Consider the following 249,536-nt stretch of genomic DNA (forward strand, 5'->3'; position numbering starts at 1 on the left):
CAAATTATACAGCAAATTAAAGGGCGTTACTGTCACCATAAAAGGGGAAAGGAGGTGTTTTACAGGTGGAGTTTCAATGCTCGTTCACACGCGCGCAGTTTTATGAAAGGTCTGATTTACAACGGGAAACATGCCTTTGTATTTTTCAGAAATGCGCACGCAGAAAGTTTGTGTGAAATGTACGCAGCGGTTATAAATGAGTCCACAGTAGATCACAATATGACTTGGGCCTTGATGTCAGCACAGCAAAGGGTTATATTCCCTCAGATGTGAATTACAAGGCTGTAGAAATGTTCTATCACAAAGTTATACAGTTTACAATACCAACTTCAATCCTTTACTCAAAGTCAGTTGCATAACAGTAGCAGCATGACCATTTTGAAAGCTACAATGTGGGAGTTGTCAACACCAGCAAGAGAGACTCTCAAACCTTACAATACTGACACATTGTACACGGTGGTGTATGTAAAAATATATATATATATTGCTTTTAGAAACATAAAAGAATGTACCTTTCTTCTCTCAGTGTTTCATAATTGTTCTTCAAATTGCAAGAGGCAGAATGTATCTCACAGGAGAAAGCATCCAGGCGAGCGAAACAGCGCCCCTCTGTCTACCCATAAGCCATCTGTATGATGCTGTGAGTATGCCATTATTGCCCCTCATAGCACTGAAGGCAAGGGAAGCCAGCAAGCATTTGGCCTCCCTTGATGAAAAAAAGTATAACAAATTAGCCAATCTGCATTGAGCTAAACTGGGCAAGCTCAACTGTGAATGGCCCTGGAGCACCAAAAAGAAGTGTTAAGGGAAGCCAGCTTGGATTTTGGCATCACTCCTATCAAATCCCATTGAGAGCATAAAAGTCATTGACAGAAAAACTTGGAAATCTTGCATCTCGTTGTCCTACAGTGGCTAGCAAGCTAGTGAGCTAAAATGGCCCTTTCCTAAATTAGCCATGAATGGAGATAGGGATTTGGACTTGTGGTTTGCCTTAATTCTCTGTACTTGCCAATGATTATGTAACGCCAGGGTAGTGGGTTCGATCCCCGGGACCACCCATACGTAGAATGTATGCACACATGACTGTAAGTCGCTTTGGATAAAAGCGTCTGCTAAATGGCATATATTATTATTATTATTATTATTATAATGGCAATTATGTTCCAATGATTAATTCATACATTGTTGTGCACCTGGCCTAAGATGATCAATATGTAGCTAGATGTAGAAGGCCAATGTTAACTAGTTAACGTTGCCCATGAATGGAAGTTAGGCTAGCGGGCAAGAATTCTAGCCAGGTAGCCTAAGACAACAAAACATTTAAGTGGGAACTGTATGACATAGCGGTAGACCATATGGCTTCCCCAGTGATTTTACAGACGCACCGCTACTGATTGTACATCCTCACAGGTCCTTTCCTGGCTCATTCTGTCCAATATTCTACTCAAAAATGTTTATTTTACACGTCATCTTCATAAGTGATATTCAAGGAGACATTGAACAACTTCATGTTGAAATGACATAGCTAACTACAGTACAGGCAACACTGGAGCAGATTGACATTGAGTAGATAGTGAATAAGGATCTTATACTTAACCCCTGGCCTGTTGTACTTGACCTTGATTTAGAGATCAATTATGCACATGAGTTGTAACAGAACACCTGAGTGATCCTAGGAACTGCCTGCCATGTGCTTAAACATCCTTCCACCTGTTTCATTACAGTGATCAAGCCCCATAACACACACACACGAAACAGAATACATAAATCAGGGGTTGGCAAAAGGCGGCCCGGCCCGCGGGTCAAAATCGACCCTCAAGCAAAACATTTTTGCCCCTCAAAAGCTTTTTAGGCCCAAATACTAACATTTTGTTGGGGTGGGTGGAGATTTTAGTTTTGGGTCAAAAAATGACAGGAATTCAGCTGAACATGACTTCATTTAGGAAATATGTTAGTCAAATATTCCCATGAAAATGATTACATTAAAAAAAAGAGACGTGGTCCTGTCTCATTGTAATCAAGGTATGAAATTATCTATTTTGGAGCTTAGTTGTGGTCAATTTGCAGTGTACAAATGATTACAATTATGCTTCGGGCCCCCAACCATGTGCTTTGACATAAATCGGCCCGTGGCTAAATCTAGTTGCCTGCCCTTAACCTACAGCCATGCTATGTTTGACACTAGATACACCCAGCCCTCAAGACCTAAGTGGTGGCTTGTATCCCAGTTCCTGTAAACAAAGGAGGAAAATACTGCCCGTCTTTTCATCACAGTGAGGAGTCAGAGGAACACAGGGGCCAGTGACAGAAGTAGCTTCTCTTCTAAACGACTACTGTAATTTCAGGCGATCAGGCCGGGAGTCAGTGTGCACAGGGGAAGAACATACACACAGACAAACACATCAACACAAACCTGCACACACACACACAGCGAGCATGATTGTATAGTTCTTCTGTATAAAATCATAGGTTTTGGTTTGAGACATCATCCTGACATCTATTTCACAGGTACATCTCTCAGGTCTCCATCTCACCCTCGCCACTTTTTTATAAGAGCTATGATTTGGGGTCTCGGTCTGTTTTAGCGAGCTGTGCTTAGCCTACAGTGATCCCTGAGAAAATATGTCTGTGAGAATGTCTTTGCCCTCAGAGAGAACTGTGAAGTATAAGAGTCTGGGAGATAACTCCTTCACAACCTCAACTAGAAGATAACCATCCCTCTCGGTCTCGCTCTACTATGCTGGTGTATGGTGCTTAGCCAAGGTCCCATGTGGGGAGTCTCTATGGCTGCTGGCCTATTTTATCACTACTTTAAAAGGCTAATTACCCTCTGTAGATAAATAAATAGTCATCTGAAGGTCAGTGCCAGTGGTATACATTCAATTTGGTAGCATGAGTAATATTCCACAGAACTATTATGCCGTGGCGTTGTACTGTATGTGTGGTATAACATTTGCTCTGTTAGAAAACTGAAAGCACAATAGCAATTATGTGCATCTTGTATGAGGTTTTCAGGGGTTGCAGGAAGTCAAAAGGGGGTGCTCTTAGCTGATGTGAATTAAATACAATAGCTAGTGAACGCATGTTGGCATCATACAGTGACGTCACCTGCCCTGAGATTTGTCAGCCGACCACACCCTACCATAGCTGTTCGTTTTGGGAGGCCGGTGATTCGCCCAGGTTTGCACTGCAGTTTGCTGACACTCCTTTCCAAGGTTATAGACTCATAACTTAAGATTGCTGTTAGGACAGAGGACATTGAGGAAGCTGCTCTCCACTGTCATTGGCTAATATAGGCCATTGCTGATGGGGGTGGGGGGGGATCAATGCCAAAAAATGTAATGCAGCTCAAATCCATCTAATTTCCTCTCAAACATTGTGGATCAGAGCCATCGGATCCTAGTGAAACAGACAGATCCACAGTGCCCCCTTCTTGTAAAAAGATGTATGGAATTATAATAGGAGCATTGCTGCTGCTGCTAGACATAGATATCTGGACGGTCTATTCTCATGTAAGCTACAACAAAACACCATCTAGGTGAAAGCACAGGTGAAAGGACAAGATAGGGTTCAATGACATGAGAACGGGCTTGGGTTGGTCAAGGGCATGCCAACATATTGCCAGCACATGGACACTTTGAGGTCAGTGGGCACAATGGAAAAACGCACAGGCTTGTGTAAATATTGGACTAGAAAATCTTTATTCTATTCTACTGAGACATTTACTTTATGTTCATGTTCTTATATATTATATTTTATTTCTTATTGTTGTTGCATTGTTGAGAAGGATCCTGCAAGCAAGCATTTTGTTGGACGATGTATACCTTGAGTGTCCTGTACATACGACTAATAAAACTTTAAACTTTAAAGCCATTCTTGAGAACTACTGACATATAGAACCTGTCTTGATGCATGCGTGTCCATGACATGTACATTGCCATAGATGACAGGTGATCATTTCTATAAGCAGAAATACCTATCCATTCCAGACTGCAGTGGGTATCACTTCTGGTGGAAACTGGACAGTCTTGTTCTGGGCATTGGTCTATGTCTGGTCCTACACTGCCATCTAGTGTACAGAGCCTTCAAAAAGTATTCAGACCCATATATTCTTTCTAATAATAATAATATAATATATGCCATTTAGCAGACGCTTTTATCCAAAGCGACTTACAGTCATGTGTGCATACATTCTGACAGGTGATCATTTGGGTGGTCTGCAGGGATCTGGTGGAAACCCACTACCCTGGCGTTACAAGCGCCATGCTCTACCAACTGAAAATGAAAAGAAATATACGCACAATACCCCATAATGACAAACCGAAAACAGGTTTTTAGAAATTTTAGCAAATTTATTTTAAAAAACGAAATACCTTATTTTACATACTATTCAGTCTCTTTGCTAGGACACTTGAAATTGAGCTCAGGTGCATTATGTTTTCATGGATCATCCTTGAGATGTTTCAACAACTTGATTGGAGTCCACCTGTGGTAAATGCAATTGATTGGACATGATTTGGAAAGGCACACACCTGTCTATATAAGGTCCCACAGTTGATAGTGCAAGTCAGAGCAAAAACCAAAGCCATGAGGTTGAAGGAATTGTCTATAGAGCTCCGAGACAGGATTGTGTCGAGGCACAGATCTGGGGAAGGGTATCACAACATATCTGCAGCATGAAAGGTCCCCAAGAACACAGTGGCCTCCGTCATTCCATCATTCTAAAATGGAGGAATCTTGGAACCACCAAGATTCTTCCTAAAGCTGGCCGCCCAGCCAAACTGAGCAATCAGGGAGAAGGGCCTTGGTCAGGGAGGTGACCGAGAACCTGATGGTCACTCTGACAGAACTCTAGAGTTCCTCTGTAGAGATGGCAGAACCTTCCACAAGGACAACATCTTTACAGCACTCCATCAATCAGGCCTTTATAGTAGAGTAGACAGATGGAAGCCACTCCTCAGTAAAAGGCACATGACAGCCCGCTTGGAGTTTGCCAAAAGGCACCTAAAGACTCTCAAACCATGAGAAACAAAATCCTCTGGTCTGATGAAACCAATATTGAATTCTTGGCCTGTATGCCAAGCATTTTGTTTGGAGGAAACCTGGCACTATCCCTACAGTGAAGCACGGTGGTGACTGGGAGACTAGTCAGGATTGAGGCAAAGATGAACAGAGCAAAGTACAGAGAGATCCTTGATGGGCATCTGCTCCGGAGCGCTCAGGACCTCAGACTGGGGCGAAGGTTCACCTTCCAACAGGACAACGACCCTAAGCACACAGCCAAGGCAACGCAGGAGTGGTTTCGGGACAAATCTCTGAATGTCATTGAGTGGCCAAGCCAGAGCCTGGACTTGAACCCGATCGAACATCTATGGAGAAACCTGAAAATAGCTATGCAGCAACGCTCCCCATACAACCTCACAGAGCTTGAGAGGATCTGCAGAGAAGAATAGGAGAAACTCTCCAAATACACGTGTGCCAAGCTTGTAGCGTCATACCAAAGAAGACTCGGGGCTGTAATCACTGCCAAAGGTAATTCAACGAAGTACTGAGTGATGGTCTGAATACTTATGTAAATGTAATATTTCAGTTTCATTTTTAATAAATTAGCAAACATTTCTAAAACCAGTTTTTGATTTGTCATTATGGGGTATTGTGTTTAGATTGCTGAGTGAAAATACTATTTAATACATTTTAGAATAAGGCTGTAACATAACAAAATGTGGAAAAAGTCTTACGAGTCTGAATATTTTCTGATTGTTCTGTATATCATCAACAATTCTAAAGGAATTTTATGTAAATGATGGTGGATAACGTTATTCTGGATTGTAAAAAATAAAAATAAATATGAACATACCATATACAGTATAATGCCTACAATAGTTTTAAAATGTTAGAGTGATATCCATGTTATTTCACTGGCATACCAGCTTTAAAACAGCAACATTTTCCCTCAGCCTCATGGCAAAATGTGTAGAATAGCATGAGATTAGCTATAAAGCAACATTTTTCTCAATGCCCCATGTTTCTGTTTTATGTGTAGAAAATTACAGGGAATGTGCTTTAAAACAGCAACATTGTTTCTCAGCTGCATGGCAAAATGTGTAGAACAGTATGGGATTAGCTATAAGAAGTTTTTTTTTCTCTTTGCCCCATTTAATGTACTCTGCGCCATTGTCTTGGAACGCCTTACAAAATACTTTTAAACTGGAAGAACTTGTCCCGATTGGTATTTTTAAATCACTGATGAATGATCTTGAGACTGATTCCCTGACCTGTCAATGTTTCTAATTTGCTGTTTTTGATTTTGTTATACTCTTGTGAATTCAGTAGTTTTTCATGTTGTTTGTCTGTCATTTTTGTGAACTTGACAATGTCACAGAAACTTGCGGGAAGTGAGTTCAGAACAACAATGACAAAAACTTTATACAAAAAATATATATACCACCACCCAACAGAGTATGTGCCTGTATTTGGGGTCAAGTGGGGGAGCCTCTATTGTTTGTAGAGAATTCTCATCAAATCAAATGTATTTATATAGCCCTTCGTACATCAGCTGATATCTCAAAGTGCTGTACAGAAACCCAGCCTAAAACCCCAAACAGCAAGCAATGCAGGTGTAGAAGCACAGTGGCTAGGAAAAACTCCCTAAAAAGGCCAAAACCCAGGAAGAAACCTAGAGAGAAACCGGGCTATGAGGGGTGGCCAGTCCTTTTCTGGCTGTGCCGGTTGGAGATTATAACAGAAGATGGCCAAGATGTTCAAATGTTCATAAATGACCAACATGTTCAAATAATAATAATCACAGGCAGAACAGTTGAAACTGGAGCAGCAGCATAGCCAGGTGGACTGGGGACAGCAAGGAGTCATCATGCCAGGTAGTCCTGAGGCATGGTCCTAGGGCCCAGGTCCTCCGAGAGAGAGAAAGAAAGAGAGAAAGAGAGAATCAGAGAGAGCATACTTAAATTCACACAGGACACTGGATAAGGCAGGAGAAGTACTCCAGATATAACAAACTGACCCTAGCTGTTGGAGGCTGAGACAGGAGGGGTCAGGAGACACTGTGGCCCCATCCGATGATACCCCCGGACAGGGCCAAACAGGAAGGATATAACCCCACCCACTTTGCCAAAGCACAGCCCCCACACCACAAGAGGGATATCTTCAACCACCAACTTACCATCCTGAGACAAGGCTGAGTATAGCCCACAAAGATCTCCGCCACGGCACAACCCAAGGGGGGGCGCCAAACCAGACAGGAAGATCACATCAGTAACTCAACCCACTCTAGTGACGCACCCCTCCTAGGGATGACATGAAAGAGCACCAGTAAGCCAGTAACTCAGCCCCTGTAATAGGGTTAGAGGCAGAGAATCCCAGTGGAAAGAGGGGAACGGGCAAGGCAGAGACAGCAAGGGCGTTTCGTTGCTCCAGAGCCTTTCCGTTCACCTTCACACTCCTGGGCCAGACTACACTCAATCATATGACCCACTGAAGAGATGAGTCTTCAGTAAAGACTTAAAAGTTGAGTCCGAGTTTGCGTCTCTCACATGGGCAGGCAGACTATTCCATAAAAATGGAGCTCTATAGGAGAATGCCCTGCCTCCAGCTGTTTGCTTAGAAATTCTAGGGACAATTAGGAGGCCTGCGTCTTGTGACCGTAGCGTACGTGTAGGTATGTACGGCAGGACCAAATCAGAGAGATAGGTAGGAGCAAGCCCGTGTAATGCTTTGTAGGTGAGCAATAAAACCTTGAAATCAGCCCTTGCCTTGACAGGAAGCCAGTGTAGGGAGGCTAGCACTGGAGTAATATGATCAAATGTTTTGGTTCTAGTCAGGATTCTCATGCATTAGTAGATAAGGCGTTGTGTAGATGGGCTCTTCTGTTATGTGTGCAGGTAGATGGTGAGATGAAGGAGGGACAGATAGTGAACGCCATCCACCTGGAGTCTATTGCTAAGCTGTCTGACAGCTTCAAAGCTCAGTGGAATGAGGAGGGAGACGTCATGGATGAACACCTCAGTGTCTCAAGACAGTCATATTGTGTCTAACAGTCATCTTTACTTATATTTTATGTTTGTTTCTCTGTCTGTTTCATTTTCAGGTTAGAAACATCCAAACTTAGACTTGAGGAGCACATTGCATTGATCCCGAAACATAAAATTGAGAACAGAGAAATGGAGAAAGATCAAACAACTCCATGTAAGTAATATGGTCCATTTGATCATATTTGGCTATAATATCCATCATGAGGTTTGTGTAGTATCAAAGTAAATTATTTCACTATGGACAGCATTAACCATCTGACTTAGTTAAAAATATAAAGTTTGAAAAGGCAAAATAATTATGTTGAAAACTTTTCCCAGAGCTTTTATCTCATAGTTTAGTTTTTATGTACTGATCATAAAGAGAATGGCATGTAGAATAGTGAGAATAGTTTCTTACATAGTTTGCACTCCATTTCTCATAGTTATTGCAGACCTGTTTGAAAGGAATATGGATATGTGCATGGACAGTGCAATAAAGAACAGAAGAGCATGTAAGCAAGGTCCTCTTCAGATAGACAACTTATCAGGATAAGGTAAGACCCAGATGCAGACCGTGTCGAAGTAACAACGTTTACTACAGCAACAGGACGGCAGCCAGGCTCAGGTCAGGCAGAGGTCAAAAATCCAGATGGGGCAAAGGTACAGGACGGCAGGCAGAATCAGGGTCAGGCAGAGTGGTCAGGTTCAGGACAAGCAAGGGTCAAAAACCAGGAGGGTGAGCAAAAGCGGCTGGGAAAAACCAGGAGCCGACAGAACAAACGCTGGTAAGCTTGACAAACTGGCAACAGACAAACAGAAAACACAGGTATAAGTACACAGGGGATAATTGGGAAGATGGGCGACACCTGGAGGGGGGTGGAGACAAGAACAAAGACAGGTGAAAGAGATCAGGGCGTGACACAACTCTCCCAACAAATCAAATCAAAGTTTATTTGTCACGTGCGCCAAATACAACAGGTGTAGACCTTACAGTGCTTACTTACAGGCTCTAATCAACAGTGCAAAAAAGGTATTAGGTGAACAATAGGTAAGTAAAGAAATAAAAACAACAGTAAAAAGACAGTGAAAAATAACAGGAGCGAGGCTATATACAGTAGCGAGGCTATAACAGTAGCGAGGCTACATACAGGAGCGAGGCTATAACAGTAGCGAGGCTATAACAGTAGCGAGGCTATAACAGTAGCGAGGCTACATACAGGAGCGAGGCTATAACAGTAGCGAGGCTATAACAGTAGCGAGGCTCTATACAGTAGCGAGGCTATAACAGTAGCGAGGCTACATACAGGCACCGGTTAGTTGGGCTGATTGAGGTAGTATGTACATGTAGATATGGTTAAAGTGACTATGCTTGTATGATAAACAGAGAGCAGCAGTTGCATAAAAGAGGGGTTGGCGGGTGGTGGGTGGTGGGTGGCGGGACACAATGCAGATAGCCCGGTTAGCCAATGTGCGGGGGGGCACTGGTTGGTCGGGCCAATTGAAGTAGTATGTCCATGAATGTAGAGTTAAAGTGACTATGCACTGGTTGGTCGGGCCAATTGAAGTAGTATGTCCATGAATGTAGAGTTAAAGTAACTATGTATATATGATAATGTCACGTCTTGGTCATTGTATTTTGTGTTTTTGTTATATGTTTGGGTAGGCCAGGGTGTGACATGGGTTTATATGTTGTTTTTCGTATTGGGGTTTGTAGTATTTGGGATCGCGGCTGATTAGGGGTGTTGTATAGGCTTGGCTGCCTGAGGTGATTCTCAATCAGTCAGGTGATTCTCGTTGTCTCTGATTGGGAACCGTATTTAGGCAGCCTGAGTTCGCTTTGTATTTCATGGGTGATTGTTCCTGTCTTTGTGTAGTTTCACCAGATAGGCTGTAATAGGTTTTACGTTCCGTTTGTTGTTTTTGTATTTAGTTATTTCATGTATCGTTTCGTTTTCTTCATTAAAGATCATGAGTAACAAACACACTGCATTTCGGTCCGACTCTCTTCCTTCAACAGACGAACGCTGTTACAGATAAACAGAGAGTAGCAGCAGTGTAAAAGAGGAGTTGGGGGGGGGGGGGTGTAAATAGACCGGGTAGCCATTGATTATCTGTTCAGGAGTCTTATGGCTTGGGGGTAAAAACTGTTGAGAAGCCTTTGGGTCCTAGACTTGGCACTCTGGTACCGCTTGCCATGCGGTAGTAGAGAGAACAGTCTATGTCTGGGGTGGCTGGGGTTTTTGACAATTGTTAGGGCCTTCCTCCACCTGGTGTAGTTGTCCTGGGTGGCAGGCAGCTTAGCCCTAGTGATCTACTGGGCCGTACGCACTACCCTCTGTTGTGCCTTGCGGTCGGAGGCCGAGCAATTGCCGTACCAGGCAGTGATGCTCTCCATGTTGCAGCTGTAGAACCTTTTGAGGATCTGAGGACCCATGTCAAATCTTTTTAGTTTCCTGAGGGGGAATAGGCTTTGTAGTGCCCTCTTCACGACTGTCTTGGTGTGTTTGGACCATTCTAGTTTGTTGTTGATGCGGACACCAAGGAACTTGAAGCACTCAACCTGCTCCACTACAGCCCCATCGATGAGAATGGGGGCGTGCTCGGTCCTCCTTTTCCTGTTGTCCACAATCATCTCCTTAGTCTTGGTTACATTGTGGGATAGGTTGTTATTCTGGCACCACCCGGCCAGGTCTCGGACCTCCCTATAGACTGTCTCATCATTGTTGGTGATCAGGCCTACCACTGTTGTGTTGTCAGCAAACTTAATGGTGGTGTTGTTGTGCCTGGCTATGCAGTCGTCAGTGAACAGGGAGTACAGGAGGGGACTGAACACAAACCCCTGAGCGGCCATAGTGTTGAGGATCAGCGAAGGGGAGGTGTAGTTTCCTACCTTCACCACCTGGGGTCGACCCATCAGGAATCCAGGACCCCAGTTGCACAGTGTGTGGTTCAGACCCCGGGCCTCGAGCTTGATGATGAGCTTGGAGGGTACTATGGTGTTCCTATGAAATGTACCCGATTCGTTGGACTTACGTGGATTCCTGGATGCACAGATCTTCTGGATTAGACGGGGTACTGAAGAGAAAGCAGCGAGATCTGGCTATGGCTATTTCTTCATTTTATGGGATGAGATCCGTTGTACATTTCCACCCGACCTAATTATGCTCTGAGTGGACATTTAAGAGTACATGTGCCCCTTATTGTTTTTTCAAGATGTTCCAACGTTCGTAGATGACCCTCAGGGTCATATAATAACCAGGGTGGCTGTAGAGTGGACAAAAGTTCAACACTCATGAGTCAATGTCCTGTCTTTTGTCTTTTTCATAGCCTGAGAGAGAGAGAGAATATATTACCTAGTTATCACAGCTGCACACTATGGAGCACATTATATTGGTAATTGCCTAAAATTGTATGTCATTGTCTTTCATAAATGTTGCAATACCGAATGTTGAAACGTTGTTAAATAATATTTGTTACTATGGTATACATTGAGTGAAAGGGTACACATTGAGAGAGAGTAATATTACACAGCCCTGTGTGTGTGAAAAGGCTGTATTGCCTTTTGATTTCCGACAACCTCGGGGATAAAACACCTTCTGTTTGACTTATGCGCCCCCCACACAATCTCTGGGGGAAATACATTCTGAATAGAGAGGATTCTGTGCACGTTAGTGCCCAAGTTAGTTTCAAACGCCCAATTGAAGAGACCGGAAACCCTTTGTTTTGAAACACACACACATACATGCCCGCATGCACACGCACGCACACGCACACGTCTTCCTGGAAAGCCTTTTTTCTCCGGGTCATGCTTGGTGATAGAGCGAAAAGACATATTCCTTTCGTTAAAAGGTGAGATACAATTTTAAAGCCATTTATTTAATTCTAAATCTTTAGTATAGACCTTGGATCCATGGATCATCACTGGAGGCTTTCTGCCGTGGATCATCACTGGAGGCTTCGTGCACTGGATCATCCCGCAGGTGTAATGTTCGGATGTACCGATCCTGTGCAGGTGTTGTTACACGTGGTCTACCACTGCAAGGACAATCATCTGTCCGTCCTGTCTCCCTGTAGCACTGTCTCTGGCGTCCCACAGTACGGACATTGCGATTTATTGCTATTGCCACATCTGCTGTCCTCATTCCTCCTTGCAGCATGCCTAAGGCACGTTCACGCAGATGAGACGGGACCCTGGGCATCTTTCTTTTTGGTGTTTTTCAGAGTCAGTAGAAAGGCCTCTTTAGTGTCCTAAGTTTTCATAACTGTGACCTTAATTGCCTACCGTCTGTAAGCTGTTAGTGTCTTAATGACCGTTCCACAGGAGCATGTTCATTAATTGTTTACGGTTCATTGAACAAGCATGGGAAACAGTGTTTAAACCCTTTACAATGAAGATCTGTGAAGTTATTTGGATTTTTACAAATTATCTTTGAAAGACAGGGTCCTGAAAAAGAGACGTTTCTTTTTTTGCTTAGTTTATATATATAAAAAAACAATTAAGTGACGGCTTGCACAATAAAGTCAGAGACTTATTTCCATTGTGGTCCCTATGTTTTACTTTACTACATATAGAATTACATAGATACAGACACATTGCAAAGATAGTCAAAAAATGCTCAACTATCAGAAGAGTATGATGGAGTTAAAGTACAATTGTTACAAGCTTGTTTGGCTTGTAGCTTATTCTTTAGATATTTGAGGCTGCTCCCCGCTAACAGTTATTGTGCCGACGTTGCTTCCAGAGGCAGTTTGGAACATGGTAGTGAGTGTTTTAACCGAGGACAGATGATTTTTACACGCTATGCGCTTCAGCACTTCAGCACGGCTGTCCTGTTCTGTGAGCTTGTGTTGCCTAACACTTGCCGCTGAGCCTCCAAGGCGTTTCCACTTCACAATAACAGCAGTTAAAGTTAACTGTGGCAGCTCTAACAGGGCAGAAATTTGACGAACTGACTTGTCGGAAAGGTGGCATCCTACAACAGTGCTGCGTTGAAAGTCACTGAGCTCTTCAGTACAGGCCATTCTACTGCCACTGTTTGTCTATGGAGATTGCATGGCTGTGTGCTCGATTTTATACACCTGTCAGCAACGGGTGTGGCTGAAATACCAAAATCCACTAATGTTGAAGGCGTACTTTTGTATATATCATGTATATATAGCCTGTATAAAGGAAGAGAAGCCTAACCCCAGAGAGATGGCGATAAGCCAGTGGCATGCTACTACAGCGACGCATCGCTTTATGTCAGATGGCTACTGCGTCTGCTATACAGATATACAGTGGGGCAAAAAAGTATTTAGTCAGCCACCAATTGTGCAAGTTCTCCCACATAAAAAGATGAGAGAGGCATGTAATTTTCATCATAGGTACACTTCAACTATGACAGACAAAATTAGAAGAAAAAAATCCAGAAATCACATTGTAGGATTTTGAATGAATTTATTTGCAAATTATGGTGGAAAATAAGTATTTGGTCACCTACAAACAAGCAAGATTTCTGGCTCTCACAGACCTGTAACTTCTTCTTTAAGAGGCTCCTCTGTCCTCCACTCGTTACCTGTATTAATGGCACCTGTTTAAAGTTATCAGTATAAAAGACACCTGTCCACAACCTTCTTTTTTATCAAGCAAAGAGGCAAAGAGTTTGAAGGTAGTTTGAAGGAGTTTGAAGGTAGGCCTTGAAATACATCCACAGGTACACCTCCAACTGACTCAAATTAAGTCAATTAACCTATCAGAAGCTTCTAAGGCCATGACATAATTTTCCGGAATTTTCCAAGCTTTTTAAAGTCACAGTCAACAGTGAGTTATAAGTGAAATAATCTGTCTGTAAACAATTGTTGGAAAAAGGACTTGTGTGATGCACAAAGTAGATGTCCTAACCGACTTGCCAAAACTATAGTTTGTTAGCAAGAAATTTGTGGAGTGGTTGAAAAGCTAGTTTTAATGACTCCAACGTAAGTGTATGTAAACTTTCATCTTGAACTGTATATACTGAGATCATGTGACACTTAGATTGCACACAGGTGGACAATATTTAACTAATTATGTGACTTCTGAAGGTAATTGGTTGCACCAGATCTTATTTAGGAGCTTCATAGCAAAGGGGGTAAATACATATACACGCACCACTTTTCCATTTTATTTAATTTTTTTAAATTTGAGAAAGTAATTTTTTTCACTTCACCAATTTGGACTATTTTGTGTATGTCCATTACATTAAATCAAATAAAAATCCATTTAATTTACAGGTTGCAATGCAACAAAATAGGAAAAACGTAAAGGGTGAATGAATACTTTTGCAAGGCACTGTACATCTCCTATGTACTTCGGGATAAACTCATTCACCGTATTGGTATATGTGTCGAAAATTATTTGCTGAAGCTACTCTGAACATATCCCAGTCCGCGTGATCAAAACAATCTTGAAGCGTTGATTCCGATTGGTCAAATGGCCCCCACCCCGGTGCTTCCGGTTTGAGTTTCTGCCTATAGGAGGGGAGGAGCAAGATGGAATCGTGGTTCGATTTGCCGAATGGAGGGCCTTTTTGCATTCCGGAAGGTAGTATAACAATGGTCGAGAGTTTTAGCAGAGCATGTACAACAATCACTATGTTGATAGAATTTTGGGAGCCTTTCCTCAAATTTGCTTTGTTAAAATCCCCAGCTACAATAAATGCAGCCTCAGGATATACGGTTTCCATAAAGTCCAGTGAAGTTCGAGGGCCGTCGTGGTATTGGCTATTATTGACAAAATCATCTAATGACTAATTCAACACTTCAGGAATCTTCGGAGAGACCACAAGATTTTGGAGGTTATCCACAGACACATAACCAAGATCCACATCAGGAAGTTCCAACTGGGGGACCTCAACAATATACTACAGGAAGAACTAAATGGCTTAAGTTTCCTGTTGGCCAGAACTAAATCAAACATTACACTTAAAGTAGAGAGCAACTAAAGTGAGACAAAGAATTACATCAACACAACTGTTGTTAGAAAAACTAAACACAAATGAAAGTCATGTCAGATGGTACACACTTGTCATTTTTATTTCAGAAAATCTCATTTGAACAACACTTGACAGTTTTCACAATAGTCAAATCTAGCTAGTCAACTCCTTGTTTTGTATGTTTTAAAATTACAGTCCAATAAAATTATATAGATCTAATCAACACTTTCATTATTATACATTTACAGGCATTCTATGAGCATGCATGAAACAAATTCACAATTTCACTTGCTTACTATTCAACAGTGTATTTCCACAACATAATTTATGGGGAAAAGGCAATAATTTCCATTTAAAAAACGTACAAGCAAAATAATTGAAATGCATCCACTTGTAACGATTAATATTAGGTTATAGTGAACCATTGTATGTGCCTCTGGGCGTATGCACGTGTTCAGAGTTTTTGGCACATTAGATTTAGCTCAAGAAAACGTAACTGAAACTATTGGACAATCCAGAGACCTCAATCGATTTCAAAACAACAACCAAGGATATTGGCGATTAAAGCAATCAAGGACGTTGAGCATAAAATATTAAAGAGTGAATATGTTTATACACAACATGTATAACAGCCTCAATGAGGAACAGTACATCTTAGGCCTTAGACAACAACATTCAAGTGTACACAAGCATCAACACAATAACATTCAATAATTTACAACACATATATGGAGCTTTATAGATTATAGACATACTGTATGGGCATAGGGTGATTGTTTTCCCACCTTAGTTGCATAAATTATAATAAAATCTTCCTTCTCCCTGTGAGATGAACTCACACCATCAACCCTGCATGCAGAAGTCATCATACTACCATACTCAGAGGAGTCAGTAAAGACTATTGTCCATATGTCTATTGCACAAAACCTTCTGAATTGATAGGTGGATATTAATCCCCACATCCCTCTAGAATACTTCTAGTGGCCGTTGCCGCCTTCTGACAGAATCCGGCTAGGTTCAGTGAACCTGGCAGTGAGAAGATAGAAGAGGGCAGGTCCAGGTACCAGGGCCAATAGAGGCAGGTCCTGCTCCAGTTTATCCAATCGGGAGATGGAGATGATGCCATACGCATGAAGGAGCCAATGACTGAAGAGCACCACCAACCTCTTCTTCTTGGCAATGAGATTCTTGAAAGACTATGGATAGGAGTAAACAAATAGGAAATTGGATATGTTCTAATACAATGATGTTGACTGATTGATCATAAATGTTAAGTAAATATAAAATAAGGAGTTTCTTACCTGTATTTCTGAGGCTGACATGTACACTGCCAGGGTAACCAGGGACAACACCAAAATAATGTATGGAAAAGCATAATCTGAAATAAACAGAAAATACCAAAGTCATTGGAAGTCTGGAGAAGTTCAGTTTTGGATTTTGCTTTTGAATGAGAGCGCTGGCTGTTAACACTCACATTTGAGTGAGAGTTTCCCCTCTGGAGGCATTCCCGTATTTGTTTTTTTCCCATGTTTTGTCCGTGTATTTTCCTACCACTAGCTTGTTGCAAGGCAGAAGAATTCAGAAACAACCTCTTTGGTGCTCCACCCATGCAAAATATTGGACGTATTTTTGTTTAATTATAAAAGGACTAGTTTTGCATTTCTTTCGGTTACTGGCCCGACGCTCTAACTACTAGGCTGCCTGCTGCCGCCAAAACCCCTGGGTTCAAATCCGCCAATTCGCTGGATTTGAACCCAGGTCGACTCTGGCATCCATGTAAGCCTGGTTCAGCTACTCTAACGTGTCACTAGTTTCCATGCATACTCCACCGTACTCCACAAATATTTATAGTCGTCCTGAAGAGAAAGGGATTTGTTGCTTTTTAAAGGCAGTCGCTCTTTAAAAGAATGCATTTCACATAAATCAATTATGTAACAAGCAATACTATATAAATGCAAACTGGACTTAACCTGACTAGACTGGACCCTCATCTGAAAGCATACTCACAGAGGAGGCCGCCTCCCACAGCTTGCAGGACTGTCAGGATAGGGAAGAAGTAGAGAGCAGCGTAGATGCTCTTGAAGCGGTCAGATTTCCCCAGACCACACGCAATCTTTTTGACCAGGAGTGGACGCAGGAGCATCATGAAAACCAGACAGAAGGCGTAGTAGATCAAAACCATAGTGTACCTGCGAACACATACCGTCCAATTTCATTTATACCATGGCATTGATGAATACTCGTTTCTGAATGGCTTGAAGAGCATTCTAGAGCGTGCATTATTTCCCTATAACGCACGGTATATTATCACGGCAGAATTTAATGGCTATAGCTTTTGAAAGAGAAAGTCACATTGAAAAAATTATCGACATGTTGAAATCGACTTTCATAATAGCAAGCTAGGACTGATGGTTTGGTTAGCTAAACTACGGCAACCACTGTAGCTATCGAGTAAACTTGCTTGCTACTTCGGTGGATGTTGAACACATTTCTACCTGCAAATGAACACATTTCTAGCGGCAAATGTGTTAAAATTATAGCCATGGTATAAAAAGGACAATCAACTTAGGGCTCTATGCTTTCTCTGGAAAATAATGCAACTCCGTTGAAGGTTAGTTCCACCCTGCTAGCACGTTGTGGAATACACCTTCCACGTCGTTCATTATTTTCAATAGAAGGCATAGTCCCTTGCTGATTATCTCTTACATGTTCAACTCATTGCCAATTCATATCAGTTCATTAGGAGACAGTTGAGACAGAGATTGAACTTAATACTGGACTAAAAAGCTATTTCAACTAGCTTTGGGTCCAGGACTAGCTGTGAAAGCAGCCCTACAAGTGCAAAGTGTATAGGTCCAATTCATGACGTGGACAACATAGGCATAGGCTACTCACAGGGGAAAGACTGCTTCCTGTGTGCAGTGTAGAGTTGTGACATAGTCTGGGCTGGGGTTGTACAGCATGGTGTACCAGTCTGACAGCATCTGGACTCTGCAGGACCTGATAGACAGCAGACCCACTGGGTCGTTGACCAGTAGAGTCAGCACAGCCGCAGCGCTGCACTCAAACAGGGCAGTTATGTGTTGGAAGAGGGCACTGGAGCTGCAGAAAAATAGCCATAATTTCAGAAACATTAAAGCAAGTTACCAAGTAGGCTACTACAGGACAATGTTAAAATCCTCGTTTCAAAAAGCACCGCCGCAGTAAATGTCACAATATGCAGCCTATTGGCCATTGGTTATGGTGACCAAATACATCATTGGTTATGTCTGCAGTAATTTGGCCTGAATGTGAGGCATTACCTTTTCTTTCCAGAATACCACTCAATGAAGAACCAGTGTAGAACCAGTGGCAGCATTGCCATGAAGCCCAGGTACAGCCAGTCATAAAGTTCAGGGGATTCTGTACACTTCTCACAGATCTTCTGCATGCTAGTCCTCTCTCCTCTGGGACATACCTGATCATTCAACTACATTTTAGTGTGTGGGCATAGCCTACTACTAGGTTACGGAAACATAACTAGTGTTACAGTAGCTACAGTAGAATGCCATTTCAACAGCCTTGCTAGATCGATGACGTTTGTTAACATTCAGCTGGAGCTACTCACCCCACATTCTCCATCAAAGGAGCCATTTATTAACGTCTTGCCGCAATACAGTCCCGGACAAGTTGAACTCATAGCTACTGCTGTAATGAAGCCAGGAGTAAGTAATACAACAAGACAGTTATTGACAATACTGCAGACGTCTATATGTATTTTAGCATAATAGCTAGCTAACAACTAACGCTAGCTAATGGTTAGCTAGCTAGAACAGCTAACTACCTAACGTTAGCTAGCTATAGTGGCTTGTCTGGCTTAGGCAACAGGACGTTAAAGCCATCATTGTGCAGACAATGTAGCCACATACCCATGTTATTAGTCCACCTCCATACGATTAAGCGTTAATACATTACTTAGTAGAATATGTTTATGACGTATCCAACGACTTAATTTCTGCTAAATCAAACGATCAGCCTGAAGTTGCTTCTTCATCTATTATAATATGATGGTAATCCGCAAATAAACGTTAGAAGTACATGCCGCCACCTACTGTACTGGAGTGTCTAGTCAATCACAGTTTACAGACTAAATTCATAAAGAAACAAACATTAAGAGAAACTACACCCTCCTATCTTAATCCTGTACTACTAAGAAAATAAAAACGAGCCCTTCTAACAAACCCTCCCACATTCCTCAAATCCCTTCCAACCCCCTCATCCCCATCCAACCTCAATAATCCTGCACATCAATCCTCTTCCACATAGGCCTACCAGTACTTACAATACAACAACACATGCTTCACTGTTTCATAAACCACTCCATACACAAACCATTTGCATGCTTGCCAACCAGATATAATGAAGAGTTCAATGTACAATGTCCTAGACGCAGTTGAGCAGACTCTCTTCCTTCCTTGTCTGACCCTTGAATCTTGGTCCACCAACCTTTCTTTGGAAGGCATATAAATGCAGGTCCTTGGGCTCTGTCGCACCATTTCTATCATAATGGTCTCTAATATCGCATCACCTCTAATATGAATTATATCTTGTTTTAAAGCCCTTTGGGCTACCTGGTCTACTATTTCACTCCCAAGTAGACCCAGCAGAATCTCATTACTACACCCAGTACCAAAGGCTTCTGCTAGAGATCCCAAATTGAGCAAAGTGGACAAATGCTGATCAAATGTTAAAACACATGATGATTAAAATGTATTTATTTTATATAATTTTACAGACACACAATATGTTCATATAATATAAAAGATAAGATAAACATGTTCCAATTAGCCTTTGTGTCATGAGTAGGGTAGATAGAGAGAGGTCATGAGCTCCTGAATTCTTCTGCAAAAAAATTGAATCAGAGTTGGATAAACATAGATAGACTTGGATTTTTTTCACAAGGACTTATACAGGATACTACCCTCTACTACAAAACCTTCACTCCAAATCCAAATTCTAAACCTAAAAACTTGATTTTGGACAAAATTACCCAGAATGATTCTTACTACTAAGGACTAAGAAAACTAAGAAAACACTGGCAAACCAAAACCTGCAGAAGAAACACAGCAGAAACCTGGAAATACCATCCAACCAAAAACTGACTGAGTCATGTTCAGTCTGAAGCTACCTCTGAAGCCAAAAGGAAAATATAATAACCTTTAGGTAATTTTGGTATATAAAGCTAAGTTAATAAGCCTACTAAGCTACCTTGGAGCTGTTGTCAGAGGACAGACTAGAGTCTCCCAGCCGCATCATGATTCAAACGTGCACAAACGACGTAAGGGGCCAGCAGGAAAGGGTGGACAGCACTCAAGGGAGTGATTGAAAAAGCTTCTTCCACTTTCCCTAACACACGAGTGGTCATCTCCACCCTGCTACCACAGAAGTACTTTCACCCTGCCACCATACAACGGGTGAATGCAAGCATGTTCTGGGACTGTGCCTCAAAACCTAACTTCTACTTGGCCACCACTCCACTCGAGAATTAAACAGCCTTTATGACCAGGTCCATCTCTACAAGGCAGCAGTCCCAACTTTTGCCAGGACCTGAAGGATATCACCCTCAACCACAGCCCCAGCAGGTCCCTGCGGGAAGGACCTCAACATGACAGCCGCACATATGTCCAGGCCATGAGCAGAGCAACAGGCCCAACCACCACTAATACACCCACCCAAGCCCCATCCTGAGACCTAAGAGGTATGTATCAGATGCTCAACATGCTCTGCTCACACCTACTGTAATGATCCGAACCTAAACCACATGAAAACAACACTAGACTATTGAAGACAAAACTTTTATTATCTCATCCTGGAATATATAAGGTCATCCATCTGCCTTTGGACTAAAGATTAGGAATACAGATTTCATGAAAGAAATCGGAAATAAAGACATTGTCATCCTACAATAAATATGTTATAGAGGAGATGTGTCAGGATTTGGCCAGGGTTGTTCCGGTTTTTGGTCACTAGATGCCCCCATTGTGCCTTTTGACCTTTTCTTTTCCCTTGATCCCCATTATTATTTGCACCTGTGCCTCGTTTCCCCTGATTGTATTTAAACCCTTTGTTTTACTCAGTTCTTTGCTCTGTGTTTGTATGTTAGCACCCAGCCCTAGTACTCTGTGAAACTTTTGTTGATCCCGGTGGACGCTCTTGTGGAATTCTGTGTTTTGTTCTTGTTTGTTTTTAAGTATCTTTTGAGGCTTTTTTGTGCTATACCTTCCACCTTGTGGATTTACCTTTTTATCTTGGAGGATTACCTTTGTTCTTGTGGAATTCCTTTTGAGGTTGTGGAGTTACATGTTTTCCTGAAGAACTTCACTTTTTACTTCATTAAATACACCGTCTCAAGTACTGCTGTGTCTGCCTCATCTTCTGGGTTCTGCTGACTATTCGTGGCTCAGTAGGTTTAGTGACTGTTTCTCACTCCGGAGACCAAGGTTCGTAACCGGGTCCTGACAAGATGGACACTGGTTGCCCTCTAGGTTACAGAGAGTTGGTAGTCCCACCCACCAAACTACCAGGTGTGAAACAGGGAGGAGACTCAGAGGGTATGTTAATTTAGTATAAAGCATACCTAAACCAATCTATTAAATTAGTCAAAACAGGGACATTTTACATCTGGGTAGAAATTAATCAGGAAATGATCTCAACAGAGAAACATTTCCTTGTGTGCCACCTATATTGCCTCCAGTAATAGAGTCTCCATACTTTAACAATGACAGTTTCTCCATCCTACAGGGGAAGATCAACAATTTCTAGGCCAAGGGATATGTACTGGTCTGTGTTGACCTAAATGCCAGAACTGGACAAGAACCTCTTTTCTTAAAACTACATGGATGGTTACAGTGCCAATTTTAGCATGTAAATCTTGGTGGTGCATAAAAAAAGCCACTACACAACACAACCCTAAACATTACATTAATTGCGCTATAACGGTGCCAAACGGTGCCAAACACGCACGAGTGGTGTGGGTGCAATAATTTAATAACATAGATTCCTATATTTATTTTGCAACGCTAGCGGTGTAGTCAGGGTATAAACGGCACATAGTTTTTTATTTATTTAACCTCTATTTAACTAGGCAAGTCAGATAAGAAAATAGTCTTATTTACAATGACAGCCTACCGGGGAACAGTGGGTTAATTGCCTCGTTCAGGGGCAGAACAACAGATGTTTACCTTGCCAGCTCGGGGATTCCCTTTCGGGAACTGGCCCAACACTCTAACCACTAGGCTACCTGCCGCCCGGGTAAAGATACAGATTGTACACAAGCAAGGCTGGGAAAATGAGATAGGCTACAGGATTACTATCAGGCAAGAACTGCAAACAGGAGCACTTGTCTACTGGGAATGGGACACCCAAAACGTACTGCTCCGGACAACAGCTCTTGGACGAGTTTAACGCTAGAAATAGTCACGATAGTCCCGAGGTTACACAGTGTTTTCACAAAGGCCACTCTCGAAAACCTTACGGGTGGAGACGAGGAGTACCAATAACACACACCAGTACAGAGAGAGCAAGGGAACTCGGTCCTCCAGGGCATCACAGTGGCAGCTCAAGCCTTTGTGCTCCTGGCCATCTTCCTCCTCTCTAGTTTAGGGAATTGTGCGGTGGTGATTGTCATAATCAAACATGGCAGCTGAGAACGGTTACCAATGCTTTCATCATGTCCCTTTCACTGTCTGATTTCTTGAAGGTCGTTCTTTCTTTTTTTTTACAGTTCTCGTTCATGATGCTCTTCAGCAGTTAAATGAACTTAACACTCAGTGGTGTAAAATAACCCCAGTGTTGTTGTTAATAACTAGAGTTGAGTGTGATTGTGTCATCTTTACTTTGTGTAAAGTAAAAAAACAACCATTCTCTATTGCAGGTTGATTTTCAGAAATGTTTGTTTATGCATGTACAGTTGAAGTCGGAAGTTTACATACACCTTAGCCAAATACATTTCAACTCAGTTTTTCACAATTCCTGACATTCAACCCTAGTAACAATTACTTGTTTTAGGTCAGTTACGATCACCACTTTATTTTAAGAATGTGAAATGTCAGAATAATAACAGAGAATGATTTATATCAGCTTTTATTTCTTTCATCACATTCCCAGTGGGTCAGAAGTTCACATACACTTAATAAGTATTTGGTAGCATTGCCTTTAAATTGTTTAACTTGGGTCAAACGTTATGGGTAGCCTTCCACAAGCTTCCCACAATACGTTGGGTGAATTTTGGCCCATTCCTCCTGACAGAGGTGGTGTAACTGAGTCAGGTTTGTAGGCCTCCTTGCTCACACACGCTTTTTCAGTTCTGCCCACACATTTTCTCTAGGATTGAGGTCAGGGCTTTGTGATGGCCACTCCAATACCTTGACTTTGTTGTCCTTAAGCCATTTTGCGACAACTTTGGAAGTATGCTTGGGGTCATTGTCCATTTAAAAAGACCCAGTGCGACCAGGCTTTAACTTCCTGACTGATGTCTTGAGATGTTGCTTCAATATATCCACAACATTTTCCTCCCTCATGACGCCATCTATTTTGTGAAGTGCACCAGTCCCTCCTACAGCAAAGCACCCCCACAACATGATGCTGCCACCCCTGTGCTTCACGGTTGGGATGGTGTTCTTCAGCTTGCAAGCTTCCCCCTTTTTCCTTCAAACATAACAATGGTCATTCTGGCCAAACAGTTATATTTTTGTTTCATCAGACCGGAGAACATTTCTCCAAAAAGTACAAACTTTGTCCCCATGTGCAGTTGCAAACCGTAGTTTGGCTTTTTTTATGGTGGTTTTGGAGCAGTGGCTTCTTCCTTGCTGAGCGGCCTTTCAGGTTACGACGATATAGGACTCGTTTTACTGTGGATATAGATACTTTTGTACCCATTTCCTCCAGCAATGTCCTTTGCTGTTGTTCTGGGATTGATTTGCACTTTTCGCACCAAAGTACGTTCATCTCTAGGAGACAGAACACGTCTCCTTCCTGAGAGGTATGACGGCTGTGTGGTCCCATGGTGTTTATACGTGCGTACTATTGTTTGTACAGATGAACGTGGTACCTTCAGGCGTTTGGATATTGCTCCCAAGGATGAACCAGACAGGGTTCACAGGGTTCAATCCTCGGGCCGACTCTTTTCTCTGTATATATCAATGATGTTGCTCTTGCTGCGGGCGATTCCCTGATCCACCTCTACGCAGACGACACCATTCTATATACTTCCGGCCCGTCCTTGGACACTGTGCTATCTAACCTCCAAACGAGCTTCAATGCCATACAACACTCCTTCCGTGGCCTCCAACTGCTCTTAAACGCTAGTAACACCAAATGCATGCTTTTCAACCGTTCGCTGCCTGCACCCGCACGCCTGACTAGCATCACCACCCTGGATGGTTCCGACCTTGAATATGTGGACATCTATAAGTACCTGGGTGTCTGGCTAGACTGTAAACTCTCCTTCCAGACTCATATCAAACATCTCCAATCGAAAATCAAATCTAGAGTCGGCTTTCTATTCCGCAACAAAGCCTCCTTCACTCACGCCGCCAAACTTACCCTAGTAAAACTGACTTATCCTACCGATCCTCGACTTCGGCGATGTCATCTACAAAATTGCTTCCAACACTCTACTCAGCAATCTGGATGCAGTCTATCACAGTGCCATCCGTTTTGTCACTAAAGCACCTTATACCACCCACCACTGCGACCTGTATGCTCCAGTCGGCTGGCCCTCGCTACATATTCGTCGCCAGACCCACTGGCTCCAGGTCATCTACAAGTCCATGCTATGTAAAGCTCCGCCTTATCTCAGTTCACATAGTGTAGCACCGAAAAGTGTTACCCTATGGGAACAAAATGAAGAACCCTATATGTTTCTAGCACCTTTTTTCCCTAAGAGTGTACAAAACAAGCTGTGAGTTGAATTTTGTTTGATTGGTGTTCAGTTGATAAATACAATTTTTACTTTTCAAACATTTAGAGCACCTGCTCTTTCCATGACATAGACTGACCAGGTGAATTCAATTGAAAGCTATGATCCTATATTGATGTCACTTGTTAAATCCACTTCAGTCAGTGGAGATGAAGGGGGAACAGGTTAAATAAAAAATGTTTTACCTTGACACATGGATTGTGTATGGGAGCCATTCAGAGGGTGAATGGGCATGACAAAAGATTGAAGTGCCTTTGAACGGGGTATGGTAGTAGGTGCAATGCTGCTGGGGTTTTCACACTCAACAGAAAATAAGGTCTGAGGTTAACACAGGTTTAAGACAATTTATACATTTTGTTCTATGAGATAATATCAGTCAGTTAACATGACCTTTATGAATTATGAAGCCGTTTTGTGCTTTATGTGATTTTGACTACATAAATCCTTAAAAATGTACTAAGTGACGTTAGCTGATGAAGATTCTCTCATGTGTTTACCACAGACCTTTATTTTTGGCGTTCATTCATTTCCCCATAGGTTTTGGCCAAGGAGCCATGGCGGAGTTGGTGCCTACAAAAAGACGTCATTACTATTGCTGTCTATGTCGCCAGAGGTTTTATCAGAGATCAAGTCCCTACTCCCAATGCTTTCTGAATTGAATAGTATCCAAAGTAATACAATTAACAAGCAAATTTGTGTCCTCAAAGAATGTCTTGAAAACATGGAAATGGAACCCAAAAAATAGATACTTTTGCACATTGGCCACCAGAGGATGCTCCTTACTATAACTCTGAGATGAATACCAGTCTTTATTTCTGGAAAACAGGAATACAGTTTAATACAATCCGAGATGAATTACTGGTTGTAGTTTTGGCTTGTAAACATTAAAAAAACAGATTCAACAGATAATTAACATCCAAGTTTATTACTTTAGTTTCGAAATAGAAAGTTGTTTAAATAATAATAAAGCTGTATTGAAAGAATCCACATACATCAGACATGCTATCACACAGTTAAGTAAGGAGGGTGTTGGTAGAAATGTGACCAAAGGTTTAAGAAAAGGTTTTACTAATTGGGGAAGACTAAATAACTGAAATCTTTCTGCTGTACATGTTACAGTGAGGAATAGCCCATGGTCTTGACTCTCGGTTCCATTCCATTACACACATTGGATGAAGGCGTCTTCTGTACAGGGGAGTTTTGTTATGAGCCCCGACGCTGAATCTGAACAATAATGCATTGCTTGCGGTACGGCTTTGGAAGCATAAGGACCTTATGTCATAGATCAGCAAAAAAAGGTTCAATTGATACAGACCTTGATAGGGTTAGGGTTCCCACACGGCCATATCTCTATGTTACAGCGCTTGTTTTTCGGAAAACAGGCGGAAGAGGCAACCACCTGTGCTAATTACAGAAGACGGTGCTCATAACCCCTGTGTGTAATCGTAGTTCGGGGAGTGTCGTTTTGTCAGATGAAGGCACCCATAGCTGGATCTGTGCAAAACTGCTACAGTAAGTGTATATTTTTTATTTGAAGGATTCTTTCTGATGAAGGATAAGGGCCATATGTTTCGAAAGCCGCATCGCAAGCAATGATTAACGTTTGTAGTTCAAATGAGCCACTCATGGGCGAAGCTAATAGCTGAAAACTGTAGGGAGAAGGAAGACTGCCGCCTAGATTTTTTGAGAGTCAAGTGAGGTGACACTGGAACGGGCATACAGTATGTACATAATATACACATACAGTACCAGTCAAAAGTTTGGACACAGCTACTCGTTCCAGGGTTTTTCTTTATTTGTACTATTGTAGAATAATCCAAATGATTAAATAACATATGGAATCATGTAGTAACCCAAAAAGAAGCGTTAAACAAATCAAATATATATTTTATATTCTTCAAAGTAGCCAACCTTTGCCTTAATGACACTCTTGGCCTTCTCTCAACCAGCTTCATGAGGTAGTCACCTGGAATACATTTCAATGAGCCAGCATGGCTACCACAGCATTCTGTAGCGATACGCCATCTCATCTGGTTCGGTCTTAGTGGGACTATCATTTGTTTTTCAACAGGACAATGATCCAAACACACCTCCAGGCTGTGTAAGGGCTATTTGACCAAGGAGAGTGATGGAGTGCTGTGTCAGATGACCTGGCCTCCACAATCACCCGACCTCAACAGGGTTGAGATGGTTCGGGATGAGTTGGACTGCAGAGTGAAGGAAAAGCAGCCAACAAGTGCTCAGCATATGTGGGAACTCCTTCAAGGCTGCTGAAAAAGCATTCCTCATGAAGCTTGTTAAGAGAATGCCAAGAATGTGCAAAGCTGTCATTCACGGCAAAGGGTGGCTACTTTGAAGAATCAAAACTGTATAATATATTTGGATTTGTTTAACATATTTTTGCTTACTACATGGTTCTATATGTGTTATTTCATAGTTTAGACGTCGTCACTATTATTCTACAATGTAGAAAATAGTACACATAAAGAAACGCCCTTGAACGAGTAGGTGTGTCCAAACTTTTGACTGGTACATGGCAGTAATGAACAAAAAAACAAATGTTGGGCTGCATAGTTTCCAGACTGATATCCTCCGTGTGTTAGGATGACCAAAGGAAGAGCAATTATTTTTGGTAACTCTTCAAATATTATAGAAACAGTGACATTGTCCTTTCAAGTCAGCAGGCCTAAAATTAGATCCTACTCTTCTACAATACTGTATATTTCAGTTCTAATGGAGTATTTTAATAGATGAAAGTTATAGGCTCTAATAAAATGGTAATATTGCATCTTTGATTTGGTTTTAAATATCTAAATTAGGTCTTTGCAAAATTGTGATAAGAACAGTATTAAAATGTGTTTCTTGTTATGCTTTTTTGCTCATCTCAAAAACGTAATTCATACATGATTGATTGTGCTTCAAGAGACACTGTTTCTCTGCATGGGGTTGGCATCCTCTACTGTACTCTCTAGAGGTGTCTGACTGACTGAACACAATAGCAGGAAAGAAGTTCCACTTTCTCCCGTTTAAAAGAGGAAATGTGTCGCAGCCGGTGTGTGCGCGTGTGACCCCTGGCTTTCCATTCCACTTCCTGCTAATTCTTGCAGGTAGGAAGGGTCAAGAAGAGTGTCCTACTCCAGGGCAACAGCCCTATGCTATTAAAAAAAGTGTCCCATCCGCGACAGGAGAAAAACTGTCATTCAGAGCACAGCATTTTAAAAGTGTAGGTTTTGGCAATTAACACAAATAGCTTAGAGAGTCACTCCTTATCCATAGTTCATGGTTTTCAGAGGAGGTAATATCTTATATGTCTGTTTCCAGATGGACACAAGCTCTGGGTTATTGTTGCTTGAGTAGCAGAAGAGTAAGTAGAGTTCTGTCCACCCCCTTTCCTGCTCAGTTCCATTTTAGAAGTGAATTCTGTCCACTCCCAAAACTGGGGGCACTAGGCTCATGCCAGGACACCAGAGGGCAGCATAGCTTAGCTCCAGTAAGACAGGATCTGTTGTTTCAGAGGTTCAGTTTGGTGACGGGTCGCTCCCTGCTGGTCTCAGCTGATGAGTTGACGCGTTTGCGGTTGCGTTTCATCTTGGACAAGTCCTTATCGAACACCTCCCCGGAGCGCAGGGCTGAAACGAGGTCGTCGAATTCACCGTCCTCCTCACAGTTCTCCTTTGTCTTCTTGGCTTTGCGCTCCTTCTCCCTCTGCTCCTTCAGCTGAGGGGACAAAACAGGAGGAACTTAAGTGACTCACACTTACAGTAGCATTGTATTTGGTGTATTGAGTAAATGAGCAGTACAGCAGTACAAGAGTAGTGCTCATTTACAATACTGAGTAAATGAGCACTACTCTTGACCTACATTTGAGTGTGACTCGGTCAAGAGTAGCTTGCATACTGTGTAATCTCACAAACACTAGTTTGATACCCATTTGTAATAATTGTTACATAATGAATGGGTGGTGAAATGGTGACCATAGGTGACTCTCTCTAGTGTTGTGGTTGGAGATAGACAATCTTAACAATCTAACCTGTGCTTCCATGCGGGCCCGTCGTTCCTCTTCCTCCTTGCGTCTGCGCATGTTCTCATTCTCCTGCTTAGCGTCAGCGAACGCCTGCAGGAATTGGTCGAAGATTCCAAAGAACTCGTCAGGCTGCACACGGGTTGCATCCTCTCCAAAGTGCTGCACTGCCTTCAGAAACTGGAGAGAAAACAAAGTTAGACACCAAGCACTTCAAGATGGTCAAACTTTCTTTCCTGGAAAGAAAAAGGAGTATCTGTGATCCTTCATCAAGATGTAATGAAATGCAGTCTGTGTGTCACAGGTGATTCAGTGTGAATGTAGGTGAACATTCTTTCAGTGATACACTGCCTGGTTGATTAATCTAGCTTTAAATCAGAACCCACCTGGGTTTAAATACTATTTTAAATCCTAACTAATACATTATCTTGGCTTGTCTGGCACATTGGAACCAACAGAACTGTTGCAAATGTTCACCTGGCTCTCCAGACAGGGAAGGGCAAACACTCAGTATTTGAAAGATTTCGAATAGTATTTGACCCAGGGTCTAATCCCAACAGAGATAGTGTCTTCCTCCTTGTAAAGTGTAATTTGACGCATAAATAACCCTCTATCCCCTGCACATGTATCAAATATATTTGAGGGGGGGGGGGGTCGGGGGAAACCACGCCTTTGAAACTGATAGCCTTGACCCATCTTAGTTAAACACTAACTGCCTATATTCAGAGGTTCCAATGTCCACACAGGTAGACTGTAAACCATACTGTGCTCGAGTTACTATGTCGTTGAAATACAGTGAAACACGAGGCATAGCATTCCCAGATATATGAGTTGTTTCGATCTTTAAAAGGTGACTTCAAAGCTGCAGTAAGTAGACTGTGTGCTACCTACTTGGTTATGTGGCCAAGGATAATGTTACAGGATTTGCGATGCCCATCAATTATTTTTTATAGCTCTATTAGAGCTCCTAGTTGTGGAGAGGAGGGGAAAGATGGACAACACGACCCCAACCCCATAGAAATACAACTACTAGAATGTACATTCCCATTCAAGTCAGTGTTCTGTGATGGGTGAACCAACACCCATTTTGAGTGTAACCATGAGTGTTCCTATCAAGTTGCCGTGGTCTGAAGGGCTTTGTCCTCACATACAGACAGACAGACAGACAGCATGGCCCCCAGCCCTCTGCCCCCCGTTCTCACCAGCTCCTTGGCCTCAGTCAGAGAATCATCCACCTCTGAAAAGCTGAAGCTGGCCACAGTGATGAAATGGCTCACCACAGACACAAACTTATCCCCCGAAACCTGAGGAAGACCTCTCTGGAAATCCAGCTCCTACAGGGAACAGCATTACAGGAGAATTACATGATTGCCATCAGACAACCCACAACACAAGAGCACAGTACCATGCCCTTGGTAGAGGAGTGTAAGCCTAATTACACTGCCTGAGATATCATGTGTGGCTTCATTAAGGGAAACCAACATAAAATGGCCACTCACCAGCTCCACACTCTTCAGACCAGAGCGTAGATTGTTGATGTCTTTCTCCAGCTCTGTCATACTGTGGATAAGAAGAGAAGAAAGGGAAAGAGAGGGACTGGAGTTTATTCACATGAAGCAATTACAAACCATCTGTTCTCCAATCAAGCTATTACTTAGAGACATGAAATGTGAGACAATAAAACCCAACTTCCTCCCTTCTCACTCAGGAAATAAATAGATTCAGGGTTCACAAGGTTTTAACAGAAACTAACTGAGATTATCTTTATTTGCAACATGTTTTCTTACCGTTTTAGGTTTCCTTAAATCTATGGATTATGCTGTTTGCTATACTATTGCTTTCTTCTGGTAAGACAGGAAACACCTTGACCTACCAAAGGTTCTAGGGTTCACACTTCACACTTCACACATTTGAATTAGGGGCATTAAGGACAACCTGTGCCTCTGACAAATCCAGACAATATAAATATGACCTTAGACCCACTATGTAAACAAGGTTTGTAAGGCAACACACACAGCAATACGGTCTTAACCTTTCACATTTTCCACTTAAAGTCAGGCACCATAAATTTAGCTTAGAGAGGAAGACTCAACTTTTACACTGTTGTTACAAGGTTAATTACACACAATTGCTACACAGACATGAACGCAACGTAGGTTTATGAAACAGTATCGGTAGTGCGTGTGTGTGATGGGGGTGGAGGGGGGGGGTTCTGATTCAGTCATCCTTAGCAGCAGTTCTTACTTGACTTTAGCTGCCTCTGGAACACTCTGAAGCTCCTCCTGGAACACAGCCACTTTGGGATACTTCTGCTCCAGGATGGTGATCAGGTAATGCAGCAGAGTAATGTTCCTACAAACACAAGCATCATATACATCACACACAACGTCATTCTCTTTTAAACTTAGAGTTGTGTCATTTGGACAGGTCTCCTATGTACAGTACAAGTCATTTTTCATATCAATGGAGTATATATATGATATATAAACCAGACCATTTCTTACTTGTCAATGCTGGACTTGGTGTCAGCGATCTTGTTGAGTGAGGACACTTTGAAGCCATAGGCGTTCCCCCTCTGGCCCTTGTTCATGTAGTTACCAAAGGCCAGGACCACTTCCAGAAGCTGCTTGAGGTTACGGCTCTGCAGCATCTCTTTAGAGGCCCTGGTTAGAGCTGGGGAGAGGAAGAAGTTACGAGGATGCATAGTTCAATAAAAATGTAAGTCAGTTAAGAACAAATTCTTATTTACAATGATGGTCTACCAAGGAACAGTGGGTTAACTGCCTTGTTTAGGGGCAGAACGACAGATTTTTACCTTGTCAGCTCAGAGATTTGATCTAGCAACCTTTCGGTTACTGGCCCAACGCTCTAACCACTAGGCGACCTGCCGCCCCAAAAGACATTGGTTGAATCCCAAATTGCATCCTAGTCCCTATAAAGGCTCATACATACACTACATGACCAAAAGTATGTGGAAACCTGCTCGTTGAACATCTCATTCCAAAATCATGGTCATTAATACGGAGTTGGTCCCCCCTTTGCTGCTATAACAGCATCCCCTCTTCTGGGAAGGCTTTCCACTAGATGTTGGAACATTGTTGCGGGGACTTGCTTCCATTCAGCCACAAAAGCATTAGTGAGGTTGGACACTGATGTTGGGCGATAAAGCCTGGCTCGCAGTAAGCGTTCTAATTCATCCCAAAAGGTGTTTGATGGGGTTGAGGTCAGGGCTCAGAGCAGGCCAGTCAAGTTCTTCCACACTGATCTCGACAAACCATTTATGTATGGACCTTGCTTTGTGCACGGGGCATTGTCATGCTCCTACAATGTTATTGTATGCTGTAGCATTAAGATTTCCCTTCACTGGAACTAAAGGGCTTAGCCCGATCCATGAAAAACAGCCCCAGACCATTCCTCCTCCACCAAACTTTACAGTTCACACTATGCATTTGGGCAGGAAGAGTTCTCCTGGCATCTGCCAAACCCATATTTGTCCGTCAGACTGCCAGATGGTGAAGCGTGATTCAACACTCCAGAGAACATATTTCCAGTGCTCCAATGGCGGCGAGCTTTACACCACTCGAGGCGACGCTTGGCATTGCGCATGGTGATATTAGGCTCCTGTGCAGCTGCTCGGCTATGGAAACCCATTTCATGAAGCTCTCAACGAACAGTTCTTGTGCTGACATTGCTTCCAGAAGCAGTTTGGAACTGGTTGCCAGTGTTGCATCCGAGGACAGACTATTTTTACACGCTTCAGCACTCGGCGGGTCCCATTCTATGAGCTTGTGTGGTCTACCACTATACGGCTGAGCCTTTGTTGCTCCTAGACGTTTCCACTTCACAATAACAACACTTACAGTTGAGCGGGGCAGCTCTAACAGGACAGAAATTTGGCAAACTGACTTGTTGGAAAGGTGGCATCCTACGACGGTGCCACATTGGAAGTCACTGAGCTCCTCAGTAAGGCCATTCTACTGCCAATGTTTGTCAACGGAGATCACATGGCTGTGTGCTCGATTTTATACACCTGTCAGCAACATGTGTGGCTGAAATAGCCAAATCCACTAATGTGAAGGTTTTTGTATATATAGTGTACCTTTTAACACCTTAGATAGCATTATATCTGCAGGCTTTGATTATTGCCAGCATCTCTCATTAGAGTATGTTTACATTTGATTCCAAAGTCCAATCAGTTATTAAAAAGGTTTAAAGGTAGATAATTTGAGCATCGAACATTGTAAAGAAAATCCTACCTTCAACTTTAGGTTTGACTTCGACGATTCTTTCAGCAAACTTCTTTTTGAAGTAGAGGGACTGCAACCTCTGCTGGTAATGGTTGATCCTGTATTTTAGTTTGAAGTGAAAAGGTTCATTAGGAGTTTACATAGATACAACGCTCCACTGAAACGGTTTGTGTAACATATTACACAACGTCCTAAATGAAGGGCATGAACTTTTGAATAGAAAGACAGTTTTTGGGGGTTTTGTTCATACATTTAAACAACAATCGGGGTTAAATGACTTTGAACTCATTCTGAAGGTTTTGTGACAAAAAAAACCCATCTTTGCAACATCTTTTACAAATGATCTTACTGGATTAAATACCCAACATGGAAAACTCAGAGCACATTTAATAAAGAAGCTCCTTTCCTTCTCCCTGCCCAAACGCTGTTTCCATGGCTACAATGTTTTCAGGAAGCCAAAACACAAACGTCGCCAGATCCTGGAAGGAAGTCTCTATTCCCATAGTAAACGGCTTGATACATCATGGAAAAAAATGGTGCTGGTGCTACACTTGTACATTAGAACCTGCACATTGTTTCCCTTCCTGTAATCTAGTAATCCAATCTTCATTTGTAACACAGAGTGCTCATTAAAGCGAGAGCTATTAAAACAGTGAGCCCTATCCCTGGGGTTTTGTTCTTTGTTGCTGCGCGAGCCGAGAATGTCTCCCCAGGGGGGCTTCATATTAATTCATGAACAATATGAGGTACATGGAAAGTTCAGCTGCCTGCCGCCACCTACACACCAGCCTCCCCCTCAACCACAGCCTCCCCCTCAGCTTGTAGACAGTGACTCATGGTAAAGAATAATCCAAAGAAATCAACCATTTACACACACATATTATACTTAAAACATAATATTAATAATCATCATAATTTGGTGGGTGCTTATTTGTCTTGTTACACATGGTTTGAAATGGAAATGTGTTTTTTGCATGTCCCAACTCCCCCTGAGAGTGAACATTGAGCAATTAAGTCCCTTGAGCAATAAAGTGCCTTGCTCAAGGGTACAGAAAGATTTTTCACCTTGTTGGCTCAGGAATTCAAACTAGTGACCTTTCGGTTACTGTCCCAATGCTCTAACCACTAGGTTACCTGCCACCACAAAAAAAACTAAACAGTTTGGGGGCTGAATCTCGTCAGTATAGTCCATAGTGAATTAAATGGAGAGCATCTATTTGACCTAAACAGGTCCAAATACAGTGCTGTTAATTTGATTTACTAACAACGATCCCAATCCTTCTACATTCTCCCCAAACCCTCACTGGACCAATGGCCTTCACTGGCACCTTTTTAATGTCTAGAGTGATGTCCCTCAGCAGTTAGATATGCCAAAGAGATGTATGTTAAAAAGATGTTCACATCCAGCTAGCATGTGTCACTGTGTCATACATATGCTCCTGGTGTTGTAAAACAATGAGGGGATTCAATTCATCTGGCCTGGGCGCCCAGGTAGGTGTGCTTTGCACTGGGTGAAAGTTGATTACATTCGTTATGGAACCGGGCTGCCTCCGGGCATGAGCTAGGTGGCCCATTCAAAGCCTAACAAAATTCTAGCATACTGTATGGAAAAGAGATGTTGTATGTTTCTGGACGATGCACCATTCTGCCTTGTTGACAACATAACCGAGAGGCGCAGATTACTGTTCCATTTGAGAAGGGCACTCCTCCCTCACCATTCAAGTCATGGGCCATAGACCAGCATTATCGAATCCGCCCAATGATCGGTCTAAATTCCTGACATTTTATTACAATACTATAAAAAGCATGAACTGGCGCACACCCAGAGAAAATGATTTAGTGTAGAGGTGATGACTAACGGCGAATAAACTGTAAGCTATAAAACAAAGACAGTCACACACTCCATATGTATAAACTCCCAGTAATTTATTGGGTAAAACACCAAAATGTCGGCATCCACTGTGCCTTCTTCAGGGTGATACTATAAACACAGAACGTGTTGTTACAGTAAACCAACAATGGAGTCAGTCCCTGATGAAGACTACTTTTAAACAATTAAGTCGTTTTTAAGTCAACTTCCCTTGTCATCCAAGAGCACCTGAGTATTTTCCAGTATACGAACAACAAAATAACATCCTGTGGCTAGTGCCTAATATGGGGAATGTAGTGATACACATTGTAATAGTACCAATTTTGTATTATGATACCGAAACGAAGTCCGTACCTGCTCATCTCGTAGAGGAAGCGGTCAGCTTTGGCCATGCGGTCCAGCTCATGCTTGTGCTCCTCCAGGAGATCCACGTCACTCTTCTCTGGGACAAACTTTAGCAGCTGGACAGGAACACAACAGGGGGGAGAAGACTGTTACCAAGAGATCTTGTACATCCACATGCTAATCCCCATATACAGTAGATTCACTGTGATAGCTAATGTGTGGTGAGCTTTCTGGCACAAAATGTAAGGTAAAGCTAGTTTCCACATTACTAAGTAAAGAGAGCATTCAGATCCTTTAAACCCTTGCTAAATTACCTACGCCATCCGGGCAGGGCCATGCCCCACCCCTACAAATACTCCAACCGTCACTAACCCAGTCCCCTTATTTAGGTCCCTAAAGCAACAGCAACGAAAAGTCTTATTTGAAATTACTATAGTATTTCACCTAGTAACCATCATAATTATGGGGCGACAAAAAACATGAAGGCTCAGTGGTTTTGAGAAAAGTTTAACAGGGGATGAGGAAGTAAGAAAACGTGACAAACTGTATCAAAAATGCAGAGTTTTATGGTTACACGTCATCAATTAGTCGTCATCAAAGCATCACCTGTAAGGTGGAAGCTAAATGGTGGAAGCTGCTGATACCTATCCAGACCCTTCAGATCTGCAAACATCGAAGGGTTAGGGGGATGGATCATGATTCCCCCCCCTCCCCTTGGGTTGTGCAATGGCGGAGATCTTTGTGGGCTATGCTCGCTCTTGTCTCAAGATGGTAAGTTGGTGGTTGAAGATATCCCTCTAGTGGCGTGGGGTGTGCTTTGGCAAAGTGGGTGGGGTTCTATCCTGCCTGTTTGGCCCTGTCCGGGGGTATCGTCGGACAGGGCCACAGTGTCTCCCGACCACTCCTGCCTCGGCCTCCAGTATTTATGCTGTAGTAGTTTATGTGTCGGGGGGCTCGGGTCAGTCTGTTGTCTCAGCCTCCAGTATTTATGCTGCAGTAGTTTGTGTCGGGGGGCTAGGGTCAGTTTGTTATATCTTGAGTACTTCTCCTGTCCTATTCGGTGTCCTGTGTGAATCTAAGTGTGCGTTCTCTAATTCTCTCCTTCTTTCTTTCTCTCTCTCGGAGGACCTGAGCCCTAGGACCATGCCCCAGGACTACCTGACATGATGACTCCTTGCTGTCCCCCGTCCACCTGGCCATGCTGCTGCTCCAGTTTCAACTGTTCTGCCTTACTATTATTCGACCATGCTGGTCATTTATGAACATTTGAACATCTTGGCCATGTTCTGTTATAATCTCCACCCGTCACAGCTTGAAGAGGACGGGCCACCCCACATATGCTCTCTCTAATTCTCTCTTTCTTTCTCTCTCTCGGAGGACCTGAGCCCTAGGACCGTGCCCCAGGACTACCTGACATGATGACTCCTTGCTGTCCCCGGTCCACCTGACTGTGCTGCTGCTCCAGTTTCAACTGTTCTGCCTTGTTATTATTCGACCATGCTGGTCATTTATGAACATTTGAACATCTTGGCCATGTTCTATTATAATCTCCACCCGGCACAGCCAGAAGAGGACTGGCCACCCCACATAGCCTGGTTCCTCTCTAGGTTTCTTCCTAGGTTTTTCCCTTTCTAGGGAGTTTTTCCTAGCCACCGTGCTTCTACAACTGCATTGCTTGCTGTTTGGGGTTTTAGGCTGGGTTTCTGTACAGCACTTTGAGATATCAGCTGATGTATGAAGGGCTATATAAATAAATTTGATTTGATTTATATCTGGAGTACTTCTCCTGTCTTATCCGGTGTCCTGTGGGAATTTAAGTATGCTCTCTCTAATTCTCTCTCTCAGAGGACCTGAGCCCTAGGACCCATGCCTCAGGACTACCTGGCCTGATGACTCCTTGCTGTCCCAAGTCCACCTGGCTGTGCTGCTGCTCCAGTTTCAACTGTTCTGCCTGCGGCTATGGAACCCTGACGTGTTCACCGGATGTGCTACCTGTCCCAGACCTGCGGTTTTCAACTCTCTAGAGACAGCAGGAGCGGTAGAGATACTCTGAATGATTGGCTATGAAAAGCCAACTGACATTTACTCCTAAGGTGCTGACCTGTTGCACCCTCGACAACCACTGTGATTATTATTACTTGACCCTGCTGGTCATCTATGAACATTTTAACATCTTGGCCATGTTCTGTTATGATCTTCACCCGGCACAGCCAGAAGAGGACTGGCCACCCCTCATAGCCTGGTTCCTCTAGGTTTCTTCCTAGGTTCTGGCCTTTCTAGGGAGTTTTTCCTAGCCACCGTGCTTCTACTCCTGCATTGCTTGCTGTTTGGGGTTTTAGGCTGGGTTTCTGTACAGCACTTTGAGATATCAGCTGATGTAAGAAGGGCTTTATAAATACATTTGATTTGATGGATCGGATGGGAATTGGGACCTGCTATATGGTATAAAGCCATTAAGCTGAGAGGAGGGCTACATGCTGTATGAGTGAGAGAGGAGGGCCCACCTGCTCCAGCATGTCTTTGGGCAGGTCCTCCTGTTCGTCCATAGTCAGGATGGCCCTCTTGATCTCCTCATTGGTCAGCTTTAGGCTGCAACACAACAGCATCAGCATTACCACAGAGGACTACTGTACACCAGTTCTAAATGGTCAACAAGAGAGGACACCAGTTGTAGCAGTTAATGCCTTGTTATGGGTGTGTTTACTTTTTGTTTCAAAAGTCATGTGAAATGCATTCCTGTTATGTAATGTACTGTTCTACATGTGTCACCTCAAACAATTATCAGTTAGTATCCGTTTTGAAAAGCACTAAGTGTCAGTTAAAAAGAAAGTAAAGTCCAGAACTTAAGAGTCAGAGTCAATATTTCAAGTCACAGCTATTAGAAAGAGCCAGCCAGCCAGAGAGAGCAGGTGGCAGAAAGCCTGGTGGTTCTGCTCTTTGAAAAGCTCCCTTGGCAAACAAACACCCTCATCATCTGAGCCTGAAGCCCTAGCCTACCACAGCAGACCACGGTGCTTTCTGACAGGACTTCTCACAGTCCAAATACCTGATTTAGGCACACACTAATGACAGAGCAATTAAGATTCAGTCATGTCAATTTTATTAAAGAAATGTACATGTTAGCCTTATTCAAAGTGTTGGCTCAGTCTGAAAAGGCTTGTTAATGCATAATTGACACCACTTTGCAGAAATAAAACATTTTCAGGTCTGCAAGTTCGAAAAAAGGAATGAACCGCTGTTCATAAACCACAAATATTGAATGAGACTTTAAATACAGGAAGCAATCAAAATAGCTTGAATCCCTTAAACTTTCAGGTTTCTTTTACAAGTGTTTAAATTGAAGGATAGCTACATGAAATTAACTTAGTAGAAAGGACACAGGCCTCTGTTTGTGGTTGCTGCCATGGAGACCAGGGATGACAGTAATGAAGCAGCAAATAGTTCCTGGCCAACATCATCCCGTTACAAAGTACATATTTTATTCTTGGCTGCACTTGATGTTTAAACACATTGTCAAATATGAAAAATGATCTCTCAACTTGAGTCGAAGTTGATGTAAATACAGAATTGCTCAAATGGTAGATTAAATACGAATTGAATGTACACACTTGGCTGTGTACATTAACAAATGAAGTATGTGTGTGTTTGTACGCGTACATGTATGTGTGTGGAAAAAGACATTTCAAGCACCCATCAGATGGACACGATCACAATAAGTGATCTCCACTAATATAAGTAGGACATACTTCTGCAATGATGTCATGGGGTAGAAAGGTCAAATACTAACCGAGAGAGGAGGATGTTACAGTTCTGGGCTCTGCGACCGTCAATGACTGACAGCTCCTTGACCTTCTTGGAGGTCACAGTATCATCTTCGGACTCTTTCTGGAAGGAGAACATTTGGGAGGGAAGGAAGAGTTTGAACATGAACCGTAATTAGCTGAACTTCACATTCCGTTCATGTAAACAGAATATTGTATAATTTATCACACTTAAGGCACTTTGGGATGGAGGCTAGCACGCAGAACAGCTCATTCTTTTTGTACTACTGTACATGACCTTAAATTATACTCTACCATCAAGCTAGATTTAGACAGCTTTACTGTTTAATAAACACCCAATTGTAAATCACTCATCATACTTAAGCACTTTTGGATGCAGTATTTGCTGAACACAGCAAATGCTTGTGACTACATGACCTTAAATGATACTCTCTCTGGGAGGAAGAGCCACACCTAATACACCAGGGTTATATTCATTAGGGAACACGTAGAAAAATATTTTGCAACGTAAAACAAAAAATGTGTGTTTCCTATTGTACAAGCCCAAGTAGTCCTTGCTTGTCTCAGTCAGTATTCAAATTTGTGCGTAATGAATAAGATCCAGGAATAACAGTGCCCCATGCTATGCTAGGTGGAGGGCTGTGGCTGACTCACACCTGCATACAGTTTAGCTGTTGATCAACGGCAATTGGAACAAGTGTTTGTAAGGCCTCTTCCATTTCACCACCTGCTGGTACATAGTAACCAGACCACAAAACACACACACACGCACATACACACACAAAGACTAGACACGATACCCATATGCATCCACCATAAACCCTAACAAAAGCCCAGGATGCACAGGAGACACACAGTATGAACATAAAACAGCAAATTGTTCCTTTGACTGGGTCAGTATTTGAAACTGCCAAATGGAGGACAGCTGTGTTACAGGCTGTGTGAAATAGTGTGTTTGGCGATCAATTGCTTCACCCCAAGAATACAGGAGAGATTTGTTTTTGGAAAACGGAGATCTGGCACTTTTTTATAGTTGCAAGACTCCAGCTGTTTGCAGAATTGACTGCGTGCCACAAAACCAATTTGGCTAATTATGTTCAGAAACATCTTGAAATGATAACCAATAAAACAGTTCATTCAAACATCATGTTGGTGTGTTTAGAAGTACAGTATATTCTAAAAGTCTCGATTGAAAGAATAAATCCACAGAAACACAGAGATGGAGGCTGCAGGAAGACATGGCTTTCACAAGTATTTCACCCCTACGGACACACATACACACAGAGACACACGATCCCCATAGACATAAACAGGACAGAGACAAGGAGAGAGAGAGAGAGAGAGAGCAGCGTACGATGAAGGACGGTAGCGAGCATCAAGACAGAAGCGTCACAGAAGCAGAGTAGGGTAAACGCCAGAGGGGTCAGAGGTCACTCACCTTGTTATTGTTCATTGTTAAGAAGTCCTAAGGTGGGCAGGAAGCAAGGAAGATTCGGCATTCATTATTAATCAGAACAAGCGTGCAGTAGGCTATGTATGGTGAAATACAGGGCCAGCTCAGCGGCCATTTATGCATTTGTTTGTGAGGAAAAGCGGAGTCATGAGTCAGAGATGCAAATTAACTTTGTTCAGACACATCATAAACAGCATGGCTTAAAATTCATAAATTCCTTATACAACAAAAGGAATTCAATTTGATGCAACTTTATTTATACTTTTAATGGGCTGTTAGTAATGGGAATTGGGCCCTAGTCTAACCTTTCCAATCACAGACTTTTTAGGTTGGTTAAAGGAAAATGTATGGGAAAAGTGATATCTGGAGGATTTCAACTGAACTAGAATAGACATTGTGGACATATAAAGGCTTAATGAAAAATGTCACCCTTCTCATGCAGAATCATCAGTAAACTATCCAAGGACCATGTTATCAGCATGGCTACTTCCTGTTCCAAACATGCATTCCGTCTGGGAACACTCACAAAGTAGATGATTCAATTGATCGGACCTACAAAAAAACAAAAAAGCTAGCCTGGTCCCAGATCTGTTTGTGCTATCTTGCCAAGCCTTAAGGTCATTGTCACCATAGGAGTTGGCAAGACAGCACAAACCGATCTGAGACCAGGCTATAGTAAAATGCTCTGTAATGGCCTGATTGCCCTTTAAGCCAGTTCCAGACAATGTGTTGAGAAGTGCTGCTGGAAGGATTCAGTTACAGAGTGCAATGGCATGCATGTGTTTATCACTAGCTAGAAGTGTTTGTTAGAACAGCATGGTCAGTGGCCATGGAAACACTCAAAGTAGTTACATGCAAATTGTTAAGAAGTGATTCGAGGTCTTGTGTCCTGTGCTTAAGGATGAATTGCTATATACTGAAATGCCTTTTCTCTACAGTAATACTTTGGTATTTAGGTGTTAAACTATACCTGCTGTCTCTGGTAAGCAGAGAAGGTCTTCTCGATGTCCTCAAGGTCCAGGATTTTGAAAACCTTGATGTCATCGACGTCCGTCCACACAGTGCCCTCCAGCTTATTCTGCAACAAAACAGCCCCCATCCATAACTAAGACTGTAAAAGCCATACACACACCCCTGGAACTCTAGAGGTTACAACAACAACATATAAACACGTCGAGGGCTGGTTTGCGATATTGATTTCATGCCATTGTGCAAACAATGCAAGAGATAAAGCATTGGGTAAAAAGGCAATCCTTATCCTTCATTCCCCCTGGACAGTCAGATGTAGCTACAAAAACCTCTGTTCTGTCTGCCTTGTCAGCACAGCACTCACTCCCTCTGTACTAGACAGACATGCACAAAAAAATGTAATTACTGGCTTTGACCAAAATGACACCCTATTCCCTATTAAGTGCATTACTTTTGACCATGGTCCATAGAGGTCTGGTCGAAATTAGTGCACTTCATGGGGAATAGGGTGCCATTTTGGACGCAGCCCCATCACGTTCTAACTAAGCAGAACTCACTGACCTCAGCCAGCTTGGCCCAGTTGAATGACTTGAGTGGGTTGGAGGGCTGGGGGATGTTCTTTTTCAGCCCTGGTCCCATGGGAGCTCCAGGTGGAGGAGGGGGACCCATGCCTGGAGGAGGAGGAGGGCCACCGGGTAGAGGGGGTGGCGGTGGAGGCATGCCCCCAGGGGGTGGTGGAGGGGGTGGGGGCATGGCAGCCTGCATGGGAGGGGGTGGTATGGGACCTCCAGGGGCCCCAGGTATGAGTGGATGGCCACCAGGAACACTTGCATTTGGCCTCTGAAAAAAATGGGACACATTGGGATGTATATTCGATTAGTACTGGATGTATTACAATAATTTCTGTTACATCATGGAAATCATAGAAGCACTCTGTACTAGCTAGAGCAGTTCTAATCAACATATATTGATTTGGAAGAACATCACAAGGCAATGTTGTTGTTCATGTCTAACTGTGCAGTAATCAAACATCCTGTGTATCCACTCCTAAACTGAACGGTGAAGGGGAATCTCAATCGCACTCCACTGCCCTTTCACACATGGACAAAAGGAACACCTATGTGAGAATGCTGTTCATTGACTACAGCTCAGCATTCAACACCATAGTGCCCACGAAGCTCATCACTCAGCTAAGGATCCTGGGACTAAACACCTCCCAAGTCAATTTGCGGGGGTACAGGTTAGTTGAGGTCATTTGTACATGTAGGTAGGGGTGAAGTGACTATGCATAGTTAATAAACAGCGAGTAGCAGCAGTATACAAAACAAATGGTGGTCAATGTAACTAACCTGTACCCCGGCAAATTGACTCGGTACCGGCACCCCCTGTATATAGCCTCGTTATTGTTATTGTGTTACTTTTTAATTTCGTTTATTTGGTCAATATATTCTTAACTCTTCCTGAACTGCTCTTTCGGTTAAGGGCATGTAAGTAAGCATTTCACGGTAAGGTCTACACTTGTTGAATTCAGCGCATGTGACAAATACAGTTTGATTTGATTTGAAAAGAGGACATTAGCCTGGCCCCAGATCTGTTTGTGCTGTATAGCCAACTGCTATGGTTGTTGTTTAGCACGCAATTATCGTAGGAATTCGCAAGACAGCAGGCTATGTTGTTGTTCATATACAACTGTACTATAACCAAAGCATCCTGCCTTTATTCCTGATTGGAAAAGCTAAAAGAATGAGTAAGGTGTAAAGATGTGATAGTGTAACATAAAATGACAATGCATTTTGTGATGCTATTTTCTAGGTTTTTCCTTGGACTTTTGGAAGATATCCCCATTGTGAGCTAAAACAGAGATCTAAACAAACAAACGTACAGTGCTGAGGTCATGCAGCCGGGCGGAGAGGTCGGCCACCTGCTGCTTGACCTGCTTGTGTTCGCTGGACTCCTTCTCCAGCTTCTCCTTCATCTTATTCAGCGTCTGCATCATGTCCTCCTTCTCCTGGGTCTTGGCCTCACACTCGCGTTCCTTCTTATCAAACTTCTGCTGCAGCTCATGGTGCTCTGAGAAACCAGACCAGAACAGTCGAGACCAGAGCAGTCATCAGTATGATGATACACAGTACAGAAAGGTCTGCCTTCCGACAGTTCCAACGCTAATAGAAACCAGAAATGTGTGTACCTTTTCTCATTTTCTCGGCCTGTTCTTTCCATTGTTTGACTTCATTCTCGTTGACCAGCCTGAGCAGAAGAACAGAGGTTAATCTAACGTATTAAACATCGCAGCAAAATCCCACTAGGCATTACCCCCCCGCCACTGAGGTTAGGCATAGGCTTAGTTTTAAAAACGGGTTCATTAGACAAGTCATTGGTGATCAGAGTTGACAACAGGGAACCTGTAAACTTCTTCTAAACCAACCCAGAGTCAGAATGAGATTTTCAAGAGGCAGCTGAAGGGGTTGACTGATGTTTGTGTATGTGTGTTTGGAATTCTACGTGTCACAGATTTCCTCATCCAAAAAACAGATCAAAGCGCTTTAATTCTGGATTATATTTTCAAAAAGGAATTATTAAAATCCTGGTATTAAGGGATCAGGGTATTCATGCTAAATCAGCAAATAGCATTGGTAGGATTGTAAAATGAAAGTGATAATAGGACATACATATTTTACATGTAATATTTGTGATGTACAGTACCTGGACCAATAGTGATTTTGATCATGGCAGCCCAGGATAAAATGAACGGATTAATAAATATACAGCACTGTTTATATTCATGATCACCATATTCGGGTTGAAAGCCATTTCTGGAATGAGGCATGTTAAATAACACATGGAGATTTATGATGAAGACCGTCAGCCCTCTGCCGTGCGGGGAACGTCAAACCAGACTCAGACACAACTCAGGCATGTCGAAACATTTCCCCCCTCTCACTCACATTCGCACCACGTTCTTCACGTTGAAGTTCTCCAGGGGGGTGACGTCAGGGTCATGACCTTTGTCGTTCTGCAGGACGATCTGCTGGACGATGCGGTCCAGGAGGAGCCAGTAATGCACTGTGTTCCCACTACGCTTGTCTGAGAGAAGAGAGAGCTTTATTAATACCCTAAGGGAACATTTGATTGCGCCAGCCAATGCATATGTAACAACAAACATCTAGGGCCAGTCTTCTGGACACAAACTAAGTCTCGTCCTGGAGTAAAAAGCATGTTTAATTGAGATTGTCCGTTGAGAATGCTTCTTAGTCTAGGACTAGGCTAAATCTATGCCCATGAAATCCTACCATACACATAGCAACACAATAAGGACAGAGTCTAAGGGGAGAGATTAGGCTGAAGTCAGCTCCCTCAGGACAACATACACAAAGCTAAAGCATTGTGGAGGAACAACATTTCCGCTGTAGTGTAGAAAGTTCTTATCAAAGGCAGAGCATGCTCTAGAGAGAAATCCCTTACATAAGCAGAACTCCAACAATAATTTCCAGGTATTTAAAACTACCGAGAGAGGACATCATTTTTACTGCTGTTCTAAAATACACTAAAAAACACTGATATACAACCACATTGGATCCCTTTGAGAAACCAAACAGTTCTAGTTCTCAAAGATGTAAAAGTTGAGGCCTGAAGAGTCTTGGCAAACTCAAACGAATGGCGGACAGGAGGTAGGTGGCACTTACAAGGCATAAGGAGACAGTGCTGTAAGACAGATATAAAGTGCGGGTGTGCATCTGTGTGGTTCATCTTCTTCTTTATGAGCTCAAACACTTGCGTGGCACTTTTTGTGTCAATGTGCACCTGCAACAACAAAAAACAAACGCTGATATTAGAACTAGTAGACAGAGAAACGACTATTACAAACTCCATGTACTGTATAGGTAAATACCAATGTTACTCACAGTGTCAAAGCGTTTTGCCAAAGACAGTTCATCCTCGTTTCTCAGCATCTCAAAGAAGTCCAAATGCCTGGAAGACAACATCTCATGGTCAGACACAATCTACTGCAGTTGGGTATGACAGTGTGGTCTAGATCTTAAATGTACTATACCAATCACGCAGTTTATGACTTCACTCACCTGTCTAACGTTGAGTTGTCGTGAGACCTCAGTTTATCGATGATTGGCTGGATGCCCAACATAAGGAACTCGTATCGCAGGTGAATTCTGAACTCAAAGCTCGACTGTGGAGTACAGTACACATAGCAGTTAAGACTCTCTGAAGACAACCAACAGGACCATAAGAGGGCAAAGACTTCGAGGAAGAGGAGTACTCACCTCCCCTGCTCCCTGACTAAGCACTGCATTGATGAAGGACATGATGGCTGTTTTCAGGTTGACCTCGTCCCTGTAGCGCCCCGTACTCCTGTCCAGGTCATTCAGCAGAGTCTAAGACAGGAGAAACGAGGAGAAATAAGGAGTAAGCATCAGTAATATGATCTTAAGGAAAAAATTGCTGTGGTCGTAAACACGAATTAGATAAACATCTGAAAGTTATAAATGTTAAGTGAATAAGACCATGCAATATCTCTGGCACAGCCTTAACACACGGTTAAGGAAAACCTTGGCCTAACACATTAGTGTGAAAAGCCCAATTGAACACTTGGCTACAGTGGTGTCTGTGAGGCTACGGTGTCTGTCTTCCCACCTGGAAGCGAGTCCTCTCGCAAGCGAACTTCTGATAGTGCAGCATTGCCTCCAGGATCTTCCTGTGCCCTCCTGGCACCAGACACACAGCGCCCATGATCTCCAGCACTGCCACTTTGGTCTTGACATTCTCAGTTGCCAGGCTCTGGGCAATGATGTTGATGCTCTCTGTGTGGGAGAGCACATGGGAGCGCCCCTGGGAGTTGTTCATCAGGGCCTTGATGCAGCCAATCAGGGACGTGTGGATCTGGGACTCGGTGGTCTCGTAGTCCATGCTCTTCAGGAAGTTCAGGATGCAGGTCAGACCGTCCAGGTCGATGAACCGCGTCACAAACCTTTAAAGGATGAGGATTGAGGGTAAAGGTCAGGGAGAGAGACAGGTTGCATCTGAAATGGCACCCTATTCCCCCTATTTTTGACCAGAGCCCTTTGACCAGAGCCCTTTGAGACTCCCGAGTGGCACAGCGGTATAAGGCACTACATCTCAGTGCAAGAGGCGTCACTGCAGTCTCTGGTTCGTATCCAGAATGCATCACATCCAGCTGTGATTGGGAGTCCCAATGGGTGGCTCACAATTGGCCCAGCGTTGTCTGGGTTTGCCCGAGGTAGGCTGTCATTGTAAATAAGAATTTGTTCTTAACTGACTTGCCTAGTTAAATAAAGGTTATATAAAAAAAATATATAAATAAAATGTAAAATAGTGTGGTGACCATGTGTTCTAAGAAAATTGACTAAATTATATTTATAGACAGTTTGATCCCTTTGTTGCCCTCCACAGTAACTTCACTTTGTTTAACAAAACTAAGAGTTTGCACACGTGTGTTTGCATGTGCTTTCAGTGTGCATATGTGTTCAATGTAAGCAACTGGAATTGCAGTTGTCATTCCATGAAAACAAGAACAGAGGACAAATAAACATCCTCAGCCAGCAGCCAAGCGCCATTTAGCACAGTAAAACAGGCATGGAGGAAAACAGAGAGAGCTCATTGGTGATAAACTACCATGACCCCTGGGAGGGGTTAGAGGTGAAAGGTGAGAAGGAGACCTAACCTCTGGAGGACCTTAAGGGGAAGACATTTTACCTCACGTGTGTGTGCTTGCATACGTGCATGTGTGTGTGTGCGTGTGTCAGACTAGTCTACGCGGTGTGGTCTATAGAGCTGTAATATCATATTAATGCAGTGGTGTTTGGACTGGAACTGAGTCTGAATGGCTCTCAACACAAAGCCTAGTCTGGTGATTAATCATATTAGGTCACTCTAATGATGATGAATGGACTCGGAGACTGAATTAACAGTGAATTAACTCAACCTACTTTGTGAAAATAGCAGACTCACTAAATCACTCTCTGCCAAAATATGTTATGACTTATGCTCGAAATAGAATATGAGTTTATCTTAACTAATATCTCATAAAAGAAAGGGAAACTTGATCTCATGTGACCTAAGGCTATCCAATTCTTCAATTTCAGCCTTCGGTTTCACAAACACATACATAGCACACATCATAATTGAATGCATGCATACGAGAACAAGTAAGCATTAAAAGGAGCATGAGTGTGTGAGTGTCACTGGTTTACCTCATGGGTTGTGTCCTTAGAGCTGTCTTTAAACTCTCTATTGTCTTGTTCCTCTCTTCCTCATCCTCCATTTCCAAAGCAATAAGGGTCTTCCTCTGGTGATGACAAGACGACTCAATGACAATGTGCTCACTAAAACTCAAAATGGTGTCCTTCAAGGCTCTGTTTTAGGACCGTTATGGTTCTCTGTTTTTTCCAGGCCATAAGAACTGATTCACAGTGCTGGGAAGGAATCTGCTCAGTAAGCTACTATCCCTAGCTATAGACCACCAGCAGGCAGCTACTATCCTATTATCCCAGCAGACCACCAGCAGCTCCTTCACTGATACATGACTGGAGGTCATTTCCTTTACTTGGCCTGGAGCAGGCTACACCCTGTGGTAACAGTTAGAAGTTAGGGATCCAACCAGAATCTCACACCTGCCAGCCCTAGTGCTACTGTAACTTCACTGCCCTGTGAAAACATCCTAAATTAGCCTATAGAGATCCCCCCCAGGACTACTACCTCCAAACCAGAGGAAGCATGTGGAGATTTAACACACAACTCCGGGTGTGAGATTCCATTAAGGGACCATAGATTAACGTCATCAGCTCGTCAAATAGTGCATGTTCAGATGGACAAGCCTTTTCAGCACATATATTTTTAAAATATATGTTCTCAATAACTTACCAGGTTAAATAAAAGGTCATTATTATACTGCATATTTGCCTAATATAAACTGTGAGGGTTTCACAGTTATTTACATATGTGAGAAATATGTAGCATTATAAGAGACACACACACATACCCCCACCCCCACCCTCCAGGCAAAACTATAAAACAAATTGATATTACCCCCCTTAATTTACTCAAATTTTCCACAGATTTAGCATCAGACCATAAGCTTTTACAAGGAGAGATACCCATAAAATAGAGGGTCTACTCTATAAAGTGGCTAGTGCAACACCAAAATCACATGGCTCTGTCTACACTACAGCATGGTTGGTTATTGTGTGTTATTGTTTTGCATCTGCAATGTTAGCTATATTTGCCAAGTACAGGTTGGGTATTTGATGAGGGGAGAAGGATACTTACAGCAGCCATGGAATTCAACTGGTCGATATAGAACTCTGGCCAGCTAGTCGCACCCTTGCTCTCTTCTCCCTCCTGAAACAGAAAACAAACAGACAAAGGGTTACATAAAACACACACACACATTCCTTCCACACCACATAAAACTTTTCATATATTTCCCTTGACCATCATATCATTATCCAGACAAAACCCAAACCCTGTGTTGAAAAGTACAGTGCATAGCCTGAGAACAGAGAATACCTCCAAGGACTTATGACCCCTATATAACCTGACCCACTAGCGTGTAATTGCAGCTCAACTCCTTCCAGTGACAGTGGAGTGTGTGAGCTGGACTGCCCTCATTAATTTCCAGCCTAGTCTCCCTTTGGGATCATAACAACCACACCAGATATGTACTCTCTGGTTCTCACCTGGCTCTCAGTCTCACAGAATGTATAAGGTTGCTGTGCAGCCTAATCTCATGGATTCTTATGAATCCCTTGTGTATCGCAGGCTCAAGTCGTCCATTTTGTCTTAGGTTTTGGCTGAGCATGAACAGTCTAGAGTAATGTCCAGTACATGCCTTTTCCCTCCTTAGTTATGGGTTCTCAACAGATGGTAGTATTTGTATTGTATAAAAAGGTTAATGATCTGAAATAATGCCATCGTACATTTACTGCCATTGGGTCATTTTCTATGTTTAGGCTATAATCTGCTACTGCTCCTCTTTAAATCACAGCATACGTTTGGCCAACACTGACCAGGATCAAGCCCAGCCTTCAATGCACAAGTTCTTTCAAACATTCTTCCACAATCATTTCAAAAGAGAAATGATTCTATTCTTCATTCTTTCGTCCGGTTCAGTGTCCTAGTTCCGTATACTGTCCAGTCCCCTGGCACCTCATAATTGAAGCCTTTGAGTCCCCACAGGAGTGGTTAGGTAAGCAGATTTAATGGGCTACTGGGTGAGCTGCCCACCCACACTTCCCAAAGCTTCCCAGACTAAAAAACCAAACACTAACACCAGCACACCAAAGACTGGGCTAGTGAAATGAGTGTGTGGCTTTTCTCACAGGCTTAGCAATGGTCAACACAATATCCCATTAAAGGGGTCTATAAATCTGTGAAAACAAAGGAGCTGGAGCACTCCCTCTCTCTCCCTGATGAGGTGTTAGTTACCCAGATTCCCATCCATCCTCACCACATGAGCAATGAGATAAAGATGAAACCAGATTATATTTCAGAGGTGGCTATATTTCAGACAGCAGAATTTATTAAAATAGTTGGGTTTAGTAGATCTTTATAAAAAAGTATGCTTCAGTTTGGTTGGTGCCTAGCCGTACTCAACCAGCCAAACAGAATGAGTGCGCTCGCATACTCCCGTAAAAGACCTTCGCTTGAAAAACAAGAAAAAAGCAGAAATAGTACCGTTTGTCCATTTTGAGATGCCATAGCCAGTATACAATTCCTCAAAACAGTCAGTATTAATCCAAGATAACTCAAGAAATCTGTCATTCATTTTGATGTTTTTGCCAATGAGATCTTAGTGGTGCAATTTTACACCTAAGATGTTTGGTGCAGTATTTCTCAAAGAAAAAATGTGCATGAAAACTTTATTGAAGAATCCCTACTGTTGTCTAATCACAGATTAAGGTACGTAGACTTTGGCTCGGAAATTGGGCTTGCATTCAGAAAAAAATGTGTGCCTGAACAGCTGAAAAAACCCTCACCGAAGTCAAAAACATCACAAAATGGTGTCATAATATATGCACAAATTCTTCTGAAATTTTACGGCTGGGAAGCATGTGGACGACTTAAGGAGTGGGTCAGCAGGAATGAGGACAGTAGTAGTGACCACTTGTGAAATGTAGCACTGTGCTGCTATATCTCCCAGTACTTACTGGAAGACTGGTAAGCTTGGAGCTCGCTTTGTAGGTCAGTAAGACATCACTGCGAACACAGCGCACTTGCTACCCACATTGACCACCTTGGCAGGTATCATGGCTGGAAGGTTCCGGCCAACTGACGATGAGATCTACCCTGGAATCCCAACTGAATATTGCTTAATTTCACTATTGTGTCACTTGTCTGATCAACAATAGTGAAAAACAGAGCCGTGTTCAATTTGGATCCCAGACAAGGTGAGATCCACGCAGTTAATGAGACAAGACATTGACCCCGGTAATGGAACAATGAGGGAGCGTAAGCTGGACAGGAAATGGAATGTAAAAAACAGGAAGTGTATAAAGGCTACCTGGGCTCAGAGGGCCCTGCACCTGCTATTGGCTACTGGCCATGCCACTCAGCGCCCGCCATTGAGAAGAAAGCTGCCTACTGATCAACAGACAGCAGCTGCATTGGTGTTTCTATGGCAGCACTCTCTCGCTCTCTTAACAAGGTCTTACAGTGCAGGACATGCCAGACAACAGACACCAACCACTTACTGTTACTGAGCTGTTACAGAACAGGGGGAACTCACATTCAGTCAAACACTCTCCTTTATTAAGTCAATTCCATGTAACGCCTCTCTAGATAAAACCCTCTAGTTTACAGTGCCTTCATAAAGTATTCACACCTTTACCTTTTCCAAATTTAGTTGTGTTACAGCCTGAATTTAAAATGGATTAAACAGAGATATTGTGTCACTGGCCTACACAAAACCCCATGATGTCAAAGTGGAATTTTTTACAAATAAAAAATCTATGAAAAGCTGTCAAAAAGTGTTAAATACGTTCGTTATGGCAAGCCTAAATAAGTTCAGGAGTAAAAATGTGCTTAACAAGTCACATAATAAGTTGAATGGACTACCTCATCACTGTACCACACACATACAGATCAAATTGTAAGGTCGAGCAGTGAATTTCAAAACACAGATTTAACCACAAAGACCAGGGAGGTTTTCCAATGCCTCGTAAAGAAGGGCACCTATTGGTAGATGGGTAAAAACAAAAGAAGCAGACACTGAATATCCCCTTGACCATTATTAAATTACACTGGATGGTGTATCAATACACCCAGTCACTACAAAATACAGGCCTCCTTACTAACCCAGTTTCCGGAGAAAAAGGAAACTGCTCAGGGATTTAGTCATGAGGCCAATGGTGACTTTAAAACAGTTACAGAGTTTAATGGCTGCGATAAGAGAGAACTTACGATGGATCAACAACATTGTACTTACGCCACAATACCAACCTAAATGGCAGAGTTAAAAGGAGGAGGCCTGTACAGAATAAAAATATTTCAAAACATGCATCCTGTTTTCAATAAGGCTCTAAAGTAAAACTGCAAAAAACGTATCCTGAATCCAACACAACACGTCACTGAGTACCACTCTTCATATTTTCAAGAATGGTGGTGGCTGTATCCTGTTAAGGGTATAAAAACTAGGGACTTTTTTGGGATAAAAATAAACAAAATAGAGCAAACAGGCAAAATCCTTGAGGACAATCTGGTTCTGTCTGCATTCCACCAGAGACTAGGAGATGAATTCACCTTTCATCAGGACAATTACCTAAAACACAAGGCCAAATATACACTGGAGTTGCTTACCAAGACAACATCTTGGTGGCCTAGTTACAGTTTTACTTATGACTGGATAACGGCTGTCTAGCAATGATTAACAACCAACTTGAAAGAACTTGAAGATTTTTTAAAAGAATAATGTGAAAATACTGTACAATCCAGGTGTTGAAAGCTCTTAGAGACTTACCCAGAAAGACTCGTCGCTTTAAATCGATGCTAAAGATGATTCTAACATGTATCGACTCAGGAGTGAGTACTTACGCAAATTAGATATTTCTGTATTTCATTTTCAGCACATTTGCCATTTCTAAAAACATGTTTTTACTTTGTTATTATTGGGTATAGATTGGATTAAATTGATTTTTTTTCTCACCATTTTAAATTCAGCCTGGACCTCTGTGTGTACTTTAATCTGGCAAGACAGGCAGGATTCTGTATTCACATATTTATCAGCTAGTCGGCCAGGACAGATGAGAGCGTCCTTCCAGGAAATGTATCCAACCCATTAATGAGGAACAGCACAACTCCAATGTTAGGGTTAATTTTCTATTAGAGGGCTGGAACACTAGGAGAGGGCTTTGATGTGTTGACTCAACGGAATTGGGGCAAGGAGGTGGGGATTGGAAGGGGAAGAGAGGGGGGCTTGTGTTGAGTCTCTCCCGCTCTCTCTCTCATTTGTTTCAATTGAAAATATTTCCCACACACTAGCAGCACTCAGCAGACATTCCCTCTGGATACTGTAGCTAAACATACACAGAGAGCAAGAGAGATGCACACACACACACACACACACACACACACACACACACACACACGCTCTCTCTCACACTCAGACACAATACAAACAGAATCAAAACACATGGTTACATTAATACTAACTACTAGTCAAGTGGCCTTAAACTTACCTTCTTTTTGCTACAGTACATCTGCCATTTCTTCTCAGCTGGCAGCGCAAACATGACTTCCCGGTGTTTCCCTGACAGGTCCAGCTCATCCTGCAAGGTGAAAGAGGAACATTGTACTGAGTTAGAGGGTTATTAGGCATCTCTGTGCCTGACACTGTCACGAACCTGTTGTAAGAGGGACTATTAAATATTTCTTGATCGATGTGAAACCTGTATTACGATCATTTTAATTTTAAGCTGATAGTGTTTTTGAATGATCTTGGCATTGTGATTTCTCAAAATATATATATTTTTTAGCTTTCTGACTTCAAACTGGTTTTGTGAGTAAGATGGGAAGTAGATTGATCAATTATACAATAATAGTGAAGACATCAAAACTATGGAATAACACATGTAATCATGTAGTAACCAAAAGAAGTGTTAAACAAATCAAAATATATTTTAGATTATTCAAAGTAGCCACCCTTTGCCTTGATGACAGCTTTGCACACTCTTGGCATTCTCATGTTGGCTGCTTTGCGGTCCAACTCAACCCAAACCATCTCAGTTAGGTTGAGGTCGGGGGATTGTGGAGGCCAGGTCATCTGATGCAGCACGCCATCACTCTCCTTCTTAGTCAAATAGCCCTTACACAGCCATGCTGGTTGAGAGTGTCTTGAATTCTAAACAAATCACAGTGTCACCAGCAAAGCACCCCCACACCATCCCACCACCTCCTCCATGCTTAACGGTGGGAAATACAAAATGCGGAGATCATCAGCTCACCTACTCTGCATCTCACAAAGACAGGGCGGTTGGAACCAAAAATCTCAAATATGGACGGTACTGATGCAATCCGCCTGGTGTCGAAAACGCCATCTTCTCCCAGGAGGAGTTTTCCAACGGTACCTGCCAATATCCTTTGGTCAGGTCCACGGTGCTGATGTACCGGCCCTTTCCCCAATCGGTCGATGAGCTCATCCACCCTCCGCATAGGGTAGGCATCGAACAAGCTTATGTAGTTCACACCGCGGAAATCATTACAGAAGCGCAGGCTACCGTCCAGTTTGGGCACCAACACAATGGGGCTGCACCATGGACTGTGATACTCTTCAACGACTCCCATCCTCAGCATAGTCTCCACTTCCTGTTTCATGGCCTTCCTTCGGGCCTCCAGAATCCGATATGGCCTCTTTCGTACCGTTTCCCCGGGCCGGGTATGCATGTGGTGTTCAATGAGGGTCATGCGGCCGGGCTTCTTGGAGAACACCGCCATGTTCCGATCGACGAGCTCCCTGAGCTCATGCCTCTGGGCTGGCTCGAGGTCCTCATTGGTACCGTTGGCATTCGGTGCCCCGACCATAACACGGCCAAGGCTGTCCTCTCGTGCCATTTCTTCAACTGGTTCACCTGCTGAGGTTTCCATAATTGACAGGTCCCAGCTTCTTATTCACCTCGTAGGGCCCGTGCCATATTGCCAGGAACTTACTTTCGGCTGTGTGGATTAAGACCAACACCCTGTGTCCCACCTGTAATTCTCAGGGCTGGGCTCCCCGATTGTAGACCTGGGCTTGGGCGCGTTGGGCCTTCTCCATATGTTCCCTCACGACTGGCCATATGGCTGTCATCCGCTCCCTCATTGTCTCAACGTGCTCTACCACGCTGTGTAAGGGGGTCGGTTGGGCTTCCCACACCTTCTTGGTGAGGTCCAGTAGGCCGCGTGGCCTCCTCCCATAGAGGAGTTCGAAAGGGGAAAACCCCATGGAGGACTGGGGTACTTCTCAGATTGAGAACTTTTAGGTGGGGTAGTAGCTGGTCCCAGGAGAGGAGAGCACACAAATCTTTAATTAGGTGGGACATAAACTCAGTACCTTGGTCTGTCAGGATCTCATTCAGGATGCCCACCCGGTTAAAGAGGTGGACCAGCTCCAGGGCGATTCCCTTGGACACCGCCGCCCGTAGGGGCCTGTAGGGGAATGGCCTCGGGATACCGGGTGGCATAGTCTACGATTACCAGGATGTCCTGGTGTCCTCGTGCTGTTTTTACCAGGGGTCCCACTATGTCCATGGCGATGCATTCAAAGGGCACCCCGATTATCAGTAGGGGGACCAGTGTGTTTCGGAAGTGTGATTTGCGGCAGTCATTTGACACTCCGGGCAGCTGTGACAGCCCTCCTCATCCCGGAGCCAGTGGAACTGGGCGGCGATCCGTTCCCGGGTCTTCTCCATTCCCAGGTGCGCCCCAAACAGGTGGGTGTGGGCCAGCTGAAGAACAGTTCCCAATGTACCGTCGGGGCAGCAACAATACCTCTCGAGGTTCCCCCTGTTGGCGTGACACCTGATACAAAAGGTTATTCTTGATTTGGAAATGGGGGTATTGCCAGTCACTCACCCCCAGAAGTAGCTGTCCATCCACCGCTATCACTTGGGTTAAGGTGGGATTTCAAGTTAGGGTCCTCCCACTGGGCCGTCCCGAATTGTCTCCTCAGTTGGCCCCCAGGGGGTGTCTCGACTGGCCCCTCGAAATCGAGGAAGGGGAGGCTGGGCTCTTCCTCACGTGGTTCCCCAGCTGGGGGTCAGGTTCCAGCACCCCCTCCGACTCTGACTCCGGACCTGTAGATGCAGGTTGGTCAACCATTTGCTTCAGGCCGCGAACAGTGGACAATCTCGTCCCACTAGGAGACGTACCAGCTACTCTGGTACTACTCCCACCATCATCTGGCAGTTCCCTTGTGGCGTCACGGTGTTGGCCCATACGGTTGGATACCGCTTTGTGTCCCCGTGAACACAGCAAATGGACATCTCCCTACTCCGTTCGGTCTCCTGGTTCAGCAGGCTCGTGGTTACGAGTGTAACCATACTTCCGGAGTCTAATACAGCTTCCGTGTTGTGTCCGTCAACCTTCACTGGGACCATGGGTGCACTTGATTCGTGGTGTGCCCAACAGGAAGTGACGTAGTTCACTGTGTAATTCACCTCGCTTCCGGGACTTGCAGATGGCATCGACTCCTCTCAACCCAGGACATTCAAGGCATTCTACCTGGGGTCATCGGTGGCGGGTCGGCCTTACCCCAGCCGTCTCTACAAGGGTTTGCGGTCCTTTGGCCCTGTCTTGGCCCTGCCGACTGGCGGTTCTGGGTACCCAGCAGTGGGGCTGTCCTTCCGACTCCTTGAACTGGTCACCGACTCTGCCCGGCTACCACTCAGCAGGGCCTGAGTGTTCTGATGCGTCTCCACTGCTTCCAGGAGGCCCTCCAAGGTGTGGGGTGCGCATAGACTCGCTGCCCTCTTCATGTCGTGGGGTAGTGCCCGTAGGAAGCGAGGACCACTTTGTCTAGGATGGAGTGGGTGGGTACGAGCCATCCCCTGGTGATGCGTAGTAGGTTGCTCATCTGGGCTCGGGAGGGATGTGTCGGCTACGAACCTCCAGCTGTGGAATAGTTGAGCCCGATGGGCCAGGCTGTGAGTATCTCCAAGTTTGAGTCTGTCGTAGTTAGCTGCCTGTTCATCGTTCAGGTCCCAATACGCCTTTTTGGTGTTCCCAGAGAGGAACGGGGCGAGCAGACTGGCCCACTTCTGCCTAGGCCATCCTTCTCGTAGCGCTGTCCGTTCAAATGTAGAGGTAGGTTTCGATGTCGTCATCTTCTGTTAGCTTGAATAAAAACTGGTTTGGATGTGATTCAGTAGACACTCCTCCTTGTAGCTTCCTGATTTCCTCAATGAGGTGGAGGTTTTATAGCCCATGTTCCTCCCGCGTTCGTTCCTGAACCGCCTGCTGGGCTTGTTGGGCCCAGATGAACTGAGCTATCAACTCGTCCATGCGGATGCTACGTAAAAGTCAACCCTGATCTGACCACATTGTCAGATCACCCGCAGGGGGTTGGGTCAAAACGTTTACACAGATCAGACACAGACAGAGCAGGATTAGCTCAGTTTCAAAAGGTGTTTATTAAAATAATCGTCCAAAATAAAAGGTCTCCCCCAAGAGACCCTCTCCGGGATACCATCTTCTGGGCTCCTGGTCTAGCTGTAGGCTGTGGGGATCAAAACTGAACTCTCTCCTGTTACATCTGGTATCGTCCACAACTATAGGGGAGTCCTTCTCTCCCCAGGTCTCTCCCTTGTGTGCTGCCCTTCTGGCAGCTTTATGGGACTTGTACAGCCGGTGAGCAATCAGCCTTTGATTATGCACCAATCCCCAACCAGCCCCAATTAGTCCTGGCTGGAGAGCCCATCGAGACCTGGCGCATCCAGCAGATTGATCCATCGCCTCGTGATGTATACTCCGTCTGTCACCAGGCCTCGACGAGTCTCCCCCTGGAGACTGACCTTCTGTACGCCACTATACATTTTAGAATACACAAAAAGCGCTTTTCTCTCAAATTCTGTGTACTTTTTTATATCCCTGTTAGTGAGCATTTGTCCATTACAAAAAAAATCCATCCACTTGACAGGGGAGGAATAGCTGATTACACAGCATGATCATTACACATGTGCAACTTGTGCTGGGGACAATAAAAGGCCACTCAAAAATGTGCAGTTTTGTCACACAATGCCACAGACATCTCAAGTTGAGGGAGCATGCAATTGGCAAACTGACTGAAGGAATATCCACCAGAGCTGTTGCCCGAGAATTACATTTTCATTTCTCTACCATAAGCCGCCTACAATATAATTTTAGAGAATTTGTCAGTACGTCAAACCGGCCTTACAATCGCAGAACACGTGTAATCATGCAAGCCCATGACCGCCACATCCGGCTTATTCACTTATGGGGTCGTCTGAGACCAGCCACCCAGACAGCTGATGAAACTGAGGATTTTTTCTGACTGTAATAAAACCCCTTTGTGGGGAAAAACTCATTCTGATTGGCTGGGTCTGGCTCCCCTGTTGGTGGGGCTGCCTCCCAAGTGGGTGAGCGTATGCTCTCCAAGGCCCACCCACGCCCTAATTAGGCTCATAGATTAGGGCGCAACTCAATACTAGGAAGATGTTCCAAATGTTTCGTATACTCAGTGTGTGCACACACACAACCGTTCAAAAGTTACAGGTCACTTAGAAATTACCTTGTTTTTGAAAGAAAAGTATATTTTTTGTCCATACTACTCCCTTCACAGAACAGTGCAAACTGGCTATAACCAGAATAGAGAGAGGAGTGGGAGGCCCCAGTGCACAATTGAGCAAGAGGACAAGTACATTAGAGTGTTTAGTTTGGAATAGCCGTCATTTCTCAGAACAAAAATAGACTGTCAATTTTCAGAAGAAAGTTCTTTGTTTCTGGCCATTTTGAGCCTGTAATCGAACCACAAATGCTGATGCTCCAGATACTCAACTAGTCTAAAGAAGGCCAGATTTATTGATTCTTTAAATCAGAACAACAGTTTTCAGCTGTGCTAACATAACTCTTTTGCAATTTTCTAATGATCAATTCGCCTTTTAAAATGATCAACTTGGATTAGCTAACACAACGTGGCATTGGAACACAGGAGTGATAGTTGTTAATAATGGGCCTCTGTACACCTATGTAGATATTCCATTACAAATCTGTTGTTTCCAGCTACAATACTCATTTACAACATTAACAATGTCTACACTATAATTCTGATCGATTTTACGTTATATTAAAATGGACAAAAAATGTATTTTTCTTTCAAAAACATGGACAATTCTAAGTGACCCCCAAAAAATGAAACATCCCTTTTTCAGGAGACTGTCTTTCAAAGATAACTCATAAAAATTCTAATAAACGTCACAGATCTTCATTGTAAAGGGTTTAAACACTGTTTCCCATGCTTGTTCAATGAACCATAAACAATTAATGAACATGCACCTGTGGAACGGTCGTTAAGACACTAACAGCTTACATACAGTAGGCAATTAAGGTCACAAACTTAGGACACTAAAGAGGCCTTTCTACGGACTCTGAAAAACAGCAAAAGAAAGATGCCCAGGGTCCCTGCTCATCTGCGTGAACGTGCCTTAGGCATGCTGTAAGGAGGTTTGAGGACTGCAGATATGTCAAGGGCAATAATTTGCAATGTCTGTACTGTGAGACACCTAAGACAGCACTACAGGGAGACAGGACGGACAGCTGATCATCCTCGCAGTGGCAGACCACGTGTAACAACACCTGCACAGGATCGGAATATCACATCTGTGGGACAGGTACAGGATGGCAACAACAACTGGCCGAGTTACACCAGGAAAGCACAATCCCTCCATCAGTGCTTAGACTGTCCACAATAGGCTGAGAGAGGCTGGACTGACGGCTTGTAGGCCTGTTGTAAGGCAGATCGAGCGGGATCAATTTGGAGGTGGCGGGTCCGTCATGGTCTGTGGCGGTGTGTCACAGCATCATCGGACTGAGCTTGTTGTCCTTGCAGGCAATCGCAACGCTGTGCATTACAGGGAAGACATCCTCCTCCCTCATGTGGTACCCTTCCTGCAGGCTCATCCTGACATGACCCTCCAGCATGACAATGCCGCTCGTTCTGTGTGTGATTTCCTGCAAGACAGGAATGTTAGTGTTCTGCCATGGCCAGCAAAAAGCCCGGATCTCAATCCCATTAAGCACATCTGGGACCTGTTGGAACAGAGGGTGAGGGCTAGGGCCATTCCCCCAAGAAATAAACGGGAACTTGCAGGTGCCTTGGTGGAAGAGTAGGGTAACATCTCACATCAAGAACTGGCAAATTCGGTGCAGTCCACGAGGAGGAGATGCACTGGAGTACTTAATGCAGCCGGTGGCCATACCAGATGCTGACTGTTACTTTTGATTTTGACCCCCCCCCCCTCATTTGTTCAGGGACACATTATTCCATTTATTTTAGTCACATGTGTGGAACTTGTTCAGTTCATGTCTCAGTTGTTGAATCTTATGTTCATACAAATATATACACGTGAGGTTTGCTGACAATAAACGCAGTTGACAGTGAGGACGTTTATCTTTTTGCTGAGTTTATACACACACACACACACACACACACACACACACACACACACACACACACACACACACACACACACACACACACACACACACACACACACACACACACACACACACACACACACACACACACACACACACACACACACACACACACACACTATTTAGCAGGTTGATTTTATATGAAGTCATTTACTCATGTGTGCATATATTTTACGTATGGGTGGCTGACCCAAGGAAATGAACATGCAATCCTGGCTTTGCAAGCGCCATGCTCTATCAGCTGAGTCATACAGGACAGCTATGAATGCTATGTGTGTGTGTTTGTATGCCCCATCCATATGTGTCTGCTGTTTCCAACATCTAAACCAGCCTGCAGCGCCATTGATCCACTGTCTGGTCCCTCTATATGTTTGTCAACAATCATCACTTACAGCCAAACATCCCTGCAATATCACATCATTATTTGACATCCCATTGGACAGATTCCAGACAGGACAGGATTGCTGCCAAGTGGGATATCAAAGGGATATTTATTACATTACGCATGACCAGACAACACCCCATTTCTATGACAACACCTATAATGCATCAGAATTCCTGTCGGGACTGGATCAAATCGCATTTCATTTGTCACATGCTTCATAAACAACAGAAAGACTAACAGGAAAATGCTTATGGGAACTTCCCAACAATGCAGGGAAAAATAGAAAAAAACATTGAAAAAATAATAAAGAGGAATAAATAAAAAATGAGTAACGATAACTTGGATATATTTTCCCGTACTCGTAGGGGGCCTTTTTCCTGGCCGTCATTGGAAATAAGAATTTGTTCTTAAATGACTTGCTTGGCCCTCCGTTAGTTAAATCAAGGTTAAATAAATAAAAAATATAAAAACACAGGGCACCAGTAGATACAGAATGCACATATAGGTGGGGCTAAAGTGACTTGGCAACAGTAGAGATAATAAACCGTAGCAGCGGTGTATGTAATGAGTCAAGAGTTAATGAGTCATGAGTCAAGTCAAGCGGGTCAATGCAGATAGTTAGATAAATAGTCCGGGTAGCTATTTAGAAGTCTTGTGGCTTGGGGGTAGAAGCGGTCCTAGATCCTGTTAGTTCCAGACTTGGTGCCTCGGTATTAGTTGTCGTGGACACCAAGGAACTTGAATCTCTCGAGCCACTCCACTACAGCCCCGTCGATCTGGATGGGGGCGTGCTCGGCCCTCCGTTTCCTGTAGTCTACGTTCAGCTCTTGCTAACTTTGAGGGAGAGGTTGTTGTCCTGGCACCACACTGCCAGGTCTCTGACCTCCTCCCCATCAGCTGTCTCATCATCGTTGGTGATCAGGTCTACCACTGTCCTGTTTTGTCAGCAAACTTAATGATGCCATTTTGAGTTGTACGCAGCCACAAAGCCGTGGGTGAACTGGGAGTACAAGAAGGGATTAAGCACGCAGCCTTGAGGCGCCTCCGTGATGATGCTCAGTGTGTTGGATATGTTGTTGCCTACCCTCACCACCTGGGGGTGGCCCATCAGGAAATCCAGGATCCAGATGCAGATGGAAGTGTTCAGTCCCAGGGTTCAGGGCTTAGTGATGAGCTTCGAGGGCACTATGGTGTTTAACGCTGAGCTGTAGTCCATAAACAGCATTCTCAAATAAGTGTTCTTCTTGCACACGTGGGAGAGGGCAGTGTGGAGTGCGATAAAGATTACATAATCTGTGGATCTGTTGGGGCGGTATGTGAATTGGAGTGGGTCCAGGACATCTGGGATGATGGTGTTGATGTGAGTGATTACCAGCCTTTTAAGGTTATGAGGCAAAAATAATTTAAACAGTCCCTGTGCCCAAGAACTCCAAGGTAACCTATGGTGGTCTGCTTGAAACACATCAGCTATGGAGAATGGTCTGGAACTGCTTGTGCTCTCATGAATGGTTCATTGTTGCATTGTTGTATGCCATTTAGCTCGTCTGCTAGGCTCATGTCACTGGGCAGTTCGCTGCTCGGTTTCCCTTTGTAATCAGTGTTAGTTTGCAAGCCTTGCCATATCTGACGAGCATCAGCGCAGGCGTAGTAGGTGATGTCATATCCTGTGTTTAATCGATTGGTTGCTTACTGTGTAATCTGCATTGCCATTGGCTAGTTATGACTGGTTAATCATTTTGTTTTTGTCATAATTTGTATTTGTAGTATCTCATCCAATCTTTTTCTTGTATTGACGCTTTGCCAGTTTGATAGCTTGTCCGAGGTCGTAGCTGGATTTCTTACAAGCGTTCCGGATTAGAGTCCCACTCCTTGAAAGGGGCAGCTCTAGCCTTTAGCTCAGTGCAAATGTCCTGTAGCTTAGCATCCACTTCATCAGACCACTAGTACTTCCTGTTTGAGTTTTTGCTTGTAAGCAGGAAACAAGAGGATAGAGTTATGGTAAGATCTGCCAAAGGGAGGGCAGGAGAGCCTTGTATATGTTTGTGTGTGGAGAAAAGGGGATCTAGATTTTTTTTGCCTGTAGTCTCACTTATGACATCTTGATAAAAAATGAAATAAAACATATTTCAGTTTCCCTGCACCTAAAATCACCAGCCATGAGAAGAGTTGCCTCTGGGTGGGCACTTTCTTGTTTGCTTATGGCCCTAAACAGCTCATTGAGTGTGGTCTTAGTGCCAGCATTGGTTTGCATTGATAAATAGAGTGCTATGAAAAATATGTTGGTAAATAGTATGGTTGGTCTCCAGCTTATCATAAGGTATTCTAAACTCAGGAGAGCAAAAACTTGAGACTTCCTTAACATTCGAGAATGCGCCCCAGCAGTTAACACAGACACACCACTCCCTCCCTCATCTTACCCGAGGCTGCCAACCGGTCTTGAAGATGTATGGAAAAGCCAACAAGATGTATATTATCCATCTTCTTGTTCAGCCACGACTCTGTGAAACATAGAACATTACAATTCTTCAGGTCCTGTTGGTAGGATAGTCTCAAACGGAGCTCGTCCAGTTTGTTCTCTAGTGACTGTACCTAGAGGCGATTTATTTACTTGTCAACAAAGTTTGGTCGGGATGCCGGCTCATCTGCATCTTTCGCGCCATCTCATCCAATTTTGAGTCCCGGTGATTAGGGCCTTGTGTCGGAGTATGCAGAACGTCCAGAGCTGCTGACTCGTTGAAGTAGAAACCGGTTAGTGATCGCTGTTCAGATCTCCAGATGCTGTTTTCGGTCACACAAAAATAGCGGAATTGGTCAGGAAGCCAGTAAAACGGCTGCTATCCACTGCAACGCCTCTCAGTTCATTCTCAAACCATATGTTTGGGTGCTAATATATCAACTTCATGTGTAAGTTATTACAGGTCAACTATCTCTCCCCATAACAGCACAGTGGTGACTGTGGAGGACGTGGAGAAGGAGTAAAAAAAAAACACACAAAAAAAAATGTTTTGACCAACAGACAGCATGAAATGTGGCTAACATAAAACCCATCAAAACAGAGTAGCTAAAGCAGAGCAGATAGTTCAGTGTGAACAACAGGCATACCAGAGAGAAAACATCACTGCCAGATGCCACAGCTCTTCTCCAGGTCTGCCAAGCTACAGGCCTGATCTTATCCAGACGAGACATGTGGAGCCCCAAGTCAGAGACACACAACTGTCTGGTGCGGACAGACGCAGTGGTGTAGTGGAGGGTATACACCGCATACCCACTTATTTTCAGTGGGCATTGCGTATACTCACTTTTTAAACATATAAAAGTAGTGTTCGAGGATGTATATGTCATATCAATTCATAAGGTTGATGGAACAGGAACAGATCAGAATGTTTAGCCTAAAAATGTTGATCAACTATTATTTCTTCACATTTTAGGCGCAGAATTGTGCCAACTGCGGTAGGCCTTTGCGCAAATGTTCCAAAATGCAATTTGCGGGAGAACACAGTTCTAAAATCTGCACCACACATGTGAGCGGTTTAATGGACAGAGATGGAAATATCTGTTAGAAATGTAGAAAAAGGGGAGATCTAAAGATGCAACAACTATCATGGGTTGCGAATATGACTAGGATACTGCATTTGGCTGTTAGACAATGAAAGAAAATTGAAAGAAAACCAATAAGAACAGGACAACTCTTTACAAAATAAAGTATTTATAAAATAATTGTCTCAACGTTTCTATAGTGGGATTTTGGCTATAGGCTACTTTGAACCAAGACAAGACATTAATAGGAAGTAAAAAAGTCCAACTTTCAAACAATTAAGGAACAGGAAAGACATAGCGATGATAGGCCTAACCGTCGTCTGCTAATAGAAAGACTTTCCCAAAAAGTAGCTACAAAGTAGCTTATGCCTACCTGGCAGAATGATATCATGATTTGCATCAATCCAGTGACCATTTGTTTTGCAAACTCATGTGCTACAGAAACACTGCTAACTAAACCACCGTGCAAGGTGCATGTGCACTTGAATTAAAAGGGTAACTACTCTCAAAAAATCAAAGTAGTCTCGCGATGTGGTTTAAGCATTGTTATGTTACTTTGAGAGCGAAAACCTGTTTCAATAGTAGAACTACTATTAGCATACTTGCACAGTACAGCTTGGGTTGGCCTGACTGGGAAAGACCAATATGGAATTCATCATTTTAGGGCATTCAGAGTGTATGTAACTGTTTCTTAAATAAATAAGACAGGAAGTACTCACTTTTCAAAGCACCACTACATCACTGGACAGACGGAAGGAATGGAGGACTGAAATAACTTAGAGATAACGAGACAGCTTCCTAAATCATTTTTCGGCTGACCTTTGAAGTAATATAAATTACTTAAAAGAAAATAACAAAACACAGCTCTCTCTATGTATCCTGTATTACTCTTCTTCTTTCAAATATGAACTAAGTGGATGGTTGGCAACATCCCCTCGTCTATTAAGGCACCTCCACGTTTGACAGTTTTCTTCCGTTTCGTGCCTACTCAATATGACCCAAGCCAAATTTCCCTCATCCAGAGGCATAGAGCTGGGGTGTTTACCATGCTGGAGTTTAGGCTGATACTGTTTGACATCTCTGTTTTGGCCCATTGTGAGAGGTCCAATCAGGACACAATGGCTGCAAATGGATTCTATGTAGGAGTCTTGTTTGGCCAGTGCCTGGGACAACTGACTCAGTCGGCAGAGCGCGTGGAAGCCCTGCAAGTTGAAGGGCCAGACTGTACTGCTGGCGGCTGCTGCTGCTGGGTAGGGACAAGGACAGGCACCATCATGAACTGGTAGCCAATGCCTGCACGAACACTCACTGGCCCCCTTCTCAATGGAGTCTGCAGAGCTAAATGAGGATGAACGTGTCTCACTCATGGTAGCTAACCCTTTAATGGATCAATAGTGAGAGTAATAAGGGGATAACAGAGAGCTTGGGATTATTAGGATGAGCACTAGGAAGAAGCTATTCTCTATCCCTATAGAGGCATGAGCACTGGGCCTTTGTTGACCCTGTGATGACCATATAAAGAGGAAGCATTGGCCTCTGAGTTTTCTGAAGTTTCCTTCATCTGAAACACTATTATTGCAACCCCCCTCCAAGTCTCTGATCACAATTTCTCCCTCCCTCCCTCCCTCCCTCCCTCCCTCCCTCCCTCCCTCCCTCCCTCCCTCCCTCCCTCCCTCCCTCCCTCCCTCCCTCCAACCCTACCCACTCAACCATAACAATCTTTGCTCTCCCTCTCCCGTTACTCTCTCCTCTTCCATCCTATCATCTCTACCATATGCTAAATCCTTCTCTCTCCTGTCTCCTGATTCTGCCTTTTCAACCCTACTCACCTCCCTTTCCGCATCCTATGACTCTCACTGTCCCCTTTCCTCTTGGCCCTCACCTCCTGCTCCGTGGCTGAGTGACTCACAGCAAGCTTACAGAATCGGGCTGCAGCTGAGCTGAAACAAAGGAAAACTAAAGTTCCGGAGGACCTATCCCTTCTCTCTACCTTCTCTTCCTCTGTATCCGCTATTAAGCTACTTTTGATCACTCTACATTTCAAGCTTCTGCCTCTAACCCTAGGAAACTTTTTTCCACCTTCTCCTCCCTCCTTAATCCTCCACCTCCTACCTACCTCTCTGCGGACAACTGTCAACCACTTTGAACAGAAGGTTGACGATGTCCCTTCCCAATTCACTCAGCCTACTGAGTCCACTGGTCCCACTCTCACAGAACTTCCTATGCCTTGACCTCTTTCTCCCTGCTCTCTCCAGATGGAATCCTGCAACTTGTGATGTCCCGCCACCCGGCAACCTGCCCGCTCAACCCCATCCCCTCTTCCCTTCTCCAGACCACATCTGGAGACCTCCCATTACTCACTTCCCCTCATCAACTCATCCCTGACTACTGGTTGCGTCCCCTCGGACTTCAAGAAGGCCAGAGTCGCTCCCTTCCTCAAGAAACAAACACTCAACCATTCTCACGTCAAAAACTACAGACCGTTATCCCATCTTTCTTTTCTTTCCAAAACACTTTAGCATGATGTCTCTGACCAACTCTCTCTCTATCTCTCTCAGAACGATCTTCTTGACCCTAACCAGTCAGGCTCCAAGACGGCTCACTCAACTGAGACTGCTCTCCTCTGTCACGGAGACTCTCCGCACCGCCAAAGCTGACTCTCTGTTTTCATCCTCCTATACTTGTCCGCTGCCCTCGACATTGTGAACCATCATATCCTCCTCTCCACCATCTCAGGCACTGCACACTCTTGGATTGCATCCTACCTAGTAGGTTGCGCCTACCGGCTAAAGTGGAGAGGATCTGCTCTCACTACTGGTGTCCCCCAGGGCCCGGTTCCAGGCCCTCCCCTATTTTCTCTATACACTAAGCCACTTGGCTCCGTCACATGATCTCTCCTATCACTGCTAAGCAAATGACACTCAACTACTTCCTCAACTACTCAACCTTTCCCCCTTCTGACACCCAGGTGACAACCCGCATCTCCGTTGTGCCTGGCAGACATCTCAGCTTAGATGTCGGCCCACCACCTCCTCCACTACAAGACCATGGTGTTTGCCTACGGAATAGCAATGGAAACTAGCCCTCCATACCTTCAGGCTATGCTCAAATCCTACACCCTAACCCGAGCACTCCATTCTGCCATCTCTAGTCTCTTGGTCCTCGCACCCCTGTGGGGGTCAGCTCCCGCTCAGCCAGGTAAATGCTCTGTCAGGGCACCCCAAAGATGGCTTCCTCCTGACTCTAAATCAGCAAAGTTCCTGCCAATCTTCCGAGAATGTCTGAAACCCTACCTCTTCACAGAGTATCTTAAATGAATCCCAAGGCGCCCCAAAAAAGTAATGTCTTCTCCTACTAGCACTGACTTTGCTGATAACAACATTATTGAGGTTGTCTCACCAAACTAATTGTCGCTCTTGATAAGAGTGTCTGCTATGCCTTTATATTGCTGCCAAGAAGCATTGATTATGCTGGAAACAAGCTAACAAAGTATTTCAGAAGAAATATATCAAAAGCGAGCTCCTCCCTTTGTGAGTATTTATGAGTCCAAATCACACAGAAGAAAAGCAAGTGCAGACCTGGCCGCTTCGCCTTCAAACATGGCCATCCACGTATCCCCACATATGATTAAGCTAGTTAAATACTTCACAGTCCTGAAAGATTTTGATTCGAGTGTAATCATGTAATAAATGAAAGCCATAAATGGCCAGATCCCTTTAGTCATCGATACAGTAGAACTGAACCAACTACCAACCAGCAGCTCTTAAAAGGATACTTTGGGATTTTGGCAATGAGGCATTTTGTCTACTTCCCCAAAGTCAGATTAAATGGTAGATACCATTTGTATGTCTCTGTGTCCAGTATTAAGGAAGCTAGAAGTAGTTTCTCAAGCCAACTCTAACAAGACAAAGGGCCTCATTGCCAACATTCCGAAGTATCACTTGAATGGACGAGAGAAGCAGAGTAGAGCAATAGAATGAGACAGCAATTCAGCATGGCATTGGATCCAGCCCAGCCCAAGAACAGTACGTACAACCAGCTCAGAGAACATGGCATCCAGCTCCTCTTCAAGCGGCATGGGCAGGGAGGGCTCCATGGTCTGTAGGATGAAGTTACTGTCATGGCGAAGGCGGTAGGTGATCTCCGGGTGATCACTCCCTTTAAAACAGCAGAAAATATCGGAGAGGCCCCGCCCTGGACGCTTGCGAGGGGCCATGGCGGCCAGGGTTTGGGCCCTTTCTAGGGAACGTTACCGTTTCTCACCACGGCTCCCTGTAGAAGGAGACAAAACAGATTGTTAGTGGAATACATGGTTGGAGTCATTTAACCAGGTTATTAATTTGGCTTCTGAGGGTGTGATATATGTAAATTATAACCCTGAGGGTGTGGTCTATGTCACTCCCAGAGCATGGTGTATGTCACATGATCTATGCCATGGGCAATTCCACGGTCACAGAATGAGACGTACAGTGGGGCAAAAAAGTATTTAGTCAGCCACCAATTGTGCAGGTTCTCCCACTTAAAATGATTAGAGAGGCCTGTAATTTTCATCATAGGTACACTTCAACTATGACAGACAAAATTAGAAAAAAAATCCAGAAAATCACATTGTAGGATTTTTAATGAATTTATTTGCAAATTATGGTGGAAAATAAGTATTTGGTCAATAACAAAAGTTTATCTCAATACTTTGTTATATACCCTTTGTTGGCAATGACAGAGGTCAAAAGTTTTCTGTAACTCTTCACAAGGTTTTCACACACTATTGCTGGTATTTTGGCCCGTTCCTCCATGCAGATCTCCTCTAGAGCAGTGATGTTTTGGGGCTGTTGCTGGGCAACACGGACTTTCAACTCCCTCCAAAGATTTTCTATGGGGTTGAGATCTCCAGGACCTTGAAATGCTTCTTACGAAGCCACTCCTACGTTGCCCGGGAGGTGTGTTTGGGATCATTGTCATGCTGAAAGACCCAGCCACGTTTCATCTTCAATGCCCTTGCTGATGGAAGGAGGTTTTCACTCAAAATCTCACGATACATGGCCCCATTCATTCTTTCCTTTACACGGATCAGTCGTCCTGGTCCCTTTGCAGAAAAACAGCCCCAAAGCTAATAATAATAATTGCTCCCACAGTTGATTTCTTCAAACCAAGCTGCTTACCTATTACAGATTCAGTCTTCCCAGTCTGGTGCAGGTCTACAATTTTGTTTCTGGTGTCCTTTGACAGCTCTTTGGTCTTGGCCATAGTGGAGTTTGGATTGTGACTGTTTGAGGTTGTGGACAGGTGTCTTTTATACTGATAACAAGTTCAAACAGGTGCCATTAACCACTTGCTCCTACCTGGCACGCAGGCGTCCCATCTAGAGCTCTGGAAATGCAAATGTGCTACGCTAAATGCTAATAGTATTAGTTAAAACTCAAACATTCATTAAAATACACATGCAGTGTATTGAATTAAAGCTATTAAAGCTACACTCGTTAAATCGGTCCATATATATCCTAGATATCGCTCTCTGTAGACTGTATGATAAACAAAAAAAAGAGCGTTTCATAACGTAACGTCATTTTTTTTTAATTCAAAAAGTCGACGATAAACTTTCACAAAACACTTCGAAATACTTTTGTAATGCAACTTTAGGTATTAGTACACGTTAATAAGCGATAAAATTCATCAGGAGGCGACGTAACTTCTATAGGTGTCGTCTGGAAAAAAACATGGCCGAGAGAGCTCGACCAAAACATCCGGTCGGAGAACGGAGGGAAGGAGTTCCCTTGAACCGGTTAGACCAAGAATCAATTGCGAATCAAATGACAAGACTCTAGACAACGTGTGGTAGCTGTAGGCGCTGAAACCTCGGTCTCATGTAATTCGGTTCACTTTGAACAATTCCTGGAAGTAAGCGCAAGGATATTTATTTCCATTTTCAGTGATCAGGTTTTCCTGCGCTATTCGATGAAACTCACGCTCTGTTAAACTCACAGCCGTGATTTAACCAGTTTTAGAAACGTCAGAGTGTTTGCTATCCACACATACGAATCATATGCATATACTATATTCCTGGCATGAGTAGCAGGGCGCTGAAATGTTGCGCGATTTTTAACAGAATGTTCGAAAAAGTAGAGGGTCGACTTAAGAGGTTAATACAGGTAACGAGTGGAGGACAGAAGAGCCTCTTAAAGAAGAAGTTACAGGTCTGTGAGAGCCAGAAATTTTGCTTGTTTGTAGGTGACCAAATACTTATTTTCCACCATAATTTGAAAATAAATATATTAAAAATCCTACAATGTGATTTTCTGGATTTTTTTCTCTCATTTTGTCTGTCATAGTTGAAGTGTACCTATGATGAAAATTACAGGCCTCTCTCATCTTTTAAGTGGGAGAACTTGGTGGCTGTCTAAATACTTTTTTGCCCCACTGTAACAGATGTTTCACTTTAAAAATGTATGTCAAACAAAAACCAAATGATTGCAAAGTTAAACAAACCATGCAGCTTTTAATGACATTTAGTCATTCGTCGTCCTAACGTAGTCTACACTGCTATCTGCCCAGCAGCTAGCCAGCTAGCAAACGTCCACCGTCTACCGAATAGCAGCACTGTAGAAACTATTACACTCAACTGAACGACTTGATTAGTGTAGTGTTAGCTAGCTACATAGTTGTCTTTGCTGTCTTCGTATCCAAGATAATTGTGTAGTTTAGAGCGTATAGTCTTAGAGTGATTATCTTAATTTACCGAGGTTAGCTAGCCAGCTATTTGTCGTCCTTAACGTAGGAGACACTGCTAGCTAGCCAACAGCTAGCCAACGTCTACTGAATAGAACTTCCGCACTCAACAACCCGGTCGCATTCCGCTTCGCTCCACAGGTAGTATCACATTTTTCATTTCATTTCATTACAGCACAACGGTTTGATTTGTTTGATCGTAGCTAGCTACATAGCTAGCTACATAGCCGTCTGTGTATCAAAGATAATTGTGTAGTCTAGAGCGATTTTCTAGGTTAGCTAGCCAGCTATTGTCGTTCTTTTAACGCAACGTAACGTAATCAACACTGCTAGCTAGCCAGCTAGCCCCCGAATAGCAGCACTGTAGAAACTACTACACTCAACGGAACGACTTGATTAGTGTAGTGTCAACAACGCAGCCACTGTCAGCTAGCCTACAAAGTCAACAACGCAGCCACTGCCAGCTAGCCTACTTCAGCAGTACTGTATCATTTTTAATAATTTTAGTCAATAAGATTCTTGCTACGTAAGCTTAACTTTCTGAACATTCGAGACGTGTAGTCCACTTGTCATTCCAATCTCCTTGCATTAGCGTAGCCTCTTCTGTAGCCTGTCAACTATGTGTCTGTCTATCCCTGTTCTCTCCTCTCTGCACAGACCATACAAACGCTCCACACCGCGTGGCCGCTGCCACCCTAATCTGGTGGTCCCAGCGCGCACGACCCACGTGGAGTTCCAGGTCTCCGGTAGCCTCTGGAACTGCCGATCTGCAGCCAACAAGGCAGAGTTCATCTCAGCCTATGCCTCCCTCCAGTCCCTCGACTTCTTGGCACTGACAGAAACATGGATCACCACAGATAACACTGCTACTCCTACTGCTCTCTCTTCGTCCGCCCACGTGTTCTCGCACACCCCGAGAGCTTCTGGTCAGCGGGGTGGTGGCATAGGGATCCTTATCTCTCCCATGTGGTCATTCTCTCTTTCTCCCCTTACCCATCTGTCTATCGCCTCCTTTGAATTTCATGCTGTCACAGTTACCAGCCCTTTCAAGCTTAACATCCTTATCATTTATCGCCCTCCAGGTACCCTCGGAGAGTTCATCAATGAGCTTGATGCCTTGATAAGCTCCTTTCCTGAGGACGGCTCACCTCTCACAGTTCTGGGCGACTTTAACCTCCCCACGTCTACCTTTGACTCATTCCTCTCTGCCTCCTTCTTTCCACTCCTCTCCTCTTTTGACCTCACCCTCTCACCTTCCCCCTACTCACAAGGCAGGCAATACGCTCGACCTCATCTTTACTAGATGCTGTTCTTCCACTAACCTCATTGCAACTCCCCTCCAAGTCTCCGACCACTACCTTGTATCCTTTTCCCTCTCGCTCTCATCCAACACTTCCCACACTGCCCCTACTCGGATGGTATCGCGCCGTCCCAACCTTCGCTCTCTCTCCCCCGCTACTCTCTCCTCTTCCATCCTATCATCTCTTCCCTCTGCTCAAACCTTCTCCAACCTATCTCCTGATTCTGCCTCCTCAACCCTCCTCTCCTCCCTTTCTGCATCCTTTGACTCTCTATGTCCCCTATCTTCCAGGCCGGCTCGGTCCTCCCCTCCCGCTCCGTGGCTTGACGACTCAATGCGAGCTCACAGAACAGGGCTCCGGAAGGCCGAGCGGAAATGGAGGAAAACTCGCCTCCCTGCGGACCTGGCATCCTTTCACTCCCTCCTCTCTACATTTTCCTCCTCTGTCTCTGCTGCTAAAGCCACTTTCTACCACTCTAAATTCCAAGCATCTGCCTCTAACCCTAGGAAGCTCTTTGCCACATTCTCCTCCCTCCTGAATCCTCCTCCCCCCTCCTCCCTCTCTGCAGATGACTTCGTCAACCATTTTGAAAAGAAGATCGACGACATCCGATCCTCGTTTGCTAAGTCAAACAACACCGCTGGTTCTGCTCACACTGCCCTACCCTGTGCTCTGACCTCTTTCTCCCCTCTCTCTCCAGATGAAATCTCGCGTCTTGTGACGGCCGGCCGCCCAACAACCTGCCCGCTCGACCCTATCCCCTCCTCTCTTCTCCAGACCATTTCCGGAGACCTTCTCCCTTACCTCACCTCGCTCATCAACTTATCCCTGACCGCTGGCTACGTCCCTTCCGTCTTCAAGAGAGCGAGAGTTGCACCCCTTCTGAAAAAACCTACACTCGATCCCTCCGATGTCAACAACTACAGACCAGTATCCCTTCTTTCTTTTCTCTCCAAAACTCTTGAACGTGCCGTCCTTGGTCAGCTCTCCCGCTATCTCTCTCAGAATGACCTTCTTGATCCAAATCAGTCAGGTTTCAAGACTAGTCATTCAACTGAGACTGCTCTTCTCTGTATCACGGAGGCGCTCCGCACCGCTAAAGCTAACTCTCTCTCCTCTGCTCTCATCCTTCTAGACCTATCGGCTGCCTTCGATACTGTGAACCATCAGATCCTCCTCTCCACCCTCTCCGAGTTGGGCATCTCCGGCGCGGCCCACGCTTGGATTGCGTCCTACCTGACAGGTCGCTCCTACCAGGTGGCGTGGCGAGAATCTGTCTCCTCACCACGCGCTCTCACCACTGGTGTCCCCCAGGGCTCTGTTCTAGGCCCTCTCCTATTCTCGCTATACACCAAGTCACTTGGCTCTGTCATAACCTCACTTGGTCTCTCCTATCATTGCTATGCAGACGACACACAATTAATCTTCTCCTTTCCCCCTTCTGATGACCAGGTGGCGAATCGCATCTCTGCATGTCTGGCAGACATATCAGTGTGGATGACGGATCACCACCTCAAGCTGAACTTCGGCAAGACGGAGCTGCTCTTCCTCCCGGGGAAGGACTGCCCGTTCCATGATCTCGCCATCACGGTTGACAACTCCATTGTGTCCTCCTCCCAGAGCGCTAAGAACCTTGGCGTGATCCTGGACAACAAACTGTCGTTCTCAACTAACATCAAGGCGGTGGCCCGTTCCTGTAGGTTCATGCTCTACAACATCCGCAGAGTACGACCCTGCCTCACACAGGAAGCGGCGCAGGTCCTAATCCAGGCACTTGTCATCTCCCGTCTGGATTACTGCAACTCGCTGTTGGCTGGGCTCCCTGCCTGTGCCATTAAACCCCTACAACTCATCCAGAACGCCGCAGCCCGTCTAGTGTTCAACCTTCCCAAGTTCTCTCACGTCACCCCGCTCCTCCGCTCTCTCCACTGGCTTCCAGTTGAAGCTCGCATCCGCTACAAGACCATGGTGCTTGCCTACGGAGCTGTGAGGGGAACGGCACCTCAGTACCTCCAGGCTCTGATCAGGCCCTACACCCAAATAAGGGCACTGCGTTCATCCACCTCTGGCCTGCTCGCCTCCCTACCACTGAGGAAGTACAGTTCCCGCTCAGCTCAGTCAAAACTGTTCGCTGCTCTGGCTCCCCAATGGTGGAACAAACTCCCTCACGACGCCAGGACAGCGGAGTCAATCACCACCTTCCGGAGACACCTGAAACCCCACCTCTTTAAGGAATACCTAGGATAGGATAAAGTAATCCTTCTCACCCCCCTTAAAATATTTAGATGCACTATTGTAAAGTGGTTGTTCCACTGGATGTCATAAGGTGAATGCACCAATTTGTAAGTCGCTCTGGATAAGAGCGTCTGCTAAATGACTTAAATGTAATGTAAATGTTTAGGATGACTTAACAATTTCCACAGGAAATTTAACAAAAACACATTTACTTGAACAGGGCAGAATGACAGAACAAATAGCACAAACGGTCATTCTGCAACCAAACTTTGCATCTGCATTGTTCTCAAAGTAAATGTGGGTGGCTGAGTTAAAACACAGGCCTAACAGTGGAGGACCATCCTCCTCAGTGAATTTCCTAAAAATTGTCAAACTTAAAGTTATCCTTTTTAGAAAAAAACTATACTAAACATAATCATGTCACCAAATAACTGATTGAAACACTATTTTGCAAAGGTCTACAGTAGCCACAACAGCACTCTGTAGGGTAGCACCATGATGTAGCCGGTGGACAGCTAGTTTCTGTACTCCTCTGGGTACATTGACCTCAATACAAAACCTAGGAGTCTCGTGGTTCTCACCCCCTTCCATAGTCTCACCCCCTTCCATAGACTTGAAATTATATATTTCAGAGGACGTCCTCCAGCCTCAGAGGACATCCTCCAGCCTATCAGAGCTCGAAGCATGAACTGATGTTGACCAACCAATCAAAGGACCAGAGAATTCATCTAGTACAGAAAGCATCAGCTACAGCCATCTAGCACTGCAGTGTATAAAATGTGGTGAGTAGTTGACTCAAAGTGAGAGAGAAAGACAATACAAATACATTTCTTCGCCCCCAAAAAAGTTAACTTTCAGTTTCACTTACTGAGCTAGCAAATGCAGCCAGGTAGTTTAGCCTACTGAAACACCCTGCTCAAACAGAGGGATGCTATGTTAGCTAGCTGAGTTTCCAACACAACACTGAAAGATAAGCTTTTGGTACTACTAATTTATTGCCATCATGGCCCGTCGGTGTAACTGCTTACTGACTGTACAATAACATTACTGCATGATTGTAGCAAGTTTACTAATGTGTTAGCTCTATTAACAATGCTGACTTTGACGTTACTTTAGTTACTATGGTGATAACGATGTATGTAGCGGTTTGGCTTGGAAAGGTTTTTTCTCCTGGTCACATACAGCTGGGTTGTGCTTTGAAGTACACACATGAAGGGAAGAGAATGAATACAACGTGGCTGTTACGAGAGTGAACTCTGTTTACGCGTGATCAGGGGTGTATTCATTCCGCCGATTCTGTTAAAAAAAAAAACATTTCTTAAAACTGAAGTAAACAGAACAAAACGGGGATAAACACATACCTGAATTTTTCCAATAGAAACTCTTGTTTGCAACTTCGGACTAATGATTACACCCTATATCAGCTAGATGCAGGCAAGAGTGTGCAAGGCGGTATTGAATGTCAATGTCTCACCTCAAATGTCTCTCGACCTGTGGTCACCTACGCTGTAAACTTTCATTCATAGGCTAGGTTATAGCAACCTCAGGTTGGGTATAAGAAAAATGTTAGTATCATGTAGTAGCCTAAACCTATCTTTGTTACATTGACCTGGGTGAATGGAATATGAATGAGCGTCATCCAACATGCTCTAATAGAAATAAGGCCATGCTCATTAAGAAAAAAAATGTGTTCTCCCTCACCTTAACGACACTAACCACAACTGAGGCCTAAATGTACTGTTATACAACTAGACATCTAAGGACTACAAATAAAGAGACAGAGAGTCCTGTATGTCAATGGGAGAGAGCCATTACTGGGTTATTGTCTACTGTATAGAGAAAACACAGTGCAACACTACAGATTGTTCTTTTATTTATTTTATTTCACCTTTATTTAACTAGGTAGGCTAGTTAAGAACAAGTTCTCATTTGCAACTGCGACCTGGCCAAGATAAAGCATAGCAGTTTGACACATACAACAACACAGAGTTACACGTGGAACAAAACATACAGTCAATAATACAGTAGAAAAAAAGAAAAGTCTATATAGAGTGAGTGCAAAGGAGGTAAGATAAGGGAGCTAAGGCAATGAATAGGCCATGGCGGCGAAGTAATTACAATATAGCAATTAAACACTGAAATGGTAGATGTGCAGAAGATGAATGTGCAAGTAGAGATACTAGGGTGCAAAGGAGCAAGATAAATAAATACAGTATGGGGATGAGGTAGTTGGATGGGCTGTTTACAGATGGGCTATGTACAGGTGCAGTGATTTGTGAGCTGCTATGACAGCTAGTGCTTAAAGCGAGTGAGGGAGATATGAGTCTCCAGCTTCAGTGATTTTTGCAGTTCCTTCCAGTCATTGGCAGCAGAGAACTGGAAGGAAAAGCGGCCAAAGTAGGAATTAGCTTTAGGGGTGACCAGTGAGATATACCTGCTGGAGCATGTGCTACGAGTGGGTGCTGCTATGGTGACCAGTGAGCTGAGATAAGGCGGGACTTTACCTAGCAGAGACTTGTAGATGACTTGGATCCAGTGGGTTTGGCGAAGAGTATGAAGCGAGGGCCAGCCAACTTATCGCATACAGGTCGCAGTGGTGGGTAGTATATGGGTAGACTGCATCCAATTTGATGAGTAGAGTGTTGGAGGCTATTTTATAAATGACATTGCCGAAGTTAAGGATCGGTAGGATGGTCAGTTTTACGAGAATATGTATGGCAGCATGAGTGAAGGATGCTTTGTTGCGAAATAGGAAGCCGATTCTAGATTGAATTTTGGATTGGAGATGCTTAATGTGAGTCCGGAAGGAGAGTGTACAGTCTAAACCAGACACCTAGGTATTTCTAGTTATCCACCTAGGTATTTCTAGTTATCCACATATTCTAAGTCGGAGCCGTCCAGAGTAGTGATGCTGGACGGGCGGGCAGGTGCGGGCAGTGATCGGTTGAAGAGCATACATTTAGTTTTACTTCTATTTAAGAACAGTTGGAGGCCCCGGAATGAGAGTTGTATGGCATTGAAGCTCGTCTGGAAGTTAGTTAACACAGTGTCCAAAGAAGGGCCAGAAGTATACAGAATGGTGTTGTCTGCGTAGAGGTGGATCAGAGAATCACCAGCAGCAAGAGCGACATCATTGATCCATACAGAGAAGAAAATTTAACCCTGTGGCACCCCCATAGAGACTGCCAGCGATCCGGATAACAGGCCCTCCGATTTGACATACTGAACTCAATCTGAGAAGTAGTTGATGAACCAGGCGAGGCAATCATTTGAGAAACCAAGGCTGTTGAGTCTGCCAATAAGAATGTGGTGATTGACAGAGTCGAAAGCCTTGGCCAGGTCGATGAATACGGCTGCATAGTAATGTCTCTTATCAATGGCGGTTATGATATAATTTAGGACCTTGAGCATGGCTGAGGTGCACCCATGACCAGCTCGGAGAAGGTACGGTAGGATTCAAAATTGTCTGTAATCTGTTTGTTAACTTGGCTTTCGAAGACCTTAGAAAGGCAGGGTAGGATAGATATAGGTCTGTAGCAGTTTGGGTCTAGATTGTCTCTCCCTTTGAAGAGGTGGATGACCGCGGCAGCTTTCCAATTTTTAGGAATGTCAGACGATATGAAAGCGGTTGAACAGGCAAGTGATAGGGGTTGCAACAATTTCGTCAGATCATTTTAGAACGAGAGGGCCCAGATTGTCTAGCCTGGCTGATTTGTAGGGGTTTGCAGCTCTTACAGAACATCAGCTATCTGGATGTAGGTGAAGGAGGAATGGGGAGGCTTGGGCGAGTTGCTGTGGGGAGTGCAGGACTGTTGACCGGGGTAGGGGTAGCCAGGTGGAAAGCATGGCCAGTCGTAGAAAAATGCTTATTGAAATTCTCCATTATAGTGGATTTATTGGTGGGGACAGTTAAAACGGCAGGTGTCTGATTCATTCAGTGAATTAGATAAAAGCAAACATACCCGCTTTAAAATATATGGGTAGATAGCTACCTCATCACACGGACCAGAACATGTCTCCCCTCACAATCCTCAGATTGGTTTAGAGGCCTAGCTACAGTGGCTTTTGATGATTATACAACACACACAGAGAGAGAGAGAGAGAGAGAGAGAGAGAGAGAGAGAGAGAGAGAGAGAGAGAGAGACAGAGAGGAAGCAATATTATGCTGCGGGGCCTCAGCCTGCTGCATCCCTCTCAGTGACCCTACACAACAGGACCAGGATTTATATCCAAACACGGGCACTGTGGGGATTAGTGCACTGACTGGGAAGACCCGCTGCTTCTCAGCTCAACTCACTGTGGTTTCATGTTCACGTACTAGCAGCAGGCAAGACACACACACACACTTCTACACTCTTCACATACGCTGCTGCTACTCTGTTTTTGATCTATCCTGATTGCCTAGTTACCTTAACCCATACCTACTTGTACATATTACTTCTACTACCCCATACATTGACTTGGTACCAGTACTACTTTTATATCGCCTCGTTGTTGTCTTTTCTCTTACTATTTTTATTTGCTACATTTCTTACCTTTTAACTTTGCATTGTTGGGAAAGGGCTTGTAAGTAAGCATTTCACAGCAAAGTCACAGATTGAACCTGAGTTTAAGCAAAGTGATTTATAAGATCCAGAACTGGGCCAGTAAGACAAATGGCAGTATGTTAGTCTTTGAAGAGGGAGAGATGTGGATATTATGAGTGTAAATCATGCGACTCGTATCTATGAGCTTTGATTAAGCAGGAACCAGAGACTCAACTCTTGTTGAGAGAGTAAGATTAAGAATCTAAATGAAAGGAGAAAAGCAAAAGAAAACAATATCACCTCAGAATTGTGCTAAACTGAAAAGTTCCATGAATATTAACTTGTAAATGAGGTCCTGGGGTTAGCTAACAGAAACCAGGACTGGCCTGAGAAGCCAATCTAACAACCGCAGGAGAGGAAAGTGAAACCCAGCAGTCTGTGATAACCTCACTGGGGACCACACTGTCTGCTAAGGTCAGACTAAGGGAAGTCTACTCTGTTTTGGGTTCATTCACAAAAATCTCAGTGAATCATTTACACAAGGTTAGATGCTCTCAGTGTTTCTCCTCCGAGAGGTCGATTTACACAAGGCCAGAGCGAGAAAGATCAGCTTCCAAAACTCCCAAGGAAGCACTACTCTGACCTTCCACAAAGCACTAAGCAAACATCATCATTCAACATCTTCAGTTACTATAAAGAGGCTTGTCTTGAACTAAGAATGTGTGGATGTGCTAAATCCTGTGGATCTGTACATTAGCTAGGCTAAATCCTGTGGTTGAGTAGCTAGGCTAAATCCTGTGGTTGAGTAGCTAGGCTAAATCTTGTGGTTGAGTAGCTAGGCTAAATCCTGTGGTTGTGTAGCTAGGCTAAATCCTGTGGTTGTGTAGCTAGGCTAAATCCTGTGGTTGTGTAGCTAGGCTAAATCCTGTGGTTGAGTAGCTAGGCTAAATCTTGTGGTTGAGTAGCTAGGCTAAATCCTGTGGTTGTGTAGCTAGGCTAAATCCTGTGGTTGTGTAACTAAGCTAAATAATGTGATTGTGGAACACACATAACTCATACAATCCACACCATTGAAGTCTTAGAGTAGCCTATTAGAGAAAAACTTTACCATTTTCTTAGGTATGGACAAATGTGAACAGACCAAACAAGACTAGAAAGGTGAATGACCACTCTTTGCAGCAAGTAGGCCTATATACAGTATGTTGTATATTTGCTAGTATAGGATATTGTAAGATATGATATGTATAATATTCACTAATTTAATTGTTTCATCACTGAATCAACAGCGTACAAAAGGCAGATAGTTTGAACATTATATGGCAATAAAAACAATTGCCGACAAAGTATAAAACAAACACACATCATCTAGAGATGCCTAACCTAAACATGACATAAAACCAAGATGTCTCTCCAGGAAATCAAATTAAAATAAGTCTCCCTCCCCGGCAGTCATTTTAAAAACACATGAAGCGGTCTGTTTATTTATGTGCAACCTTGTCCTTCCTGAATGGACTACCATCAACAGCACAGAGAGTGAGTCCCAAATGGCACCCTTTTTACTGCACTACCTTTTTTTTATACCAGGGCCCCTAGTATATAGGGAGTAGGATGCCATTTGGGACGCAAACTGAGTGTTTTCCACATGTGCTGGACTCCAGTGAATCTGTCGGTTCCTACAACAGCAGATGATGTCCTTGTGAACTTTACACGATCCATCTTTAGAAAGGGAGATGTTCTGTTCCAGGGAACTAAAGAGGAAAACTAAAAGGAGGGCAGGTACTGCAAAAGAGCTGTACTAAGACCTGGATCAGAGCCCTTTGGAGAAACCATTCCCACCTCTTACCCAGGTCAGCTTCAGGAAAGACACACACACAGGACAACGTCAGGGAAGCGATACTCTTTGAAGCACAGCCATCAATAAACACTGAGTTTTTCCTCTCCTTTCTCTTTCTCATTCCTTTCTTTTCTCCTTACTTTTATTAAAGACTAAGCACAAAGAGTCCGACTGGAAAACTTTGAGGGATGGGGATTTTTAATATCTTCCATTTCAAAGAGCAGCTTGTAATAGTCAGTATGCTGATAGCAATACTAACTGATGCAGTTACTTTTATTAGCAGTCTCATTCGTATCCTATTTCCTGTTTATCCGTGATATATGACATATATGGTATACTATACATCCAAAAGAGGCAATCAGAGAGCATTTTGGGAGATTATCATGAGTGGGGGGTGTATAGCCTTTATGTTTGCATGTCTGAGCTATACATGAATTCAATTTACTCATGATCCTCCATGATCCAACACACAGTCCCATACATTACACATCCATGAATTCATAATCCCCAATTCACAACACTGCTGATACACCAACGTGCCTCCCTCCCTCTGAGACACTGAGCTTCGGAAGCCACATCTGTTCTGATTGTTGTACCAAAGGTGAGTCAGCAGGAGAAAACAGGATGTGTGCAGTGCCACTGGTTGATTGTCATAGACTCGCTCATTCACACCCACACATTTTCCTACTGTAACAGCCCTTCTGATTACGCTGTACCAGCTGAAAAACACACAGCTACTGAGCTGACAGTCATTCAAATTAGGGTTGGGATCAATTCCATTGAAATTCAAACAATTAAGGGAAATTGACTGAGTTGAAGTGGAATTGTGTCTTGTAGTTTGACTGGTATTGCTGATTCCTATGACAGGCATCTAACTAACAATGCCAATAACAACGAGTATTACTAGGCTATAATTGCGTAGCACTGGGATGAGGCAAACCCTAAAACAATGTTTGAACAAATACAACTCACGATGTGCAGAATCAAATTAAGTGATCTCGAGATCCCAAAGTGTACTTAGACAACATACCAGGCTGATTGTTGCCCTTAAAGCAAAACCAGATACGCTCAACGTGTTCAAGAAGTAATTATTGGATTCTTCGTAGCTAGAGCTGTTTACACATATTGGGTACAGATGTCATATTGGATACAGGGCCATGAGTTGCACTGTAACCCCTCTGCAAAAAAAAAAAAACATTTCATTTTTTTCTTCCAACGACACGCACACATCTAAGAACATCTGGCAATTAAAAGTCCTGAACAATCGCAGGATGTTCGTGATCTTTATCAGTCTCCTGACAGGCAGGACAGTTTGATATTCTCTCCAGTGCTCAGCCGCGTCAAACTTCTGATTGCTGTACACACAACACTAAAAGATGACTCACTTGCTCTCTCTGCCATTGCCCTGAGTTAGGGCTTCTGATAAAAGCAGACACATACAGACACTCCTCTGCTCCCATTTCTGATTATGTTATGTTTATATCTGACTGATTGGAGCATTGTTCACTTGCAGTATGGGCCGGGTTTCCTGGACCCAGATTAAGTGTATTCCTGTTCTAACAAGCACTTTCAAGGGACTGATTGAGTCGCCATTGACCAAGCAGTTTAGTCCATGAATAGGCTTAATCTGGTATTGGGCAACTGGCCTTGATAACCACTAATACAAACTCACTGCACTATGAGCAGCAGCATAGGAGGACTGCAAGACAGAGAAAGTGTGAAAGGAAATGAAGTAACTTCGAAGTGTATTGCTCAGCAGCCCAGCGGTCAGTCAAAGATGATGTAGTTCTAATCTAAACATTAGGAGACAGACTGTAAACCACATGTTACACATCCTGCTGCTGCTCATTGACCCGCTGGACCAAACCAACATATACTGTACAGCCAGGCACACACTGAATTCAGTAAGAATATCTGTTCATCAAGTGTGTGGGGACAATTTGGTCTGAGCATCCATTTTGCCTAAATAAAGTCTGCATTAAAATATTCTTCGAAACTCATGGCCTTACCTTATGATAGTTCAGGGCTGTCAGACTCAGGACAACAATACAATAACAATGTTCTGTCTCCGTAACATTTATGCCCTGTAGGTAAACAAAGCTATAGAACACAGGTGTCAAACTCATTCCACGGAGGACCGAGTGTCTGCGGGTTTTCGCTCCTCCCTCGTACTTGATTGATGAATTAAGGTCCCTAATTAGGGGGGGGACTTCTCACACCTGGTTGTCTAGTGTTTAATTGAAAAGATAAAACTAAAACCTGCAGACACTAGGCCCTCCATGGAATGAGTTTGACACCCCTGCTATAGAACAATCAGTTTCAACAACTTAAATGTCACGTAGAAGAGGTTACAACCTCAACCCTTTCAGTATGATTAATATACAAAGAGCAAAACAAGCTTCTTTGGCTGATGAATAATGACAAGGAGTAAACATGCATCATACAGTCTACTCCTTCTCTCAGAATCATCAACAAGTGCACAACCATCTGGAAAATGCTGAGTTGTTCAAGCGTGTTCTACCGATAGCAAAACATGAGTTCCTCCCGTGTTCTCCCTTTCGCCTTGCACAGGAAGTCCAAGTTGAGTTGCCAAAGACCTGAAGTTATGACAGCCAGACAGCAGACAATATAATGCAATCATGTAGATGTATCTTTATTATGATGATGTGGAATGTAGAAACAAGTCCTAATCTATCTCAGCCCGCGTGTTTATTATTTCCCTCGACGTCGCCAAGTCAAATACCGATCTATGATTCTGTCCCAAATGGCACCCTATTCCCTATAGGACCTGGTCAAAAGTAGTGCACTACATAGGGAACAGGGTGCCATTTGGGACAGACAACTTATGACCTAAATATAAAACTGGATGAGGAAAATCAACCAACCATTTAAAAAAATACACTTAAACTGATGAGATCATAGCACAGACAGGAATCCCATTATACTACTGTGAACACATTCCAGTGTTTGCATCCCAAATGGCACCCTATTCTCAACATAGTGCACTAACTTCCTATCTTCGTCCTAATATTTATTAATTTCTCATTTCACACTAGATGTGTGTGTATTGTTGTGTATTGTCAGATACTACTGCACTGTTGGAGCTAGGAACACAAGCATTTCACTACACCCGCAATAACATCTGCTAAATATGTGTATGCCACCAATAACATTTGATTTGACCTATGGGCCCTGTTCAAAAGTAGTGTACTAGACAAGGAAAAGGGTGCCATTTGGGATGCAAAATATGTGAAGCAGCGTGCTAACAGTAAAGGCTCACTAGGCTGGGCTAACCCATACAGAGAGCAGCCTATCCCTTGGGGCTTCCCCGTCACATGTCTGTCTCTGTCTGCTAATGACAGGCAAACCAGAGCCAAGCTCGCACTCCCAGCCCAATGATGTACTGAACTCTATCCAACCATAGGCACTTCACTGCTCGAAGTCCATACCAACGGATGAGAATAAAACACATCATGTGTGTGGGCTTTACTTCCTTTCATCATCAGTCTTTTTGGCCCTGCCTCAGTGGAGAAATGTAAGATGTGCTTAGCTATCATCACCTGCACACTTCATCTATGTTGAGATGGAGGTGCACTGATTGATAGTGATTCATACATATACATGATTTACATTTGCAGTTAATCTAATCAATCCTACCCGACAGACTTCTGTCTGTCTTATCCTTGTCATCTGAGAAAAGAGATCTGAAGCTCAGACCCCTCTGATTCCATGTCAACATCACCAACATGGATCGAACGATAAGCTGGGTACTGTAAGAGCATTAAGCGCAGCACATGAGGGCCCTTAGAAATCAGAACGTTTAAGTGGAATCAATGATCCAGCAGCACTGCGAAACCCAGGACAAACTTTTAAGGTTCACATAAGAGAGAGTCAGGCTGTCCAGTACAGTTCAATGAGGTTAGTCAATCACACCATGGGCTGGGTTTTTACTTAATGAACCCAGCAAATCCACTAAACGATTTAACCGGCATCAATATGTAATCAAATGGAAGCAAAGTGTGTCTACCTAGTACTCGTAGTTCGGCACAACAGTAGATACCAGATTTATAAAACACACACATTTTACCATGTGACACATTCACTCACTGCATGGATGGAAAACTAGCTCATCTGATGGTCAGATCCCATTATAATGGAGATGATCTGGACACCAGCATTGGAACCACTGGGTGAGGAAAGGAAACAAGGACAGAAATAGAGACGCGTGTGTGTCTGTATCTGAGGTAAGGGGCAATTTCCCATTCACAGGATATGAAAACAAACTAGGGCAGCATCCCAAATTGTACCCTATTCCCTATGTAGTATACTTGTTTTCATCAGGGCCGATTGGGAATAGAGTACCATTTGGGACGTAGATATACAAGTCATATAGCCTAGCTTGTGACATGTGTGTTACATTTTGGTTGGAGTTGGGGCCATTTGGAATTGATTTTGGTCAGGGTGTTTTAGGGGCTCTCCTGACAGAATGCAATTGGGATCAGATCACTCAGACTACAGAGTGGAGCACTCCAGGTCCAGTTGCTAAGATCAATATTAGCAGGGTGCCGACAGGCTAACCTGCCCTTATTTCCCCTGGGCAATGCTAAAGGGGTCATAGTTTAAAGCCCCTAGGGGGATGCCTCCAGCACTCCTCCATCCTTCTCATTAAATAACCAAAAAGGCAGAGAGTCCCTGGTCCCTGCAGGAATGCAGTTACACACACACACACCTACCTGATCGCACCCTCTTGTTCAGCAATATCCTAGCTAACTCCCAATGTTATACAGAATGCCACTGCAATTGATACAGTTGAAGTCGGAAGTTTACATAGACTTATGTTGGAGTCATTAAAACTCGTTTTTCAACCACTCCACAAATTTCTTGTTAACTAACTATAGTTCTGCCAAGTCGGTTAGAACATCTACTTTGTGCATGACACAAGTATATTTTCCAACAATCGTTTACAGACAGATTATTTCACTGTATCACAATTCCAGTGAATCAGAAGTTTACATACACTAAAGTTGACTGTGCGTTAACCAGCTTGGAAAATTCCAGAAAATGTCATGGCTTTAGAAGCTTCGTATAGGCTATTTGACGTCAATTGAAGGTGTACCTGTGGATGTATTTCAAGGCCTACCTTCAAACTCAGTGCCTCTGTTTGACATCATGGGAAAATCCAAATAAATCAGCCAAGACCTCAGAAATTAAAATTGTTGACCTACACAAGTCTAGTTCATCCTTGGTAGTAATTTCCAAACGCCTGAAGGTACAACTCATCTGTACAAACAATAAAACGCAAGTATAAACACCATGGGACCACGCAGTCGCCTTACCGCTCAGGAAGGACGCGTTCCGTCTCCTAGAGATGAACGTACTTTGGTGCGAAAAGTGCAAATCAATCCCAGAACAACAGCAAAGGACCTTGTGAAGATGCTGGAGGAAACAGGTACAAAGGTATCTATATCCATAGTAAAACGAGTCCTATATCGAGGTAACCTGAAAGGCCGCTCAGCAAGGAAGAAGCCACTGCTCCAAAACCGCCATAAAAAAACAGAATACAGTTTGCAACTGCACATGAGGACAAGGATCGTACTGTTTGGAGAAATGTTCTCTGTTCTGATGAAACAAAATACACTGCTCAAAAAATAAAGGGAACACTTAAACAACACAATGTAACTCCAAGTCAATCACACTTCTGTGAAATCAAACTGTCCACTTAGGAAGCAACACTGATTGACAATAAATTCCACATGCTGTTGTGCAAATGGAATAGACAACACGTGGAAATTATAGGCAATTAGCAAGACACCCCCAATAAAGGAGTGGTTCTGCAGGTGGTGACTACAGACCACTTCTCAGTTCATATGCTTCCTGGCTGATGTTTTGGTCACTTTTGAATGCTGGCGGTGCTTTCACTCTAGTGGTAGCATGAGACAGAGTCTACAACCCACACAAGTGGCTCAGGTAGTGCAGCTCATCCAGGATGGCACATGTGGCAAGCTGTGGTGAGAAGGTTTGCTGTGTCTGTCAGCGTGGTGTCCAGAGCATGGAGGCGCTACCAGGAGACAGGCCAGTACATCAGGAGACGTGGAGGAGGCCGTAGGAGGGCAACAACCCAGCAGCAGGACCGCTACCTCAGTCTTTGTGCAAGGAGGAGCAGGAGGAGCACTGCCAGAGCCCTGCAAAATGACCTCCAGCAGGCCACAAATGTGCATGTGTCTGCTGAAATGGTCAGAAACAGACTCCACGAGGCTGGTATGAGGGCCCGACAGCCCAACACCGTGCAGGACGTTTGGCATTTGCCAGAGAACACCAAGATTGGCAAATTCGCCACTGGCGCCCTGTGCTCTTCACAGATGAAAGCAGGTTCACACTGAGCACATGTGAAAGACGTGACAGTCTGGAGATGCCGTGGAGAACGTTCTGCTGCCTGCAACATCCTCCAGCATGACCGGTTTGGCGGTGGGTCAGTAATGGTGTGGGGTGGCATTTCTTTGGGGGGCCGCACAGCACTCCATGTGCTCGCCAGAGGTAGCCTGACTGCCATTAGGTACCGAGATGAGATCCTCAGACCCCTTGTGAGACCATATGCTGGTGCGGTTGGCCCTGGGTTCCTCCTAATGCAAGACAATGCTAGACCTCATGTGGCTGGAGTGTGTCAGCAGTTCCTGCAAGAGGAAGGCATTGATGCTATGGACTGGCCCGCCCGTTCCCCAGACCTGAATCCAATTGAGCACATCTGGGACATCATATCTCGCTCCATCCACCAATGCCACGTTGCACCATAGACTGAGTTGGTGGATGCTTTAGTCCAGGTCTGGGAGGAGATCCCTCAGGAGACCATCCGCCACCTCATCAGGAGCATGCCCACACTACTGAGCCTCTTTTTGACTTGTTTTAAGGACATTACATCAAAGTTGAATCAGCCTGTAGTGTGGTTTTCCACTTTCATTTTGAGTGTGACTCCAAATCCAGACCTCCATGGGTTGATAAATTTGATTTCCATTGATAATTTTTGTGTGATTTTGTTGTCAGCACATTCAACTATGTAAAAAAAAGTACTTAATAAAAATATTTAATTCATTCAGATCTAGGATGTGTTATTTTAGTGTTCCCTTTATTTTTTGAGCAGTGTATAACTGTTTGGCCATAATGACCATCGTTATGTTTGGAGGAAAAAGGGGGAGGCTTGCAAGCCGTGAAGCACAGAGGTGGCAGCATCATGTTGTGGGGGTGCAGTGCTGCAGGAGGGACTGGTGCACTTCACAAAATAGATGGCATCATGAGGTAGGAAAATTATGTGAAGCAACATCTCAAGACATCAGTCAGGAATGAACAATGACCCCAAGCATAAGGTATTGGAGTGGCCATCACAAAGTCCTGACCTCAATCCTATAGAACATTGGTGGGTAAAGCTGAAAAAGCATGTGCGAGCAAGGGAGGCCTACAAACCTGACTCAGTTACACGAGCTCTGTCAGGAGGAATGGGCCAAAATTCACCCAACTTATTGTGGGAAGCTTGTGGAAGGCTACCCGAAACATTTGATCCAAGGTAAACAATTTAAAGACAATGCTACCTACTAATTGAGTGTATGTAAACTTCTGACCCACTGGGAATGTGATGAAAGAAATAAAAGCTGAAATAAATCTCTACTATTATTCTGACATTTCACATTCTAAAAATAAAGTGGTGATCCTAACTGACCTAAAACAGGGAATTTTACTAAGATTAAATGTCAGGAATTGTGGAAAAACTGAGTTTAAATGTAGTTGGCTAAGGTGTATGTAAACTTCCGACTGTATATAGCCAAGCTGTCGTTACTCATTGTGTATTTATTATTACATTTCTATTATTTCTCTATTTTCCTTCTCTCTGCATTGTTGGGAAGGGCCTGTAAGTAAGCATTTCACTGTTAGTGTACATTTGTTGTTTACGAAGCATGTGATGAATAATATTTGATTTCATTCGATTTTCTGAGCTCATCCTCTTCCACGGGACCTTGGATAACCCCCGCCCTCTTCCCTTGTTGCCAGGGCTGTTTCCGATTCAGTGCCCTGCATTACATGTGCTAATCCAGCAGGATGAGTCGCTGGGATTGAACAGGGACCAGTGTGAGTAATGAGTTTTTCCAGACTAAGCTTTCGGATGCATGGGGCCCCCAGCTGCCAATCAGAGATGGGTGGGAGTCTCTGGGCTGTGTGTGTGTGTGGGGGGGGGGGGGCGACCGTAGCTGCTTCCTGCAAAATCATACAGGGGCTAAGCGTCTAACGACATCCATTCAGCCGTCCATCCACATGGAAACGGATGTGTTATTAAGCAACTAAGGAGGATATACTCAACCATGACACAGCCAGCTGGCCCTTGCCCTTGGAAAGTAGGGGTATGCCAACTACTAACAGTCAGGCCAGAACAAGGCCAAAGTTCCTGGCCCCATTGACTTGACATGTATTACCTTTCTCACAGCCTAGCCCTAGTACTCACTCCACCTTCTATTTAAACAAACAAAGTCATGGCAATTGCCAGACCAGAGTTCCAGTCAAACATAACACTGCTAAAAACTCCTAGAAAAGCAAAATGACACCCAGACGTCCTAAAAACAGTAATAATCAACAGTGCAGTGGTGCACTTATGATAAACAATCTGACATGCAAGCTGTGTGTGTGTGCGTGCATTTGTTGGGCACCCTGGGCAGTCATGTATAGGAGTCTCATTCCATTCATAATAGTTTTTCTGTTCAGGGTTCACAGTTTACACCTCATAGAGACAGACGGAGTGTTGTTTTCCATTGAGTCACACGACACACACATTCTGAGCACAAACCTGCCTAAATACAGAGGGAGTTCAATTCCACTGTGCCTGTAGCCTACTACTCATACTTCCCTAACAGTAATGTCCATAATGAAACAGAAGCAGCCACAGATTTCCACTGTGACCCATTACTATGCTACTAGTGGTTGTTGTTACCTTGTTGTTTGGCCTAGAATACGATACAACCAGAAGAGTTTCTCTTTCAATTAGAAAGATGTTAACAATCTTACCTTTTTAACCAACAGCAATAGATCCACTTATATGATTAAACAGCCATGCTATAATGTCCCGTCCAGGCAGTTAAGCAAGCTCCACAGTACAGAGCGAGGCCTGCTCTGCTCTATACGGGCAGGCAGACAGAGAGAGTAGAGACTAGAAAGTGTAAAAGGCGCTGAATATAGGGCTTCCTACATCTCCAGCAGTGAGATCACACCATCACAGAACAGGAGAGAAACGCATCCAGCTCCAGCCTTATCCAGAAAAGACACAGACCTCTTCAGCTTGGACATAGCATTATGACATCCAATGGTTGAGTCAGTGAAGCGTGGTCACGTAGCTGTAGAGTCGAGCCAACTCCTCTCCCTGCTGATAGATAGCCTCGTACTGTAGGCTACAGGACCCTTGTGTGCTCCCAAAAGAAAGATCTCCCGATCAGTCACAAACTATCCATCACACAGAACTGTCTCACTGGGATCTATCAATCTATCCAAGAAAAGTCTCACTCCAATCCCGTAAAGTCTCCACAGTGAAACAATCTGTCGAACTGGCTACACAGAGCACAGAGGCAGCCAGTCCAGACTGGTCTGAGACTACGGACAGAGACACACAAACACACAGATGTTGGCTCCTGCTGCCGCTTCTGTCAGCCAGCCCTCCTCCCCGGGCCTGCCACACCCCCCCAGTGACCAGCCGTATTTTTATTGGAGAGAGTCAGAGCAGGGCTCCTCCCACTGCTCTCAGCTTTCCTTCTGTTCCGAGTGGAGTTCCAAGTGAGTGCGAATGTTGGATCACGGGAGAGATATCTTAGAGAGGTTGTGTGTGTGTGTGTGTGTGTGTGTGTGTGTGTGTGTGTGTGTGTGTGTGTGTGTGTGTGTGTGTGTGTGTGTGTGTGTGTGTGTGTGTGTGTGTGTGTGTGTGTGTGTGTGTGTGTGTGTGTGTGTGTGTGTGTGTGTGTGTGTGCGTATGTTTGCATGTCTGTGTGATATAGGATAACTGATAGCTCCAAATGCAATGTTCCCACAGGCTTCTGTGTGTGTTCCTCAGCGTCATTTCATTGTTCTCATCATGCACAGCCCTGTTTCACGAAGAGAGTTTACAACCCGAAGCTTAGGACAACACCTGGAGAGGATAACATTAAGGTAGCAGATGTGCACCGATAATATAAAGCTTTTATCCCAATAGTTTCATGGTTATTTTGATTCATATGCCACTGACGACGTCACTGAAAAGGACGGCCTCACTGACATAACACACTTCTACTAGGCTTTTAAAATGAGACAATGGGAAGGAATGTGGATATTTACAACAGACAGTTCAAAACAGACAGCTGATGATAGTCCATGCAGTGTATTCAGTATTATAACCAGAATCAAGGGCAGTTGTGTTGTGAGTCTGAACCATTTCCTGCTCAATTGACTCTGCTGAGAGAAAGATCAATACCCTTAGTGACATGGATCATCCATCTGTTCATATTGGGTTTCACTAAGCAGGAACTATTTTGTAAGAGGTTGAAATCACACACCATAACGTATATCTATCATGGACAATTAATCATTTTACAGTCTAAAGTATATTGAGCTACAATACTATCAGCAACAATGAATCATTTCACAGACTAGGCCTACTGTACATTGCGCTACAATGGCTGTCGTCCTTCCTTTGCCTTCCATCCACCAGACAGAGAGAGGCAGAGTTCATGTCCTATAATTTACCCAGAATACTTACCCATCAAGGCAGTGATGAGGGCTTTCCTCTCCAAGAACAGATCACATTACCATCCCGTCCAGTCTGTCTGACACACACACACACACACACATCTGCTTCTGAGGTAATCCTTTCTATTAAGTGGCTTTAAGACTACATTTCCAACCAACCACCACCACTGATGTTTTGACTTAGATCGTGATTCAAGTGGTTAATCACTTTGGGCTAATCATAGCCATTACCATTTATTTAATTTAATCATTTCAAATTTCATACACAGACAGAGTTTCTTTCCATCCATAGCTGTAATTCTGTCCCTCTTTGGCAGTATTAACATGATTTGATCTAACCCTGTAATTATACACCACATTATATAGATGTTGTATGGTGAGGGAAGTTCTGAATGGTTGTTGATGTTTCTTCTCTGTCCTCGGTCAAGAAACACTGCATCTGATTCTGATGGATGTTAACGTAAAGATAGAAAAATAAAATCAGAAAAATTACAATATTTTAAATGTCTACAAAGGGACAGTTGCTTTGTTTGAGACCTAGCACCTTTGGGATCATTCTAGATGGGTGTACCTCACCCATATGGCTCAATGTAAATGTAGAGTACTCCACTATACTGACTACAAGGTAAGTAGTGGGCTACTCAGTAAGCAAATGGAGCCCCTCAGTAAGTAGGGGGGCTCATCAGTAAGTAGGGGGGCTCCTCAGTGGGCCACAATAAGTAGTGGTCTACTCAGTAAGTACTGTAGGGGGCTACTCAGTAAGTACTGTAGTGGGCTACTCAATAATTACTATAGGGGGCTACTCAGTAAGTAAGGGGGCTACTCAGTGGGCTACAGTAAGTAAGGGGCTACTCAGTAAGTAGTGGGCTACTGAGTAAGTAGTGGGCTACTCAGTGGGCTACAGTAAGCAGTGGGCTACTCAGTAAGTAGTGGGTTACTCAGTAAGTAGTGGGCTACTGAGTAAGTAGTGGGCTACTGAGTAAGTAGTGGGCTACTCAGTGGGCTACAGTAAGTAGTGGGCTACTCAGTAAGTAGTGGGCTACTCAGTGGGCTACAGTAAGTAATGGGCTACTCAGTGGGCTACTCAGTAAGTAGTGGGCTACTGAGTAAGTTGTGGGCTACTGAGTAAGTAGTGGGCTACTCAGTGGGCTACAGTAAGTAGAGGGCTACTCAGTAAGTAGTGGGCTACTCAGTAAGTAGTGGGCTACTCAGTGGGCTACTCAGTGGGCGACAGGAAGTAGTGGGCTACTCAGTAAGTAGGGGGTTACTCAGTAAGTAGGGGGGTTACTCAGTAAGTAGGGGGTTACTCAGTAAGTATGGGGTTACTCAGTAAGTAGGGAGTTACTCAGTGGGCTACTCAGTGGGCGACAGTAAGTAGTGGGCTACTCAGTAAGTAGGGGGTTACTCAGTGGGCGACAGTAAGTAGTGGGGTACTCAGTAAGTAGGGGGTTACTCAGTGGGCGACAGTAAGTAGTGGGCTACTCAGTAAGTAGGGGTTACTCAGTGGGTGACAGTAAGTAGTGGGCTACTCAGTAAGTAGGGGGTTACTCAGTGGGCGACAGTAAGTAGTGGGCTACTCAGTAAGTAGGGGTTACTCAGTGGGCGACAGTAAGTAGGGGGTTACTCAGTAAGTAGGGGGTTACTCAGTGGGCGACAGTAAGTAGTGGGCTACTCAGTAAGTAGGGGTTACTCAGTGGGCGACAGTAAGTAGGGGTTAATCAGTAAGTAGGGGGTTACTCAGTGGGCGACAGTAAGTAGTGGGCTACTCAGTAAGTAGGGGTTACTCAGTGGGCGACAGTAAGTAGGGGGCTACTCAGTAAGTAGGGGATTACTCAGTGGGCGACAGTAAGTAGGGGGCTACTCAGTAAGTAGGGGTTACTCAGTGGGCGACAGTAAGTAGTGGGCTACTCAGTAGTAGGGGTTACTCAGTGGGCGACAGTAAGTAGGGGGTTACTCAGTGGGCGACAGTAAGTAGTGGGTTACTCAGTAAGTAGGGGGGCTACTCAGCAAGTAGGGGGGACACCAGTAATGGGCTATTTTTCTCCAAAAATGTTCACGAAGCAGATCAAAATCATTGGACCTTTAAAAACCTTCTTTACATAAAATAGTGGGTGCTATAACTTGGAAAATAAATAAATGTGATTCTGGATGACAACATAATGATGTTTCTTTCCAACATTAGGACTGTTTGCCTGTGGAAGTTAAATTCCCTTTGTGTTTTGTTTCCTACAGAGTATCGCAACACTGGTATCATCCCAGCCCTAGTAAGTAATTTTGTGTTTGTCCCAAATGGCACCATATATAGTGCACTACTTTTGACCAAAGCATTTATTAGTGGCACTGGTCAAAAGTAGTGCACCAAATAGGGAATATGGTGCCATTTGGCATGAAGTCTCCATCCACTCCAATCAGTAAACAGCATGCTAGTGTTTCTGTGGATGACAGACCTTTCCCAGATAATACCCAGCAGCATTCACACTCATGTTAATTTTCTCAGATAGTTGCCAAGTAAAGGAATAAAAAAGGGTTTTTCCTGCTACCAGAATATTCTAGATGCTTCTCTTTCTCTCTGCAAAGCCCTCTAGATGTACAAAGTCACATTCATTAGGCTGTTGAAAAATACAGTATAATTCGATCACAACACATACAGGGTAGAGGTCGACCGATTAATCAGAATGGCCAATTAATTAGGGACGATTTCAAGTTTTCATAACAAATCGGAAATCTGTATTTTTGGGCACCGATTTTTTTATTTATATATATATATATACCTTTATTTAACTAGGCAAGTCAGTTAAGAACACATTCTTATTTTAAATGACGGCCTAGGAATGGTGGGTTAACTGCCTTGTTCAGTGGCACAACGACATATTTTCACCTTGTCAGCTCGGGGGATTTAATCTTGCAACCTTACAGTTAACTAGTCCAACGCTGTAACGACCTGCCTCTCTCTCGTTGCACTCCACAAGGAGACTGCCTATTACGCGAATGCAGTAAGCCAAGGTAAGTTGCTAGCTAGCATTAAACTTATCTTATAAAAAACTATCAACCATAATCACCTGTTAACTACGCATGGTTGATGATATTACTAGATATTATCTAGCGTGTTCTGCGTTGCATATAATCTGACAGAGCATACAAGTATCTGACTGAGCGGTGGTAGGCAGAAGCAGGCGCATAAACATTCATTAAAACAGCACTTTCGTGCGTTTTGCCAGCAGCTCTTCGTTGTGCGTCAAGCATTGCGCTGTTTATGACTTCAAGCCTATCAACTCCCGAGATGAGGCTGGTGTAACCGAAGTGAAATGGCTCGCTAGTTAGCGCGCACTAACTAGAGGGATGGAAGCTATACTGTTACACTGACAATACTAAAATGCCTGTAAGAACATCCAATAGTCAAAGGTTAATGAAACACAAATGGTATAGAGGGAAATAGTCCTATAAATCCGATAATAACTACAACATAAAACTTCTTACCTGTTAATATTGAAGACTCATGTTAATATTGAAGACTCATGTTCCCTTGTTCTGAGCAAGGAACTGAAATGTTAGCTTTCTTACATAGCACATATTGCACTTTTACTTTCTTCTCCAACACTTTGTTTATGCATTATTTAAACTAAATTGAACATGTTTCATTATTTACTTGAGGCTAAATTTATTTTATTGATGTATTGTATTGAGTTAAAATAAGTGTTCATTCAGTATTTTTGTAATTGTCATTATTACAAAAATATATATATATATTTTTTAAATAGGCCGGTTAATCGGTATCTGATTTTTTGGTCCTCCAATAATCGGTATCGGCGTTAAAATCATAATCGGTCAACCTCTAATACAGGGTATAATTGACAACTAACTAGGCCACCAGAGAGCAACATTGTCTGCGCATACTGTGCAACGAAGCATTTATTAGTGGTCGTACACAAAAAGAAGGGCTTCCTGTTTAATAACTTTTGCAACATTCTCTTCTAACTGGTGGTCTAGCCTACACTAGTATGTGGACATACAAAAAGGTAATTACATTGAAATGTAGCCCATGATATCAAAAGGCACTGGAGCCATTTGTCAGCAATCAACAAACCATGAGCTATTCTATAGATTAAGCAAAACCCCTCTCTCCTCTAGAAAAAGGACTATGTCCACGTCATAGAGACACACAGAGCAGGGTTGGACTGCCTCTGAGAGGGACCCAGTGTTTACCAGCAGTCACCACCCTGGGCTGGTCTGGCTATCTCATGCTGCCTGCACATTCTTCAGAGGCTCAGTGGCTGGCTGATACAAACTGGTCAGTGGTCAGACAGACTCACATTCCCCTGTCCATAGCCAGACAGCTATGGACAGCTCTCCCTCAGTCTCATTCACCCAGCCTGTTGCCTGCCAGGATCCTAGTAAATAACATGGCCACCATCACCTTTGTAATGAAACAAACCAGCCTTGATATATTCCCTCCTCTGGGACTGACTGACACACTGTCAGTGTACAGTATGTCTGTGGAGACTGTAGATGAACGCCATTGATGGACGAACGCGCACAGTCATATCACCTGTCTGCAACAAAAAAAAACACTCCTCCGATTACAGATACACTATACAGCCTTTCAATGCGATATGGGATATTCAAGCAATTTTTTATGACAGTGATTGAAAAGCCTGGGAAAGAGGACAATCTCAAATATAATATCAAGTGTGGTGTTTTATGCATGCTCCCAGACATTCCAACATTGTTTTGGAACCACCTAAGCTGTGTTTTTGCAAACAATTCCATGAAGGGAGTGTCTTGTTTTTCCCTTTCGGCGTGCCTGGACAGAATAGGCTAATCCATCGAAGGTGTGCCACATTCACCTCAGTAACCCTGCATGAGCCCCATACTACGAATCAAGTTTCTGGAGTTAGCAAGGCAACTTTGGATAACCGTTACCATGAAAGTTGCTCACCTTTTAGCTAGTTACATTTTATGGCAATGAATCCTTCAGAACTAACCTGCTCCGGGCCCGGCTAACTCAGGGCTAACTCTATTTATCCTGAAATGTGTCTGAGCCACAAGTTGAGGACCAATGAAATAGGATACCCTCTCCCTCGCAAAGATTGCATCATAATCCCCTTAAATTTGAAGTTCTGTGAAAATGTTTTTTTTTTATGTTAAAATATCGATCACAGCATTTGCTTTGCAAACTAAGTTTTTCACGCGATTGTATTTTGAAATGTACAAACTGACAGCTGCAACCAGACATACACTGCGCGTACAAAGCATTATGAACTCTTTCCATGACAGACTGACCAGGTGAACGGTATTATTATTTATGTCACTTGTTTAATCCACTTCAAATCAGTGTAGATGAAGGGGAGGAGACAGATTAAAGAAGGATTTTTAAGCCTTGAGACATGGATTGTGTATGTGTGCCATTCAGAGGGTGAATAGGCAAGGCAAAATATTTAAGTGCCTATGAACTTGGTATGGGAGTAGATGCCAGGCGCACCAGTTTGAGTGTGTCAAGAACTGCAACGTTGCTGGGTTTTTACCAGCAACCCAAAGGACATCCAGCCAACTTAACTGTGGGAAGCATTGGAGTCAACATGGGCCAGCATCCCTGAGGAAAGTTTGACACCTTGTAGAGTCAAGAAAGGTGCAACACCCAAAGGACATCCAGCCAACTTGACTGTGGGAAGCATTGGAGTTAACATGGGCCAGCATCCCTGAGGAAAGCTTGACACCTTGTAGAGTCCATACCCTGACAAATTGAGGTTGTCTGGAGGGCAAAACTTAATATTAGGAAGGTGGTCCTAATGTATTGTACACTCAGTGTATAATCCATAGATGGCAGTTCCCATTCAAGTTGAGACTGGCAGCCATTGCTAGTGTACCCATGAGTTTAACAGTCAACTTTCCAGGGTTAGAGGTTGCAAAACCCTCCTATTGATTAGGTCTATGACCACAACGCAACAAGCTGTTCCACAGAGGAAGTAGGGATAGAAGTAGGAAAGTGTTTTTGCATTGATAAGCACTCCCAAGTGGCGCAGCAGTCTAAGGCACTGCATCTCAGTGCTAGAGGCGTCACTACAGACACCCTGGTTCGATTCCAGGCAGTATCACAACCAACCGTGATAGGGAGTCCCATAGGGCGGCGCACAGTTGGCTCAGCGTCGTCCAGATTTGGCCGGTGTAGGCATTGTAAATAATAATTTTTTCTTAGCTGACTTGCCTAGTTAAATAAAAAAATATATTTTTTTAAAGACTGCATTTAACGATAAATAATAAAATAAAGACAGCACATCTAAAAGCCTATTTCACACCTTAGCCTGCTGAATTTGCAAGATAACTTTTCTTTGGTTCAAATTTTGGCACCAACTAAAATGTGTCACTGGATTCATGTTTCAGCATTGTCTCAAATAAAAGTCTGGTGTTCGACTAACCATGTGCGACATACACGCACTGTTACAAGCCTGCTAGAGTTATCAGCAGGCAGACGAGCAATATCCACCGGCGTAGTACAGACGAAGCCTGACCTGGAATGTGAAGTTAACTGAAGCTGGCGCGCTTTATAAAATCCTAAGTAGATCTAGCTTGCTTCGTAGTATACCACTCTGGAGCACCTTCACACCCGGGAGACGAATCTCACTAAGAGTCATGATCTGACACATTCAATAACGCTTAAACGTCACAATCACTCATACACAATTTCAGCTGTATCAAACATGATGACAAACGTCTGCTGTGGTGGATAGAGCTTGGTTAGTTATAGGATTACATCAATTAAAATGGTGGAAAAACATCACCAGGATGTCACCACTAATCATCAACAGTTTCATGAAACATCAGAACATGAAAACCCTCTCACTGTGAGAATTACAGTTGGCTGAAACACATGGCACTGCTTTTGTTTGGGTCCCAGTCGTGCTCTGGGACAGGCTGTGCCCTTTCTCTGTCCTCAGCAGGGCACTTTGGTCAGTTGGCTGCTGCCTCATTAGCATGCTAAAGTGAGCGGTCAGGCCCCGTGCCGTCAGAAAGTATTCATACCCCTTGACTTATTCCACATTTTGTTGTGTTACAGCCTGAATTCAAAATGTATTACATCTACTTTTTGTCTCACCCATCTACACACAACACCCCATAATGGAAAAGTGAAAACATGTTGTTGGAAATTTATTGAAAATGAAATATGACTCATTTACATAAGTATTCACACCCGAGTCAATACATTTTAGAATCACCTTTGACAGCGATTACTGTTTTTCTGTGTAAATCTAAGATTTGCACACCTGGATTGTACAATACTAAATATACATTGTACAATTATTCATGCTCTGTCAAGTTGGTTGTTAATCATTGCTAGACAGTCATTTTCAAGTCTTGCCATAGAGTATTAAAACTAAAATTGCCGTGTAAAATGTTCCTAGGCCAATCAGTAGCATTCAATGTCGTCTTGATAAGCAAGTCGCGTATATTTGACCCTGTTTTAGGTTATTGTCCTGACAAAAGGTGAATTTGTCCCCCAGTGTCTGTTGGAAAGCAGACTGAACTAGGTTACCAGTTAGGATTTTGCCTGTGCTCTATTCCATTTATTTATTTTTTTACTCCCTAGTCCTTGCCGATGACTAGCATACCCATAACATGATGCAACCACCACCATGTTTGAAAATATGAAGAGTGGTACTCAGTGATGTGTTGAATTTGTCCCAAACATAATGCTTTGTATTCAGGACCAAAAGTTTAAAATCCTAATATCTTCACAGATCTTCATTGTAAAGGGTTTAAACACGGTTTCCCATGCTTGTTCAATGAACCATAAACAATTAATGAACATGCACCTGTGGAACGGCCGTTAAGATACTAACAGCTTATAGATGGTAGGCAATTAAGGTCACAGTTATGTAAACTTAGGACACAAAAGAGGCCTTTCTACTGACTCTGAAAAACACCAAAAGAAAGATGCCCAGGGTCCTGCAAGGAGGCATGCAGATGTGGCCAGGGCAATAAATTGCAATGTCTGTACCGTGAGACACCTAAGACAGCGCTACAGGGAGACAGGACAGACAGCTGATTGTCCTCGCAATGACCTGCACAGGATCGGTTCATCCAAATATCACGCCATCCTGTACCTGTCCAGCAGGTAACAACAACTGCCCGAGTTACACCAGGAAAGCACAATCCCTCCATCAGTGCTCATACTGTCCGCAATAGGCTGAGAGAGGCTGGACTGAGGTCTTGTAGGCCTGTTGTAAGGCAGGTCCTCACCAGACATCACCAGCAACAAACATTGCCTCTGGGCACAAACACACAGTCACTGGACCAGACAGGATTGGCAAAAAGTGCTCTTCACTGACGAGTCGCGTCTTTGTCTGACATGGGATGATGGTCGGATTCGTGTTTATCGTCAAAGAAATGAGTGTTACACCGAGGCCTGTACTCTGGAGCGGATTTGGAGGTGGAGGTTCCATCATGGTCTGGGGCGGTGTGTCACAGCATCATCGGACAGAACTTGTTGTCATTGCAGGCCATCTCAAAGCCGTGCGTTACAGGGAAGACATCCTCCTCCATCATGTGGTACCCTTCCAGCAGGCTCATCCTGACATGACAATGCCACTCGTTCTGTGTGTGATTTCCTGCAAGACAGGAATGTTAGTGTTCTGCCATGGCCAGCGAAGAGCCCAGATCTCAATCCCATTGAGCACGTCTGGGACCTGTTGGATCGGAGGGTGAGGGCTAGGGCCATTCCCCCCAGAAATGTCCGGGAACATGCAGGTGCCTTGGTGGAAGAGCGGGGTAACATCTCACAGCAAAAACAGGCAAATCTGGTGCAGTCCATGAGGAGATGCACTGCAGTATTAATACTGACTGGTACTTTTCACACCCCCTTTGTTCAGGGACACATTATTCAATTTCTGTTAGTCACATGTCTGTGGAACTTGTTCACTTTATGTCTCAGTTGTTGAAGCTTGTTATGTTCATACGAATATTTACACATGTTAAGTTTACTGAAAATAAATGCAGTTGACAGTGAGAGGATGTTTCTTTTTTTGCTGAGTTTATGTGTGGGGTACAGAGATGTTAAATCATGTTAAACACTATTATTGCAAACAAAGGTGAGTACATGCAACATATTATGACACTTGTTAAGGACATTTTTACTCCAGAACTTATTTAGGCTTGCCATAACAAAGGGGTTAAATACTTATTTGTTTTAGCTTTTAATTTTGTATTAATTTCTAAACATTTCTAAAAAACATAATTCCACTTTGACATTAAATGGTGTATTGTGTGTAGGCCAGTGACACAAAATCAAAATGTTATAAATGTGATATATTCAGGCTATAAAAACAAAATGTGGAAAAAGTCAAGGCGTATGAATACTTCTGAAGGCATTTGTACAGTATCTTTAATAACCAAACAACACTGTTCCCACTGAGAAATATTATTAGCCTTCCTGCATCCAACTATCTGGGATGTGTACACTTATGCACTCCGCACATATTTACTGTAAATAGCATTTGATTGGTGTAAGCATGGGCCATAGGGAGTTTCCACCACGTCTTCACTTCAGTCATTTCCTTTTAATGGGAAGTGGTCAAGTGCACAATAAGGGTAGAGAATCAGGACACAGTCCCTGTTTGTGCGCAGGATACAAACATTCAAAGGAATGTATAGATCATCCGATCACACCATTTCTCAGCTGATTGGCGATAGTCAGCAAGAGACAAACTGGACGATTCCCTCTGTACCTCTCCATGTTGTTATTGTTCAGAAGCTCCCTTATATAGCCTATTTACTGTAAGTAAATCAAGCTACAGACTGAGGGTGAAACCAGTGTCATTGAGGATACAAAGTGCAAACACATGATGGTAGCATCAACAAAGTATGGTAGCATCAACAAAGTATGGTAGCATCAACAAAGTCTGAATCCTGGTTAAAATCAAATCTGGACTTTTTCCACTTTTTGTTATGTTACATCCTTATTCTAAAATTGATTCAATTATATTTTTTCCTCATCAATCTACACACCCCATGATGACAGAGCATAAACAGGTTTAGAAATGTATTTAAATGTGTTATTTTGAATACATTTCCAGACCTTATTTAAGTAAGTATTCAGACCCATTGCTACGAGACTCTAAATTGAGCTCCGGTGTATCCTGTTTCCATTGATCATCCTTGAGATGTTTCTACAACTTAAGAGTCCACCTGTGGTAAATGCAATTGATTGGATATGATTTGGAAAGGCACACACCTGTCTATATAAGGTCCCACAGCTGACAGTGCATGTCAGAGCAAAAACCAAGCCATGAGGTCGAAGGAATTGTCAGTAGAGCTCCAAGACAGGATTGTGTCGAGGCACAGATCTGGGGAAGGGTACCAAAACATTTCTGCAGCATTGAAGGTTCCCAAGAACACAGTGGTCTCCATCATTCCTAAATGGAAGAGGGGAGAAGGGAGGCGACCAAGAACCCGATGGTCAATATGACAGAGCTCCATAGGTCCTCTGTTGAGATGGGAGAAACTTCCAGAAGGACAGCCATCTCTGCAGCACTCCACCAAACAGGCCTTTATGGTAGAGTGGCCAGATGGAAGCCACTCCTCAGTAAATGGCACATGACAGGCTGCTTTGAGTTTGCCAAAAGGCACCTAAAGACTCTCAGACCATGGCCTGAATGCCAAGCGTCACATCTGTAGGAAACCTGGCACCATCCCTACCATCCCTACAGTGAAGCATGGTGGTGGCAGTGGAATGCTGTGGGGATGTTTTTCAGCAGCAGGGACTGGGAGACTAGTCAGGATGGAGAGAAAGTTGAACGGAGCAAAGTACAGAGGGATCCTTGATGAAGAACTGCTCCAGAGCACTCAGGACCTCAGGCTGGGGCAAAAGATCACCTTCCAACAGGACAACGACCCTAAGCACACAGCCAAGACAACACAGGCGTGGCTTCGGGAAAAGTCTCTGAATGTCCTAGAGTGGCTCAGCCAGAGCCCAAACCCGATCAAGCATCTCTGGAGAGACCTGAAAATACCAGTGCAGCGACGCTCCCCATCCAACCTGAGAGCTTGAGAGGATCTGCAGAGAAGCATGGGAGAAACTCCCCAAATACAGGTGTGACAAGTTTGTAACGCTATAGCCAAGAAGACTCTAGGCTGAAATCGCTGCCAAAGGTGCTTCAACAAAGTACTGAGTAAAGGGTCTGAATACTTATGTAAATGTGATAGATTTTTTGTTATACATTTTCCCAAATTTATAAAAACCTGTTTTTGCTTCGTCATTATGGGGTATTGTGCATAGATTGGGAGAAAAAAAACGACTTAATCAATTTTAGAATAAGGCTGTAACGTAACAAAATGTGGAAAAAGTCAAGTAGTCTGAATACTTTCCGAACGCACTGTATATGATAGTGTTATAAACATTATAAACAGTATATGAATAGAAAATGTGTGTACGGCAGTAGTTATATAGGATGAGCCTATATGTATACAGTACATTTGAAGTTGGTAAAACAGTATGTAAACATTCTTAAAATGACCAGTGTTCAATTACTATGTACAGTCGTGGCCAAAAGTTTTCAAAAGTTTTCACAAAGTCTGCTGCCTCAGTTTGTATGATGGCAATTAGCATATACTCCAGAATGTTATGAAGAGTGATCAGATGAATTGCAATTAATTGCAAAGTCCCTCTTTGCCATGCAAATTAACTTTCCCAAAAAAACATTTGCACTGCATTTCAGCCCTGCCACAAAAGAACCAGCTGACATGTCAGTGATTCTTTCGTTAACACAGGTGTGTGTTGACGAGGACAAGGTTGGAGATCACTCTGTCATGCTGATTGAGTTCAAATAACAGACTGGAAGCTTCAAAAGGAGGGTTGTGCTTGGAATCATTATTCTTCCTCTATCAACCATGGTTACCTGCAAGGAAACATGTGCCCTCATCATTGCTTTGGACAAAAAGGACTTCACAGGCAAGGACATTGCTGCCAGTAAGATTGCACCTTTATTCATCCACACTGTGTGTCTCATCAATGCAGGTCATTTATGACAAATGTATAAAGTACATGTTTTATAAACTCATGAACACCAGCCAGTTTATCAGCCTGGTTTTGTTCGTTTAGGTGTATTATACTTCTTCGCCACCAGCGTGGGACATTGAGTAATTTTCCATGTCAATTTGATATATTTTGATACTAGATCAACCATTTATCAGATCATGAAGAAATTCAAGGAAAGCGGTTCAATTATTGTGAAGGCTTCAGGGCACCCAAGAAAGTCCAGCAAGCGCCAGGACCGTCTCCTAAAGTTGATTCAGCTGCACGATTGGGGCACCACCAGTACAGAGCTTGCTCAGGAATGGCAGCAGGCAGGTGTGAGTGCATCTGCACGCACAGTGAGGCGAAGACTTCTGGAGGATGGCCTGGTGTCAAGAAGGGCAGCAAAGAAGCCACTTCTCTCCAGGAAAAACATCAGGGACAGACTGATATTCTGCAAAAAGTATGAGGATTGGATTGCTGAGGACTGGGGTAAAGTCATTTTCTCTGATGAATCCCCTTTCCGATTGTTTGGGGAATCTGGAAAAAAAGCTTGTGAGCGCTCCAATCAGTCCTGTGTCATGCCAACAGTAAAGCATCCTGAGACCATTCATGTGTGGGGTTGCTTCTCAGCCAAGGGAGTGTGCTCACTCACAATTTAAGAACAATCGAAGAACACAGCCATGAATAAAGATAGTACCAACACATCAGTCTGAGAGAAACATCTCCCAACCATCCAGGAACAGTTTGATAATGAGCAATGCCTTTTCAAGCATGATGGAGCACCTTTCCAAAAGGCAAAAATGATAACTAAGTGGCTCGGGGAACAAAACATCGATATTTTGGGTACATGGCCAGGAAACTCCCCAGACCTTAATCCCATTGAGAACTTGTGGTTCTCAAGAGGCGGGTGGACAAACAAAACCCCACAAATTCTGACAAAGTCTAAGCATTGATTATGCAAGAATGGGCTGACATCAGTCAGGATGTGGCCCAGAAGTTGATTGACATCATGCCAGGGTGGATTGCAGAGGTCTTGAAAAAGAAGGGACAACACTGAAAATATTGACTATTTGCATCAACCTCATGTAATTGTCAATAAAAGCCTTTGACACTTATGAAATGCTTGTACCGTAATTGCTGGACTATTAAGTGCACCTGAATATAAACCGCACCCACTGAATTATTAAAAAATATGTATTTTGTACATAAATACACCGCACGTGTCTATAAGCCGCAGGTGCCTACCGGTACATTGAAACAAATTAACTTGGTCACTATCTTCCTCCTCCTGTGCACTGAAATCACTGAAGTCATCTCCTTCGGTGTCGGAGATGAATAGCCTCAGAATTGCTTCATCCGATGTTGGATCGTTTTCTTTGTCGCTCTCGTCACTTTCATCCGAATGCAAATACCCCACTGAGCTCATGCTGCCCCTTCAACACGCAGCAGTCCAGCCTTTCGAAACCCATTGATGATAGTGGATTTTTTGACAATGCTCCATGCTGTCAGGACTCACTGGCAGACTTGACCATAAGTTGCTCTTCGCATGCAGCCCGTTTTAGTGAAGGATTTCTCCCCACTTGTCATCCAAGACTCCCACTGAACAAGGAGCGCCACCTTAAATGCACGATTTACACTGATGTCGAGTGGCTGCAAATACTTTGGGCCATCTGCTTTTCTTCCCTCTGAAAGCCTTTGTTGTCTTTATGCACTGAGTCAGTTCCTCACGCTGCTGTTTCCAACGTCTTATCATCGACTCATTAAGGCCAAGCTCCCGTGCAGCAGCTCTCTTTCATTTTCCAACAGCTAGATCGATCGCCTTCAACTTGAAAGCTGCATCATATGCATTTCTCCGTGTCTTTGCCATGATGAGGGTGACAAAATTACTACCGTAATCAGAATGATGGGATGTTTGAGTGCGCTCGATTTTACGTCACATTATGTGACAGTGCTCAGTTTTTTGGCGGCATGAATATGGTGAAAGCGGGAAAAATCCATAAATTAGCCGCGTCATTGTATAAACCGCGAGGTTCAAAGCGTGGGAATAAAGTAGCGGCTTATAGTCCAGCAATAACGGTAATTATACTTCAGCATTCCATAGTAACATATGACAAAAATATCTAAAGACTCTGAAGCAGCAAACTTTGTGAAAATTTATATTTGTGTCATTCTCAAAACTTTTGGCCACGACTGTACATAGGGCAGCAGTCTTTAAGGTGCAGAGTTGAGTATCGGGTAGTAGCTGGCTAGTAACAGTGACTAAAGTTCAGGGCAGGGTAGCTGGCTCGTACCCAGTACACTTTAGACAGATCAGACAGAGATTTTCCTCCTTGAGGTAGTTAAAAATTCAATTCTCAGAAGGTACAAGTTTCTTTTGAAGATTTCAATACGCCTGACCAACATGGACAGTTCTTCTGATTGACTCAGAGACCAGACAGTAGCCATCAATTCTCCTTCCATCTGTTGAAAGGATCAGAGCTACCGGACATCCTCCTCACTGATCCAGGATATGAACATTTATAACTACAGTAAGTTTTATGTTGGAAAGATACCCAGGCCTGGATGTCTCGGACCTCAGTCAGCAGGATATGATCTTCTTTGAGGAGGACCTGTGCTTTATGGTGAAAGGTCAGGCCCCCCCCTTCTGTTTAAAATCTAGCCAAAGGAGACAGACAAGAAGTACCAATATGACAGAAAACATTTCCTATAAATCATCTTATTCAGGGAACAGAGAGGCTGAGACAGGTATAGAAAGCACAGCATGTCCATATTGAATGATCCTACACAATATTATGAGTCCTTTGAAGCACTACAAAGAACCTACAGCCCACATGGATGGTCAGACGGTTAAAAAACAACATACTTGGTTCCATTTGATGTGCCATGGGAAATCAATTCTTATTGTGAACATTACAAAAAACAATCCCATTGGTTTGCTTCATCTGGAAACCCCATCACTATTTAGAGTACAATCACTCACACACTGTGAGCAACTGCCCCACTCACAATAACATCGATAGGTGAGCAAATGCTGTAGTCGTCTGTGAAAACAGCGACCACGGAGTGAGGAGCATTAAGGCAGGGATGGGAGTTTGTTCATTCAAACCGGTAGCCGTCGGGTAGCTATGAACATCAACGCTTTTTTTTTTTTTGGTCACCTTTTGCATGTCACATTACTGAAGCAACACTGTAGTGAATCATTCATGCCGATCACGTATCACTGCAACATGACAAGGCACATTGCTTCAACTCATCTGAACCCTTCCAGCCATTTGGAACAACAGTGTCAGTGATGTGGAATGTTGATGACAAACAAGAGACGCTCTTCCAAGCTCATTCACAGTGGAATGCCGCCTGGGCTCTTTGTTAGCATGTCGCAAACGAGACATGAATCCATTTAGTCCTTCCCCTGTGGAAAACCATTCTGGCTCATAGTTTCACTCCTGCCCCAACTAAGATTTCCAGAGTTCTTACTTGTTACTTCATGGTTAGGGATAAGAGTAGGAGCCGGCTTAGTTTGTACGTGAGGGTCTCATTGTTTCTGAGTATGGTGATGTAATGTGCACCTCTCAGATGAATGCCTGTTCACACTCTCTCTGCCCTGTTGCCAAACAAGACGATTCAAAGCATAGTATTGTAGCACACTCGCCAAATACGGAAGATTGTTCAAAGCATACACACAAGCCTCAAAGCAGAAAACATTTCAAAGCTGCTTGCTCGTCACAACCACTCAAAGACAAACATAAGTTAAGAAAGAGAGAGAGAGGAAGAAAACCCCTTTTATGCATTAGGCACACTTTCCAGCTGCCCGTTGGCTATAACGTACTATCAACACAGTCTGCAAAGCTTCTCCATCTTTGGGGTGTACGTTTGTGTATGCTGTGTGGGTGCTGACAACCTTCTCTAGGGGAGCAGCGAGGGGAGCTGGGGCAGCCCTCTGGAGGGTTTAAGTTAGAAAGGAGCTGGGCTAGAGGACCAGAGTTAGGGGGAGCTGGGCTAGAGGACCAGAGTTAGGGGGAGCTGAGGCTCATTGAGGAAGTGGGGTGGGTTGACCGACAGACTGGCTGGCTGCGCCTCTGCCTGAGAATGAATAACACCAGGACACACCATTGTCCAGCCCCAATGAAGCACACAAGCAGAGAATGGGAAGTTGTTCAAACAGCTACACTGGACCATTGTTGAGCCTCACCGGACAGAGGGCTGGGCTCAATGGGTGGGGCAAGGCAGGCAGGGCAGGGCTACAGAGGCCTCTGGGATAGTCCCATCCACTTCATACTAGTCCTACGCAGAAAACTAAATGGTGCCCGATGCACCGACCGCACATGCTGGTGCTCCTTCTATCTGCCTAATTTTAATGTGGGTGGTACAAAGGGTGTTACCACCCACCAACCTTTATGCAATGTCTGCCTTATGCTATGTCTGTCTCCACCACATGCAAATATGCAAGTCCAGAACACACACTAAGCAAAACACAAACACACACAATAAAGTCTAGCAGAGCATAGAGTACACTGGTAAATCATTCTCCAGAGCAGTTCACAGGCAAAGGCGGAAGCTGAGCGAGCACCGAAAGGAAAACAACTGGCTTGGTTTCACTGAGTGAGTTACCTCATTTATCCTCACCTCACCTGAGCAATGTTTTGACATAACAAAACTATTCCAGAAACTAAATCATCATAACTAAATTAGGAGGAAAAAACAGTGCCAACCGGAACTGTGCCAAACGCTATATTATATATATATTTCCGGAGGTAGCTCCTGCACACATTTAGTGGAAGAGCTTAAATGTTGCTCTTTTGAAAGGCTTTCCCAATTGCCATAGAGTTAGCTCAAGACTGGCACGTGTTATGAACAACTACACCTAGCCCAGTTAGAGGTGAATGCTCTACCTTATTTCTCTACCACCCATCTAGCTCATCTAGCTCACCCATCTAGCTCACTTCTCCTCAGACTGCATCTGCCACCACAGAGGTAGACTAGAGGTCAGTCATTCATTCATCACTTAAGTTCTATTAATATGTTTTAAATACTAATGGTATTAATGACTCTTTACCCATACGTCCTGGTGTCATTGTGCATGACTGAGTCTGGGACTGGGGCTGCTGTGAGCAGAGATTTAGATGAGTTCGGGGGGGGGTATCGGTTACTTGTAGTGGAAAGAAGTTCTGGTATCACATCTTAGCATAGCTGTGACATTCCCTCACGTTGAGATAGAATACCATAAACACTGTACTGTAGGAGCTATCAGTATGACCTCACTGGTTTTAATTTAAGGCTTCTGCTACTCCCACACTTCATGTCAGCGATTCCAGATCTCTCACTAATTGAGCTAAATAAAATCCCCTTGTGGCTGTCTGCTGGATAACAAAACAGACACGCCAGACACGCACACAAAATGTGCATACACACACACCCACACAACAGAGGGGGGAGGGTGGGATTCCTATAAGCTATTAGAGCCCCAGTCTGTCCCCCAGACAGGGGAATGCAGAGAGGTCAGTAGTAGGAACCTGCGATTCAGGGCTGGTGAACCAGGGGGAATGTCAGCCTGGGGGAGCAGCGTAGGCAGCCAGACAGGAACCCATCTAAACGGAATGGTCTGATGATGCCTGGAAGAGACTTGGGCTTCTGCCCGGTGCTCAGCGTGTTAAGTATCGGAGGTATTACTTATTAAAAAGGCTGAGAATCCAGTGCCGCACACAGACACAAAAACACACACAGAGAGAGGGGCCTGGTCTGGAATAGATGATTAACAGCACTGTAGTAATCTAAGTGATCGTGAGGCTGACTGAGGCACGTGATTTGTGTCAGCCCTACAAAATACCCGTCATATTTCAGAACGAGAACAGGTTAGCACTGAGCTACTAGGTTTGTTGTCATTAGCATGACTTGGGCTTGATCGGAGGCCTCCGGGTAGCATGTAGACTATTTTGCGTATGATAGAACATTCAAGCCTATGCATGTCTAACATCACGGACGTCAGTGCATGGAGGCAACCAAGACATCACCCATCTTCTACATCATTACACACAGCAATTAGGGGTGGATTGCGCACAAGACGGTTCAGCAAACATTGGTTAAATCTTTTATTTGTAATGCCTCACCTGATGATAGGATTAGAGGGGCAAAACTGATGCATGTAAACAAGTTGTAATGTCCTCTAGGCCGTTTTTTAATCAAAATGAATTTTGATTTGTCACATGCTTCGTGAACAACAGGTGTGGACTAACAGTGAAATGCTTACTTCCACGATACGAGGGATGCTGAGACTCTCACTTTAAAATCTATGTCAAACAAAAACCAAATGGTAGCAAAGTTAAACCAATAACTACTTTTCATAACTTCCACAGAACATTTTACAAAAATACATTTACTTGAACAGTGCAGATCTAAAGAACAGACAAATGACAGTTTGTGCCCTCATTCTGCTACCAAACATGCATTTTAAAGTGAAAAATCTGAGTCTCAGTATCCCTCTGTTACTGTGGAATTGCCTGTATGTCCCTCACTGCTACTCTGACCCCAAGGGAAGAATATAGAATACAAAACGACAGACAGTTTCCTAACAACAATATATCATTGAGAGAAACTTGTTTGCTTGTTGATGGTAAAACTTAAAGAGCCGAGACTCTCCGTCTGAACATTAACACGCGTCGCTTGCCGTACAATTTTGGAAACATAAGGATCTTATCTTTCAAATTGGGGAAAATAAATTTTCAAAAAACAAAAAGGTTCAATAGATACACACCTTTTAATAGGGTTAGGGTTCACTCATGGCCATATTTCCATGTTATACAGCGCTTGTTTACGGAAAACAGACAGAAGACAGAATGGACTACCTGTGCTAATTAGCTATCTGCGTCTCACAACGGAAGACAGACGCCACAAACATGTCACTGAAAAATATTGTCACAGCCATATTAAAACTGGTAAAAACAGTGTGGATTAAATGTGTATTTTGCATTTGTGTAATAATTTTGATATGAACTCAAAGTCAAAGGGGTGGCAGGGTAGCCTAGTGGTTAGAGTGTTGGACTAGTAACTGAAAGGTTGCAAGTTCAAATCCCTGAGCTGACAAGGTACAAATCTGTCATTCTGCCCCTGAACAGACAGTTAACCCAGTGTCATTGAAAATAAGAATTTGTTCTTAACTGACTTGCCTAGTTAAAAAAAGGGAAAGGGATTTATGTTTCTAGAACTGCACTGCAGTTGAGAATCGATTCAAGTTCAGATGGAGTATTTGGCTTCCAGAGCCAATTCGCCCTTTAAACAGAACATGTAATATCCATGCACGGAGTAAATTTAGGCTCCTTTAGTCAAATATTGGGATAGGAATGACATATACCATACAGTATTAACAAAAGTATGCCCCTTCAAATTAGTGGATTCGGCTTTGTCAGCCACACCCATTGCTGACAGATGTATAAAAACGAGCACACGGCCATGCAATCTCCATAGACAAACATTGGCAGTAGAATAGCCTTACTGAAGTGCTCAGTGGCTTTCAACATGGCACCATCATAGGACGCCACCTTTCCAAGTCAGTTCATCAAATGTCTGCCCTGTTAGATCTGCCCCGGTCAGCTGTAAGTGCTGTTATTGTGAAGGGACAATGTCTATGAGCAGCCTCGAAGTGGAAGGCCACACAAGCTCACAGTACAGGACCGCTGAAGCGTGTAAAAATCATCTGTCTTTGGTTGTAACACTCACTACTGAGTTCCAAACTGCCTTTGGAAACAACGTCAGCACAATAACTGTTTGTCGCGAGCTTCATGAAATGGGTTTCCATGGCCGAGCAGCTGCACACAAGCTTAACATCACCATGTGCAATGCCAAGCTGGAGTAGTGTAAAGCTTGCGTCCATTGGACTCTGGAGCAGTCCATTGGACGCGTTCCCATCTTGCACTCTGACAGACACATCTGGGTTTGGGGGATGCCAGGAGACCGCTACCTGCCTGAATGGATAGTGCCAACTGTAAAGTTTGGTGGAGGAGGAATAACGGTCCGGGGATGTTTTTCATGGTTTGAGCTAGGCCTCTTAGTTTCAGTGAAGGGAAATCTTAACACTACATCATACAATGACCTTCTATACGAGTCTGTGCTTCCAACTATGTGGCAACAGTTTGGGGAAGGTAATTTCCCGTTTCAGCATGACAATGCCCCCGTTCAAAGCGAGGTCCATACAAAAATGTTTTTTTTCTTCGAGATTGGTGTGGAAGAACTTGACTGGCTTTAGAACCCTGACCTCAACCTCATCAAACACCTTTGGGATGAATTGGAACTTCGCCTGTGAGCCAGGCCTAATTGCCCAACTTCACTCATGCTCTTGTGGCTGAACAGAAGCAAGGGGTACCAACTCCATATTCATGCCCATGATTTGGGAATGAGATGCCCTATGAGCATGTATCCACATACTTTTGGTGATGTAGTGTAGCTTCTAACTGACGTTCAAGGGAAATGACATTCATAGGCAAATTACAGTTGGACGTTGTGGACGTAATACACGTTGTGAATGCATATATCTAACTTGTTCCCAATCTCGATCATTCACCACATAATCACACTGTAGGCCTAATTGCAAAACAAAAAAACAGGTTTAAGCTACACTGCATTAATAAAATTACAACAGATCAAAGCATTCACTTGTATAGGCCTACTATAGTTGCATTGCATGCGAACACCAGTTCCAGAGATATAACACCGGCTTCTTCGCCACAAGCCCGCATAAATACACGAACTGATACAAAAGACACACGACACTTGAAACCGCGTAAAGACATTCTTCACATACCGAGGTAATCAAATCGCCTTTAACTGTGCAGTTTTGCATCCAAAATGTGGCGGCGGTTCACATAGATCTTTAATTTGCAATCGAATTTGCATGTTTTATCCCTTCGTCCCACCCATCTAGCTGATCCTCGGTCATCGGGTCTCATCTGTGTCGATCTGTTGCCGTAAATATGTAAAAAATGTCTCTGGAATATATTTGTATGTGGGGGAAAAAAATACACCACCATCATCGTGCTAGTTATCTAATATCGATTTAGCTTACCTTGTAAACAAATCCATAATTGAAGCAGTTCGATCGGTGCTTTATGGTTGTGTATTCCCCTTTAACACAATAATCATAGGGCTGTTGCAGGTGACATCATCCCTTTTGGCCAGTGTCAGCACAGGCCATTGTGTACGCACAGAGTCTAAACCCAAAGGCTCAAGATCGCGAGGCTTCCGGGAACGCTTGTGAAGCAGACCAAGCAGGTCAGGTAGGGGTTTTGGGATTGAGAAGTTAGAGAAGTGAACAATTCTTCTTTAGATGTTAATTTTCTCGAATTTTAAAGGCACAATCTAGATTCGAGCCAATATCTTATCTAGTTGGACATGTTATTACTCCAACCTCGTGAAAGTGACAAACTGACACGTTTACATTTTTGTCAAAACAACTTTATATCGAATGAGTGCCTTTGCACATGCGCAGTTCGGTGCAAAACGACCCGTTAGACCGAAGACGTGTTTCTGCGCATAACTTCAGCCAGCCAACGTCACCATGACATCGCCTACAAGCGTGATCTGGTATTTCTAATGGAGAAGCTGTTTCTGCTGTACTGTCTTTGGTACTGTCTTTGGTGTCAGCGCTCACGGACCAACGATTAATTACAAAGCTCATGTTTTCATGGGAAATGTCGTTCCAGAGGAATGGTGCGCCGCTACCACTTGGTGAAAAAAAGCAGATGTGTAAATGGTTGATTGAGAGCCTAGATTACAAGACAATGTGACAAATCAACATGACATCTTCATCTGACAAGCATATATCTGGTATAGAATATAATAGAATTATAGTGTAACGACCCTGGGTTTATAAACGCGAAGGTCGAGGGTTCGAGACCTGCTCCCTGCTGTTTCATTACAATATATTTAAGCAATAAGGCCCGAGGAGGTGTGGTATATGGCCAATATACCATGGCATGTTTTTAGGTACGACGCAACACGTGTATACCATAAACCCAAAGACGTATATACCATAAACCCCAAAGGTGCTTTAATGCTATTATAAACTGGTTACCAACATACTTAGAGCAGTAAAAATAAATGTTGTGTCATACCCGTGGTATACTTAAGCAATAACGCACGAGGTGGTGTGGGATATGGCCAATATACCACAGCTAAGGGCTGTTCTTGGGCACAATACAACGCGTATATACTATCACTAGCCACTTTAAACAATTACACTTGTATATGTTTACATACCCTACATTACTCATCTCATATGTAAATACTGTAATCCATACCATCTACTGCATCTTGCCTATGCCGTTCTGTACCATCACTCATTCATATATTTTTATGTACATATTCTTAATCTCTTTACACTTGTGTATATAAGGTAGTTGTTGTGAAATTATTAGGTTAGATTACTCGTTGGTTATTACTGCATTGTCAGAACTAGAAGCACAAGCATTTCACTACACTCGCATTAACATCTGCTAACCATGTGTATGTGACAAATACAATTTGAATTGATTTGATTTGCTATTATAAACTGGTTACCAACATACTTGAAGCAGTAAAAATAAATGTTTTGTCGTACCCGTGGTATACTTAAGCAATAAGGCACGAGGGGGTGTGGTATATGGCCAATATACCACGGCCAAGGGCTGTTCTTAGGCACAGCCCTTAGCCATAGTATATTGACCATATACCACAAAGCCCTGAGGTGCCTTATTGTTATTATTAACTGGTTACCAATGTAAATAGAGCAGTAAAAATAAATGTTTTGTCTGAAATACCACGGCTGTCAGCCAATCAGCATTCAGGGCTCGAACCACCCAGTTTATAAAATAAAATAGAATACATCTAGATGTAGCTAGTGGCTACAATTAGTAAAGTGAGGTAATTAAAAGGTGATGTGAAAAGTCTTTGAAACCCTCTTATTGCATGGAGAACTATGTCAAAGTTGAGTTTCAAGTTTTGCAGCGCTGATGGGAGCTATTGGGGAAGGGTTACGTGATTTATTTAGCCAAAAACAGGACACAGACAGAATTACAGGGTATTGTAGGAATACTGTTGGAATGAGAACTGTGCGGCAGAATTACAATCATGACAGTAGCTGGTTGTGGAATACAGCAATTTACTACTGATTTTAGACCTAAATGTTTTTTTGCTCCTTTTATGTAAGGATGAGTGGGCTAAATTGAGCCACCCTTGTTTATAGGAAACCATACACAAAATGTATAATTTGACCAAATATTTAGGAAGAGGTCATCATTCCATGGAGCCTGTGAATGATGAAACCACATGGAAAAAGTGGTAAGCATATTGGGTTATTTCAACAAGTCAAATTAATTTGTGTTCAAATCAGATTACATTTTATTTGTCACATGCGCCCGAATACAACAGGTGTGGTAGACCTTACCGTGTATTGCGTACTTACAAGCCCTTAACCAACAATGCTGTTTTAAGAAAAAAAATTGAGTTATAAAAATATTTACTAAATAAAAAAATAAATAAATAAAAGAACAACAATAATATAACAATAACGAGGCTATATACAGGGGGTACCGGTACCGAGTCAATGTACTGGAGTACAGGTTAATCAAGGTAATTGAGGTAATGTGTACATGTAGATAGGAGTATAATGATAATAAACAGTGAGTAGTAGCAGCTTAAAAAAGGGGGGGATCAATGCAAATAGTCCGGGTCGCCATTTGATTAGCTGTTCAGCAATCTTAAGGCTTGGGGGTAGAAGATGTTAAGAAGCCTTTTGGACCTAGACTTGACGCTCCAGTACCGCTTTCAGAGAAAACAGTCTATGACTAGAGTGGCTGGAGTCTTTGGCAATTTTTAGGGCCTTCCTCTCATACCGCCTGGTATAGAGGTCCTGGATGGCAGGAAGCTTGGCCCCAGTCATGTACTGGGCCTTACGCACTACCCTCTGTAGCGCCTTGCAGTCGGAGGCCGAGCAGTTGCCATACCGGGCGGTGATGCAACCAGTCACGATGCTCTCCATGGTGTAACTGTGGAACCTTTTGAGAATCTGAGGACCCATGCCTGTAACGGCAGATCTCCTCTTCGTCTGAAGAGGAGTAAGGATCGGACCAAGATGCAGCATGGTAAGTGTCCATAATGTTTTTAATAAAGACAAATGAACAACAAAAACAATAAGCGATAACGTGAAATCTACAAAAAACGAAACAGTACCGTGTGGCGACAAACACACACGGAAACCAACAGTGAAACCCAGGCTCCCTAAGTATGATTCTCAATCAGACACAACTAACGACACCTGCCTCTGATTGAGAACCATACTAGGCCGAAACAGAAACCAAGCATAGAAAAACAAACATAGACTGCCCACCCCAACTCATGCCCTGATCATACTAAATAAAGACAAAACAAAGTAAATAAAGGTCAGAACGTGACAATGCCAAATCTTTTCAATCTCCTGAGAGGAAATAGGTGTTTTTGTGCCCTCTTCACGACTGCCTTGGTGTGTTTGGACCATGATAGTTTGTTGGTGATGTGTACACCAAGGAACTTGAAGCTCTCAACCTGCTCCACTACTGCCCTGTCGATGAGAATGTGGACGTGCTCAGCCCTCCTTTTCCTGTTGTCCACGATCATCTCCTTTGTCTTTATCACGTTGAGGGAGAGGTTGGTAGCTCAGTTGGTAGAGCATGGCGCTTGTAACGCCAGGGTAGTGGGTTCGATTCCTGGGACCACCCATACGTAGAATGTATGCACACATGACTGTAAGTCGCTTTGGATAAAAGCGTCTGCTAAATGGCATATATTATTATATTATATTATTATTATATATATATTATTATTATTATTATATTATTATATTGTTGGTGTCCTGGCAACACACTTCCAGGTCTCTGACCTCCCTATAAGCTGCCTCGTTGTTGATCAGGCCTACCATCGTTGTGTCATCGGCAAACTTAATGATGGTGTTGGAGTCGTGCTTGTGCACCCAGTCATGGATGAACAGAGTACAGGAGGGGACTAAGAATGCAGCCCTGAGGGGCCCCGTGTTGAATATTAGCGTGGCAGATGTGTTGTTGCCTACTCTTACCACCTAGGGACAGCCCTTCAAGAAGTCCAGGATCCGGTTGCAGTGGGAGGTCTTCAGTCCCAGGGTCCTTAGGTTAGTGATGAGCTTTGGGGGCACAATGGTGTTGAATGCTGAGCTGTTGTCAATGAACAGCATTCTCACATAGGTGTTGCTTTTGTCCATGTGGGAAAGGGCAGTGTTGAGTGCAATAGATATTGCGTCATCTGTGGATTTGTTGGGGTGGTATGCAAATTGGAATGGGTCTAGGGTTTCTGGGATGATGGTGTTGATGTGAGCCATAACCAGCCTTTCAAAGCACTTCATGGCTACAGACGTGAGTACTACGGGGTCGGTAGTTAGGTTACCTTGGTGTTCTTGGGCAGGGGGACTATGGTGGTCCCCTTGCAACATGTAAGTATTACAGACTCGTCCAGGGACTGGTTAAAAATGTCAGTGAAGACACTTGCCAGTTGGTCAGCGCATGCTTGGAGTATACGTCCTGGCAATCCTTCTGGCCCTGCGGCCTTGTGAATGTTGACCTGTTTAAAGGTCTTAATCACATCGGCTACGGCGATCACGATCACACAACTGCCTGGAACAACTGATGCTCTCATGCATGCTTCAGTGTTGCTCGCCTCGAAGCATGCATAGAAGTAATTTAGCTCATCTGGTAGGCTTGTGTCACAGGGCAGCTCATGGCTGGGCTTCCCTTTGTAGTCCGTAATAGTTTAGAAGCCATGCCAAGTAGTAGGATTCAATCTTAGTCCTGTATTTACGCTTTGCCTGTTTGATGGTTCGTCTGAGGGCATAGTGGGATATCTTATACGCGTCCGGGTTAGAGTCCCACTCCTTGAAAGCGGCAGCTCTACCCTTTAACTCTGTGCGGATGTTACCTGTAATCCATGGCTTCTGGTTGGGGTATTATGTACGGTTACTGTGGGGACAACGTCATCGACGCACTTATTGATGAAGCCGGTTACTGATGTGGTAAACTCCTCAATGCCATTGTATGAGTCCCGGAACATGTTCCAGTTTGTGCTAGCAAAACATGCCTGTATCTTAGCATCTGTGTCATCTGACCACTTTCGTATTAAGCTAGTCACACATGTAACATGCTGGTAGAAATGAGGTAAAACAGATTAAAGTTTTCTCTGCATTAAACTCCCCTTGTTTGTTTATGGCTTTATACAGCTTGTTGCCAGCATCGGTTTGTGGTGGTAAATAGACAGCTACAAAAAATATAGATGAAAACTATCTTAGTAAATACTGTGGTATACAGCTTATCATGAGATAATCTACCTCAGGCGAGCATAACCTCGGGACTTCCTTAATATTTGATTTTGTTATTGACAAATAGACACAGACCGCCACCCCTTGTCTTACTTGAGGCACCTGTTCTATCTTGCTGATGCACGGAAAATCCATCCAGCTGTATGTTATCCATGTCATCATTCTGCCACGACTCGGTGAAACATAAGATATTACAGTTTTTAATGTGCTGTTGGTAGGATAGTCTTGAACGAAGTTCATCCAGTTTATTCTCCAATGATTGCACAATGGCCAATAGGACGGATGGTAGAGGCGGGTTTGCTCACTCGCCAACGAATTCTCACAAGGAACCCGGACCTGTGTCCCCTGTATCGGCACCTTCTCTTAATGTGAATGACGAGGATTTGGGCCTGGTCGGATATCTGGAGTAAATCCTTCGCATCCGACACGTTAAAGAAAAATCTTTGTCCAGTTCGAGGTGAGTAATCGCTGTTCTGATATCCAGAAGCTCTTTCGGCAATAAGAGACGGTGGCAGAAACATTATGTACAAAATAAGTTATAAACAACCTGAAAAAACACAAAGTAGCAGAATTGGTTAGGAGCCCATAAAACGGCAGCCATCTCCTCCGGCACCCATCTCCTCCGGCACCATTCTTATGCATTCTTAGCAGTTTCATGATGCTTGTATCTAAACCAAAGTAGATCACTTACCCTGTTCCGTGGCTCAATTTACACCATCCCCGGGGTAAATTGTGCCAAGAGGACACTTTTTTGGACAAGCTCCATTTTCAAAACTGTAATGTTTACATGAATTCTGATTGTTTCCAGGGATACACATTATCCTGAAATATACACTACTGGTCAAAAATGTTAGAACACCTACTCATTCAAGGGTTTTTCTTTATTTGTGGTGTTTTTTACATTATAGAATAATAGTGAAGACATCAAAACTATGAAATAACACACATGGAATCATGTAGTAACCAAAAAAGTGTTAACCAAATCCAAATATATTTTATATTTGAGATTCTTCAAATAGCCACCTGTCACGACGGCGATCGACGTCACCGGTCTTCTAGCCATCATCAATCTATTTTTCATGTTCCATTTGTTTTGTCTGGATGTCGCATTTACCTGGTTTTAATTCCCTAATTACATGTTGTATATGTTCCCTCTGTTTCCCCCATGTCCTTGTTGGGAATTGTTTTTTGTAAGTATGTGTGCTTTATGTGACTGGTGCAATACGGGTTTTGATGCCCATGTGTGTTGTTATTTTTGTATTCCGGTAGTTATGTACATTAAACGGCTCCGGCTATTTACCAAGCTCTGCTCTCCTGCGTTTGACTTCCATGCCACCAGTTACGCACTCCTGACACCACCCTTTACCTTGAATACAGCTTTGCACACACTTGGCATTCTCTCAACCAGCTTCATGAGGTAGTCACCTGGAATGCATTTCAATTAACAGGTTTGCCTTGTTAAAGTACATTTGTGGAATTTCTTTCCTTCTTAATGCGTTTCAGCCAATCAGTTGAGTTGTGACAAAGTGGAGGGGGGGGGGTAACAGAAAATAGCACTATTTGGTAAAAGACCAAGTCCAAGAACAGCTCGAATAAGCAAAGAGAAACAACAGTCCATCATTACTGTAAGACATGAAAGTCAGTCAATACGGAACATTTCAAGAACTTTTAATGTTTCTTCAACTGCAGTCGTAAAAACCATCAAGTGCTATGATTAAACTGGCTCTCATGAGGACTGCCACAGGAATGGAAGACCCAGATTTACCTATGCTGCAAAGTATAAGTTCATTAGAGCCTCAGAAATTGCAGCCCAAATAAATGCAGTTCTCATAACAGACACATCTCAACATCAACTGTTCAGAGAAGACTGTGTGTATCAGGCCTTCGTGGTCAAATTGCTACAAAGAAACCACTACTGAAGGACACCAATAAGAGGAAGAGACTTGTTTGGGCCAAGAAACACGAGCAATGGACAATCGACCTGTGGAAATGTGTCCTTTGGTCTGGAGTCCAAATTGGAGATTTTTGATTCCAATCACCGTGTCTTTGTGAAACGTGGTGTGGGTGAACGGATGATCTCCGCATGTGTATTTCCCACCGTAAAGCATGGAGGAGGAGGTGTTATGGTGTGGGGGTGCTTTTCTGCTGACAATGACTGTGATTTATTTAGAATTCAAGGCACACTTAACCAGCATGTCTACCACAGCATTCTGCAGAGATATGCCATTCCATCTGGTTTGCACTTAGTGGGACTGTCATTTGTTTTTCAACAGGACAATTACCCAACACACCTCCAGGCAGTGTAAGGGCTATTTTACCAAAAAGGAGAGTGATGGAGTGCTGCATCAGATGACCTGGCTTCCACAATCCCCCAACCTCAACGAAATTGAGATGGTTTGGGATTGAGATGGTCGGACCGCAGAGTGAAGGAAAAGCAGCCAACAAGTGCTCAGCATATGTGGGAACTCTTTCAAGACTGTAGGAAAAGCATTCAAGGTGAAGCTGGTTGTGAGAATGCCAAGCGTGTGCAAAGCTGTCATCAAGGCAAAGGGTGGCTGTTTGAAGAATCTCAAATATAAAATATATTTTGACTTGTTAAAAAAATATTTTTGGTTACTACATGATTCCATATGTGTTAATTCATAGTTTAGATGTCTTCACCATTATTCCACAATGTAGAAAATAGTACAAATAAAGAAAAACCCTTGAATAAGTGGGTGTTCTGTAGCGTATGTAGATATCTTTTTTATAAAGAATAGATATTTCCCTTGATGGAGTGATGATGAATGTAAAAATGGCTCAACTGCAAGTGTTGGTTCAGGAGTTGTTTTTTTTTTTGGGGGGTCGAGGTTCTGTTCTGCTCACCCTTCCAAGAGCCAGAGCCAGTGAAGGGAGGGAGGCATGCAGGCATAAAGCATAGGGTGACGTCAGGGGCTGGTTGGTCTGCTTTATGTACGAAGGGTAGCACTTCCAAAAGTTGGCCTGGGAGTATTGCGTAAATATTTAAATTGTCCGGGCCTGCTTATTGTACCCTGCTCAGGGGCTAATAGATGCATGTAGCTGTAGTGTACAGTCAGTACAGCACAGTAAAACTGCTCCAGGGATAAGCACCCTGTACAGACTGACTGGTCTCTGTTGTCAGGCAGGGCAGGCATGACTGTAGAGTTCAAACTAAGGTTCCTGTCTCTGTTCTCTACTTATTCCTGGATTTCTTTATTTTTTTCTCTTTCTGTTCTCTTCACAGGTCTGTTCTGTTCTCTCTCTGACTTAGCTGTACTGTAACTCAACCAGAGTCATTTGTGATGATTTGGTCACTTTCATTTGCCTCACCTAAAGGCCAAAGATGTAGACTTGTTGACTTCATAGTGATCTTTTGATTAAACTCCTGATACCAATACATTTGTTAGGAGGACTGCCCACCTCTGTTAGGCAAAGCCAACCAGACAAGGCCTCTACAACTTCACTGTGGAAATGTGAGAGCGAGGAGCTCTTCTGAAGGCAGATAGAGCAAGTGAAACAAATGTTTATTTTACAGTTTTGATTTCCAGCACTTGATTTATAGTTTTAAACCAAAGGAAAAACCATCAAGCCTTGCCTACACACTTACATCTAAACATCAAAGGTTGTGATTGATGGAGGATTAATGATCGGTTCAGTACCCGCCCCATCGGTGGCTCTGAGCTTGGCGCTCCTACCTGCACACAAAGAACATGATGGATAATATGTCATGCTTTGTTTAAAAATGACTGGGATGAATAAAGTTGGGACTGCAACACTATTTCCATAAACTAGTCTACTGTATTATAGACCTAGCGAACAGAACAAAGAAACATTCTTTAGCAGACAGGCAAACTATGCAGCTCTTTGCTCCCGCTCTTAAATCTTTCATATCTCAAACATACATGTATTTCATCCACACTAAACATTACTAACACATTTGTGTATTTTCACTTAAAAGGCTACACGTGTGATAGTTTTCAATGAAAACTGCTTACAGCGTTACTTCCTTTAACTACATTACAGTAATGAAAGAAGTTAGTATGCCAATGTCTATACCTAATATTGTACCAGCCTGTACTTTCCTTGTCTGGAAGGCATCATCATTGATAGCTGAGGCTGCTTTTCAAGTGGCACCTTATTCTTTATATAGTGCACTACTTTTGGCCATAAAAATAATACACTATATAGGGAATAGGGTGTAATTTGGGATACAACCTCAGCGAATATGAGGGAAGATGTCCTCTTAAGGGAGGTGGGGAATCAATCCTCTAATGTCTCTGATCTGGTCTCAGATTATCCTTTAAGACTCCATCCCCTGGGGGAGGGATAATAGACTATGACAATAGTCATTAAAAAGCATTTCAAAGAAATTAAAGCTTAATCACATCTTCATAGTGGATCTCAATGACTGTCATTTACAACATATCAGTGTCCAAAAAGAGGAAAAGCACCTTACTTTATTTTCTTACTTTTTTAAACTAAACGTTTTACTATAATCTTGAATTGTTATAGTCATGCTGGGAAATCATACTTAAATTTGTAAATCAACTCTCTTCCTGGAAAGGCCTGGTAGAACTATGACTGACCTAGTGCCTTGGTGAACTGCTTCATAAGTGTGAGGTAAACCTGTCACATTCAATAAACTCACATAAGCAATGGTGCTATTCCATTCTGTGGTGCTTCTTATGACCCTGTAGCTTGGGAGATGGTGTCTAACTCACAGACATGGTGTCCCACAGTTGTGTCAAGTTGTCTGGATGCCCTTTGGATGGTGGACCATTCTTGGTGCACACGGGAAACTGTTGAGCGTGAAAAACCCAGTAGCTTTGCAGTTTTTGACACACTCAAACCAGTGCGCCTGGCACCTACTACCATACCCAGTTCAAAGGCACTGAAATATTTTGTCTTGCCCATTCACCCTCTGTATGGCACACACACAATCTATGTCTCAATTGTCCCAAGGCTTAAAAATTTAAAAATCCTTCTTTAACCTGTCTCTGCCTTTTCATTACTATTTTAGATTATTATATGATAGATTTTATAAGGCTTCTACTGATGTCTGTTAAACATAGCCATGTTGGGTTAAGACTGTCTCATCAACCATGTCAGCTTAAACAAAATAGTAGCCTTAATGTATATCAAATAAATAATGGAATACCAGAAAATACATACTTATAGCCGATAGAAACAGAATGACAACAACGGTTGTCTTCTTAATATAGCCTACCAAGTCCACTGGTCTTTTGGTTGGAATTCTCAACAAGGACTACCACCTGCTGGTAACAAATAGTAACTGCATTTGAACAAAGCATTACATGTACAAATAATAACCACTACTGAATTGTATATCAGATTTTATTCTATGAGATTTTCCAAATCTGACACTGATTGCAAAGCAGGGAAATTAGAGGCGGCATTAGTCAACATTGTGAAAATGTATACAACAGGGTGAGCTGCAATAAAAAAACAATTACGTATCGGTCCTCATAATCTTTCATTTAAACAGTCTGGAGCCATGACCTGCTGGTGGAAATCCAATAGTCTCGTACTGTATGTGCTGTAGCCAAATATTTTATTGTTTGATAAACTATGGGACAAGGCTATAGGCCCTGGTCAAAAGTAGTGAACTATATAGAGAATAGAGTGACATTTGAGACTCAGCCTAGGAGCTCCATGTTCTGTGTTCATCTGTTGAGGACCTTCCTGAGATGTTCCAGCTGTGCCTGGTTGATGCTGCTCCCTCCACAGACAATCATGACTAGGGGTCCTGCTAGGGGAACAGGCAGCCGGCCCTCACCCTGCAGTCTATGGATGACACCACAGTACACAGCCGCTAACGCAGCCCCACAGGCCAGCTCCACCAGCACACGCTCCTCGTCTGGAAGGACACACACACACACACACACACACACACACACACACATATAGTTTTAGTTGTAGTTGTAACAGTAGCTACGTTTCTATAACTATATCATATATTACTATATATCAAATAAAGCAGAGTAATGTATGGAGATGTATTGAACATTTAAGACAATTCTAGAATGCGCCATCTGACAACAGCGGTGTCTGGTATAACCTCACCCAGGAAGGTCTCCACTGCTTGCAAGGCCTGCTGGTCAGTGACCAGCTCTGATATGATGTTCATGTTGCCCTCCTTAATGTACTCAAAGGCCTGGCTGCACACCGTCTTCGAACCCAGACACTTGGCCTCACTGGCAATGCAACCATCATGCCAGATCAATACAATGGAATAGAGTAGAAAAGATTTGAATATAACATAAAGCTAAATTAATATCTCAGTGTAATCTCTGTTCTCTTCTCACCTAGTGATGTCAGGGAGGGTGACTATCCTGCCAGCCTTTACTGCTGCGTTAAAACAGTCTGCTCCCTCAGTCTCCATGCAGATGATGGGCACACTGGCCCAGCCCACTTCCTTCATGCCCTTCACCACCCCACAGAGCAGCCCTCCTCCCCCCACAGATAAAACTACAGCCCCAGGCTTGGATGGAAGAGAGGCCTTGATCTCTCTCACAATACTGGCATGGCCTTGCCTGGGGGAGAATCAAATCAAATCATATTTAAAGTGTAATTTCCAAACAAATGTGTCACCATACACTTTACACAAAATAGAAAGGGGGAAAAATGAGCCAAACAAGAAGAAAAGGGGTGGGGGAAATGTCCATTCAAAAGAAAAGGCAACAGCAACTCCTAATATGAGAAGAATGGTGTTAATTTCACAGAATCTGAACCATTATTTGTGATCTAAGTCGGTCATTCTAGAAGTCATTCCCCTTACAGGCTCATTTAAGGTTGGTGTGACTGGAGTATCTTCTCACCAGAGCAGAGGATGGTCAAAGGGTGGGACATAGGTCAGGCCATCAGTCTGGGTCAGACGCAGGGCTTCATCATTGGCATCATCCCACACCTGAACAGGAAAAATGAGACAGACAAATGGCAACAAACACCTGGGGGAACAGAGTAGCCTACAAAGTCCACAAGTAAATCAGTCTTTGGTTATAAGGCTGGAAAAGAGGAGAGGTGGTCACTAATTGGCGGGATTACCTTGCCGACTACTCTGACCGTAGCTCCCTGGTCCTTTAGCTTCTCCCTAATCAGCTCAGGAGAGGATGAAGGCACAATGATAGTTGCTGGAATGTTTAGTTTACGTGCCACATAGGCTGTGGCCATCCCAGCGTTGCCACCTGAACACAACATAAAGATATTGTCATATTGGGAAATTTTTGGATCACTTGGAAATATTATTCTATAAATCGTCTACTACCTGAAGAGCAAACAACTCCTTTGGACTCTGGTCCTGCAATCTAGAAATTAAAAAAAAGTATAATGCCATTGATCAGATGTGTATTTTTTTAATTCAAACTGGGAAAGTGTTATTTATATATTGAAACGTTGCTCTGTTCTTATCATCATGAACTCAATGAAGCATTAAATAAAAATGTATCTGGTCAACACTAGGAGGTGTGATCGCACAAGTGTTTGAGCAGTACTAAATAAACCTGAAACAAAATCTTTATAATAAAGGCGGATATTTTCCATGATGAGCAGAATTTCAATGTTTGTGCGTGTGAGGTTGTTTGTTTCCAGTATGTTGGCTGATAACTTGCGTAAAACAATAGGCTAATCTTTGAAATGTTACTAAATCTCTATTCTACGTATGGTTGTCATTAGATGTTATGTAAATTGGATTTACGATAATTTTACTTCAACCCTTTGAACATGCCTACCTTTTGGCACAGGTGTCCGATACCACGGATTTTGAATGAACCGGATGGTTGGGAACTTTCCATTTTTAAATACACTTCGGTCCCCATCCGTTTTGACATGTCTATGCTCTCCAAAAACGGGCTATTTATGTGAAAGGCTTTTGGGCTAGCCATGAGGGCTCAGGATAACAACGTTGGAAGTATTCGATGTCCCCTTGAATGACAGTGCGTAAATTGCGTATGTGCAAATCCAGGTTTTCTTTTCTCGCCAATGTGCCCAATCCACAGAGAGACTCAATGTACCGTTGTCAACTAAAATTGCAATTCCGTTGCGGATGACAAGACAATAATAGGCAAGAAGTAGGCTGCTGTAGAACAATATTCCGTTTGTAGTCGTAGGCGGTGCAACTTTGTGACAAGATAGCTTGCTGCGACAATCAGTACATGATTTATCCCTGACCCTTGCATAAACTGCCATATCTATCCGTTAATGTTTAGCTTTCAAAGGAGGTGGGATAGATCATAAATTAATCAACACGCCCCCTGTTATTAACTCTTGTTTGGTAGACTGTATGAAAACTGCAGCCAATGTAAGCAAGCATTGTGCATAGCATAGTGAGACGTTATTACTATAACAACATACAACATTCTATGTTACATTTTTTTTTTACTCCCATTCAAGGGAAATAATTATTTATTGTGTACATTTAATTTTTTTTGCAGCATATTGATTGGTGTTTGTTTTGTATGTGACATAACCCATCCATACAGTTGACTGTAATACACAACCAGTATATCAAGCCAGCGTCGGTCAACAGGTAGGCTATACTCAGTGATGAAATTGTGTATCAATTTTCATGATGGCTATTAAATAGACAACAACCAACCTGCAACAAAAATAGGGAAAATAGCACAATGTAGAAACGTCTGCCTAAATTGAACTCAATATGAATACAAACGCCAAAGAGAGATCCTAACTATAGACCTCCTGTTTGGGTGATAAAGCATTTATATACTGTAGGCCTATGCGTGTTTGATGAGCTTAGTTTCAATTCACACTCATCGTTAGCTTCATAGTTATTATATCTGTATAAGAAAATACTGCACCTCTCACTTTCCTATCCCAGCACTACCTCTTCCCTTCATTCCTTCAGAACGAACACATTTTGGTTCGCAAAAAAAATAAAACCAATATTGTATGACTGTTTTAAACATTCCACATCTCTTTCAGTAGCTTTAACCAGCCTTCAGAGTCGTTCAATAACACCTGCTGTCACATTTCATCATGTCCATTTCTCATCTCGTAAAAACATTATCTTATCTCTCGCTTTCTTTCCTCCACTGAAACCCTGGAGATTTGCCTTGCTGGGTAACTGTCCATCTTCATCTAACAGCACTTAGTTCAAACCCACATTCACTAACCCATGACTGCCTCTGTCCTGTCCTCTGCTCCCTTCTCTGAGATTATCACATTCAAGTCCTTACTCGACTGACACACAGGAGAAAAACACTGAGTGAGAGAGGGAAATGGGAAGCCAAGTCCCAGAGTATTCTCTGAATGAGGGGTGGTGGCAAAAAAATAAGTAAAAATGGTGCTTCATTGCTTCATGAACCAATGAGAAAAAGTCAGCTTAGTCAGGGAGAAAAGCGAAACCTTAAATGCAGACAGGGATCTATGGATGGTGTATGCTGGCTCTTCTTCCTACTTGGTAAGTGACCACCAATATCGAGCCTGTCTGTCCGTCCGTCCGTCTGTCTGTCTCTCTCTGTCTGTCTGTCCAGATATAGGCCACTCTATCCATGCCCTGGCCCTTGTCCTTTGTTCTGGGGTGGCACAAACTGACACAGAGAGAGGGCACTGTCCAGGCGCTGCTACTGTCTGCAAGTCTAGTCAGCTCCAGCTCTTGAGCCCAGTCCCAGCACAACAACGTGCACTATCTTCTCAGCAACGTGCGTCATCTTCTCTATGCCAGAGAACGTTGTCTAGGCTTGATCCTTGGATACAACTGTAAGAAGAAGAAGAAAACATTATTGTTCATATTAAGGAATATTCAGCTTATACAGGCATAGGATTTATTATCAAATATTTTGAGATGCCACTTCTGTCATTGGGTTAAAGCTCCTAATCAATTTCAACTAACATTTAATTGGGGATTCATATTAACACCCTGGTGATTTAGACCATAGTTATATCCATCGTGGTGGCTGGCCTTACCCCTAGCAGGTTGCGTGGCACGTATCCCTCCTTGTCATGTAGTCTGGCCCACCACCATTCTGTCTCAGCGTCGTCCCTGCGGCTCAGAGTGGTAATGGCGTCTCCCTCGTGGAAGGACAGCTCGTCTGAGCTCTGGGCCTCGTAGTCCCACAGCCCGTACACTGACCCTTTATTCATCACACCCAGCTTCTCCTGCACCCCTGGGGGGGCGGATAGAGGGGAAGAGGGTCACTTCACAGTTCACATGGAAAAACTATTGAACCTTTCTGACACAAAACCATGGCCCTGTCTAGAAAACCCTGGCTAAACAATAACGTTGCAACTTCACCTAGCCTTCAGATAGGTTAGGTGGAGCTTTCACCATATTGCTTATACCTATCCAATTGTACATATCCCAGCACAAGTTCCTAGTGTGTAGGGTGTAGGGGCTATGGGTTGTTTGTGTTCAGGAGCCATATGTCTCTCTATAGAACCCCACTCACCGTAGAGGAACTGGGAACACTGTGTGTATCCATCCTCCATCTCCTCACACTTATCAGCCGCTGTCTCCACGTCACTTATGGTGGTGGCAAAGATGGCCGCCCCTGACTCCACCAGCATCTTACAGAGATGTACACTGTTACAGGAGGCTGCACAGTGTAGTGGGGTCCTGGATATATGACGGACACAAAAGGAGAGACGTTCATGGAGACATTGTGTAGTCTTGACCATTTTAAATACTAGTGAGCAAAGCTAAGGTGAAAGAAATAGAAAATATCAAGTGAAAGAGGAAGGTAAAAGAGAAATGGTCACAGCAGGGTTTATACAGTGTATATGTCCTCACCATCCATCGCTGTCAGCAGCGTTGACGTTGACCCCAAAGTCGAGCAGGAACTTGACGATGTGGTGATGTCCAGCACATACAGCGTTGTGCAGGGGGGTGATGCCCTCGTCATTGGCTGTGCTGGGATTCTCAACCTGCATGGTGAAAGGGTCAATCAGTCACATTTATTTCATTATTCAATTAAATAATCATGATAAGTACTTTTTTTTTTACATCAACAGTTGTCACAAAAAGCTGTTAAAATGTTTAAAGGTAGATGATTTAGATGTCAGTTTGAAATCCCTCACATGCTGACAGTCTATTATGGTATGTAAAATGAGAAGAATCAACACAGTTCATTTATCTTCTGGGATAATAGTTTGAATTGAAGAGCGTATGATTACCTCATAGATGATCCTTTGCACCAGGTCAAACTCTCCCTCCAGAGAGGCGTCCAGTAGCAGGGCCAGGGGGTTGAACTTGACCCGCAGCCCGTGGCCTGTCCGCTCTGACTCAGGCTTCTTCAGGTTAGTCCTCTTGATCTGCTGAGACAGAGGAAGGGGAGTTACTCTCTACCTAATGTCATGACTAAGGCAGAGAGTTTTTCCTGTGAAGAAAGTGAAGTCTGCAACTCCGATGGCAACTCTTAACATAAGTCAGAGTTACAGTCATCACTTTATTTTTTTCATGGAGTTTTTGCTTACCGTGTGACCTGACCAGGAGAAACTCTGGACCCTATGAATTATGACTTACAAAAAGGAAGCATATTGTTACATTGTGGACCTGTAGCTCCGCAGGTTTACCTTAGGCAGTGCCGGGGGTGTGACAGTCCGTGGAGAGGTGTCTTTCTGCTGGGGGGACGAGGCCTCAGGGATGGGCCTTGAAGTGGAGGTGGTGCTGGTGGTGGTAGGACCAGGCTGGTTGTTGTTGTTGTTGTCTTCCTTGCTGGGCTGGGGGATGGGCAAGCAGGGAATGGCCTCACTGGGTAGGGGGGTCCTCTGCTGCTGATTTTCATTGGAGTCAGAGGAAGGGGACAGGCGATGGTCTGAATTGGGACCCTCTGCTGCAGTGACCACAAGGGAGGCTGTCTCCATCAGGTTCCCATTAGCAGTGTTGATGTTGTCCATGTCAGGACATCCCAGGACACCACCCATGAAGACAGGCTGGTAGAACGGAGTGTTGTTGCTGCCCTCCATGCCTCCGGCCAGGGTGTTGAAGCGCTGGTACAGGAGCTTCTGGATGTTGGGTCCGGTGGGACCCTCTGGCTCTGTGATGGAGCTGCGTTTCTTCAGCGGGCGCGGCGCGTTGGTCAACCGCCGGCGCAGGACCTCCAGGTCGGCATCGCTCTGGTAACGCAGCGGGGAGTGGGCCACGGGGGTCAGCTTGGTAGGGCTCAGGGGGCGCGGGATGTTCTCCACACTGGGAGGGGGTAGGAGTCTACCCTCTGTGGTGTCTCCTTCCCTGTCCACCATGTCCTCTCCACCCCCCAGGCCTCCTCCTGGGGACAGTGCCCCGTGTTGGAAGGGCACAGGGGAGGGAGAGGTGCTGGAGGGAAGCACTGGTTTCCCATACACTACAAACAAAAGGAGATAAAGACATTATTATAGGACCATACCGATTGAGGCCCAACAGGAAAGTCAAGCGTTATCTGGATTCAAATGGGTTTGCACTTTTGGGACTATTACATTGGTCCTACTGTGCCAGACAAGCTCAATCAAGTGCAGATTCATTATTTGAAGGAAATCAAATACTATTAGAACCCAGGTCTGACTGACTCTTTACAAAATATCATGTTAATCTATTGAGGGGTTTACCTGCTTTGACAGCAGATCTGCCTCCTAGTGTGTAGCTCTTGGCTGCAGGCTGCTGCAGGTACATGTGGTAGATGGAGGAGGAGTTCATGGTGGCTGGGCCCTTCCTGGGGGACTGAGGCCTGGAGGAGGACCTGTCTGGGACATAGGGCCTCACAGCCACTGCCAACGGGGGGTCAGGCCTCTCTCCCTGGCCCGGCTGGGGTGTGGGGCTGGGGGGGACAGAGATACGCTGCTGGATCTGCTGGGAGGAGGAACCAGGAGGTGCAGGGGTTGGAGCTGAGCGCTGCCAGGCTAAGGTGGCAGGGGCAGACCTGGGCAGGGAGCTGGTAGAGCAGACTATAGACGGGTGACCAGTAGGTGCAGGGTAAGTGCCATAGATGGGTGGTGGTTTGGACACGGATCCTCCTGGTAGCTTACTGGAGTCAAGGCTCTGTGGAAGGAAATAGAGTGAACCAGTTAGATAGACGTCCATGTAGGACAGTAGGAAGGAGAGAGTCCAAGGAATGTGCGAAAGAGCAAAAAGTGAATGGCTGCGTCTCAATAGTTTAAAGTGGATTCTCTACTTGTGTCCTCTCCTTCGTCCTTATTGATCTGAAAAAACAGGGTCTGTGAAAGCAAAATGGTGGAGAATGCCTACTAGGAATTTGCTTTTCATGGTTAGTTATAGAATAACAGTGCAGGTGAAGGAGAGGAGATGATGACAGGAAGCTACTTTAGACTATTGAGAGGGTCTCAATGACCGTAGTAGTGGGAGATGAAGTAGGGATCTCACCTGGTCTGGGCTGGTTTTCCTCCAATCTGAAGGTTGGCGTGAGGAGACACTTTTACTCATGGTGGGCCACACTGCATCATTGGCTACAGGAGGGGTAGAGAAGAGAGGGATTGAGTGAGAAAGGCAAGAGGTAAAAGAGGGGAGGGGAAAGAGCAGGACCCGGTAGTCTGTGTATCAGTATAAAGGTTGGGGAAGATGGGCTGTGGTATTCTAGTTGTCTTGAGAAGTGATCGATAGAATGTTGACGTAGTCTAAATGAGCAACTGAAAGTACAGTTACACACACACACAACACTGTATTTGAAGAACTAGTACCTGAGGCTAATACGTTTCCATTTCTAGATCACGTTGCTCTCTTTGCCTTGTGTCTCATACTAATCTCGGTTAACCCAGAACTAAAGTCTTGCGCAGTTGGTCAGATGCTCGATTAAGTTCTGGGCCCATATGTGTTAAGAGAAGAGGATAGGAAAAATGCTAACACCTGCGAAATCACAATTTGCCCACAGCACCGGGAACTAATGCTGCTCGTTATCCCGCGCATCCCATTGTATCATGACAGATCTCCCGTACCGTTTATGTCATCTGTCCACTAGAGATTAGTCTCATACAGACTGGCACAGTACAGGAACAGGGTGACCTCCATACCTATATTGCAGGACAGACTGACCTGAGGGACACAGTGTCAGTTCTAATAACAAGGAGTATGTGCTGTGTGTATTTTAGTCCCCATTTCTGATCCGGTTTAGATCAGGTTAAAGGGATTAGAGAATGTCTATCACTCCAAGAGGATCTCTCTCTCACTCCCTCTCCCTCTCTTCTCTCGCTCAGCTCTCCTGGAGACATAGTCTGTCTGGAGGTAAACTAGTCCCTGCATCCTGTCTGTCTGTCTGCCAGGCTTCCTATTAAACCTGTTGCAGTGTCTGTGCCAGCAAAGCCACTGCTACTCTCCCTTTCAAACATTACAACTGCCCGGTCCTATTAAAGGTGAGCACTAGAGGCGCTACATCATCTAAGGCTGAGCCTGAAATGGCATGCTATTCCCTATATTAGAGCACTAGTTTTGACCAGGGCCCACATAGAGCTCGGGTAAAATAAAGTGGACAATATAGGGAATAGGGTGCCATTTCTGACGCAACACAAGTCCATCAAAGAGGACACATCATGCCTCTCTCTACATGAGTCCCGTTTGAATTGTACATTCATAGAGGTGGACAACTATGCATCAGTAACCCCTTCTCGAACGTCATAGATCTATTTTTGTCCATACAAATAAACCATGTAGCCTATCCATTTCCCATTATTCAATCGAGGTCATTTAGACTGACCGTGGTATTTTTGGCTACAAATATTCACACAATAACATTCAATTCCAATATAAATGAATTGATTTTCTAGGCGAGAAATGAATGGGACCTCATAGTAGGCCTACAGAAGATGAACACAATAGTTACATAATGATTCAACCTGTAGCTACATATTTTATGTAAGGAGGGAAGGCAAGGCTGTGGCATTAGTTTTAGGTAGATGTTATAACTATATACATGCATGTACACTACCGGTCAAAAGTTTTAGAACACCTACTCTTCAAGGGTTTTTCTTTAATTTTACTATTTTCTACATTGTAGAATAATAGTGAAGACATCAAAACAATGAAATAATACATATGGAATCAGGTAGTAACCCAAAAAGTGTTAAACAAATCTAAATATATTTTATATTTGAGATTCTTCAAATAGCCACCCTTTGCCTTGATAACAGCTTTGCACACACTTGGCATTCTCTCAACCAGCTTCATGAGGTAGTCACCTGGAATGCATTTCAATTAACAGGCGTGCCTTGTTAAAAGTACATTTGTGGAATTTCTTTCCTTCTTAATGCGTTTGAGCCAGTCAGTTGTGTTGTGACAAGGTAGGATGGTATACAGAAAACAGCCCTATTTGGTAAACGTCCAAGTCCATATTATGACAAGAACAGCTCAAATAAGCAAAGAGTAACAACAGTCCATCATTACTTTAAGACATGAAGGTCAGTCAATACGGAACATTTCAAGAACTTTTAAAGTTTCTTCAACTGCAGTCGCAAAAACCATCAAGCGCTATGATGAAACTGGCTCTCATGAGGTCCGCCACAGGAAAGGAAGACCCAGAGTTACCTCTGCTGCAGAGGATAAGTTCATTAAAGTTACCAGCCTCAGAAATTGCAGCCCAAATAAATGCTTCACAGAGTTCAAGTAACCAGCAACTGTTCAGAGGAGACTGTGTGAATCAGGCCTTCGTGGTCGAATTGCTGCAAAGAAACTACTACTAAAGGACACCAATAATTAGAAGAGACTTGCTTGGGCCAACGGAAACTTGTCCTTTGGTCTGGAGTCCAAATTGGAGATTTTTTGGAGTCTCACAAAGACCGCCGTGTCTTTGTGAGACACGGTGTGGGTGAACGGATGACCTCCGCATGAGTTTACAACCGTAAAGTATGGAGGAGGAGGTGTTATGGTGTGGGGTGCTTTGCTGGTGACACGGTCTGTGATTTATTTAGAACTCAAGGCTCACATAACCAGCATGGCTACCACAGCATTCTGAACACGCCATCCCATCTGGTTTGGGCAACAGGACAATGATCCAACACACCTCCAGGCTGTGTAAGGGCTATTTTACCAAGAAGGAGAGTGATGGAGTGCTGCATCAGATGACCTGGCCTCCACAATCCCCCGACCTCAATCAAATTGAGATAGTTTGGGATGAGTCGGACTGCAGAGGGAAGGAAAAGCAACCAACAAGTGCTCAGCATATGTGGGAACTCCTTCGGGACTGTTGGAAAAGCATTCCAGTTGAAGTGGGTTGAGAAAATGCCAAGAGTGTGCAAAGCTGTCATCAAGGCAAAGGATGGCTATTTGAATATAAAATATATTTGTTTAACACTTTTTTGTTTACTACATGATTCCACATGTATTATTTCATCATTTTGATGTCTTCACTATTATTCTACAATCTAGAAAATAGTCCAAATAAAGAAAAACCCTTGAATGAGTAGGTGTTCTAAAACCTTTGACCGGTCGTGTACATAACTATCAGAATTCATGTTTAATCACTGTTGTTGATATCGAGTTATGCTACTGAAGCCCCTCTCCTTCTGCTGCCCTGGTCCCTGGCTGCCGACTCACTGTTGGCACCGTGGGCCCCTGAGGGGGACCGGGACCCCTCTCTCAGCTCCACGGGGTCCACTATGATGTCTAAATCTGAGACCTTCCATTGGCCGGAGGGCTTCCTCACACCGCACCCCTCCTCCTCTGCTGAGCCGAGACCGCCACACACCGTGGTCACAACAACAACAATAACGATGACAACAACAGCAGGAAAAAGACGATACGAGTAAGGGAAGGAGAAGAAGAGGTCCACAGACAGACATGGGAGAATAGAGGAAAGGAAGTTAGAGAAAGCTGAGCCAGATAACACAACAATAGGACGAGTTTAGATTTGAAATATCTGCTCAGAGGTGTTACGTGCTGCTACCACTCTGAACTAAAATCCTCCACCACCTCCTCCTTACCAATCTCATGACTGTCAAGATAAGATCAACCAAGGTGTCCCAAATAGACAGATACAGTCTGACAAACGGTAGTTTGAGAGTGATAACGTAGGTAAAGCTGCAGAGTGTGGAGCAGGGACTGACCTGATTTAGAGCGGCCATGGTTGATGGGGCCAGTCCCAGGGACAGACTGTGGTTTTAAGGGGTCTGGGGGCAGAGCGTAGCCTCCCTCCTGTCTGCCTGGGACGGGGACCTGGATATAGGGACACACAGCGGCCACGCGCCCTGAGCTGCTGGGGGTAGACTGGGGGGAGGGAGGCCCATTTATCCTGTTAAGCTGTGGAGTGGAGAGAGAGAGACGGGAAATACAATGTCAGCTATACTTAAAATCACAATGATCTGCTGTAGATTACAGAGAATTTCAAAGAGACAGAAAGTGAAGCCAATGACCTAAATACTGAATGTATAAACAGTGCCGAGTGAAATTCTTAGCATCTTGTTGGCTTACATTTGCACATTTAAAACTTGTTTAAAGGCATCAAAATGTGAAAACTGTGAGTACTTTCACTAGGCACTGTGCAGTGCAGTATGTAGGCGTGCTATGCTACTGCATATGCGCTGATGGTCTGAGTGTAAGAGTGAGTGGGAACAGAAAGTTATTGAGTATTGAGATAGATTGAGTATGTCTGAGAACACAAAGGTATTGAGTATTGAGATAGATTGAGTATCTGTAGGAACACAAAGGTATTGAGTATTGAGATAGATTGAGTATCTCTGAGAACACAAAGGTATTGAGTATTGAGATAGATTGAGTATCCCTGGGAACACAAAGGTATTGAGATCTCTGGGAACACAAAGGTATTGAGATCTCTAGGAACACAAAGGTATTGAGATCTCTAGGAACACAAAGGTATTGAGATCTCTAGGAACACAAAGGTATTGAGATCTCTAGGAACACAAAGGTATTGAGTATTGAGATAGATTGAATATCTCTGGAAACACAAAGGTATTGAGATATATTGAGTATCTCTAGAAACACAAATGTATTGAGATCTCTAGGAACACAAAGGTATTGAGTATTGAGATAGATTGAAGATCTCTGGAAACACAAAGGTATTGACATATATTGAGTATCTCTAGAAACACAAAGGTATTGACATATATTGAGTATCTCTGGGAGCACAAAGGTATTGAGATAGATTGAGTATCTCTGGTGAGCTTGTGAGAGTTCCTTCCTGGTCTTACAGGGTTGTTCTCTTTTTGACGTGCCTCAGCTTTTTTCTTGTGCAGGCGCTCGCGGAGGTCCCAGATGCGCTTGTCCATCATGGTCACCTCTGTGTTGCGCTTATTCAGCAGCTCCTTGTTCTGCTGCAGCCTGCCGCTCTGCTCCGTGTTCAACTTGTTACGCACCTGACAGAGACACAGAGGGAACAGGGAACGGCATGGCTGTGAGTCACACCATGGGTCAGATGGATGGGAAATAGGGTCATTCCTGTGTGTGTGTGTGTGTGTGTGTGTGTGTGTGTGTGTGTGTGTGTGTGTGTGTGTGTGTGTGTGTGTGTGTGTGTGTGTGTGTGTGTGTGTGTGTGCGTGCGTGTGTGTGTGTGTGCGTGCGTGCGTGCGTGCGTGTGTGTGTGTGTGCACGAGTGGACGTGTGTGCGCGTTGGTGGCATGGCAGAGTCACGCCAGTGGGCATCCTGTCCTGTCTCTGTTTAACCAGGCTCTGGCAGGATGAGGGATGAAGAGACAAAAGCTGCAAATGTCCTTCAGAATGAAAATGTAAATCTGACTCTAATCTCCTCTCCTTCATCTGATCTAGAGCTGGATGATGTAACATCCCCCTGAAAATTTGAATCTGAAGTGTCATTACTTTATATAGTGTCATTTCTTGCTGTATTACGTAAAAACACGTGTCACATTAAACTGATCTCTCAGCATGACTCTGTTTCATCATAATCTAGTGGTATTGTGATGAGATGTTTACTTCTGTACAGTACTTGCAGTACAACTGAAAATATCATTTTAAATGGCTGAAGCAAGCACACATTTTCTTCAGGAAATGTACCTGTAGCTCCTGGTAAAGTTTGCGTAGCTCCAGGGCGGCGGTGCCAGTGAGAGGTCCTCCTAGGGGCTGCAGGCCGTTGAGACGTCCCCTCCTTAGGTCCTCCAGCTGCTGGGTGAGCTGGTCCACCTTCACCACAGCTGACTGCAGCTCTGCCTGCTTCTCCTGGAACAGCCCACTCACATGCTGAATCTCAGCCGCTGCATGGGTAGAGGACAGGGGACGCAATACACTAATATCAGTAACTATGTATTATGTGTGTGTATATGTGCGTGTGTTATGGAGAAATCAAAACATATGCTTCAAGTCTGATGCTGTGTGAGAGAAGAGTGAGTATAGTGTATCATTATCAGTGTGTGGCAGGCAGGGTGCAGCCTTGGACGTTATACAGAACAAGACCCTGCTACAGTATGACCATGGAGACGTTAAAACATTCAGAGAACTCCTGTCAACACCCAGACACACCCAGTTCCAGACCACAACATAGGGAGGGTCAGATTCCAGGCTCACTGACAGAACTATGGAAAGAGATGACATCATGGACAGCTGAACGGAGCCCAGATTCTACTTTCACCACGTTAACAGGGAGTGTGTTACACACGCGCAAGTGTGTGTGTATTGGAGCATTGCTTACACAGGTTGCCATTGATGAGCTTGCTGTAGTCCACCTGGCCCCTCATGGCGCGGATCTTCTTTAGTTTGGCCTCCTGACTCTCCACTCGCTCCTTCAACCTCTGCAGCTTCTCAGCCTCTGACGCTGTCTGGCCCTGTGTGTGGTCCTGCTGCTTCAGGTACCTCAAACGCTGCTCCTGAGGGGAGGGGGGGGGGAGGGGAGGGGAGAGTTGAAGGAGGGACAGAGGGGAACAATGAGTTACAGATGTGGGGAGGTAAAATGTAGTGCAAGCATTCCTCCACTTCATTCAGACACAGATTCAATTACACACACTGACGCAGACACACATATTTGAACACAGGCACATAACAACGACCTGCTTTTAGAAACAACTTTTCACACACACACTACACAGCCACACACACCTCCGTTCTCACAGAAGAGAGCTGAAAGGAACAAAGGACGAAAAGGAAGGAGATGGTAAAGGAAAAAGAGAGTGGAAAAGAGAAAGAAAGTAATAAAAAGTATTGAGAAAAGAGGGAGCAAGAGACACACAGCAAATGTAATCGAATTCAGCTTACTTAGTGGACCTAAACACACAGATTTGCAGAGAAGAGAGAATACACAAACCATTTTTCTCTTAGCAAAACATTTAAAGGGCTTTGCTGCCAACACACGTTTTCTCCAATACAAAAAATACCAGCCTTGCAAATGACATACATAGATAATCTAAATAACAAAAACAAATCATACCAGTGGTGGAGTGAGTGAATGAGTGAAAAACAAATCAGTATGTGAATGAGAGCGAATGAGGTAGTGAGTACAAGGGATTGCAAGGCTATGTGGTGCTGACTAAAGAATTTTCAGGTCTGCTCTAGAATGAGCAAACACAATGCAGGTTCTGACACAGAAAGAGAGAGCGAGAGAGAGAGAGAACTGGGCAGGGAGTGTTGACTAAACACAATCCACTGTTCAATAGAAGGACAAAATGAGAGCGGTAACCCACTCTATGCAAACACCCAAAATCACAGCTAATCACACACATTAATACACAGTGTTAATACAGTGAACAAATAAAACATTCCCATACTGACACGTGTATGTACGTAGCTTACAAAGTCATAGAAGCTTCTTTAAACCTCTAGTAGTCAACTGCATCACCAGTATTACCCTAATCATCAACACATAAAAAGGCATCATAGCTGCTTATAGGATAGACAACATTGAAACATCCAGTGTTTCCTCAGCCCCCTAATAAAACATAAACAGACATATTTACCTTCAGACTGAGATACACCAGTTAAAACCTAATCCACAATCGGATCTAAACAGGAAATGTGATTATCAATAAAATACTAAAGAATACATGACAAGTTGTCCCCTGATGTCTCAGGTAAATGCTTTCCTGGTGCTAAATTTGAGTTTCCAGTATGTCGCATGTGGTAAAATAGGGTAAACCCTTAACTGTTAAACCCTCTCGGTTCCTCTCCATCCTCTCCTCTCCTTGAGACAGCCCAGCAGCTGGCTGCTCACCGCTCACCTCATTTCCTGCCGGACATCTATTCCCTTCCTGTTGTTGTCCCTGCTCGTTGTCCCTGGCGATGCATGCTGCCACCTCACACAATGACCATACTGACCTTAGTAACCATAACCCTGTACCTAGCTAGTGACTGCCACACAACATCACACACAAGATGATCTAGGAACTGCTTGATGTGTTTAAATGACCACAGAGACCACAACAAGCTGACCACAGTACATGTGACCAGATCAACAACAGACCATGTGTGAACTATATCCCAACCAATCAAAAATCAAGCATAAGCAGAAGTACAATGGTCAGGAAAAACTCTTCCCCAACGCATCCCACCACAAATGCTGTTTGTGATGAGCAACCAACACTATAAAGACATGACAGGCAAGCAGGTAACACACACTCACTGCCTCTCTGACCTTTTAGCACTCATGTTTGCATGTTAATGTATCCTCCATGTAAACAGATGCACCTGTTTTGGATCTTCATCCAAACCCTTTGACAGTGTGCAGGTATCTATTTCCCCTGATAGCATGTCCCTCTGTCTGAGACCACAGTAAAACAGGCCTCAAAGTCGGGGTCGCCAACTTATTTATTTTATTTTTTAGGAACAAAAAATGTGGAGTACAGATTATTGTATGGGACAATATACAAACATGTTACCTGCTGTCATGTCTTAATAGAGTTGGTTGCTCAGCACAAACAGCATTTATGGTGGGATGAGTTGGTGAAGAGTTTTTCCTGACCATTGTACTTCTGAGAACGATATTTTGAAAAATAAAATGTTACATTTACATTTACATTTAAGTCATTTAGCAGACGCTCTTATCCAGAGCGACTTACAAATTGGTGCATTCACCTTATGACATCTCATGACATATTGAGTAAATGTATTTATTGGTTTATTTTAATTTTTATAAGAGATTTTTAAAAATGGAATGAATTGAAGGTTATTTGTGGATATAAAAATCGAAATGCACCGATTTTAAGATTGTGTCATTATATTTGGGGTAGGGTCACAAGAAATGATTGTGAACAAAATGGTGTACCCAGAAATTCTGGCTGAAAAAGTTTGAATACCATTGCTATTGAGGAGATAGGGTGCCATATCAGATGGATCCCTGGTGACATTTGTAAACTGAGGATCTATGTATAGCTCTATAACATATAGATCTGCTCTCTGACCCACATGTTGACTGACTGGAGCCCACAGCAGAGAGAGGGAGGGACTGAAACCTGAGCCAAACCAGAACAACTGTCTGTGACCAAGCAGAATGATTTACACTCTGGACACACTCAAATGGCACCAGGTTGATGTTCAGTAGCCACCAAATGGAAGAAAAAGGGACTGAAGTAAGGGGGACTACCCGGACTTGTCCAATGCGAAAAGCTTTGAAGCGTTTTGCTGTGGTGTTCTGTAATGGACACAAACCAAGCTAAACCAACACAACCACTCAACATAACAGAAATTGCCAGGCATCTCAGAGACCAAAGCTATAGACACCAGTCGGTTTTCTAAATGTGAGGTCAAGTGTGGAGCAGTGGTCTAAGGCATTGCAGTGCTTGAGGCGTCATTACTGCCCCGGGTTCGATCCCAGGCTGTGTCAAAGCCGGCCATGACCGGGAGACCCATGAAGCAGCACACAATTGGCCCAGCGTCGTCCGGGTTAAGGGAGGGTTTGGCCGGCTGGGATGTCCTTGTCCCATCGTGCTCTAGCGACTCATTGTGGGGGGACGGGCGCCTGAAAGCTGACTTTGGTTGCCAGTTGTAAGGTGTTTCCTCCAACACATTGGTGTGGCTGGCTTCCGGGATAAGCAATTAGTGTGTCAAGAATCAGTGCGGCTAGACAGGGGCGTGTTCCGGAGGACTCATGGCTCTTGACCTACACCTTTGCGCTTAGTGGGACAATAATTTGTTACGGGAGTTGCAGCGATGGGACAAGACTGTAACTACCAATTGAAAATTACAAAATTGGGGAGAAAAAGGAGTAAAAGTTCAACAACAACAATATATATATATTTACAGTACCAGTCAAAAGTTTGGACAAACTCCATTCAAGGGTTTTTCTTTATTTTTACTATTTTCCACATTGTAGACTAAAATGAAATAACACATATGGAATCATGTAGTAACTAAAAAAGTGTTAAACAAATCCAAATATATTATTTATTTTAGAATGATTCTAAAATAAATAATGTCCATTGCTAGTGTTTCTTGGCCCAAGCAAGTCTCTTCTTCTTATTGGTGTCCTTTAGTAGTAGTTTCTTTGCAGCAAATCGACCATGATGGCCTGATTCACGCGGTCTCCTCTGAACAGTTGATGTTGAGAAGTGTCTGTTCCTAGAACTCTGTGAAGCATTTATTTGGGCTGCAATCTGAGGCTGGTAACTCGAATGAACTTATCCTCTGCTTCAGAGGTAACTCTGGGTCTTCCTTTGCTGTGGCAGTCCTCAAGAGAGCCAGTTTCATCATAGCGCTAGATAGTTTTCCGGATTGACTGGCCATCTTAAAATAATGATGGCCTGTCATTTCGCTTTGCTTATTTGAGCTGTTCTTGGCATAATATGGACTTGGTCTTTTACCAAATAGGGCTATCTGTATACTACCCCTATCTTGTCACAACTGATTGTCTCAAACGCATTAAGAAGGAATGAAATTCCACAAATTATCTTTCAACAAGGCACACCTGTTAATTGAAATGCATTCCAGGTGACTACCTCACGAAGCTGGTTGAGAGCTGGTTGACATCAAGGCAAAGGGTGGCTACTTTGAAGAATCTCAAATATAAAATGACTACATATGTGATTAGATATGTGTTATTTCATAGTTTTGATGTCTTCACTATTATTCTACAATGTAGAACATTTTTTTTTAATTAGGAAAACCCTTGAATGAGTAGGTGTATCCAAACTTTTGACTGGTACTGTATATTATGTTTTTTGTTTATATATATATATATATATATATATATATATATATATATCATTGACTATGTGATCAGCAGTGTCTGTGTCCTAGTACCTTGGCAACCAGCATCTGCTGTTGGGCCTCGATCTGTTGCTGTTGACGTGTGGCCATCTCCTGCAGCTCCGACAGAGACAGCTCCACGCTAGGGTTTCCCACCTACACACACACGCACGTGCAAACACACACACACGTACGCACACACATCAGACAAACCGGGAGAAAGAACAAGCTCAAAATGTGGGCCCTCTCAAACAACAAACAAAGCACATCCTCACACACACATATTGACATGAAAACACTGGCTGCATCAGATGATGAAACATTATGCTGTAGAGTTACAGAGACTGGTGTAGGCAGCAGTGGACCTAGATATAACAACGTCAAACATGGAGACAACAGGTCTCATCTCACTGTCTTATGTAAGAGTATTCTCCATAACGTCAAAAAACACATAACTCTCCTCTCTGATGTGAAGTTACATTAGCTTTGTGATATACAAAATGCATATCAAACAGAATATCATACAAATTTGAATATCAAACATTATGGTCATGATATTAAAAGGTTTGATGCTGACCCGTGATGCTGTGTGCAGGATGTGTGCAGCACACAGCTGTCAAAAACAATATATATATTTTGTTTAAATGCATTTCTCAGTGCACACACACTGCAGTCACATGGCGCTCACACACACCAGCCATCATCACTGGACCACTAGGAAATGCCTGGATTGCCTAAACAGGAAGCGTGTAGTCCTGTCATGTCCTGCAATTGTGTATAGTTTTGTGTATAGTCACTGATTAACAAACACAATGCTGTCTCTCTCTCACACACACTTTTTATAAAACACACACATTAAGTCCTGCTTTCACAGTCAACTCATTATCTCCCTCAGGTGCTTGATCTCGAGTCTATCCTTTTGAGGTGAAGAATTTGTGGTTTTGTATCTTGAGAAAAGGGCTAGTGAACAGGAAGTCTACAAAGCACAGCTTAGTGAGGTCACTGGACCATTCCAATCCATTCCCATTACGGCTAAAGTTGAAACCATGATGTTCAAAGGGAAATACATTACAGCAACCTTGAACAGGCGTCTGGTGCTTTAGCTTGTGGTGCCAAGGCAGCATCTGTGAGCTAGTGAAAACAGGAAGGCTTGCTGTTCGCCTTTGGACAATAGAAGCCACGAGGGAAATAGGGTCATTCCTCTGCGTGTGTGTGTGTGTGTGTGTGTGTGTGTGTGTGTGTGTGTGTGTGTGTGTGTGTGTGTGTGTGTGTGTGTGTGTGTGTGTGTGTGTGTGTGTGTGTGTGTGTGTGTGTGTGTGTGTGTGTGTGTGTGTGTGTGTGTGTGTGTGTGTGTGTGTGTGTGTGTGTGTGTGTGTGTGTGGTGGAACAATGAGAGGTGCCTCTGAGTGGTCGATTCATTCATGCCTCAGTCAATGGACATGTCAAGTGTCGCCTGTCACATCAAGATTTCCTGGAATACATGACTTCCTCTCCCCTGAGGGGCTTAAATATGCAACATTTCAAGTCACCAGTAACAATTCAACAGTGGAACATTGGGTCATCCATTGTCAGAAGGATAGAATGAGTACTACACTGAACATTTTGGACCAGTGGAATCCATTGATTAGGCCTAAGGGCAGAATTGTCCTCATTCTAGAGAGGCACCAAGTTATGTCAAGTGAGGTTTTAAAAGACAACTGAAGCAGGCTTGTTTGCATTTCAACAGAACTGTAGAGAAGCTTCATACAACATAGCTACAAACAAATGTTGAACTTTGAAAACTACTGCTGTCTGTCTTAACTAGTCTGTCATTGTAAGTTCAAAAACAGCAGGAGAAAAGGGGTCTATAATGCAATTTAAGGGAAATGGACAAAAAACTCTAACAGTGCATTTCCTTCACATCAACATTGACATAACTGCTGATATTAGGAAACAGCGTCCCTGTGCAGGATCAGAATTCTGACTCAGCCCTCATACCATACGCAGGACCATGCCAGAGTACTGTACCTGCAATATTTTATCCATAGGAAAAGACAAATAAAATGTTAAACAGGTGTAGACTGACAGTGAAATGCTTACTTACGGGCCCTTCCCAACAATACAGAGAGAAAGAAAATAGAGATATAATAGAAAAGTAAAACACGCAATAAAAGTAATAATAAATACACAATGAGTAATGATAACTTGGCTAAAAACGGGGCACCAGTACTGAGTCGATGTGCAGGCGTAAGAAGTAATTGAGGTAGATATGTACTAGTGGAGGCTCCTCAGAGGAGGAAGGGGAGGATCATCCTCCTTAGTGACTTTTTATTTTATGTGATTTTTTTTGTTGTTGCATTTTTAGATAAAACTATACAAAATATATTCACATCACCAAACAATAGATTAAAACACACTGTTTTGCAATGAAGGTCTACAGTAGCCTCAACAGCACTCTCTAGGGTAGCACCATGTTGTAGGCGGAGGACAGCTAGTTTCTGTACTCCTCTGGGTACAATGACTTCAATAAAACACCTAGGAGGCTCTTGGTTCTCACCTCCTTCCATAGACTTACACTGTAATTATGACAACTTCCGAGGATGTCCTCTAACCGATCAGAGCTCTTGCAGCATGAACTGACATGTTGCCCACCCAATCAAAGAATCAGAGAATGAATCTAGTACTAAAAGCATAAGCTACAGCTAGCTAGCTAGCAATGCGTAAAATATGTTGAGTAGTTGACTCAAAGAGAGATAAAATGACCTTTAGGAGAGGCAAGAAAGAGTGAGGGAGATGTTGTTGTATTTCACTTTCACTTATTTAGCTAGCGAATGCAGCTACCTAGTTTAGCCTACTCAAACACCCGGTTCAAACAGAGAGGGACGCTATGTTAGCTAGCTGGCTATGGCTGTTCAACACTGGAATTCTTCCAAGTCAAGGTAAGCTTTTGGTTTTATTAATTTCTTGCCACAGGGCCTGCCAGTGTAAATGCTTGCTGCTGACTGTACACTGTTCGAGTAGCTATGTTGACTATTACATATAATAGTAATATTGTGACAACGATGTAGGCTGTGTGTAGCGGTTAGCAATTATGATATCAAGGTTTGGCCTGGATAGGTTTTTTCGCCTGGTCACAGAAAGCTGATGTATTGTGCACTGAAGTTCACAAGTGAAGGAAAAATGTGAGAGGAGAGCGCGTAGGAATACAACGTTCAAATGGACCATGTTTTTTTATGTGGCTGCTATGAAAGTGAACTGTGTCTGTGTGTGATTCTGTTGAAAAACGTTTCTTAATCTTAGAACCACCCATCCCGGATCCGGGAGAATTGTCATCAACAACGCTGAATAGCATAGCGCCACAGTCAAATAATATTACTAGAAAATATTAATATTCATGAAATCACAAGTGCAATATAGGAAAACACAGTTTAGCCTTTTGTTAATCCACCTGTCGTCTCAGATTTTGAAAGATTTTTACAGCGAAAGCAATACAAGCGTTTGTGTAAGTTTATCGATTGCTCGACAAAACAATAAGTACACATAGCATCAGGTAACTTGGTCACTAAAATCAGAAAAGCAATCAAATTAATCGTTTACCTTTGATGATCTTTGGATGTTTTCACTCACGAGACTCCCAGTTAGACAACAACTGTTCCTTTTGTTCCATAAAGATATTTTTTATATCCAAATACCTCCGTTAGTTTGGTGCGTTATGCCCAGGAATCCACCGGAAAGAGCGGTTATGACAATGCAAACAAAAATTCCAAATTATATCCATAATGTCCACAGAAACATGTCAAACGTTTTTTATAATCAATCCTCAGGGTGTTTTCAAATATCTATTCGATAATATATCAACCGGGACAGTTGGCTTTTCACTAGGACCGGGAGTAACAATGGCCGCCTCTCTCTTTTGCGCACAAATCACTCTGAGGGCCCCCTCCTGTCCACTTACGCAATGTGGTCGTTCACGCTCATTCTTCAAAATAAAAGCCTGAAACTATGTCTAAAGGCTGTTGACACCTTAGGAAAGCCATAGAAAAAGGAATCTGGTTGATATCCCTTTCAATGGGCAATAGGGATGCATAGGAACACAGGGGTTTCAAAATAAGAGTCACTTCCTGATTGGATTCTTCTCAGGCTTTCGCCTGCAATATCAGTTGTGTTATACTCACAGACAATATTTTTACAGTTTTGGAAACTTTAGAGTGTTTTCTATCCTAATCTGTCAATTATATGCATATTCTAGCATCTGGTCCTGAGAAATAGGCCGTTTACATTGGGAATGTTATTTTTCCAAACATAAAAATAGTGACCTCTAGCTTCAAGAGATTTTAACGGAAGTAAACAGAACAAAACGGGGATAAGCATTCCTAAATTTGTCCAACAGAAACTCTCATTTGCAACTGTTGGACTAATGATTACACTGTAGATCAGATAAATGCAGGCAAGAGTGTGCATGGAGGAATTTAATATGTCAATGTCTTGATTAATCAAATTTCTTTTGATCTGTGCACCTACACTACCGGTCAAAAGTTTTAGAACACCTACTCATTCGAGGGTGTTTCTTTATATTCACTATTTTCTACATTGTAGAATAATAGTAAAGACATCAAAACCATGAAATAACACGTGGTAACCAAAAAAAGTGTTAAACAAATTGAAATATATTTTATATTTGGGATTCTTAAAAGTCCACACTTCGCCTTGATGATAGCTTTACACACTATGGCATTCTCTCAACCAGCTTCACCTGCAATGCTTTTCCAACAGTCTTGAAGGAGTTCCCACATATGCTGAGTACTTGTTGGCTGATTTTCCTTCACTCTGCGATAAAACCATCTTGATAAAACCACCAGCCTGGAGGTGTGTTGGGTCATTGTCCTATTGAAAAACAAATGATGCTCCCACCAAACGCAAACCAGATGGGATGGCGTATTGCTGCAGAATACTTTGGTAGCCATGCTGGTTAAGTGTGCCTTGAATTCTAAATAACTCACCCAGAAAAGCACCACCACACCTCTTCACACCTCCTCCTCTATGCTGCACGGTGGGAACCACAAAGGACAGTTTTCCACCGGTCTAATGTCCATTACTAGTTTTTCCTGGTGCCAAGCAAGTCTCTTCTTATTATTGGTGTCCTTTAGTAGTGGTTTCTTTGCAGCAATTTGACCATGAAGGCCTGATTCACGGTCTCCTCTGAACAATTGATGTTGAGATGTGTCTGTTACTAGAATTCTGTGAAGCATGTATTTGGGCTGCAATCTGAGGCTGGTAACTCTAATGAACGTATCCTCTGCTGCAGAGGTAACTCTGGGTCTTCATTTGCTGTGGCAGTCCTCATGAGAGCCAGTTTCATCACAGCGCTTGATGGGTTTTGCGACTACACTTTCAAAGTTCTTGTGAAATTTTCCAGATTGGCTGACCATGTTTTAAAGTAAAGTAGTTTTAAAGTAGTTTCTCTTTGCTTTTTTGTTGCTTTTTTACCCTTATTTAACTAGGCAAGTCAGTTAAGAACAAATTCATATTTTCAATGATGGCATAGGAACAGTGGGTTAACTGCCTGTTCAGGGGCAGAACAACAGATTTGTACCTTGTCAGCTCGGGGATTTGAACTTGCAACCTTCCGGTTACTATTCCAACGCTCTAACCACTAGGCCATAATATGGACTTGGTCTTTTATCAAATAGGGCTATGTTCTGTATACCACCCCTAACTTGTCACAACACAACTGATTGGCTCAAATTCATTAAGAAGGAAATAAATTCCACAAATTAACTTTGAACAAGGTACATCTGTTACTTGAAATGCATTCCAGGTGAGTACCTCATGAAGATGGTTAAGAGAATGCCAAGCATGTGCAAAGCTGTCATTAAAGCAAACAAATATCAAATACATTTTGTTTAACACTTTTTTGTTTACTACATGATTCCAAATGTGTTATTTCATAGTTTTGATGTCTTCAGTATTATTCTACAATGTAGAAAATAGTAAAAATAAAGAAAAACCCTTGAATGAGTAGGTGTGTCCAAACTTTTTATAGGTACTGTACATAAACTCAGCAAAAAAAGAAACATCCCTTTTTCAGGACCCTGTCTTTCAAGGATAACTCGTAAAAATGCAAATAACTTCACAGATCTTCACTGTAAAAGGTTAAAACACTGTTTCCCATGCTTGTTCAATGAACCATAAACAATTAATGAACATGCACCTGTGGAACGGTCGTTAAGACACTAACAGCTTACAGACGTTACGCAATTAAGGTTACAGTTATGAAAAGTTAGGACACTAAAGAGGCCTTTCTACTGACTCTGAAAAACACCAAAAGAAAGATGCCCAGGGTCCCTGCTCATCTGCATGAACGTGCCTTAGGCATGCTGCAAGGAGGCATGAGGACTGCAGATGTGGGCAGGGCAATAAATTGCAATGTCTGTATTGTGAGACCCCTAAAACAGCAACAACGTCGCCTATGGGCACAAACCTACCGTCGCTTGACCAGACTGGATTGGCAAAAAGTGCTCTTCACTGACGAGTCGCGGTTTTGTCTCACCAGGGGTGATGGTCGGATTCGCATTTATCATCGAAGGAATGAGCGTTACACTGAGGCCTGTACTCAGTGCGGGATCAATTTGGAGGTTATACTGAGGCTTGTACTCAGAGCGGGATCAATTTGGAGGTGGAGGGTCCGTCATGGTCTAGGGCGGTATGTCACAGCATCATCGGACTGAACTTGTCAATCTCAACGCTGTGTGTTACAGGGAAGACTTCCTCCTCCCTCATGTGGTACCCTTCCTGCAGGCTCATCCTGACATGACCCTCCAGCATGACAAAGCTACCAGCCATACTGCTCATTCTGTGCATGATTTCCTGCAAGACAGGAATGTCAGTGTTCTGCCATGGCCAGCGAAGATCCCGGATCTCAATCCCATTGAGCACGTCTGGGACCTGTTGGATTGGAGGGTGAGGGCTAGGGCCATTCCACCAAGAAATGTCCGGGAACGTGCAGGTGCCTTGGTGGAAGAGTGGGGTAACATCTTACAGCAAGAACTGGCAAATCTTGTGCAGTCCATGAGGAGGAGATGCACTGCAGTACTTAATGCAGCTGGTGGCCACACCAGATACTGACTGTTACTTTTGATTTGGACCCCCCCCCCCCTTTGTTTAGGCACACATTATTCCATTTCTGTTAGTCACATGTCTGTTGAACTTGTTCACTTTATGTCTCCGTTGTTGAATCTTGTTATGTTCATACAAATATTTACACATGTTAAGTTTGCTGAAAATACATGCAGTTGACAGTGAGAGGATGTTTATTTTTTTGCTGAGTTTATAACTAGGAATAAAGTGACAGATAATAAACAGTAGCAGCAGTATGTGATGAGTCAAAAAAGTTAGTGCAAAAGGGTCAATACAGATAGTCCGGGTAGCTATTTGGTTGACTATTTAACTAACTATTTAGCAGTCTTAACGCTTTGGGTAGAAGCTGTTCAGGGTCCTGTTGGTTCCAGAGCATTGGTACCGCTAGCCATGTGGTAGCAGAGAAAACAGTCTATGACTTGGGTAGCTAGACTCTTTGACCATTTTTAGGGCCTTCCTCTGACACCCCCTTGTATAGAGGTCCTGGATGCCAGGGAGTTTGGCCACAGTGATGTACTTGGCCGTACGCACTACCCTCTGTAGCACATTGCTGTCGAATGCCAAGCAGTCGCCATACCAAGCGGTGATACAGCCAGTCAAGATGTTCTCAATGGTGCAGCAGTATAAATTTTTAAGATTCTGAGGGCCCATGCCAAATCTTTTCAGCCTCCTGAAGGGGAAGAGGTGTTGTCTTGCCCACTTCACGACTGTGTTGGTTGTGTGCTCCACTACAGCCCCGTCGATGTGAATGGAGGCGTGCTTGGCCCTATGTTTCCTGTAGTCCACAATCAGCTCATTTGTCTTGCTGACATTGAGGGAGAGGTTGTTGTCCTGGCAATACACTGCCAGGTCTCTGACCTCCTCCCTATAGGCTGTCTCATCGTCATCATAGGTATGACTATAGCACTAGTTTAAATCATATGTAGTTTTAATCACACCCCACATGAATGGGATCCTAAAGAAAAAAGATCTAGGCTATAAAACATGTCTTACATATTTCAATTACACACACTAACGGGCAGCTATATTTAAAATCAGTGCCATTTGACAATAATTAATTTAATTATGCAATTATGACATATTGCATGATCAGTAAAATCCAGAAAAATGCTGATATTCAAACATGTAATAGCCTAATCATCAGGGATTTGGGCATATATTTATTCTTGCCTAGTTATATAAAGATTAAATTAAATAAATTATATTATTAGCTTTTTATGCATGCCTTATGGTACCATTCCTAGCCTTTATAGCATATATGGCATACAATTAAATGCTATACAAACCAATAAAAACACATGTAAACATATAGGCAGACAATATGTGACCTGCCCGAGAAACTTTACACCATGACAAAACATCAAAGAGATCTAATTTAAATTGGTTTTTATTACCTGGTGGGCGTCCCAGGTAATTCTGCAAGATCGCACCTTAATTTTGCTGCATTGTCCTTCAACTGTAAATTCCTGTACAGCCTCAACATGTTTCCACTCCATTTTTTTTCATTCAAATCGTTCCTCTACTCATCTAGTGAACGTAGCCCCGGTCACCGCGCCAATGAATGACAATGCACCGATTCCTATCGCAACTTTCTCACTTGTCCGATGCGGTGATTTACGAGTCTCTTCCTACGGCTCAAGGAGCACGGTTTGTTATTCCCCTCGTGTCACGTTAGAACATGTAAACCAGCGTGCGCATTCAGTAAACAGAGAGGGTAAATCAAGTCCGTGACTCAGTCGGGATGAGATGGACCGGTATAGTTGTCACATCCATTTAGCCTGAAGAGTAATGGGTCACTCTATATGTTCATACGACAAAACACCACTAGCTACCTTTTAAAAATGTTTACGTTGGCTATAAGAACATCTCAAACATGTATCAAAAGCGCCCATTCTTCGTCGCTGACGTGACTTTGTGACTGCGTAAGTTTTTCTCCCCTGTGAGGTATTTGTTCCAATATTGACGTGCCAGCAGTTCTTTTCACTCTCCCTCTCTCGCTCCTCCTCTCCTCTCTATGCTGCTGGAGCCGGACTGCAGCACGAGAACATCCCCTCCCTTTCCCAAGCTCCTGCTGCCATAAAGTCTCTGCGCCACAGCTGTCTCCCGGACAGGTACTGGGACCCTCCTGATAATGCACATAATGGAAATTTAGGGGGAACAAAACCTGCCAATCATTCCAGTGCTTTCATGCATCATATTCTAAAATGGCTGTGATCTCAGAAATACTGATTACACTTCTTGCATAATAAATGTGATGCTCAGTAGAACCTCAGAGTCAGTCTCAGACATAAGTGAGACTGATTCAGTTGCTGCTTGCTCCACACACAAATCCCAATTCTAAGGACCTAATCATTATGACACCTAAACTGTCTTAAATTTTGCACAAAAAAAAATATACAATGGAAAAAGAGCAGATAATAATCTTTATCAACAAACCCTTGACCTGTTATGACATAATCAAACGTATTCCCTAACCCAGCTGTTATTTCTATAATTACACACAGTTGTGCAAGCAAAGGTGTCAGCGTCAGGTCAGCCATAAGGGTCCACCCAACCACTGCTGCCCGAGCCTTGCACTGTTGTGGCCACAGCTCACTCCCTTACAACACATCCAGTAGCAGGAGCATGTGAGGGTGGAGGCAGCACACTTCATGTCTAGGAGAAAGAGAGGAAGGAAATGAACACACAGAGAGACATAGAGAGGGAGGATGAAGAAGAGGAGGGAAAGACACTGCCAGACAATGAGATCAGCACAGTGTGCCGGCGTAGGCAACTTCTGTTTCTCCTAAAGTTGCCTCTGTCTCCACGCGGAACTTTCAACTTTCAGTCTGGTCAAGTTGTAACGCTCTAGACTTTGGACCACATATGCCCATCCACAGGGTTCAGGTCTCGGCTTAGCCCTTCCTACCGGTCATTCATCCTTCATTGTCTCCCCCCTAACATCTGCCTATACTGTCTGAAAACCCATAAAAAGATCAAAGGATGTTCAAATCTCCAATCTCCATTTAAAAAAATGATCGCTTGGATTGAGTTGGCCTACATATAAATGACAAGACACACACTTTCCTGGCAGTGAACTACTCCACCCTGTGAAGACAATGACGCACAGAGAGATATGAGATTGCTAAGAATCAACATAGTACAGTAGACTATTAAAGTACCATTTTTTTCTTTAAACGAAACCACTGACAGCCAACCACGACAAGCCCATGGGTTGCAGCTTGAGTGCCCCTTGATCAGAAAGAGACATCGTGCTACATGTTATCAATTAACAGTAGTCCTGAGTGTCTCAGTTGCTAGATCATAGCGCTTGCAATGTCAGGATTCCAGTTGTGGCCAACCATACATAAATGTTGCTTTGGATAAAAGTGTCTGCGAAATGGCATATTATTTATACACTATATATTCAAAAGTATGTGGACACCCCTTCAAAAGAATGGATTTGGCTATTTCAGCCACAACCATTGCTGACAGGTATATACAATCCAGCAGACACCCATGCAATCTCCATAGACAAACATTGGCAGTAGAATGGCTTTAATGATTGACTTTCAACGTGGAACCGTCATAGGATACCACCTTTCCAACAAGTCAGTTGGTCAAATGTCTGCCCTGCTTGAGCTGCCCCGGTCAACTGTGCGAGCTGTTATTGTGAAGTAGAAACGTCTAGGAGCAACAACGAATCAGCCGCGGAGTGGTAGGCCACATAAGCTCACAGAACAGGACAGCCGAGTGCTGATGCACGTAGCACGTAAAAATCGTCTGTCCTCAGTTGGAACTACTCACTACTGAGGTCCAAACTGCCTCTGGAAGCAACGTCAGAATAAGAACTGTACATTGGGAGCTTCATGAAGTTGGTTTCCTAGGCCGAGCAGCCACACACAAACCTAAGATCACCATGTGCAATGCCAAGCGTCGGCTGGAGTGGTGTAAAGCTCGCCGCCGTTGGACTCTGGAGCAGTGGAAAAGCGTTCTCTGGAGTGATGAATCACACTTCACCATCTGGCAGTCTGATGAATCAGGGTTTGGCGGATGCCAGGAGAACGCTACCTGCCCCAATGCATAGTGCCAACTGTAAACTGTAAAGTTTGGTGGAGGAGGAATAATGGTCCGAGGATGTTTTTCATGGTTTGGGCTAGGCCCCTTAGTTCCAGTGAAGGGAAATCTAAACGCTACAGCATACAATGATATTCTAGACAATTCTGTGCTTCCAACTTTGTGGCAAAAGTTTGGAGAAGACCCTTTCTTGTTTCAGCATGAAACCCCTGTGCACAAAGCGAGGTCCATACAGAAATGGTTTGTCGAGATCAGTGTGGAAGAACTTGACTGGCCTGCACAGAGCCCTGACCTCAACCCCATCGAACACCTTTGGGATGAATTGGAACGCCGACTGAGAGCCAGGCCTTTTTGCCCAACATTAGTGCCCAACCTCACTAATGCTCTTGTGGCTGAATGGAAGCAAATCCCCACAGCAATGTTTCAACATCTAGTGGAAAGCCTTCCCAGAAGAGTGGAGGCTGTTATAACAGCAAAGGGGGGACCAACTCCACATTAATGCCTATGATTTTGGAATGAGATGTTCGACGTGCAGGTGTCCAGATACTTTTGGTTATGTAGTGTATTTACAGTAACCCCACCCCAGTAACTGTAACCTCAGCGCGCGCGCACACACACACACACACACACACACACACACACACACACACACACACACACACACACACACACACACACACACACACACACACACACACACACACACACACCACAGTGAGAATCAGCCCCCCCCAAATGATCTTATTTCATGAGATTGTTGTAATCCATCAGGACTGACTAAGAGAACCAGTCCTGAATAAAAGCACTCAACTAAAGGTAGATGCACTGTCGCTAAACGTGTTAAGTTACTAGGCTAAATTATATTCTGTTATCTGCGTCTTTTAATACATTCATGGCGGAATCTGAACTTGAAGATGTGCGCATGTAACAAATCAAATGAAACTTTATTTGTCACATTCACCGAATACAACAAGTGTAGACCTTACAGTGAAATGCTTACTTACAAGCCCTTAACCAAATGGCTGTCAATGAAGGACATAAGTGAACATTTGAGTGACAGATGAGTATCTCAGATCATAAACTGTGAAACTAAATGCAATTGCTTTTGAGCACTGCCTGGGGACAGCATCTAGGGGAAATTGTTGATATGTGACACAAAAATAATAGCCAAAGAAAGCAGTCAGGATTCCAGCCTGGATCAGAGATGCCAGACCGTAGTAAGTTGAGCTTTACCTCCTGTTTTCACATGGACAAATTCTGAGGGAACTGTAATCATGCCTGTCACTAAGCCTTCTTCTAATCCTCTGTACTCTACAAACAACAACAGACACACACACACACACACTCTAATACACACACTCACTCGAGCACAAACACACACACACACACACACACACACACACACACACACACACACACACACACACACACACACACACACACACACACACACACACACACACACACACACACACACACACACACACACACCTACAGTCGCACAATTGAGCACACACCCCCCCCCACACATACACACACACACACACACACACACACACACAAACACAGCAATGCACTCTCTGCCTCTCTCTCACAGTTAAAGACCCACTAAGAAAATCTCTTAAAGAGAGTGACTGAGGAAGTCCTTGGTATTACAGTAAAAACATTGTGATAGGAATTATTAAGACTTGAAATGCTACATCATGATGCCATACAGCTTTCCTTCCCATTCACAAACCTAATGAGCAGGCAGGCATTATGCCAGGAAGTGTGCTTGTTTACTGCAGTGTGTGAATGTGTGCATTTGTGTGTGTGTGTTGTGTTGTGTTGTGAGGACTTACCCTGTCCTCACAAGGCTGGTCTGAGCTCCCTCTACTACCTTTGCTGGACTGGTCCTGAGAGAGCTGTCTCCCTGAATAGCAAAGAAGGACATTACATCAGACAACAGTGCAAATAACCAGTCACTAACACAGTATAGCAGTACAGAGTTAATAATATAGATTACAATGACCAATCAAGAATCTAGATCACACATGACTCAATAATGAAACACAGAAGTCTACCAATCATGAGGAGAAAAATGCATTCCTAACAAAATTACATTAACATTACACCTACTACACAGGATAACAATTGCTTCAGGATACAGCCCAGGACAAATCTATCACGAGTCTGATCACTATCACCACAGCCATACCTTCTAGGACAACTCACTGCATTGCGGTCTCCTAACCAACTTCCAAACTCCCCTGTCACACACTGGATAAGAGCAGATGCCCGGGCGCGGTACAGTATAGTACAGCCCCCACGGAGTCCTCATTCAGATAGTGATCTGGTCTAATGAGTCCAAACACTGAGCCAGAGCTATGCAGGATCCAGTATTAAGTCTAATTATCATTGGTTGGTTCTCCACTGGGCCGGCGCGCCGTGCCATGCGACTCCAGTCCAGAGTCATAAGGGAGGGGCGTTTGTCCTTAACCGTGTGATCCCAAAACGGTTCGTTTACCCAACCGTCCCTCTCTCAGGCACTCAGTCCAGTGTTCTGGACTCTCTATTCTCTTTGGTGAAACAGCCCCCCCCCCCAACTGTGTCATCTATAAATAGCTAGATGTTTAATTCCCTAAATCCTGGGCCTGAATCACTATGTGGGTAATCCTGTCAGTCAGCTGCAAATACCTCAACCTCAATGGGCCGGTCCTCATTACAATGCCCCTCAGGCAGGGCTATAGGAGGTTCAACGTTAATGGCCCGGTCCTCATTATCCCCCAGGCAGGGCCTTAACATGTTCAACCTCAATGGGCTGACTTGTGCTAATTACAGTACAATGCCCCCCAGGCAGGGGTTTTTCTGTACATGACTTCAACCTCAATGGGCCAGACCTGTCCTCATTGCAATGCCCACCAGGCAGGCCTGTAATTAGAAATGTTCTCCTGCAACAGGGTAATCAAATTAAGATCCTACATATGTAGCATGTTCCACATGGCTGGATTTCTCTTGCCTTGACTGTACCTCCCCCTCCCTCTGTTTGAAGGTGGGCTGGGAGCCTCTGATACCTTATCCTCCCCTCTCAGGAAGTCAGTCTACAGTATAGATAGCTAACATGATAAGAACTAGTGAACAGCGGTAAAGCTCCTCTCTTTACTTAAGGCTAGTTCCAACTTCCCAGGCCTTTCTTCCACCCCTGGTTAGGCCCCAGTTCCCCAGCCCTCAACGCCTGGACAGGTCCTAGTCAGGCACCAGCCCCCTGCCCTCCACCCCTGGTCAGGCCTCCACCCTCCTTAACCCTGCAGGCCTGGGTGTCTCTCTCTCTGATCCATCTCAGGTGCACCGGTCAGAGGAGGTCACAGGCGAGGAGACCAATTAGCCACAAAAGAGATTAGTTACATAAAAGGCTGTCAGGCAGGCAGGCAGGCAGGCCAACCATACAGAGCCATCATACACACACGCACACAAACACTCAGCCACGTGGAAAGGGACAGACAGAGCCAGTTATGTGTCATGGAAAAACATGATTGAGAGCTCTAACAGGAACTCCGGAGTCAAAACAGAAACACACCTTCCTGTTCAGAGAAACAAAACAAAAGTACAGAGTATGTCCCAAATGGCATTCTATTCCATTTATAGTGCACTACTTTTGAGTCCATTTGACCAGAGCCCTATGGGTAGTGCGGTATTTCGGGAATAGGGTGCGACTTGGGACACGAACATTGAGCTGTTCCAGAATTGAGAGCACATACTGCTTTTCATGACAGCCTTCTTATGATAATGGCTTCTCAGTGAATGTCTGGTTTATGTTATCTGATATGTTACTAGCTAACTGAGAAACAGAATAAGTCTGTGTCAGAAATGGCTCCCTATGTTGTATATGGAATAGGGTGCTTCTGTCCAAAATTAGTGCACTCTATATGGAATAGGGTGCCTCTGGCCAAAAGTAATGCACTCTATAATGAATAGTTTCACTTCAGGTACAAAGGTAGCATACTATACAGGGAATAGGGTGCCATTTAAGATGTAGCCTAAGCCATGGGTCAAGCCTAAATGTGCTGTTATAACTCCATGTCACTCATTGTCATATTTGGCTTGACAATGACAGCAATGGTGTTGGCAAGAGCATAAACAGATCTGGGACCAGGCCTGGCGAGGGCCAGTCACCCACCCTGGTTCCTGCTCTCTGAGGGGGACTCTTCGTGCCTCAGGTAGAACCTGACCTCCATCCTCCTAGAACCCCACTTCTGCAGGTGCTCATACATCAGGTAGTCAAAGGGGATCACTCTCTCTGGGGAGGACAAGGAGGACAAAGTTATAACATAATTATAATATATACAACACTAATGAGAGGATCACTCTATGGGAGGGAGAAGAAAACAGGAGTTGTTGTTAGACACATAGACTTGGGTGATTATCTATTGGTGATTGTAAAGTGATACGGTGGGTTGATTGCCCCTCAGCCCTGATCGTCATTAGAGATGAACTAAGTACTTTCTATTAACAGAATAGGATAAACCACATAAGTCCCCACAGCTATACTCTGGCACTGACGCACTGTATTGGGTCGCGATGAAGAGAAATACCTGTCTTCAGTAAAGAACCTATGAAAGTCAGGACAACCTTATTGACACTGTAGCTAGCTACTCTATGTTCCCTCACTAGGGCATGTGCTCATGCGCTCCCTGGCCTGTGCAGCCGGGTTGGGGCTGTGAAAACATTGAAATAGAATTACGATTCCATTCAAGTCAACATTCTGTAATGGGTGGACCGGCGGCCATATTGAGTGTACCCATGAGTGTCAAATTGCTGTCTGCGGTCTGAGCTTCAAAAACAAAACTGCTGTGGTCTGAGGTGCTTTTTCTGTTCCAGTAATTCTATTTCTACGTGACGACAGGCCCACAGGCTATGTGTGTAAACAAGCACCAGAGCCTGGAGGGTCACAGAGAGACATCCTGACCCACTTTCTATCCCGCCTCACTGTCTGTCTGGGACGTACAGGCTGCCTGAGACAAAAACATCATTGTTGTATGTCAGGGGCAGACCACCACTGCTTTTGTTCGGGGAGGGGAGAGGGTCATTAGCCAAGTAAAATTTCTCAATGATGGCTGGCTGTCAATATCTGTTTCCACATTTTGTTGTGTTACAGCCTGAATTTAAAATGTATTAAATTGAGATAATTTGGTCACTGGCCTACACACAATACTTTATTAACGGTTACAAATTAATACAAATGAAAAGCAGTCTTGAGTTAGTAAGCATTCAACCCGATTTGTTATGACAAGAATAAATAGATTCAGGAGTAAGACTTTGCTTAAAAAGTCACATAATAAGTTGCATGGACTCATGCTGGATGTTTAACATTATTTTCTAACCTCATCTCTGTACCCCACACATACAATTATCTGTAATGTCCCTCAGTCGAGCAGTGAATTTCAAACACGGATTCAACCACAAAGACCAGGGAGGTTTTCCAATGCCTTGCAAAGTAGGGCACATTTTGGTAGATGGGTAAAAAAAAGCAGACATTGAATTACCTTTGAGCATGGTGAAGTCATTAATTACACATTGGATGGTGTATTAATGCACCCAGTCACTACAACGATACAGGTGTCCTTGAAGAATTGTGAAAATAATAAATGGCCAAATCATTGCTATCCAGGTGTGGAAAGTTCTTTGAGACTTACCCAGAACGACTCATCAGCTGTAATCACTGACAAATGTGATTCTAACATTGACTCAAGGTGTTGAATACTTATCGAATCAAGATATATTAGTATTTTATTTTTCATATTTCTTTAACAAATATAAGAATGTTTCTTTGACATTAGAGTATTTTGTGAAGATCGTTGACAAAAAAAAGACAATTAAATACATTTTATTCCCAGTTTGCAACACAACAAAATGTCAAAAAAGTTAAGGCACTGTATATCAAGACATTCAGTTGAATAGATTCATGCAAAACTTGGAAGAAATCACTATAAATTCATTTTAAGAAAGTCATGAAGCAGAGACAAAAAAATTTTTTTAACTACAGTGCTTTGCTAAATATCTGTAAAGCTAAGATTTTCAACTTGTCACTTTGCTCAGTGCATTTAGAGCTTGTGACACAGCTCAACACCAGTCAGTCAGTGTAGCAATAAACCAATCAGTTAGTTAATAATCCCATGAGGTTAGGGGTTGAAGATTAGGTTCAATAGGTTAGAGGTCAGAGGCTAAAGATGAAAGCATCCCTTACCTTTTCCCTTCCAGACCTCAGCCAGGTGACACACGTTCTCTCCGGCCTCCTGACAGAAGTCAACCACATTCTTACAAGTGGTCTCTGGGGTGATGGGCACCTCTGTCAGCATCTGCTGGCTGTCACTCAGGTACACTGTCAGGATCATCTGCATGAGGGAGACAGCGAAATAGCTTGTCAAACATACTATATATCTCTGACGAAACATAGCCTGGGCTCATACTGTATATGCCTTAGCAAACTCTTATATCGTAGTCATGAAGATTTGGCTACAGCACATACATACCTGGGATCAAGCTACTGACTGGGATCAGACTACTGGTAATATCTATACAACGTACATATGCCAGGAATTTGAATGCATGTAAACCCAGGGAGGAAAGCTCTTGAATTACAGGAAATGTCCCCTTAGCTCCGGTTGCCCTCTAACCTAAATACATTTCCATCAAATTCTTTGCCTTAAAGACAGAGGCATTCAGGAGGGAGAGAGACTATTGAAGACTGAGCTACAAATATTAAAGAGATATTACAAGCGCAAAGATAGTACAGGCAGACTGCCAAACCAACATGCGTGATTTGGTGGCATCATGACAAGTTTGCTTCCGTTAGTGCCTACAACCTATTGGTTAATAAAAACAAGATTGATTATTGAAATTCCTAGCACAAAAAAAAGAGGCAACACGAAGGTGTGTGTGTGCGCGTGCCTGCAATACAGTGTTTGCTCTCAATAAAGTGTACTGAGAAACCACATTTATAAATAGGATTTCCTGGTAAAATGAGAAGTGACGTCCTCATTTCCAGATTGACAATCTGTAGTAAACGGAAATGGGGGATAATCTGCTCAATTTAGGATTAATCTGCAAATTTGGGTTGCGGAATCCAAATATGTTCCTCCCTAAATGTCATACCCCCCTTCCTGCTGCAGTGGATACTTCCACTATAGGATTGACATAGACAGAGGTGCTTGACACGGGTCCCTTGGCCTGTATAAACCATCTGTATTAACCCTCTGCCTCCACACTGTAGTGGCTCAGCCCAGCCCCATAAACATGTCTAAACCACAGACACACCGATCGAGACAAGCCCTGCAACGGGGCCACACGTCCAGTCCAAGATGTAAGGTAATCTTTCACTGCCAGAACACACGCACAGACACAGACAGATAGATTGAGAGGAGGAATTCTGTCAGGCGCAGATTACAACATAGAGAGCACTATAATAATGAGATTGTGGAGGTTATAAACATGTATATGTCTGTGTCCACGGGGTGACAAGTGAAAACATACACCAGGGGAGAGAGAGAGAGCATAAACAAATCCAGGATGGGAAGGTTATTGTAGGGGGGAAAGGATCATCTATGTTTTTCTCCTTAGGGATTGGCCTGTAGTGGTGTCGACTATACAGGGGGGAAAGAAACCACACAGGCCGCTCCGAACCATTCTATCAAACAAGAATTAACCAACAAGGTTCAGAAAACCCAAACCAGTCCTGAACTCATCATCGGTGCTAAATATTCTCTTGACACACAGGAACGTGTTTGCCAACGCGCATGCATCTGTGATCTACTCTGTCCTGCATCTCTCAATGAAAGGTCAGAAACCAGACAGAAAAAAAGCTAAAAGTGCCTAATAGTATTAAACACTCAGTCACACTGAGCAGCCTACTACACATTAGTTCTGCACAGGGGAGCCAGCCAGCCACACACAGTAACATGTTAACATTCTTAATAGACTTTCACACAGTCAAGTAACATTGTATATCTACAAAAAGAAACCACACATACACCTAACACCTAGAATCTAATCCCCTTGAAAATTATGTGCAAAAAGTTACAATACACATTCATATGCATCAGCAACATTCTGTACTCAAACACATACATACTGTGCCTTTTCTGTCTCCTGTCTCCTCACCCGAACTACACTCATTCACTAACAAAAACATCAACAGCCCACCAACCTCTTAAACTTACACAAACACTTAACATACAAGCACACTCTCCAGCTTCCCAAAATGACTCCTAGCCAGCTGTGAATGCCTTTTGCTATTTTAAGCAGCAGCACATGGGTACCGTCAGAGTCAGACTCAAAGCTGGACAGGACAGAATAGCGGCAGCGCCCACCTCCCAGCCAGTCCAGTGCTACAGCTATAACCCTCTGTCTGTCTGTCTGTCTGTCTGTCTGTCTGTCTGTCTGTCTGTCTGTCTGTCTGTCTGTCTGTCTGTCTGTCTGTCTGTCTGTCTGTCTGTCTGTCTGTCTGTCTGTCTGTCTGTCTGTCTGTCTGTCTGTCTGTCTGTCTGTCTGTCTGTCTGTCTGTCTGTCTGTCTGTCTGTCTGTCTGTCTGTCTGTCTGTCTGTCTGTCTGTCTGTCTGTCTGTCTGTCTGTCTGTCTGTCTGTCTGTCTGTCTGTCTGTCTGTCTGTTCACCTTAGCCACCCTGCATGGCGTCTTCCTGCCCTGGTTCCTCTGCTGCTGTTGCTGCGGCCCGGGACGGACCCTCTGGTGGAGCCAGGCCTTGTCCTTGGTTACACTAACCAGACTGTGCAGCACCATGCTGAAGAACCTCTTCATAGAGCCGGAGGGAGAAGACTCACACAGGCAGACAGCTGGACAGGAGGGCAGGCAGGGCTGAGAGAGACTCACTGCGTGTCTGTCTGTGTGCACGGGTCTCCAAGTGTGTGCGTGTGGGTGACACCAGGCACAAGGCAGGAGAAGGGTGGGGGTGTCAGTGACTGAACGTGAGGAGCGTAGTCAAGGTGGTGGGGGGGGGGTGATAAATGCAGCCATAGCCAGGGCCAGGCAAGGGGTAGGAGTAATATAACGCGGCCGGCCCCCTTTAGAATGAGATTCCCTAGGAACAGGAACAGCCGTGGGGCTGAGAGAGATAAGAGGCGCCTGGTGACACTAACCAGACCAGGCTGTCACTGTCATAGGGCATCAATAGGAGGAACAGGACACTCAGTGACCAGTAAACAGCTGCCTCTGATTGGGAACCATACTAGGCCAACAAAGAAATAGAAACATAGATTTGCCCACCCAAGTCACACCCTGACCTAACCAAATAGAGAATAAAAAAGTCTCTAAGGTCAGGCGTGACAGTACCCCCTCCCCAAAGGTGCGGACTCCGGCCGCAAACCTGGACCTATAGGGGAGGGTCCAGGTGGGCATCTCATCTCGGTGGAGGCTCCAGTACGGGACGCAGACCCCGCTCCGCTTGAAGTTCCCCCCACTTCGGTGGCTCCTCTGGTGCGTGATCGCCGCCGGGGACTCCGGACCGTAGATCGTCGTCGCGGACTCTGGACTGGGAACTGTCGCTGGAGGCTCCAGACTTGGGACCGTCGTTGGAGGCTCTGGACTGGGGACCGTCGCTCTGGACTGGGGACCGTAGCTGGTGATGCTCACTGGAGGCTCCGGGCCATGGATCATCACTGGAGGCTTTGTGCCATGGATCATCACTGGAGGCTTCGTGCCATGGATCATCACTGGAGGCTTCGTGCCATGGATCATCACTGGAGGCATCGTGCCATGGATCATCACAGGAGGCTTTGTGCCATGGATCCTCACTGGAGGCTTCGTGCCATGGATCCTCACTGGAGGCTTCATGCCATGGATCCTCACTGGAGGCTTCGGGCCATAGATCATCACTGGAAGCCCGAGTGCATGGAACTGGCACAGGACGCACCGGGCTGGAGAGATGCACTGGAGGCCGGGTGCATGGAGCTGGCACAACGCGTCCTGGCTGGATACCCACTTTAGCTCGGTAAGTGTGGAGAGCTGGCACAGCACGCACTGGGCTGTGAAGGCGCACTGGAGGCATAGTGCATAGAGCCAGCGCAGGATATACTGGGCCGTGGAGGTGCACTGGAGGTCTGGAGCGTAGAACTGGCACAACGCGTCCTGGCTGAAAACCCCCTGTAGCACGGCAAGTGCGGGGAGCTGGCACAGGCCGCACTGGGTTGTGCTGTTGAACTGGGGATACCGTGCGTAGAGCTGGCGCAGGATATCCTGGGCCGAGGAGAAGCACTGGTGACCAGGATCGCTAAGCCGGCACAATCCGTCCTGGACAGATGCTCACCTTAGCATGGCAAGTACGGAAAGCAGGCACAGAACGCACCGGGCTAAAGGTGCGCACTGGAGACACGGTGCGCAGAACCGGAAAACATGGTATCTGAACCGTAACCAACTCCTTATCGTAATTACAGGGAGTTGGTTCTTGTTCCCAACTTTGCTCCGCTCGCCCCCCAAATTGTCTTTTGAGGCTGCCTCTCAGGCTTCCGTCGTCTCGTTGCTGTTCCTCTCTCGCTGCCTCAGCCTGCTTCCATGGCAGGGTCTTGTCCCCTGCCGTTACCTCCTCCCAGGTCCAGGATGTCCTCCACTCCTGGGCACGCTTCTTGGTAACTTGGTGGTGGGATCTTCTGTCAAGAGCGTTTAGAGAAGGATTGGACCAAGGTGCAGCGTGGTAAGCGTACATCTTTCTTTATTTGATGAACACCTAAAAAAAGTATATATATATATATATATATATATATATATATATATATATATATATATAAATAAACGAACGTAACGTTTTGTAGCAGCAACTATACAAAAACAAGATCCCACAATCTAAGGTGGGAAAAAGGGCTGCCTAAGTATGATCCCCAATCAGAGACAACGATAAACAGCTGCCTCTGTTGGAAACCATACTAGGCCAACAAATAAATAGAAACATAGATTTGCACACCCAAGTCACACCCTGACCTAACCAAATAGAGAATAAAAAAAGGCTCTCTAAGGTCAGGGCGTGACACACACACATTCTGACTGTTCAAACGTTCAAATGTTCCAGCAGCTACATAACTTTTTATTTTTTGTTTAACCTTAATTTAACTAGGCTAGTCAGTTAAGAACAAAATCTGAGAGGACAAAACTACAATAATTCCATTTGTTAGAGAACAAATGATCCCATCCCATCTCATATTTTCTTTCTCTATTCTCATTCACTTGATTTTTGGTCTGAAGAAGGGCAGAATGGATCTCCTGACTGATTTCCATGAAGCACAAATCTAATAGTTGTGCCAGCAGCATCCCGGGCCTTGTCGATAATAAATCTGAGGACACAAAGCAGGCGTTGTCGCAGTGGGCCTGGAGCTGGGCTGACTGATGAACCACTGCCTGGAAACAAATCCCTGTGATGCACAGTTTACCCTGTTACTCAGACCTCATCTACCAGACAGAGCGAGATAGACAGTGAGTGTGAGTGTGTGTGTGCGCGTGTGTGTAAAACCCTTCTAATATCCACTTCTGACTCAAGAGGCAGTCCTATGGGGCAAGATGTTTATAAACAAAGTGTCTTAAGCTCCTTAAAAGGAATACCCCCGAGGCATCAAACGAACCATATGAAAAGTATAACAAATCATTAGAGAGATTTGAGATACCTCCTTATCAGTGGATGGATTTGCAACATGTCTGATTGGTGGAAGATATAGTGTGTGTGCTACTTTTAACCAGGTCCCAGGACAGACAACAGAGATAAGAACCCAAAATGCAGACAGACAGTGTGAGGTTTCAGAGTCAGACACATTGGGACTGACCCGGACCAACCAACCGACACCTGATTTAGTGTCCTGGCTGGCTCCCCTGTGCAGCACAGTACAGAACAGTCAATAAAGTCTCCATAGCAACCACTGTGTCTGTGGAAACACGCTTGCCTGGCACCCCTAGAAAAGATCCCAGACAGTTCTTCTTGAGATTGTGGAAGTTAAACACAGGACATGACTGTAAACAACACTCTCCATCCTGAGTCTATTCAATGGAGCAGACAGCCTCCCATTCACACAGCTGACATACATGCCTAGTGGGTTAGCACATTGACGCGGGACTGGGGGGAGTGTTTGCCATTAAGTCAAGAGGTTGAATGGAAGGTTCAGTTTTTATAAGGTGAGGATCTGAACCTAGTTTGTTTTGGTTCGGATGTATAGCTTTCTCTGTGATAGAACCCTGCCTTGGAGCAGCTGACATAGACTAGCACTGTTTGCTCCACGTTCTGCTACAAACAGAAATGTACTTTATCCTCTAGTTAGCGAGATCACGGTTGGGTTTAATTCCATTTCAATTCAGTCAGTTCAGCAAGTAAACAGAATTTCCAAATCCAATTTTCCTCTGTGATTTTCCCCCCAATTGGAATTGGAATTTCACTTTACTTCCTTAATGGACTGAATTGAAATGGTATTGACCCCAAACCTGAGAGGGAAGCATCAATACAAATGGCACATGGCAGGAGTCATAACAATGGCAGCTCCCTGCAGCCACTACACAGTGACATCATGCATCACTTACACTAATGAGAGCTGAGGAGGAGATTTTTAGACTCTGCCCTGATATGATCGAGGAAGAGAAGGAGGGGGACTCTCACTATAACAACAACAATAAGTCAGTAAATTAAACAGGTTAAGTCTGTAAGCCTACAACTGGCTACTGGTCAAGTCATGAGATGAGAGTGTACAAAATGGCTCACGATCAAAAACAATTTTTGTATTTTTTTATTTCACCTTTATTTAACCAGGTAGGCTTGTTGAGAACAAGTTCTCATTTGCAACTGCAACCTGGCCAAGATAAAGCATAGCAGTGTGAACAGACAACACAGAGTTACACATGGAGTAAACAATTAACAAGTCAATAACACAGTAGAAAAAAAGGGGAGTCTATATACAATGTGTGCAAAAGGCATGAGGTAGGCGAATAATTACAATTTTGCAGATTAACACTGGAGTGATAAATGATCAGATGGTCATGTACAGGTAGAGATATTGGTGTGCAAAAGAGCAGAAAAGTAAATAAATAAAAACAGTGTGGGGATGAGGTAGGTGAAAATGGGTGGCCTATTTACCAATAGACTATGTACAGCTGCAGCGATCAGTTAGCTGCTCAGATAGCTGATGTTTGAAGTTGGTGAGGGAGATGAAAGTCTCCAACTTCAGCGATTTTTGCAATTCGTTCCAGTCACAGGCAGCAGATTACTGGAACAAAAGGCGGCCAAATGAGGTGTTGGCTTTAGGGATGATCAGTGAGATACACCTGCTGGAGCGTGTGCTACGGATGGGTGTTGCCATCGTGACCAGTGAACTGAGATAAGGCGGAGCTTTACCTAGCATGGACTTGTAGATGACCTGGAGCCAGTGGGTCTGGCGACGAATATGTAGCGAGGGCCAGCCGACTAGAGCATACAAGTCGCAGTGGTGTGTGGTATAAGGTGTGGCACTGTGATAAACTGCATCCAGTTTGCTGAGTAGAGTGTTGGAAGCAATTTTGTAGATGACATCGCCGAAGTCGAGGATCGGTAGGATAGTCAGTTTTACTAGGGTAAGCTTGGCGGTGTGAGTGAAGGAGGCTTTGTTGCGGAATAGAAAGCCGACTCTTGATTTGATTTTCGATTGGAGATGTTTGATATGAGTCTGTAGGGAGAGTTTGCAGTCTAGCCAGACACCTAGGTACTTATAGATGTCCACATATTCAAGGTCGGAACCATCCAGGGTGGTGATGCTAGTCGGGCATGCGGGTGCAGGCAGCGATCGGTTGAAAATCAGCCGGTTAACTACTGGAGGGCTCTGAACTTCATATTTGCCTTGTAACACTGCCATTGTAGTAGGTTAAATGCTATTGGTTGTGATGTTTATAATACTCAAGCCCCTAATGATAACTCATGTACAACCCAGTCTATTTTCCATGGAGGTTCAGCAGCTCAAAATAAGACTTAGAATAATACTCAGTCCACTAGCAGCTTGTCTTTTCTGACTATTCCACCCAAATGGTAAATTCCGCTGTCTGTTTAAAAGCTATGAGAGGGGTTGTACATCTGGGTGGGAATAAAGGGAATAGGGAGGGAGTACAGTTGAAGTCGGATGTTTACATACACTTTAGCCAAATACATTTAAACTCTGTTTTTCACAATTGCTGACATTTAATCCTAGTAAACATTCCCTGTCTTAGGTCAGTTTTGATCACTACTTTATTTTAAGAACATGAAATGTCAGAATAAAAAGAATCATTTCTTTCCGCTTTTATTTCTTTCATCACATTCCCAGAGGTTCAGAAGTTTACTTACACTCAATTAGTATTTGGTAGCAATTTGGTAGCATTGCCTTTAAATTGTTTAACTTGGGTCAAACGTTTTGGGTAGCCTTCCACAAGCTTCCTACAATGCGTTGGGTGAATTTTGGCCCATTCCTCCTGACAGAGCTGGTGTAACTGAGTCAGGTTTGTAGGCCTCCTTGCTTGCATATGCTTTTTCAGTTCTGCCCACATATTTCCTATAGGATTGAGGTCAGGGCTTGTGATGGCCACTCCAATACCTTGACTTTGTTGTCCTTAAGCCATTTTGCCACAACTTTGGAAGTATGCTTGGGGTCATTGTCCATTTGGAAGACCCATTTGCGACCAATGGTCCTAAATTCATGACTGATGTCTTGAGATGTTGCTTCAATATATCCACATAATTTTCCTACCTCATGATGCCATCTATTTTGTGAAGTGCACCAGTCCCTCCTGCAGCAAAACACCCCCACGACATGATGCTGCCACCCCCGTGCTTCACGGGATGGTGTTCTTCAGTTTGCAAGCCACCCCCTTTTTCCTCCAAATATAACGATGGTCATTCTGGTCAACCAGTTCTATTTTTGTTTCATCAGACCAGAGGACATTTCTCCAAAAAGTACGATCTTGTCCCCATGTGCAGTTGCAAACCGTAGTCTGGCTTTTTTTAATGGAGGTTTTGGAGAAGTGGCTTCTCCTTGCTGAGCGGTCTTTCAGGTTATGTCGATATAGGACTAGTTTTACTGTGGATATAGATACTTTTGTACCTGTTTCCTCCAGCCTCTTCACAAGGTCCTTTGCTGTTGTTCTGGGATTGATTTGCACTTGTCCCACCAAAGTACGTTCATCTCTAGGAGACAGAACTCATCTCCTTCCTGAGTGGTTTGACGGCTGCGTGATCCCATGGTATTTATACTTGCGTACTATTGTTTGACAAATGAACGTGGCACCTTCAGGCATTTGGAAATTGCTCCCAAGGATGAACCAGACTTGTGGAGGTCTACAATTTTGTTCTGAGGTCTTGGCTGACTTCTTTTGATTTTCCCATGATGTCAAGCAAAGAGGCACTGTGTTTGAAGGTAAGCCTTGAAATACATCCATAGGTACACCTCCAATTGACTCAAATGATGTCAATTAGTCTATCAGAAGTATCTAAACCCTTGACATAATTTTCGGGAATTTTCCAAGTTGTTTAAAAGCACAGTCAATTTAGTGTATGTAAACTTTTGACCCACTGGAATTGTGATACAGTGAATTAGAAGTGAAATAATCTGTCTGTAAACAATTGTTGGAAAAATGTATTGTCATACACAAAGTAGATGTCCTAACCGACTTGTCAAAACTATAGTTTGTTAACAAGAAATGTGTGGAGTGGTTGAAAAACGAGTTTTAATGACTCCAACCAAAGTGTATGTAAACTTTCGATTTCAACTGTAAGTGTAAGGGAGAGATAGGAGGACTACCTTAGTACAGTTGAACTATAGGGGCGAGCGAGAGGTTCTTGTGCAGAGCTGAAAGCTCATCTGGTGTGGGAAATTACCCAGAAATTCAGCCATCTCACCCAACCTCTGTGACGCACAGCGAGGCCGTCCCAGACCATCACAATCCACAGGCTAATCCCTTCTGTCATTCAAACAGCAACTGACTGACTCTCTCTCTCCAGCCTGGTCTCCTCTCCACGCAGCCGCAGGAGGGTAAATTGATAAAGCACACTCTTTAACCTCCATGTCAACTTGTTTTGACATCGCATTGTTGTTTTTAGCTATATAGATTATGTATTTTGGATGTTTCCAGTGTATATTGATTACTTTCAGACAATACGATTAATTGCACTATTTCTTTGTTGTTGCAAAAGTAGCTATGCAATTCTGAACTTTCAACCCACTTCCCTGCCTCGCTAATTATATAAGTAAAACATTGCTCAATGAGCAAAAGCCAATTAGCAGGCATGAGGAGAGCCATGTTGGAACAGGGTGTGTGTATGTGTGTGTGTTCTTTCTTACACTGACATCAGCTACTGGTGGACTGACACTGACAGGGAGGTTACAGGTCATGGTGAATGTGCGTCACTGTGTGGGTGATCACCAGAATTGCCTGTCTGTCACTGTTGTGTGGGGATCTTACCTAGGCTACCCTAAAAGTATGCCTTACTCCCCTTAATGTTCACTCTCTCTCTGTGTAGTTGTATAGGCAGGCAGAGAGTTGAGCAAATGCATACATCAGTGGTCTATAAAGTGATGTTTAATCATAGTAAAAAACTGATATTGCAGTGATTTGTCTCATTCACCACCTGCTCACTCTCACACAAACACACACCACTCAAACACAAAAGGTGGATGAAAGGACAAAAAAAGTACATTGTAATTGATGGGAGTACTGTAGGTCATCCACCACTCAAATTTGCAGGCTCACAATCCATATGTAGCCTAAAATAATTATATATTTTTTTTATTCGAGCTCATTTGTTCCAAGCTATTCATTCCACAGGCATGTATTAATTCAATCCACAATCTATTTACAAGACCTCTCAAAAGTAAAAAAAAAAAAAAACATTAAAAAAAAGATATATTATCTTCTATTCGTTTCGGATTACTTTTACTTACCGGCATCATGACTGCATGGAAACAATAAATATGTTTATTCCAGCCAATCTCTTGGAGTAACACACTCCTCTGTCTGCCTCCTTTGCCTCCCCTAGCCTATGTTGCCTGCCAGGCCGGTCCGAATAACCGGTCGGTAGAATCTGCGTCCCGCTCCAGAATCAGATGTAATGGTCCTAAAGCAACGATGCTTGATCCCACAGAGACGCACACAGACACAGACGCTGAAGGCGACGTGTGTCACTGCACGCAATAGTCACAGAACATCACACAGCCTAGTTGGGTGGCATGTTGTTTCAGGGAATTTGCTGCTAAACGTTACGCTGTAATGATAGTGATTGAACGATTGCTTTAACACGGTTCGACTGCCCTCCCGCGTGCTCTAATATGTAGGATAATCCAAGGACAGGACACGGACTGGGACAGACCAAATCCGCCCCGCAAAAAATTAACAAAGATTATTGTTCTGATCTTGTTTATCCGTGAGATAGTATCCAATTTAAAAAATTACCCAAACTCTCTAACGTAGACTTCATATCAAGGAAAAAAACGAACATGTCAAACCACAACAACGTTAGTTTGACTTTCAAACCCAGACTGGTCTCATAGACTAGACGTAACATAGTAAATGTAAATCCGAGACAATGACATTAGTATATGTTACGCTTAGTGTGGTTACATGACATGGAAGGTTACTTAACGCAAAAACGAAAGGGTGGTGGTTCGGTAGGAGTATAACATGAACATCTAGCAACCCAAAGGTTGATTGTTTGATTCTGATCATGGACCATTTCAGTATTTGAGCTAATTAGCAACTACTTACTACTTTTGACTTTTTAGCTACTTTTCTTTTTAGCTACTTTGCTAAAAATATTGTGTGTTCAAATGGCATCACGGACAACTTTAGTATTTTAGCTAATTAGCAACTTTGCAACTATTTAATACTTTCTTGCCTAGTTATTATCAGCCAGTGCTCTAGTCCTCGTTGATGTGACAAAGAAAATCTAAATACAACAGAACTAACTGTTTTAAATGCACAAGATAATGCAACCCACTCTCCATCAGCAGGGGACAAACGTCAGTGACAGGCATGCTTACACAGAGAGGAGAGGAATGATAACATTGTACTATTTTGAGGTTGATGCAAAAACATATATACTGATTAACCTCATAAAATAGGCTACCAGAGTATTTGTCCTTTAGCTCAGTTGTTTTAACTCTAAACCAAGTTTATCTGCATGAGAGCAGTTTCAAAACAAGGATGATGCAGATTTAAATGGAACTTCAGTGTCATCTTGTGTCCATACTGTGAAATGAGTTGCTTGCAAGGATGTGTCTAAATGAAGCAGCCTAAACAAATATGTGTAGTTAGCCCTTTATCTATAGTTAGTTGCAGGGAAGGGGAAACAATTTATTTGGATTCAATAAACTGTCATTGTTAAGTAACAGAGTAGATGCAGTGAACAGTTGGGAGCTGTGAGTTGATGGTTCGGATTACGGGATGCCAAGGTAATACTTTTTCGATATTCTGGTCCAGTTAAAGGGTTGTTCAGATTCACTTAGATCTGTGGACCATACTTTTGGTCAGAATATGAGCTTTTCAAAAGTTGTTTATATATTATAGAGATCAGCCTTTTTGGGAGCCCAGATACTTTAGTTATAAATCCCATCATTAGATGGTTTGGTAGTTGGGTTTCCCAAGGGACTCGATAGGCCAGCATAGCTGACCTAAGTTTGAAATATAGAAAAAAAGGAGTTGCCTGGTAATGTGCATGTGTCTTTCAAATCTTGGAATGTTCTTACACCATTACTGTCCATGATATCGGTAAGGGTACGGATTCCACATTTGTACAATTGGGAGGATGCAAATGGCCTCCCTCCAGATCGCAAGGCATTATTGTGAAATAATGGAGTATGGGCATGCTATGATTTCCAATTACATCGTTTTTCAATTTTGCGCCAAAATAGAAATTGTGTGAGCAGTAATAGGACGAAAGTGTAGTTATTATTGTTTGAGGGACATCTCAGTGAAGACCACCTCTTCCAGGGCAATTGGAGACACCGTATATCTCTGTTCTCAGCCAGGGGGCGGAAGAATCATGTCTAAACCAATTTAGGATGGGGCGAAATGCTAGTGCCTGAAAATACAATTTAAAGTTTGATACAAATAGTCCTCCTACATATTTCCCTCTTTGTAAGTTTGTTAATTGTATCAGGGATCGCTTACCTTGGCATATACATTTTTAAGCCGCAGAAGGCATTTTATCCCAATAGCCAAAAGGGCAATATATTCATTTTGACAATAGATATTCTGTCAGTTAAAGCAACTGGGATATTAGTCCATCCACTGAGGTCGGATTGAATTGATGTGAGCATTCTGTTAAAGTTTCTGCCAATTGTTTTATCTAAGGAAGGAAATACACTATACAGTGCCTTTGGAAAGTATTCAGACCCCTTGACTTATTCCACATTTGAAATAAAACAAAATCCTCATCAATCTACACACCATACCCCAGAATGGCTAAGCAAAAACAGGTTTTTAGAAATGTTTTCTAATTTATACAACATTTAAAACAGAAATACCTTATTTACATAATTATTCAGACCCTTCGCTATGACACTCAAAATTGAGCTCAGGTGCATTCTGTTTTCATTGATCATCCTTGAGATGTTTCTACAACTTGATTGGATTTGGAAAGGAACACACCTATCTATTTAAGGTCCCACAGTTGATAATGCATGTTTGAGCAAAAACCAAGCCATGAGGTCGAAGGAATTGTCCATAAAGCTCTGAGACAGGATTGTGTCGAGGCACAGATCTGGGAAGGGTACCAAAACATTTTTGCAGCATTGAAGGTCCCCAAGAGCACAGTGGCCTCAATCATTCTAAAATGGAAGAAGTTTGGAACCACCAATACTCTTCCTAGAGCTGGTCGCCTGGCCAAACTGAGCAATCGGAAGAGAAGGGCCTTGGTCTGGGAGGTGACCAAGAATGCGATGGTCACTCTGACAGAGCTCCTCTGTGGTGATGGGAGAACCTTTCAGAAGGACAACCATCTCTGCAGCACTCCACCAATCAGGCCTCTATGGTACAGTGGCCAGACGGAAGACACTCTTCAGTAAAAGGCACATGACAGCCCGCTTGGAGTTTGCCAAACGGCATCTAAAGACTCTCAGAACATGAGAAACAAGATTCTCTGGTCTGATGAAACCAAGATTGAACTCTTTGGCCTGAATGCCAAGCATCACATCTGGAGGAAACCTGGCACCATCCCTATGGAGAAGCACGGTGTTGGCAACATCATGCTGTGGGTATGTTTTTCAGGAGGCAGAGACTGGGAGACTAGTCAGAATCGAAGGAAAGATGAATGGAGAAAAGTACAGAGATCCTTGATGAAAACCTGCTCCAGACCGCTCAGGGCCTCAAACTGGGGTGAATGTTCACCTTCCAAAAGGACAACGACCCTAAGTACACAGCCAAGACAACGCGGAAACGGCTTCGGGACAAGTGACTGAATGTCCTTGAGGGGCCCAGCCAGAGCCCGGACTTGAACCCGATCTAACATCTCTGGAGAGACCTGCAAATGTCAGTGCAGCAAAGCTCCCCATCCAACCTGACAGAGCTTGAGAGGATCTGCAGAGAAGAATGGGAGAAACTCCCCAAATACAGGTGTGCCAAGCTTGTAGCGTCATACCCAAGAATACTCAAGGCTGTAATAGCTGCCAAATGCTTATGTAAATATGATATTTCTGTTTTTTATTTTTAAATAAATTAGCACATTTTTCAAAAATCCTGGTTTTACTTTGTCATTATGGGGTATTGTATATAGATTGATGAGGGGGAAAAACGATTTAATACATTTTAGAATAAGCCTTTAACATAACAAAATGTGGAAATAATCACAGGGTTTGAATACTTTCCGAACACACTGTATGTACAAAAGTATGTGGACACCCCTTCAAATTAGTTGGTTCGGCTATTTCAGCCAACCCAGTTGTTGACAGGTGTATTAAATCAAGCACACAATCGAGCCATGGAATATCCATAAACACACATTGGCTCTAGAATGGCCTTACTGAAGAGCTAAATGACTTTCAATGTGAAACCGTAATAGGATGTCACGTTTCCAATAGTTCAGTTCATCACATTTCTGCCCTGCTCGAGCTGCCACAGTCAACTGAAAGTACTGTTATTGTGAAGTGGAAATGCCTAGGAGCAACAACGGCAACAACGGCTCAGCTGCGGAGTAGTAGGCCACACAAGCTCACAGAACGGGACCGTCAAGTGCTGAAGCGCGTAAAAGTTGTCTGTCAGCAACATCAGTACAATAACTGTTTGTTGGGAGCTTCATGAAATGGGTTTCCATGGCCGAGCTGCCGCACACAAGACTAAGATCACCATGCGCAATGCCAAGTGTCGGCTGGAATGGTGTAAAGTTCGCTGCCATTGGACGCTAGAGCAGTAGAAACGCATTCGCTGGAGTGATGAATAACGCTACATCATCTAGCAGCCTGACAGACAAATCTGGGTTTGGCGGATGCCAGGAGAATGCAACCTGCCCGAATGCGTAGTGCCAACTGTAAAGTTGGAGGAATAATGGTCTGGGGCTGTTTTTCATGGTTTGGACTAGGCCCCTTAGTTCCAGTGAAGGGAAATCTAAACTCAACATTCTATACAATTCTGTGGTTCCAACTATGTGGCAACAGTTTGGAGAAGGTCCTTTCCTGTTTCAGCATAACACTACCCCTGTGCACAAAGCGCGGTCCATACAGTAATGTGCCCGACCTCCCTAATGCTCTTGTGGCTGAATGGAAGCAAGTCCCCACAGCAATGTTCTAGTGGAAAGCCTTCCCAGAGGAGGCTGATATAGCAGCAAACCGGGTCCAACTCCATATTAATGTCCATGATTTTGGAATGAGATTTTCGACGAGCAGGTGTTCACATACTTTTGGCCATGTAGTGTATATCTACTCTCAAATATTTCAAATGGGAAACAATTGGAATTCCATAAATAGAGACGGAGTCCTACATCGGGGTCTTGAGAGGAACTAGGGCTGATTTGATTAAATACATTTTAGAACTTGAGATGAAGCTGAATTTACCTATGATCTTCAATGCGTTTTGGAGCAATTGAGATACATTGTCGAGATATAGTAAAATATCATCCATGGAATCATAGTTGATTCAAAAATGTCAAATAGACCTCAGGAGGAAAACAGTCCCATCCAGGTGATTTGCCTTTATTTATGCTATCCAATGCCCTTTAAATTTCATTAAGAGATATTTGTGCTCCCAGCAACACGGCTTCTTCTGTTAAGAGAAGAGAAGATCTTCATTATTTTAAAAAGGTCTTAGTCAGCCTTGGTGTGGAATTACAATCAAAGGTGTACAGTTATTTATCCTCTACTGGATCAGTGTCCTTAAACCGGGACAGTTGTAGCTCAGTATGTGATAATGTGACTAGAACTTTCCGGGACATAGTCTTATATGGGCAGAAAACTTACATTATTGTTATTCTAACTGCAGTGTCCAATTTACAGTAGCTATTACAGCAAACAAACACCATGCTATTGTTTGAGGATAGTGCACAACAACAAAACACTTATCACAGCAACTGGTTTGATACATTCACCTCTGAAGGTAAATAATGTACTTACATTCAGTAATCGTGCTCTGATTTGTCATCTTGAGGGTCCCAGAGATACAAATGTATTGTAGTTTTGTTTGATAAAATCCATGGTTATAGTCAAATGTGGGAACTGGGTTCTACAGTTTGATCCCACTGATGTCTCTGGCTCCACCCCCACCCCGCCCGGCCATCTAGATGTGTGAAGGTTAATGTATTTTCTGTAAGGAAGCTAATGATCCATCATGTATGGAATTCCTGGGAGTGTGTAACCTTTAATGTTTTAGTGCCATTACATTTTTGTATGTTCTCTACACCTATGTACTTGAAAATGTAAAAATTGACCAATTCGGCACATTTGGGCAAACTCCTGGCAGACTTGATACAAAATATTGTGTAGTGATGTAAATCTTCAATGACTCAGACTGAACATTTGCACGCACACTGCTGCCATCTTGTGGACAACATCTATAGTACACCTAGAATCCTACATCACTGTCTGGCCATTCTCTTGCATTTCAAAGATGCAAAAAAAATAGAAAACGCTTTTTTTGTTTGTATTATCTTTTACCAGATCTAATGTGTTATATTTGTCTACATTAATTTCACATTTCCACAAACTTCAAAGTGTTTCCTTTGCAATAGTATCAAGAATATGCATATCCTTGTTTCAGGTCTTGAGCCACAGGCAGTTCGATTTGGGTATGTCATTTTAGGCATAAATTGAAAAAAAGGGTCTGATCCTTAAGAGGAGAAGCGGGAGCCACAGGTAATAGCACAAGGAGTTATTTTATAAGTATAGGAAGTAACGGTAAGAGAACTGTTGAAGATACACATGGTTCATAGGGGGCAGTATTTTCATTTTTGGAAAAATAACATTCCCAGAGTAAACAGGCTATTTTGTCAGGACAAGATGCTAGAATATGCATATAATTGACAGCTTAGGGTAGAAAACACTAAAGTTTCCAAAACTGTAAAAATATTGTCTGTGAGTATAACACAACTGATATTGCAGGCGAAAGCCTGAGAAAAATCCAATCTGGAAGTGACTCATGTTTTGAAAGCTCTGCGTTCCGATGCGTCCCTATTGAGCAGTGAATGGGCTATCAACCAGATTCCTTTTTCTACGTATTCCCCAAGGTGTCTACAGCATTTTGACGCAGTTCCACGCATTTATGTTGAAGAATGAGCATAAGCAACTATATTGCGTAAGTGGTCACCTGATGACTCAGAGTGATTCTTGTGTAAAATACAGAGGTAGCCATTTTTCCTCTCGGTCCTACTGAAAAGCCAACTGTCCCAGTTGATATATTATCGAATAGATATTTGAAAAACACTGCTTCAGATTGCTGTTAAAAAAGAATGATTCATTTTAAGATTTACTTCAGGTGTCTCTGGTGGTAATTTCCACAACAATCTCTACAAGGTAAAGAAACTTAAGCAGGAATACAATATTTTACTTTTGAAGAGAACCAAAAACTACATGTTAAACTCAAATAAAGTATACTACTTAATGGCAAATAAACCTGTTAAATATCTCACAGCGCTCACAAAACGAATACATGCTACTGCCAGTTATAATTTAAAAAGATTAAGATACAAAGGTCATTAGAAACAACAAAGCAATGGACAATTTTAAAAGCTTCCATGAAATGATATAAACAGTGCCATCAGAAATTATTCAGACCCCTTAACTTGTTCCACATTGTTACATTACAGCCTTCTCTAAAATGGATTACATTTTTTTAATGATCAGCAATCTACAAGCAATATCCCATAATGACAGATCTCCAGAGTTCCTCTGTGGAGATGGTTGTCCTTCTGGAAGGTTCTCTCATCTCTGCAGCACTCCACCAATCAGGCATTTATGGTAGAGTGGCCAGACGGAAGCCACTCAGTAAAAGGCACATGACAGCCCACTTGGAGTTGGCCAAAAGGCATCTAAGACTCTCAGACCATGAGAAAACAAGATCTCTTTGTTATGGCATTCCAAAATATGTTCAGGAGTAAAAAATGTAAATAACAAGTCAAATAAGTTGCATGGACTCACTGTGTACAATAAAAATTACTATTTTCATTATGCCCTTTTTCACCAGATTGAAACCAGAATTAATCCGTGAAGAGCACACTTCTCCAGCGTGCCAGTGGCCATCGAAGAAGAATATTTCCCACTTAAGTCGGTTATGATGACAAACTGCAGTCAGATCAAGACCCTGGTTATGATGACGAGTCTGCAGATGAGCTTCCCTGAGTGTCACGCCTTGGTCTTAGTATTTTGTGTTTTCTTTAATTATTTGTTCAGGCCAGGGTGTGACATGGGTTTATTGTGTTGTCGTATTGTTTTTTTTTGTAGGCATTGGGATTGTGGCTGATTAGGGGTGTGCCTTACATAGGCTTGGCTGAGGCGGTTCTCAATCAGAGTCAGGTGATTCTCGTTGTCTCTGATTGGGAACCATATTTAGGTAGCCTGGGTTTCACTGTGTATTTTGTGGGTGATTGTTCCTGTCTCTGTGTAGTTGTTCACCAGACAGGCTGTATAGGTTTTCACGTTCCGTTTGTTGTTTTTGTATATTTATAAGTTATTTCATGTATCATGATTCTTCATTAAAGAACATGAGTAACCACCACGCTGCATTTTGGTCCGCTTCTCCTTCAACAGACGAACGCCGTTACACTGAGATGGTTATTGACAATTTATGCAGAAATTATTCAATTGTGCAAACCCAGTTTCATCGTTAAGGCTCAAGGTCCTTAACGATATCATAACCGCCATCCATAAGAGACATTACTGTGCAGCTGTATTCATCGACCTGGCCAAGGCTTTCGACTCTGTCAATCACCACATTCTTATTGGCAGACTCCGCAGCCTTGGTTTCTCAAATGATTGCCTCGTCTGGTTCCCCAACTACTTATCTAATAGAGTTCAGTGTGTCAAATCGGAGGGCCTGTTGTCCGGACCTCTGGCAGTCTCTATGGGGGTGCCAGAGGGTTCAATTCTCGGGCCGACTCTCTTCTCTGTATACATCAATGATGTCGCTCTTGCTGCTGGTGATTCTCTAATCCACCTCTACACAGACGACACCATTCTGTATACTTCTGGCCCTTCTTTGGACACTGTGTTAACTAACCTCCAGACGAGCTTCAATGCTATACAACTCTCCTTCCGTGGCCTCCAACTGCTCTTAAACGCAAATAAAACTAAATGCATGCTATTCAACCGATCATTGCCCGCACCTGCCCACCCATCCAGCATCACTACTCTGGACGGCTCTGACTTAGAATACGTGGATAACTACAAATATCTAGGTGTCTGGCTAGCCTGTAAACTCTCCTTCCAGACTCACATTAAGCATCTCCAATCAAAAAATTAAATCTAGAATTGGCTTCCTATTTCGCAACAAAGCTTCCTTCACTCATGCTGCCAAAGATACCCTCGTAAAACTGACCATCCTACCGATCCTTGACTTTGGTGATGTCATCTATAAAATAGCCTTCAACACTGTACTCAGCAAACTGGATGTAGTCTATCGCAGTGCCATCCGTTTTGTCACCAAAGCCCCATATACTACCCACCACTGCGACCTGTACGCTCTCGTTGGCTGGCCCTCGCTTCATACTCGTCGCCAAACCCACTGGCTACAGGTTATCTACAAGTCTCTGCTAGGTAAAGCCTCACCCTATCTCAGCTCGCTGGTCACCATAGCAGCACCCACTCTTAACACACGCTCCAGCAGATAAATCTCACTGGTCACCCCCAAAGCCAATTCCTCCTTTGGTCGCCTTTCCTTCCAGTTCTCTGCTGCCACTGACTGGAACAAAAAATCACTGAAGCTGGAGATTCCCATCTCCCTCACTAGCTTTAAGAACCAGCTGTCAGAGCAGCTCACAGATCACTGCACCTGTTCATAGCCCATCTGTATACAGCCCATCTATCTACCTCCTTCCCATACTGTATTTATTTATTTTGCTCCTTTTGCACCACAGTATCTCTACTTGCACATCCATCTTTTGCACATCTACCATTCCAGTGTTTAATTGCCATATTGTAATTACTTCGCCACCATGGCTTGTTTATTGCCTTAACTCCCTTATTTGACCTTATTTGCACTCACTGTATATAGACTTTTTATCCTACATTATTATTGACTGTATGTTTTGTTCATTCCATGTGTAACTCTGTGTTGTTGTATGTGTCGAAATGCTATGCTTTATCTTGGCCAGGTCGCAGTTGCAAATGAGAACTTGTTCTCAACTAGCTTACCTGGTTAAATAAAGGGGAAATTGAAAAAAATTCAAATCAGCTGTCCGGGTGGCTGGTCTCAGACAATCCTGCAGGTGAAGAAGTCGGATGCCGTGGTTACACGTGGTCTGCGGTTGTTAGGCCGGTTGGACGAACTACACAAATTCTCTAAAATTACATTGGAGGCAGCTTATGGACATTCAATTCTCTGGCAACAGCTCTGGTGGACATTCCTGCAGTCAACATGTCAATGACACACTCCGTCAAAACTTGGGACATCTGTGGCATTGTGTTGTGTGATCAAACTGCACATTTTAGAGTGGCCCTTTATTGTCCGCAGCACAAGGCGCACCTGTGTAATGATCATGTGGTTTAATCAGTTTCTTGATATGCCACACCTGGTGGATTGTTTATCTGGGCAAAAGAGAAATGCTCACTAACAGGGCTGAAAATGAATATGTGCACAAAACATGAGAAAAAGCTTTCTGTGCATATGGAACATTTCTGGGACCTTTAATTACAGTTCACAAAACCAATACTTTAGGGTAGGTATAATTTGTGTTACGTTCCAACAGGAATATGTTCCAAGAACTTAGTAAAGTACAACGTTGCCAAACGCATACAAGTAACGTTAGCACGATCAATTCACCTAGCTAACTAGCTGCAGAAAAGGCATGAACCCACCACATAGCTTGTTCTTAATATCAGTCCATAGGCTACCAGAGTGAGGACAGACATTTTTCGGAATAAACGTGGTGAGTGAAACACTTTTGAAATAGCACACTTCCTACCCGGTATCTTATTCGGCCGCTATACAACTTTGTATGCGTTTGTTGGCAACCTTGTTATTTACGAAGTTTTTGGAACAGATTCCTTTTGGAACCTTCCACAAATTATACCCACTCTTTGTCTCTCCGTCTGTACAAACATAACATAATAGTACAATACAGTTCATGCAATAATATTGATATACGTAACTAACTATTGCAGAAGTACTTGCATTTAACCACCATAATTATCTAGCTATAAGCTAGAATTTGACATACAGTATTTGGGAGACAAGCTAACACGTTAGAAACGCAGCAAATCTAGCTAGTAAATATATTTGTAGTTAACTAGCTAGTTACTTACAAAAAGCTGTTGAATAAAGTATTGCAATGACAATTCGATGAAAGACAGGTTGACAAAAGCTTCGTTCGTTGACAGCGGTGCTAAACAGTTTTAGTTTCTAGGGACTTGGTGTACACACGTCACTAACGTGACGTTAATGTGTGCGCTGGAAAAACAATACTGTGAGCATTTTCATTCATATTCTCAGCACCAGAGGGAGTCCTTGACCCACAGTTTAGTAACATTGATTTTGGGGGAAAATACATAGTTTTTTATTATTTCATGTTATTTCAATGATAGACATTGGTGATGAAACATGATATTGAATGTTTGCCCAATTCTGACGACAGACACCCATTTAAAAAGAAAACATTTTGCCTTGACAAGAAACCTAGTAGACGCATTAATTGCCATAGAGGTTATTCAGTCCTCATTCAGTGTTATATGTTAGGCCTACATAAAGTAATTGCAGTTTCATTAACATGGATACCACAGGTGTGAAATCCTACTATTACTCTTACTTCTTACAGTAAGCCTACAGCCCACAGCCATACTCTCTCATTGAGGTTGGGTGGGCGTGTAACAACATGTCTGGTCTTGTGTGGTTTCCTCATGAATAGATAAACACACACCCACACCCTCTGATTAACATGTAGAAAAACTATACCACTGGCAATAGCATACACTCCTCTTCACTCACTCCTCACACACCTGGGGCAGGTAGGCTAGGCTGTTTGCACTCTGTAGTTTTCCAGGTGACAACAGGCTTAGCCCTTGATCAGGTTTGACAGGATTTCTGAAGTGGAGCAGGGAGCTAGCTACTTGATAGAATCTTCCAGCTGTGTTTGTTCTGCTGTAATATTTCCATATTCATATTCCAGGTAAGGTCTACTTTAAGAAACACATGCCTTAACTATATTATCTTAGGGAAATTGGGGTAAATAAACTTTAAAATTCTGAAAACTGGAGGTAGGCCTACCACAGTATACGCTCTGTGCAATATAACCACTCCTGTTTTCATACCTGTATGTTTATAATCTCTACACATTAGGTGTTCTATACTCAAGGTGCTTAAACATGTCTTTAACAATAATAATACATTTTATTTGACAGATGCCTTTCAGGACACTCGAGGATACCATCCTTTAGCAGTACATAAAATCAAATACATCAATCAATGGTGTCATTTAAAGTAATACGGTTTAACACTCGTTAACACTTACACTGACTAATACATGTCTTACAAGAGTAAAGATGCTACAATAACTATGGTCGGAGTGTTGACTTGAACACTTTGTAAAAAAAAAAAAGACATTTGTTCTATTGTTACACCGTCTGTTCAGTGAATGTTGCTTGTTTAGACTAATGTTGATTAGAGCCCGGTGATGTGTTTTGAATGTAGAGAGAACATACTTTTGCTTTCTACACATTTAAATGACAATTTACTGGCAAGTACTGTTGTTGCAAAGACTTCAGTAATAATAAATCTTTCAATCAAATATAATCATGATCTGGAATACTGAATACTTGTCAAATAGTCTCTAACAGTTAATAGTCTGAGTGGATGTTGGAGGCATACAATACAGTGGAATAGTTGTACATCATTACTGACATTATGGAAAAGTAGGCGTTCCATTTGACATTTCTCTAAGGCCTATAGTTTCAAAATTGATTGCTGTGCTTCGGAGCGCTAAAAGCATCTAGAGCTGATAAATCCTATCAGAAGGTAGATTAGTTTAATCTCCATGGACTAATTATTTTTGATGTAACACAAAAACTGATACACATACCATATCCCATTTAGATGTAGTTTTATTTAGGCTTCCAATTCATGATGGATGAAATGATGTGTCAAGAATACAATTCACTCATTTCTTTTCATCAAGAGTTTTAGATTAAATATACTTCCTGTATTGTAAATGGGGTGTGGTTTCTTCATTTAGTGACCTTGTTTCCTAGACTGCTTTGTGTTAGAGTCACAAAGTAGCAAGCGAGAGCTAATGTCATCACCAATGCCATCATAGTCTATTTTACAGCACTGAAAAGGATGGACGATTGGCTGTGTCAGTGTCTTTGTGGCCAGGTTAAGTCTATATATCTAATTGATGATAGACGGATTGTAACCCTGTGTTTGACCATTTTGCCTTGTGACTGACTTCTGACTCTCTCTGTGTTCATGGTGCCTGTGTTGACAGTCTGCAGGGATGAACTGGTCAGCACTGGAGAGCCTCCTTAGCGGGGTCAACAAGTACTCCACAGTGTTCGGCCGTGTGTGGCTGTCCATGGTATTTGTGTTTCGTGTCATGGTGTTCGTGGTGGCCGCCCAGCCCGTGTGGGGAGACGAGAACAAGGACTTTGTGTGCAATACCAGGCAGCCCGGCTGCACCAACGTCTGCTACGACAGCATCTTCCCCATCTCACACATCCGCCTGTGGGCCCTACAGCTCATTTTCGTCACCTGTCCCTCTCTCATGGTGGTGGCGCACGTCAAGTACCGCGAGGGGAAGGATTCAAAGTATACTGCCCAACACCAGGGCTCTCACCTGTACGCCAACCCAGGGAAGAAACGTGGAGGCCTGTGGTGGACCTACCTGGTCAGCCTGATTTTCAAGGCCGGGTTTGATGTAGCCTTCCTCTACATTCTCTACTATATCTACCATGGGTATGACATGCCACGTCTCTCCAAGTGTGCCCTGGAGCCTTGCCCCAACACAGTGGACTGCTACATCTCCAGGCCCACGGAGAAGAAGATCTTCACCATCTTCATGGTGGTCTCCTCAGTACTCTGCGTCTTCATGTGCATACTGGAGATGTTCTATCTGGTGGGCATGCGCTTACAGAAGGTGCTCAAAGTATGGAAGGCCAACGAGAGACTGCTCTTTGCTGAGCGGCATAAGGTCACCAACATTGCTCTGCCGAGGTCATCGTACATCAGGGTAGATCCAACTATTGGGAGCCAGCAGAACATCAACAGACAGAAGAAGGCAGAGGAGGCTGCTGCCACAGGCCTGTAGCCCTGATCTGTATGATTTTGGTGCATATTGGGACTGTGCAAGAATCATGAAGAACAGAAGGACCTTACACAGGAATAAGAAGCTTTATAAATGGACTCCTACATGTACAGATAACTGTGGTGTGTGTCTGCTTGTGGTTCGTTGTGTTTTTTGTTTACTTTGTTTGTTTACTTCTGTTGCCGTTTGTTTACATAGCTTACAATTGTTCATCTATTTTTTTATGTTTCAGCACTGTAGCACTAATTATTTAGTACTTACATGATATTATGTCTTAGTCATATTTTTTGTTTTAGCCACTTCCTTGACTTGAAGAGTATTTCAAATCCCCAACCTAGTCAAGATAGAATTATATTACAGAACATCAACGTACATTTTAAATAGCTTTCCCAATATTTAACATCCAGAGATTTAAGGGTTTATAGTAAAATGGCTAAATAAAATACAGACTTTTTGCACAGTAATGTTTTATAAATGTTTAATATTCAAGAACCGTGTGAATTTTTGTCTTTACTTTAAATTCTTTACAGATCACTTATCGATCTTGTATTTCGGGAAGTAAAAGTCTGTATGCGTGAAATAAATTATTGTATTTTTAAAGATTGAACATATACATGTTCAATATATTAAGGCACAGTCCAGAACCTCTATGTAGAGTGCTAGGATTTGATTTGGGACCAGGCATTAGTAGTAGGCTAGGTCAGGTCTAGTCCCCAATGAAAATCACAGTATAGAATATCAGAATATTAATATTCAATTGAATATTTATTATGCTCATGACTCAGAGTCCGATGGCCATAACAAACGCCATGACTCCTACTCCGTTATTCTGAAATGTGCAACGCTCACCTCACTCACTCAGAACACTATTTAAATCACTTCTAACTCTTCATCCAAACAGTATTTGCATTGCCACCACAAACAACTCACGACTACTTTTCTTACTGCACGCGAACATGATTCAAAGACAACAACCTTTATACAATTCACAAAGCTACCGCAATTTTTACACATTCAAAGGTTACAACAACAATCGTTAGAAATATAAATTCAAAAGCTCTACTTTTTCTGAACCCGTCTTTTTACTCTCTCTCTCTCTCTCTTTCTCTCTTGCAGGTTCTATCCCCCCGACTGTGTTCTGGAGCCACATTCCACACTGCTTCTGTCTCTCTCGCTTTCTCGCTCAGCTAAAGCACCTTTTAAAATAGCACACTACATCAGCAGCACAGCATAGTGCCCGCCTGCCCAGAACATTAGCATTTACATAACATTATACATAAGCGGCACCTTTTGAACTTTTACTTGTACTTCCCTCCTACCATTCTATCTATCCATTATCCTCAGCCTCTCTCCCTCACTCTCGAGTTCTATTCTTCCCTTTGTCATCTAACCACAATAACACTTTCCTCTTGTGCTTTCTCGTTGCCACTTACACAGCTTATTGTCCCTCATTCATTTATGGCGGAATCTTCCTATTATTCAAACATAAATTGACATAAGCTGATAAGTAAGAGCGAGGATGTCAGATGTGGCATAATATCAGTGTTTTTTGCTTTTCTTCTCAGTCAATCTGACCAGCTAGTAATGGCAGATATTCTGCTGCATGATTCACCCACTCAGCTACACCCACGCATGCAGCGTCCTAGCTGGCTACATTTCACACATACATACAGTACAATCAAGAACACAGACAGCATGCACTCCCACACACTCCCCTGTCAAACAATGCAGGACCACATATTTTATTTGAGCAAAATCTACAGAAAAGATAAATATGTTTAGTCTGAAATATGTTCACATCTGTATTCCCCAATGATAATAACGATGATGAGACATAGATGTGGTGAGTGTCAGTTTGTTTGTGCTAAAATGCCGACTCCCTGTCATGCCAAACATGTTTGGCTTGACAGTAACAACAAATCAAATTGTATTGGTTGTGTACATATATTTTACAGATGTAATCGCAGGTGCAGTGAAATGCTTATGTTTGTAGCTCCAACAGTGCAGTATACACTATACAGTTGAAGTCAGAAGTTTACATACACGTGGGTTGGAGTCATTAAAACTAATTTTTCAACCATTCCACAAATTTCTTGTTAACGAACTTTCGTTTTGGCAAGTAGGTTTCTTTGTGCATGACACAAGTCATTTTTACAACAATTGTTACAGATAGATTATTTCACTTATAACACTGTATTACAATTCCAGTGGGTCAGAAGTTTACATACACTAAGTTGACTGTGCCTTTAAACAGCTTAGAAAATTCACGAAAATTATTGAATGGCTTTAGAAGCTTCTGATAGGTTAATTGACATCATTTGAGTCAATTGGAGGTGTACCTGTGGATGTATGTCAAGGCCTACCTTCAAACTCACTGCCTCTTTGCTTGACATCATGGGAAAATCAAAATAAATCAGCCAAGACCTCCACAAGTCAACTTAGTGTATTGTAGACCTCCACAAGTCTGGTTCATCATTGGGAGCAATTTCCAAATACCTGAAGGTACCACGTTCATCTGTACAAACAATAGTACGCAAGTATAAACACCATGGGACCACGCAGCCATCATACCGCTCAGGAAGGAGATGAGTTCTGTCTCCTAGAGATGAAAGTACTTTGGTGCGACAAGTGCAAATCGATCCCAGAACAACAGCAAAGGACCTTGTGAAGATGCTGGAGGAAACAGGTAATATTGTATCTATATCCACAGTAAAACAAGTCCTATATCGACATAACCTGAAAGGGCACTCAGCAAGGAAGAAGCCACTGCTCCAAAACCGCCATAAAAAAGCCAGACTATGGTTTGCAAATGCACATGGGGACAAAGTTTGCACTTTTTGGAGAAATGTTCTCTGGTCTGCTGAAACAAAAATAGAACTGTTTGGCCATTATGAAAATTTGTTATGTTTGGAGAAAGCCAAAGAACACCATCCCAACCGTGAACCATGGAGGTGGCAGCATCATGTTGTGGGGGTGTTTTGCTGCAGGAGGGACTGGTGCACTTCACAAAATAGATGACATAATGAGGTAGGAAAATTATGTGGATATATTGAAGCAACATCTCAAGACATCAGTCAGGAGGTTAAAGCTTGGTCGAAAATGGGTCCAAATGGACAATGACCCCAAGTATACTTCCAAAGTTGTGGCAAAATGGCTTAAGGACAACAAAGTCAGGGTATTGGAGTGGCCATCACAAAGCCCTGACCTCAATCCTATAGACATTTGTGGGCAAAACTGAAAAAGCATGTGCGACCCAGGAGGCCTACAAACCTGACTCAGTTGCACCAGCTCTGTCATGAGGAATGGGCCAAAATTAACCCAACTTATTGTGGGAAGCTTGTGGAAGGCTACCCAAAACGTTTGACCCAAGTTAAACAATTTATAGGCAAGGCTACCAAATGCTAATTGAGTGTATGTAAACTTCTGACCCACTGGGAATGTGATGAAAGAAATAAAGGCTGAATTAAATCATTCTCTCTACTATTATTCTGACATTTCACATTCTTAAAATAAAGTGGTGATCCTAACTGACCTAAGACAGGAAATGTTTACTTGGATGAAATGTCAGGAATTGTGAAAAACTGAGTTTAAATGTATTTGGCTAAGGTGTATGTAAACTTCCGACTTCAACTAAATATACGAAAGTATGTGGACGCCCCTTCAAGTTAGAGGATTCGGATATTTCAGCCACACCCGTTGCTGACAGTTGCATACAATCGAGCACACAGCCATGCAATCTCGATAGACAAACATTGGCATCAGAATGGCCTTACTGAAGAGCTCAGTGACTTTCAACAAGACACAGTCATATGATATCATCTATCCAACAAGTCCGTTTGTCAAATTTCTGCCCTGCTAGAGTTGCCCCGGTCAACTGTAAGTGCTGTTATTGTGAAGTGGAAACGGCTGTTTTTCTTGGTTCGGGCTTGGCCCTTTAGTTCCAGTGAAGGGAAATCTTAACACTACAGCATACAATTACATTCTAGATGATTCTCTGCTTCCAACTTTGTGGCAACAGTTTGGGGAAGGCCCTTTCTTGTTTCAGCATGACAATGCCCCCGTGCACAAAGCGAGGTCCATACAGAAATGGCTTGTCAAGATCAGTGTGGAAGAACTTGACTTGCCTGCACAGAGCCCTGACCTCAACCCCATCGAACACCTTTGGGATGAATTGGAACGCCGACTGCGGGCCAGGGCTAATCGCCCAACATCAGTGCCCGACCTCACTTATGCTCTTGTAGCTGAATTGAAGCAAGTCCCCACAGCAATGTTCCAACATCTAGTGGAAAGCCTTCCCAGAAGAGTGGAGGCTGTTATAGCAGCAAAGGGGCAACCAACTTGATATTAATGCCCATGAATTTGGAATGAGATGTTCAACGAGCAAACTTCTGCCATCTAGTAGTGTCCCTAACAATACACACAAATCCCCCCCAAAAATGTAAAGAAAGAAACTTTGAAATATCAGAACGAGCAATGTCAAAGTTCAGAATATAAATATACTGTATATGTATATAATCGTGTGTATAGACAGTATGGCTAGTATATGAATAGGAAAAATGTGTACAGCAGAAGTTATATAGGATGAGCCTTGACTTAAATACAGCATACGGACCGCTTGACTTTTTCCACATATTCTTATTCTAAAATGGATAACATGTATTTTTTTCCTCAGCAATCTACACACAATACCACACAATGACAAATCAAAAACAGAACAGAAATACCTTATTTACATAAGTATTCAGACTCTTTGTTATGATACTCAAAATTGAGCTCAGGTGCATCCTGTTTCTGTTGATCATCCTTGAGATGTTTCCACAACTTGATCGCAGTCCACCTGTGGAAAATTCAATTGATTGGACATTTGGAAAGACACACACCTGTCTATATAAGGTCCCACAGTTGACAGTGCTTGTCAGAGCAAAAACCAAGCCATGAGGTCGAAGGAATTGTCTGTAGAGCTCCAAGACAGGATTGTGTCAAGGCACAGATCTGGGGAAGGGTACCAAAAAATGTCTGCATCATTGAAGGTCCCTAATAACACAATGGCCTCCATCAATCTTAATTGAAAGAAGTTTGGAACCACCAAGACTCTTCCTTGAGCTGGCCGTCTGGCCAAACTGAGCAATCGGGGGAGAAGGGGCTTGGTCAGGGAGGTGACCAAAAACCCGATGTTCATTCTGACAGAACTCTAGAGTTCCTCTTTGGAGATGGGAGAAACCTTCCAGAAGGACAACCATATCTGCAGCACTCCACCAATCAGGCATTTAAAGTAGCGTGACCAGACGAAAGCCACTCCTCAGTAAATGGACAGCCCGATTGGAGTTTCCCAAAAGACACTTAAAGGCTCTCAGACCATAAGAAACAAGATTATCTCGTCTAATGAAACCAAGATTGAACTCTTTGGCCTGAATGCCAACAAGCGTCACGTCTGGAGGAAACCTGGCACCATCCCTACAGTGAAGCATGTTGGTGGCAGCATCATGCTGAGGGAATCTTTTTCAGCGGCAGGGACTGGGAGACTAATCAGGATTGAGGGAAAGATGAATGGAGAAAATACAGAGAGATCCTTGATAAAAACCTGCTCCAGTGTGCTCAGGACCTCAGACTGGGGCTTAGGTTCACCTTCCAACAAGATGACGCTAAGCACACAGCCAAGACAACACAGGAGTGGCTTCGGGACAAGTCTCTGAATGTCCTTGAGTGGCCCAGCAGGAGCCCGGACTTGAACCCGATCTAACATCTCTGGAGAGACCTGAAAATAGCTGTGTAGCAACTCTCCCCATCCAACCTGACAGAGCGTGAGAAGATCTGCAGAGAAGAATGTGAGAAACTTCCCAAATACAGGTGTGCCAAATTTGTAGCGTCATACCCAAGAAGACTCAAGGCTGTAACCGCTGCCAAAGGTGCTTCAACAAAGTATTAATATTAAGTAAAGGGTCTGAATACTTTATTTTGTATTTTTAATACATTTGAAAAAAAACATGTTTTTGCTTTGTCAACAATTTCATCTATTTTAGAATAAGGCTGTAACGTAACAACGTGGAAAAAGTCAAGGGGTCTGAAAACTTTCCGAATGTACTGTATACCTATGAAGTGGGTAAAACAGAATGTAAACATATCAAAGTGTTCAATGACTACGTACATAGGGCAGCAGGGTAGAGTACCGGGTGGTAGTAACAGTGACTAAGTTCAGGGCAGGGTACTGGGCGAAAGCCAGCTAGTGGTCACTGTTTCACAGTCTGATGACCTGGCGATAGAAGCTGTTTATCGGTCTCTCTATCCAGGCTTTGATGCACCTGTACGGTTTCCGCCTTCTAGATGGTAGTGGGGTGAACAGACCATGGCTCGGGTGGCTGAGGTCCTTGATGATCTTCTAGATGGTAACGGGGTGAAGAGGACGTGGCTGAGGTCCTTGATGATCTTTTAGATGGTAGCGGGTGAACAGACCATTGCTTGGGTGGCTGAGGTCCTTGATGATCGTCTTGGCCTTCCTGTGACACCGGGCTCTGTAGATGTCCCGGAGGGCGGGCAAACTTGATGATTGAGTAGTCATGGGTGAACAGGGAGTACAGAATAGGGCTGAGTACGCACCCTTGTGGGGGCAATGGAGTTGGCAAGAGCACAAACAGATCTGGGACCAGGCTAATATATAATTAATATTCACAATAATAATCTTCAGCGGAATCAATAAATTATGCAATAACATCGTCTGGTGTGTCTGAAGTACCCCGAAGAAACAATCTGCATGCCACTGAGAGATCGTCATAGCATGAACCAGCCGCTAAAACAAAAGGTAGATGTCATCTGTGTCATTCAATGCTCCAGAGCTCAATATCAACTGTGACACTTACTTGGGTTAGGGTAAGCAGCAAAAATGTTTCTTTCTGCAAAAAAAAAAAAAAAAAAAACTGTGGCGCATATAGTGAGTGACACAGCAATGGTTTTGGGAGATTAGTCACCCAGACACACTGTGGGGATGATGAAAGACCACTGATGTACTACAAACCTGGGTACTAGTCTGTTTGTGCTATCATGCTCAGACACAAACACAACAGTTCGTCTGTCAGCCTCCTCAGATAATGTGTGTATTGATTCTCATGTGAAATATAGCTGACAATTTAGCTATCAATTACGACAGCCCCCCACCACACACACACCTACTGCCACCTCTCTGGCCTTGTTCACAATGATCTAATTAATTTGGACAGAAATAGACTGAGCCCTACATTTCTGCAAAAACAGTTCGGCCTTGGATATACCTACGATGTAATACACAGAAGTCACAGTTTCTATTTTATAGGAAAATAAAAAATATAAGACAGATGAAGAGCACAAGTAAAAATTGAAACAGACAAAATGCTGAAAATCTACTGGAAGGGGATGGCCAACCGTTACACTAGTAAAATAAAAATGTTTGAAAAAAATAGTGGGGCTTACTTTTCCCAATAGACGAAATTCAGGTAACACAGTTAAAATGTTTATTTTCACATTTATGCATTTCAACAAGTCCTCATAATTGCACACAAAAGCTTTTACAATAGATCCCTCCATACGCATCACTTAGTATTATTCACCATCAAAAACTAAGCAAGGTAGGCTACTGTAGATCAATAGTTAATTTCATCAAGACATCTTCAGGATTTCATAGCTTTACAATGCTAAATTAAGTTCAGAGCACGTTACTATATATTTGGCAATGATCAAATATACCACATTCACTCATAATTTTCATACAACAACCAATCAACACTTTTCATGAATTAAATATATAAACAAATGTGTCGCTTAAATTCAGAACCTTTCATTCAAACAATCAGAACAAACAAATACTGTAGATGAAAATCCAACATAATGTCCATATCAATCAACTTGACAAAGCATATATATGTGTAACTTATGTGATGCAACAAAAAATACATTAAATAAAAACTGTAGGAGAATTCTTACATTTTGCTCATATGGTAATACAAATCGATGAATGAATTAAGCTGTTATTAAGGTAGCATTTACTGGGACTATCTTTACTGAAATTAAGCATAGATACCATAGTATATGACAGAAATTGGTAATTGTGTTAACCTAAAAACTCATTTGTAATTTAATCAAAACAAATGGTGTCATAATTAATGTGAGATCAACAACTATGAGGCAGACTCCCTATGGTTGTATCCCAAAAATGGGGAATAGGGCGCCATTTGAGATGCAGACAGTGTCTCTCCTCTCACACCTCTGTGTGGGTTGAGGAGTGTGAAGAGGATGAAGAGGAAGATGAAGAGGACAACGTGTCTTTTTTACTCGTCTGACGAGTTGAACCTTCAGCGGCCCTGAACTGCCAGGTAACCTTCCTCGGTTGCTCGGTTACAGGGACTGGAACTTCCTCCGTCACTGGCTCGGTCACTGGCTTCACTTCCTCACAGAATAGATAAGACAACACCTCCTGCTCTAGCTCCTTCCACAAATCCCATGTTGGTTGTTTGATTGGTTTAGATTTAGCCTTAGGACCAGACTCAGACTCATCAGAATCCCAGTCACTGTCTCCAACCATGGAGCCGAGTACAAAGTCCACTCCGGACCCGCTGTCATCAGAGGAGTCAGACTCCTTGGAACTACCAAGGAAAGAAGAGTGGCCTTCTGTTGCGAGCCGGTGACACTCAGGACCTGCTAGGTAAACAAAGCTATCTGTTGAGAGGAAGTCACTTTCCTCAATGTTGGGGCAGAGGTGTTTGGAGAGGGAGGTTGGGGGTGTAGACTCAGTCAGAGAAGGGAGAGAGGGGTGCTCCTTCTGTGCTGATGAGACAGCAGGGGGCACAGACACAGCCAGGTATACAAAACTATCTGTAGTAACGAACGGATCCAGGTCACTGCTGTCCAGGCCTGATTTATTCTGTGGTATCTCATGTCTGGAGGGGGATAAGGGGAGTGGGGAGTCAATGCCAGAAATGATTTGAACACTCTTGTTCCTCTGTTTCAATTCTGCCTGGTCAGGCCCTTCGTTGCTGGTGGACTGCAACTCACCCATTTCGGTTTCTTTCATCAAAGGTGATTCTTCCTCAAACCCATGCCCCTCACAGTGAGAGGAGCTCTTTAAGAGTGATGGGTAGCACCACTGGAGCTCTGTGCTCTCCTCCCTCCCCCAGTCTTTAAATGCCACCTCGTCTTTATCCTGGTCCAAAGATGTGTTGCTCCCCAAGTCTGACTCAGTCAAGGGTCTGTCACTACCATCCGAGGCATTGTCCTCCTGGCTGGTCTGACTGGGGTTTGACATGAAGACTCCACTTGAGTCTGACTCCAAGGTCAGGTTGGAATCAGGCGAACCATCTTCCTTGAGATTTTTTGTCGTCCCTGTTGAACACCCAATGGCAAGGAGTTCCAGGCGGGGTTGGGTACTGATCTGCTTAGGTTCAGAGACCCTTACAGAAACAACAGATTGCTCCACTGTGAGCTGTGAAGCTTTCTTTCTCAGAGAATCTGTCAGACATTGTTGTGCCACAAGTTCACTCTCTACTTCCTTGGCCCTTCTCTCCAGCTCCAGGAGGGAGAGTTCAGAAGCAGCACTAGAGGGCGGGTGAGATCCTCCAAACCCAGAAGGGGGTTTGAGCAGAGGCCAGTGCCTCAGAGAGCCAGTGTAAGACTCTGTGTCCCCCCAGCCTTCATCCCACAGTGTGTTCACCATACCGAGCACTATGTCCCACTCCTCCACCTCCTCCCCCTCTGCACCACCACATCCTGCTCCACCCTCCTCCTCCTTGCTTTCTGGATCTCCCTCCGTCACACTTGACTCGGCACCATCACTGCTTCTACATTCTGGCTCCTCTCCTTCTTCCCCTTCCTTCTCTTGTTTCTGGAGAGGTTTTTTTGCAGAGTAGACCCTCCAATTTTCCAGGTTTTGCTCCTTCAAGGAGTAACCCACCCTACCTACCAATTTACCCTGGTGCTCAGAAAAAGGAGTGAGGCGAGGAAGATTTTTTCTCTCTATGGCACTAAGAACCACCAGGGAGGGCAGAGGGGGAAGAATAGGGAGGTTATGGAGTGCACCGCCTTGTCTAACAGTTCTCTTCCTTACAATCAGCCTGCGAGGCCAGGTGGATTCCATAGGCTGGGGGCTCACAGCATGAGCAGGAGCAGGTCCTGGGGAAATCTGATCGAGCATGAGGGGGGTAGTGTCACGGGTTGGCTCTGGGGAGAAGGGAGAATCATTGTCAATGGCTGAGTCCAGTGCCTTGGTCCTGGGCGTAAACCCAAAAACCCCAACATTCTCCTCTTGAGACATTGAGCCCACTGAGTGGGATACCTCCCTTTTTTTCTCAATCTCTACGCCATTCTCTTTCTTTCTTTCTCTTTCTCGATCTCTTTCTCCTATCCTTCTGAGATCCTCTTGAACACATTGGAGGGCCGTCACAGAGAGCTGGGAGAGAGGGGGTTTGGGAGGCGGGTGACGAGGCTGAGAGGGGGGTGATTCTTCGAAGATGAAGCTATGCTGCTGAAATGGCAGGGGTTTGGCTGGGGATAAGAACACAGGGGTGTGACAGCCTGAGGAGAGGGGTGACCCAGAGAAGGGTGAAATGAGAGGGGAGGTCATGCTGTGTTGTAGGTAGAGAGGATTTAAGAAATTCTTCTCCATTACATCACCAGATGATAGTTCTAGATGCTCAAGATTCTTGGGGGGTGTCAGGACTTTCCAGGACTGCCGGCAGTTGTCCCCTCTCTTGCCGATATCATGCTGGTGTTGATGTCTCTTGCCACTGGAAGAGGAAATTCCCTCAGGAGCTGACATCAAGGAGACACTGGGGGACACTGACCTGCCCCCAAACCCCCCTGGGGACCGGCTGCTCTGGCCAGCTTCAACCAGCTTTAGCTGGTCAAATATCACCCTTTCATCCAGCCTTCTACCTACCGAAGGTATGGGAGTCGTGGATCGTGATCGTGCCTCGAATGTGATCATGTCCACGCAGGCACCTGCTCCCACCCCTAGGTTGCCATTGCTGGAGAAGTTGTTGTCCTGGCCTCCCCTGGAGGTTATTGTGTTCTGAGCAGAGCCATGGTCAATATGTTCATTGATACACATTGTGTCGTAGATGGAGCGCTGGGGGATGTAACCGTCCTCATTATAGCCATCTCCGTCTACACTCTTCTCCAGGCAGCAGGAGCTCTGCCTGCAGCAACCCGGTCGACTAAGAGGCTTCCCCATAGTGTTCTTTCCACTACCAGCAAAAAAAGTGTTTTTTTCTTTCTTTTCTTAATAGTCCAAAAAGAGATCGTAATTAAAATATACTAGATACACGAGTTGCAGGGAGACAACTTAAAAATGTCTAAGATGCACGTCAGCTCATTCCTTTTGATCATGCAATAATCAACTGTAAATGAGAAATATTCAGATTGAGGAGTGTCATCTGTTAAATCTGTCAACAGTCTCCTCTCAATAATAACAGTAGAGCTTGGGAATTTATTTTTAGTCATACATACAGGAATATTCAAGAACAATTTTGCTCACTTCCTCTGACTGCAGCCAACAACACAAAAACAGAGGAATCTAATAGTTGCAGCTTCAAAAAATAACACGACTTCAACATCATGATGCCGGGTAACTCACTGCTCTCTCTGTGCTGGTCCATTCAGAACCCCCAAAGCATTTCTCATCGTCTATCTCTGCATTGGTTTCTCCTCATACTTGTCTCTGCCGTCATCAACTTCCATTGTGCCCATCAATAATGAAGTCAGTTGTCAAACACTTGTTATCGCCATAGCAGCTGATCAATACATCCCCTTTCTTGCTTTTGCTCCAAAATAAAGCATTTCTGAAATGAAGATATTCAGGTTTAGGAAACCATGTAAATCATCCTTGTCTGCTCACAGGCACTGATTATTTGACAAATATTTCAACACCAACGCAAACCGCCCCCCCTCCTCTCTCTCACGCTCTCCATCTCTCACACACACACCCAATTACAGAGTCCCCTCCCCCATGTGTCTAAGGCTGCTTCAGGGCTTAAGAGGTTTGGAGCTGTTAAAGACTAACTTTGCTTCTTCTTTCTCTCTCTCCGTCCCCTATTCTCTCCATTTAGGTTTGACCGCCATGGGTTTTGATTTCCTCTCCAGACAGAAATCAGCAGGGGAAAAACAGACATTTCTAAAGAGGTGAAAAGGACAGTCACAGCTTTGCGATCTCCATCTTATGTGACACTGACAGAATGATATCCTTCAAATTTCATCACTTGAAACCGATCAGAAAATGGTTTAGAAAACAAAACGCGTTGTTATACAACCAGTTTCAATGTGCTTGGCTGAGAGATGCAGGAGGATAAAAATTCAGCCTGCAGTTTGATCTTTTATCCATCTGCCTCCTCTCTCCCACACAAACTCTTCTTCGCGCAACACACTCAATCCCTCAGTACCACTTCTCTCAGTACATTCCCCTTTCCTCCCACTCATGCCCTTTTGCACATGCAACGAGAACGTGGTCTGACTATCTTTTCTATTTGTCCATCAATACATTATGTACTGTAATACAACATGACTCTGCACTGCTAAAGCAGGAGCATCACAACACAGATACATAACCCCACCTTGAACCATCAGTCAGTAAATCATACACTGAGGCAGATGAAAGCAACTCTTCAGCTCCACTCAGATTTGCATTCAGGACCAGGTGCAATTTAACATATCATTATTCAAATCTAAATGCTGATGACTTTCACAGTGAAGGAACATTTTCAATCGGTTTCTGAGTTTTATTCTCAGAGTCAGAGGTTTTCTTTTAATCCCTTCAGAGAACAAACAGCAGAGCAGACAGAAATGTCCTTTGCATAATCATGTTGCTTATTCAAGTCCATAACAGAGGGATCCATACAAAAAAAACATCTATGTACAATATTACGTGATCACCTTGGTTTAGTTAGTAGAGTGGATGATCGAGACTATGGAATTAGTTGTGTGGGCCTTTAGAATAAAAGGCAGATTAGTAGAAAGTAACAACAAAATGTTCAGCTATAGTAACAACTTAGAAAAACAAACAGACACTAATGTAACATTAACAGTATTTTTATGTTTTGTCAACAATGATTCCATTCATCCTCTAAAACTAGAATCTAGAAACAAAGACATTATGAAAGACTAAATGAAGTGTCAAAAAAGTATCTTATCGTAGTGTCTTTACATGATTGTGGATATTTTTGCAATATGTCCATGGTTGGTCTGAAATGGCACCCTATCCCCTATATAGTGCACTACTTTTGACCAGAGCCCTATGGGACCTGTTCAAAAGTAGTGCACTGCAGTATATAGGGAATAGGGTGCCATTCAAAGAGTCTGTTATATCCACTACGAGCTATCATCGTTGTCGTCTGTGGAGGCTGATGAAGCTTCAGTAGAGTGATGATGCACTGGAGGCTCATCCAGATGGACCTCCCGTACAGCCAGGATGCGTGTAAGCATGCTCTCCAGTGCAGCGCCTTCTAGTTGCTGGCCAGAGTACCACAGCGAGCTGTTGGAGAGGCATGACAGCTCTGGCTGCAAGTAGAACAGGCCTGGCCTATTCTGCACAGACTGTGAGCTGGAGGAAAAAGAGGATTATATAATGAATCGATAGGCAGCCATTACAGAAATGTTATCCGTTTCTCTTTTTCAGACTGCAAAACATTGAGGCATTAAAATGTTATCAATATCTAACACATGTCATATGTACAGTAACAGAGTGAAATATAGCAGGAATAAACATGTTTATGTAATCTCACCATTTGGAGATGTAGAACTCGTAGAGTCTGACAGGGCAGCGTAGTGGGTTCTCAGTGTTCTCAGGCATCTCCATGTCACCATCCTGTTCATCCAGCTTCCTCTTGGCAGGCAAAGCTAGCAGCTCTGGATACACTACACAAAGTGACACAAATCAACCTACAACCTAGCGCATTATGGAGCTTGTGGAGGATGTTATTGCTTGGGATATGGCAATGCATTTCTTAATTGCTACTAATGGGATAAATAAAGTAGAAACAAATGTGATAGCCTTCAACACCATTGAGGTCGGAACTCACCGGTGGTGTCCTGACAAGGCCTAAACCTCAGGAAGGCGCTCTTGCCTTTCTTCGTGACCCTGGTACAGTGGGTGAAGTTGGCGAAGGACAAACGTCTGTGTTGGCTCTGGGTCTTGAACTGGAAGAGCTTGGTTCCAAAGAAGAGCAAGGTGTTGAGCAGCACGAAGGGGGAGTGGGCCCCCAGCTGCTTACAGTCCCACAGGTATTCCTCCTCCACACGGGAATGCAGGTAGCCTAAAGACCCGACAGTGGAGGGAGGGTCATCATTTTTTATGCATTTCAAATGTCCCAGCGATATTAAAGGGATACAACAGGCATATAAGAAGAAACGTAGGGTTGGCCCCTTTTTTCTTTCCAATTTTCACCTAAAATGACATACCCAAATCTCACTGCCTGTAGCTCAGGCCCTGAAGCAAGGATATGCATATTCTTGGTACCATTTGAAAGGAAAAACTTTGAAGTTTGTGGAAATGTGAATTGAATGTAGGAGAACATAACAAAATAGATCTGGTAGAAGAAAATACAAAGGAAAAACACAAAACTTTGAAATGCAACAGAAAGGTCCCAAATCTAGCCATCACTCTGGTTAGTATCTTGGTGCCCACAAGATAACAGCAGTGTATGTGCAACGTTTCAGACGGATAACTTGAAGTATGAGCAAACTACATGACATTTAGTGTGAAGTCACCCAGGTACATTTGGGCAAATCGTGACAAGAGACATTTACATGACATTTTTTCTGCAAGAATATTGTCAAATCTTTATACTTGGACTTTGATTTAGCTTTTCTAGTATTAGTAGCCATATTACAAGTTCAACATTTGCAAAACACCCAGATTTCATAACACTCCATATTCTTGTAATTTTTGTATAAAAGGAAAAGGCTTGCTGTTGCACAAGGTTAGCAGCAATATTTTGCGACATATGGGGTTTCCGTAAAGCACAGCTCATTGGCTATCTAGCTAGCTTTGTTTGACCCCGATTGGTGCTTATTTGACAAAGTTACAGTCAATCAAGTGAAGACCGCCCACGTCATCGGCGCGCCATGAAGACGTCGGTTTCTGACCAAACCTGGTGTCCTATAGGATATACTATACTCCTAATGATATAGTGAAGTCTGGTTACGTTCTAGGATCTCTGAGGAATAAATACCAACGTGATTTGCCTGGTTGAAACATCGTTTAGGGTTAGATTTTCACAGATACCTTTCTTTGCAAATTGAACGAGTGGAAATACAAAATCGATCGTGCATGATTATATGGACCTTTTTAGGATAGGGAAAAATATTTTATCTAACAAAACCTCATGTTATCTCTGGGACCCGTTGGATGATAAATCAGAGCAAGATTTCAGAATGTAAGTACACATTTCACCTTCAGAGGTGAATTTATCAAACCTATCGTGGTGAAAAAAAAGTGTTTAGTTGTTAGGACCTCTCCTCAAACAATAGCATGGCATTTTTCGCAGTAATAGCTACTGTACATTGGACAATGCAGTTATATTAACAAGAGTTTAAGCTTTCAGCCGATATAAGACACTTATATATTTGTTGTTTCTCTAAAAATCTTCGATCGTGACACATGGCGCTGCATGATTTACAACTGCCCCGTTGATGGGACGCTTATTCCTACATTTTAAAGGGATACGACAGGCGTAGAAGAAGAAACTTATAGAAGACTAGAAATATTCTTACCGCTGGGCAGCAGGGTAGGTCTCCAGAAATGTAGCATCATAGTAATCTCCATGGTGAACTTGTGGTAGAGCACGTCAGTGAAGATATTCTCTATCCTTCCATTCTCAAATAGATACTGGTGAGCCAAATAAGAGATGGTGAGGGAGAAAGGCATTAGGCACTGTAAATCATATTTGGCAGAGGGGCAAGTACAATTCATGTTGCTGCCCCTAGGGAAGTTACTATAGGAAAAGTCCAGATAATATCGATTGTAATAGTCTGCAAACAGTGTTAGCTGCCATCACATCAGTATAACTGGGGCTTTAGACCGAACCATATTTTAAGTATGGCCAGCGACAGACAGAAAAAGTGGTACCACAGTGAATAACATAGTACGGAATAAGATAAACATGGAGGTTCAATACCTGCTGTATGCCCAGACAGAGGTAGAAGATGCTGTCAGCAGGGTAGGCCTGACCGTTGGGGCGACGGACCTCACTGATGAAGCGACAGAGGCCATAACTAAGCTCAGAGGAGTTACACTGCAACACGTCCTCCTTCAAAACCATGGACTTAGCTGCCGTAAGAGAGACAAGGGCACAGAAAACCAGATTAGAGAACCATGAATTTAGCTGCCGTAGGAGAGACTAGGGCACAGAAAACCAGATTAGAGAACCATGGATGGAGCTGCCGTAGGAGAGACAAGGGCACAGAAAACCAGATTAGAGAACCATGGATTTAGCTGCCATAGCGAGAAAGATGGCCACTGAACACCACAGAGGTACTGTACATGAATACTGCTAGCATATTTTAAACTCATCTGGGCATGGCATCTGAGATGTTGCAAGGCACTTTAATTAACAAATCAATTAAAATCAATCAATCTGACTCACATGGATCTTTGGCAAATTCACAGTCAAACCGCTTGTTCCTCTGCAGGACCCAATTCTTCCAGGCTTTCACCCCATACTCGTGGTGGAGTTTTGATCTGGCAGGAGGGAGTGAAACAGTTTGCTCCACCATGTCCATAGTCCCACTTTGCTTACGACTCTGCAATACAGAAAGGGAAGAAGGTTTGGACCAACAACGTAGTGGAAGGAGAAACAACTTGCTTTTACTGTATAATATCTCTGATATCATTATCTAATAATGAAACCCTATTGCAGTCAATAGTAATAATGGTGCTGATGTGACCTAACTAGTTATGTTACCTATAGCGTTAGACCAGTAACCCCGCTATAAAATACATAGGGTAGCGTTTGGGACGCAGACTACAGTATAGACATACCCGTTTTCTGGGAGGGAAGCCATCTTTGGGTCTCTTCTGTCTTGTGGCCTGTACAGTCAGCCTCTGTCCCTTCACTGCAGCACGATCAAACGACTCTGAAACAGCATTGAATACACAGTTACACAGGTGATACAAATGTGATCTGTGGGAATTGGCAAGTTCATCGATAACCACGTTCCCATCTACAGTTTCTATGCGAGTATCGTATGAAAATAAATCACGACAGCTGTGACGGAAACAGGAAGTGCCGGTGTAATTTTCCAAATGCCGACAGATCATTCGTTCGACATGGTGGAATCTTTTTGCGTCTGTTAAATTAATTGGCGGGGAATGTTGGTGGAAACTCCATTATGCACAAATATTGATATAATAACCGTCATATCGAAGTAAACTTGGAGTCACGCCATGATATGGTGTAGGGTCCTCCCACTACGACTCGGGAAACCATGCAGTTAGGCTACAGATGAAATAAGTTAAGATGAACTTCACAGGGTGGTGAACGTACACGGTGATGAACTTGACGCCACTTTCTAATAAATATTGAGGGTTTTATTCTGGTGACATGATGATCGATGGTTGACTGCAGTTTATCCATAAAATCCATAATCTCATGTAGACTAGACAACCCGCACTGTATCTGAGATGTTGGCTAGAGAGCAGGTGCCAAGACCAGAGTAGACATTTGCTATTTAACTCAACAATTTGTGACAAAACTATCGGTAGAGTTGAAAATGGGATGAGAAAAACTTTTGATTTTTATTCAGTATATGAAAACCTAAGCGAAAAATACATTTCGTGTGCACTACGTCATAATGCACTAATTGTTTCCACAACAAGTCAACTTGGTAGAAACATACAACTGGTGGGAAAATTTACATATTTCCTATGCGCAGTTTCTAGAATATTCGCATGAAAATCTGTCGCAAATTGGATGGAAACCTAGCTAGTGCAAATATAATTGATTCTTAACTGGATAAATAAAGGTTGAATAAATATTTTTCACCTAATAAAAAACTTTGGAACATAAATATAGCTATGTTGTTATTCTCAGAGCCTTTCTTACCAGGGGGGTAGTCAGCCTCCAGGTCCAACATGCTGGGGGAGGATGTTGTGCTGGGGGGTTCGACAGGACCCTCTGCCCCTCTCTGGGGGTTGGATGTAGACTCATCCTCTCCACCCCAGCTGTGGGGGGTGGACACAGCCTCAGACTCCAGGTCTCCACTGTAGGCGCTGCCTTGGTCTGTGGATAAACACCACACAGACAGACACCATGTTATCTAACCCTTCAGTAAGATCCTCCACCAGAGTGATTTTCATTTAAAAGGTTGCTTTTCTAACAGTGTTTATCTATTAATACAGGTTAGTCTAAATATTGAGATAAATGCAAGAGAGACCCGTTCAAGAAAGCAGCAGTCGGCTGATGTGCCAAGCAACAAAGTTAGACAGTAACGTTCCCATACACACACTACCGCAGCTCAGAGTACAAACATTTCTCTTCACCTCCATGGGAGACAGGTTTGTCTTTCTCCTCGTCCTCCTGCTCGGCCATGGTTTGAGATGCGACACTGTCTTTCTTGTCCTTGAGCTCTGAACGGCTTAATGAGGAGGGTATTACTATGGGCACTGGCACCTGGATAGAGGGCACAGAGAACAGAACATGGTTTAACCAGCCAAGTTAACCAATCATTAAAAGAACACACATGGTGGGGGTATTAGTAGGGTCCTCAGAAGAATAACAATCCAAGACACGGGGGTGTGTGTTTGTGTGTGTGTGTGTGTGTGGGGGGGGGGCATGTGAGTGTTTAGGCCACCAGGGATGGGTACTTCCTGGTAATTCCCTTTGAAAAGTGGAAAATAAAGTATCTATTAAAAGGCATATAAAGAGAAAGTGGTTGTAGGCATGAGAAGAGGCGCAGAGCAAACGTACAGGCACGGGGATACCCATGGGCACAGGAGTGTACTGGGTGTACAGGTTCATGGGCACTGGGATGAAGACTGGCACAGGAACGGGCATCACAACCACTCGCACTTTCTCCCCGTTCTCTGTGTACGTGAACCCAGTCTCTGTGAACCCTACAACAACAACGAGAGAGGCTATTATTTAACCTTTAAATAAAGTCAGTTAAAAACAAATTCTTATTTACAATGACAGCCTACAATCAGAGATCCTTACTAACGCTTTAAACCAAGTGGTCGTACTATGAACATGTAGTGGAAGGTCTGATTTACAAATTCAGTGGAAGGGTGGGGCCATAGAAATATAATGAAGATATTATTAATACCTTTATGGACGAGACATCTTAAAAAGTAGCTAGTTTGTTCCAAAAATATTAAAAGAATTGAAAGAATCAAGATATAAAAATCGCAGAGTAGGCATCAGCGACTAGGTTAGCATTTCTGATGTTTTGGATGTCGGTCTGTTGTTTTACCCATGGGTGCCATTGGTTTCTCTGCTGTTTGCATCGGAATCGGGCAGCTGGTTTCCTGGTCCAGCATGAGGGGTTTACAGATGATGGCCTTGTTCTTCATGATCCGACGGCGGGCTGAGATCCTCATGGCGTCCGTCTGGGTGCTGGCATCGCCAAGGCTCTTGCCGTGAGAGTTCGACGTCGGAAGAGCTCCTACAAGCAAAAGAAAAAAAACAGTCTGAACTACAAAAGCTTATATTAATCGACCACTTCTTCACAAATGTCTTAACCATGTTCGGTGTTAGCCAGTGTTCTCAATGAGTGCACTAGCTACCAGTCAGGGCAGTGGCAGCCGTAGCATGGGGCTGGCCAGCAGGAGAGGTGGCCAACGAGACAACATCAGCAATGACAGGAGCTGGCTTGGAGAGGGAGAACAGAGGTTGGGACGGACCTACAGGGGGAGAAAGATGGGAAGGAAAGAGGGGAGACATGTTGAGTAGTAGGCCTGAGGCAGTCATTAAACTGAGATGCAGCGATAGGTCATCCAACCAGGTAGTCGTTTTCAAGAGAAACGTGTATATAATTTAGTAGTACCCTGTGTAGTAGTGGTGCCGTTGCTAGTCCGAGGGTGCAGCTGGAAGGTCTGATAGCAGTACTGAATAACACACTCCAGGTTACAGAAGTGCCTAATTGCCCCAAAACACTTCAGTTGCTCTCTCATCTTCCCTTGACGTCTGCAGCACTCACACTTAGCCATCTGGGTAGGGGAAGGACAACAAACAGTTCAGCAATTCAAAGGGCTTCAGCCATTTGTGGACTACATAGATATGTTCCGGGAAGTGGTTGTAAGGTAATCAAATCAAGAGAGTGAGAGATCAGGGCATATATTCATAAAGCGACTCAGAGTAGGACTCCTAATCTGGAATCAGGTCCCTGCAGTCTTATTCATTGTCGTCTTAAGGCAAAACTGATCCCAAATCAGCACTCCTACTCTGAAATGCTTGCTACATACAGAGGTCAACATGCATAAAAATTATTCTGGCTCTGACCTCATAGAAGAGAACAGTGTAGTTGGACATGCACGCGTCCCTGCAGAACTCTTGCATCCTTCCACCAAAGTGGTTGTGGATCATCTTGGGGCTGATGTCGGCACAATAAGCACACGTCCGCCATGGCCCCTTCATGTCGTGCTTGAAGAGCAGCTTACAGCCTGTTACAACACCCACACAGACAGGTTAATGTACAATATTATACTCAAAACAAATGATTACATCATTGTTATATTTATGGCATAAATTGTCGAAAAAGGACTAGGAGAAAGAGAGAAAGGGTCTTTGGTACTCACTCTCACTGCAGAAGGGCCGGTCGATGAGGTCATATCTGATGACTTCTTTGACCACCTTCTCCAGTTTGCAGTATTCACACCTCACTTTGATATTACTTCGTTTCTTAAACTCAACACAGCACAGTTTGCAACAGAACTGCATGGTGCGACCCTGAGGGAACACAACACAAGCCCAGGAGGACAAAGAGCATTAGAGATAAAACTACAACCCCAATCGCAAAAGCATTATTAGACAACACTACAATACCTATCACAAAACGACCAATCCCATAACACTTAAAATGTAATAAACAAGGTACAGGATCAAGAGAGAGGTACTTACATTGTACTCATAGAGCTCAGGTTTCCAGCGGAACTGCTGAGGACACTGATGGCAGGAGAGTTTCACAGGTCCACTGGGGGCGGAGGTAAAGGAGGGGGCCATGGGCGGCCCTGGTTGATGCTGCCCCACCCCGTAGGCCCAAGCCAAGCCTGTGGCGGCTCGATAGGGTAGAGGTGGAGCAGAGGTCTGGGTTGGGGCGTACGGGCGGCCAGTGGTGGGGACCCAGGATGGGGGGTAAGGATGGGAGTAGGTCTGGGGTGGTGCTGGAGGGGTCTGGAGGTATGGAGACACCATGGGAGGAGCAGTGGATGAGGAGCCGTTCATCTGGCCCAGTTGGGGGGGAAGCTGGCTGCCTTCGGCCTCCTACCACATTACATCAAAAGAGAACACTTTCAAAAACATGATGTATTCTGTACAATCCATTATACAATGGGGCAAAAAAGTATTGTCAGCCACCAATTGTGCAAGTTCTCCCACTTAAAAAGATGAGGCCTGTAATTTTGATCATAGGTACACTTCAACAATGACAGACAAAATGAGAAGAAAAAAAATCCAGAAATTCAAATTGTAGGATCTTTAATGAATTTATTTGCAAATTATGGTGGAAAATAAGTATTTGGTCAATAACAAAAGTTTCTCAATACTTTGTTATATACCCTTTGTTGGCAATGACAGGGGTCAAACGTTTTCTGTAAGTCTTCACAAGGTTTTCACACACTGTTGCTGGTATTTTGGCCCATTCCTCCATGCAGATCTCCTCTAGAGCAGTGATGTTTTGGGGCTGTTGCTGGGCAACACAGACTTTTAACTCCCTCCAAAGATTTTCTATGGGGTTGAGATCTGGAGACTGGCTAGGCCACTCCAGGACCTTGAAATGCTTCTTACAAAGCCACTCCTTCATTGCCCGGGCGGTGTGTTTGGGATCATTGTCATGCTGAAAGACCCAGCCACGTTTCATCTTCAATGCCCTTGCTGACGGAAGGAGGTTTTCACTCAAAATCTCACGATACATGGCCCCATTCATTCTTTCCTTTACACGGATCAGTCGTCCTGGTCGCTTTGCAGAAAAACAGCCCCAAAGCATGATGTTTCCACCCCCATGCTTAGGTATGGTGTTCTTTGGATGCAATAGGTATGGTGTTCTTTGGATGCAACTCAGCATTCTTTGTCCTCCAAACACGACGAGTTGAGTTTTTACCAAAAACTTATATTTTGGTTTCATCTGACCATATGACATTCTCCCAATCTTCTTCTGGATCATCCAAATGCTCTCAAGCAAACTTCAGACGGGCCTGGACATGTACTGGCTTAAGCAGGGGGACACGTCTGGCACTGCAGGATTTGAGTCCCTGGCGGCGTAGTGTGTTACTGATGGTAGGCTTTGTTACTTTGGTCCCAGCTCTCTGCAGGTCATTCACTAGGTCCCCCCGTGTGGTTCTGGGATTTTTGCTCACCGTCCTTGTGATCATTTTGACCCCACGGGGTGAGATCTTGCGTGGAGCCTCAGATCGAGGGACATTATCAGTGGTCTTGTATGTCTTCCATTTACTAATAATTGTTCCCACTGTTGATTTCTTCAAACCAAGCTGCTTACCTATTGCAGATTCAGTCTTCCCAGCCTGGTACATGTATACAATTTTGTTTCTGGTGTCCTTTGACAGCTCTTTGGTCTTGGCCATAGTGGAGTTTGGAGTGTGACTGTTTTGAGGTTGTGGACAGGTGTCTTTTATACTGATAACAAGTTCAAACAGGTGCCATTAATACAGGTAACGAGTGGAGGATAGAGGAGCCTCTTAAAGAAGAAGTTACAGGTCTGTGAGCCAGAATTCTTGCTTGTTTGTAGGTGACCAAATACTTATTTTCCACCATAATTTGCAAATAAATTCATTATAAATCCTACAAGCCTCTCAACTTTTTAAGTGGGAGAACTTGCACAATTGGTGGCTGACTAAATACTTTTTTTGCCCCACTGTATATAGGCTGATTAGTATCTTTTCAATTTGACCTGTATTGTATGCACTGCGTTTTTTATGTTTGGTACAATTGTCAAATAAACCTGAACCTAAATGCATGCTGAAAAACACATAAAATCCCTCTCAAATCTACCTGACTGAGACTGAACCGTCTCTAATATGCACACACAGAAAGCACAGATCATATGTAACAGTCTGTTTGATCCATTTAGACAATTAATCAACGAATACCCGGAAAGTCTTGACGCAGGTGTAAGAGCAGAAGTTGCGGATGCTGCCGTCTACCATGGCCAGGTGGTACTGAGAGACGGCCTTCACTTTGCAGTAGGTACAAGGGAATGCCGTTCCTGTGTGTGACAACTTTTTTTAATACCACTGCAAATCAAATGTAAAAACAATTTCATGGCATAATATTAGTTGAAACACGAAATTGTTTGCTGGCTAGTGGAAAATAAATCCCGACCGAATCCACTGCAGGGTTTTTTCCACTCTCTGAGTAATAATTATTGGACTAAATCGACATGCAGATGCATCCCCCCCAAACAATATAACAGTCAAAAACATATTTCAGACTATTTCAGACAACATATAGCCTACAATATTGATAAATGAAAACACATTTATAGACTTCCGCTTATACAATGGTAAAGTCAATGCTACCTGACAGGTCGTTCTGCGGCCGGCTGTTATTGACACAGACGGAATTGCAGAAGAGGTCCACCTTGCCATCCGTATCAGTGCTCTCCACCATGTCAGACATGAGTCTCAGATCACGACAGTGACCACACGGCATTACCTTGGTGGTCGTCTGCCATACAGGAACAATGGGAAAGAGTTAATAAGAAGAAGACATTTGATGATGGCGGAGATGGGACTGGGGAACTCAGTGAGACAAAAGTGTATAATATCAATAATGTATTCATAGAGACTCATTGAGAGAAACCAGACTCGAAGGGGAGGCCCATCCTCCACTGAATATACCTTATAGAAGTTAAGAGTACATATGACCATCAAGGCCAGACATTTTTTTTTTAAAGTGGACTCCGGTTTCTATGGAGGACTGTCTGTGTGTACTACCTGACTGTGCGTACTTACTCGTTTAAAAGTGCTAATGCAGGTTCGACTGCAGAACTTCATGGTGACACCCTCTACTCGGAGCGACCGGCAGTTCCTGTCAGTACTGGCGCAGTACTCGCCACAGCTCTCACACACATTTATGACCAGGTTGTGGGAGGAGCGAAAGCGCATGAAACACTCATCGCTACACAATTTGTGCAAGGAGCCCTGGTGAGTCACTTCGTGCTGAATCTGAGATGGGGGGGGGTTATCAAATCAGGCAGGATGGTCAAATCAAACATTTCCTCATGTAACCTCACCTGAGGTTGACTTAGAAATGAGAGTGAACTAGTCAAACCAGTGGTTGTCTGTTTTGTCCCTTACCATGTCGCTCTTCTTGCACATACTGCACGTCGGGGCGGTGGGCTCTTGAAAAGAAGGCATGGAAATAGTCCCTGGTTTCCTCTTGCGGTTGAACACAGAGAGGCAGAACTGACTACAGAAATCCTTCAGGTTATTGTCTGTAATCACACTGATTACATCCTTGGGGTCCTCGATCTCCCTGAAGAATTTAGAAGTTATAAACGAGTTATAGACAGATTAAAGAGTTATAAACAATACAGCTATGAGCAAAAGGGGAAGTTATTTGGTGCACCCCCACAGTAACTCCAGGAATCAGATAATAGCAGAACGATTGAAAGTTGAAGTGAGTCAGTAGCCGAGTGACTCACTTTAGGCACTGGTAGCAGGTTCTCAGTTTGATGGGAGGCAGGGTGAACCCAGTGAGGCAGACAGTGGAGCAGAAGAGCTGGGTGGATCCTTTCCGTTGGAAGGCAGTCTGACCGCGCAGCAGGATCTTAGAGCAGCCCGAGCAGGACACACGCACTGCGTTGGCTGGGTTGGAGCCACTAGGGGGTTGGGGCTGGAGCTGGGGCTGGGGAGGAGGTGGCTGGGGCACTGGAGCCAGGCTCCTGAGGGTCATCGTTGGCCCCTGTTGAACTAGACTTCTTCCTGGTGCAAATATGGAGGTGGGGGTCTGGGGAGCAGCAGTGGGCGAGCCATACGCATTTCCTCCACTAACAGAAAAGACAGAACTGATCCTCAGCACCTCCTGTAACATACAACAAATAAGAACAAAGAATTGATGATAATAATAATATAGCAGCAATAATATAGCATAACAGAATCATCATATCCATATGTTGTAAAAGGGGACATTAAGGCATGGCATGGGAGCCTTTGCTGACCTCAGGAGCTGTGTTGTCCAGCTCCTCCTTGATACCCCGTGTTGAGGGTAGAAGGGCGCAGTCATATCCTTCATCTATGGGCTCATCCTTGATGTTCATGGGGGGAGAGATGGGTGGCCGTTCTCTGTCCCCTACCACTGGGTTCTGGAACACACTCTCTGACCTCTGGAGGTCAGGGCAAAGGGACGAAATAGATGAATAAAGGTGACACAAAAAAAAAAAATGTTCATAACAGCATTTCGCAAAAGGGAATTATGCTGAAATCTCTCGCGCTCTCCGCCAGTTCTTTCTTGCTGCCCCTCACCACTTACACTACCAGTATACTAAGGTCATACACTATACAGACCTCTTGACGGCTGGATCCCCCAGCAATAGACCGATTCTGTCTTACTCCATCTGACAGAAATGGAGAAAATGCCATTTAATATAATCATCACAGCTCTAATAATGTGCATACCATGTGAATGGAGCGTGGAAATGTCCTAAATCATGTTCTTTATTGAAACTATAGTTATAACTGGCAGGGCAAGTTTGCTTGCAGTCTTACCCAAGCTGTTATCTGGTGAAGGGGACTGAGATAGGTTAGTTGAAAGATGGCTTTCTCCTTGCATTTGACTAGCCACCTCAGAAGCTGCCAAAAGAATGACTGTTGTTAAGCAATGCACAAGAAGTAGGCCTAAGTTCAAGGAAAATGCCACACAAAAAAAAATATTTTTGTTATTTGTTTCATTGGTCCACTGTTGATACAGTTTGCATAAAACATTTTGGGAATGTATCAACAGTGGACTAATGAAACAAATACCACGTTTTTGAGTGGAATTGTCCTTTAAGTAGTAAGAAATGTAAGTAAGAAAAGTTATATTGGTGATGAGAAGTAAGAAATGCATGAGGAGTAACGTCACAGGCCAAGTCAGACTAGGCATCATGTTTTCATTCTAACCTGTTCTAATATTGGAAAGTGAGACCGCATCAAGGAATCTGTCAGTGGAATTTTTATCATCCTGAGTCTCTGCACGTCGTGTGTCAGGCGATCCAGCCGGCCGTCCGCCTGACTCTCTGTCAGACTCCACATCACCCAGTGCCACCTTGGGCAGGGCTATGTCCCACTCCTCCTCCTCATCATCTGCCCCAAACACAGGGACCCCATCCAGCTCATCCTCTGGCTGGCCCACCCCCAGTCCAGCTAGGGAGAAGGTGGTACTGGTAGGATGAGAGATGTGAGGGAATACATTCCCTTCATCGTCACTGCTAAAATCATGGTCGACGTCAGGCCGTCCGACTGGTTCTGGTGCTCCAAAGACTGGTCCGGTTGAGATGCTACTCCAAAGAGATCTTGTTGACAGGGGAGTGTGTTGTCGCTGGGACTCACCAGCCGTGGGGGCTGAGAGCTTCACCGCCTCATCAAAAGCCTTGGACAGCCGGAGTTCATGCTGTGGGAGGAGACAACTGGTTAAAAAGTGTGGTCTTGGGGCCTCCCGAGAGGCGCAGTGGTCTAAGGCAGCGCAAGCTGTGCCACTAGAGATCCTGGTTCGAGTCCAGGCTCTGTCGTAGCCAGGCCGCGACCAGGAGACCCATGGGGCGGCGCACAATTGGCCCAGCGTCGCCCGGTGTTAGGGGAGGGCTTGGCCGGCAGGGATGTTCTTGTCCCATCACACAATAGCGACTCCAGTGGCGGGCCAGGCGCAATGCACACTCGCCAGGCGTACTGTGTTTCCTCCGACACATTGGTGCGGCCGGCTTCCAGGTTAAGGGGCGTTGTGTCAAGAAGCAGTGCAGCTTGGCTGGGTTGTGTTTCGGGGGACGCACGGCTCTCAACCTTCGCCTCTCCTGAGTCCGTACAGGAGTTGCAGCGATGGGACAAGACTAACTACCAATTGGATACCATGAAATTGGGGAGAAAATAGGGTATAAAAAAATAATAATAGTAATAAAAAAAAATTGGTCTTCTCTAGCCCAGTTGGTAGAGCAAGGCGCTTGTAACGCCAGTATAGCATGTTCGATTCCTGGGACCACCCATAAGGGAAAAAATTATGCATGCATGGCAGTCACTTTGGATAAAAGCTTCTGCTAAATACCATATATTCATGCAATATGGCCCAAGGGGGTGTGGTATATGGCCAAAATACTACAGCTAATGGCTGGTCATTATGCACGACTGAACGCAGAGCCCCTGGATTCAGCCCTTAGCCGTGGTATATTGGCCATCTACCACAACCCCTCGAGGTTCCTTATTGCTATTATACATTGGTTACCAACGTAATTATAACACTAAACAGAAATGTTTTGTCATACCTGTGGTATACGGTCTGGTATAGAAAGCGTAGAAAGCTATGACATTATTCGTACTAGGGCAGCAAGAGGGGGGATCGTCTGGTTGGGATTTGAACCAGAAACCATATTTCATACAGAGTAAGCACACTCCTGCCTGTGTCATGAGGGCCCACACCTCTGGACAGTGCTGTATTAGCTACACAAACAGCCGCAATGGGCCTTGGTTGAACCAGCGACCCTGGCCTGCCATACCGTTTTGGACCTCATGACATACGCCGTTACACTCACACAGGGATGCAAACTCATAATACTTTTGACAGAACTGTGATATATCATCTTCACTGGAACCCCGTATTGATATGAGGGTTGATTATTCTACGAGCACTACTATCTAGCTAGCTTAAAATAGCTAACCTAGCTACATGGCTAGCTAGCTCTAACTACTGTAACGTTACGCTACATAGTCATGCACTTGAGGAGAATCTAGCAAGATAGCCAGGAAGCTAGCTGCAACAAGGCTGAGCAGAAACATATGGGTCGCTAGTTAATAAGATAATAATGCCTTCATTATTTGCAAACATATTTTCACCTGAGATTTTTGTTTAGCCTCCTCTGACTCCGCCATGTTTTGGTCGCGCGCTGTTCTTCTCGGAAGGGGGGGTGGGTTTATTTTGCAACTAACGTTAGCTAGCTAGACAACTAGCTAGGATGCACTGCACACAATGCTATTGTTAAAGACAGTGCAAAAGCGACTTCACGATGTGCATGAAAATATATGATTTGCAGAATGTGTATGAAATAATTGTCATTGACGGGGCATTCTCATTTGTGATTTAAGTAGCTGCAAGCTTTTCAATGGGAAATGCATGCACATCGAACTATCCCTTTCTGCTGGTATGGCTGTACCGTAAAGTTCCATAGATAGGCGCATTCTCTGTCTGTGTTCGTGGGTAATTTGATTCAGTAACGCAACACCTTAGATGTAACAAAGCAGTATGTACACATTGTACATATCTGAATTACTTCTCTGTTCTATAGGTAGATAGCCAATGTTGACACCTCATTACGTTTTCCCAGTTAAGATCAATTCTAATCTCTCGCCCATATTTCGATTAGTTCGGTACCCTTCTAGTTTGAACGTTGCATATAGAAATGTACAGTAGATTGGCAAACCCAGTGGGTCTGGGTAGTAATGAACATTCCGAGTGTTTTTGGTGAGCTCATTTGGCTCCGTTGACGTAATAGAGACGGCTCATTTGGCTCCCAAATGGCTCTTCGTTCAAAATGCTTAAACATCGACATAAAACCATGAACATTTTTCTAATATCTAGTGTAAAACCCAAAATAGAGGCTGTCATTGTCAGATTATGGAATAATTGTTGACCAGATTGACGTGCTCTCCTCAATGGTTATACTTTCTGCAGTGAGGATTCGCCCTCTTTAGAGAATGATTTTGTCATTTATTTGCAGAAAAACGTTTAAACTCAAAAAGCCGTAGAAGCACTATGCAAATCAGGGAGACAAATGAGCGGCTTTTTCGCCGATGCGATTCGGTTCCCGATGTTCACCAAAAATATCCGTTCAAAAAGAGCCGTTCGTTCGCACTAGGGCCGGGGGTTTATGCGTGTCAGTTGTAATATGTCGTTTATTTCTAGCTGCATCGTTCAACGTTTCATACAGGTCAAATGACAAGGATTAAATAGTCAAGAAGAATCCGGAAAGGGGACTCGACATTGTCAAAGATTGTCTATTATATTGACAATATATTTGAGTTACTGCTCTAACAATGGAAAAACATGTCATCAAATATGGAAAGCAGGAGGGAGGAGGAAAGATCAGGTGGGACCATTCTAGCCAATGAGATGGCAGATAGGGGCGTGACCAACAAGCCATAGAGATATATAGAGGACTCAACTTTGGATCTGTGCATTATATCGTCTGTGGCAGCATAGGCAGTGTCATTGTGGCTATCTCCATTTTAAAGTAGTACATTTTTAATCAAATTTTTTTTTAAATCAAATTTATTTATATAGCCCTTCGTACATCAGCTGATATCTCAAAGTGCTGTACAGAAACCCAGCCTAAAACCCCAAACAGAAAGCAATGCAGGTGTAGAAGTACGGTGGCTAGGAAAAACTCCCTAGGAAGGCCAAAACCTAGGAAGAAACCTAGAGAGGAACCAGGCTATGTGGGGTGGCCAGTCCTCTTCTGGCTGTGCCGGGTGGAGATTATAACAGAACATGGCCAAGATGTTCAAATGTTCATAAATGACCAGCATGGTCGAATAATAATAAGGCAGAACAGTTGAAACTGGAGCAGCAGCACAGTCAGGTGGACTGGGGACAGCAAGGAGTCATCATGTCAGGTCGTCCTGGGGCACGGTCCTTGGGCTCGGGTCCTCCGAGAGAGAGAAAGAAAGAGATAATTAGAGAGAGCATATGTGGGGTGGCCAGTCCTCTTCTGGCTGTGCCGGGTGGAGATTACAGAATGGCGGAGATCGTTGAAATCCCGCTCAGCCCAGTCAAAACTGTTCGCTGCTCTGGCCCCCCAATGGTGGAACAAACTCCCTCACGATGCCAGGACAGCGGAGTCAATCACCACCTTCCGGAGACACCTGAAACCCCACCTCTTTAAGGAATACCTAGGATAGGATAAGTAATCCCTCTCACCCCCCCCTTTAAGATTTAGATGCACTATTGTAAAGTGACTGTTCCACTGGATGTCATAAGGTGAATGCACCAATATGTAAGTCGCTCTGGATAAGAGCGTCTGCTAAATGACTTAAATGTAAAAATGTAAATTATAACAGAACATGGCCAAGATGTTCAAATGTTCATAAATGACCAGTATGGTCAAATAATAGTAAGGCAAAACAGTTGAAACTGGAGCAGCAGCATGGCCAGGTGGACTGGGGACAGCAAGGAGTCATCATGTCAGGTAGTCCTGGGGCATGGTCCTAGGGCTCAGGTCCCCCGAGAGAAAGAAAGAAGGAGAGAATTAGAGAACGCACATTTAGATTCACACAGGACACCGAATAGGACAGGAGAAGTACTCCAGATATAACAAACTGACCCTAGCCCCCCGACACAAACTACTGCAGCATAAATACTGGAGGCTGAGACAGGAGGGGTCAGGAGACACTGTGGCCCCATCCGAGGACACCCCCAGACAGGGCCAAACAGGAAGGATATAACCCCACCCACTTTGCCAAAGCACAGCCCCCACACCACTAGAGGGATATCTTCAACCACCAACTTACCATCCTGAGACAAGGCTGAGTATAGCCCACAAAGATCTCCGCCACGGCACAACCCAAGGGGGGGGGGCAACCCAGACAGGATGACCACAACAGTGGATCAACCCACTCAGGTGACGCACCCCCTGCAGGGACGGCATGAGAGGGCCCCAGTAAGCCAGTGACTCAGCCCCTGTAATAGGGTTAGAGGCAGAGAATCCCAGTGGAAAATTTTCTCCTTCTTCATCAGCTGATTGCCACACCCATTGACTACTTTAAAATGGGGAAGCCCCCAATGACCACGTCTATAAGAATGTTGGATTGGGGGTGGATTGAATCCTGGAGCTGACAAGGTACAAATCTGTTGTTCTGCCCCTGATCAAAGCAGTTAACCCACTGTTCTCCGGGTGCTGAAGACATGGATGTCGATTAAGGCAGTCTCCGCACCTCTGAGTCAGAGGTGTTGGGTTAAGGGTTAAATGCGGAAGACACATTTCAGTTGAATACATTCAGTTGGACAACTGACTAGGTATTCCCTCCCTTTCCATGCTAAAACAGGGTATATCCATGATGAGTACTCTGTCTATCTCTATCACAACAGGCACAACTTCGATATAAAGTTGTTTTTTGTCAAGTTGACGAAATTGCACGTGTCCCCTTATATCAGTACATTTGTAACAACCTAACCGTTACGAAATATATATTAGATCAAATAAGCCTCACAATTAGCAATAATATAATTGCAAACCAACATGAAATTAAGGCCACCAAAAGTATAGAAGATATGATGAGGAATAAAGTTCCACATAGAAGTGTGTCTTCTTAGCAATTGTTTTATCCAATTGATCTTAAAAGTATTATTTAAGGTAGTAAAGTCCAGAAAATTCAGCCCACCATACTCATAAGTGTTCATTACAACAGTTTTCCTAATGTAATGGGTACGGTTTCTCCACAGAAAGTTTAAAAGCACTTGGTCTATCTCTTTGCTTATTTTACCGTCAAGATATAAAGATAGAGTGGCATATGTTAGTCTAGAGATACCTTCAGCCTTGGTTATTAGGATCCTTCCTTATAAAGATAAGTCCCTCTGTAGCCATTGATTTAACTTCTGTTTTTTTTTAAATATGAGGGTTAACATTTAGTAAGCCTCTAGACTTCTGATCCTTTGTAATGGTTATGCATAAATATGTAAGTTCTTCTTTCACTGGAAAATCATAATATGAGGGTGTCACACAATCGTTGACAGCCATGAGTTCACATTTATTCATGTTAAGACATTGACCAGATGCTTTGGAAAAGTATTCTATTACATTGATCGATATGGGAATCTGACTAGCGTCTTTCAGAAAAGTGTAGTATCGTCAGCCAGCTGGCTTATAATACTTTCTTTACTAGCTATGGAAATACCTTGTACAGAACTATTATTTAAATCATTTGTAAGAAATTAGGTGATTAATAAAAATAGATACGGTGAGATAGGACAACCTTGCCTAATTCCTCTCTTCAACTCAAATCTAGGTGAGGTGCCATATTTGAGTTTGATAGTATATATATATATATGTATATATATGCCATTTAGCAGACGCTTTTATCCAAAGCGACTTACAGTCATGTGTGCATACATTCTACGTATGGGTGGTCCCGGGGATCGAACCCACTACCCTGGCGTTACAAGCGCCATGCTCTACCAACTGAGCTACAGAAGGACCACATAGAGCTGTTACTATTCAAATAGTCTTAATAGCCTTACAGAAAAATCCCCAAAGCCAAATTTATCAAAGGAGTGGAAGGGGAACTGATGTTCCACTGTGTCAAATGCTTTATAAAAATCTAAAAATAATCTGAAGCTATCCATGGTTATTAGGTCTGAGTAGTGTATGTCTAATACTAGTCGGATATTGTTAGAAATATGTCTGTTCCTCATAAAGCCAGACTGGGTTTCATCAATGATTACGTCCAGGACTTCTTTAATTATTTTTGCAAGTAGTAAGTAAATATCTTATAGTCATTATTAAGAAGACGCGTTGGACGCCAGTTATTGATGAGCAGCACTTCTTCTTTAGGTTTAGGTATCAATGTTATTAACCCCGACTCATTGTAAGAGGAAGAACATTGTTTTTAATACTCTCTAAAAATACTTCAAGTAGGAAGGGTGCTACTTTTTAAGAAAATAACTTGTACAGTTCTGCCGTAATTCCATCAATACTTTTATTTTTTTAACCTTTATTTAACTAGACACCTGGTGATTTATTGTTTTTTAGATGTTTGATGGACTCGATAATCTCTTCAACTATGATGGATTCATCACACTGTTTAGATTCTATATCACTGATATAGTGAACATTTGCTACAGTAGTTAGTGATTTATTTTTGGTCATCTGTAATAACACCATCAATGTTAAAATTATGGATAGTGTTATTTGTAGAGCGACATTTGTGTTTAAAGTGGCTTGGAAATACAATGATATTCAAAAGGAGGCAAATAATTAGTAGGAAGATCTTTTGTCATCATTTTGATGTTGCCAGATTGACTTTAGATGCAAGTATACGCTACCTAGCTAAAATTGAGGGGAGGCCACCGGACTTTAGCTAGATAACGTTAGCATTTCTAGCTATTTTTGATGAACATTCTAGCTAATGACAACATTGCCATCTGTCTAAAGTAACTTTGACGACATGATAACGCTGGCAAAGTTGTTTCGTACTAAATATTTGACTACTTTAGCAATGTCATCGTATTTCCAGGCAATATAGTGTAATTTAGGCGAAAAAGCAGTTAGCTTCTGACCAGAATGACTGGGTTTATCACCACTAGTATGGCGCCTCCGGTAGAGGGCGGCTTGAGACCGTTTATAACAATATTAATATATTTTTACATTTTTTAATTTATTTCACCTTTAAATTTAACCAGGTAAGCTAGTTGAGAAAAAGTTCTCATTTGCAACTGTGACCTGGCCAAGATAAAGCAAAGCAGTTCGACACATACAACAACACAGAGCTACACATGGAATAAACAAACATACAATCAATAGTACAGTAGAAAAATCTATATACAGCATGTGCAAATGAGGTAGGATAAGAGAGGTAAAGGCAATATATTGGCCATGGTGGGGAAGTAATTACAATATTGGAATTAAACACTGGAATGGTAGAATGTGCAGAAGATGAATGTGCAAGTAGAGATACTGGGGTGCAAAGGAGCAAGATAAATAAATAAATACAGTATGGGGATGAAGTAGATTGGATGGGATTTTTACAGATGAGCTATGTACAGGTGCAGTAATCTGTGAGCTGCTCTGACAGCTGGTGTTTAAAGCTAGCGAGTGAGGTAAGAGTCTCCAGCTTTAGTGATTTTTGCAGTTCGTTCCAGTCAATGGCAGTAGAGAACTGGAAGGAGAGGCGGCCAAAGGAAGAATTGGCTTTGGGGGTGACCAGTGAGATATACCTGCTGGAGCGCGTGCTACGGGTGGGTGCTGCTATGGTGACCAGTGAGCTGAGATAAGGCGGGGCTTTACCTAGCAAAGACTTGTAGATGACCTGGAGCCAGTGGGTTTGGCAACGAGTATGAAGCGATGGCCAGCCAACGAGAGCGTATATGTCTCAGTGGTGGGTAGTATATGGGGCTTTGGTGAAAAAACGGATGGCACTGTGATAGACTGCATCCAATAAGTCACCTTGTCCTAGAGATTTACAGGGTTATTGCAAAGTCCTGCCAGGGTAAGCCTATACAAAACACAGACCTTATTTTAAGTGTTTCTCAAATCCGCTATTGGGGAAATTGAATGATGGAAAAAAATAGCCATTTCACTGTTTGACCGCTGGGTTTTATGGGTATTATTCATACTGTGGTACCAAAGATTTTTATAACTAAACCAAGGTATACCACAGCCCGTCGTTTCAAATGGGGACAAATGAAGTCATAGTGGCAGAACAAGCAAGAAGGAGGACAGAGCCAAGCATGATTTAGCGAGATCCTGTTCGCGCATTGTAGCATACATTTGAATATTTCCGTTAGGGAACGCCTACTCTGTGAAGTGCCTACTCTGTGAAGTGCGCATGTGCAATAACTCAATTCGCCTTTGCACTCCTGCACAATGCACTTTTTAAAACTTTAGTCAAGGATAAAGTCTACAAAACTTAGTTCACTGTTCGTAACGTAGTTTTGGGAACAGAAAACTGTATTAATATTAAATGTTTCATCGATGAGAAAAGTAGCAGAATGTTGGCCAAAATCCATCTCGTTCCATCTTCTCACACTGCCTGACACTTTGCTTATTTGGTAGTGAATGGAAATGCCAAGCGGATGCTTCACATTTATACATCTGGTGAAATATCGGTCTCATTGTTCTATCTGTGGAAAGAGAAATAGTGATGGTGTCTTTTTGTAGGCACTAACTACTCCATTGTTCGTTGGACAAACCCTATGAGGAAAATAGATGTCGTTTTTGTAGGGGTTTTGGATAAACGTCGACAATGATGTCTGTGGTAAACACAGGCTTAGGAGAGCTTATACATTTTGTTTTATGAGATAATCTTCATCAGCAAACTTAACTTTTTGTGAATTTTGAATAATATATGTAATAACAAGAAACAAATCAAATAAAGGCTTCATATTTCATAAAGTCATGTTAACTGAAAGCTATTATCTCACAGAAGAAACCGTATAAGATCTAAGCCTGTGAAATGATCAGATCTTATTTTCTGCGTTTATTCCAAAACTGTATTCTTTCCCCATTCATTTTTCCCATAGGGACGGCTGAATGAACCAGAGATCATTTTTTAAATGGTTTTATGACTACAAGCTGGCGAGTTCTTAGCTACTGCACATGCAGCAGCTACTCTTCCTGGGGTCCACATAAAACATACAAATATACTGAAGAAAAATATAAACACAACATGTAACCATTTCAACGATTTTACTGAGTTACAATTCATAGAAGGAAATCATTCAACTGAAATAAATTAATTCGTGCCTGATCTATGGATTTCACGTGACTGGGCAGGGGTGAAGCCATGGGTGGGCCTGGGAGGGCATATATATCCACTCATAGGGGAGCCAGGCCCACCCACTGGGGAGCCAGGACCAGCCAATAAGAATTCATTTTTACCCACAAAAGAGCTTTATTACAGACCGAAATACTCCTCAGTTTCATTAGCTATCCGGGTGGCTGGTCTCAGACAATCCCACAGGTGAAGAATCCGGAAGTGGAGGTCCTGGGCTGGCGTGGTTACACACGGTCTGCGGCTGTGTGGCCGGTTGGACGTACTACTAAATTCTCTAAAACGACATTAGAGGCGGCTTATGGTAGAGAAACAAACATCTAGCAACAGCTTTGATGGACATTCCTGCAGTCAACATGCCAATTGCACGCTCCCTCAAAACTTTAGATCTGTGACATTGTGTTGTGTGACAAAACTGGACATTTTATTGGCCTTTTATTGTCCCCAGCACAAGGTGAGAGTAGAGTATTACTTTATTAATCCCAGTTTGGGAATTGTTTTATCACAGCATGCAACATCAATGTCTTACAATGACAGAACATGCAACAATGACCAACACATGATAAAAATAAGAAGAATTAATAAATCAAATAACACATTAAGACAAAGGCACACGCACTAACCATAGTATCCATAAAATAATAGTCTTATTCAAGTGCTGTTTTCTATCCTTCTCTGGGTAAAATAGGCAACAACATTTTCCAATAGAATGACCTTATAACACAGTTAATTAATTACACTCATTAAAAATCCTCATGGCTGTGGGTAAAAATGACCGTCTAAACCTCTCTGTGGAACATCTGGGCAGGATGAATCTGCTACTGAAGCTGCTCCTGTGTTGCATTAGAGAGCTGTGGAGTGTGTGTGTGTGTGTGTGTGTGTGTGTGTGTGTGTGTGTGTGTGTGTGTGTGTGTGTGTGTGTGTGTGTGTGTGTGTGTGTGTGTGTGTGTGTGTGTGTGTGTGTGTGTGTGTGTGTGTGTGTGTGTGTGTGTGTGTGTGTGTGTGTGTGTGTGTGTCACTGTCCATGATTGTGTGTGTTTTTACTTGCAGCCTTTTTATGAACATGTCCTGTATTGATTCCAGGCTGCAGCCAATTGTAGCACTGGCTTTGTTAATGATTTTGTCAAGCTTGTTTGTCTTCCTTAGCTAAATTTCCTTTTCAGCACACAATGGCATAGGTCACTACACTCGCCACTACACTGCTATAGAACATACGAAGCATTTTGTCACATACACTAAAATATCTAAGCTTCCTTAAAAAGTACAGTCTGGATTGAGCTTTTTCGTAGAGAAGTATTCTTTCAGTTCAGTTTGTAGTCCACTATTACACCCAAGTTGTCACATCCGCTCCCACTACGCCCTCTTGTGTTCATCCGGTGTCGTCTTAACCTGCAGTTTTCTCCCTGTACACTCTCTCTCTCTCTCGCTCTTGGTGTGATTGTGTGGTTGGAGACAGTTGTGCTGGAGTCAGAGCAGATCGCTATCAGCTACAACCTGTTCCATAATCAAGACCTCTACAAATACTCATTCCTGCCACTTCCACTCTGTCAGATTGTAATCTCTGCTCATTACCACTCTGTTGCTGGCTCCTGTACCACATCTCACCACCCAACCACCTTGCTCTGGACTTCACTCACCACCACTGCCTTGGATTCCCCTCTGGACCTGTTTAAATCAAATCAAGTCAAATGTATTTATATAGCCCTTTGTACATCAGCTGATATCTCAAAGTGCTGTACAGAAACCCAGCCTAAAACCCCAAACAGCAAGCAATGCAGGTGTAGAAGCACGGTGGCTAGGAAAAACTCCCTAGAAAGGCCAAAACCTAGGAAGTAACCTAGAGAGGAACCAGGCTATGTGGGGTGGCCAGTCCTCTTCTGGCTGTGCCGGGTGGAGATTATAACAGAACATGGCCAAGATGTTCAAATGTTCATAAATGACCAGCACGGTCGAATAATAATAAGGCAGAACAGTTGAAACTGGAGCAGCAGCACAGTCAGGTGGACTGGGGACAGCAAGGAGTCATCATGTCAGGTCGTCCTGGGGCACGGTCCTTGGGCTCAGGTCCTCCGAGAGAGAGAAAGAAAGAGAGAATTAGAGAGAGCATATGTGGGGTAGCCAGTCCTCTTCTGGCTGTGCCGGGTGGAGATTATAACAGAACATGGCCAAGATGTTCAAATGTTCATAAATGACCAGCATGGTCAAATAATAGTAAGGCACAGTTTACCCTGTTCAACTCAGTCAACTCCAACCTCACTCTACACTTCTGGGTTTTCTGCAATTTATCTGAGCTACCCCGGTTCAGCACTCCACATCTCTCAGTGTACAATAAACATTTTGGTTCATTCATCCCTGTTTCCGCATCTGGGTCCGCTCTTGGGTTCCCCTGTGTTCGCGCTGTGAAACACAAGTACTTATAAGAGTCAACAGGGCCAATCTCTTCACAATTAATAGAAATGGGATTAATAACATCTTTGTGAAATGGTGTGAGACCAATTACTTGGACCTGAATGTACTGAAGATCAAGGAGCTAGTGGTAGGAAAAACAAAGGACTCCGTCATATCCCTGTGATGAGCATTGTCTCCTCTCATGACACAGCTTACTATAGCAGAGTCATCAGAGAATTACTGTAAGTGGCTCAGTTCATTCTTGTGTGTGAAGTAATTTGTGTAAGCAGAAAAGATCTGATACTGCCTGGTTCAGTCTTACGAACTGTGGTCTATTGGTCAGGTAGTTCACAATCCATTTGATTGTGTGTGGATTTAAGTGAATGCCCTTGTAATGATGCACCTGTGTAATGATCATGCTGTTTAATCAGCTTATCGATATGCCACACCTGCCAGGTGAATGAATGATCTTGGCAAGGTAGAAATACTCACTAATAGGGATGTAAACAAATTTTTGCACAATATTTTAGATAAATAAGCTTTCTGTGCGTATATAGAAAATGTATGGGATCTTTTATTTAAGCTCATGAAACATGGGACCAACACTAAACATGATGCATTTATATTTTTTGTTCAGTATACATAACAAAGTACAGAACGGTAAAATAAAAAAATAAAAATAAGAGTTATATATAGGAAAGACACCAAGGGACAACAAAAATAATATTTACACACTATTCATGGTTGATTTTGAAAATTATAAGATAAAGCAAAGCAGTTCGACACATACAACGACACAGAGTTACACATGGAGTAAAACAAACATACAGTCAATAATACAGTATAAACAAGTCTATATACGATGTGAGCAAATGAGGTGAGATAAGGGAGGTAAAGGCAAAAAAAGGCCATGGTGGCAAAGTAAATACAATATAGCAAGTAAAGCACTGGAATGGTAGATTTGCAGTGGAAGAATGTGCAAAGTAGAAATAAAAATAATGGGGTGCAAAGGAGCAAAATTAATTAATTAATTAAATACAGTAGGGAAAGAGGTAGTTGTTTGGGCTAAATTATATGTGGGCTATGTACAGGTGCAGTAATCTGTGAGCTGCTCTGACACGGGTGCTTAAAGCTAGTGAGGGAGATAAGTGTTTCCAGTTTCAGAGATTTTCGGAGTTCGTTCCAGTCATTGGCAGCAGAGAACTGGAAGGAGAGGCGGCCAAAGAAAGAATTGGTTTTGGGGGTGACTAGAGAGATATACCTGCTGGAGCGTGTGCTACAGGTGAGAGATGCTATGGTGACCAGCGAGCTGAGATAAGGGGGGACTTTACCTAGCAGGGTCTTGTAGATGACATGGAGCCAGTGGGTTTGGCGACGAGTATGAAGCGAGGGCCAGCCAACGAGAGAGTACAGGTCGCAATGGTGGGTAGTATATGGGGCTTTGGTGACAAAACGGATTGCACTGTGATAGACTGCATCCAATTTGTTGAGTAGGGTATTGGAGGCTATTTTGTAAATGACATCGCCAAAGTCGAGGATTGGTAGGATGGTCAGTTTTACAAGGGTATGTTTGGCAGCATGAGTGAAGGATGCTTTGTTGCGAAATAGGAAGCCAATTCTAGATTTAACTCTGGATTGGAGATGTTTGATATGGGTCTGGAAGGAGAGTTTACAGTCTAACCAGACACCTAAGTATTTGCAGTTGTCCACGTATTCTAAGTCAGAGCCGTCCAGAGTAGTGATGTTGGACAGACGAGGACAGGTGCAGGTAGCGATCGGTTGATGTCGTCTGCGTAGAGGTGGATCAGAGACTCACCAGCAGCAAGAGCAACCTCATTGATGTATACAGAGAAGAGAGTCGGGCCAAGAATTGAACCCTGTGGCACCCCCATAGAGACTGCCAGAGGTCCGGACAGCAGACCCTCCGATTTTGACACACTGCACTCTATCAGAGAAATAGTTGGTGAACCAGGCGAAGCAATCATTTGAGAATGCCAAGAGTGTGTAAAGCTGTCATGAAGGCAAGGAGTGGCTATTGGAAGAATCTCAAACATAAAATATATTTAGATTTGTTTAACACTTTTTTTGGTTACTACATGATTCCATATGTGTTATTTCATAGTTTTGATGCCTTCGCCTTCACTATTATTCTACAATGTAGATAATAGTACAAATAAAGAAAAACCCTTGAATGAGTAGGTGTCTAAAACTTTTTACATGTAGTGTATACATATTAATATTGCGCTGTTAAATTAGATCTTAGAATGTTCAGGCACTAACCGCTTTGAATAGAGGGGCGTTGTGTACTCGGTGTGGAAGGCTACTTGGCGATATTACGCTCCGCTGGTTGTCTGAAAAGCTCTGCACAACATGGCTATCGTGGAGGTGCGGTCAGTGGGAGCTGGAGGACCAGCCTCTTTGTCCTGGTTCAGCGGTGCACTGGTTGCTGTGGTGCTGGGAGATTGCGTTGGCGGATCATTTCAATGTGCCATGTGTCCATGAAAGTCATTTGTTTATTGAAAAAAAAATGCTCACGTTAAATCTACGATTATCACAAAGCATCACTGTGTCCCAATCTTCATATTACTTTCGCTTCCAACAACAAGCACGAGGAAACAGCGCAATAACCTCTCTTCCTGCGACGTAAATAGGCTATATTCAGTAGCCTATATTATGTTTTATTGTTACACACCAGATAGGTGCGGTAAAATGTGTTGTTTTACATTGTCAGGCATAGTAGTACAGTGCCCCTGGAGTAAATTAGCGTTAAGTGCCTTGCAAAGGGCCTATCGACCGATTTTTCACATTGTCGGGTAACGTTTTCGAACCAGCAGCCTTTCGGTTATTGGCCCAGCGGGTTATTTTCCTGTGTCTGGTCCGGACTGCATTCTCACCTGCAGGGAACCGCACCATGGTACAAATTGAATCTGACCGAGACGACCCTTTTTGAGCGAACCACTGTGCGCTCCCGAGTGCGGACAGTGATCACACCAGCCCCAACTCATCGAACAAAGGGAGAAAACGCACCAGAGTTTGGAAAACAAAAGCTCCAAACCAATTCGGTGTGAAAGCCCCCTAATGTGTAGGTCTACAGTACAAATACTCACATTTATCACCATGCATCTACCTCCCCTAAGCCCTATCAAATGTGTGCATTGCTCAGAGCAACATTAAGCAATTTATTGAATAGAAAAAGGCTACACATTTATAGCTGTCTTCTGTGAATGTGCCCCTAAGCCCAATATCACACACCCATCACCACATATTCTCATGTCGTCATCATATCGTCGTTGTGGTTTCCCCTCAGGTATTTTACATTACGTGATGACACTGCCATGACACGCTGTTTGGTCCAGTCTCTGTTGACCAGGGCAGGGTTCGACTGGGCAGGGTTCTACGAGCAAGACATGGCAAGCAGGTAAAGTAGACAGAGGTCTGTCTGCATTACAGTTTCAGTACTGTTCATACGCACCTATTAAGCATCTATAAATTATATTTAAAAATAATATTGCTTTTCTCTGCAGGTTTGCAAAGTAGCAGGTGTAATCCAGGTGTTGAGGAAGCTTGAATCTCCATACTTGAATGATCTTCCAGCCAGGACTGGCTCAGTTCAGTGGTCGTGGCTCATTTGGGAATGGTGGTGCAATGAGGTTAGCGGCTCAATAAGTACAGCTGTACTTCTGTATATCCTCTCTCTCTTTCTCTCCCTCTCTTTCTGCTCCCAGTACTCCAGGCTTGGTGCGACGCTGACCCACTCTTATTCTCTGTGTTACAATGGAGCAGTACTCCAGGCCCTAACGGTCCACCTGCGCTTACAGGGGCTTTGGAACTGCCACACAAGTTTATTAACAAACTCATTTTATAGATGGAGGAGGCGGAAGGAGAAGATGCTGCTCACAGTGACGCCAGAGTGTAATTACTTTCTGTCACACCCTGATCTGTATCACCTGTCTTTGTGCCTCGTTATCCCCAGTGTATTTATACCTGTGTTCTCTGTTTGTCTGTTTCTAGTTCGTCTTGTCAGGTCTTACCAGCGTGTTTTCCCATCTCCCTGCTTTCTCAAGTTCTGTTTCCTAGTTTCCCCGGTTCTGACCATTCTGCCTGCCCTGACCAGGAGCCCCGCCCATTGTCTGAAGTCAGCGCAGCCTGCCCCGGGACGTCTTCCTGTGGGCTCGGAAGTTGCCCCGGACCTCTCTGCCATTCCCGCAGAGTACCAGGACCTCCGGGAGGTTTTCAGTAAGGCCCAGGTCACTTCACTTCCTCCGCACCGACACTATGATTTCGTGATCAACCTTCTTCCAGGAACCACACCACCCCGGGGACGACTGTACTCTCTGTTGGGTCCGGAGACCAAGGCCATGGAGACCTACATCGAGGACTCCCTAGCTGCCGGGTGTATCTGTCCTTCTGCCTCCCACACCGCGGCAGTGTTCTTCTTTGTGGAGAAGGCTCAATGACTTCACGGTGAAGAACCGCTATCCACTGCCACTCATTGCCTCGGCCTTCGAGCCGCTCCAGGGGGCCACCGTTTTTTCCAAGTTGGATCTGTAGAACGCCTACCATCTGGTGCGGATACGGGAAGGGGACGAGTGGAAGACTGCCTTCAATGCGGCCATTACGAATACCTGGTCATGCCATTTGGATTCACCAATGCCCCTGCTGTGTTCCAGGCCCTGGTTAGAAACATTCTTCGCCTCATGTTGAACTGGTTCATTTTCGTCTACCTCGATGACATCCTTGTTTTCTCCCACTCAGCCCAAGAACACATGCTCCACATCCGACAGGTCCTCAATCGCCTACTGGAACACCAGCTTTTTGTGAAAGCGGAGAGAAATGCTAATTCCATCGCTCCACCATCCCCTTCCTTGGTTACATCATCGCTGCAGGAATATACAGATGGAACCCAGGAAGGTGAGAGTGGTGGTGGATTGACCCCAGCCTACATCCAGAGTGCAGCTGCAATGTTTCTTGGGATTTGCCAACTTCTATCACCGCTTTATGTGGGGTTACAGTACCCTGGCTTCCCCCCTGTCTGCACTCACCTCTCCCAAGATTCCATTCACATGGTCTCCAGCTGCTGATCGGGCATTCCGGGACCTCAAGCACTGTTTCACCACTGCTCCCATATTGGTTCATCCTGACCCTTTCAGTCAGTTTATAGTGGAGGCTGATGCTTCGGAATGTCGGAGTGGGGGATGTCCTGTCCAAGCGTTCTGCCCTGGACCTCAAGTTACATCCCTGTGCCTTCTTCTCCCATCACCTCAATGCCAAGGAGAGGAACTACGATGTGGGGAATCGTGAGCTTCTCACGGTGAAGATGGCATTGGAGGAGTGGAGACACTAGTTGGAGGGGGCGGAACATCCGTTTATTGTGTGGACAGACCACAAGAACCTGGAGTATCTCTGCACCGCCAAGCGTCTCAATTCCAGGCAAGCTAGGTGGGACCTGCTTTTCACCTGGTTTAACGTCTCAATCTCCTACCAACAAGGATCCAAGAATATCAATCCAGATGCGCTGTCATGCCGCTATAGCCCCGTGGCTACCCCCGGTACTGGAATCCCCTGCCCTGAGGTCGAACCTTCAGGAGGCGCCTCACCGTGTACGACAGTTGGCCGTCAATGATACTTACACAGATAGTACATCATTGGGATTTGGCTTCAGCATACCATTTTAGTTTAGAGGCTGAGAATTTGACATGTAGTACTAATGTGCAGTTAGAGAATGAGAACTTCAAACATAAGGGGATGCCTTTTTGAGGGTGCTTGAAGAAATAACTGATGCATGGAGGAGAGTTTTTGGTTCTCAACTTTTATTTCCTCTTGTTATAACAAACATCTTTCTTTTCTGTTTTGCATCCAGCCTCAACGAGCCAGAGTTCCCATTCTGTTATCGTCTGCACAGAGTCAAGGACGTGATGGAAAGGAATAGCGTCAGTATTGAGGAGGTCATATCGGATCTAGGTCAGTATTGACTCATGGAGTAAATACATACTATATTTATCACGTTTCAGGTAAGACCCAAATGCAGACTGTGTTGAAGTAACAATGTTTATTACAGCAACAGGGGCAGGGGAATGACAGGTCAAGGCAGGCAGGGGTCGATAATCCAGAGTAGTGGGGCAAAGGTACAAAACGGCAGGCAGGCTCAGGGTTAGATCAGGCAGAGGTAGGTAATCCAGAGCAGGGGCAAAGGTACAGGACGTCCGGCAGAGTGGTCAGGCAGGCGGGCTCAGAGTCAGGACAGACCAGGAGGGTGGGAAAGAGCGACTAGGGAACAGCAGGAGCTGAGACAAACCACTGGTTGATTTGACAAACAAGACGAACTGGCAACAGACAAACAGAAAACACAGGTATAAGTGTAATGGGGAAGATGAACGACACCTGGAGGGGGGTGGAGACAAGCACAAGGACAGGTGAAACAGATCAGGGCGTGACAATATTCAGTGGTGCCATTATCCCTCTGTCACAATCGTCGTAAATACACTCAGACCAAATCGCAGCGTGGAATCGGTTCGACATATTTTATTGATAGTCAAACACACAAAAAACAATAAAGAATAAACTATACGTGAAGCTCAAACAATGCTCACAGGCAACTACACAGAAACAAGATCCCACAAAACCCAGTGGGGAAATGGCTGCCTAAATGGCTGCCTAAATATGACCCCCAATCAGAGACAACACTAAACAGCTGCGTCTGATTGGGAACCATACCAGGCCAACAAAGAAATACACACTAGATTACCCACCCTAGTCACACCCCGACCTAACCAAAATGGAGAATAAAAGGCTCTCTATGGTCAGGGTGTGACACCCTCTAAGATTTTTGTTAACTCTAAAGATCGGCTTCTTTCTGTGTTTGAACTCAGGCAATAGCATTGCAGCGCTACACTCTGTCCCCACTGCCATGTTCTGTGTGCTGCACTGCCTGGAGCCCCGGGATGGTCTGCCCAATCGCTACGTTGGCCTGGAGAGGACAATCTGGCCTTGGGGGAGAGGCACAGACACATCGCCTGCATGCCAGGGGCCATTGCAGGGTCACATTATGGAATTTATACTATCCCCAAATCTAGCAGAGGTGCTGTGAAGGGGCAGAGGATGCTGATATGAATACTTAGTACCTACAAACTCTGTACCACTAGGCACCGACTGAAGGAGACTCTGGGACCGACAGTCTGCCAAACACAGCAGCACACAGCCCCCTACTTACACAAAGGGACTTTGACCGAGATAAACATACAGTCATGACTGAAAATATTAGCACCCTAGATATATTATTAGCAAAAAAAGCCCTCTTCAATTGAAACCACAGGTTTTTAATGTGGTTCAAGTCTGGAGACTGAGATGGCCATTGCAAAATGGTCAATTAACAATTTCTTTGTGGATTTTGATGTGTACTTGGGGTTGTTGTATTTCTGGAAGATCCACTAGTGGCCAAGTTTCAGCTTCCTTGCAGAGGCAACCAGGCTTTTGGCTAAAATTTCCTGGTACCGAGTTGACCTTAAACAAGGGGCCCAGGACCAGTGGAAGTTAAATATCCCCATAAGATCCACCAACATATTTTACAGTAGGTATGGGGGTTCTTTTCTGTATATGCATCCTTCGTTCCACACCAAACCTACCACTGGTGTGCCTGGCCAAAGAGCTTTATTTTCATGTCATCTAACAACATGCTTGGAGTTTTCTAAATGGCAATGTCACTTGGATTGAAACCAGTGCCATGGTCAGGTGACATGAAAATAGAGCTCTTTGGCCTCGCACCAGTGGTGGGTTTATTACATTTACATTTAAGTCATTTAGCAGACGCTCTTATCCAGAGCGACTTACAAATTGGTGCATTCACCTTATGACATCCAGTGGAACAGCCACTTTACAATAGTGCATCTAAATCTTTTAAGGGGGGGTGAGAAGGATTACTTTATCCTATCCTAGGTATTCCTTAAAGAGGTGGGGTTTCAGGTGTCTCCGGAAGGTGGTGATTGACTCCGCTGTCCTGGCGTCGTGAGGGAGTTTGTTCCACCATTGGGGGGCCAGAGCCCTTTATAATCGAAGGAAGGGTGCATATGCAGAAAAAAAAACATACCTAGGATTTCAAGGATCTGGAAAGATTCTATATGGAGGAATGGTCTACAGTCCCTCCCAATATGTTATCCAGTCCCTCCCAATATGTTCTCCAATCTCATAAAAAATCTAGAAGGGCTGTGTCGTTGTCCTCAGAAGGGAGCCCTATCTTTTTGAGGGATTTAAAAAAAAAACTTGTTAAACAAAATCTTTCTCTGAGTAATTGTATTAGTATAAAGACATATCATTTCATTTTTTTGCATGCAATATAGCTCAGTATTTGTTTCAGGTTCATTTTATACTGTCTTTTTTGCTCATATTTATCAACAGTACATTGATAGTGTCACGTCTACTTCAGCTCCTCCCCTCCAGCATTCGACGTTGTCGGTTTACTAATCACCTGTCCAGGGAACCATCATTACGGCACCTGGCTTTCATCATTACACGCACCTGCGCTTCATCATTAAGCACACCTGGCCTCCATTACCTCACTCATTACCTCCCCTTATCTGGCACTCCCTCAAGTTCCTTCCCCAAGCAGCATTGTTTCTGTTGGTCATGTCTAGATGCTACTCCTGTGTTGTATCGTTATATTAAATTTACCACCTGTTTCTTGACTCCCATCGTCGACGTTACAGATAGCTATTTCATACATCCTCTTATTCTGTGGTCTTCCTTTTGCCATCTGTTGAACAATTAACATGAACTCACTCACTTTTGTACATCGCCCTGGTCTGTACAATTGACCTTATTTTAGTGCCCAAAAAACAATACTTCCAGATCAACTGTAATATCGATACCAATGTAAAGCACAATTTCTCCCCTTTCCAACAAAATCAATGACGAGACCTTCATGATGCCCATCTCTGCATGATTCAAGAAGACAATGAGCTCCGTCGGGTCTTTTTTTAAATGACAGGTGGGGAAGCTAAACCTATTGCGTGATAGTGAGAAGGAGAGATGTGTGGGGAAACAGCTTTTTTCACTCGATCTGTCCAACTTATCAGCTTATCGCCTCTAAAATGTAAATAAAACACTATAAAGAGTTTATATAATGTGTCATTACATACCTATTTGAAGGTTTGTGTCGAATTTGAATCGGGTTTTTAGGGCGGTGCTAAAGTGATCTTCAGAAGTAAACAGCAGCTTTTGAGAGTCATGAAATCTTGCAGTGATGATGCAAAAAATGACTAGGTATCCCCCTTATCCTGTCCCTTTCTTGTTTTTAAACGGTGAGAGCAGTGCTACACCTGGTGGAGAGAGGCAGTAAGACATAATTAGTTGATTTATGCGCATGTACGTTACGCCATGACACGTCACGAAGTAACGTACAGCTTCTCCAACACTATAGAGCCATTACTATGTCAATCAACGCTGGAATAGAAATGTAGTTCACACACCAGATTTTGATGTCAACAATGTCGCTACAGTCCCATTTGTTTTCTTTGCAGCCTCGTTTGAATGTCGCGGTTGCGCACATTTGTACGGAATGGGGTTAGCTTACCTTAGTCTGTCACGAAAAACCTAACTTCTGAATTTAACATGAGTTACTATATGTCTTCTTTTTGATAGAGAAAATAATTGAATAAAAAAAAAAGTAAAGTAAAAAATTGTATGATGTATTTGTGTGCTTGTTACTGACAATGTAAACCAACATCTGCGAAATACAAGCCGAGTACTTTCTTTGAGTTAAAGTACAGGAGAGATAATTAGATGTTCCTCTTCTGACAATCCTCAGCAGTCGAACTTTCAGAAATTGAATGTGACAGAACAGGAAGAACCTGCGCGGACAGGTGAGGTGAAGGCTTCCGACTCTCTAACGCAATGATCGCGAACATGCCAGGGATGATTCTGGCTCAGTGCCAGGGATGATTCTGGCTCAGTGCGAGTAACATTTTTGGCCAGTACCCTGTATATTTCCAAGTGTATTATTTATTCCTTGTGTTATTTTTCTATTATTCAATTTTTTCTCTCTCTGCATTGTTGGGAAGGGCCCGTAAATCAGAATTGAACTCTTACAGGCTGACCACACCGCTTGTGTCGCGTGCGCGAGCGTTGCAAAATACATTTAGAAATCGTGTAACACGGAACCCAAACCTTCTGCGCGCGTGCGCCGTCGTGCATAAATCTATTTTGTCCCCCACACCAAACACGATCACGACAGGCAGGTTAAAATATAAAACCAACTCTGAACCAATTATATTAATTTGGGGACAGGTCGAAAAGAATTATACATTTATGGCAATTTAGCTAGTTAGCTTGCACTTGCTAGATAATTTGTCCTATTTAGCTAGCTTGCTGTTGCTAGCTAATTTGTCCTGGGATATAAACATTGAGTTGTTATTTTACCTGAAATGCACAAGGTCCTCTACTCCGCCAATTAATCCACATATAAAACGGTCAACCGAATTGTTTCTAGTCATCTCTCTTCCTTCCAGGCTTTTTCTTCTCTTGACTTTATATTGCGATTGACAACTTTCATAAATTAGGTGCATTACAGCCACTGCCCTCGTTCGTCTTTCAGTCACCCACGTGGGTAAAACCATTGAGGAGATGGCACGTAGGTACCTGCTTCTATAAACCAATAAGGAGACGGGAGAGGCAGGACTTGCACCGCGATCTGCGCCAGAATAGAACTGATTTCTATTTTACACGCGTGAGCAGTGTGGGTGCAATAATTGAATAACATAGATTTCTAAATTTATTTTGACCTGAGCTGTGTTCGAATACCCATACTATATACTGTTAGTTCATTTTAGTAAACAAACGGTATCCTTTCAGTTGAGCGTACTAGCGCTTCGCCTGTCTGCCGGAAGTTGATGCTGTTGTTATGCAACCTCTTGCTAGTTTGTTAGCATAACAAATTAATACCAAGACTTTGGGTGTGTTGCTAAATTCAATCTGGAATGCCAAAGTGTGTTTCTCTCTCTCGGAGCGTTCAGAGCGCACGCTGGATGCTCTGGCTGAGGAGTAGGGTTGATCCAAGCGTTCTGACCTCCCAACTGCAGTCAAGCACCTAAGCTAACTTGCTAGCTACTTCCAGTCACAAATGAGAGAACACCTCACTCTGACCATTTTACTCGCCCGAGCAGAGCTGGTTAGGCAGTTTTCATGTTATCCAGAGTGTTGGTGACTGTAACTGTGCTGCTGTCAACAATTTAATTACGCTTTTCTGCTGACGTTTACTGACACTGGCCACATTCAACGGCTGTTGAGCGTTAGTAAATCCATCCCTTATTCTGCGCTCTGCATCTGGCACAGTCAGATAAGTGCTCTGAAATCAGAGTAGATAGCCAGAGCGAATTTACAAACGCACCCGAACAACTATACCACTTAGCTAAGCTATGATTGACAGGGTTAGCCATAGTAGTATGGCGCCCCTGGAGCAAATTAGGGTTAAGTGCCTTGCAGTCGGATGCCAAGCAGTTGCCATACCAAGTGGTGATGCAGCCAAACAAGATGCTCTGCAGCTGTAGAACCTTTTGAGGATCTGAGGGCCAATGCAAATATTTTCAGCCTCTTGAGGTGGAAGAGGCATTGTCGTGCCTTCTTTACGACTGTGCTGATGTGTGTGGACCATGTTAATTCCTTAGTGATGTGGACACCGAGGACCTTGAAGCTCTCGACCCACTCCGCTACATCCACATCGATGTGGATGGGGGCGTGCTCGGCCCTTCGTTTCCTGTAGTCCAGGATCAGCTCCTTTGTATTGCTGACATTGAGGGAAAGGTTGTTGTCATGGCACCACACTGCCAGGTCACTGACCTCATACCTATAGGCTGTCTCATCGTCGTCGGTGATCAGGCCTCCCACATCGTGTCGTCAGCAAACCTAATGAGGGTGTTGGAGTCAAGCGTGGCCACGCAGTTGTGGGGCAAGTTTCAGGTGGCAAATTTATGGTCATTTGCACCAGTATGTAGGAGGGAGATTCCAACATGTGAGAAGAGGGCATGGGATAAAGGAGTGTGTAGTTTCAGTTTCATTTGTGGGGGGTGGCCATATAGCTGGGGATCAGAAATGTCCTGTACGAGTGAGACAGTTTGAAGTTTCCAGGGATTCATGGGCCCATGTCAGGGCTGGACCAGTCATTATAGGTAGCAGCAGACAGGTCCGGTGCTGCTGGAGGGTCCCCTAGTGCAGGGACAGGCAGGGAGTCAGAGGCACGCAGGGTCACTGGCGACAGCTCGTCAAGTAGCTCTAGCTGGTGTTGATCTGGTGGCGGTGAGGAACAGGGTCTGATCAGCAACATGTGGCGATGCTGGGGAAACCCTCTCCCCGGCTCAGGCAGCCAATGCCGACTCCAGCAGCATTGCCCCGCGATAGCGAGCACCAGAAATGCACCATAAACCGATGCTTGTAGCAGTTGAATTCCTATACCTGGCGGCTGGTCATCTGTCGCTGGGGATGGCTCCCTGAAAGGTCCCGTTATTTCTTCTGAAGCCCGTGTGCAGTCCAGTCGCAATGAAGACGATTTACCTTGTAGAAGGTTATGTTTTGTCCCTGTTAATCGTACGGTTTACCACAAACACGGTTTCACGGCCATCCTCACGCACTGTTGCACCTACAACAAAAATCTAGTGAGTCCGCCCAAGCAAGGCATTTGATTGGTTTGACATGTTGCGAGTCGTCACTGATTTACACCGGGTTCTTACCCCTTTTTAGCAGATTTTGTGCCATGGACTTCCCGTTTAGGAAAGCCTGGTTATCAATGAGGCTACTGATGAGCTAGCAAACTAGCTACTAGCTCTGGTCCAGCTTCAAATGACATCATTGACCCAGATGTAGCTAGCTACATCCAGAGCCATATATTTCTAAATATATGGCTCTGCCTATACATCAATAGAACCAAAATGATAGCTAGTAAAAAGCCTTCCTATGTCAGCTGGTGAATAATTTGCTATGTTTTGTTGTATCTTTTATCTATCTTAATATAAAATACTAATCTACTATCCATTACCTGTTTGTTAATAAACTACCACTTCCCATATATTTGGCCACATCAGATGCATACTAGGCAGGCACACTCTTTGGCCAAACATAAAAATGTATTTTCCCCAGTACAAGGATCTGAGATGACCACTCTTGGCAGAAAGTCTCAGTCTACAGTGACTGGAAGTGCAAGAAAAGTTTAAGACAATGTAGCTGACTGGCACAATCTGATTCTGAAATGGGACCGACTGAATGATGAAGGATCCACCATTGCAAATAAAATGGTCAATCTAGGGTTGACAATGTTTAGCGATGTCTTGCTTGACAATAAATGGAATTGGGAGGAAAGTCATGCTAATGTTAAATGGCAATCTTCCTCATCACTTTAAAAAAAATCTGTTTAACATAAAGAGATGGAAGTCACGATGGAGGATCAGGACACATTTAATTCAGAGAATGCATTTGGAAACAGTAGTGAACTACAAGAGTTGCTAAGTGTCATGGACAAAATGGTGAATACATAATTTGTGCCATAATTGAACAGTATCAAAGACTGTGGAACAATCAGCCAAATCTTGATTAAGGATTGTTCCACCTTTCTCTCTGGCAACACTAACAATTGTAGCCTGATTCCAGATCTGTTCGTACTATTTTGCCAACGTAATGTTAATTATCACAACAAAAACAGATCTGAGACCAGTATACAATTGTGCTGTCAGTGTGATAACTGACCATTTTCTCTTTCCATTAGACACGTATTGAATACAAAAATTGATAAATTAGTTTAATCTGAGAAGGGGATCATCGATCTGGAGAAATTCCAATATGGAACAGGAAGACAAACTCCTTTGTTTCAGACCTGGCCTACATCACAGTTCGATGAGACTTTCCATCAGTTTAAGATGCCTTGCGCTTTGAAAATGCATGTAGGATCCAGAATACACATAATTCTGGACTAAAAAATGTTATGAAGTGCTTTTTAGTTCAGGTGTAGGCTTACGTTTTTTATGGGAAACCGATCCTTGAGGTGTTTTTATTACGAATCATCTAGTGCCTTCAGAAAGTATTCATACCCCTTGACTTTAATCTATTTTGAATTCAGGCTGTAACACAACAAAATGTGTAATAAGTCAAGGGGTATGAATACATTCTGAAGGCACTGTATGTTCCATGACAAGTAGGTTTTGTGTAATGTCACCATGTTTATTTCAGCTGAGGTCCCCTCCAATCGCTACGAAGCCTACAAGCGTGACCGGACTCTGAAGCGGGCCATTCTTCAGGAACTAGCTCACACAACAACCTCTCAATGGTGCACCTCTCCTGCAGGCTGTATCAGCCGTACATAGACAACAGTGCAAAGCTACTGTTAGAGGGTCTTCTTTTAGAGACAGCGCATTGACAAATCTAACATAAATTGAAAAAAGAAATCATATTGGAATGGGATTATATTCTGTGTATGGACTTGTAAGTACAGTAGCCATACAACTACTGTATTGATGTTACAAAGGAAGTCGCATGCACTGAATGAAGCACAGCAATGCTGCTGGTTTCAACTTTCCGTTAAATAAAATAATGATTTGTTCTCACATTCTTTATTAAGAGGAAAATGAGCTAAACTGTACAGTATATGAAATGGTTGTACTGCAACAATGAATCACAAATGAAACATGGAAATGAATAAAACCACAACTTTTACGATTTCTTTTAAAGTTTCCCCTCCGTTGAATAAATGTCCCATGGTATTACAAACCTATTTTATGTTTGGAAAATGTTACACCCAAATATATAAAAAGTAATAAAATAGTGCAACTTTTTTTAAACTGCTTTTGATATTTATCTACATATAAACATATCACAAACAACTAAACACTTTTAAGGAAGGGCTATTAATTTGTCTAAATATGAAAACACCACATCGAAAATAATGTTTACAAATTCATAAAGAACACTTGGAATACAATAAAATCCACCAGAAGTAAGAAATCAATATGGGTGAAGTTGAGGGGGTTGAATATGGAGAAACAACAAATCACTGCTGTGTTTTCCCCTCAGCCTCAATACCAAGCAGGGCATGGACTGCTTCCAGAGGGACTCCTTCAGGGGCGCGGATGTGCATGGTGGTGCCGTCAGGCCCGTTGACGATGACGATGCGCTCAGAGGCCATGTCGCCCTCCTGGCCCTCTGCTAGGTGCATGGTGAGCCCCTCGGTCTGGATGTAGATCTCCTGGCCTTCCTGGGTCTCCTGAACCACTACCTGGCCTCCGCTGGAGACAGCCTGGGTCAGGCCACTCTCAGGGACCAGGGTACAGTTGGGCTGATGCGGCTGAGTGCTACTACTCCTGGGCTGCTGATCTACTGGGACTGGGTCGGTGGCCAAGGCCTTCTCTAACTCTTTCATTTGATCTGCTATGTCAGTGGTGCTCAGGACCTCAGTTGGTTCTGTACCAGACACACCCTGACAAGTCTCCATGGCCTCTCCTCCCGCTGAGTCAACGGTCTCTGTCATGCTGTTGGATAAGTGATCCTGGATCAGTTCCATGGGTGTTACGTTAGTCTCTGGGTTAGATGAGACAACCTGTGGTTTGACGACAGCAATCTGAGTGGCTTGAGGGCCCATGTCACTGGTGCTCAGGACCTCAGTTGGTTCCGTACCAGACGCATCTTGACCTGTCTCCATGGTCTCCTCTCCTCCCGCTGAGTCAATTGACTCTGTCATGCTGTTGGATAAGTGATCCTGGATCAGTTCCATGGGTGTTACATTTGTCTCTGGGTTAGATGAGACAACCTGTGGTTTGACGACAGCAGTCTGAGTGGCTTGAGGGCCCATGTCACTGGTGCTCAGGACCTCGGTTGGTTCCGTACCAGACGCATCCTGAGCTGTCTCCATGGTCTCCTCTCCTCCCGCTGAGTCAATTGACTCTGTCATGCTGTTGGATAAGTGATCCTGGATCAGTTCCATGGGTGTTACATTTGTCTCTGGGTTAGATGAGATAACCTGTGGTTTGACGATAGCAGTCTGAGTGGCTTGAGGGTCCGCGGGGCTCTTGGTGGGCACCTGAGTTTGTGGTGAATTGTTCTTCATGCTTGTTGATGCGGTGTTCTCTACTTTGGCCTCACTGGATTCTGAGAGTATACAGGGAAATGAAAGCAGAACAAAAATGTGTGATCTTCCATGTTTTGGTTAGGACATATATCAAATATCTATCCACAGGTTGTTAGTAGGTAAAATATACAACATACCTATTTTGGAAGTCTCAACGCCGTTCTGATGAATTTGAACACCAACCCGGTTTTCCATTTTAAATCTCTTCGTTGGAGGTAACATTTTAGAATTCTGGGTTAAAAAAAAAAGAAGAAACAAAAGACTTTCATCAACCTAAGAATTACCTTTACATTTTTGCATCTCATAACAATGAATTACTATGAAAAATATATATAATTCCATAACAGCAAGAGTAGAGTTAGTGTGCAGTCTAAATTAAATGGTGCTTACCTCCATGTAGCGGACATTCTTGGTTGCCATGTTGGTGACATTCTGCTGCGTTGGAGGGTGGAGGACTTTCAACCTGTTCACCTCATCGACGATGCCAAGAGATTTGGCAACCTAAGCAACAGGATTTGCATTAATGAACAATTTTACTCTGTACATTTTGTTTCCGAGACAGAATCAATTTGCTCAATGCATTTGAATACATTTCAACTCCCAGTGTAGTGATACTAATAATGAGATGTCTGTATAGTATTTTATTCCACCCAAATGTATAGTTTCATTGAATTGAATAATATAGCTGTACTTCTTACATCTACATTGTGGACCTCCAAGGCCGTGTGGACACCCTGCTGAGGGTTACTGATATAGTCCCGGGCCATCTTCTTCACCTGGCTGTGGAGCTGCTCAAACTCCCGGTAGACATCCGAAAACTGGGCTTTGGGTTGCCGCCCCTTCTCCACCTGACGGTTCATGGAATACAATTATTCAGTAAACCAAAAACTACAACTGTGTCTTATTCGATATTTGCCTGTTGCTAAAAATGTACGATAAAGTGCATTCAAACATTGTGTAGCAAAAACAATGTATTGTGTAAATTGTTTTATTGGCGTGCAACTGTTTCTTCAGGTGGTTAGCGTGGTGACCATACCTTCATCAAGAGGAACTCCCAGACAGTCATGACCTTAGCCAGGCGAGGGAGCACAGTCTCCATCAGTTCTTCATTATCACACTCGTGTGTCACCTAGCAAGGGAACAAGTGACATAAACAGTGAAACAACTTATGTGTTCAGAGATTCATGTTATACTCACAACATTGCTAAATACTCATGTTTTTTTTGCATTATAACAACTACATTTTGTTTGTATATTGAACACTTGTTTTTAACTTCATGTAGAAACATTCCTAGCAGCAACCGTTTGTTGAAAGTGTTCTGACTCCTAATTTGAAGTACCTCTTTCAGCCGTGCTTTCCTTCGCTGGGCCTGCTGCTCCACACTGGCTACTCCCCCTCCTAGCTTTGGGGGTCGGCCCCGTCGCCCCCGTCTCACTGCTGGGTGTGCTGCCACCGTCGGCAGGCCTTTGGTAGGTGGTCTGCCCCGTCCTCTGGGCCTCCCTGGTCCCCGAGCCTGGACCACTACCTGGCCCACTGCCTGTCTGGTAGAAGCTGCTACTCCTTGGGCTGCCGTGGTATCCACCTGTGAAGGTACAATCCGTAAAAACATTATGGACTGGTTTCCCAGACACAGATTAAGCCTTATAGTCACGGGCTAAAAGCTAGTTCAATGGAGATTTTCCACTGTGCTTGATTTTTGTTGTTGTCTTGGACCAGGTTTAATCTGTGTCCGGAAAACCAACACCATAACAGACAGACATCACCATAATATTAGCTTTCGGATAAATTAGCTGCAGGTTGTCAACATTCCAATGGTATTCGTTTGTCAACATTTGATTATACACAAGGTAACTTTCTAGCGACTTACTTTTTGTTGAGTGGTTGAAGTTGCAGCAGCCGTTTTCTCTGTGGCATCACTTTTCTCAGGACCTGATGTATTTTTAACACTGTAGGCATTACTCTCTTCAGTTGGCTTCTTATGTTCAGCCCCAGTGCCTGCTCTCTTACCAGGGCTGTCTGTTTTTGGGGTCCCTTCAGGAGGGGACTTCAGTTCACCGTGAGAGGGATTCAGCCTGTAGTGTCTGGACAGACCTCCGTGGCCTATGTAAGCTTTATCGCACGTTTCACATTGAAAGGCCTTCCGCTTGTGACTGTAACTCATAGATGCTGCTCCCTTTTTACTATCCCCGCCATCCTCATCTTCCTCCACACTGATCTCAGAGTAATCATCAGAATCTGACTGATGGCCCTCAGCCAAATCCTCTGTCTTGATGAACTTATAGTCCTTCACCTTGTACTTGGGCGGTCTGGACACCCTCCCGGAACGGGTTTTGATATTCGGTGCCTTCTTCACTCTGGCTTTGACCCTTTTAACTTTTTCCACTGTGGAGGCTGGGACAGAGACAGACGTGGTGGCAGCAGCGGTGGCAGGTTTAACTGCTGTGCCGTTGACCGGGGCCTTACCAGAAGGCTGCTGGACTGGGGTCTGAACAGGTATGGGCAGTTTGTGCACAATAGGAACCAGGCTGCCAACCACAGGGGTTGAACTCTGCAGAAGCAGCTGAATGGGAGGGTCTCCAGGGTTCTGCTGTAGGAAGTACTGTTGCTGTCCAACCATGGGTGTGATATGGATGATCTGGGGGCTGCTGCTCACACTGCCATTTGTAGACACTTTGACCTGCTGGCCTTGACTCGTCAAAGGCAAGTTCTTCTGTTGGGGGATTGAAATGGTAGCCTGCGTAGGTCCTTTCACCTCCTGCTTTCCAGAGGGCATCTGGACTTGGATTCGGATGGTTTCCTGCTGGTAAAATATAAACAATAACATCTGGATAGTAGATTTCATAGCATCGGATTAAAGTGCTATGATCAAATGTTATCTTTTCAAACACAGAATTAGACAATTGAGCATATTAAATATCGCGGAAATTCATGTGCAATAATTTAATAGAAAAAAACGAATCCAAAAAGTAGTTACCTTTTTCGGGACCAGGCGCGTACCATTGTGGGACTGAAGTGCCACTTGTTTCGCAACCTTCTTCAGCTGCTGTGATGCATTCTGCATAGTGACCAATGGATGTGGGCTTCCTACTGTAATCTCTGAAGCTGCAACAGTCGTGAACAAGCCAGTTGTGGGGTCCAGAGTGGTCACGACCTGCTCCGATTCCTTGGGTGTCTGGGCCATGGATTGCTGAGATTTGATCACTTGCTCTAGCACTTGTTGCAGCTCATTGGGAGCCAGTGCTGTACTTGGAATCGTATACTGTGTCTGTGATGAAGTAGTAGGGAGTGTTTTGATTACTTGATTTTGTTCAAACAGGCGAACAGCCTCACTCTCTGTCACTGTAACAAGCTGCTGTTTGGCCAACTGCTCCACTAGCTGTTGCTGCTCCTCTGCAGTCAGACCTGATCCCTCAACAAAACTACCGTCTGGTTGCACATAAATAATGGTGGTTCCAGGTGCGAGAGCGTTTACAAAGTCAGCACTGACTGTAGAATACTCTGCACCATTTGCAATACCTGAAGTCTCAACAATAGACGTTATGTTTTGTTCAGGTTGTTGTTCATTTCCATCAGTTTGGCCGACAACCACCTGGGAGTCCTTTGCAACGAATGTCTCCTCTTTTGTGCAGCTTTGCAGAAAATCTGTCAAGCCCTGCGCTTCAATACATTTATCGCCGACTTGGTTCTGGTTTTCCAATTCTGTAGAGGTTTCATTTTCTGGCAATCCAGAAACACATTGAACTTGATATATTGTACCATGATCTGCCCCTGTTGTTGTACTTGACACATCGCTCTCATCCTCGTTGTCCGCCATTTTGACTGTTGTAGCTAGCAGGCTAGCTAGCAAGCTAGATATTCATGTGCAATACCCGAAACAATCGATAGATTAGGTAACTTGAATTTCGATATTTTCTTACAACCCTATGAGTTAGTAATAAAAACGACACAGAGGTTACTGCAATTGTAAATATATAAATGTTGAGGATACTGTGAAACGATGCAATCATTAAACGCTACACAAGGTAGCTAACGGCAAAGACAGACGTGAGCAGAGTGGCTGCTGGCTAGATTTTTTTTCTCCAGCGTGTGTCATTTCCGTAGCCGGTCATTTTCTTCTTCGGTGGGGTTTATCGGCAGTTGGCATCCAACGTTGTGGTGCATTACCGCCACCTACTGTAGTTGAGTGTGGGCCAGAGACTGACAAACTAAAGCCAACCCCGTTTCTCTTTAAAAAAAGATAACACAATATTTGAGGCTGTATCTAATGACGTTCTCCTCAGTATGCTTTGAAATTCATTTCCTGTATCCCCCTCTCCCTCATACTGGATCTCAGCCTCTCTGTTTCCCTCTCATACTGCCCACACAGTATCAGTACATGCTCCACTGTTTCTGTTTCCTGGCAATAATCACACATTCCTGTCTGATGATTTCCTATCACATTTAAAGTATTATTCAACTGTCTGTGACCCACTCTTAGTCGTGTAAAAATAGCCTCTTCTGTCTCTTCCTGCCGTCCTCCTCTCCCCGACTTTCCTATGTACTTGGAATAGATGCCTGCCTTTAGTGTCTCTATTCCACTGCTGCTGCCATATCAAATCAAATCAGGTGAAAAAAACAGGTGTAGACCTTACAGTGAAATGCTTATTTACAAGCCCTTAACAAACAATGCAGTTTTAAGAAAAATAGGTTTTAAAAAGTACGATAATTAATTAAAAAATAATAATAATTAAAGAGCAGCAGTAAATAACAATAGCGGGGCTATATACAGGTGGTACCGGTACAGAGTCAATGTACATGTTAGAGTTATTCAAGTGACTATGCACAGATAATAACAGAGAGTAGCAGCAGCATAGAAGAGGTGGGTCAATGCAAATAGTCTGGGTATCCATTTGATTAGATGTTCAGCAGTCTTATGGCTTGGGGGTAGAAGCTGTTTAGAAGCCTCTTGGACCTTGGTGCTCTGGTACCGCTCGCCGTGCGGTAGCACAGAGAACAGTCCATGACTAGGGTGGCTGGACTATTTGACACATTTTCGGGTCTTCCTCTGACACCGCCTGGTATAGAGGTCCTGGATGGCAAGAAGCTTGGCCCTGGTGATGTACTGCGCCGTACGCACTACCCTCTGTAGTATCTTGAGATCGGTGGCCGAGCAGTTTCCATACCAGGCAGTGATGCAACCCGTTAAGATACTCTAGATCACATATGTCAGAGTCAAGGCCCGCGGGCCACATCCGGCCCGCGAGAAGGTTTTTTACGGCCCCTGGGATGATCTTGATTTATTATTAGAACCGGCCCGCAGACCGCAGCAAGCCGGCAGCCCGCAGATCTTTTACACGCACCAATACTACATTTCCCACAATGCAACGGTGACGCACCGAGCAGTAGGCTGTGGCACAGCAGTTGTCAGCATCACAGTAAAATTAACTTTCAGATACCCATCAAAAATGGCAAAACGGAAGGTGGACACTGAGAACCGGGGTTTCAAACATTTGTTCACGGAGGTAGCTGGAAAACCTGTGTGTCTTCTGTGTGGAGAAAGTGTGGCGGTACTGAAAGAGTATAATCTGAGACGACATTATGAAACGAAACACGCGGAGAATATGGACATGGAACAAAGGCTACAAAAGGCAGAGGAATTAAAACGAGGCCTCAAATCTCGACAGGCTCTGTTCAAAAAAGCCAAATCACAAGGCCAGGCTGTCAAGGCCAGTTTTATTTTGGCAGAAGAGATCGCTAAATGCCATTTACGGAGGGGGATTTCATCAAAAACTGCATGATTAAAGTTTGTGACGAAGTTTGCCCAGAAAAAAAAAGGCAACTCTTTTTAAATGTGAGTCTGAGCAGAAACACCATTCTGTAGACCTTGAGAGCAGCTTGTGAAAAAGGGAAAATGGCTGTGAGATGAGAGCACCGACATTTCTGACATTGCCCAGTTGTCAATTTTGTGACTCCCCTAAGCGTGACAGAGGACTGGCATTTTGACGTCTATGCATGGCACAACTACGGGGCATGATTTGTATGAAGAGTCAAGATGTAAATGAGATGGAGCTGCCTTTCCCAGCTGCCAGTGTTTGACAACCGACGGAGCACCTCGATTTGTGTGGACACAGGAGCGGACTGGTGGGGAAGTCGGGAAAAGATTGAGCTGACAGCTTATCTTTGAACAAAACATCACCAGGAAGCCATGAAAATTAGTTTGTTGGTCAAGTTAAAAGTTAAAGTTTAATTTTGACTGGTGTGTTGATTGTATTTCAATCCAAATATCAAGGTAAAAGCCCACTTTTTTAGAAAATGTTTGATGTGCCTTGAATATGGCTTTTCTTGAGGCTCATATTGGAATATATTTGTTAGTTTTGTTGGTCATAGACTATAGTCATTTAAAAAACCTGCTCCACTACAGCCTAGTCAATGAGAATGGAGGCGTGCTCGGTCCTCCTTTTCCTATAGTCCACAATCATCTCCTGTGTCTTGATAACGTTGAGGGAGTGGTTGTTGTCCTTGCACCACACGGTCAGGTCTCTGACCTCCTCCCTATAAGCTGTCTCATCATTGTGTCATCAGCAATCTTTTTTATTTAACCTTTATTAATGATGGTGTTGGGAGTCGTGCCTAGTCGTGCAGTCATGAGTGAACGGGGAGTACAGGGAGGGGACTGAGCACATACTCCCTGAGGGGCCCCCGTGTTGAGGATCAGCATGGCGGATGTCTTGTTACCTACCCGTTCCACCTGGGGGCGGCCCATCAGGAAGTCCAGGATCCAGTTGCAAAGCGAGGTGTTTAGTCCCAGAGTCCTTAGCTTAGTGATGAGCTTTGAGGGCACTATGGTGTTGAACGCTGAGCTGTAGTCAATGAATATCATTCTCACATAGGTGTTCCTTTTGTCCAGGTGGGAAAGGGCAGTGTGGAGTGCAATAGAGATTGCATCATCTGTAGATCTGTTGGGGCGATATGCAAATTGGGTGGTCTGCACCATCACTGTCCATATCAGGCTTTTTGCATTTGCCTTGCTCATTGAAACTACAACATCCACATTCCCACTACTAAGTGCTTGTTTATCCAGTACATCAGCTGCCTAGTTCCCCCTCTACCCCCACATGGACTAGGACCCAAGTAAATCTTGTCTGAATACCCATCTGTCTAACCCTGCCATGAGTTTGTAGTACATCATACAGCAGGTCTTGTCTGCTACGTGAGCTAAAGACTGCAGACTCATCAACACTGCACATGAGTCAGAGCAAATAACTACATCCGGTGACTTTATTAGACCATCTATGGTCGTTCCACAAAGTTTATAAACTCAGAGGCTTAACATCGTGAGATTTTCTGGGAACGCATGTGAAACAGACCAAGCAGATCGGGCTGGGATTCGGGGTTTTGAAAAGTCAATGAGAGAAGTGAAAAATTCTTCCTTAGTTGTTAATTTTCTCTAAATCTAAATGCACAAACTAGAATCGAGGCAATGTTATTACTCTAACCTCATAAAAGTGACAAACGGACATGTTGGAATTTTTGTCAAGAACAACTTTATAGCGAAGGAGTGTGTGAGACCAGATGAAGTGATTCTGCGCATGCACTTAGCTAGACAATGTCGCCATCTACAAGCGTTATCTGGAGAAGCAGTTTTAGCCCATCTTCATACTGTACTGTCTTTGGTTTTTCTGTATGGAGCGCCGTTTGGGTCTTTGCGTGTCAAAAAAGATACACGTCAAATAATACTATTTGACAGGTTAAATAAGCTTTTAATTTGACACGTCAAGTAACATAATTCTATTATAGAAAATAACATTTGAATTAAAAACAAGTTCAGCCCCTGGTTCGACCGCTATCTTTCAGAGTTACTCCATCTCAAGAATTGCATTTGGCGAAAGGCTCGGCACATGCATACTGAGGTTGACTGGCTCTCATTCAGGCAAATTAGAAATAAGTGCACTTTGCTTGGAAGGCAGCCACGGTTAGTCCTTTATTAAAAGGGGGAGATCAAGCTGATCCTAATTGTTATAGGCCTAGTACTATTTGGCCTGTTTATCAAAAGTGTTGAAAAAACTTGTCAATAATCAACTGACTGGCTTTCTTGATGTCTATAGTATTCTCTCTGGTATGCAATCTGGTTTCCGCTCTGGTTATGGATGTGTCACTGCAACCTTAAAAGGTCCTCAATGACGTCACCATTGCCTTTGATTCTAAGCAATGTTGTGCTGCAATTTATATTGACTTGGCCAAAGCTTTTGATACGGTAGACCATTCCATTCGTGTGGGCCGGCTATGGAGTATTGGTGTCTCTGAGGGGTCTTTGGCCTGGTTTGCTAACTACCTCTCTCAAAGAGTGCAGTGTATAAAGTCAGAAAATCTGCTGTCTCAGCCACTGCCTGTCACCAAGGAAGTACCCCAAGGCTCAATCCTAGGCCTCCACGCTCTTCTGAATTTACATCAACAACATAGCTCAGGCAGTAGGAAGCTCTCTCATCCAATTATATGCAGATGATACAGTCTTATACAGCTGGCCTCTCCCCGGATTGTGTTAAATGCTCTATAACAAAGCTTTCTTAGTGTCCAACTAGCTTTCTCTACCCTTAACCTCGTTCTGAACACCTCCAAAACAAAGGTAATGTGATTTGATAAGAAGAATGCTGCTTTCCCCACAGGTGTGATTACTACCTCTGAGGCGTTAGAGCTTGAGGTAGTCACCTCATACAAGTACTTGAGAATATGGCTAAATGGAACACTGTTCTTCTCTCAGCACATATCAAAGCTGCAGGCTAAAGATACATCTAGACTTGGTTTACTCTATCGTAATAACTCCTCTTTCACCTGAGCTGCCAAACTAACCCTGATTCAGATTACCACCCTACCCATGCAAGATTACGGAGACACAATTTATAGAGCATCAGGTAAGGGTGCTCTCGACCGGCTAGATGATCTTTACCATTCGGCAATCATATTTGCCACCAATCAATCAATCAAATGTATTTATATAGCCCTTCGTACATCAGCTGATATCTCAAAGTGCTGTACAGAAACCCAGCCTAAAACCCCAAACAGCAAGCAATGCAGGTGTAGAAGCACGGTGGCTAGGAAAAACTCCCTAGAAAGGCCAAAACCTAGGAAGAAACCTAGAGAGGAACCAGGCTATGTGGGGTGGCCAGTCCTCTTCTGGCTGTGCCGGGTGGAGATTATAACAGAACATGGCCAAGATGTTCAAATGTTCATAAATGACCAGCATGGTCGATTAATAATAAGGCAGAACAGTTGAAACTGGAGCAGCAGCACGGCCAGGTGGACTGGGGACAGCAAGGAGTCATCATGTCAGGTAGTCTTGGGGCATGGTCCTAGGGCTCAGGTCAGTTGAAACTGGAGCAGCAGCACGGCCAGGTGGACTGGGGACAGCAAGGAGTCATCATGTCAGGTAGTCCTGGGGCATGGTCCCAGGGCTCAGGTCCTCCGAGAGAAAGAAAGAGAGAAGGAGAGAAGTAGAGAACGCACACTTAGATTCACACAGGACACCGAATAGGACAGGAGAAGTACTCCAGATATAACAAACTGACCCTATCCCCCGACACATAAACTACTGCAGCATAAATACTGGAGGCTGAGACAGGAGGGGTCAGGAGACACTGTGGCTCCATCCGAGGACACCCCCGGACAGGGCCAAACAGGAAGGATATAATGCTCCTTATAGGACACATCATTGCACTCTATGCTCCTCTGTAAACTGGTCATCTCTGTATACCCGTCGCAAGACCCACTGGTTGATGCTTATTTATAAAACCCTCTTAGGCCTCACTCCCCCCTATCTGAGATATCTACTGCAGCCCTCATCCTCCACATACAACACCTGTTCTGCCAGTCACATTCTGTTAAAGGGCCCCAAAGAACACACATCCCTGGGTTGCTCGTATTTTCAGTTCGCTGCAGCTAAGGACTGGAACGAGCTGTAACAAATAGTCAAACTGGACAGTTTCATCTCAATCTCTTCATTCAAAGACTTAATCACGGACACTCTTACTGATAGCTGTGGCTGCTTTGCGTGATGTATTGTTGTCTCTACCTTCTTGCCCTTTGTGCTGTTGTCTGTGCCCAATAAAGTTTGTACCATGTTTTTGTCATGTTGTGTTGCTAGAATGCTGTGTTGTCATGTGTTGCTGCCTTGCTATGTTGTTGTCTTAGGTCTCTATTTATGTAATGTTGTGTTGGCTCGTCAGGATGTGTGTTTAGTCCTATATTATATTTCATTTTAAATCCTAGCCCCCAACCTCGTAGGAGGCTTTTTGCCTTTTGGTAGGCCGTCATTGTAAGTAAGAATTTGTTCTTAGCTGACTTGCCTTGTTAAATAAAGGTTAAAAAAATCAACAACAAAAAATATAGAATGTTGTGTGCTGAATTTGCACGTGCAAGCCATTACGATCATTGTCAAAGCTGTAACATTAATAACAGTTGGTAATAAGGCATTATTTGTTCGACCAAATAGTAAAATGTCTGTGTGAGCATTTGAAATTAGATCAGGATCAAACGAACAGGATCAAAAATGTTTGCAAATATCTTTGATACAGATGTAATTAGCAACTTCTGGGGTAGCTAGCTACCTCTCTAGCTTGGTAACGTTACCTAGCTAGCACCAATGCAACCAGTCTGAAAACAATGACCAGTAGACTGTCATTTTCAATATTCTTAACAATGATTTCGGTAGTATTTGCTAGGTATCCACTTGTTGTTCCCCTATTGAAATAACTATCTAGCCAACCACTTCACCATGTTGCCCAAAACTACCGTTATAAGCAGCCAGCTAGTGTCATCTGGCTAGTATGGCTTCACCAGACCGTTATGTGTTGTGAAGCTAACCACAATAAGGATTAGCCACAATAGTGACATTTGCGTTTCGCCTTCAAAAGAAAAGTCCATCTTTGAAAGTGATGCAGAAGGTTCATTGGTGGAATCATGCCATATTTAGACTAGAATCATGTTTAAACAAGGTTGGAGTATTGGAATTTGGAGCTATGAACTGGGGTATCATTCTACTCGGTGACACCCACAGAACACAATTGTGAAGAGTTTATGCAAATATTAGCATCATAGCTCTTATTGTGGGACTCTGACTGTGGGAAATCACCACCTCAGTCATCCTATTGTGTGTATTGACATTCATATTGCACTGTACAGCCTGACCTAAGGATTGGCTATCAATGCAATGGGGTA

General features: G+C 43.6%; 7 protein-coding genes and 2 pseudogenes across 24 annotated transcripts; 3 read left to right on the plus strand and 6 right to left on the minus strand.

Annotated features, from left to right (window-relative positions):
• Positions 1 to 15,054: 15,054 nt before the first annotated feature.
• On the minus strand, positions 15,055 to 19,045 carry LOC124001585 (JNK1/MAPK8-associated membrane protein). Of its 2 annotated transcripts, none has more exons than XM_046308497.1 (7): positions 18,886 to 19,045; positions 18,585 to 18,664; positions 18,280 to 18,434; positions 17,873 to 18,079; positions 16,985 to 17,166; positions 16,279 to 16,355; positions 15,055 to 16,173 (listed from the first exon to the last, which is right to left on the minus strand). In XM_046308497.1, the coding sequence occupies exons 1-7, from the start codon at positions 18,887 to 18,889 to the stop codon at positions 15,955 to 15,957; spliced, it is 924 nt and encodes a 307-aa protein (XP_046164453.1). In that variant the 5' UTR covers positions 18,890 to 19,045; the 3' UTR covers positions 15,055 to 15,954. The 2 variants fall into 2 exon arrangements, with proteins under 2 accessions (XP_046164453.1, XP_046164454.1); XM_046308498.1 differs by having other exon boundaries at positions 18,585 to 18,661; positions 18,886 to 19,014.
• An 8,324-nt stretch (positions 19,046 to 27,369) lies between these two features.
• LOC124001481 (disheveled-associated activator of morphogenesis 1-like) lies at positions 27,370 to 112,865 on the minus strand. 4 transcript variants are annotated; one of them, XM_046308286.1, is made up of 26 exons: positions 112,644 to 112,865; positions 68,253 to 68,491; positions 53,328 to 53,417; positions 48,922 to 48,993; positions 47,847 to 47,941; positions 46,270 to 46,603; positions 45,900 to 46,010; positions 45,702 to 45,805; positions 45,525 to 45,591; positions 45,306 to 45,423; positions 44,568 to 44,706; positions 43,811 to 43,869; positions 43,505 to 43,692; positions 42,184 to 42,462; positions 41,624 to 41,731; positions 40,639 to 40,665; positions 39,206 to 39,303; positions 37,923 to 38,007; positions 35,428 to 35,534; positions 33,213 to 33,301; positions 31,461 to 31,629; positions 31,201 to 31,308; positions 30,456 to 30,516; positions 30,159 to 30,290; positions 28,966 to 29,136; positions 27,370 to 28,652 (listed from the first exon to the last, which is right to left on the minus strand). In XM_046308286.1, exons 2-26 carry the CDS (start codon positions 68,433 to 68,435, stop codon positions 28,446 to 28,448), a joined length of 3,201 nt encoding a protein of 1,066 aa, XP_046164242.1. In that variant the 5' UTR covers positions 68,436 to 68,491; positions 112,644 to 112,865; the 3' UTR covers positions 27,370 to 28,445. The 4 variants fall into 4 exon arrangements, with proteins under 4 accessions (XP_046164242.1, XP_046164243.1, XP_046164241.1 ...); XM_046308287.1 differs by lacking the exon at positions 112,644 to 112,865 and adding an exon at positions 90,143 to 90,493; XM_046308285.1 differs by lacking the exon at positions 112,644 to 112,865 and adding an exon at positions 89,881 to 90,493.
• Positions 112,866 to 123,269: 10,404 nt separating this feature from the next.
• Positions 123,270 to 126,127, minus strand: sdsl (serine dehydratase-like). Its single transcript, XM_046308237.1, has 7 exons — positions 125,681 to 126,127; positions 125,218 to 125,257; positions 124,998 to 125,137; positions 124,772 to 124,860; positions 124,259 to 124,486; positions 124,017 to 124,147; positions 123,270 to 123,810 (listed from the first exon to the last, which is right to left on the minus strand). The coding sequence occupies exons 1-7, from the start codon at positions 125,831 to 125,833 to the stop codon at positions 123,617 to 123,619; spliced, it is 975 nt and encodes a 324-aa protein (XP_046164193.1). The 5' UTR covers positions 125,834 to 126,127; the 3' UTR covers positions 123,270 to 123,616.
• Positions 126,128 to 126,317: 190 nt separating this feature from the next.
• On the minus strand, positions 126,318 to 170,543 carry LOC124001465 (apoptosis-stimulating of p53 protein 1-like). 12 transcript variants are annotated; one of them, XM_046308233.1, is made up of 18 exons: positions 170,032 to 170,543; positions 159,359 to 159,506; positions 157,292 to 157,411; positions 154,977 to 155,047; positions 142,018 to 142,119; positions 137,483 to 137,657; positions 136,852 to 137,048; positions 136,032 to 136,196; positions 134,931 to 135,123; positions 134,422 to 134,550; positions 131,263 to 131,345; positions 130,491 to 130,920; positions 129,480 to 130,249; positions 129,081 to 129,218; positions 128,698 to 128,831; positions 128,357 to 128,523; positions 127,875 to 128,074; positions 126,318 to 127,665 (listed from the first exon to the last, which is right to left on the minus strand). In XM_046308233.1, the coding sequence occupies exons 1-18, from the start codon at positions 170,038 to 170,040 to the stop codon at positions 127,624 to 127,626; spliced, it is 3,273 nt and encodes a 1,090-aa protein (XP_046164189.1). In that variant the 5' UTR covers positions 170,041 to 170,543; the 3' UTR covers positions 126,318 to 127,623. The 12 variants fall into 12 exon arrangements, with proteins under 12 accessions (XP_046164189.1, XP_046164184.1, XP_046164183.1 ...); XM_046308228.1 differs by lacking the exon at positions 170,032 to 170,543 and adding an exon at positions 161,783 to 162,030 and having other exon boundaries at positions 134,422 to 134,547; positions 136,056 to 136,196; XM_046308227.1 differs by lacking the exon at positions 170,032 to 170,543 and adding an exon at positions 161,783 to 162,030 and having other exon boundaries at positions 136,056 to 136,196.
• Positions 170,544 to 180,525: 9,982 nt separating this feature from the next.
• Positions 180,526 to 184,620, plus strand: LOC124001176 (gap junction beta-4 protein-like). Of its 2 annotated transcripts, none has more exons than XM_046307782.1 (2): positions 180,526 to 180,650; positions 183,201 to 184,620. In XM_046307782.1, exon 2 carries the CDS (start codon positions 183,210 to 183,212, stop codon positions 184,017 to 184,019), a length of 810 nt encoding a protein of 269 aa, XP_046163738.1. In that variant the 5' UTR covers positions 180,526 to 180,650; positions 183,201 to 183,209; the 3' UTR covers positions 184,020 to 184,620. The 2 variants fall into 2 exon arrangements, with proteins under 2 accessions (XP_046163738.1, XP_046163737.1); XM_046307781.1 differs by lacking the exon at positions 180,526 to 180,650 and adding an exon at positions 181,718 to 181,886.
• A 12,113-nt stretch (positions 184,621 to 196,733) lies between these two features.
• On the minus strand, positions 196,734 to 212,533 carry LOC124001768 (zinc finger MYM-type protein 4-like). The gene is made up of 26 exons (XM_046308816.1): positions 212,218 to 212,533; positions 210,298 to 210,787; positions 209,905 to 209,988; positions 209,704 to 209,753; positions 209,358 to 209,522; positions 208,842 to 209,221; positions 208,495 to 208,672; positions 208,150 to 208,362; positions 207,715 to 207,862; positions 207,286 to 207,401; positions 205,082 to 205,444; positions 204,760 to 204,910; positions 204,464 to 204,624; positions 204,009 to 204,171; positions 203,749 to 203,865; positions 203,436 to 203,627; positions 202,934 to 203,079; positions 202,507 to 202,636; positions 202,070 to 202,246; positions 201,007 to 201,101; positions 200,612 to 200,768; positions 200,144 to 200,295; positions 199,740 to 199,854; positions 198,047 to 198,280; positions 197,750 to 197,882; positions 196,734 to 197,568 (listed from the first exon to the last, which is right to left on the minus strand). The coding sequence occupies exons 1-26, from the start codon at positions 212,251 to 212,253 to the stop codon at positions 197,337 to 197,339; spliced, it is 4,578 nt and encodes a 1,525-aa protein (XP_046164772.1). The 5' UTR covers positions 212,254 to 212,533; the 3' UTR covers positions 196,734 to 197,336.
• Positions 212,534 to 224,622: 12,089 nt separating this feature from the next.
• Positions 224,623 to 229,370, plus strand: LOC124001411 (annotated as a pseudogene).
• A 3,496-nt stretch (positions 229,371 to 232,866) lies between these two features.
• LOC124001412 lies at positions 232,867 to 236,641 on the plus strand (annotated as a pseudogene).
• A 177-nt stretch (positions 236,642 to 236,818) lies between these two features.
• LOC124001849 lies at positions 236,819 to 242,431 on the minus strand. 2 transcript variants are annotated; one of them, XM_046308973.1, is made up of 8 exons: positions 241,321 to 242,431; positions 240,214 to 241,143; positions 239,686 to 239,928; positions 239,382 to 239,474; positions 239,044 to 239,193; positions 238,736 to 238,846; positions 238,483 to 238,576; positions 236,819 to 238,365 (listed from the first exon to the last, which is right to left on the minus strand). In XM_046308973.1, exons 1-8 carry the CDS (start codon positions 242,158 to 242,160, stop codon positions 237,272 to 237,274), a joined length of 3,555 nt encoding a protein of 1,184 aa, XP_046164929.1. In that variant the 5' UTR covers positions 242,161 to 242,431; the 3' UTR covers positions 236,819 to 237,271. The 2 variants fall into 2 exon arrangements, with proteins under 2 accessions (XP_046164929.1, XP_046164927.1); XM_046308971.1 differs by having other exon boundaries at positions 240,214 to 241,146.
• Between the last annotated feature and the right edge of the window lie 7,105 nt (positions 242,432 to 249,536).

The sequence above is a fragment of the Oncorhynchus gorbuscha genome, linkage group LG17 (assembly GCF_021184085.1).
Source record: "Oncorhynchus gorbuscha isolate QuinsamMale2020 ecotype Even-year linkage group LG17, OgorEven_v1.0, whole genome shotgun sequence".
Lineage (NCBI taxonomy): Eukaryota > Metazoa > Chordata > Actinopteri > Salmoniformes > Salmonidae > Oncorhynchus > Oncorhynchus gorbuscha.

Bases quoted from the DNA above. Each gene is read 5' to 3' on its own strand.
- sdsl (XM_046308237.1), bottom strand. From the start codon at position 125,833: ATGGCTAGCCCAAAAGCCTTTCACATAAATAGCCCGTTTTTGGAGAGC. The intron at 125,258-125,680 runs GTAGGCATGTTC...TTTAATTTCTAG, and splicing joins TCGGACACCTGTGCCAAAAG to ATTGCAGGACCAGAGTCCAA. The intron at 124,487-124,771 runs GTGAGAAGATAC...ATTCTCCCCCAG, and splicing joins TTTGACCATCCTCTGCTCTG to GCAAGGCCATGCCAGTATTG.
- LOC124001585 (XM_046308497.1), bottom strand. The intron at 17,167-17,872 runs GTGAGTAGCCTA...ATGTGTTCGCAG, and splicing joins CAGGAAGCAGTCTTTCCCCT to GTACACTATGGTTTTGATCT. The intron at 16,174-16,278 runs GTAAGAAACTCC...TCCTATCCATAG, and splicing joins TGTCAGCCTCAGAAATACAG to TCTTTCAAGAATCTCATTGC.
- LOC124001465 (XM_046308225.1), bottom strand. From the start codon at position 161,926: ATGAAGAGGTTCTTCAGCATGGTGCTGCACAGTCTGGTTAGTGTAACC. The intron at 137,049-137,482 runs GTAAGCAATGCT...CTACCCATGCAG, and splicing joins GCTCATCAATGGCAACCTGT to CGGCTGAGATTCAGCATGTG. The intron at 134,551-134,930 runs GTCAGTCCCTGC...GTCTCGGCTCAG, and splicing joins CCATGGCCGCTCTAAATCAG to CAGAGGAGGAGGGGTGCGGT.
- LOC124001849 (XM_046308971.1), bottom strand. From the start codon at position 242,160: ATGGCGGACAACGAGGATGAGAGCGATGTGTCAAGTACAACAACAGGG. The intron at 238,577-238,735 runs GTAAGCACCATT...TTTTTAACCCAG, and splicing joins AGAATGTCCGCTACATGGAG to AATTCTAAAATGTTACCTCC. The intron at 238,366-238,482 runs GTATGTTGTATA...GTATACTCTCAG, and splicing joins CGTTGAGACTTCCAAAATAG to AATCCAGTGAGGCCAAAGTA.
- LOC124001481 (XM_046308286.1), bottom strand. From the start codon at position 68,435: ATGGCCCCTCGCAAGCGTCCAGGGCGGGGCCTCTCCGATATTTTCTGC. The intron at 46,011-46,269 runs GTGGGAAGACAG...CTCCTGTCTTAG, and splicing joins GCGAGAGGACTCGCTTCCAG to ACTCTGCTGAATGACCTGGA. The intron at 40,666-41,623 runs GTATAGTTTAAC...TGCCCACCTTAG, and splicing joins CTGCTTACCAGAGACAGCAG to GACTTCTTAACAATGAACAA.
- LOC124001176 (XM_046307782.1), top strand. From the start codon at position 183,210: ATGAACTGGTCAGCACTGGAGAGCCTCCTTAGCGGGGTCAACAAGTAC.
- LOC124001768 (XM_046308816.1), bottom strand. From the start codon at position 212,253: ATGGCGGAGTCAGAGGAGGCTAAACAAAAATCTCAG. The intron at 209,222-209,357 runs GTCAGCAAAGGC...TGTATGTTACAG, and splicing joins TGGACAACACAGCTCCTGAG to GAGGTGCTGAGGATCAGTTC. The intron at 201,102-202,069 runs GTAAGAAAGGCT...ATGCTGTTTCAG, and splicing joins GGAGGCTGACTACCCCCCTG to AGTCGTTTGATCGTGCTGCA.